This window comes from Lampetra fluviatilis, chromosome 12 (genome assembly GCF_964198595.1).
Source record: "Lampetra fluviatilis chromosome 12, kcLamFluv1.1, whole genome shotgun sequence".
Classification (NCBI taxonomy): domain Eukaryota; kingdom Metazoa; phylum Chordata; class Hyperoartia; order Petromyzontiformes; family Petromyzontidae; genus Lampetra; species Lampetra fluviatilis.
Window position 1 is genome coordinate 4,573,932 of NC_136286.1, and position 288,358 is coordinate 4,862,289.

The window sequence follows — 288,358 nt, forward strand, 5'->3', positions numbered from 1 at the left end:
GCGGAATGTCTCAAGCAAACTACATTAACCGGTGACATCAACAGTGGTGTTGCCGAGAGATTTAGGGGGCCCGAAGCAGAAATAATTTTGGGGACCCCCCCCCCCTGTCAATTAATACGATCTCAGTTAAATGACATAAAATAGAGATGTAGATATTGTTTTGGGGGACTTTTCAAGTCAGTAAAGACAACATTTATCTAGTGAAACGAGAGAAGGGGGAGGTGAATTAGCTATTTGTATTAATCGGTGTTTTAGATTTATTTAGTAGGATTTTAATTCAAGATTATATTTGAAAACCCCTAATTTTTGTTGTTATGAATCAGGGGTATCTTAAGTTACTTGGTGCCCTATCCCTAATACCCCAACTGACTACCAGCACCAACATTGCCACTTCTCGCCAGTCCCGTAACTTCGGGGAGGAATGGCTATAGGGGGGCTGAGCCCCCCTTTCTCGCCCCCCCACCTCGCCCCTTGCTGAAGGCTCATACCCTGCTTTTAAAATTCTTACAGTCAAGTCAAAACTTGTTGGTACAATAAATGTGCCAACACCCCCTATGGTTTTTTTTGTATGTCCTCCCTGTAAACAAGGTCGTGCTAAAATAAAGGTTCGCTCCTCCCTCTCCATCTCTCCCCATCCCCAGAAGTCCACCCCAACCCCCACTGGACAGTCCCTGGAGCAGTGCCTGTTTTCGGGAAAATTCCTGTGGCCTGGGAACGGCGAATGGGGACATTTGGTAGGCAGGCATGTGTTGACGAGCTTCTGGTACGCGTGACACACCCCGTGATGACGAAGGTGCGGTTTGAGTGTCCAAAACAACAATGGATTTAACCGCACTGCCCTCTACTGCACGTACGCCTACGACGACTGCCTTTCGCGCATCGTGGTCACTCACCCAGGCGCACAACCTGCTGAGCTTCCCAGGTCTGCGCTGTGAACTTCTGTGACCTGACTTTGATTCCCGACCTTGGCTATAACACAAGTGGCGAATAATGGCCTCTTCCACTGGTCCTGGAAGCCCACCACCAACCCGCACTGACCGGCGCGGGGAAGTATGGTCAAACAATTCGCTTGGCCGATAGGATTAAGAAACGACTAAAAATAAGTGTAACTTATACAGCGTCTAGATAACAATAGGGAATCTCAAGGCGCGATTCGGGGAAAGGATAGAGATATAACCAGCCATTTCAAACAAGGTCATGCAAAAATAAAGCACAACTAAACCTAAACAAGAAAAACATGTCTGTACCAGCAGACGAGATTCAATAATCCAGTAAGTGCATTGTGTTAAATCTGTTTCCATCAATATGTGGATTAGGTTGAGGTGTACTGAATGTTGTTGTGCTAATATATATGTATCCTTTGTATATGTATATTCAGTATATTGCATACTAGTTGAGTTCAGTACTGCACGGTATTAGGGTTTGCAGTGGTGTTGCAGTGGTTAGCGCACTGCTCTAGGAACCCGACGACCCAAGTTGTATTCCTGGCCTTCACCCAGCAGTGGATTGGACAAAGGGCTTTAAACGCGAGTTTGCCTGGGAGGTGCCAATACGACCAAGATACAGACCCATTCCTACACGCAAGACAATCCAGAAGAGCAAGCCACGTGATTGATGGGACAATCCCGAGGCGCAATCCAGGGCTCAAACAACAAACCCACACAGTCACGCAGCGGGCTTGCCATGCATTGCCACGCGTTGCCACGTCAGCAGTGACTAAGATCAATAATGTTTTCCATCATAGATATATATTTTTTAAAAGTTAATTTTCACCTCTGAAATTACTTGCTCGTGTCACTGCCAGCGAAAGGGTCTTCGCTCGAGGGACTATAGAGAACTGCTTTTGAGAGCATTTGACCTACTTTATCTGTCGTTCATATCCGTAAAACATCTTGGAAGAGGTGGGAGTTAATGTCCAAACAATTGTGGGGAGTGAAATATCTCATCAAGATGATGCTTCTCCAACCGTAGTACTTTTTTATCTGCAGACGAATTTTACAAAATGTTTTTTTTTAGAAGTGGGAGTCATCATCATTACCACAATCCATGGTCAGATAGCCCGTAGATGTCCCCTAGGAGTACCCACGCTTTACCTCACCACAAGTGGGTTGCCGAAAGATGAAGTTGGGTGGGCCGAGATGGGGTTGGGGGGGGGAATTTGAGAAACAATCCAATTGTTTCATCTGCCACGCAAGGAGGTTCATTGGTGAATCGGCCACCTCTGGATTGAAAGTCCAGTACGCTAACCGTAATACCGTGGCAGTATTCAATACAAACACGTACATGTTTGAGGATAGTTGATTGTATTTGAGAAGAGGCACACGTTAAGAATTAGTGTATTCTCCAGATTATAAGATGCACAATGTCCTTATATTTTAAGCCAAACTGGGTGCGTCTTTTAATCCGGTATAGTAGGTGTGTGTGACCCACCAGGTACAGGTTTGGGAGGGGTGTCTCATTATGGAGCGTTTTATAAATCTTAGCATTCAACCCAATGCAGTAATGGGAGTTTTGGCTACCGAGAAGAAAAATATATCGATAGGAGTCTGTTTCGCCACAGAAAAAAAGCATAATTATATTTTAGTCTATTGGACAAATATTTCCCTGCAGGAGCTGTTTAAGCAAGCAACCTCTGGGCCACGCGTCTGGTTTTGGCTTTCAAAGTTTAATCAGCAGTCACAGCCTATTAAACACATTTGGTATCGGTTGCCATGTCTTATTATTGGTGAGAGTCCTCCGTCTAACACCGTAGGGCCCATTCAGCGCAACAGCAAGAGTTCTAATGTCCTTCAAATGACAGTGCTTGTTTCTGTTACAGACCTGAAAATATACTATGGAGGGAGAGGTGGCGCTGTTAACCTGGCCACACGAGTTCAATTCCCGGTCACGGCTAAATCTGTGGCGAGTGATGTGTGTGGCCATGCCACGTGCGTTCCCATTTCACCGTCCCGCACTGACAAGTGTGGTTAAGTATGGTCAAACAACACCAAGCCTCATGACCGACACGACGTGGTAAAGGGCCTTTACAGAGCATTGAATTATCAGAGCTGTATATTATTGTATCGTGGACAGCAATATATACTGTACATTATATCATGCAGTATGAGAATTATGTAAAGTCTTAATAATATTAATCAATTGCATTTATAAAGCCCCCTTTCCACCAGGCATGTATTTAAAGCACTATAAATTAACATAAACGTATTATCGGGCAAGGGGAGGGAAAACTAGGAAGACAATCTAATTTAGAGAACCGCAAGCAAGAGGAGATACATTATGCGCCTTGAGGGAGGATTTAAACCACACCACCGTTGCCTTGTGAATACCAACGCTCGGTTTGTGTCCATCAGTCACAGTGCACATTTCACACAATAAACGTACACCAGCTTTTCGACACCAGTATGAGATGACGATTGTCTGCGGATGAGACTGGTGACAATAGCAGCCAAAGGACAGGTCAACAACCACCGCCTCCTACTCCTTTGTAGAGCAACGAGTGTAATTTTACATTGTGGTGGTTGATGAGCCAGATAGTTGCGTCAGGAGTAGCAGAGTGTATGGTTGTGATAATGCCACCTCCTTCGTTTTGTGTATCGGGCATTGCGTCACGTTATATGGTCCATGGCCTTGTTCAGGGTAACCAAATTCGCACACTGCTGCAGAGTTTAACGTGTTTACATTTGTGTATCATCTGTCATGGTTTGTGCGGTTGTGCTTTAAGGTTGTGGCCCATAAGCTTCGTGGAGTATTGAAGCCAGGGATATTCTGCTTTGGCTATTTTGCAAGGTGCGAATGAGATATCAGTTCATGTACACGTAATGAAGGTGAACACGGTAGCAACAGTGGGCAACGGGGGATGTTGATGGCGAGAGAGGACTTCATCAAGCAGTAGATAGACAATGGCTGATGGTAGCGATGTTGAAATTGAGTACCGTACTTTAAACATCTGATACCGTGCGTGGTCTGTGCAGCATCAGAATATTCTATTGCATGTGCAAACGCTTAGCAACAGTGAGTGTGCACAGTAGGTGCATACAATCCATACCTTGGCCTCATTTACACAGACCGCATTGCCCAAGGCAAAACCAGTTTTTTTCTATTTTCCTGGTCGCATTTTCCAGACACGACTGTCTCCGTTGAGCTGTCGCCTGGTTAAATGTAAATGTGGTGGTTCATCTAGCAATGCATTTATTGTAGGCTTAGAATATGCCTGCCGTGGAGATGGAGCGATGAAATCAGTTGTGCGGGTGCTACTTGGTGGATTTATTACATTGCAGGATCCTGAGATATGGTGGCTGCTTTTGAAGCGGCCTTCATTCAGCAGTGTATAGATCATTGCTCATGATGATTATGTACAGGAGTACATGTGCAAGAGTATATGCATGTACATGTTTGTTTATGCATAGGTCGACTCAGCCTTAAATTATGACCTGGTGAAGTGTGTGTCAACATTAGCACTGTGGAGACAAAGGGAGCCAGGCGTGGTGTTGGCCACCCACCCCTTCGTGTGCAGTGCTGGCCTTGATAGGTGCTCACTAACATGACTTGCCCCAACAGTCTGTTAAGGCTACATGTATGATATTTGCCTCTGTCTTTGTGTATAGCAGTAGATGTATGTGTGAGCATGTGTGTGCGACGAAGTTGGTGCAGGACAAATAGATTATTTGCAGTGACTCAAACCGTGAAATTTATCCTCTTAAAATACTGTACAACACCATCCCATGTCCTCGGGTGTTGCTGTAAGCTTTTGTGGAACGATGCAGATTTCCACAATTTTTCTCCAAGCTTGAGGATGATTGCACTTTTGAGTGAATTCCCAAGACCAATTCCATCGGTTTATAAAAAAAAAAATTGGCAACAAATAGGATTGTGAGTGTGATGGCCCTTGACACTTTGCTCATGTGCACGTAAACTGCGAGCTTTATCATCCACCCACGTTGAAAACTGGGCTATCTACCAGACAATTTTGTCTCATCCACAGTGGAGTGTGTTCAACCACCACACTGCAGGTCCGAACCCTTATTTCTCTGCATCTTTCCTCGCACTGCTCGACTTCTCTCCCATCGCCTCTTGGCCCAAGTATCTTTTTAGAACATATCTATTATATTGTGCCCTCGACAGTGCTGTCGGTTGCTGGTCGCTTGGAATTTTGGGATTTTTTGGCCAGTGCTCAAGCAACCTTGATTTAAACAACTGCATGCAACTTTTATTTTAGTTGTGAGGCAGAGTTTTATATATAAAGACAAAAATCCCCCTTATACCCTTAACATACTTTTCGGGCAAGTGCTGTTAGCAAGCACCTATGAAGGCTGGCACGGTACACAGGGTGGTTGGTGGCCAACACCATGCCTGACCGCCTTTGTCTCCCTAGTGGCGATGTTTACACACTGCACCAGGCACTCATTTGAGGCTGAGTCGACCTAGAGGACGCCCAAGACCTGTTCAAATAATCGTCACTGGTGGTGGCCGTGAGTGGGAATTGGACTTGGGTCACTGGGTTTAGAGCACAGGGCGCTAACCGCTACAGTACACAAACACAAATAATGTTTTCCAACCCAAACTATTTGTGGGAAAAAACATCATTTTCAAAAAGACAATTGCACACCCACACGACTGACAGCATTTCTAGAAACACATTACATTGCGGATAAAAAAAAGTGTCTGCTTGGCGTCTCACACACAGACGTGAGACGTTCTTGAATTTTCAACAGCAAAAGCCGAGCCAAGAGAGAGAGAAAGAATGTGTCCACGAGGACGACTGACCACTTTGCAGACAAGGCGATTGGGTCAGTTTGTGTGCCCGAGTGGGATGGATGAATGCAGCACCGGATGTGAGTGATCGCGACTTTGTAAGTTGGGACTTCATCCAACAGTGGATAGCCATTGGCTGCTGTTGATGATGTTGAAGGCACGGTACTTTAGGGGTCGTCCATAAATGACGTCACGCACCTAGGTGGGGGGGGGGGGGTCAGAAATTTGTGACGATGTGTGACGAGGAGGGGGGTTGAGGAATGTGACGCCACATCAAAATGCGCAACTTTAAATAAATATAGACAACACGTTCTACTTAATTAAATATACTTTTAATTAATGTTTTCTCCTACAACATCAGAGGGCAGCGGCACATTAAATACGCACTACAATGACAATAGTTTGAATCGATTTAAAACATGTTAAAACAAATTGGGGGGGGAGGGGGTGCAGAGCTTTGTGACGTCATATTTCAGGGGGTCTGACTTTTTGTGACGCCGTGTAACGAAGGGGGGGGGAGTCAAAAATCGTCCAAAATCGCGTGACGTCATTTATGGACGGCCCCTTACTTTAAAACAAATAATCTGACACCTCGTGTGGCGTGTGCAGCGTTAGAAGATTGCCACGCGTGTAGCTGTACTCCAATTGTCTGCATCGACACGTGCACTGGGATGATGTTCGATGGACGAGACCGGTGACAGAATTGCAGTTAAAATGAGCGAACGACCACCGCGAAATATTGAGCGATTAGATCAGTTCATTTGCAGGAGTGAGATGGATGATGGTAGCGGGCACTGGGTTCGTGAGCGATGGGCTATTGCGTGAGCCATCATCACCTCCTCCTCCTCGTGTTCGTGGTGGGGTTTCTCCAGGCACTCCGGTTTCCTCCCACGCGGACCAAACACTCATTGATGGTATTGTTGCCAAACATTCACATCTTGAGATTCAGTGATGCTTCCTGGGTGAATAATTGTCAATTGAAATTGCCATTGTTCGATTGTGGCGTGAGTGTGTGGGTATGCGCACCCTACATTGATTGGCCAGGCTTTGTGTGTCCCACAAGTGATGGCATTGTCTATCCAGCAGTGGATAGACAATGGCTTCTACTGCCGCTGCTGCTGCTGTTGACAAAATACCAAGCGGCTGGATAGTAACAACCCAGCCATAAGCAGCCAGCCGGCGTGGTTGGCCGGCCTTGGCTGGCGTCTCTCTCTCTCTCTCGCTCATCTCGCGTGTACATGTGGACGTGTACATGTGGCCGTGTACATGTGGACGTGTATATTTTTACAACAGCGCGCTGGATGGAACGCAGCATCCCCCCCGCTGCTCCATCTCGCCCCCTCCCTCCCCCATCTCCCCCCCCTCCCCCATCTCCCCCCCCTCCCCCATCTCCCCTCCCCCCATCTCGCCCCCTCCCTCCCACCCCCCATCTCCCCCCCTCCCCCCATCTCGCCCCCCCCTCCCCCCCATCTCCCTCCCCCCATCCCCCCACCTCGCCCCCTCCCACCCAAAGGCAGCATGACCCCCCCCTCCCCACGGCAGAATGAACCCCCCCAACCTCCCTCCCTCCCCCACCTACCTCCCTCCCCCCTTCCCCCTCCTCCCCCAACCCCCTCTCCTTCCCCTCCCCCCAGGCAGTCAGCAGCCAGCAGGGGAACGTGGCGTGTGTCTGTGCGCCACTTGGGCCGCGTGTCGAGACAGGGAGACAGGGAGGGAGCGAGCTGCCGTAGAAGCCCCGCGTGGGATGCGAGTTCAGTGCCCGCGCTGCTGATTCTCCTCCTCCAGCCTTGTTCACTGCGTTGAGAAGACCACGGCGTGCGGGTCGGGGTGGTGTACGGTGGGTTGGTAGGTAGGCGAAGGTAGGAGAAGGAGGAAGAGGAGGACCAGTTTAGGCGGTGGATACCTCTTGTAAGTCAGCCCATCGTCTCCTTTTGTTAGTGTTCCTTCAAGAACCGTGGCGCTGCTGATGCTGTCTATTTAGTCATCTCTCTCCGATGCTCATACACCCGGCGATGTGGACCCGCTGATGTTGCCAGGCATGGCCAACGAACCGAGGCAGGAGCTGGTAGGCAAGAGGTTCATGCGCGTCTCCGCCGAGGGCAGTGCGGATTTGGAGCGGATACACGAGTGGCAATGGAGAAGCGGGGTCATCCGAGCCGTGTCCCACAAGGAGAGGGCCCACCTCGACCTCTCGGTATGTGCCGTGTGTCCGTGTGTCTGCGTGTGATGTGTTTGTGTTTTGCTGGTTGTGAATGGTTGTGGTGCTGTTAACGCGTTTGCGCCACGAACCACGGCGACCCGAACCGGTGACGATTATCTGAAACCGGTCTTAGGTCTCCCCCAGGTCGACTCAGCCTCAAATGGGTACCTGGTGCGGTGTGTTAACATCGCCACTGGGGAGACAAAGGCGGGCCATCCACCCACTCGTGTGTGCCGTGCCGGTCTTCATAGGTACTCGTAAACAGCACTTGCCCCAAAAGTATGTTACGGCTAGACGGGGGATCTTTGTCTTTGTGTGTGTGCTCACGGCCAACATCAGTGGCAATTATCTGAACCGGTCCTGGGCTTCGCCAAGGTCGACTCAGCCCCAAATTAGTGCCTGATGCGGTGTGTAAACATCGCCACCAGGGATACAAAGGCGGACGCTTAAAGCACTTTGCTGGCCTCAAAAGTCTGTTAAGGCTGTACGGGGGATCTTTGTCTTGTTCTTGGGGGGTTCATCAGGAGCTTACTTAATAACTTGTGAACCTTCGACCAAATCGCCTTCAATGTGCCTTATGTCTGGAAAGCTAAGCTGGTCCTTAGCCTGGTTAGTGATCATAGATTAGGTGCTTGCCAGGTGTTGTAGACTTGTGGTTTTGGAAAAGCTGGCCATGAGATGGTGTTGAATGTCACCGTCTGATTTGGACATCTCTCCTGTGAAAAAGCGCTTTATAGCTCATTGGATTCCTCCCTCCAGTCTAAATAAAGATTGTGATTCTCGGTTGGCAAGGTGGAGGTTTTCATCCGTGTCCTTTCTCCCGCATGAAGCCAAAACCCACTTATTAGTGGCGTGCCTTTTTTAAAAACAGTCTTGAGACAAGGCCATAACTGGATGATGCGTAAATTGTCATTTTTGTTGTTGTTATGTTATGTAGTGCGCATTTTAGGCTGTGTGTTGGTATGTGGTTGTTCTATCTGGAGGATTTGGCTGGGCTTTGTTGTGGCCATAAGGAAAGGGTAGCCAATTATTTACAGCCCTGTAGGGTTTCGTGTGTGTGTGTATATTATCGAGGAATTCTCAGAATTAAACGTAATACGTTTCCCTCCACTCGGGAGGGAGGGGGGGAGAATACAATAACAGTACGTGAATGGTAAGACAAAGGAGACCCCTAGTATACACTAAGCTTATCTCCATACACAGTGGCTGAGCAGTGCAGCGAGATTCCTGTTGTGATGTAGCAGCCACCGACAATGCAAACATGTGTGCCAATTTGTTGATACACACTCCCGTCAACCAGCATTAATATAACGGTACATTTTATTTTAGGTATATAAAAGTGACATTCCATGTGGTATTCGATGGGGTTGGTTTTGGAACATGTGTGTTATTGCCAAAATCTGGATATCGTCAACGTGATTTGTCTTAAAAAAAAACTTGGGAACACAAATGCTGTCTAATTTTGCTGTTGTACACCACAGTGTTTAAGACCGGTGGAAATGAAACAAATCTTCCGTGATGTGATGTGAAACTGCGAGTGTGTTGCTAGTTTGTGTTTAAAGAGTGTGAACCCGATCCAGCAGCTGTCATTCGTGAGTGTTTTTGTAGCGATGCAAAAATAACACGAGATAATTACTGGGTTGACACTTCGGATTTGAGCGGTAAAGCAAAGGACATTCAAAATTAGACTCGTAGCACAGAAGGGATTAAAATAGCTCTACAGTATTGGAATCCGCATTGGTGAGATACAATAATGATACATTTTGTAGCGTCCAAATTCCTAAGCATATCAATACGGTGTACAGGACAAATCATGTATACACTGTATAAAACAGCACATTAGGACAAACTCGAATAATATAATATAAACAAATTTCACGTGAATTGGGTGGCTTGATCAATCAGTTGCTTGACCAGTGAGTGGCATGACAAACCATCACGAATTTAATGCAACATGAGTTGTCGACTCTAGCCCAGACACATGTGGGGGGGGGGGGGTTATGTGTTCACGGTTAGTGTCTTTCTAACATACAGGTAGCAAGCATCCTCTGTGTATACGTTTACATCTGACTAGCTATCGGATATCTCAAATCATTCATGACCTCGCACCTACTCACCTTTCTGATCTCTTCTCTCATTACTCTCACTCCCCGCTGCAGCAAACATGGCCTTGCCTCTCTCGGTCACATTTTACTCCGATCTGCACATTAATCTCCTCGTAATGGGAGCTTGTTCCTTCTCTTCTGCGGATCCTCCAGTCTAGAACGGATTTTCCTCTTTCTAATCGCCTTGTCTCACTCTTCTGTTCACAATTCACACGGAGGGTTTGAGGCTTTTCCATTGCATCCGTAGTAGATCCCGTACACTGCTTGTCTGTTTATATAAACAATACTGTACTGTGTTTAGTTATGTGTAATTCCTTGTTTTGTCATGGTTGTGTATTCCCCATTCATGAATATGCATTGACTGGAGATGATTTTGGTGGGTTTTTTTCTAAAGAATAAACGTATTCAGTATTAATCAATATAGCACAGCTTGAGAAGGCCAGCATCGACCAGTAGATTATCAAAAGGGCTGTAAAAAAGAAATATCACCAGACCTCTATTTGGCAAAATATGCAATCATGTCTCTTGTTTTAGAATCAAAGTTTACAATTTCACAATTACGTTATGTTTATTTCGCGCGTTAATCCTTCCCACTGAGCTGTGTAAGATGAAAAGGTCGAGACCATACCTGGAGGAATTTGAGAGCTGGAACAGTGGCTTTAGTGCTTATTGTGTGCTGTGACTAGATTCTCCTTAGAGCCTTATTGTGTCTCACCTTTCGTTTTCGTGTACTGGTTTCATTTAGCATGACTGTATTGCGTTGCTGGCCACACTAATCGAAAAACATAAACCCAGAAGATTTTCCAAGAAACAAATATGTCACAAGTACACACTTGAATGAGACATGCTAAAATATTCCACGTGTGTTTTGTGTGCACGTATGTGGAAAGAGAGAGGGGGGGGGGCTTTGTGACATTTAGTAGTTTCACTCAATGCATCACATCACGGAGGGACAGTCGTTTGGCAGGAAGTCCGCAGATACATGCTGCCGCTGACAAAACCCTGCCACCCACTCACTCCTTACGAGTCCACAAGCCACATGATCCCCCAGAGTCACGCATGTTCCCAATTGCGCCGCAATGAAATCACTATTTCCATACGAGCAGAGGAAGGCACTTCATTAAGTGGTGTGGTTAGAAATCCAAATTATAATGAATTTGTCATTGGACACCAGACAACGTTTTGTTTTGACCTAACATCCCATGCCAAACATTGTCTGGGGTCCAAATACAGTGTCATATTTGTTTTTTGGGGATATGTTTTTGTAATTTCATTCAATTCCCCTGTAACATTCACAATGAGCTAAGCACCCAGCATAAATTGATTAATCATTTTTTAAAAATAATAATTCCGCCCCTCCGTCAACTGGTTAAACCCGATGACTCGAGTTTGATTCTTGCCAATGGCTACAGTGGTGAGTGACCTGACCCCGGTTTTGACCTCTATCACACCAGCAGTGGATTGGTCATGACTGATTATTCTGCTTTATTGAACTGCATCAGTTAAGGGTACTTGTTTTTATTTAACGTGTGTATTCTACAATATACCGCATGGCATTGCACATATATAGGCTATTTCTCTCTTAAATGTGGAACATTATCTTGGATTAATTTAAGTAAACGTGTGCCAGGTAACTCTGATTATGCACAATTACGTCTTGTATAAAAACAAATCCAACAGGAATGCACTTCATTCTAAACATGTAATGTGGACCAACTGTGCTGTGTGTACATAATACAGTGGTTCAAACTGTTCAGTTATGTTGTAGAATGTCGACGTACGGTCACTGGTATTTCCTGCTCTTGTGGCACAGTACAAAAGCATTTGAGCGGACATCTGCCAGCATGTGTGCACTGGGAGAAGGGGGGTATCGTTGCAAATCTTGAAAGCGTACACTGCGAGAGGAATAACACTGGTTCGTTATGTGCCGGCAGAAGCCCTGCTTTGTTTGGTAGCCTACATTAACCACTGTGGCTGAGTTTACATATTAAAAAAATATGATACTCATTTACATGCATAATGCACTTTCATTTTTATACATACAACTGTAATGATATACAACATCTCTTTTCAAATGTTTCTTTGTATACTATGCTTTACTACATGGATTATTAATTCATTAACATCATAATCAGGAATACCCTATCCACTGCTGGATGAACGCTTCCTTTCTGTCGTCGCTGTTACTCACGGGACACAATAATTAATCTCGATCCTGCGTTTTTGGGCTGATCTCATCGCTCCGTCTCTGATCTTCTCAGACGTGATCCTGTTTTTGGCTGCCGTTCCTTTGTCAGTCTCGATTAGCACAGTCGACTATGTACGGTGCGGAAGAAGTTTCAACGTACAGTACATACATTTGCTATAATTCCGTCTAGGAATGTGTCCTGTAAACATCCACTTATAACAATCAATTTGATGGCTGCAGTTTACACAAGTTCCGACCAACGTGCCCCTTTGCGTGCGTGCAATTCCAAGCGTGCAGCTCTCTCCACGTGTCTTTGCGCACTTCTCAGCTTTTGTTCCATTTCCTTTTGTCAGATTCCACGTTTCTGATCCATTTGTCAAGGCAGGTATTAGACGCTCATTGAAAACATTCGTCCTTTGACATATTGGAATGTTACTCTTCATTATCAAGGTCGGTTTATCCAAAAGCACTCAGACGTGCTTCCGTTCACCGCTTTATTTTGATCCTGGCCTGCCTCCTATAATCCCCAGAGTTGTATATCTATACTGATGTGTTTTCTAGGTTGTGCCCCTCGAATGTCTTAGAATGTTTAGCAATTTGTCGTACGATCATCAGCAGCCATGATCAATCCACTGCTGCCACCATCGAAGGAACCTGCGGTGTAGCAATGCAATATATTTACGTGATCTAACCAAAAAAAACCTGTTATGGATATTGGTCGCGAAAGCCTACGTGTTAGACGAGTAATACAACCTAGCCCCTTGCACAGGTGAGCCTATTTCATCTTACATTTACATCCGTGAAGTGTTTCTCAACAAACGTACCTTATCAACACGGCGCATGTAAACCGGTATATCTACCACCGTCTGCATTGCCTCCGAGGCAACTTCGTCAACAATAGAATAAGCAGAAGCTAATGGTGATGCTTGGCCCCACCCTGACAGCGTGTGTACTCTGCGCCCAGTCATGCCGTGTAAATATAAAAACGCAGAGTTGAAGTAATGGGTTGAGTAATCGTGCTTTAGATTGAACCTCGGCGAAGAAATGAATGTGGGAGAAATAGGGAATGGTTTATGGGCTCAGGGCACTTGGACACAGCTGCCTGTTTTGGGGGATGGGCACATTTATGCCTGCACACACTCACACACACAAAGCCCCGTTTGTGTCTCGGGGCCCGAGATGGATATGTGTCTAGCCCCAGGAGTCGGTTAACACTGCAGATAAGCTCGGTAATTGCTCGCACAGGAGCTCTATCTTTGCCGAATTGAATGGAGGGACCGAGTTGGCCATTACCACCGTTGCAAACAATGGAAGAAATATTATTGTAATTGTTACATCTCAAAACGTGGAATTATTCTGCCACTGGAAAAACAACAAAAAACAAGTAGAAGACTGATTGTTAAAATAAATGTAACTTTTGTTTTTAGAATGAAACGCACGACTTTTCTTATAAACTATATTATGTAATGATATTATTTTGTAATTGGAGAGTGGTTATACAGGAGTGATGGACATCGATTGTGCGGGCGAACAGGGTTGATGGTAAGTTGGTTGACAGGTTTCTGAAGCAATGATGGCATGTGTATGAATAATTGCATTGAAACCGGATATATTGTATTCTTCTCCGAATGTCGTGGAGTAATTATGGAATACATTTACTGTAAATATTTGGTGCCAAGGTGAACAATGACATTTGGGCTCGGGTAGCACAATAATCACTGTAATTAAAATTCTGATGTAAGAATTTTCTTTATTAAAATACATGTACCGCAATAGATTGTACAATGCACATTACATTTCCACACAGCCATTATATACTCAAACTTAAATATCCATATCACCTGCAATGATATCCTTTTGTTCAAATAACGTTGTGCATTGCACGTAGAAGACATTAGTAATACATTACATTTACATAAAATACCAGCTGTTTTTAAATGAAAACTAATCTTTGAAATAATGTGTGACATGCTGCGACCAATTTACAGTTTTCTGTTCCACCGTGCTCATATGTTGATTTCACGCTCTCAAACGATGGCAGTCAAATGGTGAGCTGGTCCCCAACTGTTTGGCACGGTAGACGAATGTTTGCCAATGCAAACGCAGTTATTTTAGAAACTACTGCACGAGCAAAAACTATTTACACGCCTCTGCCTCCGCTTTGCAAAAAGAAAAGTCATTATCATGATGAACCACTGCCGTGTTTGAAAACAGAATGAACGCCATGCGCATCCCGTTTATGACGAGCAACGTTTTTTTCCCCTCCATCCCAATGCCGAGGCACTGATTGTGTGCCTCGCTCTCAAAATACTAATATGCCCAAGCCTCTCTCCCCCCATGGCAGTCACAGTAACAGGATCGGGGATGGATGGCTTACCCCAGGCTGGAATTTCCTGTTTTCTGGAGCGTACACAACCCAGCTGGACTCGCTGTTCTGTTTTGCGGATATATTTTCTTGAGTGTTTCTACTCGACGACTTAAAAAGAGGATTGCGGTGCGGTAGTAAGTTTCATAGGCACTGGCGTACTCTTAGTGCCTTGTCAAGTGCGGTATATCTCTATAAAGAGGCATGCCAGTGTATGTTCTTGTACTCTAATTTTTTTTAAAGGTGGTCCATGTAAAAATTGTTCAATATTTTTTCTTTTTCATTTAGAACGAGAAAGCATATTGGTAAAAGCCTCCTGTCGTATACGTTTGCTTCTGATCGTCGTGTATTCTTTCAGATTGTTGCTTCCACCACATTGCTATTGTTACTTTGTACAGATTTTCTGTGTTACGATGGTATTTTGTCCGTATTTATTTTATTTTAGGTTAATCGTTCTAATGAGCATTGGAACTTTGTTGCGCGAGAGACTTTTCTTTGATGCCGTTCCAGCTCTTTTTGTTGTTTCGTTCTTTACCGTCATACTTGAGCCCTGCATTGCACTGAATTGGATGTCACTCGTTGGCTCGGGTCTTCCTTTTTAAAGTGGCCGCAAATGTCAATGCTTTCTCACCTGGCAAAACAAAGCCTGTCAATAATTTTGTGGATGTGGTTAAAGTATTGTACGAAAAGCTGTCGTTTTCCATGAGCAGCAATCCGCTCAATGTTTGTCACATTATCAATGTAATTCCCAACAAATGTAAAGTCACATGTTTCTCCAGTTCCACATTAAGGCAGTAACTTAAGTATGATTTGCTAATTAACATTAGATCTGTGTGCTTTGAATATAATTTAAAAAATGTACCTTGATACTGAGGATGCAACGATGCATCGATTTGATCAGTAAAATCAATTCTTACACTCGCAATACATGCATTTAGCTATGCATGTAAGATTCAATTACAGTACTTTCGATTCATATGCCTTGTACGTAATGGGTTTTGGTGACCTCCGCTCCCACTAGACACAGCTTCGTTCACCACAATAGAGAGAACATTGATTCTTTGATTGAATCTAAACCCCAAATCATGGCAATTCATTGAATTGCGAGGGTGGGGGCAGGGTCGATTTTTAAAGACCTATAGATCTTACATATTACTGTACTGCAGAAAGATGATTCAGGATTTATCTTTTCATTTTGTTGCATTGTTATGCACATTTCTTTAGTTGAGTGACACATGTAATGCAATTACTGAACTGTATACAATGCAATTTGGCTTTAAATTCAGTAGCACCCAGAGATATCTGAACACTGAAATACAATAGCACATGCACGCATTGTACACTGTAAATGCGAAGTGATAGATTGTGTTGAGCGAATGAATTATCCACATTGCAAATTCCCTACACCAGAAACATTTAAAATGTGATCATATTTTTCTACCCTTTAAATTACATAATCCAGCAGTTAATCATTGCACAGTGCCAATATTTTATTGTCAAAACAGTTTTTAGAGCAAAGGTATTCATAACGTCTTTTATAATGTCCACAGAACATTTACCTTGTTGTTAGGATATCTGCAAAGCTCACCCGTAGTCTCCTCGGCTGCCCCATAACTCTGAATTCTGGCAACCGCGTTAAAGACAGCTTGGTAGTCTCTTGGGTGTTTGCATTCCTGCAGATTTAAGATCGGGCCCCAGGGGAACGGATCACATTTGGGCCGAGCAGATTAGCTCTGCCCACCACATGAAGAGAGGGACAGACGTCCACTTTCAGCCTCACCACGTGGTTATGCAAGTCGGATGTGTAATATTGCTGCACGCCGATTGTAGCCTACTCGAGACGGTTCGTGTCCGTGTTACAAAGTCGCTTTTGTTTAATATATAGGTGAGCCATAGGCCTGAGTCATTGCACAGGTGTGGCGTGCGGGCCCTTTACGGAATTTGGGTTTGAAGTGAAACCGCTCGAAGCAACATCCCTGCACACAGTTCAACTCTGTGGTCGATCTTCAAAGGACACGCAATCAACCATGTACTTACCCTGACCTCGCCTTTGCTGTCACGCAAAACTAAAACTGTAATGTAATAACCATAAATTAACTTTTTTTTGCAGCCTCTTGAATGTTTGAATGTCACTGTTATTTGAGAGTGTAAATACAGTACTAGCACTGTTAGGCAACATTCATGATCATGATTCACCATCCCTACCTTCGAATTACTGTACTGTACTTACCTGTGTAAATGAGGCAACTGTGTGACTTCCACAGAGAGTTTGTTTTTCTTTTATACAAGGTGCTGCTTCTGACAACCATGTTAGAAGCTTATACAGTTGAACGATTAGGTAATTCTCGGACAATTGCTCGATTTCAATTTGACAAGAATGTTTTCACTGTGTACGCGCGTGTGCCACACGATGTACTTTTAAATTGTTTACATTTGTACTTTTAAATGTATCTACAGAGCAGTGGCACTGCAACAGCACCTGTTGAAAGATCTTCGAAGCGTTTTCTGGAGCGTGATTTTATTTTGATGTAAACAAATGTTACGTTAACGCACGCAATTCTGTGCACAGTCCTCTTGTGCGTGCAATAAAGTCCCCGTGTAATTGGACACGTATCGATTTAAAATATTGAATTCGGCAAATAGAATACTCTCAACACAGAAATGCGGAATGCAGAACCATGCGTTCGCAGTGTCCGCGAAAGTACAAAGTGACAGCCCTCCTACCATCAACTTCCCAGTGCCAAACCCATCAGAAGCATGACTTACCAGCCCCCTCTGACCAAGGCTGGCCTTGTTGTCCCTTATCCCGTCACGCCCTCCACCCACAAGCCCCCTTTGTGTGTCCCGCTGGCTGCCGTGGGCCCTGCTTGGGCCAGCATTGTCCCGTCGATGGGCCCTTTGTGTCTGTCTGTGACAGAGCGGCAGCTCTCGTGCTGCTAACAGATCCTGCAAAAAGACGACGTTTTGTGCTGCTTACTGATGGGCGATGGCCGGCCGGATGGTTGGGAAGGGAGGGGCAAGGGGACAGCTCGAGATGGAAAGTTTCCCTTAACACAACCCAGGGCATAATGTTATGTATACAGGCTCTGGCTTAAGTGTGATGTTTTGTCTAAATTGTATACTTTGTGGTTCCTTAAGTGTTCTTGTCTGCCCCAGTTTTGGTCATGATTTTGTTCCTTTCCTCGTCTCGAAGAGGACAAAATATAAAGTGTGCTTAAGGGAACAAAAATATATAAAAACTTGATCCCACAGACCACAGAATGTGTATGTTATTCAATTACGCCAATGCCTTTCTCCCCGGTTATTAGATAGGCCCCTATGGGAGGCTGGAATCATAGACAACAGGTGTGAATAAGTGTTTCATTATGCCTGTACCGGATTGGATTACGCCGAAGTATGTGGCTAGTTACGTAGATTGTGTTAAATTACATTATGGAGGCAGTGGGAGAATGCCTACTGCATTATACTTCTGTCACATACAATTTTTTGGTGAACAAAAGCTAACATCGTGGTAAACAGTATATGGTATGCATTAACAAGTGTTGGCGTTTATGGGTAAATTTTAAGAGTGGAGTTTTGATGAAATGTGTTCAAAAGGATACGCTGCTTTGCGTCAAAACCCGATGGAGAATAAATTGACCTATTCGCGATGGCACACCATGCGATAATCATCTTTAATGAGCTATTTTGTGCTCGGGTTTATATTTCTCTCTGCAATTATAAATCAAACTTGCTGCTTTTAAAGACTGGTGCGCTGTTTAGTTTGCACAATGCAAAAAACGCTCCAGAGCCAACAAGGAGGGGCCAGGATAGATGGATGGACATGTATACATGCAAAGGATTTCAGATAGTGTTTAAGTCAGAAACAAGGCATGTAAAGCACATTGGATTCCGGAGAAAGTGTACAATGGTTTCATTTACATTACTTAGGTCTGCAAATATGCTCTACTTCAGCTGCACTTGGGAACAAGTAAATGGTGAAGGATAAGCCCTGGCCTGCCCTTTTGCACGTGTCTCTGGAAACTCGATCAGCATTTTTCTTTTGGTGACGTGCCGACCATCGCCAAAGCTCGTTTTTGGTGATTGAATTGCCATGAATGTGGGCAGAGGGTGTGGGCCAGTGCTTTAAACATCAAGGTCGGCCCTGTCGCAAAGTACAAAGGTTTTGTTGGTCCTGAGCTACAAAATTTGTCACATTGCAGAAGTTTTTCAACAGTTCACGTGCAAACATCATTGCCATGTGGAATTCCAAACAAAATGGTTCGTAGTGCCAAGTGCGCTTTCTGTATTAAGTCGCCGTAATCAATAGAGGAATATTTTTTGCGATGTGGAACAATGTGAACGCAATGACATTTCAGCGAGTAAATTTGTGCCAATAGTTTAGCGACCTCATCTAAACCTTTCCATCGTGACTAGTGCCAGCATTGTTGCCCATAAAACACATGAGGTGAGCTATTTAATGATATTTTTATTGAAACATTGTGCTTCTTTAATGGCCCTGTTGTAAATGGGCCAGTTGTACATTTATGTTAGCACGATGCCAGAAAAAATGGGAGATTTAAAGAAAAAACAATCATAAGCAGTGGGCTATAACACTTACCACGATGTTCGGACTTGGATTGTAATCACGTATCGTATAACATCGATTTGTACGCCCACAATACATACAACAATTATAACACGTAATCATTGAGTATTTGTAATTCGTGCAACTCCAGTACACTATATTAAAAAAAAAGATTTTTTTAATGGACCAAAAACTGTACACGAGTCAAATAAACGTTACAACTGTGTTAGTAAAAACGAGACAACACAATTGGAAAACCACATTTGAACTAACCCTCTAATTGAATTGTGACCTAAAATTTGACATTTCATGGAATCGCTGGAGGGATGAATAGTATATGCTACCTTGCACAATTACAGTGCTGCAACCCAAATGTTTAAGAATAATCATACACAATACTTTTACAACTCTTCATGGCACTGTATTTTTTATGGTAAATGCTTCGGTAAAATCACGATTGTGTATGTATGTTGAACTTCTTTTGCAACGTACGTAGCCAACCGTGGTAATTGGAGATTGACTGCATTAATAATTATTAATACTATACTATACTCTTGTGGTTAAACATGTTTACTTATCACAGGTTTATTCCATATTAGCTCACAATCTTTCAATCGTAACCCATATGCAAACAACCACATGTTTATCATCAAGGTTGTGTACATTGGAGTACTCCAATTTACATACAGTCGTGCAATAAACTGTTCTTACATCACCAAGCCATGTATTCTGTACCTTGTCCCTTTTACTCAGACGTTGTAAGCCACCGTGCTGGTGTTTACGGCGGTTAGTGTGAGAACCTGTATCTGGTGGGATCTTGCTGATGTGCTTGCCTTGATTACTGATGCGGTTAAGGCGACGGTAAGAGGCAGACCGGGCTGGTAGGGGGCCTGATGCCCACAGGGGGCGGTTTTGTTAGTGGTGAGATCAGGGAAACTGTTGGTGAGCAACCACATACCACCATTCCCACTCTCTAAAAAATCCTAATCCCCGTCTTTGTGCCCAGCCTCCCTCGGCTAGCTAATGATTAAAAGGCAAACGCCTGGCTGCTCATGGGAAGAGAATGCTTGCCTTAGTATCCAGCGTCAGCCTTGCAATTGCACATTAAGGCCCCGTTCACACCAGGCTGTCAAATTTAAGTGTTGATGCAAACACTGCGTTCTTACACACTGGGGTATTGATGGCTCTTAACAACCAGATGATGGTCCTGGGTAGGGAATGGGTATGCAGTGGTGAGTGATAACTATCCCTCAAATATGATCATTATTATCATTTTCGATTTAAAGCTTTCGTGACTGCAGGGATTCATCTTCTTGGTTCTTTCGGTAAAGTCACGTAGAATGGAAATAATAAAATAATAAAAATAAAACATAATAAAATAATTCTCACGACGTTTCGGCCACAACGCAAGCAGCTGGTCCACATTCAGACTCTGTCTACTCGACAGACCTGCTCTCCACCTGAGGACGGCTTGCTTGCGTTGTGGCCGAAACGTCGTGAGAATTATTTTATTATGTTTTATTTTTTTTATTTTATTATTTCCATTCTACGTGACTTTACCGAAAGAACCAAGAAGATTAGTATCATTGTTTGTGGCCTATCCACTGCTGGATGAAGGCATATATTTATCATGCGATGCCACAACCAAATCCCTCCTCCAAATTAGCTGTCATCGCTTTATCTACGTGGTGGTTTGTCCTCTTCGGCATGTTCCCTCCGATGTTTGTTGTTCTGTGCAGTTTGGTAAAGGTTGGGCCAGGAGCGGTTCAGATAACACTTGCCCCAGCAATATTAGCAGTGACCAGGAATTTAACTTGGGTCGGCAGGTTCATAACACAGCGTGCTAATCACTGCACCATTGCTCCACATCGTTACAGTATTCCATGTGATTTCGGAATTACTGCACTCATCATTGCATTGCTGAAACGTAAAAAAAAATGCTCATCACATTCATCAATAACTGACTTAATAAAAAATATATAATCGGTGACGTTTTGGACAATGTCCCTTCTTCATAGCACATACACAGATATGCCAGAGAGGAGTTAATAAGAGTTGGAGACTGCACTTAACCTCATGGGGCTTAACGAAAGTAATATTTTTAACATGTTTCAGTTATATTGTAACATGTTTTAGTTATATTTTAACATGTTTTCTGATGACCAGTTTTTTCAACAGTAACGAATAATATTATTTTAAGGCAGTGTTATTTGACAAATGTGATTTTTGTTATTTGTGCCAACACGTAATGTCATTGCTTTGGAAATTGGATGGTCAAGACCATGAACACCACAAGACCCGACTGTAAACAAGCGGAGCAGTGCAGTGTCTGTGATACGTGCCTCTCTTGGCAATGTCAACATTCACTGCCTGTTATCAGTTAAGTCACCAACCTCCGGCTAATGTTGACAAAATTTACGGTGTAATTTTTGTCTGGGCGTCCATTGTTATTTCAGGATGGTACAGTTCATTGAACATATCAGAAGGTTTTTTTTATTACGAATTTAAAGTTATTTCAGGCATCATCACAGCCCACTTATCTTAAGTAGTTTATTAAAACACGATTAAGTTTGATGATCTGCGTCAGCTGTTGCAGATAGGACATTGTTTTGATTGGGATTATTCCGCGCAGTCCCAGTTAGTCTGTCAAATGCTACCAGTTCATGCTATGTGTGTGTGCGATCTTAAAACATGAGCGTCTAAACTACAGCATATGGGCACGTGATTGTTAAACTGCTGATTTATGTTGGAGACTTGCAATTTTCGGTCGTTGAAATCATTAGCGTGATTTTCAATTGTTCCACTAATTTCTTTTTTCACTTGCACAGGAATGCACTCCACTGTATTTCTAATCCTCCAAAACTATGGGCTGTTGTTGACCTGTTTTCCCCTAATCTTATCGTGGAATGTGTGACCGTAGTTTTCCCAAAACGGCCTACATTTAACTGTGTACAGAAGTAATTGTGTTGTTGAGGATGTCTACGGCAATGCCGTACTATATAAACCACCACCGTAGGTTGAAATTTGACGGGGGGGATTTGTTAAGGCTGAGAGACAAAGGCATCAATACAACATCTGCATGTTGCTCAAGGAACCCATTGAGGGTATGCTCAACCTTTTACCCCTGACACTGAGGTCACTTGCAACAGCAGCCGTAAAGGCATATAATCAATGCGAGAGCCACTAGCATCAGCACTACACACTACACGTACAGTTTCCTTCTCAGACCATCTGCTTTGAATGTGGTGCACGCCTCTAATCCAGCTCGGTGGAGGCGGGTTGGTGGATCACACAAATGTCACGAAACTCCCTTCCAGTGGGCGTTAAGGTGCCTTCCCTGACTCGCCAGGAGAAATGGACTAATCGCCATCTGTTTCCATCTGTATGGGGATAAAGTGTTGCCTCCTCGCATGCTCCGGTTTCCTCCTACTTGTGTAAACACTCATTCATTAAACAATTAACACCCAATGCAGGACCCTCCTGAATACGAGTCCTGCGATTTTTGCTGTCCTGTATAAGTTGATTTCCTAATTTACTGCAAGTGTGAACTGGTTTGCTGATGGTGGCAGCAGCCGGTTTGATTTTGACATTGGTGAAATGTCCGAGCCGTACTGTACCATAGCCATTTATGTTTCACAGCCCTTTGAGTTGTTGTTATTACGTCTTGAGAAACCCACTACTCTCAAAGCTCGTTTTATGTCCGCCCGCAGTACCTTCTTACATATGGACCGCTCGTGCGCGCTGTCTGTCATGCCGAATATTTGTGCGGGACAAGCCACAATATTATCGTAAGGTTGCCCGGAGTGTAGCTGTGGAGGATGGTGACCTTTGAAAGAACATTCAGTCTTTTCTTACAAAGAACACCCTGCGTACGCCAACCTTATTCAGCAGCACGCACGGCTCACTGGGCACACGCCAGCCCTTGCGGCTGCTGCTGCTGCTGCTAACTGTGGAACCCGCGATTCAGACGTCAGCGCATTGGCTTGTGTTGTTCGCTTTGGTTTCACCGAGTCCAACATTCGGCCGAGTCTGGCCGCCTGAAGATGCATGTTTGCTGCTGAAGCTATCGCGAAAACATGCCCGTCCGTGTGATGTATATTTTACCCACAAGTGCAGGCGAAAGCCAGTGAGAATCCGATGCTTTCATGTGCAAAAGCCAGGGCTCTTCTATTATTTATTATCTTGGTTTGAAGGCATTTATATTGTGGTGACATAACACAACTGCATGATAATACACAACCAAGAATACATTACGCTTAATGTAATACTGTACCATAGAGGGGCAACACACATGGATGGGAGATATGAGAAACGTGCCCATTGTTTAAGCTGCCGCATAGGGAGGTTGAACTCGCGACATCTCGATGGCAAGTCCAGTGCGCTAACCATTGACACATTGGCAGCTCTGTCCACCCGGCAGTATATAAATGGGTAGACCACGGTTAGCCGTCGTTCGGCAGGTCACGTGCGGTGGGGTCAAGTGTGGATATTCCGACCTCTTGCAAGACATCTGACTCGCGTGGAAGAATAGAGAAAAATGCATACTCTTTGGCTCTTTCGGTAAAGTCACGTAGGTATAAATAAATTAAATCACGACGTTTCGGGCGCAACAAGCGTCCGTTATCAGGTGGGACAACCACAGCAAGAAACAATTGCTGAAGTGGGCAGTCACGAAAAAAATCTAGATTGAACCGCCTCTACGGGGAGGGTTTCCACATATCTGTTACCTGATGATGGACGCTTGAGTTGCGCCCGAAATGTCGTGATTTAATTTGTTTTATTTTAAACCTAAGTGACTTTACCGAAAGAACCAAAGAGTATGGATCCCTGCAGTCACGAAAACTTCAAATCTAGATAGAGAAAAACACCTTCGAGTGGAGGTGCTTCTTCCAGAAGTAGTGCGAGCAAGAACTTTCAAGGCTGCACCTTTGCCTTTTCACATGTGGACAGTATAGGTTTTTCTGGGTTTTTTCAATGATTGAGTGTTATAAAGTGTATACCTTGCCAAGATAAACTTTCAGTTTTTTTATTCCAAGAAATTTCCAAAAGTATGTTGAGTGAAAAATAAAGCGCTGCATATTTTAAAATGACTATCTTACAAATGTAAGATACACATGCTCTTCGTGCTGTAAAGCACACATGAAACATAAAATCATTAGCATTACGGTGTTTATATGGTGCCTTCACCACCACCACCCGCACTGTCCAGCGTGGTGAAGTATTTTGAAACACCCCCATGACCAACACGGCATTGTGAGGTCCTCATCTAGTAATGGCTTTACAAGAGCTGTACATTACAGCAGAATTCTTCTGATCTGTAACCACATTACCTTATTACCCACGACTCCTATAATCCTTTATCATTCATAGTCGCCATTGAATACTCCTTATATCGGTTGCCATTTCATCCAGTTATCTGCGTTTTGTGCCCCATAATTAATGACAATTGCTTCTTATTATGGGCGATTATCCAAATGTTTTCCCCCACAGACAACAGGATATTGTAGAGTATAAACTGCCCATTGGCATGGTTGGACTCTCATGGTACTGGCCACAACGAAGGTCAAATAGTTTTGTCTGAAAACTCCACAGGGAAGGCTCTTCGTTTTCATATTCAGGCTATGACAACGGTTGCCCACTGTCGCTAATCATGCCACACGGACTTTCATTTCCACTTTGTGCAATTTTGTGCCAGCATCCAACAGCAGCCGTGGGAAATGAAACCATAACGGGCCTCCTGCAAACCAGGGGAGTGATGTGCAAGAAACGCTCGCCCGTTGATAACCCACTTTACCAGGCGTGACCAAAGTGGTTTCCATGAGTTACCGCAATGATTTTTGATTGCTTACAGGCTTCCAGCAGATGCACTTTAATCTTCTGAAAGAACAAATTGACCTCGACTGCACACACGGGCGGGCACCTTCCACTGCTGCCACCAACAGGAATTTGCGTGAACAGAATTCGCATTGACAAGCGATCGCTGGAAACGATTCTTGCACGGTATTAATTACACACTGTGCAGGATAACTATTAACCGTGTTTATGTGGTGGGCATATCACGGATCCTATTATTTGCGGGCTATCGCTCATTTTACTCCACTTATACGTGAATCCTATCCTTGTGATTATTAGTGGAGTAAATTTGCACATAAGAGGGTGTTCATCCCCCACATCACCGTTGATAAGAATAGTTCTACTGTGCAATGTAGTACTTGTAATACAGTTTGGAATTTTCTCACGGTACCAGTACAGTAATGTATTAATGTTTACTTGGTATCGGGCTCATTGCCTTGCTGTCTCTTGTAGTGCAGAGCACCCTCTTCCAATGGCTACATCAGCAGGACAACGTCAGTCCTCCTCTCCCTGGTTTGCTTGATTAATTTGGAGGGATTTTGCATCATGATTTAGAATTCAAAGGCGTATGTGTCTAACTCAAGCTCAACACATCGTAAAAGAAAACACTGTGACCTTAAAAGGAAATGTATATAATAGGGGACGTTTTGGGCATAGGCCCTTCTTCATAGCGTTACATCGGGCTCGGGCTTTATTTCAGCTATTCAGGCCCATTGAGCTAAACAGGTCTTTTACAAGGACGACCTGCTCAAGACCGAAACTTGCTGCAGACAAAACTGAATTACGACTTGAAATTGAGTGCTACGGTACTTCATCAGTAGACTACATTTTAAGTGCCTTTTTTGCCAAAGCAGAACAAGCAGTGCTGTACTTTATTTCACAGTTAAACACCGCCATAGGAATGAGGAATCTCCACCACTGGCTCAGAGTTGTAAACAGGAGATGAGTGGGAAATCACTCGTGACTCTTTTTATTGACTGCTGTTTGAATTGAAATCCTGCTGAGGTTTTTGCTGCTTCATTTAATTTTCGTGCAAATATTTAGGTCCACTGATTTTGCTCACAACTTTTTCGATATCGCCACAGTTTTAGCATCTGATCCAGGAGCTTTTGCCCATTTCATATCGTGAAGGGCAGTATTTACTTGAGGTGTGAGATCTGGAACTTCCTCCTCTTCATCTGAAAAACGGTTACATCCTTGGCATATATGATACTGTACATATTTTATGCGATCTGCCTACAAATCCTCCACTCATTTTAAGATTTCATCTCTCTCAAGTGTTATCGTTCCATTTTTCTTCCTTAAAGGCCACCGTTTGTGAATATCCAATCGTCGGCCTCCTTTTTATGCCTACATGCTCAACGAAAAAGCTTGAACATACGGAACTCGGTAAAACGATGTGGACATTTATTTTTAATAAATCCGAGGACATAACACGAAATGCATTAATATGATTTGACACTACAATACTTGCGCAATTAATATCATACACTTTAAGAGCATCTCTGCGTGTAATGAGAGGACATAAAGAGTACCAAATCCAATTCATTATGCACACGAGTAGGGCAATGAAGTAAGTACTATTGAATATCCATGAATCAACCACTTATGCCAATAAGCATTGCCACATGGAAGCTATTAAGACACGTAAATACAGTAAATACTTTTTAGTAAATAAAAAACACAGCAAGTATACATAGTGTGAAATAAATCATGGCCTGTTATTGTAATCTATAGCATTTAACAAAGCGCATGTCTATGGATATGAATTTTATGAATTTACAGGACTTGACATGACAAAACAAACCTGCATCCCATGTTCTATCCACTGCTGGATTGAGGCTTCGTATCATTGCCATCCTTTCACGGTCCCTGTGATTCCACAATCCATCTCGCCCCTGTGCATGAGCCAACCTCATCGCTCCATCTCCTTCGTGGCGGTTGTTCTTTCGGGCATGTTCCCTTTTTTAACTCGTCCCATCGCCAATCTCGCCCCATCGCCAATCTCGCCCATCTCATATTATGCCTTCTAGTGAACGTTTGCTGACCAAATCCATTTCTTTTTCTTAAAAATCAGCATGTCTCCAATTTGCATTTTTTCTCTAATCCGTGTTTTTCTTCTTTCTGTACCATTGCTTTGTCAGTGTCCACATTTCCAATCCTTATGTTATGGGAGGCAATATTTACTGATTGAAGTCTTCCTTCGGCACATTGGTATGTTGCTTTTCATTATACAATTTAATTTTCCAAAAGCACTCCATCACGCTCTTGGTTGCCTCTTTCATAATTTTGATTCCGGTCCACCTTCAATAATTAATTTCTCTCTGGTATAGAATACAGGCTTTCTTCAGTTTTTCATTGTGTCCCTCAATGATTTAGCCAAACATACGGTACTGTATATTTTGTCAGATATGTGCAAATCTGTGTTGAATAACACAAGGGAAATATTTGCACGCATTACGAGCCGAGGTTGACATTCAACGTTGAGTGATTGGGTTCTTCTAAAAGTGTATGATAACCCACGTAATTAAATTTTAATAATAACACCTAGAGAGTATTTCACTACAAGGCTGTGTGTGTACATGTGACCATGTGTGTGTGTGGGGAGCGGTTAGTGCGCTACGAACCTGGCGACCCGAAATTGATTTCCGGCCACGGCCAACACCAGTCACGATGATCTGAATCGGTCCTGCCTAGGTGGACTCGGCCTCAAATGAGTACCTGGTGCGGTGTGTAAACATCGCCACCGGGAAGACAAAGGCGGCCGGGAGTGGTGCTGGCCACCCACCTCCTCGTGTGCCGTTCCGGCCTTCATAGGTGCTCGCTAACAGCACTTGCCACAACAGTCTGTTCGAGGCTATACGGGGGATCTTTGTCTTTGTGTTTTTTTTGGTGCGCGTGTTAAAGGCCCATTAACGCGCCATGAAAACCTTCTTTGTCTGGGGCTCCGGTGCGTGCCAGGAAAGGCTTTGGAGAGCACTGGGAGAGCTGGCTCGGAAAGCTGCCCTTGTTTATTGAGAACAGCTGGGAATACTGTACTGTGCATGCTGAAAGTATTCATCTTAACGATCCGCACATGCGCTCCAGCTCTCTGGCCACTGTGGCCCGGACCTGTTTTTGCCAGTGGGATATATTCTGTCTTTTCAAAACGCAATTGCTATGCTCAGAAATGTGCAAAATTAGCCACAGGACGTGAACTTTTTGAGTCGCATGGTAACTGCGCATGCAGTGCAAGAGATATTGGTGTGTCATCGGGTTTTGTTAGCAGGACGAACACAATTGTGTCACGTCCGTCTAATTTTGGTGGAGAAGAACTGCATGCAGTATTGTGCCATCATTTTGCGGATTCCAAAACAAGGACTCTTCGACGCCAGCTTTTCCTGGATAGTAAATGCACAAAACCGTGGTAGTGTTGTGAGACTCATGCGTAAATATCTTGTGTGTTTTTAAAATGTTATTCCTTAATTAAAATGCGTATTATTGTAATGTACGATTTGTGCTGTGCCAACATACTTGATGCCGTCTTGGGATTTTTTTTACTTTAAGTGTTGTACTTCACTGTTCCTGGAAAAACACTGTTTTTATCGCGTTCCAACTAAGTTTAAAAGCGTTAATGCATTAGCTCTGTCCGTCCCTCTGTCAGAACTGGACGGAGGGAGGGAGGCACTATATCGGTCGTAAAGATGATCCAACACAAACACATGTTTAGTATTACATCGTGTTGCTATTAGGGACTTGCCCTATTAAAAACCGGACACATTGATCGAAGGGTTTTCCCAAAACTTGGAGACAAAAACCAGAGCAAAGGGCTGTACTGTTCATGCAAAACTTCAAATGCGTTTTGTCCTGACAGCTACCTGCCCTCTGCCACACTGCCAATGACTGTAAATACATTACAAATATAAAGGCGTCACGTAATCCACGAGTATACATGAGTGTTCCCTAGCCTGTTACAAAAAAAACGAAGAGAGAGAGTGAGATAGCAACACGAATGCGGCGTCTTCAAAACGCACATGGGCTGAAGGCGCACAAGGGGAGTGAGGGTTTGACATTGCCAGGCGGTAGTGCAGTGCTGATGATGTCTTCTGGTGTGTTGGCTGTGTGTGCTTGAGCATGTGCCGGCTGTAGAGCTAAGCTTGCTGCAACTGAAACTCCTATCAGGCCCTTCTCTCGGCTCGCCTGCCAGCTGCTACGTTGCATTACCCTGCTTATTAGGTAACTTGAGATGGCCAAGCCTGACATCTCTTAAATACCGCTGCTGCCTGCATACCATCATTACACTCTGGAAAACATGGAAGGTAAAGATGAGCTAAATACTGCATTTGGGTAATTCCGAATTTGTTAATTGGTACTTATCTCGTTCACGTCTTAAATATGAATTGTATTTTAACGCATCATTGAATTTTGTAATGGCCCGTGATTTTAAGTTCGACTTTTGAGATGAAATGTCACGGTTTCATCCAAAGCACTTACTTATTTTAGTTTTGTCTACTGCAGTAGTTTTAATTGTTATAGTAAGGTACGGTTCTCCCTGCCTTCACACCACACTCTACCAGCGTGGTGAAGTATGGTCAAATAACCCCCACGACCCGCACGACATGGGGAGGCCGTGATCCAGCCAGCAGTGGATGGACAGAAGGTCTTATACATACGTGCACACACACACACTCTGCTTGTTGTTATTATGCTGAGACTGTATATGTGAAGTATGTACTGAAATGCATCAGTCCACTTAATAGGCAGCAGCAGCTGATGTGATTTATTTTTAAATACTAGTGTGAGGAAGTTCAAAATAGCGACGTATAACATGACTGCTATTGTGCAATGGAATACGCTACAAGACTGCCACAAACAAAGAAAAAGAACCCCCGTGTAGCCTTAACAGACTGTTGGGGCAAGTGCTGTTCGCGAGCACCTATGAAGGCCGGCACGGCACGACGAGGGGGTGGGTGGCCAGCACCACGCCCGGCCGCCTTTGTCTCCCCAGTGCCGATATTTACACATCGCACAAATTACTTATTTGAGGCTGAGTCGACCTTGGGGAGGCCCAGGACCGATTCAGATCATCATCACTGGTGTTGGCCGTGAGCGGGAATCTAACTCGGGTTGCCGGGTTGGTAGAGCAGCGTAGCGTTAACCGCTGCCACAACCCACACACAGGCAAGCTTATTATTCCTTGAATATTCTACAGTCACAGAACATGTTTTTGAAACAAACACAACGTTATGTTGCAGCATTCTTCAGCTGTGCTTTGCTGTTGGCCAGGAAGGATGATAGAGAACAGTGCTTTTTGTTCATCCTACTCGCACAGATGCCTCGTTACCATGACCACTGGGAACCGAGCTGAACTGGCCCAGGATTAGCACGAGGGTCTGGAGCTGTCCCCCCACTACCCCTAGCCACGGGGCCTCCTCCGTGAGCCCGACCCCTACTACTCCCTAACCCCCTCCCCCTCCCCTTGTCCACTTACCCTCTATGACCAAGAGGTGGGGGTCAAGAAGCTATCTTTATATATGTTTACCAAGTTTGTACGGCTCCGTTTCCACAGCCACAGACGGGCGAGTGGGCTCATTTAGCAACACGGCCCGAATCTCCGTCCCTTCATATCATGCGCCATGAGAGGTTCTATGGGCATCACTGACATCTGGCTTCTTTCACCCCTATCTCCCAAGCCGCTGTTGCCAGGGCATGTCACGTTTTTGGAAGCAATCTAAAAACAAACCATTCTTTGGAACAATATGCATTATTGTTAAAGATCTGCCCAACTAATGTGATAACTCATGGCAAACGACACTTTTTATTGGAGTTGGCCAGCAACTGGAGTTCTGGGAGAAATTAGGCCATCTCGAACGAACGGTGTACTGTATTTATATTTCTGCTCGGCCCAGATTCTGATGTGTAGATATTCAGGCCAACTGCGATAAATGAATGGGCAGCCAACTCGGGTTGTCTAAAAACATTAAATGTGGTTTGGGCAAGCCAACTTGAGTGCTCGAGTTGTGTGCTTCGTGGAAAGGGATGGAGTATTGGGTGGTGAGGTTGGCTCAGTAGGGGCGCAGTCCAAATCAGCATCTTCCCAAGTGATCCTGACATAGAATTAGACTCTTTATACTTGTCATATTCCACCATGTGGTTTTTAAAATGTACGCGGCTCGGGCTTATTTACCATTAACCTGGAATGCAGCCTAGCTCATCAGATCTCAAGCTAAGCAAGGTTGGGTGGGTGACCATCGTTGTAGGTTTCTCGAGGGCTATGTTGGGTACAGCAGAGGGCAGTGCCGAAAAATCCATTTTAGGCCAAACATCTATGTCCTTGTCCTTTCCCAACCAGTACTGACCAGCGTCGTGAAGTATGATATACACAAATATCTCTCATATCCCGCACAGTGTGGGAAGGCCCTCATCCAGCAGTGAATTGACAAAAGTTCCAGACAGGGTTCATGGCTAGGTAGATAAACTGAGTGAAGCCACAGTGTGTGCGTCTCGCTACGATGGCGAGATGTTAACTACCTCGCCTGGTATACAGGAGGTCATGGGTTCGATCCCCAACATCTGTATATTTGAAGTTTGCATGCTCTCCCCGTGGTCGTGTGGATTTTTCTCCGGGTCCTCCGGTTTTTCTCTCAACATTTAAAGTCAACGTGCTTTTAAGAGTATTTGGCTGCTATATATTTCCGCGTGACAAGCCATTTCGTTGAGCTATCATTTGTGGTCAGGTCGCTTCTAAAAAAGAGCTGTATAGCTCATTGGGCTCCACCTGGTAAAATAAAAAAAATATATAGTTTCGTTTATTTTGTGCCCTATGTGTTTTGGGGGTCAGGCAGGAGAGCCCCAGGGCCCCCCCGGTGTGAGATGTGATGACGTTTTTAAAGCTTTCGTGACTGCAGGGATTCATCTTCTTGGTTCTTTCGGTAAAGTCACGTAGAATGGAAATAAAATAATAAAAATGAAACATAATAAAGTAATTCTCACGACGTTTCGGCCACAACGCAAGCAGCCGTCCTCAGGTGAAGAACAGGTCTGTCGGGAAGACAGAGACTCTATCTTCCCGACAGACCTGTTCTTTCGGTAAAGTCACGTAGAATATTATTTCCATTCTACGTGACTTTACCGAAAGAACCAAGAAGATGTGATGACGTGTGACGCGGATAAAGAACATAAAGTGACAATGATGGTTCTGGGCTCTCAGTTCACGCAGCTCTGGCTGCTGCAGGAACAAGGCTCTCTGGTGCTAGAACCGAGCCAGCGCTGGATCTAGTCCGGTTTCCACTTGCCGTGGAAGCGAGGCAAGGGTATTGCGTGCTTGAATTTATCCACCAAGCCGCCGAAGGCCATCCATCGGATTCTGCTGACACTTCTAATGCTGGGCAATTTCATAATGAATGATAGGAAGTGTGTCCTGCCAGCATGTTGTGCTGTTAAACTTAATTAAAAATGTCAATTGAGTAATCCTATCAGAATGTTAAATATAGCTGCACATTAATGTGCTCTCAATCATACGAATGCAGCGCTATTGTACCACGCTTTTCATCCCAGTTATGCACACACTCCTTTGTCCAACAGCTTGATATGCAGTTGAATTCAGGTGCTATATATGTACGCAGTGCTGCACATCTAAATTGTAATTGCGTTTTGTATGCTACAGCACTCGGCAAAACCAACTGAACAATTCGTCAATAATGATGCCTTAAAAGAAAAGGTACACGAATAAAGGCGACGTTTCGGGCAATGGCCATTTTTCACAGCACGTAGAGAGGTAAAGTGGAGGTTAGAGTTCGGATTGGTTAGGAATTAAAATCTCGATTGGAGGATAGTAATTCAATGAATTGGCCAGCGATAATTACAGTACTATATGTTTTAAAAATATATTTGATAGTGTGAAATGACAGTTTGGTACAGTACTAGTACTTATCCTAAAGTAGTATACTACAGTAGTAGTGAGAACCAAATGCAGTAGTTTACTACTACTGTAGTATTGTAGTAGTGTCTAGTATAAGGGCTGTGTCCTTCTGTATTGTTTTTGTTGTCGTCTGAATCTGACGCTATCGTCATGTTAAAGTTGTCAACCCTCTGGGCATGGCCCGGGATTTGACATCGATCTATCGGAATTGGCGTCCATCTCCCGGTGACTTTTGAAAGCAATCCTGGAGATTTTAATAACAGGATATTTTTGGAAAATCAGTTTGTAAAAAAAAACCTCGGAATAGATTTATTCAGAGTTGGCAACCCGACGTGAAGTCTGTTATTCTGTACTCTATTGCAGCGAGAACCCAAATGCAGCCATATCGAGATAAACACGTATTTTACCTACATAATTTATACATACACATAAGTATCAAGTACCATATTCTTGGTTCTATCGGTAAAGTCACGTAGAAGGGAAATAATAAAATAAAAATAAAACATAATAAAAAATTCTCACGACGTTTCGGCCACAACGCAAGCAGCCGGTCCTAATGGACACTGCCAAGCTTGGCAGTGTTTCATTCGGATGCTGTCTTTCCGACAGCTCTGTTTCTTCACCTGAGGACGGCTGCTTGCGTTGTGGCCGAAACGTCGTGAGAATTTAATTTTTATTATGTTTAATTTTTATTATTTTATTATTTCCCTTCTGCGTGACTTTACCGAAAGAACCAAGAATATGAATCCCTGCAGTCACGAAAGCTTTAAATCGAAATTTATCAAGTACCAATGCAGGAGTACGTAGCACAGTGCAATACCGTCCTGTCTAAAGTACAGTTGTGTTTTCTTTGCTCATGCAGTGCTTTGTGTGACCATTTTATGTCAAAGTCATGCTGCCACTTGTAATGCTACGAAACATTATTTTCTCCCCTTCCAGACTCGACATTATTCATTCCCGCACGTGTAAACAGAATAACAGTCGGCGTTGTCACGAGAGAACTGTCTATGAAAATATTAAATGCTCTGCTGGATCAGTGACGAGGGATCTGGTTTAACAGTAAGAGGAATTAAAGCAAGAATGCTAAATAAAAGAAAACACTACCGTACCTTGAAACATTGAAAGCTTTGTCAATATTTTAAAAAAAATATTTGAGTTTATTTTATGTGGGATAGATGATCCAATTTAGCCAGTTGTCTGGCCATTTTGCAAGGCACATCCGTGCTATCGGTGATTGTTATTTTATAAAGTGTGTCTTGGAAACATCTTTTTGTTTCATATGTTTCTGTTTAGTTGGTTTTTTTTTAAACCCGAGTCACAAAGACTGTTTTATTTGTTATGTGAAGTGGAGTTGAAAGTGCATCACTTGACATTAAATTATGACAAACGTGAAATTAGAGATTGTCACGGTGAATTATTATTATTCCACGACCTTTCTTTGACAGCTTAAACAATATATCTGTGGCTAATAACATAATTATGGGGTAGTACATTCTGCGCCAGTGTAAAAGCGTAATACTCATGTGAATTATTGTGTTTTATGGGGTTGGAATTTTACTTTAATTTGGGTGAAACGCCCATGTTTAGAGTGGAGATAGGCACTTTCAAACTTGTTACAACATGCTTATTACGTAAATTGTGTTCATTGTTATGATAAAAAGTTGGTCCGTATGTTATCCATATTGAAGTACTGGGGGTGGGGGCGGGGGGGTAGGTAAGCAAAGTTAATTGATAAGAGGAGACATCCTGTTATCCGCAAAATAACTCGTGTAAAAAGTAATGGTCAACTAGTACAGCGAATTAAATTTATTGGCCATGCTGCTCCTATCTGTAATAATGCTGAGTAGTTAGATGAGTTTAGCACCCATCGTGACTGCTTCTAGATGACTCCTGTTATCTGTAAACAAATCACAGGTACCGGTAATCGAAGGCTGCAGCAATGGTGTCGTGTTCATCATCCACTGCAGTCCTCCCATATCACAATCCATCTCACACCTGCACACATGAAGAGATCTCATCACTGTGGTCATCATCTGCTTGGTCGCATTCTGTCCTTTGGCTGCCATTCCATCAATAGTTCCATCCGCATGAGTGTGCTGCAGAGCAATTGAGCATACTAAAGTATGCTGCTGAGAAATCAAGTGTTGGTAGATGATGGATATTTGTGAATTTCACAAACCCCACTTGGCATACAAGATGGCAAGAAGATAGCGGTTCAGCAAGTGGGTATGTGACAAAGTATGTCCGGACATTTGAGTGCCATTTCTTCAAGTCCTCTGTTTCCTTTCAAATGGAAATCACTAATTGAATGTAATTGGCCAAACAATTCGGAGAAAGACTAAAAAGTATTTTGACTTAAATAAGCATTTCTAGATAAATAAACCAGATGCCAACATCAGCAGTAGCAGTATCGGCATGATCATCATAATTGTCATGCTCTTTCCATTGCAAATTTACTCCTATAATGAGCCAAGAATGTCTGTCCCGTGCATGACGCCACTGCACGTCGGCCCGCCCCCCTCATTAATACTCATGAACAGGTGACGTCCTCCACATGGACCTTTCCCCATATTAATAATCATGAAGAGGTGACGTCTACCAAATGGACCCCCCCCCGCCATTAATAATAATTAGCGGCTGACGTCACTCCACATGGGGGGGGCGAGGCGCCTCCTCCCCCCTCCTCGGCGTGAACTCACAACCCTCACTACAAAGGCGGAACCCTCACGTCACGTGATCTCCGTAACGCTGTTGAGACATCGAAGTAAAAAGGACGTCATGATGAACAGGGGATTATAACCTTTAAATGAAATAGGTCGGTGTCACCGCAGCCTTACAAATTGCACACGAATTGATGCAGTGAGTATCACGTCGTGGTCTGCTTTTCGCTTGCAAGTTTCAGATTTACTTAAATACACCCATCCTTGGACGGGCAAAAGGCTCGTGTGATATAGATGTATAAAGTAGATGTGGGTGAACTTCTCATGGTTCTCTAAAACAAAATGTGAGCATTAAGGCATTGTCGTGCAATATTTTTATGCATGAGCATGCGTACTGTGCAGTATGTTTTAGAAAAGTTTATCTTTGATTTACTATTGGTAGGTCGTGTTAGTGGCCATGACATTAGATTTAAATGCATAAAAGCCATAACTTTTGTTGGAATAAAAAAAGAGTTTAATCAAATTACGAACATATTTAATTGATTAGGTTATTGCAATTAAAAGCACTTTATTTATAGATTCATTAATATTAAAACTTTAAATATTGTTATAGCACTGCAACATTAGATAATAAAATTCCGTCCAATGCTTTATTACTATTAGTACCTCCATGATAACATTGCCCTTCACTTAGAATCATGTGAAATACTATGTAAAATGTAACAAGGGATGAAACATCATACGTATGCAGAGGATTCTGTAACGTTTTGCAACTTGCGTTTATCCTGTGGAGCATTTACTATAATTATCGATAATAATGACATAATGTATGATGATGTGATCAGGAGTGAAGATGTGAACACGACGTCACATTTAATGGCACACAGGATGACGTCAACGCATTTGGTCGATAAGGCAACGTTTCATTGAAATGGTGTCATCTTTACGATAGTTATTGTGACCCCATGTTTCAGTCGGACAGATAGAGAGATGGACAGAGCTAACGCATTGATGCTTTCAATCATAGTAGAAATACGTTAACAATGGCGTGCTAAGCAAAATCACAATTCACAATGACAGGCGAACTCAATAACTAACCTCACCTATCCTGTTGTTAGACAAAATGTTAATTGTCATTTTAGATATTCTACAGTGCTAGTAGGGCAGAGAGAGGATGATGCTGATTTATTGTTTGTGGAATGTATTTGTAAGGATTACCGATGCATTTCACATGGGCAGATTTGCCTGACATGGTCCTTCATGGCAAATGTGCTTCATTTGTAACCAGTGATTGTTAGTTCACAGAAATACCCAGGGGAAATGAGCTCTCTGTCCAAAATTGTCAGATACACTCAACATCGGCTGCAATTTCCCACAAGAGGTCTGAATCAATCTTCAACATTATCCTTAAACGCAAACTTACTTGTTTGTTAACTATCTTAATGAGATGGAACCATTCTGTACATACTGTAATACAACAAGCCTGTTAAATGCTGCGTTATATTTTTAGCAAAAAAAGTCGAACATTGTGTTTATATTACTGTTATTATAATACAATACTATTACATCACAGGCTCATGAGAAGTGGGTGGCAGTTTGGAGAGGCCTTCATCCAGCAGTGTATTGACTATGGCAGATGCTGATGATGATATATACAATACAGTACACGTAATTATGTCTTCGACCAAAATGTATAAAATAAGAAATGATGTATGTTAATGTATGAATATTTAATTTGTGGCAAGGGTAAATGATTTATGACAAACTAAATAGTCTAATGCTTGGCCATCACTCAGTGCCACGCATCTTGCATAAGAATGTGTAGAAACACAATCCATTTTCTAAGCCACAGGCAAATGCAATATAGCACAAGGCAGGGTGTGGTACACTGTAGTTTATGTTGTTGTGTTGGAAACTGTAACATGCATTATGTACGTGTGGTATAGTGCGGTATTTGTTAGGCTGCATTTGGTTTGGTTCCAGTTTGGCATAGAACGATCCACCCACACCCCAGTGACTAATGAATCATCATGATTTGGGGTTGCGATTTAATCCAAGATTGTATTTTCTCGTCTCGTTATTATCATCTCATTTGTGTTGCTTTTAATTTCCTGTCTTGTGTATTTTTTGTTGCATTGGTATACATATAACAGCATACACTTTGTATAAACCATGAATAATTAATTCTCAACAACAATAACAGCCGTTGTTCGCCACGAAGTGGTGTTAATATCACTACAGCGGTGTGCCAGGATAGGTGTACTTGAGACCACAAGTGTCGAAGGCTTACTGACAGGGGGTCACGGGACTGCCAGAATGACATGGGTTGACAAACTGAGATGACTGGCAGATGCACCACCTATGCCCACCTCGTTGCGTTTTATCTGTCCGACGCTCCGCTCTTTGTTGAGAGCTTTGTTTCTCTTCCCTCCACTGCTCTTGGAGGGTGACTGGCTCCAGCTGCCTAGTAGGGTCGTTCACGAGCTTTCTCTACTGTTACCAATCATCTGCAAGACCACTCAACTCCATATCCTTCTGTATGTACCACATCAGTCCGCCCGTGTCGTGCCGATGTAGCCCCCCTCTATTCGGCTAAACAGGAGGTTCTTGGTAATACGGTGGGCCAGAATGGAGGAGTGCAGAGTATATTTACCGTTCCGCACGATACTCTGCTCCACAGCGAGTGCATGAATGGGTTTAAGCACAAATATTGGAAAGGTATACAAACATGCATTTCTTTCTCTTCTGCCGAGGCTGTTTTTTCTTCCGGTAGCTCTCACACATGTGAACCTTTGAAAAAAAAAATGTCACGGGTGATGGACGGTGTGTCTCATGGTGGTGCACTTCTGTAGGCCCTAACGCTTGAGGAAGCAAACATTTGAATGGGTTGCTTAGTCTGAGCTCATTGATGAAGTGTCCCCGTGGATGTTTGCTCAAGTGAGCAAGTATGCACAATTTGCTTAGACAATCTTTGCACAGTTCACCAGCAGTGTCACTGCTCAGAACGCTGTATACAAATGGAAATTTGTAATTGTATGTTAAGCGAATAATGAAACTCCACACATCAGGTTTTGGATTAAGTGAAGGAAAAACACAACGGTGCTATATATTTATTTTCAAGGTCTGTATTGTATAGTGATTCAGCTCCCTAGATGCATATTTTTCTTATATAATGCTTTGGCAAGGGAAACTGCAGGTGTTGGCATCCATGAAATGGATGTGCAGTGTTCCCCGGGGTAGGTAGGGTTGAGCTACTTCTCAAGCAGTGACGGATCATGCTCTACGAATGAGAAGAGAATCGATATGAAGATTAGGGAGTTTAATGGCAGTTTGTTTGGGTGATGGAATGGCTTCGAAAGGTTGAGCTGAATTGAGCCACATTTGGATCCTAATATGTATTTATGTACTTTACCATGGATGGCACTTTGCTGTAAACTCTGTGCTATACTTTATCGTCTATTTTCCAAGAGCAAGTAAAATTTTGATAAAATGTAGTGGACTGCGTACATTTTATGAAACAAAATCATCACTTCATCTTTTGGTATATTTTTGCAAGAACAAAATGTATTTTGCCAGAAGAGATGTATTTGGATGATCTGCTTATTGAAATGCATCTTGACAATGCACATCACCAGCAATTTTAAGAGGGTACAAAGTGTATTGAACATATTATTTTGGTCTTTCGGTAAAGTCATGTAGATAGGTTCAAAGAAAATAACAAAAAAACTACGACCGCTTGCGTTATGATTGAAACATCGTGTTTTTTTGTTGTTTTATTTGAATCTATCTACGTGACTTTACCGAAAGACCCAATGATTATGAATTCCTGTAGTCACGAAAGCTTTAAATCAAGATGTATTGAACATCTTGTTCCGCTGATACCTACATGAAGATGTAGTGGTTTTTTTTCCCCACCTGATATAATGAGAACCATATATTAAGATGCTCTGCGCAGCAGTAAATTGCCTTTTTATAGTCCAGCTCGTGCAAAGGTGGCATATAAATGTTTGATGTATGCAATACAGTTGGTTGATATTAAGTCTTGTGTCTGTGTGCATCATACTGCATTGATCAAATCCATGTTGAGCCTGCTGATGAAGGTGGGGCAACATTGTGTCTGTCATGCAAATGCATCTAATGAGAAACCTTGTTGCTGGTTGTGTCAGGCTTTTAATTTCCAAAGATGAGGAGCCTTAGCCTGGAAGATAAATATGATACAATATATGCCCTTGTTATGTGGAGTCAATTAGACATAACTAACCTGGATGATGATGATAATGAAGATGCTACCATGGTGTAATGGTAAGCACTCTGGACTTGCCACCCAGAGGTCACCGGTTCGACCTCCTGCCTCTGCTCACCCGTCAGTATAATTGACTACACCAAAGCCAATCGGCAGGTCGCGTGTGGTGGGGTAAATTGTGGGGTATTCCATCCTCTTCCAACATTTCTGGCCAGCACTGAAAAGGAGAGCGAATTTCTTCTAGAGGGGGCCCATCTAAGGCTTTCTGCTCTTCTGCCAGCAGTGGCACGAGTAGAATAATTTCAGGGCTGAACCTTCATATTATTTTTCCTAACCTGGATGAAAGACAGACACAATGTGGAGGCAACTGTGTGCTTGTTAACTGGGTGACAAACCTCACCACCGGGCAATAAAGAAGAGACTTATCTGCGGAAGAAGTCGTGGCAGATTACTTTTATAAAACTATACCGCAGTTTAATATTGTAGTGTTACTTGTATTGAAAAGCCTTAAGTAAGTTCCAAGACCTTTTAGATGCAGGGCAGTTCCATAAATTAGACAACTGCAAAGTCAAAATTTCAAAGTCATCCAAATAACGTGGGGTGTTATTGTGAAGGTGCAGTAATTATTGTAGCTACATATATATAAAAATGCCTTATAGATTAACTACATGGTTTAAAACATACACACAACTGAATCTGCCGTGACTGTTCCTGCATTTCTCACTCATCAAGAGAGATGGACAAATTTCCTAATTTATGGCTGCCTCACTGGTCGACATACTATGCCCATTTAAACAGCCTCTTATTGCTTATGCTAATGGTTACCCACATCTTTGCAGTGTCTTATGTATGTATTAAATTGTGGAACTGCACTCTCGTATTATACCAAATTTGCTGTTTGGCCTTCCTCTGCCCCTCCACTGACCCTGGAATTACCCGCGGGTGTTTTTCTCTTGCATAATCTCATCATGAATCTCCTATTCCATCTATAAAGTTCTGGATCACTAGCATGACCCATCACACACGTGACTCATCACACCTAATACTGCACTATAAAGAGCGGTTGCCCTGGTTGATTGGCAGTGCTGTCTGATTGCGCCAAGCATCTGTTGAGTGACTAGGGTTCAGGTTTCACTCTCCTGCCAACGTTTATCAGGCTGATGGGGCCAGTTGGGCCGTGTATCCTATAAGGGACCTTTGAACATTGTTGAGTAAATGATCTCAAAAGAGTTTTTGACTTCAGTGCTTGCGGCTGTAAGTTTAAAAAAAATAACCTAAACATCCTACCTTGATCATGGGACCTCCTTTGCCAGTACCAAAATATGATAATAGGTTTTTCCACTTTTTTCTGGCAACAAAACAGGTGTTAAGATGTTAAAACATCAAATTGAAACCTTTTACAAGGAATCATGTCTGCATTAACCACAATACTTGTGGTCAGAATGCAAACAAAAAACATACTCTGATAATATATGCATTTCCTTTGGTTCCTTCGGTAAAGTCACGTAGGTAGAAAAAAATAATAGATCACGACGTTTCGATCGCTACACAAGCAATCATCTTCACCTGAAGATGCGACGATTACTTGTGTGGCGATCGAAACGTCGTGATCTATTATTTTTTTTTACCTGCGTGATTTTACCGGAATAGCCAAAGAGTATGGATTTCTTGCTGTGGTTGTCCCACCTGATGACGGACGCTTGTGTTGCACCCGAAACGTCATGATTTAATTTATTTCATTTTATACCTACATGACTTTACCGAAAGAACCAAAGAGTAACAATATATGCATTGTCTTTGAAACTGATTGGTCCACACCAGAGATAGCTTTCTTTTGAGTCTTGTCTCCTTGAGTACGCCTTTTGGCGTCCTCTGGTCTAAAACCGTTTGAGACCAGGCTCAAAAGAAAGCTGTCTCTGGTGTGGACCAATCAGTTTCAAAGACAATGCATATATTATCAGAGTGTTTTTTGTTTGCATTCTGACCACAAGCATTGTGGTTAATGCAGGCATGATTCCTTGTAGAAGGTTTTAGTTTGGTGTTTTAACATCATAACACCTGTTTTGTTGCCAGAAAAAAGGGGAAAACCTATTATCATCCTACCTTGATTGCATGTGTAAACACTGGCGACAGATGGTTGGTAACTTGTTGCTAATATACTGCAAAGTTAAGGATGTAATTATAATAATTAGGCCTGTGATGGTTTGCCCCCCCCTCGCGACGGGATGTATTGTCACGATCTGGGGGTCTCAATGAAAACATAGTTGTAGTGACTGGGAATGTCACTGTGTGGTGCCAGGCCTGCGAGGCCACAGCGGATATTATGTTGTCATGTGCAGCCCGGTTACTGGGCGTAGTACCAGCCCTAGCGGGGCTTGGGTGAGCGCTGGTTAGCGCGGAAGCACCACGTACAGTGTGCGGTGCGGGCTCCTTGTGAGGGAGGGAGCGAGAGAGGGTGTCAGCCAGCCAGGGGCATGATACGCTGGTTGACCTGCCGACGTGTCCGGATGATATTTGAGGGGGGCCACCGGTGGAAGGAGGCCGCGGGGTGGTCACATGGTATAGAAGAGCTCTCGGGAGCCTTCGGGAAAGAGCTCAAGAGATCTAGAAGGTGGGCGGGGCGAGAGGCGGAGCCAGCCCCAGCCCGGGCCGATATAACGGGGCCCCGTGTGGGGCTCGGGGTTCTTGTCTGTTGGTGAGAGAAGATCCACGTCGGGTTGAAGAAGCCTCTAGCCACGCGGTCCGGGACCCAGCTTGTGGTCCGGACCGGGATAGCGGGACCATGTCTTGTTCTGCCGTAGCGTAGTTAGATGGGCGTTCAACACCCGCGTGTAGGTTACATTGTTGTGTTGCCATTAATAAAAGTGTTGCTCCCAAGACAACGTCTGCGACTCAGTTGGACTCACTATAAATGTAGCAAACCTCTGATAGCAAGGATCATATGAACCATTGCACACAGTGTATATGAATCAGTTATTACGTGCACAGTATTAAACATGTTTCACGAGAGTTATCAGTGGTAAAAACAAATGGTTGAATCAATGCTCAATTACAACCACAAGTTATTATACTCGACTGTCAGAACCACTGTGTACCACTGTAATATATGTCCAATGACTATGCTGCCCACCTTCAACAACCCACACGGACTCATATGATGAAGTATGGTCAAATCTCCACAATTCGAGAGGCTCTCATCCTCAAGTGGATTGAATAAATGGCCGTACATGTACAATATTGTCCGGTATTTTGTTGAAAAAAATTCGAGATGTAAAAAACCCCAATGGAGCTGTCTAAAGTGTTGACTGTACCCAAAAATACATCAGAGAGCTATGCAGCACAACTCCAAAAACCTATGCATGAGTAAAAGCCACTTAATTTTTAATAATAGGGACATGGTAGAGAAGGTTGTGTTTTAGTTATTTAATAACAGTCAGTCCAGTACTGCTTTATATTTTCATCAAAGTTGGAAGAAACTGCATGCAGAATTTCCGTTTGTGGAAGCCTGTGTTGTTGTGTCGGCAGGGAAGCAGAAAGCAGCAGTTGGCCACTAATGATGTGTGCATTGTCGACTTTCTCAGTGAGCATTGCAATGATGGGCGAATCCTGTAACCTTGCAACGCGGATGGCTTACACATGAAGCAGCATTGGCTTGTGTTGTTTCATCATGGGAGCTAGTGTCTTCCCAGCCAGCTGCCTGTGGCATTTCTAAATAGCAAATAAACAAATACCTGTTTGTGAAAAGCACATAAATACTCTCCCGTAATGTGATTGATGGAAACGATATGGCTCATGAGACCAAGGGTATATATATTCGTTCAAAATAGCCATCGCATATTCAGAATGCATTACGTAATGTACATACGGTAACCGTTCCACGCTATACGACTGAACCATGTACAATAAACTAGTGTGCTTGTTGTGGAGCATTTTGTGTGGTAGTATTAATTTGTATAGTAGTAGTCATTTTGTGTCGTAGTAGCAATAATAATTAGATTAAACTTTTATTTGTGGGACCCATATTTGCGGATCCTATTATATCCCGAGGGTTACCTGCAAATTGACTCCAGATATCCGTGGGGAAAGAAAATGCAGATAAATAGGATGTACTGGTATTTGCTGCGTGACTCCACTTATCTGTGAAAATATTTCGGGTAATTGGATGCTGTGTCACGTAAAGTTGCGGATAATAGGAGTCATGGATAATAGGGTAGCAAATAAGCAATCTTCCGTGTATTATTAACTATAGTACTGTTTTGTGTTTTTTTTTACCATTATTCATTTAATTGGTCTGGCTCTTAGATATTCAACCATAGAAATGTAATTGTATATCATGTATTTTTTTGTGTGGAAAGTGCAAACAATAAATACAAATAGCAATGTTCAATACACTTTTAAACATGTATGTGATATCAATTTGCATTGAGAACATTGTGAAGTAAAATAAGGAAATACATTCCATATTCAGTATTGGTAAAGCACCAGTTAGATGCAAATGTAATCATTAAATCAGGCATGCTGTGACTTGGTAAGACCGAAATTCAGACCTGTTAAGCAATGTAAATTATGTAGCTATAAATCTGATCGAGCAACGTTGTGCAACAGTTCACGCAGCTGCAAATTGAATTTCAAAGAGTCCTGTGTTTGTGTGAAACACGGCAGTGCTTAAAACACAGCTCGGCAAGTCTGCGTGGATTAAAAGTGGCGGTGCAGATTATCGGGATGTTTCAGTCGGTTGCGTAAAATGTCAATCCATCGCAAACAGAATACAGGCCACACAGGCGTGTGCGCACAATAGCAAGACCTGCTGCCGTTTCCCAGAAATGTTTACATGGCTCGGAAAGCAAAAAAAAAGGAAGTGTTTCAATAAATTATTCCCAAAGTCAAACTACTCCAAACAATGCCCCTGCGTGTTTTTGTATACTTCCCTTGACATCCAACTAATGCCTGAAAAGCCAGGTATATCCTTGATTAATAGCAATACTGTACCGTAATACATATACTACAGTGCAGAACTGTAATGTAAGTTATTAAGGAAATCTTAACTTAGACAGGAGACATTTTCAAGAGGCTCCTGTTTTTCATCGTTTGGTGAGATGCATTTTGAAGGATTGTTTTGTATGCTGGTGGGGGAAACTATAGTACGTTCCTCAACCACACAAGGCTGACACATATCTCGGAGGTTCAATTCGGACAAGTGAGATGTACGTGCATTGAAATTCTTTCGCACCGTACGGATCCAACTGTGCCAATTGGAGATGGCATCCCCCCTCCCTTCAATTAGCCCCACCTACTGTTACATAGCCATGCCCACTCAATCACCAGCACTGCCCACACAACTGCTCTTTGCTCTTTCTGATGTTGGTCCAGCCGCCTGTTCATAGGCCCTGCCCGTCTCACCAAACCCCGACCCACGACTCGGGGAGCAATCGTCTTTCGCCGTTGTCATCACGAGATATGCGTGCAGAAAATGTTAAACTTGGAGAGAGAAAAAATACGTACAGATTTGCAAGAAGGAATCGTATTATCCAGAAAATATAATGAATTTGCCAAATGAATGATCTTCTTTAAAATGTACAGTTTTTCTGTATTTTAATCTTTCTGTAATGCGAGCAAGGATTGAGGGGGGGCGGAGTCTGGGTCACGTGGGGAGTGGGTGGAGTTAGGGTCACGTGGGAGAGAGGATTTAGGGGGAGAACCGGAAAGGGAAAGGGGAGACGGAGTGAAACAGGAGGAGGCCACACTGGGCAGGACGGAGAGAGTGGCGCGGTCGCCACGCGGTGGGAGACGTCGACACCGTCAGCCATCGGTGTCAGACGCAGAGAGCTAGCGGCTGTGGGAGGCTATCTGTATACGGGGCAGCAGTGAAGCTAGAGAGCGGAGCAGCGGTGTGGCTGCAAGGTGGAGCAGCAGGGAGACTGCCTATCGGAGCAGCAGGGAGACTGCATATCGGAGCAGACGAGTGGCTGTGGAGAGATCGTCGGGAGGGACACGGGCCTGAGCGAGGACGCCGTGGTAACGAGATTCTACGAACCCAATAAAGGACAACGGAGATCGACATCTGAGAGAGAGTCCTTTATTACATTTCCATGGACAGTAGAGGTTGGGTTGTCATTGAACGGATTTCGTTACTCCAAATGTAAGAAGAAAAATAGTGTTGCTGTCGCTAACTACTGGAGTGTACACAGTATATGGTACCATGTAATGTTTAGAAACCATAAACATAAATTACTAAACGTTGTGCAACAACTCTGGTTAACCTCTGGCTTACACCCATGTGATATTATTCAATTGAGCCTGGTCCAATGCTCAAATCTACCATTAGTCATTTGGAACATAAACTTTTGGAGAGGAGGCTTAAAGTTCTAGCTCATTAGACACAAGGTACCAATATGCCACTCATTTAATGTCACGTCACCTACAAGCCCTTGTGGTATTTTCCTTGTTTTGATTACGTGAATACAGCATAAAATAAGGCACTACACAGTATAATGGTAAAGTTAAGCTATTGGTAGTTAGTGGATTGCCCAGACATTATTTTTTTAAGTGGGGTTTGGGAGTTGGGGGAATACAAATAGCAGCTATGAAGGAGGATCCAGTTTTAGGATGGCTATAATCAATCAATGGTGGAGCCAGGATTTTCAGGTAGGGAGGGCAACCCCTCCAGCAATGAAAAATGATAGTAGTTGTTAGTAAGTAAGGACTTGTCCCTTGCTTTTTATTCGACGCGTGTGCGGCGATGGCACAGCCATCGATCGAGGGTCGAATTCGAACCGCGTTGTGTGATCGGCATCGCGCTCGCTGAAGGTGAATGCCTTCAGGGAAGTCGTGTACTGTATACGCAACTGCGCACAATTCTGAGTCACTTATAACTGCTTTGCCGTTACTTATTGCCAATTATGGACTCAGACTATTGTCCTATCATCTCATAGAGTCCCTGGCACGTAATAATGGGAGTGGGGGTCGCAAAATGCCGATTTATTACTAATAAACCCCAATGATCCGATCGAAATTAGGGATTTCGATCGGATCATTGAGGGGGCACGTGCCACCCCACTCCCCCCACTGGCTCCACCAGTGGCTATAATCCCTGTACAATAATGTTGTTGATACCACACTTAACATTCTGTCTACAGGAAAGCCACCCATACGGATGCATATCTAAAACCTGACTCCCACCACCATTCTTCCCAGAAGAATTCCCTCATCAAAACTCTACACCATAGAGCTCAATGTATTTTCGACCATCACCTAGCCAGTGAACTGAACCATGTACACCAAGCTCTCAAGATGAATGGATATTCAGACTACACAATCCGTAAAGCTATCACCTCAACTGTTGGGAAAGAACCATCTGAGGACCCAGTAAAAACCATCACCTTGCCATACATTGCAGGGGTCACCAAAAAGATCTCCAAAATCATGAGCAAACACAAGATCCAGGTTCGATTTAACACGGTACATAAAATTCGTGATCTGATCCCATCTATGAAGGATGTGATCCCTCACATGCAATACCCTGGCGTCTACAAACTAAGCTGTTTCTGCGGCAGTAGTTACATTGGGGAAACTAAGCGACATGTCTTGGACCGTGTTCGTGAACATAAGGCAGATCTGAAACACGGTAAGACCAATACCTCGGCCGTGGCTGATCATGGCTTTAATACGATGGGCTCACACGAAATAGATTTCTCTAAGATGACGACGGTACTTTGCAAACCCACTGGCTATAAACAAATTTTCGTTCATGAAGCCATCTACATATATAGACACAGACACAACTTCAATCGAGAAGATGGGTGTAAACTGAGTAATCATTGGAAGGTCGTTATCAACCAGTTTAGGTCATAACCTGCTGTGATGTTCCCATCCTACCACCTTCCGATGTTAGTTGTTATTTTCGGGCTCTCTGATTTTACATTAACAGGTTAAATTTCCCACACTCACACAGCCACCTCACTCGCCGAGCTCGGCGTTGCTGCTCTGTGATCTCCCATGAACATGCAAATCTCTCACATTAACATAGCCACTTCGGTCTCCTAGTTGTGGATGTCGCCCTCCGATCTTACATTAATATGCAAATTTATCCTCATTAACATCACTAGCCCCGCCCACTTAGTTTATGACCCTTGGGCTACACCCATTTTAAACCTTTAAAACAGTCTGCCTCAGCAGCTTTCCCCCTCTTTTTTCTTCCTGATGACGAACGCTTGTATTGTGATCGAAACGTCGTAGTTTTATTTGTTATTTTCTTTGAACATTTCTACGTGACTTTACCGAAAGACCCAAATAATATTTTCAATACAATGAAACATGAAGCAATATTGTCGAACTGATTCATTATCAGGTCACATTCGTTACACACAAGTGCTTGCCATAAATGGAACGACAATACCTTGCTAATCTCGTCAAGGAGCATAAGCCATCACGCAAACTCCAGTCATCCTCGCAGCAGTGGCTTTTAGCTAGCGATCGAACAAAGACTGTCAAAGCATCGCGCTTTTTGTGTTTAGGTTGTTGTCCTTCCCCTACACCTCCGATTACCACGGTTGGCAACGTATGGTGCGAAAGAAGTTCAACATATTTTCAAGGGAAACAGCTGGGCCCCGTCCCCTTTTCCTTCCCCTTTCCATGACATCCAGCTCTCACATGAGCCTGAGTGTATTGTGGTCTTTAAAGAGTTGACAGCAATATAATTTTGTTGGATTTCATTCACTACACTTAAACTATGTTGATGCCATGTCCCTCTTGTTTGTCGCAATTGCAGTGTGGTTGTTGTGATAGGTCGTCTCGCAGTGGTGCTGCCATTATTTTACCTGGAAGTGCCCAAGCACGGTTTGAGAATTGGGGTTTTTGTAATTTTGTTGCTAGTCTGGTGCACCGAACACCGTGAGATAATTCGAAATCTTCACACGGGCCCATTCATTTTAAGAATAATGGGATTGTTCACCAGCTGGGACCCTCATAAGGCACACAGTCCAGACATTCACGTCTGGGAATATTTACTGTCGATCGTACATTTCCAGGCGACTGGTTCCCATGACTGCACATTTCCTGCAGGGAAAGGAGGGCAGAGGGGGGGGAGCATGGTTTTGGTGGCCAAGTTTCACGTTGTTTTTTCTTTACATTTTTGGGCATGGGGAAAGAGGCAGGGGTATGCATGTGGGAATTTATGTTAAGATTGGTGTCAGACGGATTCTGCGGTTTATACTAGTCTTTGAAAAAAATTCTCAAAGGGATTTAAAATTAATTTCTTGAGTAATTTTTAAGCTTTTCTTTGCATACACAATTTCAAATTTTGAGTAATGCGAGGTTATTTTTTTACGCGGAAAGGAATTTGTTTCCAGCTACATATTAGGGGAGATTTTTTAACACATGTGTCAAGATTCAAATGTTGAGTTCTAATATTGTACTTGTGAATTATATTTTGTCTACTCCAACCAAGGAAAACCAGATGGAATTAACGAAAATGTATCACTAGGAATGTTTTGCTTCAAACAGCGTTAAGGAGTGGGTCTTATCAGCTGTGGAAAATGACATCGTCCGTCATTATCATCATCATCTTTGCGTTGATTAAAATGTATATTATGTACAGTACTACAGCGTAATTCATAGAGGGAAGACATTTCTTTATTGGAATTACAGTACTGTTATGACAGCTATTATCTAAAACGCTGTAGAAAGGCAGCGGCACTGTGGGTTACCCGTCACAGATAAGCAAATTAATGCGTTAAGAGGGGTTTTCATCCGATCGTTAATTTACAAACTCCCACGACTTCTAATTATGACCACAAAGCAGCATGAATGTAGTTGTGTGGTACAGTGTACTGTGACTTATCTGTGTTAACCTCAGATTCTGTAACAGGGTAAATTAAGCATGAGGGGGCACAGTGTATGTGCCATAGTTGGGCAGCTTTGGCAGCCCAGACAAGATAGCAGTGGTGGAAAAAATAGCAACATTGTCAGCCATTAGAAACCATTATCATACTTTTTATCATCTCCATCGATGTCTTCATTATCCATTATAACTATTTATAATTTATCATTCTCCGTTATTGTGTCATCATCCATTGCCATCATCAATGCCATTAATAAACCGTTGTCATTTTCATCATCGTTGTTCTGAACGTTGTATTGTACTGTGCTGTATATGTTGTTCGATTATCATTCAGTGCACAATTGTTGTTGTGAGTTAATATAGTAGAGTGTGTTACTTTGTGGACAGATTTACAATTCAATAGTGTTTGAACAAAACCTTTAAAAATGATGAATCGTGTACAGCGTGTGCACACAAATATAACATTCCAACCTCGCTCACACCGTCATAAAAGAGTATGGCTGTCTGGCCTGCAATAGATTACAGTACTGTACTGTTGTTTAAATCTCGTGCTATCCGTGTCTGCCAATGGCTTTACTGGTAAAACTAGAACCATTGCCAAAATGGTTGTTGGATCTTCTTTCCACATGACCACACAAACAGTGGTCTACGCATTTTTTTTCTTCTAATTTCAGTTGTCTCTGCATTTAATATCTAATTATTATTTTTAATATGACAGTTCAAGCAGGAGACGCGTTTGCGAATTAAGAGCCACGAATTTGTAATCAATAACCCTTGCTGCATTGCATTGCGCACTTGTGATATGACCTGGGGAGAGATTTTTTTTGCTGTTTACTACAAGGGGAGCCGTTTATAATTTTGATGAGGTGGTGTGCAGCTTGGCAGTGTAATTGCTGGAGAGAGAGAGAGAAAGGATTTTTAGCATGCCAACACGAGGCTGACCCAGAGGATGAGGTCAGCCCAGCTTATGGGATCATGTGGCCTGTTAATCATTGCCTTCCCTTTGTGCCAGGGCTGATTAGATACTGCTGGAACGGGCTGGGTGGGAGGGGGGTGTACGTATGTAAGTGTGAAGGCACAATTTTGTGTGGATCTGAGGACCACTGTTAATAGATAATGTTGTTGTCTCTTGTGGCGTGTTTTGTAAATGGGTCATTTAAGCCAGTGCTTGCAAAGCCTTACATCACAAAACACCTTTTTTTACAATTATCTCTCTTGGTAAATATTTCTTTTTAAATCAAAGAAACAGATCCATGTTTCGACAGGCTTAGATGTCGAGTACATACTGTGTTATCCCCATCCTCTTGGGTGACCTTAATGCCCAAGTTGGGTCATGATGTTGACTTCTGGTCTGGAGTAATTTGAAGGCCATGGGGGTAGATCAGCTCAAGAACAACGGTAGGAGGCTGCCTCATGGGCTTGTAATCACCAACACGCTGTTCTGACATGAAACATTCACACAACATCATGGATGCACGTCGGGTCCAAGCAAGAACATCTGCTGGACTACATAGTTACGATTGCATCAACTACCGGGGTATCTCCTTTCTCAGTGTTCTGGGAAAAGTCCCGGCAAGATGTATTCAACATCGCCTTGCCAGACACGCTGAGGAGAAGCTTCCGGAGCCCCAATGTGGTTCTAGACTGGGGTGGTCCTGCATGGACGCCATTTTTCTGTCCGTATGCTACACTAGAGGTGTAGAGAATTTCAACACGATCTACATATCTGCATTGTTGATCTGGTCAAGGCCTACCATCAATACGCCAGGGCTCAGGGTTATTTTTCGTACTTTAGAGTCCCAGACCATCTGGTCACGCTCATTAAGGGCCTTCATGATGGTGGGCAGGCCCAGGTAAAGTTGCATGGTCAGGTGTCAGAGCCATTTTCCGTTCGGGATATCCTCTGGCCCCAACACTTTAACGTCGTCTTTGACTATGTCGTTCGAGAAGTTTACTGTGGATGTACCAGTGACATTTTCATCTGGTATAGATACAATAGGAGGCTGATGATGCTTGGGTGTGGTCAAGGGATGGCTCCCCATTGGTCAACCATATGTATATGGATGATTTGGTGATGATTAAAGCCCACTGAGAAGTAGTTGGAGATGCTACTGCTAAACCTGGAGCATGGCTACTAAAAGGTGGGGCTTTACCATCAGCCCCACAAAAACAAAGCACTTACCTGGGTATTTAATCTTATAAAACGCTCCCCTCCCTAAACTTTCCATCAGTGCTGGGGCAGTTGTAGAGAATGGAGAAATTTCTATACTTGGGCAGTGTGATTATGAGCAGCTATGGTTTGGAAACCAAGGTCTCACTCCGAATCAGTCGAGCGGCATTATATTTTCATCAGCTGCATAATACTGCGTGGAAACTACCTAGCCTGTTGTCCCATACAAAGCTCTGGGTCTTCTTGGCCACAAGTCTTCCATCCATTCTCTATTCTTGCAAAATGTGAAGCCCTCTGAAGTAAGATCTATGCCTGTTTGAAACATTCAGGCTAGCCTGCCTTTGATCCATCCTGGATTTCGCCAGACTGGATTGTGTGAAGAGTTCACAGATCCTTGAGAGATCTTGAAACAGCCCCAACAGTGAGCCTCTGCTGCAAGCGAGACTGCGTTGGTTGGGTCATGTAGCCTGCATGCCCAGCTAATGCATGCCCCCAAGCAGCTTCTGTTCGGCTGGATAGATGGGGCAAAACGGGTATGGCACAGGCGAGAAAATAGATGGACTGATGTGGTATAAAAGGATGTGGAGTTGAATGGACTTGCTGATGACTGGTACCAGCAATGTCAAGATCGGCCTCTATGGAGGTTGTTTGTGAAGGACACTGCTGGGGATTTGGAGGCAGTCACCCTGCAGTAACAAAGAGTGGAGTGCTGGGTGGCTAAAACACAGATAGTTGGCAAAGTGGGGAGCACAGTTGGTGCATCTGTCAATCATCTCAGTCTACCCATGGCACTTGGGTCTGTTCCATGACCTTCCAGCGGGCCTTCGACACTTCACGTGGCCTCAAAGTGCACCTAGCATGGCACAAGCGCCGTGGTGATGTCACCTCCACTTTTTAGTGAGCGGCCGTGTTGTTGTTATAGTGGCAGTACAACCCGTAGAACCGAGTTCAGTATAAGTGGTGAACATAAGTGTCTATGAGTGATATCTGAACCACTCCGAGGTCCTCCCACCCCCATACCTTTTTTTTACCAGTCCAGCATGATGAAGTACGGTCAAACAATGATACATAACATGATCAAATATATTGTCATCTCGTACAGAATACGTTAGTACAGTATATGTATTGTGTGTTCGGTTCCATGTTTGTCACTTATTATTGTAAATTCTTACCTAATTTATGACTTGTTTATTTCCGTAGTTAAATAATACCCGAAAGCTGTAGCTCCAGCCTCTTACATAATTCTTCATCTTAAAAATGCTATTATGCACCGTGTTAATTCTTAAAATATATATTGATTAATAATGTCATTCCAGTCCTGAATACGAAGTGAACCGTGTCGTGGATTCATTCACCAATGGGGAAAACGTCAAAATTAGTGGCACTGTGTGCTCACCTGGTGCGGTACTGGCCAAACTTGTTATACCAGAGCATTTAGCTTGAATAGCAGAGATTCAACAAAGGTCTCTGGAATTGTGTGGTTTATTATTTATAGATTTTCTTTACTATGCAATCGAGTGGTTTCTTAGCAACAGTAAAGAATCTCACTACATTATAACCAAAAAATTGTAATCATTACCTTTCCATGGATTGATAGATTTAGCTTGTGATGTTCTTTGTAATTAGTGTAAATGAATAAGTTCTGGTTGTCTGATGGATGTTGCAGAACATTCCACCTAAGCTTTCCCAACAAAAACAGTTGTTGCACTCATTTCAACAGCTCGCAAGCTTCTTAATTCCAGCAACAAAGAAGACTTCTCATTGGCCCTCATGTGATGAATGCTCACCACTCCCTTTCTCAACAGTCCGCGACATTTTCGACCAATGTCGGTCTTTAATTTGTTCTTGAACAAGTCGCAACACTAGGCACTGGTGAATGTCTGTTGAATATTATGGAAGGAAACTGTTATCGGACCCTGCATGAACCAAACATGGAAATCATTACTTTTCCATCAGAAATTTGGTAGTACTGAAGAATCTGGGTGTTTCTATTCACTGCACTGGTGTTTACTCTCTAAATGTATTTGGCAATGGTGATGCGTGACCAAAATGCATTGGCCCTATGTAGGATTCTGGCAGACAATGTGTGGCAAATGTGAATCCCGCTGTTCCCTTTATGGTCTTCTGATAACATTTGTAGCAGCCAATTGGCGCAGCTATTCAGAAATTCAACTTGTCATGGATTATTACATGAACTGTGCTCACATTTATCCTAATGCCCGCTGATGTGTGCTTAATTGCTATTCACATGCCATCCGCAATCAACTTTTCAACACAAGTGACATTGGCTGGAGTTGAGGCACCAACTGGCATACTTCTTCAGTCATTATCACAAACATGCTCACAACTTCTTTGTTCCAGCTATTCCACCCATTTATGAATGTTACCACAATTCATAGGCATTACTTTATTGCAGCTGCATTATTCAACATATTTCACTTGCCTTTACACCCACAGCAAAATAATAGCAGCTTATTGCACTTGTAATATGCAGTTGTGCAAAGGCACTAGCATATTGGATTACATGATTCGTCTGATGTAACGAAGCAACATCTGGAGAAAACAAAATTGCACACGGGTGCCTGGGTGAGGTGCAGTCAAACATCCCCCATGAACCAAATTCTGGGGTAAGTATTCGTCTGGCAGTGGGGAAAAAAGGACTGTTAAATTAGCCGTTTAGAACTTCCATCTGTGCGGACTTCTGATAGAAGCTCTCTGTGGACGGTGGTTCAATAGTGACGAGTGTGAAAGCATTGGTGCACTCGTGACTTGGGGACCAATCGCATTTCTTGTGTTTCAGCAAACTTGGGTGGGCCACTGAAACGAGTACTATACACATAATTTTAGACGGGTTTGCTCTGTATACATAGTTTTCACGTTGCTACAAACAAATAGTCTTGTTCTGTGAAAGCAAATTTGCGTCTCTTGTAGAGATGCCCTTACTTACATGTTGTGTTCTTTGTAGCTGTTTTAAATGTGTTTTATTAGAGAATGACTCAAGTTATTCATGGCCATTTTAGTTTCAACTCCTATTATCCGTGGGATAAAAACGGTCCAATTCTCATTATCCACCATTAACCTTGATTTCATTGTGGAGCAGCCACCTATTATCTACAAACATTGTTCACGGATAAGTTGAGTGAATCGGCAAATTCATCCTATCAACCACGTTAATTCAAAGGTCTTGACAGGCCCCCTATTTTTCCCCAGCATTCACTTCTGGCACCATCGCCATCCATCACGGTGCTGCACAAGAAGCGATTTCCTCGCTACGTCTCCAACGGTGCCTGTCCTCTGTATTGTTCTCTCCCTCGCTAGCCCAAACCGTTGTGCTATTACACAATCACACTCAAACTCAGCCGGGATATGGCCCAGCACGTCAATTATATCATCGTTGGTCTTAAATAATCATCATCATCATCATCATCCTCATCATCGATCCATCATCAACATGCCATATGATTCGTATAGCGGATACATGGCAATAACACTTGCGCACTGATACTGTCTTGTATTATTCAGCTTTCTAAATGAATAATTAATTTAGGAGGAATGTACGTGGTATTATGCCAGACTTTAATAATACAATAAATTACTACAAATAAATGGTGTACACTGACCGTTGCATTTTTGTCGAGAAAAGCTATGGGTAATTGATTGCTGGGCCAGGTGGCAGGCACATGCCTTTGTGGTGTCGAGCCTGATCTGTATGTCTGCTCACGTGTACTTAGGAGTGAGCCTTGCCCGTACAGTATTTATCATATAAATTGGTCTCCGCATGGCGTGACAGACGGGCGGGCTGCATGGTCGACCCAGAGGGGATTAGACCCAGTATTTGATTTTGTGGGATTATTAGCACCCCTCCCCCAATTCCTGCAGTCGTGGTGTGTGATGTGACAGACTTGGGATGTTACGTGATCGCCCGATTCCCACCCCTGATTGAGCCTTCTGGTATGGAATTGAAAGCACTGAAGCGATACTTGTAGAACATGTGGGTGAGCTGCTAAGCCACACATTCTTAAAATATTTATTGAAAACATATCAGAATATGTTATCACTATCGTGATAAATCGTCCGTAGTCAATCCACTGCTGGATGATGGCCTCTCCAAGGTGCCGTCACCTCCCATGATGTTGCGATGTAATAATCCACCCAGCACTTGCACACAAATTGATGGCATCGCTCTGCCTCCTCGGTGAATGTGTCATCGGTGGCGAGATGTTAACTACCTCGCCTGGTATACAGGAGGTCGTGGGTTCGCTCCTGACCCTGACGCCTGCTGTATATTTGGAGTTTGCGTGTCTCTCTCCCCTTGGTCGCGTGGATTTTTCTCTGGGTCCTCCGGTTTTTCGCTGAACGTTTAGAAACATGCATTTAAAGTATATGGATGTTATAAATTTCCACATGAAAATCCACTTCAATGGGATATCATTGTGGCCAGGTCACTTCTAAAAAGTGTTGCACAGTATAGCTCAGTGGGCCTTACCTGGTAAAATTAAAATGGTTAAGTTAGTTATACTGTATTGTAATGGATACATTTTAGGTGGCACTGTACAGTATTTTTGATAGCATTTGGTCTCGACAGTCTAATCAGCTAGATTGATTGTTACATCGCAGAACCGTGAGAGATGGTGATGATTGGTGGGGAGGCCTTGATCCAGCAGAGTATTGATCATGGCTGACGATGATGACATACCTGTAAACCGCTTTTCAATGCCTACCTGATTACAGACCAATTCAGACCTTAATGGTCACACCGTGCCCTTATAAATCTCAACGTTCATCCTGCAAAGTCCCATCACAAGGGAGAAACACTAACAAATAGACAAAACATTTTTTGAACTAAATTTCCCTGTTCAAAAATACGGGTAAACGGTATGGGTTGACAGGTGTGTGATTATTCTCTGTATACTTTGGTATTTACACTAACACAGTGCCATAACAGCATCCACGAAGATGCAAGGATAACATTTCCAAGCGACACCACCACCACCACCACAAGATATTGAGTTGTAACGTCAGTGATGTCTGTATTCTTTAATAAGCAGTCGGGATTCAATACAGCCGCGAGAAACAGCGCGTGCAAATGGCTCGCATCCAAATGAGCAACACATGTACCCTCTCGGCTTCAACAACACAGAAGTCACTTTTTCGAGCACTGATTTGAACGAAAATTATTGCAGAACCTTTGACAGCGGTGGTGGAAAAAAACCCAGGTAAAATCTTTTTTTGCAGCTACTGCTCGAGACGAGCTAAACCGTCTGAATGTCTTGTGTGCATCACATCTGTATGCGCCATCTAGTGTTGAAAAAAGATCATTCACAGCAATACGTCTGCGCGGTACCGTACGGAATGTGTGAATAGCAAAATGTATAATGTACGCATACCTGTCAACCCCTTATCAGTGCCTACCTTATTAGAGACAAATTCAGACCTCATTGGTCACTCCCTTGCCCTTATAAATATCAACGTTCATCCTGCAAAGTCCCATCACAAGGGAGAAACACAAACAAATAGACACATGTTTTTGCCTGTATTGAAACGGATGTATGCCGTATGGAGCTGAACTCAATTTCCCAGTACAAGAATACGGGTAAACCGTATGGGTTGACAGGGATGTGTGCGTATCTAACACATCTCTCGAATGTTCAACAGAATTGCATTGATTAAATAGAGGCAGACAATAGCAGGTCGGAGTGATTTTGTAAATCTGGACTTGATCATGAAAAGTACTATATCGATGTGCCACAATAATACAGTTATTGTTTTACAATCAGCATTGTGTACTACCCGAACGTTACAATATCATTTCCGAAACATGGTCATGAACAACCCAATTTTTTTTTACAAAATAAACGGATAAGTGTGTACAAACGCATGGAGAAATGCACGCTTGGAATTTACACTGAGAGACAGAAATGGAATCGGAGAACAAAATCAAATTACCAGCATTTTAAAAAAACAGGACTTGGACAAGACATGTCTCTAAAAGCCATGGTGGCTGATGGACGAGAATAGTCACAAACTGGCAGCCCCAGGAATGGAACTTGTCCGTAATTACACATTTACCCGAGGAGATGGAGCGATAAAATCAGGTCGTGCGTGTGTGTGTAGGTAGGTGCTGGATGGATTGTTTCATCGCTGGATCGCCGTGGCTCAGGGAAGCCTTCGTATAGCAGTGGATTGACCTTGGCTGCTGATTATTGCTTTTGTGACCAGGACTTTACATGACGGAATGACACAAATGCACACCACGTTTTCTCATTGAAAATAGGTCAATTTTAAAACATCACTGTCCTGGTCACAAAAGAAAAGTTTGTGGGGAATAATAGCCATTTTCTGTACTTTTGAGGCATAAGCAATTAGGAAATTACACCTACTACCCAGGAACAAAAATAGATTTTTTTTTTACAGTGTGATAGCAGTTCTTCAATACAGGACATTGACGTTTGTTGAAAAACTGTAGTGGCAAACTGCTCTTCTCCCCCACGCATCCTTGAATGAGATCTCTCATACAAGCACAATAACCATGGGTGGTCTCAGAGGGTTCATGACCCCACCAGTTCTACCGGTTGTACATTTTAATGAGGTTTCTTTTTCAGTTTTGGGAGTTGTGCTAGACAATCAAGATACGAGGGACGTGTAACAGTGCATTGATTAATCAATTCATATTCATTGCCAAGCCTTAATATCGATTCTTAAGCTCCCAATACGTGAATCAAATTGGATGTGTGTAAAAGAATCGATTACTGTTGCGTATTTTCAGTTTGTATCTGTTTGTATCTGTTTGTATATACGTAATGGGCTTATGTGTGGCCTCTCCAGCCATTTGAGAAGGGTCATAGTCACCGCAGTGTAAAGGAAGACATTATGCATATGCATGGCTTCTGTAAACATATTGCAACATGAGTGGCCTTTTGAAGTATTTAAATTCGCGATAATAGTCCTCTATTGCAATCCCTACAATGACTCATCGCCAGGTGTTTGCGAGGTATGCGTTTTGTGTCAACATCTTGGACAACACAGGCGAAATACCATTAACTGTGGTTATTTATTGCCACGTGTTAGACAAACCTTTGGTCAATTTGGCCGGGGTTCCTTTCGGCTAGGTCCCCCCAATTGCAACACAACTTTTATGCTCAAAGGTTGTATCTATTTTACGACACTTATTGTGAACCCCGTTACAGACAAAGCTAATGCGTAAACGCTTTCAGTTGTACTGAAGTTGGATATCGTAAAAATAATTGATGCAGTACATACGAGAGGATTATATTCAATACCTTCAATTGAGACATGTACTTGGATTGCTAGGTAGGAAAGCATTACATATGCCAGCAAGATATCCATGCAATACATCAAATTTTTGTTTAATTAAGATTTATGTTAACCCTAGAATGACCTTCAAAAATTAGCAATATCCTTTGTATACAATCCATTACCGTACATTACAATACCCCAAGTTTTTCTGGTCATGGAAGCACAATAAATGAGTTGATAATTTAATATTCTTTGGAAAGATTATCATTTCATCTCCTCAGTGGATGCCAACTTGGACGCGTTCCATTCCTTGGCTGCGACACTCTCATTATTTCTGTATGTGTTGCTGAAAGAGTCCAAAAAACGTATTTCACATGAGTGTTAAGTACATTATACAGTACTCTTTAAGGTATTTATATAGGTACAATATACCATAACTGTGCAGTACAGTATTTGTGTAATGTACTGAGTCAAATATTGTAACTTGCGTCATATTGGCTAGAAGTCAAAATTGCAACCATTTGTCAATCCGCCGCTGGATGAAGATGGCCACCTGAGTTCGATTCCCGGCTACGGTTAACATCAGCGGTGAATGAGAATTAATCGGAACTGGGCCGTCGGCACCACCCTCCTTCACCAACACGTACTGATTCGCGTGGTGAAAAATTGTTCCACCACCACACTTGACTGACATAACTTTATCCAGCAGTGGACCGGCCAAGGGCTGTAAATACAATACTTGTACATCACTGCATGCAATTTTCACATTTAGAGATACTGTGGCTCAATGTCTGATAAGATAAAATACTTTACTGTGGTGTAAAAAGCAGCCTAAGTATTGTGCTGTGCCGGTACATTGCACACAAATGCAACGTTTCTGGCCACTTGCAATACCGTACAGTATTTTTGCACGATGCTCCAATCAATTTATTTTCCTAGTTGTTATAATTTGTGTATTGCTTTCACAATTTAGGAAAGTGGTCCGTTTGTCAGCGTGATCAATAATGATTTGCCTGCTGTTGGGCCTCATTGCATCCGTGGGAATGGGATGGAGTAGTGGTTCAGATGATCGAGCCGCACAGCTTGACAAGAGAAACGTTCCTTGGGGGGGGGGGGGGGGTTGGCTGATTTTTGTGCGCTGAAGTTGGGGAGGGGATTCAGCCGTTTTTTTAATAACCTATTATGGCAAAATGTATCCATTTCCAAAAAAAGATCCCGGTACAGTTAGTCCCCGACTTACGATGGAGATACGTTACGACGACCCCATCGTAAGTCGAAAATATCGTAAGTCTAAGATGGCCTCGTCTACCCAGGAGTCTTAAAGAATGGTGACAATTTAGCAAAACAGAGCAATTTACAGTACCGTACTGTATAAACTATATGCGTACAGTACATCCCGGCAGCGTCCCAACGTGTATAGTATTGTACCTCGTACGCTGCTGCGTTTGCCTGCAGCCTGAAATGTAAAATATTTTACGATTTTGTCATATCGCTATCGCCATCGTAAGATCGAAATATCGTAAGTCGGGGACTACCTGTATACACAGACTGGAATAAGTGCTGTAAGCGAATGACTATGAAGGCCCACATGGCACACAAAGTGTGGCCAGAAACAAGCAGGGCCCCATTTGTCTCCCCAGTAGGGAGGGGGTCTAAGTTGGAGGCTTGGGACCGGTTCAGATATTTACCGCTTAACTTAGACAAGCCCGATAATTGAACCCAGGTAGCCGGGTTAATAGCGCAGTGCGATAACAGCTACATGCATTACAACTCTCTGTATGTGTTAAGAAAGCTCACCCTTGATTTAATGACGAATAAAGGCATGACGTGAATTTGAATCTTCAAGCGAGTAAATGTTTTGTGCTGACACACAGCTGCAAATGCTCAGTCTTCAGGCTACTGTAGTGGTTTTGTGGATGTGAATGCTATATTACATTACTGTACATTATTTAATTCGTCACTGAAGCTTCCTTCATTCATGCTCAAACATTTCCGAATAGTGTTAGGGCATCATGCAGCTGTGTAACCAATGTGTACTCTATTGGGTAAATGTTTACCTAGCGATCCGCCACACGATGGCCAGGTATTTGTCCCACAAAAGCTAATTTGAAGTTTGTAACTCAATGACTGAAAGAGTGGAATACATTTTAAACTCTCGAAATCTTTATTACCTCTGTAATAGCATTGGTTCTGTGTCATCGGATAATTTAACATAACTCTGATTAGAAAGATTGCACCTATTTTTTTCACAATGGTCCTTAATAAAGCAGTGTGTCTGGTTTATAGCTGCTTCGCCTTTTGAACCCTGACCGGAACCAATAAGCAATTTCCCCGGCAAGAGAAACAAATTGCCACCAATCCATGAAGGACCAGGCTTTCACACCTATTAAAATGTGAGTTGTACACAAGATGAGTTTTAAGGAGAATGTTAACTTCAAGAATGATATACTGTCGAGGAAAGCGGGGCTGTGCGATTATTTAAGTCGTCTATTACTCCAACAAATTATCATTTGGATTACTCCACTGTAATTGTATGACAATAAAATATGGAGGCAAACTAAATCTCGCCTCTGTTCCCACGTCTGTTGCTGGTTGGGTGGCGATTGGCGGCGGCTTGGTGACATCACAAAGGGTTATCAGCTGCGTCACACTGGGCGTGATTTGACTGATGTTTTGTAAGGGGTTTCCCACCTTCAGGAGGCAAGATATGTGGGGTGGCCGGGGGGAGGCCATAATTTTGTCTATTTTCTATAGAATTATGTGAAATATGTGAGTGCTAGAAAGCTTAACAACCAATGCTGTGATCATAATTACGACATTCGAGTAAACTTAATACTTTTGAAGCATGTACCTATTCATCCATCTTGATATTTCATCTATATTTTGGTGGTTACGCAAATTTATCAGCAAACGTGTGTTGTGGCCCATGCAAACTGCACCACGTCCATGCTCTGTGCTTGTGTGGCGTAGTCGATGATAGATCATTGCAAGATCACATTCACCACCACCCCCCATCCTCCTCTTCTCTTAGCCTTTGGTGAGTGTGTGGGTTGCCTTCACAAACATCCGTTTCATGCCATGGTCTAGAAAAATATGCTGCACATTAAAATGAGATATGCAAAAAGTACGTTTTAAAGGCTCAGAAAAAAAACTATTGGCAGCCACAACTCCCCCCCCAACCCCCATGGTTCCATGCGTGGCACCCTCCTTTCTCCCCGCCTCCACACGCCGTCGTTGAGAGTCGTGTGACCCACTTTCCTGTCCGCCTTTTGTTGTTTGTGTCGGTCGTCTTGGCTGCTGCTGCTGCTACCCCCATCCCTCCCTCTACGCTCACAATCGCATAAGCTTCTAGCCAAGGCCGCTTTTAGAAAACCATTCAGCCGTGGCACTCTCGTGTGGAGTCTGACCCTGAAAGAAAGAGAGAAAATATTCATATATACAACTCGTTTGCTTTTCCTCTCGTTAGAATAAAAAAGGGAGATGCTCTCATGAAGGTGAAGGCAAATAATTCGTGGCGGCTGTCCTGTATTTGTTGTTGTGTCATTGAGACATTTGTCCAGCGCTTTTGATAGTGCATTTCCAATCGCATTTGGTTGGAGTTGTTAGAAGAGTTTGGGTAATACGCTGCGCTTTGAACCTGACGGACATGAGTTCGATCCCTTAACATGGTCGTGAATCAATCGCCTTGACTGGCGTGACATGGGGAGGGCCAGCGGATTCACAAGGGGCTTTAAAATAATATTGGCATCTCGCTTTTTGTTTAACAAGTAATTTTAGCCTTATAAACGTGCTGCCATGTTCCGTATGTGTGTATACACACAAAATAAAGCACAGTACTGTAAAGCCACTGAACCAACTAAGAAGAGCTTGTGTCTTCGCCCTTTGAGGAACAAACTATGGTTACCTGCTCACATCATTACAAATGTATCATACAACTGGTTGTGGTTATTGCCACTCAAACCTGTGGCTGGCTGGTTCACACAACTAGCCATCGGCACAAATCTACATTTCTCCCCCATATATAATTATCATCATATAAATAGAGGCAACATTAAAAGTGGAAGAGAGAATTGTGGTGAGCGTTTAATTTTTATAAATATTGGACACAAGCTTGGGATCAGGGCACGGCAAAAAAAAAATTGTTCCACGCAGACGTAACATCGCTTGGACATGAGCAAAAGGCACCACACACACACAATCTGTAGAGGCCCCGTGTATTTATCTCTAACCAAACCACACTTGTTTACTTTGTATGGGGACGTTTGGCTTGTTGGTGGCCACGGCATGGGATTGGCTACACTAAAGGGGGCGGTTATACAACAGTGTGTTGTTGATTTACCCCCTTCCACAGCTGTTTTATTTCTGTCACAAGGCAGAGCCGAGCCTGACAAGAACAGTCTTCAAGCGAGTCATATGCTCTTGATCATTGTGTTAAATTTGAAGGTGAACCTTGGATTGGTTTGCCATTCTTTACTGACGTCTTTGTGTTCGGTTTTTGTTTCGCAAGGTATTCCGCGTACAATATTACCAATGGGTCATACGTATGACGGGTTCTCCTTGATAAAATGTATTCGATCTAACTTGTTAATTACCACATAGCGTTGTAGTGCCGTAGATTTGTCATTATGGTGCTGTGTTTAAAACATACAATGCAGTAATATAGTTCAAAGTGATGGGATAGAGTGGTGGTGCAACGGTTAGCGTTATACCAGCAAAACCGAGTCACAATTCCTAACCACAACTCAAATCAGTGGTGAATAATATTTTAATTCGTCCAAGGGTCCCTTCTCTTCTCCGTTCACCAGTCTGCACTGACCAGCGTGGTGAAGTATGGTCAAACAACCCCAATGCCAGTCACGACATGAGGCATTCATCCAGCAGTGGTTGGCAAAGCGATGCACACTATTATTGGGGACACTCGTTATAAAGATTACATCGTGAGCTCCGCAGGATGAGATACATTATTTTACTTGGAACTTTGTTACTTAAGGCTTTGATAAAAAAAAAATCCCACAATTGGACTAAATTCTTGTGGACTGATTGACGATGCAAGACATGAACATTTGTGTTCCCCCTTTACGCGAAATGTTTTGCGTTTGCAGGGTTTGTTTGGAATCCACTTATTGTTGTACAATCGGCCACGCGTCTTGAAATTCCTTGGGATAAGGCAGCAGCAGCAGCTACAGCACGTGATTGTTTCACCGTCTTGTACGAGTACAGTATCGATTAAAAGGACATGGATTTTAATTTGTTGCTAGTGTTTCCGAAGACGCGTTTGGCCGATGCTGCAGTAGCAGCAGCAGCAGCAGCGGGAGACGTATGTTTTCCTCATTAAAGTTGTGAAAGTTGCTTGTGGCGTGGGAAGTCCGGAGATGATCAAAGGGGTTATTGAAGCCGAGTATGTCATTTGTCATGATAAAATGCTGTACCAAAGATGGGTAACAACGTAACATCTGGTCCACTCCTGTTGAGCACCAGTGAGTGGCTTTATAATGTTATTTAAGCCACAAAAGTGGATATGCTTTTGTACTGGGGGGGCCTCACTCTTGTTGCAGTGCCCCCCCACACGCTTTCTGTTTATTTCATCATTGTGGACGCATGTAAAAATAGACATTGTGAATAATGTGTCTGATGGGGATTATCCATTTTTTTCTGACCACATGTGTTACCAACGACTCTCATGCCACTCACTTTCTCAAAGCACATTGCCCAAAATTCCTGTGGTACTGGTATTCCACACACTCCCGCGAGACTACAGTGCAGTGCTGCTAATTCTTTAATAATGTACAGCCCTCTGTCAATATGCTGCTTGGATGAAGGCCTACTCATGAGGGGGGAGATTATTTAATGTTAAGTTTAATATGCTGAGCAATGCGGATGTGTAACTACGAGTAGTGTTTGAGAGTTCAGTTCCGTTTTTAGTAACGCTTAATTCGCACTACTGGATTGCCCTTATTCCCTAAAACGCAGATATTGTACGTTGATTACCACACCACATCGTATTTCTCAGTGTTTGACAACACTGAATTTAGTTGGTTCGCTGATAACAACTCCTGTACCGTTGTCAACATTCACACGCGATTACGATTTAGTCGTGGTTGGGGGGGAGGAGGTCACAGGTCAGCTTAAAGAAGAATCCCTTCACCCGAGTTCAAGCTCAGCTGGTTGGTCACAGCAGCATATGCCACCGCCACTGGGTGTCCTTAATTGGCTGACGTGTAAAGACCGCAGTACGCGCACGCGGTGCCGGTTGTGACCCTTTGTTTTGTTAAAAGAGGGCAGGATGTGCGGCAGCGACTGGGGGGAAGAGCTTGTTTCCTGTGGAAATTGGAGCAGGGGGAGAAGAGGCAAATCATTGGCCGCAGCTGGGATTGTTTGAATACTTGTTCCATCATGATGTCTCTTCCCACTGACCCCCCCACCCACCACCATGGTAGAGGTTGGTGTGGATATGGTCTTGTGTGCAAAGGAATTGGAAGTGAGCTGTTGTGGCTTTTACATCTGGATTGATAACTTATGTCTTTAAGAACAGTTTTTTTGTGTGATTTTAGTTTGTTTTGGCCCCCGCCCCGCCGCTCACACATCCGTTTAGCGTGCTGGGCTAAGTACGGTGCGAAAGAAGTTCAACATACATCTTAAGTACGGTATCATCCGTTGGATTTCAACTACACTATGCAGTATATAGTAGTCGTTCATTACAGTGTTTTGATTTAATATCTGATTTGTTACAAAATGTGAATGAAACTTCATTGAGTGCTGAAGTGGAACGAGTAAGTCAATTGCAGGGCTGCACCTTCACCGTTTCCTGGACTTTATTTACTCAGAGCTTGCAAAGTTCCAAGATGAATATCGTGTGAAAGCGGGCCCTGCAGGTGGAGTAAGATCAATTCGTTGTGGCGTGAGGCATTTGAGTCTGAACGGGGAGAAGCATCGGATCAGCTGGCAGCGTTAAAATACAGAACTCCTCTTATCTATGGTCATATGACCCACAAATCCTATTATTCAAGGCAACTGTAAGGTCCATGAAAACTCCTATTATCTGTATTGCTATTTATTCCGATTATTGAAAGATATCCAGGATTTACCCACACTGAAGATGCTTTCAAATGCTCACACATTTTCTGTGGATAAGGGGAGTCACGTGACAATTTCATCCTATTATCCGCGATTGTTTTACCCCGTGGATAATTGGAGTAAAATCGTGGATAACCCCACGGGTAATACTATCTGCGATATTGTTCCCCCATATCACCTCGGATATGTGAACGTCTTGTATATAGATACACACACTTGTGAAATGCTGAGAGTAGATATTGAGTGTGAGACTTGAAAGGACGACTGTGGGCTTTAGGTTTTTGTACTAGGGTAACTTATCCCCTTTTGTGTAATGTCAGAGCATTGGACACACAGGCGGGGATAAAAAAAGCAAACAAAAGTTCATGTAGTCGGTGTGGTGTACAGTGTTTGTGGTGAATAGGAAACTTGAACACACGTTGATAGAGGTGACCTAAGCTGTCACTAGGCATGATTTAAAGTGTGCAATCCACGTGATGACACAGTCACAAACAATGCAGGCCCGTGAAACTGCCCAAGCATTGAACACCTGTAATGACAAGGGATTTACAGGCTTAAATATAAGTCTCTGCAGATGTGACTTAGCCATTGTTATTGAAGGAATAATTACCGTGTCAAGATCCTGCACTGTAACGAGATAAACACACGCGGGCATTTTAAAATAGTTGTTTAACCATTTCCAGGATCCTGCATAGTACAGTACAATATTGGAGATGTAGTGTATAAATGTAACCGTATTTCATTCTGCTGTAGAGAATAGTGGGTTTATTTATTTTATAGACAGAAAGAGACACAGTCGGTCATATATGGAGAGTAAACAAAACAATTATAAAGAATTGAGTCTGGACTGGAATGGAGAGTGGGAAAGGGAGTTCCAGACTATGTGGTCGTCAGTGGGAACACAAATGACCTGCCACTGAGCGAAGGTTGACTGGGAGATTCGACAATTGGTATGATTGCAAATACATTATTGAGTGAAGAACTTCAGTGTATCAACTTCTTACATGTAACTTGACACGTTTTTTTTTAACAATGCATTTCAGGTATGACATTAAACTTTAATATGTTGCTTAATCATGGTAACACATCGAAGCCTAAATTGAATACAGTACCATATGCTGTCTCTGATTGAGTCATGAAATGACCTCACCGTTTCACCAAAAAACATTTTTATGATCGATTGGAACGAGCCATTTGCTGCCTTTCTACCTGTGCTCCTGTGCGAGGTTGCGTTACGTCAGCTAATAATGTGTTCTCCGGACATTAGGAGTGAAGTCATAAATCGGCCACAAAGGTTGGATGAGGTTGACGACGTCACCGCGTTTTGTGATCGATGCGGTTTGCCATATACCCCTTGGTGCCTCCGTGAATAGCTCACATTAAAGGATCAAGTGGCTTACCGTTGCTCTTTGGGTTACGTCCATGCACATACGTCTTTGCAGCAGACGATTGATGAGAAACACCACTCTGTCAATTATCTCTACAGCATTTCCCGGCACTGTTTGCAGTGAAGGCAGAATAATGAAGAAAAAAATAATGAATAAACCCCATCAGATGAAGTATTGTGGTTCCATTAGCATTTGATGGTGCGCGCTCAGGGTTGTGTGTCTGCTCGCTTTTGAAGTGGAGCTTTGTGTTGTGGATCGATCCTCCCCTGAGATGTATTTCACAGGAAACCTCAAGAGTGGGGCTCGGATTGCTGCTTGTTGTGCTTGGCCAGGGCGCATAGTGCTGGGCCCACGATGAGGGAAAGGGTTGCCGCCACCGTGTTATTGGTTCGTGCGGAATATTGTTAGCTTTGGATTGTGTCTGCCTGGGTGGCGGTCATAAAAATCGTAGGATAACAGGAATACGGAAAGCGCGGTGGGTCTCCTGGGTAAAAAGGGGAAGGAAATTTTACGTGGAGTAGAGCATTGGTAGGCAGCATCACATTAAATGTGAATCGGTTGCTTTACAGCTGTTGCGTTATATGACGCACATCATTTGGAAGGATGTTTGAATGTAAAATTGTAATCAAAATATCTCGGCTTTTGGTTTTTACCGTATGTGAAACATTTCAATGTTTCCATGTTACCGCTGGCAATAATGAATGACTCAATTTCAGCATGAAATATTGTAATGTGCCGTCTCGCATTTATCATTAACTTCGGAAGCATTAATCAGTATGTTAAGCATTGCTTGACATCAGCACTTTAAATACTTATTACAAGGTTCAACAGATTGCATTCATTTGCATGTATTGTGTTCAAGTGCAAGTCATTGTTTTGTTTAAGATATGTGCAGGAACCCATGTCTCTCGGGTCAGATTAAGCAGTGATAAATCAGTAAAAAATATTCTGGCCGCTTCCGATAATGCGTTTGTTTTGGCAACTAAACATCAATGCAAGTACAGTATTTATGTTGAAATAAAGCACTGGATATTACCATGGAGTTCAAAATAAAAACATGCACACACAACATTTAAAGTTGTATTACTGATCAAGGAAGGTAAATCATGCATATGCATGGATTCTGTCATCCTTTTCAATATACATGTACAAGAGTTATCTCGAACACATGTTACAGAGTGACAGACCGAGAGCTAATGCATACATTCTTTCAACCTTCGTCGATGAGCGTTAAAAACCAAACGACAGCGACGATGCCTCTGACGGACGTGCATTGCGGTTGTCTCGCTCAGGTCTGCGTGGAGTTTGACGGGCTGGACTGGGACCGCAGGGAGTGGTTGCGCGTGTACGACGATGAGTGCTCAGCCTTCCTGGTGGAGCACGCGCTGGTGTGGGCGCCTCGGACACAGTTCCACGAGCCCTCCGAGACGTCGCCAACAGCCACGCCAAGTGCCCAGACGCCTGCTGCAGAGGCCGATGCTTGCCAGAGGCCCTGGCCTGCCCTAGTGAGTAAACCCCCATCTCCACCTAGACACCCAGTCACCGGACACGTGGTTTTTTGTCTTAAATGTTTAGATGTCGCCTTAGTAACCCAGCCTTAAGATTGTAAACGCAGTGGTTGTATTTCTAAATGATACGTAAAAAAAAATGTTTTTTGGACTCATTACTTTTAAAATGTATTCGAAAGCCTAAATATTGAAGGAAAATTTAAGCTAAATCTATAAACGTCATTTTTTGTCTGTCTATCTGTCTGTGTGGCCGACACTTGCTCAGGATTTGGCTCGCGAACCTTGGGGTTTATGTTTAAAAAAACTACTCAGGTATCACGCCATGAAACCCGTGGTGAGCCAGCGCTATTCCGATTTCACGTCCGTCGCCTTTAAAGTAGTTTAATTAGCGATTTAGTGCTGATTTTGGTTATTTATTTATTACGTCGCGCCTCTACCAAGTCATACGCGTTTGGTGGGGGTGAGGGGGGGAATTCTTTTTCGTGTGGACACTGTGCAAGGTAACACACGCACAGATTTACAGCTCCCTTAAAACATTGATTACCATGACTGTTTACTCATTACTATTCCTTTTATGAAATATTTAATCACAGGGATTCACCAATGTTTGATGATCGTTACCCTAAGTAACACGATTTTATCCCTGATTACTTAGTGCTACTTTGAAATTGTTATATACAAAATGTATATTATTCCCCACTAACTTTGCTTTAGCGACCATATCTTTATGTGAAGACATAACATTTATGCACACGTTTTCTCTTTGAACATAGGTAAATTTCTAAATATCACTGTCCTGCTCACAAAAAACAGGTTTGAGGGGAAGAATAGCCTTTTTCTGTACTCTTGAGGCATAACCAGCCACGTAACCGGTCCTGAGCCTCCTTGACGTCGAATCAGCTTCAACTGAGACCCTGCTGCGATGTTTAGTAAACATCGACAGCGGGGACTAACAATTTTTTTCTCCATTTTGTTACACATAATTGCATTCTCCTAAACACGTAAAATTCATACACAACTACTTTTCACATACATTACACTTTTCTGTATCTGTGTATGTATATGTTATGTTTTTAACAGGAGTTTTAAAATCTCTTTTTCGGTACTTCCCACGAGTATACTATAAGTTGGTAAAGACGCAGCTCTGTTATTATTTGCTCACGTCACTGCTGGAGGAAGGGCCTGCACCAAAGAGAGCTCTAGAAATCTCCCTCTAGTCTAGAGGGTATTTGGCACACTCTCCTTCCATGCTGGCCATATGTCTGACAAGGGTTGAGATTACCCACACTATACCCCACCACACTCGACGTGCTGAGCGACCAACAGTGATGTACTCGATTATACTGCTGGCGAGACATGCGGGGGTGCGGGGGTTAAATGCCGTGCCGGGAGAAAGAATATAACCGGTAACCTCTGGTTTAAATATCCATAATGATACCCATTGCATGATGGCAGCAAAGTAAAAGAAGAGTAGAATACATCGTAGTTGAATAAATGTGGACCTTTGCACAGTGTAGTGTGCACTTATAAGGTTTGCTCAAGGAAGATGTTTGTGCCATTTAGCAGTGTGCGGGACTTTTTTCCTGGAAGCTACTTTTTCTGGCACTCACAAACTCATGCCATGATAAATGTTTGGCATGGCAGCACTTGCATGATCTCTTCCGCCAAATAATGTACGGTTTATTTCTTATTTTATAGTTATCATTTTGAAACTTTTTTCGCAGGAAATTAAAAAAGGCATTATTATTATTTTAAGTGTATTTTGTATTCGTTTTCAAGTGACATTTTTGCACGTTAATAATTGTCTACTTTAGTAGCCAAAGCTGTATGCTAAACCCAACCTGTTCTCAATGTTTCCGCGTTACTTCTAAATCATGTTTTTGTTGAATCTTGATTGTTTAGTTTCTATAAATATTTTTTCACCCCTGGTACACCTCGGTGAAGAGGAATATTATAATGTATGACAAATGAACAAGGGATGGGAAGGGATGCCAGGATGGAAGTCCCCAACACGGACAAAGAGGGCACGGCTCAAGATGAGCAGCGGGTTCGAAAGAAGGAGCGCCAGGCATGGAGGGGAGGAGGGGGAGGAGAAGCAACGACAGTGCCCAAGATGTTGGGTGAAGAGAGCGTGATGATGAGAGAGGTGGGAAGAGAGAGACAGAGAAGGAAAGTGCAAGCAGACGTCGTGAGTTGCATCGATGGAGCAGCATCTGTTTTCACAGGGGGTGCCGGGAGGGATTCAGAGTGGCGGTGGCTACACAGAAGTCACATTTACGGGCGGCTTGAGCTGATTATAGATCTTTAGATTTTAAACTACATGCGTGATAAGGAGAAGTGATGCAATAAAGCGATAGGTTGGTTCATTTCCTGAAGCGCAAACACCATGGCATGTACTCATAACTAGCTTTGTCCATCACAGGCACCTTTTTGAATATTTTCATATCCCCATCTTGGTTCTTAAGATGACTCACCGGCGAGGGTTTGTTTTGGTTGGAATTACCTCCACTATTGAATGAAATAAAAACTTAAACAGAGTACAGTACCGTAATGGTTTAAAATGGGGTGCATTCCTTTTATTCAAGTCCTTTTGAATGGCGTTTACTGTGCATTGTATATATGAAACGTGCAAAAGGAGAGACGGTATACATTACTGCATATTATACATTCATATTTAATCATGAGAGGACATCCACACTCAGTATCGTTGTTTAAGAATATGGAGAATCTCAAAATGCTCTAAAACGATTGCTATACCAGTAGAAGAAGAAAAAGTGCTGCAATGGATACTGGACAGCATTGCTTTTGGGTTGGCAAGATAGCTCGCTCGCCCGTTAAGGGCCACGTGTATGTAACATGCTACACACAGTGCTCTCTTTGTGTCTGATAACGGCTGTGTTTTTGGATACCTTCCAAGCTTTTCCCTTCTTGAGTACGCCATGTGACCCTGCTGGCTGCAGTTGCCCCATGTGCGGCTACTCTTTGTGTATTATATTTGCTACTGCTGATATTGCTCTTGCCGATGGTGATGATTGATAATGTGCAAGAAAGAAAGCTTCTCCGAGTCACACGACTCTTTCAGGAGGGGTTCCTACATTGGAATGTTTGGCCATATTTAATTTTATTACTGTGCAAAATAATACAAGAGGGGGCTTGTAATAGACAAATGTTTGAGGCTGAGAGACAATAACCGTGGTGTAACCGCACTGTTGCGATGGATAGGGCAAATGCACAACGAACCCAAGTGACACGAGTTCAATTTGTGCCTGGGGATCAAACGCTCCCATAATTTGCGAGTAATTGCTATAACTGCCCCCTTCCCAACTCCCTTGACCAACACGGCAACGCACAGCGTGTTGGTGCATTCCTCTACACACGTTCATGAATAGACACGGCAGGAGGCTTAATAAAGGGTTTTTAAATGATAGTTGCTTCATAATGTAGTATTATATTGCAGGGATGCCACTGTGTGCTGCTGCTGCTGCGGTTAGCACGCGGGACTTTGTAATGCAGTCATCATCGCCGGCTCATTCTCCCGGCGTGCCAGTTGTGAGAACCCAAGGTGGTGGCACGTTTCTTCATGGCTGGGCCCTCTGGTCCACTGTGAGCGCGATATGAACGTGTCCACCACACCACAGTATGGCTACTCCCGGCTACTCCGGGACGTCTTGCCAGCATCGACGAGCAAAGTCAGATACTGCCCAGAGGAGCTTTCTCGAGCTCCCTCGAGTGGAGGAGGCCCTTTCGCCAGTGGTTGCCCGAGTGAGCAAATTGCAGGGCTGTATCATTACCACCATTACATTGTACAGTGTAGTGGTCCAGATGTCTTGTGACCCCCACAATTAATTTGCCTCTAACATGTTTTCTCCTTTGCACATTCATTTCTGTTTTAATAAACCTTTCTGACATTTCATCATGGGACCTCCTTTGCCAGTGTCAAAATATGAGAATAGGTTTTCCCCTTTTTTTTCTGGCAACAAAACAGGTGTTAAGATGTTAAAACACCAAACTGAAATCTTTTGCAAGAAATCATGTCTGCATTAACCACAGATACTTGTGGTGAAAATACAAACAACAACAAAACATGCTCTGGCAGTATATGCAGTGTCTTTGAAACTGATTGGTCCACACAATGCATATCCTGTCAGAGCATGTTTTTTGGTTGTTTATATTTTCACAACAAGTATCTGTGGTTACTGCAGACATGATTGCTTGCAAAAGGTTTCAGTTTGGTGTTTTAACATCTTAACACCTGTTTTGTTGCCAGAAAAAAAGGGGAAAGCCTATTCCTATCTTACTGACATTTTAAAAATAAGTTTCAGAGAATTAAATGTGGGTCACAATACATCTGAACCACCCATGTACAGTGCTGTGTTCTGTTCTTCACCATGCTGTCAGCATGATCTTGATGAGACTTGGTGCAAAAGCACTCTCTGCAAGTGCACGAGTGCTGTACTTGTCGTGGGCACCAATTGGATCTCTCATTGTGCACCCTCCCCCATCCGCAGGCTGCGTGTCAGTCTGCGCCGATGTCCCCACCGGGAATAGTTTAGCAGCTGCTCAAATTCCCCCTCCGGCTAAAAAAAACTAGCACAACAGAACAAAGGCAACATCATTTGCATCTCTTAGCTTTAAAGAGTGCCGTAATTGTGCTCAGAAACACTTAACTAGGTCATTGTAGCAGTTACCATACACAAGGTGGTATGTAAAACAACATATATGTTAATAAGTAACAATTGTTTTGGTCTGCTATGTAACATAACTGATTTTTTTTCTTGATTTGATATCGCAGAACTTTCAAGTAGGCGAGGTATGTCAGTTGAAAACAAAACTAGATGGATGTTGTGTGACCATACGTCATGCTGGTGTTAATGAGGGTTGGTGAAGGGAAGACCCAGAATCTGGTTCAGATGTCACTGACCACTGACATTAGTCACAGGCAATAGCGAGATGCTATCTTACTCACCTGGAATACAGGAGGTCGTGAGTTCCATCCCGACCCTGATGATGCCTTGATATTTGAAGTTTGTGTGTCCTCGCTCTCCCTGTGGTCACGTGGATTTTTCTCCGGGTCCTACGATGCCCTCCACATTCATAAACATGCGTTTGGATTATTTGGCTGCTATGAATTGCCACATGATATAAGCCACTTTGATGAGCTATCATGTGTGTCCCGGTCGCCTCTGCTAAAAGAGCTAATAGCTCAGTGGGTTTTACATGGTCAATAAAATTATAGTGGTCGTTGAACTTAAGTCGCTGGGCTCATAGCACAGTGCGCTAAGCACTGTGGCACCACTCCACTCATTTCAAAATGAGTACAGTGCGATAAAAACGGTATATAACAGACTTTAAAATGATAAACATTACTAATGTACTGCATTAAACTAAAAATATTATTTTGTGAATATACGCGCATTCGGAGCTGAATTTCAGCCATAGCTCTGGAAAATACTTTCAAGCCCCCCCCCCCATTCCTGCTGTTGTGCAGAGGAGGGACAGAATCCGGGCAGTTGGGGTTTGGGGAGGGGGGTCCATATAAAATATTCCATGAGAGATTAAGACCTGTTGTGTGCACTGTGTTTAAGCAAAATAAAAAAAAATCAATGGGGTATAATACTGTACTGAAAATTGCATCAACATTTGTCTGGGAATCTTGCATCCACAGCTCCATTGTGTGGAACGTGCCAAATATATGATGCACTAAATGATGGACCAACCACCTATAATTATTCCATCACAAACCCCTGACACCACAGTCCCAGTTGGTGCTCAGTAGGGAGGCAAAAGCAATAATTGTGCAATGGAGGCCAATTCTAGTAGTAGTCCACATTCTTGTAGCCTCGTTTTCAGATTATTAAGGACAGATTTAATGGATTTGTGTTTGTTTATTCAACCATAAAATGGGCAAGACATTTTCAATGTTAGAATCCAGTTAATGCAAGTACATTTATGCAGTAAATAATGCTATGGTCTGTACATACACCACTGTAAAATTTTGTGTACGATGCAACAAAGATGCTTGCTTTATTCAGAAACCTCACATAAAAGCTGTACTCTACTCATAGATCACTACTAAATGCCATGGTTCTTATTCATGGAAAAACTTATGGATGTTGCTGCTTGAATTATTCAAGTTCGTACCGCCATTTTTTTGCGAAACAGTTTTTTTTTAGCAAAACTGACCTTGAAGCTGCATTGCATACCCAGAGGATTTTTGTGTGTGCTTCCTATACTTTTCCTTCTATTATGTCCTGTCTCCCCTGGGCTGGTTGAGATGTAAGCATGAGCCCACTTTTCAAAGCCACTAACTGCTGGAGGGCACAGAACCCATGTGCATGCGTGGTGGTGGTGGTGATGGCTTACACAGGTTGGCTGCAATGGTTAGATAACCAGATGTTGCTGTTGGGGCACCAACACTGCCCTCGACTCTTCGTTAAACATATCCCGAAGAGTACGTTTAATTCACTTTTAATCCTTCACCCACAGTCCACCAGCCAACATGCTCTTAGTTGTGATTACAATATGCTGTCCACTGCCTGGATGAAGCAGGACATCTTAACATTTAAACCACTTGCACAATAACATGTTGGCAACAGAGAGCGGTAAATACCTTTGTTTATTATGATTATCAATTAACTGGTTTGATGGATAGACATGTGGAAATGTAGTTTTTACATGTCAGTATCATATTTGTTTTGATTGGCATTTAGCTTTGACATCCTTCTTGACTCAACTTTTACAGCCAAGCGAGGTTTCCATTAAAAATAAATATTGTTTGTGGCCTAATTCACTTACTGTTCTTCAAACTTTTCATGAACCTTCTCTATATAAGAGCTTTTGGCCATTTTTACTGCATTGAATTAATTTGGTATTTGTGTGTGGACGTTCCATTGTTTTTGCGATATGGATGCTTGATTGGTAGATGACAAAGGAAAGCCATATTGGAGTACAGGAATATTATATGTGGAAGTCCGTGCTGAAGTGCTGTATTACTCGACAATAGCCATTGATTTACCAATTATAATTAATTCTTCCACCAGCAGTGGCATTAAAACACATTCCTCCAGAGGGAGCTGGTAGGAACGTTGGGTTGCTTGGTCAATGGGCAGGGTCAACGGCGGCGTGGTGAATTCCGCAAATATGGCCGACTGTGAGGGCGGGCACAAGCCGGCGTGAGTAGGTTAAAAGTTGAGCTTTATAAGGGCACCACGGGGTGACCAGCCCCTCCCCACCCAGCCCCTCCCCACCCTCCCCACCCAGCCCCTCCCCACCCTTCCCTCTCCACCCGGCCCCACCCCTCCCATTTTTTGATGCAGGACGGACGGACACAATAATCCCCTGTGGCCTGGTGTAACCAGGTGGTTCCTACCAGTAAAATAAATTGTATAGCCTGCACCTTTTCTATTTAAGCTATATGCTCGCGTTATACCAGAGCAAACAAAACTTTTCAAACGGATATGGGTAAAAAGAATACAAAAAATACAAGAGAGATGTTAATATCGAGTAAAAAAAAGAATAGATGTTTTAATCGAAGAGTGATCCCAAGTCATGATATTTCCTCCGATCTCTGGAGGGGAACATGATGACACGTTTACTGTGGAGTCTTGTGTGTTTGGTAATGTACTGCTCTTGTATTGTTGTTATGTTTACCACAGGTAGTCTATTGAATTGCTATTTTTCCTGTGTGCATCATGTGTTAGTGCGTAGGGGGTGTGAGCGGTGTGAAAGATTGTAGATATCATAGGGTGTGAGGGATGGAAAACTTCATGGGGATGTCTTTATCCAGCAGTAGATAAACAAGGAGTGATTATGATGATTATCACATACCATCCTAAATTTTACTGTCTATTAATCACTGTACAGCTACACTGGTTGCACAAAGTGGGACGTACAAAGCTTTAAAACGCGTAATCAAATTAGCCTCGAGTATTTATTGATTTTAATACATTCGGGCTAGATTTCAGAATAAGTGAAAGTATATGGGTACTGTATTTCACTTGAGTACGTGGTCGTCTATTTTTTGTTGCTGTAAAGTCACATATATATATAATTTTCCAATGTTCCCTATGATTTCCATGAAATGACAACAACCCAGCGTGCTTCTCTCTCTCCAGCTGCGTGTGAAGTGAAATGATGGTTTGGCCCGGAGCAATATGGTATTCACATGCTCAAAGTCAATCTAGCTGTTTAACTTGCTGAAATAATATGTATTATAGCTTGAAAAATCCTCTGAGCAACAAAGCTGGCATGAAAAATAACAATAGGTTTTACCCTTTCTGGCAATAAAACAGGTGTTAAGATGTTCAAACACCTAACAGAAACCTTTTGCATGGAATCAAGTCTGCATTAACCACACGTACTTGTGGTGAACATGCAAACAAACATGCTCTGATAATTTTCTATGCACGTATATGCACTTGACCCCTTGTAAAAGGTATCTATTTGGTGTTTAAACATCTTAATACTCGTTTTATTGCGAGAAAGGGTGAAACCTATTCTTATTCTCCATACTTTTATACTGGCCAAAATGTCCTTTGATAAAGCTGGCATGTCTTAAATAAGTAATATTCTGTACCATTCTATGTAAAAAAAATTTTACAAAGGTAAATGAATATACTTCAGCTCCTATAATGCATGGGCTCTCTTATCCACAACTCCTATTATTTGCAATGGCAGGTCAATCCAGTAATCTTCCTGTTATCCTCAGAACAGCCCTTAATATTATCAAAATTTTATAGTCAAGAGAGAGAGAGTTGTAGAAGCCATGAGGAGATGTAAAGCCTTCTGAATATTACTGGTAGGAACCTCCTGGTTACATCAGCCCACAGGGGATTATTGTGTCCGTCCGTCGTGCAGGGAGGGGCTGGGTGGGGAGGGTGGGGCTGGGTGGGGAGGGGCTGCTCACCCCGTGGTGCCCTTATAAAACTCAACGTTTAACCTACTCACGCCGGCTTGTGCCCGCCCTCACAGTCGGGCATATTTGCGGAATACACCACGCCGCCGTTGACCCTGGCCATTGACCGAGCAACCCAACGTTCCTACTAGCTTCCTCCGCAGGAATGTGTTTTCAGTGTCTGTGGATAACAGGAAAGTGATTCGCACAGACTTGCAGGGGAGTAGTGGGGTACCTCACTTTCATCTTGCTCACATATGTTTGCAACGCCGGCATATAGAGGTGCCACGGTGGCGAGACGTTAATGACCTCGCCTGGTATAGAGGAGGTCATGGGTTCGATCCCAACCCTGACCCCTGCTGTATATTTGGAGTTTGCATGTTCTCCCCTTGGTCGCGTGGATTTTTCTCCGGGTCCTTTGATTTTTCCCTCCACATTTAGAATCGCCATGCGTTCTGAGTATTTGGCTGCGAAACATTTCCACGTGATGATAAGAAGCCATTTCGTTGAGCTATAATTTGTGATGGCGAGGTCGCTTCTGAAAAAGAGCTACCTAGCTCAGAGGGTCTTACCTGCTAAAATAAAAAAAATTGTTCGTAGTGTTTTTATAGTTTTATATTTGGTGAAAACGTGGTTATGGTGGTGAGGGTCATAATTCATTAAAGCCACTGTCAGTAGTTGCTGCCCTCTGACTTGGCTTTTCACTGGGCTCCCAGAGGTTGGTGTGATGTGCAGTATCTGTGTGATGGGATACAGTATTGTAATAAAGTTTGGAGGGTCTGTGGTCTCAATTGCATAACAGTTTATGGAATCAAGAAGATGATAATGATGGGGAAGGGAATAAGAATTGTCGAGACGGATGGTGATAAAGACGACATTGATGCATAATGATCACAGATGAAGATGGTTTGGGGTGAAAAGCATGCAATGATGATATAATAATGATACTGGATGGCAAAGGTGGATGATGATGATGGTGTTAATGATCATGTTAGATGATGGTTAGATTATGAATATGATATATGTTGACCCTTTTTTGCACCGTACGCAGCCAACCGCGCTAATCGGAGGTGTGGTTGATGATGATGATCATGATGATGATCATGAAAACAAAGCAAATGGGTGACAGATCGATGATTAAATGGTGTTAATGATTATGGTGTTGGATGATAGAGATTGACCATGAAGACTGTGATAGTTGATGAATGACAATGATAGTGAGGAAGGACATTGCCCTTCGCTGGCATCCTTGCAGCTGATGCCATGAATTATCTCCACACACACTAACCACAGGGTGCTGAGCAAGTGTGCTGTATGTGTTTTTCCAGCATTGTGTATGCTAACCATGGTGTAGCCCACCACACAGAAGGAAAACATTCCTATTACACTTATTTTTACACGGATAAGAGGAGTCATGCAGCATATTCATAATGCTTTCCGCAAGTAACACAAGTTTGTTTTTCATAGGTAATACAATTCAAACGCTTCTTAATTTAGGATTGTTCTTAAATGTTACAATGTCCCTAAATCGTTTGACTGATACTGCCCCTGTGAAATACAGCATTGTTGAGTACTATACATTGCATGTGAAATAGACTTTGTGTCATCCTACTTTCATCCGTTTCCTTTAATTCGCAATGTTTCACGTGCATTTTTTGGCACGTGTTAACTGTGTATTTATTGGTGCCTTTCGTGTGAAGCCAGACGTCTTCACAAGCTTCCAACACATAACCAAACCATGTGCTGAGCAGACCGTGTAGTAACGTGGCGGCTGTAGTGATGGTAGTCAGCAGTGAGTCAGCAGGAAGTTCAGAGGAGAGTGGTTGGTGTTCCACCCCCCCCCGTACCTCGTGTGCGCTCACTTGTTTTTTTCTAACGAACTTCAACGCCCCCGTGGTGGAAAGGTTAAGCCAGGACTAAGGGTTTGTGACGCGCTGTGTTGAGTCACGTGTTCCTTTGTCTGTGTTCACTCCTAAGTTCTCTTCATTCCTATCGCTGACAAGTCTAGAGTCGAAGCGATTTCTTGTGTAAATTAGCATTGGAGCGGTTGCTCATCTCCTGTTGACAGCCGTGAGCCAGCGGTGGAAATTCCACATTCCTATGGTGGGGGGTGAGTTTCCATAGGACAACTGCTTTTGACTTGCTCACAAAGCGTTATCTATTTTATTGACAACTGACCACGTGCATGTTATGTTTTACTATTATTGTAAAAATATGAGTGAAATTATGTGATTTGATTCACTCCAAGTTATTTTATTACATAACAGGTGCAATATGGTATGAAACAAATAGGATTTCACAGTCGAAACACTTAAATGTGGAGATTTGCCCTAGTTTTGTCAATGGAGATATCACCATATACACTGCATTGTATGAGCAAGGAATATTCTCCAATTCGCTCATCTTGTTAACTGTTCAGAAATGTAAAGTTGGCTTGGGTAGGAATGCGTTGCTAGACGGGATGATGGCCGCTTGTTGAAAATAATGATGGCAGTGACATCCAAAGGAGAGAACAATCGAGACGACAACGACCACCAGAGAGATAGAGCAATGAGATAAGCTTTGGCGCAGGTGCGAGGTAGGTTGCTACATCGCGTGACTGTGTGGGACAGCTACGCCTTGGGAATTGTTATCTTCAGGGTATGTAGCTTCATTCAGCAGTGGATAGCTCACAACCGACGATGATATCAGACGCATGTACATTATTGTAGTGCACATTACACTTGCATTGGGATTAATCCATTCCATAGCATAAACTTTTCGGCACTGTATCGTTTTAGTTTCTCGACAAAAATGTTTGAGCAGCTCTAAAGGACACGGTCCATTGCCACTTCTTGTTTGATTTTATCGGTATCATAAAACAGAAGAGACAACAACAAATGAACCCAGCCTCGGCACGTTGACGTGTTCACTGTGTGCTAGCCGGGTGGGACGGCCAAGACACGGGTAAGCCGGACACACGTCAGTGGATTTGGAAAAAAAAATAAGAAAAAAAGCACCCACCCTCTATTGCCATTACCACATGGTACAGGGTGGGACTTTTGTCATTTGTTCCTGCGACAGCTCGCAGTTTGGCCAAGCAACTATTCACGGGCTTTTTTGTAAAAAAAACATAATCCTGGGATAATTATAATGACCGAGATGGAAAGAGGGCAAGGGTGATCTGCAATGGAACCAAGCAACTCCAGGTACTGAGCCGTGTTTTGTTTTTACCTTGACTATTTCAGTATTTTAGAATTGACGGTACAGAGTATCTTTAACGTGTTGTATCCTCAGTTCCTTTTAAACAAGTATAGAGTTGCTGCTTCAGTGAGCCTATGTATACATGAAACGGCAGTATATTAAACGTAACGATTTGTCACCTACACCGAGATGAAAGGATCTTGCAAACGTTTCTGCTGACTGTCGGTAAACAAAAAAGTATTTTAATTAATTCGTAAAGTTTATACGTTTCCTTCAACACATACCTGATGTGCTGGTTCCTGTGTAATTAATGTTATGATACAGTGTTTACAATACATTATTGTTAACGGTAATGCTGTCCCTGAACTCTGCGTTTGGTTGAGAGTGATGTGGCATTAGCAAGCAAATGGAAGGCTGAACTTATAGTATTTTACAGTACTGTGTGGTATTTGCAATCACATCGAAAAATATTATTCTTTAGCACTTTTGAAAACATATTGGAAGTTCCTAGCCCACATTTTTCACAGTTCGCAATTTGGAGTTTAGAGCACTTATGCCAATGCATCCACGCTTTGTAACCTTTGGACTAGCTGTAGTTTAAACAGTAACTCACATTGTTAGCTGCGGTGACACAGGGCCTTATGTACTACATTTGAGCCGCATGTCACTGAGGCAGGACAGCCTGTAACTGAAGCAGTGTTGCTTCCAGTGGCAAAGAAATAAGATATGGATATTTACACTTTCAAGGACAGTAGCTATGTTTATTAATACGTTTCTATCGCAATTAAATTGCTGGGTGGTATAACGATAGCGTCTGAGATAAGGGTGGACGAGATTGGCATGGTGGTTTGAGCACAAGGAAGCGGTGGCATGATGGTGTGTACCCATGGGGGCCTGAGTCTGATTCCTGGCCAGGGTTCACATTAGTGATAAGTGATATCTGAACTGATCCTGCGTCACCCCTTCGCCAACTCGCGTGGTGAAGTATCAACAAACGACCTCCACAACTGACATGGCATGGTCCATAGGTTGGTTTGAAACATAAATAATTATGCTTAAGATATTTGAGGTGCTGATAGTGTCAGAGCTGTAAAAGTGAAACGCTTTTGTACCCTTACATCTATCCTTGAATAATATAATTCTTCCTGTTATTTGTGCTTTTCTACATATAAGAGTAGTAACCTCAAAACTGCAGGGAATTGTATGGGGTTTTCATTGAAAAAAGCAGGGACTTGGAACCGGTGGAAACGTCATCCTGTTATCCACTTTTATCCACGTTTCTTGCCATGGATAAAGGAGTAACGTGTGCTGATAAGCCTGCTTGATGGGACCTGCCCTTGCACCATCACATCAGTCCAGATAGATTGATTTCCTCTGTCTTGTGTTTTATGTGTTAGATTGTTTGTTCAGAAGTCAAAGCATAATACAGTCCATACTCTATCTACGTGGCTTTACCCAAAGAACCCAAAGAATGAGTCCATACTTTTTTCAACGTTTAGATTTGCTATGTATTATTATTACGTGCACAATACCATTATCTCGCAATGAATGCATTACGCACTGTGATATTGACAGGAGGTACGTGAAATGTGTTTTATCGCCGTAATCAAATTTCAATTAATTGTTTACATTTTAAAACGATGAACAGCTCCTGCACAGTGTAGTAGTGGCTCATTGTACAATTTCTTAATGTTCAAAAAAGGTTTTGAATTCACAGTGTGAATGTATTATGTTAGGCAAAAATGACACTATTTTCCCACGGTTTACCCCCAAACCTGTACCAGAAAAACTATCGGTAACAGTTGGAGCCGACTGATTAACTGGATGAGCGCACATGGCAACATCTGACATTGTTTTGCATAATTTGCATATGTTTCCACTTGCTTGTAATGTGAATTCAATAATGCCAATTCACTGATGGGTAAAGGCCTGCTAATGCCATGTTCTTCATGGAAGTTGCTTCACCATACTTCACCACACTGGTCAGTGCGTGGCTTGGGGTGGGGGGGAGCCCAGGATCGGTTCAGATACAATTTTCCACTGACGTCACCTAGGCAGGTTCATAGTACAGTGTGCTAACCACCGCAGCTTGACCCCTCTAGCCCTGTATTATTGTACATATATAACACAGGGTGATGTATTTATATATATACCCCACCGATTCCTAAATTTTCCTCTTCCCTTTCAATAAGTGAAGTTATATTGTGAAAGCAGTGGCTTTGTGTTAAAAGGTGTAATAAGTGGAGAGTACTGTATTGAGATTGGTAGGCAACACCACAGTCGAGAATTTCAAATAAAATAGTTAAGATATGTTTAATTGAGGCCATCGTGATGTTACTGGTCACTCTTGCAAATGATATTCTGCCCTATTCTCGGAGTTCTCACCTGGTTAAACAAACAAAATGCAGTTGATCCTATTGACATCGCATTCCCCGCTACATGACGCTGTTACTTCGACTGGGTTGGCAGCCGCTCACGGTTGGGTTGGCAGCCACGGGGCTATTTCGGACACTACTCTAATGTGAATGCCATTTGAGATTCAGCCGTAATACATTCACTTCTATGAAGTTGAATTACCCCACAGTCGTTTGACGACTTAAAATTAATGAATTTCATTAAGTAAAATTGCACAATAACACAATAACGTTTGCTATGACAGTAATGGAATAATAACAATAATATTTAGCGCAATGATGTCACCGCGTGTTTTGGCGGGGGAGGCGATAGTCGGGTTACGCCACCTCCTATCTATGATTTTAAAACGGGAATTGCGCCATGTGCCAGGATATTGTAGTCGAATGGATATGCACTGCTGAGGCTGATAAGCCATATTAGTCAAATGATCGGGTCAAAGGTTGCATCGACCTCGTTCGCTTAAACTTTCAAGTGAAACCTCATTCCTCCAAACCGGTGGTGTTTTCTAGAAGCGGTTCTCCAAACTAGCATGTACAAAGATCCCCGGTATAGCCCTAACAGATTGTTGTAGCGAGCACCTATGAAGGTCTACACGGCAACATGAGGGGGTGGATGGCCAACACCACACCCGGCCACCTTTGACTCCCTACTGACGATGTTTACACACTACACCAGGTACTCCTTTGAGGCTGAGTCGACCTAGAGAAGGCCCAGGACTGGTTCAGACAATTGTTAATGGTGTTGGTCGTGAGCGGGAATAAAACTCGAGTCTCCGGATTCATAGCGCAGCACGCTGACCACTGCACCACCGCTCCCCAAGCATACACACTCATAACAAACATGCTTACAAATTAGCCTCATATTGTGCAGGTATTACCATGACAGGCCTCTAATTGTGCCGTGATTCTCCACGTCCCAAACCTTGCATGTTTTTAAGTTGGAGGAGGTGAGTCGGCAAAAACGACTACGGGCAACTATCACTGACGGAAAAGGTTGTGGTGCGTGCTTTGGTTTTTCATCTCTGAACAGATGTTCTTTGGGTCTTTCGGTAAAGTCAAAGTAGATAGTGACAAATTAATAAAAATGATAAATATAAAATAAACACAAATCTACGACGTTTCGATCACAACACAAGCGATCGTCATCAGGAGGGAAGAGGGGGAAAGCTGCTGAATGCAGACTGTTTTATAGGTAGGAACAACAGTTCCACACTGCCCACCAGGGATTATTTGTCTGTCGTGCATAGCCCCTCCCAAACATGTATGCTCCTGGATTGGTTGAAGTGCGTCACGTGACCGCGAGCTTTCTGTCGTGCACGAATGTGCTGTCCAACCAAGTTCCTACCTGCCCACTCCGAAGGAACGTGTTATAGGGTGTAGTCCTAGGGTCATAAACGAAGTGGGCGGGGCTAATGATGTTAATGTGAGAAATTAGCATGTTAATGTAAGATTGGAGAGCGGCCTCCGCTACGAGTGCGCGGGTGGCTATGTTAATGTGAGAGATTAGCGTGTTAAAGTAAGATCGCAGAGCCGCCGTGACGTAGAGGTCGGCGTCCGGAGGTGGCCACATTGGCGCGAGAAACCTGTTAATGTGAAATCGGAGAGCCGAAGCCAAATCTTGACTTAAAGCTTTCGTGACTGCAGGAATTAATATTCTTTGGGTTTTTCGGTGAAGTCACGTAGATGGGTACAAATTTATAAAAAAATAATAAATATAACATGAACAAAACTACGACGTTTCGATCACAACACAAGCGATCGTCATCGGGAGGAACAATTTTCTCTAACCGCTTTTAACAGCCACGGGAATGTGACTGAACTCTGCCGCTGGCATGTTTTGGATATGTAATGCATGACGGGGGTTGATATTTAAGCAAAGCAGGAGAGTCGGAAGTTTGTGTTTGGTAAAAAAAGACACCACCTGGAACTGGTTGGCTAGCAAAAAAATATCGTCTTTAGACATTCCTTTTGTGATAAAGACCATCGGTATTAATCATAGCATGCGATCTGTTTATCTCATCAGCAAGGTTGTACGAGTGGCTCCATGTTTCAGCAATGTTAAATCACTTGACTCTTTCACAGTCCATTTTGGAATGCACCTCTGTGGTAGGCTGTGTTGTTGGATTCAGGAGAGACCATGTTAATGCTGTGTAAGGTGTGCGTGTGCTTTTGGATGTTAGGTGGTATTTAAACAGCGGTGAGGAGAGCCATTCTTTGTGCGAGGTGTGTGTATAGCGGTTGTGTGCATACTCCATTTCAACAGACACCACACACCCCACGGTACGGTGAGGATGCAGGCATGTTTGTGCGTCACACATGGCCAAACGCTTACGATAATAGCCGGCGACACTGGTGCACATAAACAGCGGCCAGAGGCCCATAACACGTGGGTTCTTGTTTGTGACATTGAAAAAAATGTGTTGCAGATTCACTTCAGCTGACATGGCACATTCTGTTGTCCCAACCCGCTTTAGCATTGAGATGGTTTATTACAGGCTTGCATTTTGTTAGCAAAGCAATGGCAAGGAACTGATAAGGCTGGCATCTTTGGACAGTAAATGCGAAAAAGCCTTTGAGCTTGTGCGTATGTTGTGGTGCTGTAATCCGTCTGGGGTACGTCCAAGCAGAAAGCCAGACTCGTAAAAATATAGGGCCAAAACCATGCTTGTTAGTGTTCCGGTTATAAAAGGTAAAGCCACAGCCATACAATGCTTGCACACGTCACTGCTGGGGGAAGGGCCACCACTTGAGAGAGCTTTAGAGCCCCTCTCGAGGGTGTTTAGCCTACTCTTCCACGATGGGTAGATGTTTTTGAAGAAGTGGGAGTACCCATACTTTACCCCACCTCACGACATCTGCCAATTAATGAACTGTGATGTACTCATTTATATTGCTGGATGAACAGGGGTTGGGATTTTAGAGACTTGCCAATTGTTTCAACTGCCACACCGGGAGATCGAACCCGTGATCTCCAGTGCCTATACGGTACATAAACTATAAACAATTTTTGTATTTTCCCAGGTAAGGCCCACTGGGCTCTATAGCTCTTTATCAGAAGCAATCTGGCCACAAATTATAGCTCAACGAAGTGGCTTATGTGGAAATGTATCGCTGCCAATTACTCTAAACGCATGTTTATAAATGTGGTGGGGGAAAACTGGAGGACTCAGTGAAAAATCCACGCGACCACGGGGAGAGAGACACGCAAACTTGATTACAGCACAGTCGTATTCCCTAATTACGGTCATGACATTTTCTTGCGAAACATTGTTTATCTCCAGAGATATTCATTATAAAATCTTGACATATATGAACTTGGCGGTGTGCTTGGTTTTTTTGCTTAAAATGATAAATGTTGGGTGCTTTTCTTGGGGGGTACGGGGCCATGTGAGAACATCCACGTGCTCTTTATTATGTAGTCGCCTGTGCACAATGGGAGTGGGATTTGTCATATGGAGTTGGGTAAGGGAGGGCAGAGGGGGTTGGAAACAACTATTTTAGCAGAAAAGCAGGCTTCTACTAAAGTGATTAATCAAGCTGGGACTGCTTCCTGTGGCTGTGTTTGAAGTCATCATCCTGTCCTGTGGGCGTGAGTCGGTGAATGGATGACGATTCCCAAGCATTAGGTCCATCCCAATTGGTGGTTTACTTGTTAACGATGACGATTATTATTTGGAGTTTGGTTAGAATGTGGTGTGTTTCCCAAGGGGGCTTGTAAACATCGGTTACATTTAATTCTACCAAATTCAGATAAACATCCCCTTTACATGATCACTTATGATATAAATGAATGCTGTACGTATCATGGCTGCATGATAATCCATGGTAAACGTTCAATATTTTAACTACTGTACAGTGCAATACTGCAGTAGTGCCGTATTTAGGAACAAGATAAGGCAACCCCAAGAGCAAAAGTTGATCGTTCTAAACATTACTTTGTACAGTACTGTAACGCCACGTGTTTCAATGCCATATGCAAAACGTCTTTCTTTGATTCATGTGCCAGTTCTTTTAAATGAATGGTACGTCTTTCAGAAAGTAATGTTTTGTTAAGTGTAACCGCTGTGTATTAGTCATACAGCTAGTCATCAGTATGTGATAGTAATTATGTTTCACATCTGAGTGCTCCTCCTAAATGTAAGTTTTCAGGCTGTACAGTACAGAACAAGAAGTTCCTTCATCCCATCAACAAAGAAACATCAAGCAACCACCAGACTAATCCAGCTTAGTGTCAAAAGACTAATCTTATTGTTGTTACGCCTCACCAAGACTGTAATCAGGGCACACGTTTATTTTTTAATTATTGATTTTAATTCATATTGGCTTACAAAAAGAAACGGAGGTGGCAGAACATGATTCTCGTTCCCGTTCTAAATAGATTCCTCAATCTAATTAGACCTTCACGTTATGAGAAAGATTTCGATAATCTACCCATTATGAAATTTCCTTATTTTTCGGAGGGTTGCAATGGAAGCAGTGGTGAGCAAATCTGTTCGGGAACTCTTTAAGTTTAAGAAATATAATTTCACAGCTTTTACTGATGAACTCAGTCTAAGAACATTCTGCACTGTTCAGGCTGGTCCAGATGTCTTGTTTACCCCCAATTAATTGACCCCTCGTATTGTTCCTTTGCTTATTAATTTCTGTTTTCACACGTATTGGTATACACAATTATTAAGTTTTCGAGAATTAAATGGGGGTCACAAGACATCTTGGGTGCCACGGTGGCAAGATGTTAGCTACCTCGCCTGGTATACAGGAGGTTGTGGGTTAGATCAAGACCCTGACGCCTGCTGCTGTATATTTCGAGTTTGCATGTTCTCCCCGTGGACGTGTGGATTTTTCACCAGGTCCTCCAGTTTTTCACTCCCACATTTAGAAACATGCTTTTTAGAGTATTTGGCTGATGTACATTTCCACGTGACAAGCCACGTCGTTTAGCTTTCACGTGTGGCCAGTTCGCTTCTGAAAAAGAGCTATATAGGTCAAGTGAACCTTACCTGGTAAAATAAAAAGTGTAGATTATAGTTTATCTGGAACGCGCCCTATACATTGCATAAATGTACATTTATCATTGTAAAGCTTGCAGAGTACAATACAAAAAGGTATTTGTGAAACCAAGACTGTTATTTATGGGGAACAATCTGTGTGCAGGTTTTATTGTGTGATTTGGTTTACAATTCTTAGTACTGTACAATATCAATGTACAGTATAGTGTATTACACACTGATGTGCAGTGCATTTTCAGAATTTATGAACAAATACACGCAGTGTACAACATCGTTGTGGAGTACAGTATTTGTCAAGAGATACAGTTATTGAGAAACATATGTCTGTTGCACATACTCCTTATATTAAAAAAGGATGATAAACACAAATTACAACTTTGAGGTGTCATGCCCAAAATATTGAATTTTCTACACCGCTTGACCTCATTAAATGCATATAAACACACACGCAGCCTGCACTGTCTAGTTTGTTTTAGATCAACTTGGTCAGCTTCTCAAACCAGGGTTTACTGAACCTGCATTGGGGTTGGAAGGCCAAGCGGCAAGCTCATGCCCAAAATCGAGTTGGTTCGGAAAAGCCAAACGGAAACTTGACAAAATTGGCAGCCATCTGTGCTAATTATTCCCCAGCCTTAACCGCATGTGCACATCGTAAATAAGTGCCCGTAACGCCACACGTTGCCGTCAATATGATATCGCCAGCTGTTTACCAGGTCTTCAACAAAGAAGCCCCATTTTCCTCTGGAGCAGCTTTTAAAGTCGCCTTTGGTTGATTATTGCCCAACAGCAGACAGACAGTTTTGCTTTTCCGAAGCAGCCTCAATGGACAGGTTGAAGTTTGTGCCCTGTGTGTTCGACGACCTTTGGCCCACGTGACTTTTACACGGCCAAGGTTAATGATTGCCTTCCTAGTTCAATTCCAATCTAGTTTAGGCTTCTACCTAATCACATTTGTTGACTTGTGTCGGAGGTATTTTACTGAGATTATTAACAGCGTTGTGTAACGCGGTACAACGTTCTAAAGTGCGGTACAATGCTGGAGTTGAAAAAATGGCCCGTTCACGTCATACCGTAATGAGGATTGCATCTGTTTATATTTATATCAACACAGTGCACATTGAATGATAATAAAATGGTAGCGTACAATATACAGTACAGTAATAGAACTGCATCCTTTTTTTATACTACCTACAGAACATAAAGCAATATGCTGTATAGGCCCCGAGCACTCTAAAACCCTGGAAGAGCTGTTGTCTCAGCAGCTTGGCATGAGTGTGGGAAAACATTAGGGCACTTTATTGTTCAGTGGGCTTTGGTGAATCCATTCTGACCAAACATCAGGGGAGAGGATGGTTTTCCTGCAACGTCAGCTGTTGCCTTGTTAACTCTGCTCCCTCAGGCATGCAAGGCCTGGCATGCCTGCTTCTTGAGACTTGATGAATTTGGTCTTTGCCAGGTACCTGGCATGTCAAACACTCCCCACTCAACTTATCCACAACATAAATCCATGTGGGATTCTGTCTAACCCATGTTCAATGTCATTTAAACGGCCATGCAATCTATATCTTCAGTTATCCAGATTCAAACGTAAAACAAACATAAACTGTGTACAGCACTCTTGTGTATTGTGTTTCTGTCTGCACTAATGTAAACACAATAAGTCTATGTTTCCTTATAAAGATTGTTAAATCAATAGAATTGAGATAAGACCCCCTTATTCAGTAGATTTATGTAATCATGTTTTGATTATTGGGTGTGGTACAGTATAGCAAAGCTTGCTTTACTTGTCACATTTATGGGCAAGATTAGACACGTACTCACTCTACAGCCATCTAATAGAATTGCTGCACAAATTCCGCAGATTATGCTCTCCATCTGTATTTTTTCAGTGTCTCAATCATTGCCCTAGCTTGTCGTTGTTCAATAAATCACCAAATAATTTATCATATAACTTAAAAAATGTGAGGGTATTTTTTTAATGTATGCATTCACTATACAATACATTACGGGAGTTCCAGTTATGGCAGTGGTTTAAGTTGTCACGTGATTAAGTGTCCTTTTGGAACTCTCACAGATTTGTGTATCAACTCGTTCGTTCGAGGGTGGCCTGTGGAAGCAGATATCACTTATCTACTTTACTTTTAAGATCCCTTCAAAGTGTGACCCTTTTACCCACACACATAAAGGGCACAACATGTTTGTCATGTGGCAGTCAAATTCATGTGTTTTTGTAATTCTCATAGCTGGAAATTTAGGCCAATTAAATTGAAAACCCAATTTTAATGTGACGGGGGTTTTTTTTTACGTGAGCATTGGTGACCAGACTGACACGATAAACTCAATACCGTACAAACTCAAGGGTCTGGTTTAATCACTGGTGGCTACCCGGAGTTTAACCGAGGCTTTCAGCTGTGATGACTTAGTGCTCTGACCCCCTAAGTCACTTGCCACCTGTGGTGGGGTTTTTTTTCTCTTTATAAGTCAAAAATACACAAGCAGCATCTGTCCTAACAAGTGTTATCACTGAGTCATCTAAAGACATGATTGAAAGCAAATATTACTTACATTTCATAATAGAGCTTCCATTAAAGCAGTACAAAACTCACATATATCAAATGCAGACATTTATTAATGGACTTCTATTACAAATAATAAATGATGTAATATACCATCCTGTAATAACAGATTAAGTACAACGTCATTTGTATTAACTACAATAGTTGTGGAAATACAGTATGTATGTTTTATTAATGTCACATTATTATGAAATTGAGATAGTGGTTTGTATGCGTTATTTTGTAACACATTTCTAACGTGCCATGCGACCATTCATCATTGAAGTTGTTGCACAATGGTCTATACGGTATCACAAACGACACATTGGACTGTGCAGGAAACTGTGCAGCGTGACCCTATTGACCTAACAGTCAGCGTGAAAAGCATTTCCTCTTGTGAATGGGACATGGGAGGGCACAACTCTTATTTACGCAGCCATGCAGGGTGTAAAACCATCCCTCAGCCCCAACACTCCACCCCATTCTCGAGAAGCCTTCCCCCACCATTTCCCATATGACCTTTGAACTGGAGCACTCGAACACTCCTTAGTCCCCTACAACCCTCTCCTTCACAACCAAATGGGTAGAACATTCAAGAGAAAACAGCTGTGGGCTAGCTGGGGCTTGAGTGTTTTGGCCTGGGGGTTGGGTGAGATAGTGGTGAGATTCTTCCACAGGAACAGAAGATCTCAGTTTGATGGTTTGGGCTGCTGGTCTGTGATCAGGTTTCCCAGCCTGGAGTACACAAGGGAGAGAAAAAAATATGTCATGCTGAGAGAATAAGCAGCATACATTACATGTCATTTGAGAACTGGGGCTGTTAGTGTTAAGGCACGTAACTTACAGATGTGTTATTTGGGCAACTACATGTCCAGTAAGAATACCCCAACCGAGTAAAATGTGCCTCATTTGTTTATAGAAGAACGCAAGGCACCTGTTTCTCCCCTATTTGTTAATAATGCAGGATGATTGGATTATAATAATACCATATTTTTCACCAAGGCAACTGGAAACAATCTAATGCTATTTTACAAATTAATCCTTCATTTTAATTCAATTGCCATTTTCTCTGTCAAATGTCTGTGTTCAGACTCCTGAATTCTTTCCCCCTTTATCAGGTGACAGACATGAGGCAGTGTTATACTGTATTATGACAGAGTAATTTTATCATCTAAAGAAATTGATACTATACTTTACTTAAGAAAGAACAAAACGGAAGGGCATGTACTCACAGCCAGTTAAAGAGTATTACATTTTTGTTGGGATCTTGGGCCTATCAATACAGTAAAATCAATGAGCTTGTATTTAACGAATATTGTCATGGTGTTCTTCAATCGCAGTTTTTTTGGTTCTGTTTAACTACCAATTTGTCGTTCGTGCATGCTTACGTCTGATTTCATTCTGTAAAGTATTTGCAAAATGTCAGATTGTTTTTTTGTCATGAGCTACCTGTGAATAGCCATGGGTTGTCAGGAACATTTATCGTTAAGTGCAGGGTCGGAGGAACTGACCTTTGTTAGCATGCTGTACGGTAGTGCTTTTCTGCATGGTTCCAAAATAAGAAGTTATTGATAGAGGTCTAAAGATTGCAATCGACTCTGTAGTGCAGCAAAAATGTTCCCACATATGTTGAAAAGAACGTATGTATTTCGTCACTTAAAAACAATGTAAGCAGACTGGTGCTGGTGAAAAGAAAATGTATTGCAGTACTGTAATATATTTTACAGCACTGTATATGGTACATATGCAGTACATTGTTGCAATGAATGTATACAGTTTTAACTTTAGTGTATAGTATTTTAGTACAGTACTTCCTTATTAAACTAGTTATTTGTTCATACTGTGTTGGCAGTAGTGCACAAGCACCAATAAAAGAACACTCGACACATTCGTCAATAACTGCCTTAAAAATAAAATGTAGATAATGGGTGACGTTTCGGGAAATGGGCCCTCTTCACAGAAACATAGAGAGGTCAGAGATATTGTGTCACGAGGTAGAGTGTCACTCGAGGTCGAGTGGCATTGTGACTCGAGCTGGAGTGAGTTTTTTTCTTCTTCTTGTATCATTCATGCAAAATTCATGCACAGTATTGTTAATGTCAATATAACCGCGAGTGTTGTACATAGTTTAACATTGTAATCTCCTTTGGGTACTGGCTGTTGAATGTCATATCCAGCACCGTAAGCATCTGGATTAAATGTGCGGGCTCAGTGAATAATTGATCAGTTTCACCCCACTTGCCACTGTTAAGTGAAGGAGAAAATGTTATGATGTTTATGCAACTTAGTCTATGCCATCTGCCATAGAACCGGATTTCATGGCCAGACAGCTGTTTTATTGATTATAGAAAAACGTTACTGTTTTATGCGGATTACACTGCAGTACAGCATATTTAACATTTGATTTCCACTGTACAGGTTTTCTTAGTAACATCGTTCAATACCAATTTTGTAAAAACTCCAGCAATGACGGTTGCTGCATGTGGTGACTCACTTTGACTGAAAGGGCAACAGAGCTTCTTTGAAAAGCATCTCAAATACAATGTCATATTTGATGTCACATGATAGATGATAGATATACAGAACGTCACCGTATAATATCTAAAGTACATTCAAAGACATTTTTTTTTTACCTGGGATCTGAATCAACAAACAAAGCCCGATATAATTAAATCTCGCAATTTAAGGGGACGGAACCTGGTTAATACTCTGCTACCCTGTTTAACACGTAGGCTTTCGCGACCAATATCATCCATAATAGAGGTTTTTGGGTTAGATCGCGTAAATATATAAATGTGTCGTTAAAACCCGCCACCACCCGACACATCAAACTAGTAAGGGTTGTCACTTAAACAGAACGTGGCCAATTCGTCACCAGTACAGCACACCGGTGTATTGGAGAGCCAAGCCACAACATTTACGATTGTCGGGTGGTGGCGGGTTTTAACGACACATTTTTATTTATGCGATCTAACCCAAAAAACTCTTACTCTGCTACCCTGTTTGTCTAGGTTTACCATGTTGGCGAGATGTTAACTACCTCGCGTGGTATGCAGGAGGTCGTGGGTTTGATTCTGACCCTGATGCCTGTATATGTGGAGTTTTCATCTTCTCCCTGTGGAGTTTTCTCCGGGTCCTCCGGTTTATCTCTTCATGTTTAGTAACATGCATTTCAGAGTATTTGGCTGCTAAAAAAAATCCACTTGATAAGCCGCTTCGTTAAGATATCATTTCTGTCCAGGTCGCTTCTGAAAAAGAGCTATTTAGCTCAGTGGGCCTTACCTGTTAAAATAAAAAAATGTTTACTCTAGATTTGAAGTTTTCATGACTGCAGGGATCCATACTCTTTGGTTCTTTCGGTAAAGTCTCTTACCTTTATAACCTCTTGTCACAGCAGCCCTTTTGCCCACTTCAGCAATTGTTTCTGATGACGGACGCTTGTGTTGCGCCTGAAACGTCGTGATTTAATTTATTTTATACCTGCGTGAACCAAAGAGTAAAAAATGTTTTTAGTTTAGACCACCATGTTCTGCTCGGTGTTGTAGGCGTGGGGCTACGTGATGGCCAGGAGATGGTTGTTGCTGAGTGCCAGGCCCTCGTGTGCTGCATGGGTTGTTCTGGCTACCAAGGTGTCTTCCCACGTGTACGCTTATATGTGTCGTAATTGTTGCTTATCAAAGAACCCACTGCAAGACTCTCCAGAAAAATACAGAACAGTAATTCACTGAAGTAGGGGTTTCCTGGGTACATGTATCTGATTTCAGTGTTATTATTATGTATCACTTCTGGCTCATGGTTCGTTATTTCTCAATAAGTCATAAGTACTGTATCAGCTAAACGAAAATGTTGTATGGTGTACTGTAGAGTAGAAATACATTTATTATATTTTTAGCATTGAAGTAATAAACACTGTACACGACTCTAGTTTTATTTTAATACAATATTGCCAATTAATAATTTCAGCACAAGCGTGATGACATCAAGTTCAAAGATTAAATGTTCCACTTTTGTTTTCATCACTGCAAACCGCCCCCCACCCCCACCACATCAGTACGGACCCTGAACAACATTCAAACAACACATGGCCAGACCATGAGTCTCACGAAGTAACCCAGTAACAACGTTTACGACATGACCTGCATTTTAGTCATGCCTGGACGTGTGTGCTGGGTGTGTGTGTGCTGGGTGTGTGTGTGTGCGTGGGTTTCAGTGAACAGCAGCAGTCACCACCACCAAAACCCACATTGCCAAGTGCATTTAGGCGTGTGTCTGTCTGTCTGTGCGTGAGTTACAAGCCACAGAGAACCCGCCCACCCAGAGCGAGTTGCTTGCCAAGAGCCGTAAGCAGTCTGCCCAGAGACCCCGAGCGAGATGGAAGCTATTTTTAGGGCAGGACCCAGAGGTCTCCTCCTCCTCCTCTCTCCCCGCAAAGTCGCAGGCATCACAAGCCGAGGATAGAACGCAGTGTCCACACACAAACCACGTTGCACCACCGGATCTCGCTTAACTCCTACGTCTATTGTATTCTATCGTCGGAGATAGGTTACGTGAAAGTGTGGGTCGTTTCGTTACAAACCCATGGTCGCGTTTGTTGATGGCAAGATAGATAATGGAGATGTGGCTTCGTCGCTCTTTCTTGGCTGTTAACAACTGCCACGGGCAGGGTAATGTATAAGAACAACTGCGTGGTGGTGGTGGGGAATTCCAGCCAGCAATAAATAGGGCATTTGTATCCCTGGCTTTAGTAGGACAATCATAAAGGGGGCTCGTGTATTGTGTGTTGTGATAAAAAGGCTGAATCATTGCTCCACAAGGACACCCTTTTTATTCATCTTTACTCATCTCTGGGCTACTGCTGTCATTTGGTAAGTGGACACTTTTGTTCTAACCATACTTGTGGTGTCAACTGCGTTGTCATTTTTTTGTATTTACACACACAACACGATGCTCGGTGTGTATAATAATATACTTCAACTTTGCGTTTTTAGTGTGGTGCCGGATACAGCGAATAGCAGACACGTCTCTAACACGTTGTGGGGTGTGCTGGTTATCCATACTCGTGTGTGTGTGTGTTTAGATTCTATATACTATAAGCATGTGTAGGAACATCTTATAGAATACTGCACAGTCTACACTACCTTGTAAGGTTATAGTGTTGTGTATGAAGAACGTGTACTGCCAAGTAGATCTGATGTGGTTGCGTGCTGAATCATTGGAACACGAGGGTGTACCGAAGCATGCCACGCCACGTATGTCATATACTCTGCAGCACAAGTTGTGCTTTGTGTAACACACAATACTCTTAACTGTTATGTTTATAATACAATAGTGTATACCGCATCGCCTAAGTCATTGTACAATCTATGCTAAGATTGACTGAACAGACATACAGAATGCTGCAGTGTATCGCAAGGATGATTGAAAACCAGAGGCAACGACTGAGAATAGTTGCGTTGACGACTGTAAATGTTTGACAAATCGAACGATGTCTGGGGCAATGCAGCAACACCACTGCATCATTAGCAACATTAAATTCAACGTTTTTATCTGTATTGACTGCTTCCTAAAATGCGCCCTTTGAATGGTGTTGTTCTGACAAAGGCTGCGTCGGTAACACAATTTAATTGTCACTTTTACAATTTTAGATTGTCCATTATTGAGCAAAATGTTTATGTACCAGCGACTCGGTAGAGGGTCACGTATGCCCGAATTGATCGGATGTGTTGGTTGTGGGAAACAAGACATTGATTGGTACCGTACATCTATTTCTTTCGGGAGAATACAATCGTGAGATACATAGAGTTTTAACGCAAGATGATGGGTAAACAAGGAGGGGTTTGTAGTAAAATCGTCTAGCATTCTATGTACAGTCCTGTAACCACATTGGTGGAGTGGTGGGTGTAGTGGTTAGCGCATTGCGCCATGTGAACCCGGTGACCCGAATTGCAGTGTTCATCTCGATCAGCCCCCAGACCTCACCCCTAGCCCACACCCAACCAGCGTGGTGAAGTATGGTCGAACAATCGACGATACAGAGCGGGGGAAAACCTCCATCGGAGCAGTTGATTCACAAATGGCTGAAATGTATAACATTTTATTTATGATACAGTACTGGAAACACCCATTGCCTAACCTCCCTCCATTGGAGTGCGTCATTGGACCCTGGTGGTATTTTTTGCGAGAAAATGTCTCGCTTGACACGGCTCATATTGAATAAGTAAACATTTGTGACTTTTAGTTGGAGAAATTGCATGCGTGGCACTCCGGTGCCACCCAGAAAAACACAAAGCCACAAAGCCATAATAGTTCTTGGCCGGGGCACGGTTTGGAAATTACAAGAAACTACTACTGTGCTGTATGATAGAACTCAATGATAATTATCAGACTCGTTGTGGAGAATATAAATGACAAACTAGATAATCGGACAATGTATCTAATTCGTATGTCCATCTCTCCACGTAAAAGTACTGCATTTCTTAAGTTAGATGACCCATCGGCTTACCGGCCTTTCTGGGAGTGCATCATTTCAGCAGTATTGATTCTAGGACAAGCAAACTCCGGATGGGTTTCGACACAGCGTGTCTCATCAGCAGTCAGGCTTTGCCTTGAATCAATTTTGGTGAACTGATAGACGTGATAGGCGAGGATCTTCTCAATGTATATAGAGTCCTGTGCTGGAATTGTATAAGCGTAATGCAGTCCGGTATTATATTATTGATCAAATGTTTCACAGGAGTCTCATTGTTACTACTCTTTGCTCAAATGAGTGCGCTATAGTGCTTGTAGTTGGGTAATATCCTCATACATTTGGTCTAATTTATCATCCCTTGTTGGGGCATACACAATAACCCTTGAATGGCCTTAATGGAGCAGTGGAATGACCATGGCTAAATGATTCACTCTTTACTCAAGTATTTTTATATGCAGCATATACAGCTTACATTACCGTAGTTAATGTAGTAAACTGGATACTCTTGCTAATTAGGATATTACTGTAAATGTGTATTCTGAAACAGTTTAATACTCTCCAGTAATACATTCTTTGTTGTGATTGTATTCATATATGGTTTAGAGTCGGCCAGCCAGACTTGCCTTGGGGTGTGTCCTCAAAGCAGGATGTTATCTGTTTTTATAATGTTTAAAGGGGCTGTTTTGTGTCCTTGGCATGGTTAATCTTTAATGCGAGTCACAGGGTAGCATGTGAGTAAATCTGTAGCTCTTGTTTGATTGTGTACAATGTAACCCACGGGATGAGTCTTGCTGATTGCTAGTTTGCTTGTTAGGAATCTCTGATTCTTGTGCAATGTTTATGGGTGTTTAACTTTTCGAGGCACCTCATCCAAATGGTGGATTGTGACAAAGGACTTTAACAAACGTGGCACAATGTGCACATGTTATTCTGATAGAAACTACATAAAGTACATGTACGCACTGCACACGTCTAGGAGAGTTTGTCGTAAAATTGTCAGCGAATAACTTCAAAGTACTTATTTCCCACTGGTTATATAAAAACAAAAACCTTATCCAGTGCTTTCAGGTAAATATCTTTACAGGGTGGAAGTATCCCAACGTGCTGTGACGCAGTGCAGCTGTGTTGTGACCCCTCTGAATGCAATCTTTCGATCTACAAACTCAAGAAATGGCACTGTTATCGTGGCGCTGTGATCTGCGGCGTTAAAAAAAAAATATTGCGCCATGCAGGGCTGGGGGGGGGCTCGCTTTACTAACGCCACGTGTTCAGCAACATTTCGTCTCCGAAAACTACCGTACATGCTTGTGCACAAGCATGGGGGGGCCAAGAGAATTTGTGGTTTTGTGTGTGACTAAATCTAAACAGATACATCCCCTCTCAGCGTTAACATTCTGTTCTCTTTTTGATGTTTAGGAAGATGCTGACCCCCCCCCCACCAGTTTTTGAGAGCAAGTATTGCTGTGTTCTGTATAGTGCTCACAAGCCTGTCTACGGTATTTTCACGCATTACTGGATGTATACAAACACAGTACTGTATCGATATTCGTTATATCAACGCAGTGCAGCAACGGGCCCTGTACTTGGCCAAGAGTGTTGCAAGTATTTAAGTGAAAGCGCAATAGAATTCCGAGTTTTATTTTGTTTTTACGCAAAACACACTGCATTAGTAGTATCACGTGATCTCTCATGCCAGCGTCTGTGAATTCGCATACAATGAATGGCTTGTCTCGTACAGAAGACAGACATTTTGCCAAAACATGTTCACATTCCCCGTGTGTGACTCAACTTTCCAAGCAAATGAAGCCCTCCAGCCTCATAGGGGAGGGTGGTGTAGGGGTGACTTGTGTGGTGTGTGTGTGTGAAAGGCATGGGGAGTAGGGCACTTTTGCACGGTCTTCCTTTAAGCGATTTAGATTTAAGTAAATGAGTAGAATTCCCTGAAGTTAAGAGAAAAAACCCACCGTTGAGTTCGTAACAATCGGTCTTAGGATGTTGCCACGCAGGATTTGGTTCTTTGTTAAACGATGTTTTCTGCGACAGTGAGTCGTAATTCAACATCCACATCGTGTGACCGCAAGTGTGGCATGGAAAAATTATCAGATAAACAAAAACACACATCAGTGATTACAGCATCGGAAGTCAGAAATGGGTTTACGTTTTAAAAATTGACTACTGTGCTGTTGTGTTCGACTGATGTTTGTCCAGACAGACTGTACTTTTAGATGGTCTCCAGTAAATAAACATGAAATACATCAAATGTTATGGCACTCATGTGCAGTACACAAATGTACCGTTAATACAACACTACATGGTGTTAATTGCAAACCGTACCCTTCGTTGGTTTACGTTGGTGCATTGTTCTTCGTTAGAACTGTTGTACAGTGGGAAACATTTAACCTAATTGCGTCTTGTTTACCCGCTGAGAATGAATTGTAATAGGGGCCCTGTTTATCTCCCAGGGAGCTTGATGCAGTCAGTGGTCCTGACGCCATCCCCCCACCCTTAGCAGGTGTTGACATGGTTGCTTTGTTACACGCACTGAATGCACAATCATGCAGGGCTTCAGTTTGACCAAATCGCTGTTGCATTTGCCATAGCTGTTTCATATTCACTTGCTACCCGTGTAGCTAATTATTAAAATCCGGGGCACGGTAATAGTTTGCTTGTATGCAGTATTTGAATGGGGATGTGGAAAAACCCCCTCGAGGGATGTTAGTTCCTTTTTACAGTACGCGTGCCAAGGGCATTCAAATGTTGATTTGTATTCACTGCGTTTCCTCTAATATCTCTCCTTTGTTTATGTGTTTTAAATTACGCGAGCTATATTACTGTACACGTGTAGGTTGCTCTCTTAAGCTGAACACAGCGCTTCAAATGCTGGACAGCAAAGGCTTTACCGGGATGAAGAAACTGCGGTCAAGATAATCCCCATGAACGCTTATTCAGTCACTCCCACAACACATTCTGTTGCCATGTTTTACCCGCATGGTAACGACGCATGTCAGATGCCCCAAATAGTGTATCGTTCAGTGACCGCTCTTCGTTTTTCCTCCTCGGAAATCGTGTTGTTGGTGGGGTTTTGGTCCAAAGCCAATGAAATTGTCACGGCTCTCTCCTCTCTGGCTGCTCTCTCGCCATCTCTCTGCTGCTCGGGTCTCTTTCGAGTTTGATGTGGCAGTGGCTGGCCGAAAAAAACGTGTCTGATAAACAGTTCTGGGAAACTCCACGGGGGTTGGGGGAAGAGGTCAGAGGAAAGATTGTGTCCATGAAATGGAGGTCTATAATTGCGTGCACATGTGCCAGAGAGAGGGGGGGTGAGTGAGAGAGCGAGAGAGAGAAGAGAAAAGAGGGGTAGGAAAATGGAGATAAAGGAGGCGAATCTTAATATAGTGGCCACATTGTTGTTACAGCACAGACGTTTGATGCGCATCTGTAACTTTGAGTTTAAATAGCGATTCACATCTTATGATGATTTTTGTAAATCGCCCATCATTCGTTGACTGGGTATGTCATCAAAATCTGTTCCAGGGTTACCGTCAAATGATGTTTGAGCGAGGATGGTGCTTATTATGAACGGTGATGCATCTGGGGTATGTGATACACAGTGTGTACAGGATTTTAAGTGGTGTAGGCGTTGTCTCGTCAGTGTGCATAACACAGTTGCTAAGGGTGTTGTGCGATATTGGACATTAACAGTGCATTAACCAGAGATGTAGATAATCATGCGTTAAATCACGAAATGGCTCTTTTTTTTGGTTTGTTACTTGGGGATCGTTATGTGTCGGCCAGATTAGGACACTCATTCGGATGGAAATGACTCGTCGGTCTTGATAAGGGGGGGAAATGCTCATTCAGTATCACGGTGTCGGACGCACTGGGATGGTTAATGGTGCATTTATAGTTTTGTGTATCAAATGATTCTTATTCCATAAAATAAGCCAGATAATTTTTGATTTAAGGCTTTCGTGACTGTAGGGATTCATATTCTTGGTTCTTTCGGTAAAGTCATGTGACTTTACCGAAAGAACCAAGAAAATATGAAGCCAGATAACGTTAACATTTCTGCACACAGGATATATGTCATGGGGAGTACACTTAAACAATACACGGGATGTGTATTATTTGTGGAACCGTACAACTGTAAGAGATTAGGTAAACCATTGGGGAAGTTTAAAGCCAAGGTTTTGCGAGACAGTGACACAAAATGTAAGTGAGTAAAGGGCAGTTTTGTGGTGGAGGAAGGGAACGATGTATGATTCTCATCACGTATGTGTAGCCAGCCACCGAGGCTTTGCTTCTGGTTTCTGACTTTTGGAGGAAAGGAAATGGCACATTATGGCAGAATACATGTGGTCCACATACAGTATAGTACAATCTTGATAAAATAATGGAGCTAACCTTTGATTTTGTCTTTTTCTTCTTTAGGATGGATATTCCGGAAACCATAAACACAGTGTATTTATACCGTGGTGGTTTTATACTGTAGCGTCAGTGAGCTGCCGGATAATGTTGCCTTGCTTGACAATTTAAAACTATTTTGTGTTAGCAATAATATAGTAATTGTGTCAAACTTCTACACACTAAACATCGTGTTTTTTATATTGCACAATACTTGGTAGTGTTGTGTAAATGAAATCACTGTACTACAGTATACGTATAACCATATTGCGATATAAATTACAGCTCTTTATTATATCAAAGAGGTATGAAGGACTCTCCACACCATGTTAGTCTCATGTGGTTGTTTTGACCATACGTCACCAGACTTGTCGGTGTGGGTTGGTGAAGGGGTATAACTTTCCACTGATGTTGGCCATGTCCAATAATTGAACTCAGGTTGCCGAATTCATAGTAGAGTTCACTCACCGCAGAGCCACCACTCATAAATATCACAGTGAAGGAGCTGGTTTTTACGTACTTGTATTAGAGTGCAATGCTGCATTTCGATTTGTTTAAAGAACCAGCAAAATCCATTAGGCATATTCACTTAATGCAACCCTGCAGTGATGACTCAGGATATATCAGTGGCTATGTAGTGGCAATTGTGAACAAGTAGAGCTTGACTCATGGTCATTTATAATGCAAATGCATGAATTATTTCTTGAGGAAGATAACCATATCTCTTTTTAGACAATACATGTTTTGTTTTAGCACAATTTGGTAAATGTGGCTGTTGGTGGTTGGGAGTGCTGAGCACTAAGTAGTTTTTCTATACTCTGAAAAGAGAAAACTGGTTTCTGAAAGATGGATGTCTGCCACTGTGCCGTTCCCACAGAACGCCGGAAACATTTTCACTGCTACTCCATCTTTGGGTGCATTATCTAACCATATTGGCTTCGTAATAGTGCAAAAAGGAGCGCTTGTGAATGATGCAACCACGAACGCCACACATGCTTTTCTGACTGCAGGAAGGATATTGTGAAGGATTTGTTTTTTCAGTTGTTGCTTCATAGCACCTGCTTTACGAAACCAGTATGATTCTCGTGTTTACAAGAAAACGAATGTTAAAAAAGTGAATCCTCGTTTAACACGATAGATGTGTTCCTGAAAAGTGGCACGTTAAGTGAAAACAATTCCCTTGGAAATAATGTAACAATAAAGTTAGGCGATATACGATGTACGCACACACAGTAAGGTGGCGGGACAAAAAACCGAGGGTACGTGACCGCGTGACTGTATCATTACGCGTACTGTAGCATACCACTTCGCCGTACAGGTCAAGAAAGTACGTCACCGACCACTCAGAAACCGCGTTATAACGGTGCACGTTCCGCGTTGCGCAACAACTGTACCCTCATGGAACAACCACGTTGTACAGTCCCTCCAGAAAAACGCGGAGTTTTTTGGTGATTGTTGCGGGCAAAAATCGTTGATTATGCGGCACGTTTTCTTAAAAAATGCGATGGAATATGCGGGATATTTATGCAATTTTATGCGATTAAATTGCGGGAACTTGCAAAAATTGCGGGAACTTGCAAAAACTGCGGTTTGATGAAAAAGAGAAAAAAAAGTGATTCCCCCAACACCCTATTCACTAGGCTACTACTTTAATGTAAAGAGTCATTTCTTATTACTTCCTATGATAAGCAAGCATACTACATCACAGAAAGTGCTGGGAATATTTAAGTTCTCATCTTGTTTTATTTCAGACCTTAACAAACAGATGGCTCAAACTTACAAAACATTGAGTCGAACAAGTTCTGTAGCTTTACAAAATGAATATGCTACAACTTCTGTAAAAATGAATAAATAAAATATTAAAAAATAAAATGTGTGCTTCCTGTTTTACAGAGGTAGCTATGCAAAATAATTTGCCCCCACTGTCATGTAACACACTGGGGAACTGCTTTGCGCGGTCTTTTGCGCTTATGTTTGTTGGCAAATGAGAAAGATTTGCGGGCTTCATCATAGTTTCATTGGCATCGCGGGTTTGCAGCTTTTCAATGATGTCGCGTAATGAGTGACGTCACTTCATAACGTTCCCATGGCAACAGGGGAAATGGCTGCGCTTGTGTGAAGTAAACGCAACATTTTTCAACTTTCTGCTAAGATATATGTGACTTTTTGCAACGAAAATGCGGGGATTATGAAATCATGCAAGCCCGCATATTTTGCGCGCGGAAATCTGCAATTTATGCGGCGAAAGTGCGGCGTATTTGAAAAAACGCGGCCCCCGCATAAATATGCGGACTTTGGCTGATTTTGCGTGAAATCTTGCGATCGTATAATCGCGTTTTTCTGGAGGGACTGGTTGTAGCGAAAACGTGTTGTGTGAACACGTGGTAAAGGAGGACTTCCTTTGTTATTCATAATCTGACATCAAGGCCCTTTATATGGGTTTTGGTTGATAGTGTTGTGTTTTAGGACTGTATTGCAAATGTTCTGTCGATGCTGCACTCATGCAATATTTCATTGTTTCAGATTACGTAAATTAATTGTGGATATATACTGTACAGTACACTATTGTAGTAAAAAAACACTGCAATAACATTGTCACGTAGCGACTACATTACAATCAGCCTTGAGAAATGTGATCCACCGGAGGTGTTTACCCTTTTGTCGTATGCTGAGCCTGTGTGGAATGTGGGTCATACAATTCTCACGTGTTCGTGCATATCTAATCTCATGCAAATCAATAAAAACATTATCATTAACATTAGCGAATGTGATCCGAGTCGTTTAAGGTCAAATGCTGCATCTTTTCACAACCCCATGGAATTTTGCCACCGAAAATAATGAAATGCTTGTCTTTTTATTTGCAGACTTTCAAACCACTTGTGGATAAGGTTGGGCTGAAAGGCGTGATCCCGTTGGAGTTTTTCAGCGATCACACCCGAGCCTTCATTGAAAACGAGGAGTCAATCAGGCCATTTTCGGTAAATATATCTTGTCAAATGTGTTTTTAAAATGTCAAATTTTTGCCTTTTTATTTCATTGCTGTAGAATGCAACGACGAAACTTTGTGCTCAGCCTTTTTAGTTGACTGCTAGATTACAAGGATTATTCAGCCAAGTGATAGAAATTTTGACATGTGGAATGGCTTTGTTGGTTATGCCCGTGTCACTGTCACAATCTAAACCTGAGGTTGTTTTTCTTGACGTATCATTCTACAGTAATTACGTTTTAAACGTTATTTCATTCATCAAGTACGTCGCCAAAATGTTACTAACTTGCACAATGATAAAATATATACGGTATATTAAAGCGTCATACAATGTCAGAATGCGTTTTTTGTTTGAAAATGCGAGCGAGCTATGTTGGATTCTTGAAAAGCCTTGTCTCTATGGAACTGACATATTACTACACTGTATTTAAAGGCTTTTTGGCTGTGAATAGGGTGTTTTTTTTGTGACAAGCTAAATATGAGCTGTGACATTTACTTGCCACAACTGCATGATTGCTGCCAGGCCATCTCACACTGGCAATGCTTGGGAAATGCATTCCTGTCCAATTATTACTTACCAAGAATAAAGCTAAAATTCAAATATTTCATATCTCCATGGTGAATGTGGGGATGTGATGGAATACTACAGTTATATTACAATGGTTTTTACTTTACAAGTCCAATAATGTTGAATATCTTCTCCTGTGGTGCAGTACTCTGTTGCACCGTGGTAAAGTACAAGATATTCTTGGTTTTTTTCAGTCAAGTCACGTAGATATAATTTTTTAATACAAATAAAGTGAATACAAATAATAAAAATGTAATAATAATAATAAAACACGAATGTAGACTGTAGCCTGGTTATTAAGTTTGATGAGTGTACTGGCAGTCTATAATGTAGACTGTAGCCTGGTTCTTAACCTTGCTGAGTGTACTGGCAGTCTATGCTGTAGACTGTAGCCTGGTTATTAAGTTTGATGAGTGTACTGGCAGTCTATAATGTAGACTGTAGCCTGGTTCTTAACCTCGCTGAGTGTACTGGCAGTCTATAATGTATACTGTAGCCTGGTTTTTAAGCTGGTGAGCGTATAGGCAGTGTATGATGTAGACTGTAGCAATGGTTGTTAAACTGAGTGGCCGTACTGGCAGTCTATAATGTAGACTGTAGCCTGATTCTAACCTGAATAAAATAACATTAAAATAATACAATTGAAATGAAAATAAAAACCACGACGTTTCGATCGCAACACACGCGGTCGTCATCAGGAAAAAGGGGGGGTTAGCCTCTAAAGGCAAACTGTTTTTAAAGGTTTAGAGATGGGCGTAGCCCAAGTGTGTCAGCAGCATGGGCGGGGCAGCTCATGTTAATAATTTATATTTTTCTATCTACGTGACTTTCCCGAAATAAACTGAATATAAATTCCTGCAGTAAAAAGTACAAGATCACAACAGCTTTTACAAAAATCCATAATTTGACGATGTCACCAGAAATCATCTAATATTAATTTGCAGCACATTGTGAACCTCTTCTTGATGAAATATATTGTACTCTTTCTCTATATTATCATTGATGTGTAATAATCACACAGATCTGCAAAACTGTATTGAATGTTTAAAGCTGGGATATCAATTATTTAAGTAATTCATCATGCTACCCGATTATTGGTTCAATTGTTCAACTAATTAAATTGCATATCAATAGTTGTGGGGGGGTATCATCTGATTGGTGGGGCTTGGAAACGGCATTAACATCGTTATCTACATGACTTTACCGAAAGACCCAAAAAATATCTTTAGCTACATCACGCTGGGCTTGTATGGGGTTTCCTGCCTTCAGATAGTAAGGGTGTAAGGGTGGCCGCCATGTTTAAAGGGGCCTGATTAATCGACAAAAAGACAAGTAGTAGATTACAATTTTAGTCTAAATTAACTCATGGCTAAATCACATCGCTTTGGCATTTTTCATGCCGTTCGGTTTGGAACCCAATGAACAATGCATGTGCATTTAATAGGCTGAATTTTATGACGCTTTTGAGCTTTTCCATGAATGTGCGCACGTGTATATAATGGTGCACGTACACTCTAAAGTTATTACATTGTGCAACACATCCAGACATGCGACTTTGTTGGAATGTTTTTCTGATGGAGTCATAATTTCTTGTGTTTAATCAGCCATGCATAGCACGAGTCCTATTTTAAACAAAGTGTTTAGAGTGTAGCTGATAACAAAGATTTGCTGCCTGACAGGTCATGTTTATCATAGGATGCTGGTACAAGGACGAATTTAGTGTCAGGCCTCATTCGAGTCATTTGAGAATGCTAAATATACTAGGAGTGTAAATGTTTCTTCTTGGTGTTGATTTATTTACAAGTACTTGTGGGACGTTGACAATATCTTCTTGGGTGTTTGTGAAACGTTTGATTCCAGTTCAAGTATGTTTTTTGCTTTCAATTATAGTTTGGTAATTCGATACAAAAGATCACTATTGTGCGTGCACCGAACATTGTTTAAAAATTTATCCAAGGTAAAGCTACTTAAATTGCATGGTCTCGTTGTTTGAAATGTATACTATGAATGACTACTGTAATTTATCACTGTAATGTACAGTTTTTATTTTTTTATTTAGCGTTTTCATTATTGGACAGTATCTACCGTATGAAATATTTAATGCTGGCTGCAGAAAGGATGTCAAAAAGCACTTAATGGTTTAGCGAGTGGTGAAAATTCTCTGCCGTCTCTTTTTTTTAAAGGACAGTGCTGATGTGAACATCCTGTGAGACATGTGGATGGGTCGTATTTCAGTGAAACTTTGAACCAGAGTAGGCTGGATGTAGGCCAGATTCCACCCAGAGCTCTGCCATAACAACTGGTATTTAGTATGTCCATGGGGGGAGGCCAGCAAAGCAAATGGACTAGCTAAGGGGCTTGGCACGTCATGTAGTGTGACTATAGTTTGTACGGGTGCTGGGACACTGGCGTTGTACTCGAAACGAAGGGCAGATTTCCAAAAACCTATAAATGATTAAGCTGTGAACAAAAACATAAATACACTGCAGTAATATGATAAATTATTTTCATTTATCCATCAAATACAATGATGTCAAAGTGTCATCTAAGAACACGACTGCAGTGTTTTTTTTACACTTATATTTGAAAGGTTAATATAGTGTAGTGCTACAGAATATGTAAAACGAATACCAAGTTATACATGAATGTCCTTATGTCACTTTGTCAGACAGCCCAGAAAGCATCCAATGCATGTATCTGCATTGTAATATTTACACAATTTTGGTTATGTGCTTACAGATTGTATCTTATTTAAAGTAGAGCACTTGAAGATTGTAACCTTTTTAAATTACAAGATTAAACTTTCTCTAACTGAGCTGCAACAACTTAAAAAAACTGTTTATGAATACAAAAAGTATCGTCAAGCTGAAACAAATGTGCTATATTTGTTTCATTGTAGCTCGACAAACTTTGCTGTCGGAATGTTGTACGTGAAGAATGTTATTGTACTGGGTGACGTTTTGGGCAATGACCCTTCATTGCACATAAAACCGCATTGGCGCTGCTTCTTTTACTAGCCTTTTGCCCGTCCAAGGATGGGTGTATTGCAGTGAATCTGAAACTTGCAAGTGAAAAGCAGACCGCGACGTGATATTCATTGCATCAATTTGTGTGGAATTTGTAAGGCCGTGGTGACACAGACTTATTTAATTTAAAGGTTATAATCCCTTGTTCATCATGACATCCTTTTTACTTCTATGTCTCAATAGCGTTATGGAGATCGCGTGACGTGAGGGGAGGAGGCGCCTCGCCCCCCCATGTGGAGTGACGTCACGCGCTAATTATTATTAATGGGGGGAGGTGTCTATTTGGAAGACGTCACCTGCTCATGATTATTAATGAGGGGGGGGGGTTCTCCATGCGGAGTGACGTCACCCACTCATGATTATTAATGGGGGGGGGGGTCCATGTGGAGGACATAACCTGTTCATGATTGAGGGGGGCTGGTCGACGTGGAGTGATGTCACGTGCGGGACACACAGATATTCTTGGCTCATTGTAGTAAATGTGCTATGAAGGAGGGGGGTTCATTGCCTGAAATGTCACCTAACATTTGGTAGTGTTATTGACGAATGTGAGTGTTTTTGATTGTTAATCGTGCCTGTGCACCACTGCGCCAATGCAGAATCAACAAATAATGTATTTAAATATACTGGAGTTAGTTTAACTTGTTGGGCAGGGCATGCTTGTATCTAGGCATTGCATGTATTGCAAAGTCGATCTGACCCACATGTGGAAGCTGGAACAAATTTAATGCCAGATAACAATGCCTTGGCAGTTATCTAAGAAAATAAGTGTAGCCATGGCCCACGCAAGACAATTTGCATACATTACCACATAACGACAATTGGATGGCCTGCCATTTTCATATTTATAGTTTGTTTAGCTGTGTTTAAAATACCTCGTTTTTGTTTAAACCTTGTAAAGTACTTTATGAAAACGGAAGGCAAAAATAAAAAAAACTGATTGAAATTGTCACCACTACAGTAAGCGATTTGGTGTATTGCGTTCATTCTGTACACCTCTGCGATTATGATGAACTACAGTTCCAATGTATGATGTGATGGAGTGACTTTGAAAAGGAAATCAACTGCTTTGCCACAATCTATTGTTGACATTTGTGAGTGTCATCAGTAAATGCTACACATGTTTGCAGATTGAAAATACTGCCAGTCTGTTAGTATACTGCGGTTAATGATACATTGCACAGGAATTTGACTGGTTTTATGAGGATTATCCAAAGTGGTCACACTGACTCATATTATCTTGAATTGATGCCATTGGAACAACTACAATTTCTCATCATATTATTGAATCGTCACTTTATTAAGAGGCACATGTTAAATACACACAGGTTTCATTACTCTCAGAAAATGGAGCACTGTGTCATTCTGTTTGTACGATCGACAGTACGACAGCGTACAGCACATATTCTCTCTTCATTGTCATCAATGACAGATGGGATGTTTTTAATGAGGCCTTGGCAGCTGTAATTCTTATTTACTGTATCTGGGGATGTTCATACGTTTTAAAGTCCTTAAGCATTTTTTTTCTGCGGCATAAGATGACCATCCTAAGAGTCCTCTGAATGGTGTTGTCGTTTGTAAGATGCACGCTTTATCCCTTAATACTTTATCGCTGCAGTACTCGCTTGTATTTTGAAAATACATTCACATTTGTGTTAGCACTGCGGTTGTGGGTTTCTGTAATAACAAGTGGTGGTCTTGTGAGATTATTTGCAAAGCCAAACAGGATGGGTAGCAGCAGCAGCAACAGAGACGTGTGTTCCTGTTTGTGTTGTTGCCAAATATGACAGCTGTTCGGGAAAGTGGTGTCGGGGAAATACCATGTCTATTTAAAGCCCCCCATCATCTTCCACACAAGAGTTCCATCGTGTGCCGTGTTGCATGTGTGTTATCGTACTTTGATTTTCTTTCTCGGTTATGCAGCCACATTTATGTGACGAGTTGTGGCGATGGGAGAGCCAAAAACTACTGCTTTTTTTCAAATGTTTCATGACGTCGTTTTCGTTTCATTAAACATTAAAGGCGATTTAAAGCATAGGCAAGGACACATTCACGCTGCCCCCCCCCCGATAGTGTTATTGTATGTACTATAGTCATATAGTTACACACTTTAACCGCGTTACAAAAAAAACAACGTTAAATCCCCTCTCGTTGCCCGGCACGGGGTAGAGAGGTCCGTGTGACTCGTGGTCACGAGACCGCTGGCGACTTCACAAACAGTCGGGGACATTGTTACCGCTGCTGTTCACAGCTGCAAACCCACACACAACGGCTTGCGTTTGTTGTGTGTCGTCGTCGTCCCCCGTGTTGGAAGTTGGAGAACATTCTGTGCTGTTTGCTCCTCTTTGCACCACGAATACACGCACTTGAACCCTTGTTTGCATGTGTACATGTACAGCAGCGCCTTTGTCGTTTTACTACTGCTGGATAACGGCTTCCGTTTCGAGGTGGGGGGTTAATCGACGTGCAACTTTGATTACGGTGGTCAGTGAGGGTTGGTGAAGGTGGGGGTGGCATAGGAGGACATAGCATAATAGAATAACAGAATAACATCCGTTCTCCCATACGTTTTGTTCATATGCTTCTGGAATAAGAATGTGTTCTGGCAGTTCGGAACTTTTTGATCTTTATTATTCGATGGCCAAACGAGACAGTAAATGTAAGTGTGCGATAAATAAACTGCATAAATAAATAGCTTTAAGATTAAAATAATATTTTATTGGATGTGTTTAATATGTGTTCTATATTTTGTATTTACATTGTTTGGCCTTCATCCAGCGGTGGATTGATGATGAAAGGGTCTAAATAATGTTTAAGGTGCATGTCTTAAAGTGTGTTTTACATCCTTTTTAATGACTACTGTACTGTTGGCTAATGCCCTTGTGCATCTGCAGTCTTGCCAATGAACAGTTAAACACTCAACAATACAGATTAATACAGTCCTGGCGTTGAGTGTCTCACAATTGGAATTCAAATCGCAAATGGTTGGTGGTGGATTCGGCTCATCATCCCTCTGAGGCTGACACAATAAGTAACACTTTGTAAGTCAAACAGTGGTTGTCATTCGTATAGACTCGCCCCCCGCCAAAGGAATGTGGAATTTTCACAACTGGCTCAGAGCAGTATTAACTGCATCCAATGCAGAATCCGAATCTGTATTTAGGCTGGAGGATCCGATGAGATATTAATCTATTTTTCACAGATGTCCTGCTCTCAAATGGGAAAATCGCTCTTACGATGTCCTGTGAGTTCAGATGGAAACGCGTTTGCAAACATCCAATGTCCCGGAAGGTTCGTGCCAATATGACCTGCTCGTCTCGCCATGTGTTTGTACTGTAGATGTGTGTAATTCTGTGAGCTGTAGAGTCTACATAGAGCTCACAGTGTTCACTCACTATTGGCTATGGTTAGAGATATGGGCCGTTTCTCTTGGCACCATCATTGTCTGTGAATTCAGCCATTCGTTATGCCCTTTGTTTTGCATCCCTTTTTTCTCGTTTCGCAATCTGTAATGCTATGACAGCCAATTTCCTCATGTCTGTCTCTTATTAGTCAAACCGCCATAGGTGGCCCTGCAATGAAAAGTAACGTCACGGCTTTAGAGAAAGGTCTGCAAACACCCCCACCACGCTTCAACCCCACCTAACTCCCGCAAGCAGTAATCTAATTCCTTTCTTTGGCTCTCTACAGATTCTTAGTGATTAATGCACTCATTCTCCCTGTCTAGCCTGTCACGTGTAAAGAAATGACAGCCTGGGTGTAATTCTTTCCACGTCTCTGACCTTCACGGTCAAATGCCTGCAGATCCCTCCAGGCTGCCCTCCTTTTATTGCAGACCTGAAATATGGATGATGGAGTGGCTGGGTCACAGGGGTTCGAGGACTAGGGAGGGAGAACTGGCCGGTGTGTTGTCATCAGAAGACCTCGGGCCCATCACTCACATACAGTGGCTGAGCAAAACAAACCCACCCAACATAACTGGGGGATAATGCATTAAAGTACAGTGCACTTATTTGCATGAACATAGCCAGAGGTGTGTGCAAGTCATCACCCTGGATTTTGCAGCTGAATGGCATGTAAGGTATTCGAGACATGTTGTACAATAACGTACTGAACGGCATTGTGTAGTTATTAAGAAGGTTTGAATCGAGATATTCGAAATCTGACAACGTTATTTTGTAAATGTACATCTGCAACACCAAAGATGTTATAATACACGATGAGTCATACAGCAACACTCAAATAGGGGTTGGGTATCCCTGTTTGTTTTCCGTATGCAACACAGGGTTATATAATGGATAGATATTTGCATTTATATAGTGCTTAAATTCTCACTACGTTACTGCATACATATAGAGCAGTCCATTTACTTTGGTGCTTCAAACTGCATTAGAGAATAGAGTGAAATGGCTATTATCTGAAACTCCTAACTTTCCGTGGAGTCTGGCTGATCTGTGAATCTCTACATTATCCGCAAATTGACCTTTCAGTTATCCATGATTTCACGGAAAAGATGATGATGATGATGGCGATGGCCGGAATATAATGATCGGTCGTCATCGCTGCCGACGTCACTTTTCACTGCTGCCGCGGCCACAACCATCTCGGCGACTGATCATAGATGACAAAGCTAAACATTTTTTATATTAGTTGTCAAGCATTTCCATCACCAGTTCCACATTATACTGCGGAGACTGCCAGCCTGGACGTGGTATTGCACCAAAGGAGGTCAGCAACCACACGGGAGATGAACTTTGTACTCTGCCCACGTCGTGGGATGGATTAGTAAAAATACCTCCGAGGACAAGTATGACTTTGCAAAGCAAATGTTAATTCATTACAAGTGTTATATGATGCATCATCACTATGTTTCAATAACGTTGGTTCTCAAAACCGTGGATGGTTAAGATGATGATGCGGGATTAATATTTGATAACATCGGTGGTGATGCCATCTTTACTTCCACCACGGATAGCAATTGCGGTCAAATGTGCTGTTTTTGCAGATTGTACGATATAAACAGTGGCCTCCCACGTTGGGGCATAAGGGGAATGTTAGGGTACTGTGTCTATTACTGTACTGTGTACACCGTGATACTGTGCGGAATATTTGGTTCTGTACACGAATACTGTATAGTAAGTCAAAAAATCATTGTCCCTTTGTGCCTGGTCTCAAACATGGAATGGGCATTACTCACCCCTCGGCCAGCAGCATCGGTAGAAATTCCACAGCAAAAGCAGCATTGGCACACTTAATTTTAAAATATCGTCCTGTGTGCGATACCGTGCAGTGTTGCAGTTGTATGTTCACCTCTATTTTTTCCATGTTTCGTTATACACGCTGCAAAACAAAGCACTCTTTAGTTGTCGAGATGGAAATGGACCGAACCTGTACTGCAATTGGCTTTGTAGGATAAGTGCTTCCAGGAAGGCTTCTCTTAAAATAAATCTCCAGAGCACGAGGTATAAAATTATAGCCAGCATGGCAAGCAGAACAAATGAAATATTTTCCCGTATGTTTCAACTTCTCGGAAGGCAGATACCTAGAAGTATAATGACGCAGGCCGTGTGTGTTTTTTTTTGTTGGAAAGGCAATGTGTGTGCCATTTTTGAAAATTGGTTGTTCGTGATCAAAAGAGATGGGCTCCCATACACATTCCCAGGAGAAACACATCTCTTAATTAAGTGTCGGCTCACTGCCTTGATAACAAATCGTATCAGATTTAACGTCTTAATAGACACTGCAATGTCTCGCAATATGGCATCTCGTAGCATGGTAAGCACGACTGCCCTCGTGTAGTCGTGTGTAGTTGTCTCGCAACACAATTTACCGTGTGTTTGCCCACTGTATTACTGTTGGTAGCGTGGTTTGTATGCTGTACAGTGCATAGTTTCAAATGTATTTTGTTCTAACCTAATGAAAACTCAAGAGACCCAGGATTGTTCCATTGTACAAGAGTGATCTGGGTCATCAATATTAGAACAGCAAAATAAGTAAATAAAATACCGTAATAAATAATTTGTACTTGGGGACCTTTTAAGAATGTCTCAATGTGCCATGCATGACAAATGAGAAAGATATATTAAATGAAGTGTTGAAAAGCTAATTATAATAAAACTTTCTTTAAAAATGTTTTTAGTCAAGAAAAAATAAATTACAGCACTGAAGCAAAAATAAATTGGAATAAAGAATCACCTTATTCATATACTATTATTGGTTCTTTCGGTCAAGTCACGTAGATAGAAAATAAAAGATTAAAAAATGGAATAAATAGAAAATATGAAAAGCAATAAACCCACGACGTTTCGATCGCAACACAAGCGGTCTTCATCAGGCGGAGAGAAAAGAGGTTTTAAGTCAAAATGTATTCATATACTGTTAAGTACATGCACATTATACAGCCCTTGGCCATTCCACTGCTGGATGAGGGTCCCCCAGACGTTGCGAATCGTGTGTATTGTCTGACCATGCGTTACAACACTGGTTTAGTGCCAGTAGGGAAAGCTTAGATGTCGGAGGAAATAAAGTGCAGTACAGCTTTTTGGCAACCTATTTGTGCATGGTTGTCACCCATTTAATAATTAACAAGGCACCACCTTGCTTCCAAGATCTGACAATCGGGACATTCTGGAATATTTGGTCACAGGTTACTGTTAGGTAGGCATTAACCTTGTCGACCAGATTTCCACGAATGAAACTACTGTATTCTGATACATTTTACCTTATTGATGGATTTTTCAACACGTTACACATTTGTTTTTTAATCCTACCTGTTTACTAGTAGTAGTACCTCTGAGACTTGCTGTATTTTGGGGGTGCCAAATATTTTTTGGTTGACTCTGGGCCACCATTCATGTCGTGTACTTTTGCCTCGCCGTTAACACGCAGGGTTTGTGACTACAGTACTTAGCTTAAGTTCCATTCAATTTCTTACAAAACACATGTTGGTTTTGTGGTGAACTCTAAAGACCCTGTAACCCACCCATCCCCCGCTGCTCCGTTGCCACATTGATTGCATGTTTCCGTCTAGCCCTGCCAGCAGTGTGCATCGTCACCACACTTCTTAAAGCCCACATTCACGTGTTTTTTTCCTCTCTTTTAAAATATATCTAGTCATTGAAATAATTGCCATTTTCATTTACACTGGAAGTATGCTTATATATTTTCACCTCGTCTTTTTGGTTCATTTTTATTGTAACAAAAGAAATAAGGAACGCTCTTAAATCAAATAAACGGAACCCGGTAGGTTTTCACAACCAATGTTATGATTCATAAATGTTGGGTAAGGCCACATAACGATTTTGGCCTAACCTACACACAAAACAAGTTATGAACCCTATGATAAAGTTGTACAATACTGTTATTTATATCCTTTGTGAATCTAGTGCTGTATAAATGCCTCCCCCACACCGCGTCAGTCACGGGAGTTCTTTGACCCATACTTCACCATGCGGGTCAGTGAGGCTTGGTGAAAGGGGAGGGACTATGACCTGTTAATATCACTTCGTACTGATGATGTTATCTGTGGCTAGAAATAAAATCGAATTGCCTGGTTCCAGAGTGCTTTGCACAATCAACTACACCTACGTTACCACCCCTAGATACATAATTAATTTACAACTCCCATATATCTAACTTGATTTGCCGCTTTCGTGACTGCAGGAATTACTCTTTGGTTCTTTCGGTAAAGTCACGTAGAAAGAGAAAATAATAAATTAAATAATAGCATACGATGTTTCGATTGCAACACAATCAATCATAATCAGGTACAAATGAAAGAGAAAACAAAACCTAGTAAACTTAGAAATATAATGCAATACAATACAGATGGTCGGCTAACATCACAGTCAATACCCTACCTGGTTGATGATGTTCTTCCAAAGATTGCTAAATTTAAGAGAGAGATTAAACACAGAAGCGGAGACACATAGACAGACACGTACGCACGTATATCTGCACAGTGATAACTGATGGAGTGTCTTTGCTTAACGACAAACTTTACAGCTTGGGAATCTATGAACCTGTTATATTGGCAGTCTGTGGCCCTATTGAGTAAAGCCACATCGCTTAGTCATTTCTTTTTGTTTGCTTATCTTGTGTTTGCATACCTTACTGACTGCCTACGGCATCTCTGGAAAATGTTAGCCTTAGTCATCCAGTTGTGATTAACATTTGTTTATATTTCCCATTAAGCGTATTTTTTTAAAATGTATTGTTAGAAGCTCATTCCACAGGTCCATAGCCTTTGCTGTACTGTATTGTAAGTAAACAATCGCATTTCCTAAACTGATGTCAACAAAGGTCTGGATGTTATTGTACATGTGTACATTTTTGGAATAAACAGTGCATTATTGTGTTTGATAAGCAATCAATTGACCTTATATCTAAAATCATGCTCTAAGTTAGCTTCTTCATTGACCATTATCTTGTTTTATCTTGTTTGCTGCTGGACAAAAGCCTCTTGGGCAGTGGCCACCCTCTTGGGCAGTGTTTTCCCTTTTTGGCTACCAATCCGTGACCATCTCTTACACCAAGCAACCTTTTCTTCCAGCAGTATGTCCTGCTTAGGTCTACTTTCTTTGAGAGTCAATATTGTCGTAATATATCTGGTTTGTAGTAATAGCTTTTTACCCTTTCAACTGGTACAAAAACTGACACCTTTATACAAGGCATCACGTTTGCAATAACCACAACACAAGCAGTCAAAATGCAAACAAAAATAAACAACTCTAATAATGATAATGATATGCACTGTCCTTGAAGTTGATTGGTCCACACCCGAGACAGCTTTTCTTAGAGCCTAGTCTCCATTAGTGTTGGACCAGATGACGCCACAAGGCGTACAACTCAAAAACAGTGCACTATCAGAGTATTGAGAGCTCGGGGTAAGCATTTACACTGAGACATCTCCTTTACCAGTGGCAAAATATAGTAATAGGTTTTTACCCTTTCAACTGGTACAAAAACTGACAACTTTATACAAGGCATCATGTTTGCAATAACCACAACACAAGCAATCAAAATGCACACCTTGTGCTGTTAATTTTAACAAGATGAGTTTTGTGTAAATATTTATTTGATCCAAAAGGTGATTTTAAGTTAGAAGGATTTTGTATCTATGAAAAGCGTGCGCGTGTAAAACTTAAATTTAGCCAACTGTTCATGAAGTAACCGACGAATGCTCTCTTTATTCCCCCAAGAGTACATATTTAGAACGATGTTTAACATGCTGTGGTGATGTGGGGATGAGATCAATCCCTTTGATTTTCCAAACCTATGCAGTTGGACATTTTCACGTGGGCTTTGTGATGGAATCATATTTGAGTGTACATCCAGTACTGCAGAGAATTAGAAAATTGATTAAAAAAATTATGTTATGTAATTCATATAATTCGAGTTTAACACGTAGGCTTTCGCGACCAATATTATTCATAATCAACGCGATCTAACCCAAAAACGTTGATTATGAATTCATATAATTGTCATACTATAACTCTATGAATGAATAATATGGTACAATATCTATGGGGTATTTTTGCCAGTAACCAAAATTATGAAACAGGTGTTAAGATGTTCAAACACCAAATATAAACCTTTCGCAAGGCCTCAATTCTCCATTAACCATGCAGACTTGTGGCAAAACATGCCCTGATACTAGATGCATTGTCTTTGAAACTGATTGTCCTACACCAGAAATAGCCTGGTATATTCCATGCATTTTTTTATTGTATTCACTGTATATTAACAATGTGAATTTCAGCACTGAGTCGATTATACATTCTTTCATCAATTATGTACATTTCATTATTTGGTTTGAAAATAATATTGTGTGTAATGCAATATCCTCTTGTGTTTGTTGTACTACTGATGATGGAATTGGTGAGTAACTTTGTATATTCTTATATTGTTCCCGACAGCAGAAAGAGGGTGATAGCCCTCCCTCTCTACTAGAGGGGCAGCCTGAACTCCTCGACGAAGTGAAGGACTGGATCAAGGAGCAGAAGGTCCAGGAGATATTTATGCATGGTACAGTTCTCCAGCATCACGGTGAATCTAAACACTGTGTGATTGCAGAGCATTTAATGCAACATATAAAATGTGCTAACGTCCTCGCCCAATCCTGTTTGTTGCTGACGTGACAGGAAGGCAGGGCTGACTCAACTTGCTGTGTTTTCCTTTGCTTGACACCCATTAACAAAACATTTCCTGCCAGATTTCTCAGCATTGGGAGGGAGAAGCAGTTTTCCCTTGTGTTCATGTTCCAGTTTTATTTTAGTTTTATTGTTCACTGGCAAGTCTCATCAGAATATAATTAAATTGGGCCTAAGCGTCAGAGTAATTTTGTAAAGTTTGTTCATTATATAAAAAAATGTTTAACTGTGTTGGCAGTAGTACACGAGCACAAATAACAAAAACTCAACACATTCGTCAATAACGCTGCCTTAAAAATAGAAAAGGAGGCCTAAAAGTTATTTTTCAAGACCAGATCTATGTGCTATGAAGGACTGTGGGCCAAAACATCGCCTATTGTACGAAGTTTCTTTTCTTTTTATGGCAGTATTATTGACAAATGTGAGTGAAATGTTGTTTGTGCATCATTTATAATTCCACTGTTATTGGTGACCTCGTGCGTTTTCAGTTTGATAACTTCCACGAAGCATTATTAAATTAGTTTTCTTGTGCCATGAATCAATATTTCTAGAATTGTTGCTCAATCTCATCATGGAATCTTGTATAATGGGATTCTCATGCAATGTATTTTTTCTACCAGGTCCTTATTCGCTTAACGGCTACAGGGTTCGTGTATATCGTCAAGACTCGGCCACCCAGTGGTTTACCGCCATCATTACTCACCACGACCTCTTTAGCCGCACTATGATCGTCATGACTGACCAGGTGGGAACCCTTTTTCATACCTTGTGTCTTTTATTGCCAAAAACAGTTTAATTTTTTGCACCAGCTACAATATTTAGTTGTGGCTGTATTTATGAAATGTCAAATTTTTTTAAACTACAAATATCTTTAGAACCATCGTTTACTTTCATAAAAAATGTCATGATGTGGTAATATTATGAAGGTAAAAAAAATGCTTCCTGTTATTGAACACCAAAATTTCCCAAATTTACCTTGGGAATTGCTGCAGTTTCTTTGTTTTGGCATCATCTGTACTGCTGGTTGGATTCCAGGTGCTGGAGCCTCAGAACGTGGACCCTGCATTGGTCCAGATGACCTTTCTGGATGACGTAGTGCACTCGTTGCTTAAGGGGGAGAATGTGGGCATCACTTCACGCCGTCGCTCATGTGCCAGCCAGAGCAACAGTGGCAGCGGCAGCACCAGCGGCAATGGAAGCAACGGGGGCACGGTTACAAATGTGCACGTGAGTCTTGTTGCACTCCACAGCTGTACAAAGGTGTGCCGACAAACATCAGTATAGATGAGCAGACAATGTATTTTTCAATCTTTTTCTGATTTCGACATATAGTGTCCAGAGTTTGCGTATACTGAATAAATACTGTTGAAATCATTTACTCCCAGAAGGTTGTGTGTTTGATGGGTTGTGTTAAGATCGGTTTTTTTATCAGGAGAGACAGATATATGAAGGAGACATTGTCTGCTTATCTATTTAGCTATTTTTTTTCTCCACAATGCTCAGCCTTGTCTAAACCACCAGCTCAGCAGAGCAAAATGTTTAGCTGTATTATTGTTTGTACACATTTTCTGGTTGTGAAGGATGTTCTCATCATTTACAGCAAGTGTTGGAATTTAACTCCACAGAAAGTTAGCCTTGGCACCTTAAGTCCGTTTATTCATTTTGTGCCATGCCATTCATTATTTTGGATTGTTAGATTGTTCAATTATGATGGTATATTTTTTAAAACTTCTTGAATGTAATATTATTGAGATTGTGATATGTTCAATTAATGATAATTTACTTCACATCAATTTCTAACTGAAATTAGTTGTTTGATTATAAATAGTTGACAAAGGCATGTCATGTAAGACTAAGAAAGGGCCACATGTATTTAAAAATGGACAATAACATGAAACAATTCCTGCCCACCTGCTTGAAATGTTGTTGGAACAGAGTTGAAACCTCATTTTACCCTGAGGCTGGGCACACACACACACATTGACTGCATGCCTTAACAACAGGGTTGGGTGGCTTTGTGGGATCAGAAAGCTTCTGAGAACATGGCTTGCCCTCATGCGGTTTGAGGTTGGAATTTTTGGTAGCCCGATGCGAAGGTCGGATAAGGACGTTTCCAATACTTTTTCACTTTACGGTTAATTTGTTCTAAATTTTTCAGACAAGTTGTCTCATTTGGTGCTGCCATTTTCCACATCCTGCAATGCATTTAAAAATCCTAATTTTAATCTTGAAAACATGCAGGGGAGTGGCTTTTATGTAGAGTAAGAAAAACTGTGCTTTATGGGGCACTGATAATCGACATGGAAGTCGTGTGAATGCTGGAGGAGGCTTTGATGTGCCATCAATCGTCAGCACAGCTAATAATAAACTGCAAGAGAGTGAGATGCTGTGCTCTTATTACCCCTGAAGTCTGCTCCTTACCGGTCATTATGAAAAGGGTTATTGTTTTCAGGGGACACATGCTGGTTTGAACATTATTAGAATGTTCACAATGCATTGTGAAGACGGTCTTTATTTTATTCATTTAGCTTAAATGGAGCAGCTAAATGCATTCGGGTGGCTATGGGTGATCTGTGTTTTTAATGGGGGGGTATTCGTCCATAATCAGTCGTACTGCATTCACAGATATTAACCACCCAACCAAATACCTTGTCAAATATTGTATTCTAGAAAAGTTTTTTTTTATTTAAAAAGAGAATGCTCGAATAAAAAAAGTTACGTGGCTTGTTATTGTCGGTGTAGCACACTAATGATGGTGATATATTGCAAATAACTATACTGTATAACCAAGAAAACCAAGAGGAAGTTCAATATATATTAGGCTTAATCGAACATATCTCAGCGAATCCTATATAAACATACTGTATACTTTTTGCTGATTTAAAAATGTATTTCATTTAACAGTCATGAATAAATTAACGAATGGTATCAAACACAATCGTAATATATTTTGTAATATCACACAATATACTCCATTGTATTGTAATATGCATGGTTTGACGTTTAATGATACATTCTCAACGCTATCTTTGAATTTTTGTCCATTCTTATATAAATATTCTCTATTGCCAATCATTCCTCATCCTTGTTGGCGTTTGCATTGTGGTGTTGCAGAGTATATGCTGTTTGTTGTATCGTCTTGGTTCTTTCGGTAAAGTCATGTAGAATGGAAATAATAAAATAATAAAAATAAAACATAATAAAATAATTCTCACGACGTTTCGGCCACAACGCAAGCAGCCGTCCTCAGGTGGAGAACAGGTCTGTCGAGAATACAGAGTCTGAATGACCGAAAGAACCAAGAAGATGAATCCCTGCAGTCACGAAAGCTTTAAATCTGTTTGTTGTACCTTTTAGAAATAAACCTTCAGTCTTGCTGCAGACGCGGTCTCCTGAAAGCCACGTGTTTAATGCTTGCAGGGCCACTTCACACGCGGACAGAGTGGAGCCCCTGCTCCAGGTGCCAAGTCTTTGCAGCTGCGTGGCACGGCACGCAACGGGCGAAGGAAAGGCTCGGACAGCAGCACTCCAGATGAGGACCGCAAGGAAAGGGACCCCGAGAGAGGTGCTTTCTAGAACACTGAGAAATGGCATCCAGCCCAATTATTTTGCATTGGCAGTGGTGCACGAGCACAAATAATTATTTTTAAAACCACAATAAATTCGTCACAGAACACTGGAAGTAATTTTTCGGTGGTGTCAAACTCTCCGTTTAACTTCCCACCTCCATGGATTTGTGTGCAGTGTAACTCCTTTTATCCACGCTGATATGGGGATCACTATTATTGAAGGATCATATTAACCGTGCAGTATCCTTGTATCCGTGACAAGAAACACACAAACATGCGGGTAATAGAATCAGTGTTACTCATATCCATGAAAATGCATGGAAGATATGTTGATCGATTCCGTACTCCGAGGTCAAGGCTCATTTCCTGGGGTGATCGGGCTTTTGCTGTTGCATCTCCCTGGTTTTGGAATGCTTTGCTAATAAGACAGACTTATTAGACATTATTAGACATTTAAGCCTTTAACCCCTAGTTCTAGAAATGTATCCTGTTTCTGTTTATTTCCTGCTGTCCATAAATGGGTGCATTGGGATCCACGGATGAAATGCATCTTACAAATGTAAATTATTATTCATTATTATAATAGGCAGGTAGATTTTAGGAGTTTCACTTTAGGGGTATCAACTTCCATATAAAAACTAATATAGTGAAATAAAACAATGCAGGTCATTGTTACCAAAAAGTACAATACAGTTATTTAAATATAAATCACTTGTCATACGGTAATCGTGTACAACTTGAAATGGGAAGTACTGATGGAAAAAGTACTTACACTGTGGTTTTTTGACACTGACACCAAGTGTCGGTTTTTTCCATTTCAGAAAAGGGGAAGAGCAAGGCAAGACAGGAAACCAGCAGAAAAAGGAAGGCACATGATGGAACAGAGAAAGACAGTTCATCAGGCAAACGGTCAAAACCATTTGACAGCTCTGACTCTGAAGGTAGCGAGAGTGAGAAATCAATTGATAAGGTCTCAGTGGATGGCGATGCTTTTGAAACCTCCTTACGGGAGAGAGAGACGGGGAGCAGCAACACTGTGAGCAAAGAAAAAGAGGATGACCAAAGCAAGAGCTCAGAAAGAGAGAGACCAGATGCTACAAATTTTAGAGTGTACAGCTCAAAGACTGATAACACTGCCACTACCATGCAAGCGGGTGAATTTGATGTGAAATTCAGAACACATCAGAGAGTGGAGAGTGCAACGGGGAGTCTACACGAAGAGAAGTCTCTTCCAGTGAAAACTGCGGATGTTAAGGAGGGCAATCGGACTGATAACATTGCCTCCTCTTCAAGACACATCACCTCCAGGACTGGTGAAGTAGCAAGCCCAGCAACGTTGGACATCAGGCAGGCAAAGCGCCACAGTCAATCTCCAGTAATATCGGAGCTGAAACGCACTGAGAAGTGCAGAGATTATGCCAAGGACTATTCAACCATGAATAGAAATTCATCGATTTTGCCTGCTAAAGGACACATTGAGCAAGGCAACAGTGGTGTGCTGAAATCTGAACACACATCAAAAAGTATGTCGTCAGTACAACCTCATAGTAAGAGATCTGGGGGATTCTCACAGGAAGATGTGCACCATTTAGGGAAAGGGATTGACTACTCGGCTGCAAGAATGGATTATCTGAACGTTGGAAAACCTCGTTCCTCACCGCAGCAGAACAGAGTCAGCCCCAAGACATCGAGGTCTGACTCGGAAACCTTGAAATCGAGCTTTCAGCCAGTTCCTCCCAGGTCGTTGCTGGCTGAGAATGTGAAGGGGATGCCCATTGTTGACAAGAAAGAGCAGTTTATGTCTGCATACAGCAGAGACTTAGATGCTGAAGCCAAACACCTGCCTTTCTACTCTCATCCCTTCGTTCCTAGTTCGTCTTCTTCTTCAGCTGTTCATCACGCCCTGGGACTGCCTACCCATGCCCATCTTCTCTCGTCGTCCCCCAGTCAGGCCGCGCGCGCGTTCTCTTCGTCTCACCTGGCACCTTCTCACCACCTGTATCCATCGGGAATGGCCTCGGCCGTTCATGCGGCCTCTTCTCCCATGCTTCCTCCGCACCTCAACTCCCAGCCCACCATGCTGCCTTCGGGACTGGACTACCGGACAAGCTCAGCCGCTCTGCTCTCTGCGGGGCTGGATTCTCGTTCCGCGGCCTCCACCGCCATGCTGGCTCCCAGCATGCACGCCAGCAGCCTGACCGCGCTGGCGCTGGCCCACCAGCAGCACCAGCATCACCAACAGCAACAACATCAACAGCATCAGCAGCATCAGCAACACCAGCAGCATCACCAGCAGCAGCAACAACAGCAACAGCACTTACTGCAGGCATCTGCACATCTGATGCCCTCAGCCACTGCTTACGTGAGCCAGATGGGGCTCTACCCTATCCTGTGGCATCAGCAGCCCAGCATGAGGCTACCCATGCATCCTGCAGCATCGTGCCATCCAAGCATGGCAGCGTGGTCACACCTCGAGTCAGCTGGCACTGTTGCAGAGAACACCTCAAAGAGGGTAATGCTGCCCATAATGAAAAGCGGGAATATTCAGCCTAGAGTTTTTTTTAAATATCCGTTTGAATACATTGGGTGTTAATTGTAATCCGTTTTATTAAATATTATAACTCGGTGTTTTAATGAAGTAAGGAATGTTCAGGAAAGAAAGTATAAATTATTAAACACATTGCCCATTAAATAAACTGATGTTCCAAATACATTTAATTAAGAAACAAATTGTGTGTTTTTTTCAAACCTTTTTTCCTTTAATTTTTTCACAAACTTATATTAACACAAAAAAAACAACACGAGAATAAATGTTTTTGTTGTTTGTTTACAAAAGAAATATGCAAAGATTTGAAAACAATGGCATTTATAAACACTTTGTTTTCATGTTCCCTTTGTTGACTACCAGAGCACGCACAGCCCTTGGCCATTGCACCATGCGACTACGCTGCCAGATCAGAAACCCACAGCTGGCGCAGACACGGGGAAACTGCACAAACCACTGCCGGTCAATGCCTCCCCTCGCTCCGGGATGTCTGACAACCACAGGATGTGAGTGGTCTGCAGTTTCACAAACTGTATACACGTGGAAGTTTTAAAGTAATTTCCTGCACATTTGTTTAACCTTCCACATTTTGAGAATGGAATGCATCTTAAGATAAAAAAAAACTTAATTGTGCATTACTGAAATGCTGTTTAAAATTGTTTTTTATTGTATACTGTCTAAATGACATTATACAGGCAGTGAAATGGGGTCATGTGTGAATACACGTGTGTATTATTATAGAAATATTTTTTTTTACAATTATCTGTTGTGTGCAGAGAATCCGACCGAAAGCACATGGCAGCCATGACCCCTCCCAAGTCGGAGGCCCTGCCTATGCAGGGGCTCTGGCTGCCTCACTCTCACGATCCTCACAGCTTGGCTCACAGAGGACACGCGGAGAACGAGGGAAAGCAGCATCACTCGTCTTCCGGCAAGCAGGACAGCGAGCTAGCGCGGAGAGAAAAGGAAATGGCAATGTACGCACAGGCGTACAGGGCGAAGGAGTCTGAGCTGGAGTACAGGAAGTCCACAAAGCGGGACATGGATCAGAAGCATAAAACAGATGGGCCAAGTGAGAAGTCACCTCTGGGGTTGGCAATGTTTCATCCACTGATGCATCACAGAGTGCTCCCGAGTGGCTACTTTACATCTCTGTCACAGAGTGTGGTTAATGAGCCCATCAGGCACAATGGAGTTAAAGGCAGCAGGGCCCACACCGCCAGTGTAATGTCTCCACCACTACGTGAGACGGGTGTTGATAGAACAAAGGGTGGAGTTGTGATGGCACCGTCAGTGCAGTCTCTAGCCGGAAATAGCAACAGCGGTAATAACAGCAAAGCTCTGTCTCGACCGCCGCCACTCATAAAGCACCAACCAGAACTGCAAGAAGTGAATAGGGATAAAATGTCTGATCGCCTGATGCCCTCTAGTGGTCATTCTGTAATCACGGGAAGCAGGAAGCAACCTCTCGATGCTCTGTCTTCAATGTCTGCCTCACCGCTGCCTCCGCCATTGCTGAAACCAGTGCCTCCGCCACCACTGGCTCAGCAGCAAAGCTGCCGCATGATGGATCGCGGGGAGGCGCCAGCTTGCCTGTCGCACGTTCAGGCCAACAGCGAACGTTTTGAAGCGCCTGGACTGCGGGCACCGTCCCCTCTGAAAGTGGCTTCGCCACAGCAGCTGCAGGCTGCCATGATGCAACCTTTAGAGCTTCAGAGGTCTCGTGGGATTCCGGGAGAAAACGGACCACCTTCACATCAATTGTCCAACGGGCTGAAAGGGAATCCTGAAGGTGGGTTTAGAGACTCGACAGGCGGTTCTTACTTGGATGAACTTCGAGCCATTGGGGACATGAAGAAGGTGCATGATGCACAGATGTACGATTCGAAAAATACCAGTCGGATTGTTGCTGCGCCGGCATCTGTCATCGTACATTCAAAATCAGCATCCTCCACTCTGCTGGCTGCACGTGTAGAGCCAAGCAACCCCAAGCAGCATGGCAGCATTGTGCACGGCACAAGCCACAATATGTTCATACAGTCCCTTTCGCCGCCAAATGTGCCCTTGTTGACTCCATCAGTGATCTCAATTCCCGACAAATACTCAGAGAAAGCCGTGAGCAGTCATGCACCAGACACTTCTTTGAATCTGTCATGTTCTGATCTGAGGACGGTAACAACAGTATCAAACTCTGCTGTATCAAAAGAAAGCACAGTTGTAAATATGACCACGTCCCTAAACACAAGCTGGAGCAGCTCAGTATGCCCACCATCCAGTAAAAGTCCTGCTTACAGTACAGCCCAGATTCTTCCTGGAAAACCTGCAGCAAATTTAGTATCAAGTTGCACAACTCAGACCATCACCATTTCACAATCTGTCGTCGCATCTGTGGCTCCCAAGGCTGCTCCATACCAATCTAAAAAACAAAAGGCGTTACAATCATCAACCCACGCTCAACCGTCCAATCCAGCTAGTAATGGTAATGACAGCGACACAGCCAGCGTGAAAAGCGATGTGAGTTCATCGTCTTCCAAGGGGAGTATGGAAGTTTCAGCCAATCCAGTGAGCTCTGGCAATCCCAATGGTGGTGGCAGTGGTCTTCACACCAAGCTGAAGAAAGCCTGGCTAACTCGCCACTCAAAAGAGGACCATATGGTAAGCAGCGACAAAGTGGACCCATCTGCAAGGCCTACGGATAAACTTCCAGCATCTGAATCTCCTTCCTTGCAACCCATTCAAGTGGCATCTATAAAGGAAGTTGATGAGGATCAAAGGCAAGAAATGGTTAAAGTAGAGAGGAAATTAAAGAAAAGTAAAGAGGATGCTGCTGAAAACAGGCGCGTGAAACGTCAAAAGAAAGATCTGGAAGAACAAGGAAGAGTAAAACGTGGGAAAACCGATGAAAGGCGGGCAAGCAGTGGAAAGGAAGAAAAGAAAGAAAGCAAGCAAGCCGCGGCATCTCGAGAAGATGTCAAGGAGGAGAAACGGGGAAAACGTACAAAGGAAGATCCAAAAGATGATGACAAGTCAAAGCGTGGTAAGAAAGAGCATCAGGAAGAAAAACGTGGAAAACAGGCAAAGGATGATTCGGGTAAAAACAGGAGAGCAAAGCCAGAGAGGAAAGATCTGCGGCAGGAGAGACGAACCAAGAGGGCAGCCAAGCGAGCACTGGAGTCTGAGGGCTCGGAAAGTGATGATTCAGAAGGGCCGGAGAGTCGGGCAGAAAGGAGAGCAAAACGTCTGCCTAAACCAACATACAAGAAAAAGGAAAATGACATGCAAAAGAAAAAACCTCAGAACGACGATGAAGCTGACCGAGAAAAAGAGGAGACCAAGGAAGAAGGGAAAGAATTGGGCAGTGCCGATGAAGTTGAAAGCGAGAAAGAAACAGCAGCTGGGCAAGAGAAAGAATCTGTTAAAGAGGTGACGAAACCCTTGCCCATGGAGTCTGACAAAAAAGAGGAGGAGCCTGAGAAACAAGAGGATGAGAAGAAGAATGGTGTCTTCAATGCCGGGAAGTTGGAGGAAAAGCCCAAATTAAAACTTGATGATGGTAGGATTTCACCCTCTTTACATTTTCGTTATTTCCCAATTACTATTATTTTTAATTATTATTCCTATGTTCTGAGATATTGGAATTAAATGGCTTTCAAAAGGAACTTTAATACATTGCCTCTGCCTGCTGTGTTGCAATTTAACAGAGGAGTTGCCGGAGAGTGTGCTGAAAGACTGGCGCAAGGTGAAGCGGCTCAAGCAGACCGGGGAGACCTTCCTGCAGGACGGTGCCTGCACGGAGATCACGCCGTCGCTGCAGAAGTGTCGCGAGTGCCGCATGGTGCGCTACCGCAAGGGCCAGGAGGTGCACTCGGCGGTCTTCTGCCGCTTCTACCACTTCCGAAGGTATCCCCGCAACTTTTTGTTTTTCGATGCGGTTACATTTAAAGTGCATGGAATATTTTTTCATCTTCCATAACTTTTGACTTGGATATCTTTATTGATACATTGTATAAATATTGCCTATGCCGGTTATCAGCACTTTTGTTAAACCGTCATTTTAAGGTGCTAGTACCCTGACAATGTTGAACTTTAAGTTTTACAATTCCCTTTCTCTCCGTCCTCTATTCTCTGCATTGTATGATGATTCAGGTTATCCTTCAATAAGAATGGGGCATTGCGAATTTATGGATTCTCTGCGCCAAACGACTGCACAGCGGATGACCTTAGCCTGTGGGTACCTGGAGGCACGGGTGCTCCAGCGTTACGGGCAGAGGGAGGAATAGAATCCGCCAGGTACATCCTATCTCACGTGGGACCTCAGTTCTGTCGGATGGTCCAGGCCGAGAAGGATGCCAAGGCACGCATACCGCAAGATGGTAAGTAAATGGCCGTACCTGAGAAACACGCATTGGAATTTGCACCAACTTTATGATTGTAAAAATGGCACTGGTAGGTGCTTGCTTTGTGATCTCACGTGTGTTGACGTCCTGTCATCTTTCTTGTTCACAGCTAAAGTGGCGTGGAAACGTGCGGTGCGTGGAGTTAGAGAGATGTGTGACGCCTGTGAAGCCACGCTCTTCAATGTCCACTGGGTTTGCCCAAAGTGTGGCTTTGTGGTCTGCCCTGAGTGTTACACTTCACGTCGGGAAAAGCGGGACACAGGTATTGATTGTTAACATTTGTACTGAGAAGTCAAATAAATAAAACAATGTGGAATATAGACTTGTAAATGTTTAAAATTCTGGTTTCCATATCTTTCATTAAACGTAATTGGTGGACAACATGCACCTCCGATTAGATATGGTTGGCTATGCACGGTGCGAAAGAAGTTCAACATACATATATACGTACATACACAGTCCTTTGTGTGATTTTGTTTGTGGCTTTTCTGTTCTGTAGAAAATGAAGGGAAAAAAGAAACGTTCTCCTGGATAAAGTGCGTCAAGGGCCAAGTACATGATCCCAAAAACCTTATCCCAACACAGATCATCCCTGGAACAGGTTTGTACATTTTGGAGGTTTAAGCTATCATGAATTGGAAAGTTAAAGCATGTAAAAAAAATGATTGACATGTTTTTTTTTATATATATGGGTTTCCTTTATATCTGAGCGATTACTTTTTGTTGTTCTTGCAGCGTTGTATGACCTTGGTGAATTGATGCACGCTACACATGAGAGGCTGGGGATGGCGTCAAACTGCCCGTGTTTTGGAGATGTGCAAAGTAAACCATTCCATAAGCTCCTCAACACCAACGGAGTTTCCCAGGCAAGTGTGTGTTTTACATAAATACGCCTTGAAATGTATACAAATTACAGACTCTTTATCTGTTGCAAAAGCACGTGGATTTGATCGAAATGTAACTTCCTGTTTAGGTGCTGCATGACCTTATTGCATCGACTCTGAAGAATGGCATTAACATAGTGGAGCCGAAGCAAGAAGTGTCTGTAAACAGCCCTGCTAAAGATACAAAAGGTGAAGTTCAAGATCTAAAGGAATTCCACAATAATAATGGAAATGATAACAAATGCACTGAAACGCAGAAGCACTCGCCTTCTGACGCAGGCAAATCTCAGTCTGAATCTCAGACAGCACTGCACTGGCTAGCTGACTTGGCAACACAGAAGGCAAAAGAAGAGAAGAAAGGTACTTTTCCTTTCCAACAGTTGTTGGCAGGTGACTGTTTTCAAAATTCCAGTACTGTGTATCACTCATATGGCAAGTGCATTATGTGCCTCTTTTGTCAAGTTTCCTTTAAACCACGTTTATTTTTAGCCATCCGGAAAGTTTTGCGGATGCAAATATACCGACTAATAAAACGATTGCTATCGTATTCGTCACCAGATGTCATGCCGATGAAAGCTGACCAGAACCCTGTTGTCGTCCTGGAGTCCATCCTGAGCCCTGCTTCGAGTCTGGCCCCGCGGAAAGGCATCAAGGGGGAGCAGCGGTCGCCGGTGGTGCTCCTGGAGACTTTTAGCAGTACCTCCGTGCCGCCGGTAATCAGCTCTGCTTCTGGAGCCAGCTCTAGCTCCCTCAGAGGATCTGGTGGATCGGGAGGAATGCTGGAGCATGGATCGAGCTCCTCCACCCTCCGTGACCTGCTCACTACCACGGCCGGAAAGCTTCGCATCATCTCCACCGATGGCGGCATGGCCTTTGCCCCCGTCATGCCTCTCATGTCTCATGTACGCTGTAAAAACACCCTGGCACATTCACGGCATTTAGATTTTTCATGCACCGTAGCTGTTTTTTGTACAGGCATATGGCCACATCTGCACCATTGTTTATGCACCGTAGCTGTTTTTCTTTTTATACGAGCTGCTGCTCAGCCAAAAATACTCGACTCAAACGTCTTTAAGCCATATTATTAAGTGACATTAACCTAAATTGTAAGTGTCAAAATATGTTTTTGTCATTGAAAATTATTTTTGTTTCCATTGGCATTGACATGTAACAACTGATTAGAAGTGAGAGGTGTCCTATAAGCTTGGAAGGGCCAGTGTTTTAATTACCGCATTTGCTTACGTCTTCAGACGGACAGAAGCTCGCGGAGCATGCCCAACTTGCTGGATGACATCATCGCCTCCGTAGTGGAGAATAAGATCCCTTCTGGGTGGCCCAAGACAATGCCGGCTGCGTCGCGGGTATCTGAAGCGCTGGCAAGGCACGAGATGCAAGAACCCGGCGATGGGAAGCTACCCAAGAGGGAGGAGCTGCATGGCACCGTGAAGTCCGAAGGCTTTTCTCACCCTGCGACAATAGCCGACATGGCGCAGTCAGTCAAGAATGAACCTCTTGGAGAGCTGCAGAGACATCTGAAGACAGATCCCAAAGGTAACACGAAAGTTATTGTTTTTTTAAATAATCCAGACATTTGTGTTAGGAAAATAAAACTGCTGTTACTCGACATTTTTGAAATGTGAATTTAACAATGTTGTTTTACTTAAACTGAATGGAAAGGAATCAAATAACCTTTTGCTTTTATAAACAGTAAAAATATTCACAGGAGGCTGAAATTTTTTCCATAAAAATATTAAATTATTTTTACATCTGCTTTTTAGTGGAATAAATGTGCATTTACTTGTCTTGATGAAATTATAAAAGAAAGCAGTTGTTGTAATAGGTTTTTACCCTTTTATCTGGCAACAAAACTGACCTTTATATCTTGCTACTGGCAAAGGAGGCCTCATAATGTAAAGAAAACGGTTGCTTGCATTGCTTGACATGCATTTTTTCTATATTGATCGTATGTAGCTGACAAGCAGCTGAAAACAGATGCGGGTCAGCCAAACGTGACGAGCGGAGAAAGTTCCAGGTCTCAGGTGAAGTGTGAGCAGCTGGACGAGGCTCTGGGGCATGCGCCAATGAAGGTTGATGGAGTGGCAACGTGGAAAGTGCCCCATGGCTGGCTGTGTGGAGGATGTATTCTGCACCTATACAACCCCACAGAGCCAAACAACTGGAGGGCCTTCAGAGAGTGCTGGACTTGGGGCCAGGTGAGCTCCATTTTTGGAATTGCGCATTCTAAATTCAATGTCGTTATCTATACCTTTTTTGTTTCAGTCATTCGCTGAAAAATGTTTTGTATACATTTGAAAGATTTTTTTTGTATAATGTAGATAGGACATTTGTGTAAGTGTAAACACTACAAAAGTTAATGTGTAACATTTTCTTAGTAAAGGAAAGTGATTGTTTGAAGGACACGACTGGAAAAACACAGTAGAATATGTATATGACAGCGTTTATTTGAAGGTAAATTGGGATCAAAACAATGAAATGGAGGGAAATAAGCGCAGGGTGGCAGTGCTTTTGAAAAACTAATTTTGATCATAAAAAGCAAAATACCAATTTGTTTGCAAAAGTCAAGTTAGTGTATATCACCTACCATAACACATAGATCAGCATCGTGAGCAAATATTGGAAAACACGCAAAATATCGAGACTTTCATGCTTCTAATTAAAACTGACTGAAGAAGTATGCACGAATCAATGAACAAAGGCAAATGAGACCACCATATTGACTATTAAGCAGAGTTAAGTGTACTTGGGCAGGACACATGGACACATCACAAGTACAGATTATGACTGATGTCCGAGGCTGGTGACAGAACGACAGCCAAAGGAGAACACATGACAGAGAGGATGGTTGACCACGGAGATGGAGTGATGAGATTGGTTCATTTGCAAGTAACAGGTGGAATTGTGGCATTGTGGGACTGCTGGAGTATCAACAACGTGGGAAATGCCTTCATTTCAACAGAGGATTGACAATGACAGATGATTGTGATGCTGAGAAAGGGTTAACAAATGCTGGCACGTTGATTTTAAGACATTGTATTCTGTGTGTTCTATCCTTCAGCCTGTGGTCGTGTCACGAGTCCATGAATACCTGCGCCAAGAGATCTGGAATCCAGAGAGTCTCGCAAGAGACATCTGTAAGCAGGAAACTCACTTGGTGGATTGCAACACTTTGGCTGCTCCATCCAATACCATTCTCAAGGACTTCTGGGAAGGCTTCCAAGACAACTCTGGTAAACAGTTTTGCTCTTTGGCAATAATATTAATTATTTCTTTATTCAAAATGCCTGTAGTATTTAAAGTATTAGAAATTACCAAATAAGTTTATGATTTTAAAATATAAATTTTTTTGTAATGCATTGCAGTACGGCCGAAGAATGAGTCTGGAGAACCCATGGTTCTCAAGCTGAAGGAGTGGCCGACAGGAGATGATTTTAGGGATCTCCTACCTGACAGGTTTGTTAAGCAGAATCATCATTCAGCCATGGTCAATCCACTTCTGGATGAACGCCCCCCCTCTCACAATCCTGCGATGCACTAATCAACCGAGCATCCACACATGAACTGATTTCATCGTGCCATCTCCTTCGGTGGACATGTTCCATTTCTCTTGGCTAGATGAATATATTGGTAAATTATGGGACCTCCTTTGCCAGTACCAAAATATGAGAATAGGTTTTCCCCTTTTTTCTGGCAACAAAATAGGTGTTAAGATGTTAAAACACCAAACTGAAACCTTTTACAAGGAATAATGTCTGCATTAACCACAATACTTGTGGTCAGCATGCAAACAAAAAACATACTCTGATCATATATGCATTGTCTTTGAATATTGGTAAATTAATTGCAAACATTTCATGTGTCTGGTTATATATGGAAACATTTCTTATTTCCGTTAATCCAGAGAGCCTTTTCTTCATTGTGGAACAGGTTTGAAGATCTGACGCGGAATGTACCCCTTGCGGAGTACACCACGCGTGAAGGGAGGTTGAATTTGGCGTCCCATCCACCAGACTTCTTTGTTCGGCCAGAGCTGGGACCAAAGCTTCACGTTGCTTATGGTAAAACCTTGATCCTTATCTTATTTTCATTTGGTGTTTATTTCATGTTTATGATTGGTAGGTGGAAAATGGCTTCTATAATAATGTAATCATTTTGTTTTATGTGCAGGTCTTTTAAAGGAGGGCGATATTGCTTTCGGAACAAGAGGTATCCATTCAGATTTGGCAGACACAATAAATATCCTGGTTCATGTTGAAGAGGCAGCAGGGACAACTAATTCCAGAGAAGGTAATATAAATGAAGCAATAAATGACAAAAATGATTAACTCTTATAAGGGTTACATAAAGTATAAATTTGTATTTCAAATGTCACCATATTCCTTTGTATTTGAGCCATAATATATTGTAATATGTAGACTGTTGAGGATTCAACTCCGTGAAGTAATCTACTGAATTATGTGGAATGTGGTGGGCGAATTCGTGTTTTTTTCAACAACCTCCAACCAATAAACCTGAAATATGAGTTACATTTTTTATTGCTTTTTTAGCAGTGTTATTGTTGTTGTTAATATTAGTCCAAGGAATTACTGGATATCCTAATATTTTCTCATCAGCAGGCACTAGTTCTAAGATGTTTTTCAAATCCAATGCGTGATGGAGTTATCGAATGGCACTTCATTGATATAGCTGTGTATTTAAATTACACTTAACTCCTGAATAAACTATATTCATACATGCCCTACAGCCAAAGTTTAACTTTATCATTGCTTACTTTAATCCGCAAAGTTGCTTGGGCTTGGCTGTTTTTCATCTGTTGCCTTGAAATTCCAGATTTTTTACTATCCATATTTAGTTGTACTGTTTCAATAGAATATTGATGTAAATATATTCAGTAAAAAGGTTATCAATATTCTAAGTTTCGATAACTATTTGAAAAGTCATATAATTTTCCACGCTTTATTAAATCCATTGTTACCTGGCTCTATATATCATTCTTATTTCATCTCAACATTTTCAGTGCTTCAAAAGGCACTGGAGGTTGGGGAAGCCGATGAAACAATGAAGCTGCGCTTCTCTGAAGCGGGCCAAAAAGCCGGAGCGCTGTGGCACATCTTCTCGGCTGGTGATGCAAGCAAAGTCCGCGAGTTCTTGAGCAAGGTCATATTTATTTAATGTTTTCATGCAGAAAAAACACGTATATCTGAGAAGCCTGTTAACCGTGACTGTCATATTCGGTTGGCTACGTACTGGTGCGTAAGAAGTTCAATATACGTCCGCTAAATAATAGAGGGTTCTTTTTTGGGTTAGATCGTGTAAATAACCCCCAAAAAACCGATGGGTAATATTGGTCGTGAAAAACCTACGTGTTAAACATACATACCCTTGTTTTTATGTAATATAAAATGCATGTCAAAAGCTTTATAATTTATCCAGTATTAATATGCACAAGCCAGACAAAGCAAGATGATTAAATCATTTCAGTTTCTAGTGTTGCCTTAAGCTGAGAGAGGCTGTATCATATACATCAATCGTTTATATTCGCTCTACTTTTAAACACACGAACAACAACTTTGCATTTGATGCTGCAGGTGGCAGCCGAGAAAGAGGAAGAAGAGGAACCAGTAGAGGGAGATGTGGCACCGACACCGAGCATCTATTTGGACGCAGAGCTTCGGCGCAGGTTACAACAGGAGCAGGGAGTCAGGCCCGTCGCACTGGTACAGTGCCTTGGCGATGCACTCCTCATACCAGCAGGGAGCCTCTACCAGGTAACTACAACACCTTGACCACTATTATCCTAAATTCACGTTTACAGACAGCACTTTCGTCAATCCACTGCTTTGTGAAGGCTTCCCTATGTTGTGTGGGGTTATGAGGGTTATTTGACCTTGCTTCACCATACTGATCTCTGTTGCGGGTTCGATAAGACTTTTAACGGCGCCACAGCGGCGAGATGTTAACTACCTCGCCTGATATACAGGACGTCGCGGGTTCAATCACGACCCTGACACCTGTATATTTGGAGTTTGCATGTTCTCTCCATGGTCGCATGGATTTTTCTCCCGGGTCCTGTGGTTTTTCGCTTCACATTTAGAAACATGCATTCAGAGTGTTTGGCTGTAATACCTTTCCACGTGATTTGTGGCTACGTTTCTTTTGAAAAAGACCTTTATAGCTCAGTGGACCTTTTCTCGGAAAATAAATATTCGTAGTAAGTGTTGGATTGTTGTGCAGTACAAGAATGTAATTTTCCACATTTACCTCTGCTGATAATGTAGTCCTGCAACAGCCTATGTGTGGTGGTCACCTACCCAAGCATTGTCCTTGCTCAACCCTGATTAGCTTCTGAGATCTGTTGAGATTGGGCACATTTTGAGTGATTATACAATCACACTTCATTTACATGCATCAGTGTACTTTGCGTAAATCACATGAGAGGCTGTGGAGATGCATTGATATGCACGTTAGTAATACAGCAGTGGTTCATATTCATAATGCGGCTTCTTCCTTATCCATCAGGTGCAAAATCTGTACAACTGCATTGCGGTGTCTGACGACTTTGTGTCCCCGGAAAATGTTCAGCACTGCCTTCGCTTGACACATGAGCTCAGGCAGTGGCCTGATGGTAGTCATGAAGACAAGCTGCAGGTAATATACTTCGTATAAATACACACAGTTTGGACACAAATTATGCCTGTATGTATATATCTTGTTTTATCAGATGCAAAACCACCGTGGAGTTTCCGTAACTTAACTTAACTGCTTCGAATACACGACAGCAGCAATGGATATTACAAAAAAAATCCGCAATGTTAACGCTGAAATGTTGTTTTGCAGGTGAAGAACATAATTTACCATGTGGTGAAGAACATGGTTGGAATTTTAAGTGCACGCGAACTGAAAAATGACTCTCAACCAACTGCCTGCTGAAGAAAATAACACCCAAAATTGCATAACCACAAGTGCACTATCTTAGCTTTAATGCGGACTAGTCTAGAGAAAATAACCCCACATGGATGATGAATGCACTATCTGTGCTCCATAACAGGTTTGATATAAAAAAAATAAGCCATCCTTGCAGCCATTGTAAGATAAAATAGAACAAGACAAAAAGTGCACTATCTAAAATTCATCCATAGTGGACGAAGAGAGCCTAGGGTGACCCCGATATGCACTATATTTTTGCAGGACATGCTTGCCTAAAAGGTAAACTGGAACTGAATGTTCTTTCAGCCGCTTCAAGTGAAAGTAGGGTCAGTCTGGGCAACTGACATTGGAGTGCACCGCAGATATTTCCAGTGCAATCCTTGAAAGGTGGAACTTTGAACCCTGGGTTTGTGCGTGTACCACACTACAGTATATTGACTAGTTGTTTTTGTATGCGACGGTTCATGTGAAAAATGTATATATATGTAGGACTTGCTAAACTTTTTACTTGCACTTGTGTCATGGTGTATGCCAGCAACTTTTTTCAAGCCGCGGCTCAGATATTGGCTCAGACTTTCTGATACGGGCTGAACAAAAAATGGAATAAGATGATCCTTCAGTTCACACCTAGAAGCACTTCGTATGGTTATGATACCATGTGCAATTAGGTACTTCGTGTCGGAAGGAAAAAATGCTAATTTTGACGAACCGTGCCGCTTTGTTTTTTAGCTGTTATGTACAAATGTGTGATATTCTTGAGCACAATTATTGCGAGTCTGTTTAAATCCACGGAAAAAACTATTACACTTGACATTTTCATCTTCAAAAGGAACGTGTTTTTTTCAGTGCTAATCAGGGGGGGGTACCATGTTATCAAAACTCAGTGACAGTTGTACAATTTGATTTACCATTTTATCCACGTGGTATAAAAATTCCAGGACATTTCTTGTAATAAAGTCTAGTGTAAATTGTAAATATTAAATATTGAGTTAGACCAAGGGCTTAATTGTACAAAAACGAAACTGCTCAGGTCTAAGGCTTGCACCTGTGCATTTGTCATGTATTGCTCGTGCCTGTTACGTTTTTAACATGCAGCGGCAAATAGTTATTTGTTTGCATTGTCTCATATTTTATACTATGATGTTAATGAGCATGCATTTATCAAGAAAGATCAACAATGAGTACATAATTGGTTGTATTCTATTATTTTATGCATACCTTTCAGTTTGCAATTAAGCAGTGATTTCAAGTGTACATATACAGTATATATACCATAGTTAAATCTATCATTACAGAACCCAGAAATCATTGCTTTATACATAAGCTACACGTTTGTAATATAGCATATAATATAGTGGAAAACCTTTTCATGGAAAGCATTTATGCTGTATAATGTTTGTAACTATCTTGAATACTGTTTATATTGTACATTACTCTGTTGTGGTTTAGTGTTGCCATTATCAATAGTAGTGATACAAAAAGGTGTATTTATTTTATTTACCGATATAAATACAAAAATACATGAAGAGACCGATGCCTCATACAATACAAATATTTTGTAAAATCTCGATGTGAGGTATTTTCTGTATCAATTTATAATGTGTCATTTATGGAAACATTGAAAATTTACAGTAAGGTGGCCCATCAATTTTGTTATATGTGGAGAAATTTATATATTAAAAACATAAATACATAACTTTCTTGCGTGTTTTCCTTATACAAAAAACCCATTCCAGTAGCCTTTCGCTGTTTGATTACTGATATACCATGCGCGTGTGTGTGACGTTGAATTTAACAATTCCAGATACAAATAAGACGACATTGGTAACATTTATTTGAAGACCCCCCCCCCACCCTTTGCTTAAAATTCAGTGGAAAATGTACACTTGTAACATTTGTCTCTATACTTTACTCTTTTTCTGATGTCTAATTTTAAGTGATGTGATGAAGTACAGTATCGTATATCAGGCAGAATTCTCATGTTAATATGTTAATCCAGGACTTAATTATTGAGTGTAAAAAAATCAATTTAAGCTTTGATTTCAGTACACATAAGTGCAACAATTCCCATCAAAAGCAGAGTGAAAGAAAAACAGCCAAACGATGTTGCTGATGCATTTCATAAAAACATGAAATGGATTGAGAATTTATAGTACCCAGGCGCACAAATGCGTGTGGCTCATTTTATGTGGGCACAAATTTAATGCTGCGGCTAGAGGCTGAAATCTGATTTATAGTAAGTGCTGCGACAGAGATTGTGTAACTGGTACCAGTCTTGCAGATATTTGGTAATGACGGCAGGAGCTGGATGAATAGAGGTATTGTGGGGTGTGTCAAATGAGTAATGATGATTGTGGCAGACAATTCTATTGTAATTGATTATGCAAGTCTGTTTCTCAAATTTATGCCACTTGCAAGGGAATGATGTTCTGTGTGCGAATGCGTGTATGATTTCACAATCCACTGGCTTCGTATCGAAAGCCAAAAGAGTGTATTTACCGACACCGAAAAAGGTTACAGGAGGTCACATTTGTAATGTGGCTAACAAAACCTGCTCTAACGCATGAGTCGCAAGTCAGGTTTGCTCCTAAATCTCAATGTTCAAAATCAAAGGTGGTGCGTACGTGGCCTGCCGTCTACTGGGACGAAGTTGGTTTAAAATCCTGCATGGAGGAATGTTACAGATAATGCGCCATTGGTAAACATTCCAAAATACTTGCTGACCAAATAATGTTAGCTTGCTATTGCATTTTATACCCCACTATCCAATTTTTTTTTTATTCGGTGCCCACACATAAAACAAGCTGTTCAAATGTTGAATTGTTATACCGAGCAAAGAGTCAACTCGGCATGAATTGTCATGCATCATTTGCATCCAAACAGGACATTTCGCTGGAATCTGCTGGCTTCTCTCGAAACAGAAAGGCATGTCAATGTCCTTTCACATCAGTTTCCTATGCATGTAATTAATTACCACATTGTCCACGCACAAAGTACACACTGTCCATCCCTAAATTCTTAGCACAGTGTTGTATTTAGTTTACTGGGCCCTTTTAGCAATCCACTGCTGGATAAAGGCATCCCCATGCTTTTCATTCATGGGGGTTGGGAGGTTTTTTTGACCATACTTCACTTTGTTCAGTGCGGGTTAGTGAGGATGGTGGTAGCAGGACCAGTTTAGCTATCACCACTGGTGTTGTTGGCTATGGCTAGGAATCAAACTCGAGATCACTGGCTTCATATAGCAGTGTCCGAACCTCATTGCCACCGTTCGACGCCCTGCATTGTACATATTAATATTTAAGGAGAAATCTCTTGAGTAAATGTACGCACTTTGTGGGCAGTATCACACTCAAGTTAGGCTTTAATTGTAACAGTGTGTTAGACATCTGTGAAGATGTGCCTGCGTGATTTATTGCTCGCAGAGTGGTTAACAGTGTGGCTTGGAATGTGCTTTGTTGGTGTGAAGATTGGCAAAAAAAATGTACTCTTCGAATGAAACATTCTTATATTATGGAAAACATTCACTTGTAATATACAGTATATTTTATGCAGGAGTGGTTTAAACATGTTAAAGTATAACAATGTTATAATTATTTTGTTGTTGTAAATTGTACATATACCGTAATGTTTTGAAGATCCACGTTTGCAGAATGCAGATTAAAAGTGTCTGCAAAGTATTCAAATAAATGTTTACATGATCCATCTGACAACCCCCCCCCCCTTCGCACGTGAAGGGCTCACAAGTGAAGCCATCACATCTACCCCCCTCTATTTAAGGGACACAACAGGGTTTCTCGACAAATATTGCTGTCCGCGCGATGATGCTAGTTGTAATTACTGGCAAAACGTCATACTTAGATTGTAAATGTTGCGGATTTGCTTTCCAACACACCGGTGTGCTGTACTTGTAACGCATTGGCATGTTCTGTTTATGTGACAAACCTTACTAATTGGCTGTGTCGGGTGGTGGCGGGGTTAACGACACATTTCTATTTACGCGATCTAACCCAAAACAGCCTGTATTATGAATACGAGTATTAAACGCCTTCCTTCACGCATGCACCTCGTTACTGTCGAAGCATTTGAGTGCTGTTGTAAATTTGACATTTCCCACAAATTATCATAATATTGCTTCATATTTGTAATGGAGTTCAATTACAATTTAATTAACTGCATTCTCATACAAAACTAGCTCGTAAGTTGAACTATGAATACAAAACAAAATCTGTAAAATTCACAATTCTCGGCAGTGGTTCTCTCATTTGTCTTGCTTCAACTGGAGTTGCCAGCATCTCCCCCCAGGGTTTATGGGAACTCGCTGAAAGGTTTATGCATCAAGTTGGCATGTATTTAACAAACATTTAAAGCCATTCTCTGGAGATAACATCCACAAGTGTGTGTTTTCTCCTACCCCAGCCATCTGGACGGCTTGTTAACTATAGAAACAGTGAATGTGATTACAGCACATTCAGAGATATCTACTGAAACGTTAAGTACTTTTTACTTCTCCTTTATTCCTGCACCTGTTACATATACTCGAGCCCAATACATTGAGCTAAATTAATGTAAATGCCATCATTTAAGAATGCTTTATTTTGAAAGGTATTGCCTTAAAAGGAAAACTATATACCACGTGACATGTCGGGTCATGGTCCGTCTCCATCATAGCATATAAATCATAGCCCATAAATCATTGATGTGCTATGAATCATATGTGCTATGAAGAAGGGCTATTGCCCGAAACGTCACCAATTACATACTTTTCCTTTTAAGGCCATACTTAGATTGACGAAGTTGAGTTTTCTTATTTGTGCTTGTGCACTGCTGCCAACGTGGCTTCAACAAAAATGAAGTTTAACATTTAAAGATGCATCATCATTATCAGCAACTATGATCTATACCCTGTTGGATGAAGGCCTCCGAAGCTGTTGCCATCTCATTTTTCGCCATCCAAATGAGCATCCAGCTCCTTGCACACGAACCGATCTCATTGCTCCATCTCCACGATGGTCACAACTTTGAGGTGTTCTCTCATGTGGCTGCCACTGGCGGGGGTTTCAGCAACCAAACATGGTCCCTTCTGAGCAGTGTATACAGCCCAAACTTCAACTTCCCATCCCTCAAGTCAATAGGATGTCTCAAACTTGCGTGTTCTCTGTTCCATTTGTTCCTCTTTGTCTCTCTGCTTCCAAGCATCCCACCCACCCCCCTCCATGCTTCTTAAATCTATATATCATAATCAATACTATTGATTGTACTGATTGCATATGAAAAGGCACATATGACAAGTTGCTAAGCAATTTAAATGTCCGTTGGAAGAACACGTCACATGATTACATGGGACAACTTTTGAAGAAGGAATGGAATAAAAATGATGAAATTAAAGAGGCAGACGAAAGCAAGTGAGATCGTTTTTATAAAACATTTGCTTTAATGAAAAGACATACCAATACGCCGGAACATGGAAAAGTTTCATCACTGGATATTACCTGCTACGACATATACCTAATGCACAATGTTCTAATGATTGTGTGACTGTCTGATTTACTGTCGCTTCCTTCACACAGTGTCTCAAAGTTTGAGTTTAAATTGTAATTGTTATTTGTTACTGATCGGTTCATTCAATGGGTACGTTTGTGATTAAACTATATGATTGTGTACTCTTTGGTTCTTTCGGTAAAGTCACGTAGGTAGAAAAATAAATTAAATAACGACGTTTCAGGCGCAACACAAGCAATCGTCATCGGGTAGAAATATACAGCAGTAGAACTGCTGAACAAGAAAGGGCTGCTGCAACAAGAGGTAATACTGGTAGGAACCACCTGGTTCCACCTGAGCCCCGCAAGCCAGCTGCGGCGACGTTGCTCGTGTGCGATGACGGGGCTAATTCCCCATTATGTTCGTTTTCATTAGCATGCCAATCCTCCTTTGGCGCAGCTGTTGTGCGTGCATACGGCGAAGGGACTCCTTTCCATCTCTGACAATGCCTACTTGCTCTTGGGTGACACCCACCTCAAACCTACATATAGCCTCTTGTTGCAGCAACCCTTTCTTGTTCATCAGTTATACTGCTGTATCTTTCTACCTGAAGACGATTGCTTGTGTTGCGATCGAAACGTCGTGATTTATTATTTATTTTTCTACCTACGTGACTTTACCAAAAGAGCCAAAGAGTTATGGATTCCTGCAGTCACGAAAACTTCAAATCAAGATTATATTATTGTGATGATGAGTATATGACATTATTTGGTGGTGCTCCATTGGCAGTGGTACACAAGCACATAACAACAACTCCAGCACACACTCGTCAATAACACTGTGACCTTAAAATAAAGAAAATATATAATGGTAATGTTTTGAACAAATACCCCTTCTTCATAGCAAGCAGAAAGGCCAGCTAGAGTGGATCATTAGAGTTGGACACTATTTTACACCAAAGAGCCCGATAAGAATATGAGCATAAGACAATAACACTTTCTTTTTTTGACAGAAAATTCTAGTTTGAGGGTACTTAAAACATTTTTAATGTTACTCTACTATTCTGTACATTATTTTATTGTACACATTACAACTATTTTATTATACAGGAATGCGATGTTGTTTCTGTTCGTGCAGCTTTTATTTACTTGTATCACCAGTGTGTGCTCCAAAACCATACAGGGTATGCACATTTTACTTCACCAAAAAACCAAAAGTGCAGCATAAAATACCGCAATATATTTAATTTCACAACACACTGTAAATTACACGGTACAGTTATTAATGAAAAAATGTATTACACATTAAATTAGTGGTAAACATGTACATGACAAATCAGTTCTGAATAGGCTTGAACGAATGGTTTACAACATTATGTACAGATGAGCAAAAGTCTACTTAGCTTTTGGCAGTGTAACTGCCATGCTGAAATACACTGTCGTTTCCATACATTCACAAAGTATTAGACATTCTATGCAGCAGTCATTAACTTATACGGTGACAACTACACTGTTGGCACCCCAGTTATGTATTTTTTTGCCCCTGTTTTATACTTCTTTTTTACAAACAGGGGCTACAATATTTATATTTCTGTAATCGCAAGTTCACCAGTAGTAGGTCTTTCAGCATGCACATTAACATCTCCCCTTTCTGTGTCATAATTCGTTTGTGAACCCATGCTGATGGCCATTCCACGGTCTTGGCTGAGTCGGGCATCTCTCTTGAAGCGGCGGCCCCGAGTCACCCACTGCAGAAAACTTCGCAGCTTTGACCCTGGAGTAACAGGGGGGCCCGAATCCCGATAGCAATCGGAAAGGTCACGGGAACTGCGCTCTCGTGCCGGGTAAAAATCATCCACGAGGCTGATGGAACTCTTCTCTGGCTCCAAGTAAAAAGCTGCCGAAATGTTGTGGGAGCTACTGCGCGATTGATAGCTGTGGGAGCTCCTCTTCCGTTCCGTCGAGCAGAAGTCTGCGACGAGGTCGTCGGAGTTTGACTTCCGCCGCGAGTAAAAGCTGCCCGCCGGCCTCTCGGCGTCGGTGGGGCCGATCGTGGTCCGGCTGCAGTGGTGGGGCGGGCGGGCAGAGGTGGCGGCCGACCTGCCACAGACGGAGCGGTGGCCCCGCCAGGCGGGACGGTGGTGCTTCTGACGGCACCGACAGCGCAGGACGTTGAGGAAGGCGCGCTTGAACTCCTGGCTGGAGCATGGATAAATGAGCGGGTTGACGCCACTGTTCAAGTAGCCAAGCCAAAAGATTATCTTGAAAACAGTGTCATCCGGCTTGCACTCTGGGAAATACGAACCTGAGCACATGGAGAGCATTTGGTTGTATCAGATTTAAGCGTATTTTTTTGTCGTTGCTCATAATGTATTAACAACGCAGTATTCAGATACAAATGTTGTTTACGGTGCTATGCACACTGGACTATATTATGCTATTTAACGTGACGAGAAACAGTACTTTAGTTAAATTAAATCTGTCAACAGAAACATTGATTTAAGCAAGTATAAGGTCTCTAGAACGCAGAGCCAAAGAAAACATTTTTCATTAACTTTACCGTGTAAGTAAAACATGAACTTCATTAACAAAATTGCTTTATTACATTTTGAAGCTTGCTAGATTAAATCAGCTGATTATGAACAAAACCACCTATTATATTTGGATATTTACTATATTACATAACATACCAGTGTGTTAACAGAGAGTAAATATAACTCTAAGAGACTACTTCACATGTAATTTTATTAATAAATAAACAAACAGCACAGCTGGGAGTGGCCCTTACAAGGATTTCTTCAGTTTTGGCTGGAGCATATTTTTTTTAAATTTCTGCTTGAGATTTAACACAATGTTCCTGTGGGCATTCTGTGAATGAGCAACTGTACACTAAAATCAATGTGACTAATGGTCCAGAAGCTAACCGTGCTTACATTGTTTATATACCATCAATGCAAGTGCATAAAAAACATCATTAGCTAAAATTGTGGGATGTAAAAGTACGTGCCAATGTGTCACTTTAGTAAAATATCTCTCGGTGAAGAATTCATTCCATAATCTCTCTGTGCCGAGTCCTTTCTCAAAGACATCACCAATCGCAGCTTTCCATTTAGTGTTGTCCGTGATATTCACTCAAGAACTTTGTATGAGATACTCCCAATTGCATCCAGTCGTTAAAATAGCTGTTGTGCTTAATTAGCTGTCTTTCCAAGCTTTATGTACCTCTAAGTGTCCCACTCAAAACATATTTGTTCTCTTGTTTACTCATTACATGTCTAAGAATTCTGATTTGCCTTTTATATAATTATATATATATAATTAATAAAAAATTCCATCCTTATAAAATACCACATTTCTGTTGATTTTAGTTTGCGTTGCAGGACTTCTCCGTAACGTCTCACGCTAAATGAGTGATCACAATGAGTGAGTGATCACAATGAATGAGTGATCACAATGAATTATTGATCACAATGAAAACAGTTTCCCTACGAACTGCCAAGCCTCACCACTTGGCATACTCACGGGGGGGTGGTGGGGGGGGGGTTTAAAAGATTAGGAAAATTCACTTTTATATTTAAATTTTCCATAGATTAATGTGTTTTCATGCTCTTAAAGTATGTATCTTCATAAGAGTGAGAACTGAAATATATCACAATATTGCCATTAACAGTTTGCATTTGATTAGATAGAGCTTTGCTTTGAAGCCGTAGCTTTCTGCATATTTGAACAAAATCCTGACGAATGTTGTTCTAAACTGTCCAGGGTGCAGTGTTTCACAAGCGCAAAGAATAAAGATGTCAAGTGAAAATGTATGTTTGTGTTTTCCTCAATTACCCAACACAGGAATGATATGCCTCTTGTCTGTTTGGGATTTTGAGCGTAGCGTACTGTTATTTTTACACCAAATGCTATTATATAAAGCATTATTTAAATGTCATGTAATATATAACTAAATTTCTAGCATTACGTGAGTGATATTAATTACACCATTGTTAAGTTTGGCAGGTTATAGCAAAGCATCATATGAATATCGTTTCTCTTACACGAGGGATCGTGATACAAATATTGTGTTTAAATGAGTCTCAAGATTCTTGGTCAGGAGGGGCTAGCATTGCCGTGTTATTTTTAAACCAAATAGTATTGTTTAAAATAATAATAATAGGGGTTTCCCCCTTTTTTCTGGCAACAAAACTGAAACCTTTTTACAAGTAATCACGTATGCATTAACCACAATACTTGGTCAAAATGCAAACAAAAACACACTGATAATATATGCATTGACCTTGAAACTGATTGGTCCACACATTTCATAACAGTGAAATGGTCAGAACAGTGAAACAGTGAAACGGTCTGATGCAATTTGACTCAGCAAACTAAAATCAGGAGCTGAAAAACCCCTAAATATATTTTTTAGTCAAAAGCAATATTTACATTGCATGTACAGTACTGTATCACTCATTTCCCAGCGATAAGAGAGTGATATTAATTACACCATAGTCAAATTTGGCAGGTTATAGCAAAGCATCATGTGAAGATCAAGGATCCATAAAGGTTAAACACAGCCGACGCTTTTACCCATGTTATGAGGACACGGGAAAACACACAATAAACATTAACATCTATCAATTCTGCACTTCTTCCATTAAATTATTTTCTAAAGTGGATGAGTGCCAGCCCATGGTGGCAATTTTATTTTATCCTCCAGCTGGGTTCGCTTCGTGACAGCACAGTATGGGGCATGATTTGTGACCCAACAACAGCCCATGAATAAACAAATGAGGGAAGTCTGATATTACGGGCATTACTGTAATTTATATTCATGACTCTAAGGCTATTCCTGAGAGGCTATCAAATACTGTATCGGTGTAGATAATGTATGATAACCCATTCTCCCTACTGTTACATACACAATGCAAACATTCTCTTGCTTCGATATACAGCTATGTACTAAGCATTTCATTTCTTTCCTACACATATTTTTTACGCACAGAACCATGGTTACTGTTCCCGTGAACTTCACTCATTGATTTCTGCAGTCAGTCTGGTAGACTAAAAACTAAACTATTTTACCAGGTAAGGCTCACTGAGCCATATAGCTCTTTTATAGAAGCGACCTGGCCACAAATGATCACTCAACGAAGTGGCTTATCACGTGGAAATTTATAGCAGCCAAATACCCTAAACTCATGTTTCTAAATGTGGAGGAAAATACTGAAGGACCCAGAGGACCCGGACGAAAATCCACACGACCACGGGGAGAACACGCAAACTCCAAATATACAGCAGGCGTCAGGGTTGGGGTCGAACCCACGACACTGTTTCACCGGACCGTGCTCAAATCACCACAACACACACACAAATTCCCACCCATCTTTGTAGCCCAGTGCCCCCCCCCTGCTCTGTGGGTCCTGCTGCAATTGCACCATCTGCACACATTAAGTTACACCACTCTCCTCAGCTCGCGAACAGCAGAGATGGTACATACCAATCAATCTCCTGGGCCAGTGGCATATCGTGATTTCTATAGGCCCTGGCACGGGAATTAAATGGGGTCCCACCACCACTACACAATTCCCCTCTTCGTAGCCCGGCAACCTGGGCCCTTTCGGCCCATTGTCTCTGGTGCAGTTGCACTGCCCGCACACTTGATAGCTAACGCCATTGCCCTGAAGTCAACGGTGATGGAGATGGTACAAGTCAATGAGCGAATCAGTCACTCGATGAAAGAAATATTGAATTTACTCCGAGCGTGGGTCTACCGAGGGAAACGTTTGTCTTCCAAATTTCGTTTTTTATTGAAAGTCTGAAGTTTCTTGATCAGGCGGGACTCGCATTGCCGTTTTTTGGCCACGATTAACACATACAAGGGCGACACGGTCGGAGCTCGGCAGATGGAATCGATCCAAAGACTCAATCAATTGAGTGGGCCAAATCAATCGAACGACGGCACCCATTGCTGCACTTGCCATGATGTTACAAGCTCTCGGAGTCCCACGCCTACAACACTTGGCAAACACCGGTGGTCGCCCATCCAAGTGGTAGTGTTCCTACATTAAGAAATTGCCAACGCAAGTGAACCAGACAGAGCTCACCAGCTCAGACTGAACACCGCACGTGGTGAGTGGCGGCTCAACCCGAGTCCCAAAAGGTTGCCTGGAGATCGCCACCAGCTAATTAGCACCTCCGGCTAGCACGGTTGACTACGTACGGTGCGAAATAAGTTCAACATACATCATCATCAGAATATGTATTTATCCTGGAGGAATCCGATGAGCTATAAAGCTCATTTTCACAGATGTCCAACCATTTTCAAAGTTGTGATGGACTTCAATTAGCTTAGAATTTATGCTCTCTGCACGTGCTGGAAATAAAAGGGGGGCCATAAAATTGATGGTGTGTTCGTGATCGTAGTTGGACGTCAAGAGAGAGCCAAGCTTGGCTGCAGAGAAAGATCTGGTTTTACACGACCAGAGTGTGAAAGCGTGTGCAGTACAGCACTTGGTAGTGTTGGTGTTGGCAGTGATTGTGCCAAAGTTGAGGTAGATAGCAATCAGTGTGTTTCTGTACAAGTTTCCGCCTTCAAGCTGTGTTGCTCACTTTATTTTTGCTCTCGTTAACTGTCAATGAACCCCCAATAAAGCCGCTACAAAACGAGTTTTGGGGTTTCTTCCAAGGGCTGCTTGATTCGTCGAGAGTTGTTCACAACCACCGACGAGGACACCTCTACGAAAGTTGCTCGCGCCTTCGATGAGTGCGGTTGGCTACGTACGGTGCTAAAGAAGTTCAACGTGCATACATCCGTGCATGCATACGAGCACTCACCAAGCTCTTTGACCCTCCTCAACTTCCGAGATCCAACGATATCGGGCGCAATCGAGGAGATTTGCTCGTAGACAAATAACTTAAAATACACGTAACATTGTTAAATTGGCAATGTGCTGCGTCACATGCCCAACTCAGGTGCGTAGTGCTAACGTGGTATTTCTGCAGCTATGAGTGCAGCATACAACTGTTGCTGCTACTGAAGCTGTTGCAGCTGCTGTTGCTGCTGCAGATATAATTCCTGCTGCTGCTGCAGTTATTGCGTTGGTTGATGTAGCTCCTGCAGCTTGCTCTTGAAGAAGCTCCCCCGCTTAGCTCCACCACGAGGCTTCTGAGGTTCGGTTGGGCTGATTGGACAGCGAGCAGAGGCCAGCCCGGACATCTCCGTTGTGCGCTAGCTCTTCGTGTCAATATTTTCATTGCTATGTAAATCACAATTACATTATGTGGTCTGTTTTCCCTCCTGCCCAACACCTCCCGCGCGGAAGAGAAAGCGCTGCCTCGATATATCGACTCACAACTCGGCGTAAATGAAAAATGTATTCGAGCGATTGATTCGCTAGGTGATTTGTCAAAATCTCCACCATCGTTGATCCCAGGGCAGTGTGCGTAGCAATCGAGTGTGCAGGCTGTGCAACTGCACCAGGAGCCCATGGGTTGGAAGGGCTCAGCTACTGCAAGCACTGCAGCAGCAGTTGCAGCAGGAGCAGCAGGACTAACAACTGTATCAAAACTGCAATAACAAGTGGTCCGATAAATGTAACTTGTGTTTTTGAAGCAACACATTGGCAATTGTAAATTACCATTCAATGTGATTTGTATTTCAAAACGTCCTTTGTATACCCGTTAAAATGCTCACATCTAGGATATGGTGATATGAAAGGTTTGATAGCAAACAAGGAAATGTGCAAATGGAGTTTAAACTACTTCCACTACGACTAAGCAAGCTCCCAAAGAGGCTTCCTGTGTTGGCCCCACATGAATAGATGATATCATCATTTCCAGTTTCAAATACTGAAATGCTTTCACCACTTTTCGATGTGTTTTTCTTGTAATCGTCTATGGAGCTCATTTGTTTAGTTAGTGAAGCAAATGTAATGTTTTCATAATTTTGTTGAAAAGAGGTTATATCAATAACTTAAATTATGAAAACGTCTCCCACTGCAACTTTATGTATTGACTCTACACAGATTGTGGTTAGTACAATAATAAATTACTAAATATTTCAGATTTTGCAGCGCCCTGCCTGATCCAGTCCCTGGTTCCTATGGCCCCGAAGTTCAGACCTTTAAGGGTGGGGGGCACTCCTGGAAGAACCAACCCTCAGGATTATAGAAGCCTACGCGGAGTAAAAGCCTTTTTGTCCTAGTCCTCACGTGTGGTTGTTGAGCTGGAAAAACGAGCAGCATGGTGCTTCTGTAGGGGGACATCGATATACATCTCAACCTGATTATGGCTGATGCCATCATATCTGTGAGAACCAGGAAAAACAGTTATTTTACCCCACGTATGCCTCGTATTCCACCTTACCATATATAGCATCTTAATACTACCACATTTATATAACACTGGAATTTATATTGGACAGAAGATGTTTATAGGTTAGATATTTGGTGGTATTTATGATGACAAATGCCGCTGTGGGAAGTGGACAGGGATCAAAGGGATAAGCAATAGGAGGAAGATCCAGGCACTATAATGTCATTCTGGAGAATAGGTTTTTTTCCCCTTTCTTCTGGCAACAAAACAGGTGTTAAGTTTTAAAACACCAAACTGAAACCTTTTACAAGGAATCATGTTTGCATTAACCACAATACTTGTGGTCAGAATGCTAACAAAAACATACTCTGATAATATATGCATTGTCTTTGCAACTGATTGGTCCACACCAGAAACAGCTTTCTTTTGAGCCTCATCTCAAACGGTGTTAGACCAGAGGACGCCAAAAGGCGTACAGCTCAAAGACAATGCATTATCAGAGTAATGAGAGCTCGGGGTGCCAGTACCAAAATATGAGAATAGGTTTTTCCCCTTTTCTCTGGCAACAAAACATGTCATTCCTGTATTTTTTTTAACCTTTTGAATGGAATAGGAAGCGTTTTATTTATACTTGCCAACCGAGTAGTGGAGGAAGCCAGGTTCTGGGGTTGCAGGAAGGAATTTATTGACCTGACGAGGGATTTAGGGTTTCCAGCACCAGTTGCAGTGAGGGCAGAGTAGAAATATGAATTGGACCTTGCCAGAGCTGACTGAGGGGATTTGATGTGAGGCTTCCAGATCTGGTCATATATTCCAAGGCTTGATTTGTTTTCTTCCATTGTCTCTCAAGTCTACAACCAATGATTAGTTTTTTTTGCTCACGGAGAGAAGCAGCAGGGAGGTGCCGATGAGATTCTGGAAGAGAGTTTAGCCAATGGGCTCATTGAAACTTGCGTTAGCTGTGTACAATATGTGTGGATTGTTTTTCACAAACTTTGGAGAGTAAAAAATATGCTATGTGGTCAAGGTTACAGCAATTATCTCAAGATGCTGTCAACATTGTAATCAGCACGCTATACAGCAGAGCATTGTGTTTTATTTTATTACACGGTATATGCAATTTTGTAACTGCACATGCTCTATGCCTGCAATGTTCAAAGTATGCCGAGTGATAACAAAAGTCGTGACATCTTTAAGCGTGTTATCAAAAATGGCAATACACTACAATAATTGCTTGCAGGCCACAATTGTAGAGGTACTATAGTTGCGACCCGAGTTATATTCCCGGTGATGAATGGAATCAGTGGTGTGTTATATTTGAATCGGTTCTTGGCCTTCCTATTCATGAACCCCCCCAACTGAGCAGCATTGTGAAGTAAGGTCAAATAAGCCCAATTACCGACATGACGTGGGGAGGTCTTCATCCAGCAGTGGAGTGATACAGAGCTGTTTATTGCAACACTGCAACTCGCATTCGTATTCTCCATTTGCTTTCGTGTTTCATTATTTACACTGTATCTTCAACGTGCTGCTGTCGATTAATTTACAGGAATCCATACTCTTTGGTTCTTTCGGTAAAGTCACGTAGGTAGAAAAATTAAATAAAATATTTCATTTTACCGAAAGAACCAAAGAGTAAAATGTCACTATTACTTTAAAAAATGACAATTGGGTTTAAATTACACACACCACTGCCATGACATTGCATTTAACCTGTCTATGTTTTTTTAACGGGAGCTCTTTGATTCAAATCCTTGAACAGAGAATGTTGACACTTTGCGCATGCATGCATTGCCTCTCCATAATGTGCCTTTTGTGTGCCGAACCGTCTCTCATAGCAACAATTTATTATTTTTTCAAGTCAGTGTATGAGCTTTTATTGCTATGCTTGCGATATATGTCCATGCGTTCAATGACATTCCACACGTTTTTACAAAAGACCAACACGCAACACGAGTTCTGAAGCAGCGGCTTTCCTGAAATAAAATGCCAAGGAATGTCTGTGATTGGATGAAAATATGGTTTAAAATTCGATAAAAAAAAAAGAAAACTGTCGTGACAGTAGTTGCGCAAGTCTTGGTTTCACATCTGTATTTACAGAAGCTGTTCCCTTCTCGTAAACTACAGAAACTCTTAAACCAAATTGCTTGGAAACTCACAAACATCTCACAACATTTTTATATTCTCGTTAAATGAAGGAAACGTATTCTTAGATTTGTTTACCAAGAAATATCTCACCGCGTGGCAAGACCTTTTTTCAAGAGGGTCCTGCTGATTTTTCACAGTAGGAGTGTGTGACAATTGCTTTGTGTTTCCCAATTAAGTCATTTCCAAGTATATGTCAATATATATTTAAAAAAAAATTAAGCCCTGATGCCAGCACACACGTCCTACTCTTTTTAGAATAACGTTAAGGGATTTTAATAGTAATAATGATGCAATTTATAACGCGTGCAAATTTGCGGACGTAACGGCCGCAACTCAGAGGCAGGCGGCGCTTATTTTGTTGTTGTTGTTGTCATTAATATTCCCGCAGAATTAACTAGGGTGACCGTGGGCTTGAACCGCGAAGCACTGCAAAAAGCGGCAATGTCACCACCCTTTCAATACCAAAGCCAAGATCGGCGTAGTTTCTGGGCAAGATAGGCCATGAGTTACATTACACAAAAACGCATTTGGTTAATGTCGCATGCCGCACATGGAACATGTGTGGGTATGTCTTGACGTGTGCGCCAAACGGACACGGCGGGAGATGGTATTCTGCCCTACATTGATGAAGCCTAACTCGCCAAGAGGGCGCCATCCCACACTATTGACAGAAGGCATCATCACTCACTTGTTATAGATGTATATCAGTATGGCTCATATCTTTTATTTAGGGTATGTTAGCTCACAGGCTTGTGTGTAAGGGGAGTTGTGTGAATATACTTCACTATGCTGGTTACTTCTTCACTATGCCGTGCAGATTGGTAAAAGGAGCACATTTTGTCCCTTTACTTTATTATATTTTGGTTGTGCTTTGGATATATTTTCATTTATTTTACGTAATGTACTCAGCCTCCTTTCTTCTGCCATGCTTTCATGATTCGACCTCTTCACTCAATCTTCTGTTGTGTTACCTAAAATATTTGTAAAAATATTTTTTAATCGTTTCACAGAGTTCTGTGTGGGTCGACATTAAACAAATTGTTTGGTGATGCTGCATCGGCAGCGGTGCCAAGCGCAGTTAACATAACGCGCGACATACTCATCAACAACACTGCCTCAAAAGAAAAAAATATATATAATCGGCGACGTTCTGGGGAATAATCCTTTTTTCTTCATAGAAGGGCCATTGGTTTATGTGCTATGAAGAAGGGCCATTACCCGAAACGTCGCCGATTATATATTTTTCTCTTTTAGAGTAGAGTTAGTTGACGAGTGTGTTGAGTTTTTGGTATAGATTGTAGGTTGACGATTTTCCAGTCGAAACTGGTTAGCCCTTGAAAAGACAGATGGAACCATAGCACGTGATGGAGATAGGATCTAAAATGTGTGCCGGAATGCTATGAAAATCACTACAGAAAAAGTAATATATCCCAGGATTCTAACCATTTTTCAGATGAAGAAAAGGAAATTCCATACATCGCACGGTATTATTTTCTGCGCTTGCTTACCCAGGAAAGCCTCACTGAGTCTCAAGACTCTTTTAATGGAGGGTTCTGCCAAGTTTTTCTGACCTGCCCCTATTGGAAATCTGTGGAAAAAAAACTTTATAGCTCATCGGATGCCTCCAGTATAAATAAATATTCTGATTCTGGTTTTGTAGTAGGTGACAATGTTGCTACGTGCGATCGCAATTAAGTAATTTGTTTAGAATTTTACAGCAGGAGAGCGTTTGGCCAATTCCATTTCAATTGTATATTGTTAGTTATGGTAGGAAACCGGAGAACCCAAAGGAAACCCATGTAAGGCAGGGGGAGATTACAACGCCGTGCATAAAACTCCAGGAGATGAACCCAGGTTGTGCCACCGTTAAATAAGTAAACATTTCCCCTCGCAGTATGAATAAAGATGCATCTCCTGTACCAGATTAAATTTCTGTGGACATCATCAAACAAACAGGACCAGATGTTAGAACAAAATGAGTGTGACCAATTTACTAAATGTTTACACAGAAATGAAATAATTCAAAGAAGAAATGATGGCTAAACATTTCTCGATTCAAAAGGGTAGCCAAAACTGGCTTGAAGGATTACATAACCCAGGAGCCTATTATTGCATGTTCATAAATTGTTTATGGCTACCATTGGAAATATAAGAATAAACAATCTATAGGCCACGCAGCAACGTGAGCAAAGATAAATTTAGGTCCAGTTTTTTTTCCTCATCACATTTTGGTAGACGAATTAATATTAAAGTCCGTTATGCCTAGCCTTTTCAGGCTTTGGAAATACATTTGACACTAGGTGGAAATTGATGCAATAATCCAAGTGCTCACAAACCTCTTGTACGAAAAACAACATTTGGAAATAATGAAAAAAAATGTGCAAGAATGGAACGACTACACTGAGATTTTATGAAGTAAGCAACATCGTTCATTTCAGAAGGGGAGTCAGAATTTCAACCATGTAATCAACAGCCAATTTGAAGATATTTTACAATCATAGATTGGAAAAATAAAGGCATAAATATAAATTAGGAAGATTTCAACCATCGCAGATTTGCGGATGACAACAAGCAATGGAATTGAACGAACAGGAATTGATTGTGAATAACTTCATGAATAATGCTCTAAAGTCGGGCTCAAGATAAACATGAGCAAGAGCAATGTACTTATATTACAAGTTTGTATCACGGATAAAGATATCTGTAAGAGGGACATACCAAGAGAATGCATACCTATGCAGTTGTTCAAGGTGGATTAGAATGAAAATGATTAATTAAGCGGCAGACGAGAATGGGTTGGAGTGCTTTTAAAAAAAAAATCTGAAGTTGAGAATGTAAAGCAGCAAACCAATGTAAATGAAAAGAAAAGTACGTATCACCTGATGTGACATGAATCATAAACATGGACACTGACAAGGAATATGAAACAAAAGTAGAAAAGTGTGCAAAGCACGGAGCGATGCATTGCTGGGAATACCACTGGCAGACAGAAAGAGTAACATTGATCAGAAGACAAACACAAGTGAGAGCTATTATTTTGACTGTTAGTAAAAACAAGTGGGCTTAGGTAGACTGCATTGCTAGATGCGATGATTGGCCAATGGTCGAGACTAACAACGGAATGGCAGCCAAAGGTATTTAACAATATAACCACATCAAGGTAATGGAACCAACTCAATACTCGCTTGCCATGTGACATTACTTGCACAGATCTGGCAATGAGCCCTGCATGGTGGCCAGGAGATGGCAGTGCAACATAAGATTGAATCCATCTGTGCGGAACTTTGAGAATAATCCCCTTGTAATGTGCGGGTTTCCCCCAAGAACCCCAGTCTTCCTCCCACATGCTAAACATGCAATGCAGGACCCCCTTGAAAAATAATTCTTACGAACTTGTTGAGTTTACAAAGATCGAAATATCATCATTGCCTAAACCATTGATGCCACTATACCTCCCCAACGCATTCTGCCCTACCCCACTGATGCGGCACAGCAGACGCGCGGCGTTCAATGTTTACCCTAAGAGAAAGGGGATTATGATTATGACAGTTCAGTAACTTACCCAGCGGCAGGACCAAGAAGAATGGAAACCAGCAGAGGACAAAGACCCCCACGACAATGCCCACGGTCTTGGCCGCTTTCTTCTCTCGGGAGAACTTGAGGATCCTGACAGAGAGGGACCCCCGCAGGTGATGGGGCTCCTTGGCCGAGCCGTCATCCCGGCCACGGTGGATGCGCAGGGTGACTTCTCTCATGTTGGCCCTGGCCCTCTTGACCCCGGCCTTGAGGCTCTCGGTTTGCCTCTTGGCCGCGGTGTAGACCTTGCAGTACATGCCCAGGATGACGCACATGGGTATGTAGAAGGACAGCATGGACGAGAAGAGCGCATAGCCTGGCTCCTCAGTGATGCTGCAGATAGTCTCGTCATCCGGCGGAGGCTCCTTCCAGCCGAGCAGAGGCCCCACGGAGATGACGATGGACAGCACCCACACGCTGACCAGTACGAACAAGGCCCGCCGCTCGGTCATGATGGCCGGGTAACGCAGGGGATACCCGACGCCCACGTAGCGGTCCACGGAAATGACGCACAGGCTCATGATGGACGCCGAGCAGCAGAGCACGTCCACCGCAGCCCACACGTCGCAAAAGGGCCGCCCGAAAGCCCAGTACCCCATCACCTCGAGGGCAGCGGAGAAGGGTAACACGGTTGTGCTCAGCAGGAGGTCTGCCAGGGCCAGGTTGGCAATGAAGTAGTTGGTGACCGTGCGCAGGTGCCTGTTGCAGAACACCGAGAGGATGACCAGAACGTTGCCCGCGATGGCGAAGACGATGAAGGAGCCGAGCGTCAACACGAGACCCACGACGCGGGCTTGGTCCTGCAACAGCAGCAGCAGCTGCTGCTGCTGAGGAGATTGAGAGGTCCCATTTGCGTCTGGGGCCGGAGTCACTGCTGAAATCGACAGCGGGGCGTTGGTGACACCCCAGGAGGAGTTCTTCATCTTGGCCGGGAAGGCGAGCTCATCCTCTACCCGATGGGGATTCCACGCACACAGGGCTCGCCTGCATGCTGCACACGGGGTCCTTGACAAGAGAAACAAACACATATATACAAATATATCTCTGTGTGGTTATTGGGGAGGAAAACCCGGAGGATATGAATTGCGAGCTATAATTGGCACATTTTGTTACTTGAACACGTAGGCTTTCGCGACCATATTATCCACAAGAGTTTTTTTTCAGTGTAAGCGCTACCGTGAGATAAGTGAAACCACTTGGAATGCGCCGGATCTCGGAAGGTCAGCAGGCGTTGAGGTTGGATAGTGCGAGGGTGGATGCGTGACCGCGGCAGTGCGAACACAACAGTTGCAGTAGGCGCCTCGGGAAGTAGAGGGCAACGCAGCGACAACAGCGAAACCAATCCCATTGTTTTTTTTGCATTCCACCCATCCACAACTTCACTCGGAGGCGCACTGCCCAGCGTGAAGGATGGTCGAATACTCCTTCACGGCCACGTGAGCGCGTGGTAGGGGACGCCCTGATATCCAGCACTTGTACTGCACGGTTAGTGTATTGATGCGGCTTCGTGTTCACTCCCACACAGGGTAGCAACGCGTGCGAGAGTTGGTGCTTATGAGATCCATACCTGCAACTGGGCGGAAGGTCACTTGTCCAAACGAATGTGTAGCTCGGTAGTAGGCAGTGACGATGACAGACGTGAAGTTTTTTTTTAATAATACGGATATAGACGTCGTACTAGGAGTCAAGCATCAAATAACTTGTGACTCCTTCAGGTATATGCATGCGAACCGGACGCAGATGACTTCTTCAGCGTGTAAATACAAGACGTGGTTGTGTTGGTATTTTTGAACTGTGTCGGCTTGGTATTATTCTTCATGTAAAGACACGGTGAAGCGGCATCTATTATTCCTGTAATCTTAAATATAATTTACTTGAAAACTTTAGTTTTACTTTATTTAGAAATAAAGTCACTGCTGGTTAATGTATCTGTTAATTGGATTTGGCAGGACAAAGCGCGCCTCTGAAATCTTCTCACTCGCTGAACGTATAGGAGCTCGCAATTCCTTTACATGTTAATTTCCTTTCACAATAACTGATATTTGTTTTTTGACAGCACTGGTCTTCCTCGGTAGATCCGTTGCTTCGCATTTCCTATGATCGTTTGAAATGTCCCAAAAAATGTGTGTTATTCCCAGTTTCCAATAATATATATAATTTAATATTTTTATCAGCGACTTTGATCTTGAGCGGGAGAGCACGCGTCACATCGGCTGCATGTTTTGTGGCCACTGGTTTGTTGCCTCGAGTTATGTAAGTTTTTATTTATCGCTGTTTACAAGAAAAGTCCGTCTCCAAGTTTATAATGATCATTGATTCGCAATTCCATCCCTGCACGACTGAGAGAGAGAGAGAGAAAAAAACCGGACCGTTCTAAGCACCCGCATTGAATCAACTCCAGACGCGACAGAAGAGTGAATTACCTTCATTGAGCAGGACGCATTGCAACAAAGAAGACGGGCGGTAGGCAATTACTGCAGACGATGCATTGTCCTCTGAGAGACGTCAGCTCGCAAAACTTCATCACGTTGTTGAATTCCCCCCCACCCCACCCCCGACGAATCCCCGGCGCCGACTGGACTATTGTTTTTCCTTCTTCTCCAAGAATGAAGCCAAAACTTTTCTCCTCCTACGCGGATTCCCGGCAGCGTGGAGGAGGAGATGAAGCAGATGAAGAGATGGACTGAGCCGAAGTTCTTTGCAGGATGGCGCTCGAGGGAGGGAATGGGAGCGAGAGGCAAGTGGGAAGGAAAGGCCAGGGGGTCTGCCTGGGAACGGCCAGGGAAGGTGGGAGGGTTTGGTGGGGGGTGAGATGATGACGTCCGATTTGTAGCAGGGATCAGAAAAGCACACCGTGGGATGCCGAGAGAGAGAGCGATGGAGCGAGGCTCGGGGAATAAATGTGGCTCGCATAAGAGCATGAGTTCTATTCAAGCGAGGAAAGAAAAACACCTGCCAGTCTTGGCATGACAACCTATATGTTTAGCTTGGTGAACCAAACTTCTGAAACGCCAAGATCACATTCTAGTATTGAGATTTGGAAGCCTTGCAGTATATCAATGAAGCGATTAGCCACGCTGTTTCAACCATGTGAGTTGCTTGACCGCACTGAACCACGCTGGTCAGGGCAGTTGGGTGGAGGGCTGGTTCAGATATCAGTCGCTACTGATGTTAGCCGTGGGAAGAAACCATACTCGGATCGACAGGTTCCATAGCGCAGTGCGCTAACCACCAAGCCACCTTGCCACGTGATTGAGATTAAGCACCCATATTAAACACACATTTTCTCACAGCGTAGTAGTTATTGTATTTAGAAATTATTCAGTGGTCATACATCAATGAGATAACTTTGTTTTTTTACTGCTGCATGTTTTAAAATCCTCGTGGGGTAATCCATTCAGCTTACGTGCTATGTGTTTTTGTTTTGTTAAGAGTCGCTGCTCAGAGTTGATGGTGAAACGAGCATATTTCCTGGTTCAGGAGAATACCCTTCGTTGACTTTGTGGGAACCCTCATCTTTAAATACGACAAGAGAGAAAGCAACAGCCAGCTTCCTGTACTGTACTGCTCTCACGACACAGGACGACTCCAACTTGAATGGAGAGGTGAAGGCAGTACTTTTAGAATAAAAACAACAATAACGCACACAATGCAGCATGTCGCAGACAAATGACTGTGACTGAGGGTGCCACCTTAAATCCAAACCTCTTTTCGATCTCGCAGTTTTACATTGCAAAAATAACGAAATTACACATTGCTTAATGAGCTTTTTGTCCAATTATTCAGACCGAATTACATCTTTAAACATTTGTTATAACAATTCTCGTTTATGTAAAAAATATTGTCTTTTAAAATGTTGCGGTACCCAGTGCGAGCAAAATTGGCTGCCTATGAGCATTGTAATCGAGTGCCGTAACAATTCCCAGTGAGGTGATTCGGGTGACTAAGGGATCAGAGAGCACAGAGCCAGGACCGTTGAGATGGAAGAAAAACACCTCGTAGATTAAACTGGGCTTCCTTGCGTAGCGAATTGATGGGCTACACGCACACAAACACATCACATGTAATTGTGTTTACCACTTAATTTGTTATATCCCGGCTCTGAGAATTGAAAACGTGGGTCTACTGAAGCAGTTGCATAAGCAGTGATGTGACGTCGTTCAGGGTCATTTTCTGACACAGGGTGATGTACTGCTAGCTGTAAGAGTTTCAAACGGAATTTTATTTTTCTCATGATATTATTCCTATTATTGGGGAGGGGGTAGGGACGCAGAAAACATCGATGACAATGGGGTTTGTCAGTTAGCTTACATGAGTTTAAATGACAGTGATCTCACAATGCCAATACTACACATTTTCGAAGCACAACGCCAGTTTAACACGTAGGCTTTCGCGACCACATTTATATTTACGCGATCTAACACAAAAAAACCTGTTATTATGGAAGGACAATGTGTTGCAGTCCCACACCTCCCATTAGCACGGTTAACTCCGTATTCTGCGAAAGAGGTTCACCATACAATACAAACAATGTTACGGCAGTTACAGACAACGAATTCTGAGTTGCATTGACATACTAATGAACAATTCGAATAGGCACCGTGTGCAATTGTTTGATGACCAAATCCAGGAGGTGAACTCAAGAGTCCAAGATAAAGTGTCCGACTCGCAACGTTTGTCCTGGGTCACCGAAATGACAAAATATAACGCAGCAGGCAAAATGGGACGCAATCAGAGCAGACAATGCATACACACATGGCATGAGCAAATGTCGTCTGGTTGAAACAATTCTGTGTGGATGACAGCAAGGTTGCATATATTATGCACACTTCAAAGGTTTCAAAACAAAACAGCTGTTACGTGTTATGCAAGTCCCGTGGGATTTAATGGAGGGTGGCAAATCGTGGGGGACCTTGTGGATGGATTGCCGTCAGTGGTGTCACGATGGCAGAAAATATGAACACATTATAAGTGTCAAGTGAGCACATTTGTTATACAATAAAGACTTTGAATGTGGCAAAATGGAATTCAAAAGAGGATTATTTAATTATAGCTTTACTCTCCGCTTTTAGAGTCATTCTAATGCATCATCTGTCAATATAAACTGTCTTTAGATCCTTTAAAAAAATTCCATATACCTACTTTACATTCGAAGTTGTAAATCATTGTTAACCTTTGGGCTGTACATGCTAATGGTCTGCTTTAAAATACATCCCTGTACATTGCAAAACAACAATGATAAAAAAAAATCACATGTATGCATTTGACTTTTATATACATACACACAGTGCATCCCTTTTGTATGAATGCCTCCCCACGCCTTGCGGGTTCTGATGCTGATTTAACTTACACTTAACCATGCTGATCATTATCATTTGGTGAAGGTAGGGATCATAGGTACGGGAGCATAGGAGTACAGTACAACGATTGAAGTAGATCCATTGCCTTCTGCTGCAACATCACAACATAGTCTCACATTCAACCACTATCCAGGAAAAATCCTGCTTGGCTTCTGAGATCTGCCCAGATGGGGAGCATTCCTTGTACTCTGATCAACAAGGGCGCATAGGGCATCGTCGTTATAGCTGTGCGAAATGTGGCCTTGCTAACACAGTTCTTTAGTTAATAGTGTTTGAGGCAGTGGTTGGGAGTTGCCTGCTTGAAAGTGGTCCACTACCACGTGACAGGCAGGTAGGTATCTTCAACAGCCCACACTGACCCGCGTGGTAACGTATAGACCCACTGGTAGTGAAGACTGAATCACAGTCCTCAGTCACTTGCGCAACTTTTATTTCACCAAACATGACATCGGCAGGGTAGGTGAACAAGCAGGGGAGTGTTACGAATCATTGGGGATGAACAGGATAATTTTCTGACTGTGCATAATACAGGATTTGTTTTGGGTTAGATCGTCTAAATATATAAATGTGTCGTTAAACCCACCACCACCCGACACAGCCAATTAGTAAGAGTTGTCATGTAAACAGAACATGCCAATTCGTCAATTGTACAGCACACCAGTGTATTGGGGAGCTAAACCACAACCAGATAATCTGGCTGTCGCCTGATGAAGCTAGTTATAATTACTGGCAAAACGTCGTACTAATATTGTAAACGATGTGGCTTGGCTCTCCCACACACCGATGTGCTGCATTAGGGACGAATTGACATGTTCTGTTTACGTGACAACTCTTACTAATTGGCTGTGTCGGGTGGTGGCGGGTTTTAGGACACATTTATATATTTAGACGATCTAACCCAAAAAACAACCTGTATAATGGATGATATTGGTTGCGAAAGCCTACGTGTTAAACTTTCTCACTGAGACTATTGCTAGATTCAACACACAGACTCTAATTTGGAGCTGGTGGAATGCTGCATAATTAGACCGTGAGGGATGGCGATATCTTAGCGAGACCTTCATCCAGCAGTGGATAGTTCATTGCAGAGGTGGGACAAAGTCATTGTTATGCAAGTCACAAGTAAGTCTCAAGTCTTTGCTCTCGAGTCCCAAGTCAAGTCGAGTCAAAGATGAGGCAAGTCCAAGTCGAGTCTGAAGTCATCAAAATCATGACTCGAGTCTGACTCGAGTCCAAGTCGCATGACTCGAGTCCACACCTCTGAGGTGGGACAAAGTCATTGTTGTGCAAGTCACAAGTAAGTCTCAAGTCTTTGCTCTCGAGTCCCGAGTCAAGTCGAGTCAAAGATGAGGCAAGTCCAAGTCGAGTCTGAAGTCATCAAAATCATGACTCGAGTCTGACTCGAGTCCAAGTCGCATGACTCGAGTCCACACCTCTGGTTCATTGCTGCTGCCCCTGATGATTATGATGATTATGAGTGAAGTATCATATAATGCTGTCATTATTGCAACATGATACAGTGCTTGTATGCTGTTACATAACAGTATACATTTTGCCGTATGTAGAGAAAGCAGGTTATGATTATTTTGCGATTTGATCTGATGAACGTTTCTGATGCCATTTGTACATTTGGGTTACGTTCTGTGCACACAACAATTGCGTGCTCAAGAAGTAAATGAAACGTGGCCTTTTCATTTCGTTTTGTCAACAACGCAGGTAATTTAAGCCACACAATTATGTCTGTGCTCGGTTTTCTCTCTCTCTCTCCCAATTATGTTCATGAAAGGAGTAAAAGCCCTGCTGTTATCATGCGTGCATGGAAGCACTTTGGAGGTACTCGCACGCATGCCACCACAGTCAGCATAATCTGCTGGCAGCACATACACACAACTTTTTTTGTTTAAACCTCTTCGCACTAATTTTATAATCCGGACCATACAAACAGTTTGGCCTAAAAAGGGAATTTAAAACGTAATTTTCACTTTTTTTTGTTCTAAATCCATTGAACGTTAATATTTATTCATAAACTGCGTTAAAACACATCCATAATCAGTACATATCGTTTGTGTGAGGTTGGTTTTAAATATAGCTAGGGTTTTGGTTTTAAGGAGTGGGGAAGAGTTGATATTATAAAGCAATAATTATAATTCCGTAGTCCAGGCAGTAGATGCAGCAAAGTTGCATATTCCAATTTTTATCACGATGAGATTGGAAGGGTTAAAGAGGCAGGTTTTTTTCCTGAGATGGAGGGAGTGGGAAAGCAAGAGAGATTAAATCAGAGAAATGGGTACAAGCAAGGTTAAGAACAATTCTCCCCAGAGATATATCTGTGAAGCATATACAGCAAAATATAAATCTGCATCAATGTTTTCCTTTGTTGTACTATGTGTAGGATGCACCATTTCCAAACTGCCCCATGCCTATAAAGCCTTGCAGATTTCGTTACTCTGCTCTTTTCATTTTAAGTCTGCATGCTGTATCCCTATCTGAAATGTAAAGTTTGACATACTATGTTGACCAGGCTGGATTTAGTAGGATGTGTTTGAACCGTTATTGTATTTGCATTTTTGGAGATCAATCCCGAGAGAGCGCTTGAACAAAAGCACAATCCAGAGTTTGTAATAACTCTCCAGCAGGAAGTTGACAGAATAAGAGGCTTGTTAATGGGAGAGAAAAAAAATCCTTAAGAGTGTACCTCAACTACTGTGGTCCTGGCAACGTTTTCTTAGTCTGAGACTGAAGTTGCTAAACTTAATTGACAGCACTGATTGATGACTCATTGGTCAAGTTCAATTGCAACAAATGTATATTTTCATCGTGTGATTATAGATCGTTACTGAATTGAATCAATAATGAGAAACTCGAAACTGTTATTAAGTAACACATTTAAATGTGGTGATGAAATTTCTGGCATACTTGCTATATTAATACAACATATGTATACAGAATTTCCATATTCATTAAGCCAATAAATATACCAATGTATCATACTTCTGTACCTGTACAGCCCTTTGTCAATCTAATGTTGGTTGAGGGCCTTCCTATGCCATGCAGGATGTGGGGGTTTGCTCCATGCTGGAGTATAATCGTAGGGGTATAGAAGTACAGCAGAACAATGGATTTTACTGTACTGTCTTCTTCGACCTGCAGCCTATAACAACCTGTTGTTCATCGAGGTCACCCATCCATGGTCTGTCCAAGTTCAACTCTGCATTTAGGGTACCTTGGCTATTGGCCATTGTTATCATGAATTTACAATTAATGTCTACACGTAAAGTTTAATTTATTTGTTTATTGATCTCCAGGTCTTCGGACCAATGTTTTCCAGTAACACATACGCAGGCAAACAGTGGAATGGTTTAATCATTCAGGGTGTCATCAGAAGAGTCAGGCCTACCAAAAACTATTTCTGGGTTACCACATGCAAAGAGCTCTCAGCCACACCAAGGGGCCCGTTTAGCACAGACACAGAAATATTACATGAAACTCATTGTGCGCTGTGGTGGACGATCATGGGACACAATTATAAATAAAAATTTATCTCACTCAGTTATAGGCTCTGACAATGAATTAGCCTTATCAGACTGCAACACAAGCAATCATCATCAGGTGTGAAATCCTCAGCATGTAAATTTGAAATAAGTGGATTTCACACCTGATGATGATTGCCTGTGTTGCAGTTGAAACATCGTACATTTTTTATTGTTTTATATTTTTATTATTTTATTGTTTCTACGTGACTTTCTCGAAAGAACCAAGAATATGAGTGAGATAATACAATTCTACATGACATCATTAATCGAGTATAGGCCTACTTCAAAACCGACGTGTTTAATTTCCAATGTATTTTCCAGTTGAGGCTTCACATTAAAGTGGTTTTAGAGAACGTTAAAGTTAATGTGAATTCTGAACAGTTACCTACACATTTTAAGCATGATACCCAAATGTTTTCCCCCCCAATATTTCAAATAACCTGATACATTCAACTATCAATTGGTTTGCTCTTTTGGGTTTTGATGTACAATGTTCTGCACTATTTCCAGCCAAGACGTGTTTAGACAATGTAAGTGTTGCATAAAAACAACAGTCGAATATGAAATTACTCATGACAGCAAATGCTCAGGCAGTTCACTTTACAGGACATATTTTTTAATTTGTTCCCAGGCGGTGTTGTTGAACACAAGAAAGTTTTGGGTACTGTAGATTTTACTTGAATGCAGCTCCTGCCAGCATCCAAGTGAGCCATGGACTTTGAATCCTTGATCCATCTAGAAATCTTGTGAAATATTGTTCAGAACCAAATTAGGATTTGTGAGATTCTGCAGAAATACCCTGAAACTCAAATAAGCCAAACCGAATTTCTGATTAAAATTTCACAAGTTTTCGATTCGCAGTTTGTATTATTTGTTTGTTTTAGAATATGGCAATTCAAGACTCGGTCTCAGGAAAATTAGGCATAGGCAGAACCAGAAGAGCTTTGATTGATGACGCAGTTGCTTGGACAGGGCTCAGGGTGGGACAACTCACAAGAACTGTCAAAGATGGAGATATTTGGCTTTGTGTAGTGAGTCCAACTGAGTTGCAGACGTTGTCTTAGGAGCAACACGTTTGTTAACTATTTGCACAACATACTCCAGGGCTATTAACACAACATACCCTCGGGTGGTGACCACCCAACTCACCACGCTACGGCGGAACTAGACACGGTTTTACTATCCCAGTCCAGACCACAAGCTGGGTCCCGGACATTGTGGCTGGAGGCTTCTTCAAGCTTGACGTGGATCTCCTGCCTCTCCAACAGTAAGAAACCCCGAGCCCCTCTCAGGGCCCCCCTTATATCGGGCCGGGCTGGGGCTGGCTCCACCTCACGCCCCGCCCACCTTTTCGATCTCTCTCGCCCTTGCCCGAAGGCTCTCGAGAGTTCTTCTTAGACCATGTGACCACCCATTGGCCCCCTCCACCGGTGGCCCCCCTCCAGTATCATCTGGTCACATGTCCCCAGGTCAGCCAGAGTTTCATGCCCCCAACGTAAATCTAGCTGGCTGACACTCCCTCGCTCTCTCAATGGGAGCCTGCACCGCACGCTGTGCATGGCCACCGCGCTTAACCAGCGCTCACCCAAGCCCCCACTAGGGCTGGTACTACACCCCGTGTCCGGGGTGTACACACAACAGTATACATCCCGCCGTGGCATCGCAGGCCCGGCACCACACTGACATTCCCAGTCACTACATTTGGATAGCTCATCTCACGGCCAGCCCTCGAATCGAGAAAGGCTAGAAACAGAACAGAATGGCTTTAGTGTGAGACTACTTTTGACCAGTAGTTTGGGCTCAGTGCGAAGTACTATAGAAGGAAAATGAAAATAGGCAGAATATAAATGATTATATAATGGCATCGGCAGATATGAATAATTTACTAAAGCTTGGTGAAGTCATCTGCTGGTTATCATGGACGGTCACAAATGCCACAAATTCTAAACATTTATGAAACCGATGTTAATAGAGCCATTAATAAATGTAAGATGTAATATATAGTATTTCAGTATTTTATACGAAAAAAACATGTCATCAATATTTTACACGGTACATTTCATGCTAAAGATGTATAAACAGAATTGAAGTCGGAGGTATATGGAAAATATATTTTTTACTCAGGGGAACAATTGACATTAAAAAAGCAATTAAATTTTTGTTGCCTCCTTGCAAAAGGAATATATTAAGCTAATCTATTCCCAAATGCTACCTTAACAAAAAGCTGCAAGTAATGAATAGTTTTTTTCCCAGACAATGTGGGGAGGGTGAACAACATTCACTTTGAATTACTGTATACGGCGATTACGTTGTGTATTTGGACATGGTTTCTAGGCAACTTGCGAATTTTGTTTTGAACTAAAAAAACTGATGTTTAACCGCTGCAATGAACACTGTAAAAACATTTGATGGGAATGTCACAGGCTGGACTGGCACTTAGGAAAATATTAAACGGAGTTCAAGTGGTGCTATAAATGGTATGCTTTGGTGTTTTTGACATTACCTATATGAAAAAGGTAAGTTAAAATATATTTGCAAAAAATATATTAGGTTTATGATTATTCTTGTTTTCCCAGGAAAGCCTTAGAGTCTTAAGACTGTTTTTCAGGGAGGGTCCTGCCAGGTCTACGCTTTAGGGGGTATTGTTGCTGTGTGTAATCTCAATTGAGTAATATACAGGTCATCTTTCAGCAATGGGATGTTTGGCCAATAGCAGTTATAATGGCATATATCTTGTAGCTTATGGGAGGAAACCAGAGAACTCAGAGGAAATCCATGTAGAACAAGGGGAGAACGTACAAACTCCACACTCAAAGTCGCCCGAGTCGGAATCGTATTTCTGGGCGCTTCTTTGCTGAGAATATAAACACCAAGCGATGGCTCAGTGAATTAGGGATCAAAATGCTGAGCTGCCACTTCTGAGATACTGGATCTTAATCCCCATAGAAGCTCGTGCTTTAACAGATATTTTAAGCATAGCTCGTTCGTGGTCTCAGATCGGCCACCAATGAATGTACAAATAAACCCCATCATATTAACTTGGATTTGCACTCAATTTGCCGAATTCCAGCTCTGAGAATTGAGAGAACAACAATGGTTTGAGCGTCTTGGAACAATCTCATAGCAGAGCCTGTGGGAAAGTGGGTCCCATACTGTGTAATGGATAAACATGCAATTTGAAGGATTTTTTTGAAGGACTGAAAAAAATTGCTCCCGTAGATAGTTTTTGAGGCAGGATTCATTGCTCTCTGAAATGTTATGCATTTATTCTTCATATCATGACATGAAGTATATCGCACTATTAGGATCAATTGTGGGGAAAAGGAACAAAAACTAGGAATATTATCACCATGGGGATATATACTATATATGAGCATCTGCCAAACAGCCGAGTTATACAGCCCAAAATGAATATTTTGTTATAAAATCCATGCAAAGGAATTGGTCACAGTGCGCAGATGGGCAGTATCATGACCAAACATTTGAAAATGACACGGGTTAATGAATAATGCTGATGCATCCTTGCACGTTTGCTGACAGAAGTTTCTGTGCTGTGATAGCTACATTAGTGAGAAAAGTAATTATTTTTTAACCATTGGAACCTTTGTCAGTAGCAAAATATTATAAGTGGTTTTTTACCCTTTTATCTGGCAACAGAACTGACACCTTTTTTACAATGAGTCATGTTTGCATTGACCACAATGCCTGCGGTTGGAATACAAACAAAAACACAATATCTGATAATGCAAACATGACTCCTTGTAAAAAAGGTGTCAGTTTTGTTGCTAGAAAAAAGGGTAAAAAACCAATTATCATATTTTGCTCCTGGCAAAGGAGGTTCCAATGGTGTAAATGCTTACCCCGAGCTCTCATACTCTGATGGTGCATTGTCTTTGAGTTGTGCGCCTTTTGGCGTCATCTGGTCCAACACCATGTGAGACGAGGCTCTAAAGAAAGCTGTCTCGGGTGTGGACCAATCAATTTCAAGGACAGTGCATACATTATCAGAGTTGTGTTTTTGTTTGCTTTGCGACCGCAGATATTGTGGTCAATGCAAGCATGACTCCTTGTAAAAAAGGTGTCAGTTTTGTTGCCAGATAAAAGAGTAAAAAAACAATTATTATTATAATTACTTTATATCAGAATGATTGGACTTAAAAAAAGAGCACTTCTATGGAAAATTATTCAATTATGTTCTAAGTTGTATTGGAACATCATATCAAAAATAGAAGTGTAAATTCATGATTATTTATGATATAATTTAAAATCTAGCAACGATTTCAGAAACATTTTATGATGTAGTATTTCTGAAATACTTTCAAAAGCGACATTTTATTTGTTTTTATCAAAGCAGTTTAATAATTCCTATTGTCACACAAATACAGTACCGTTATCATCACCAGCCATGGTTTATCCACTGCCAAATGAACGTATCCCCATCCCATCACCATTCCTCATAGATTTGTGACGCCACAACCCATCTGGCTTCTACACAGTAACCTAACTCATCGCTCCATCTCCATGGAGGTATCCCTGGTATCTTCCCTCCTTTGGCTGTCATTCTGTCACCAGTCTTTGGCCATCATTGATTCTATTTACGTGTCTTGCACAAGTCCACTTGCTTTCTTTAAGACTGAATATAGTGTCCCTGATTTGCTTTAGCTCTCTGATCCACGTGTTCCTCTGTCATTGAGTATTATTCAAAGCATGCATATCTCTGATCTTCTTTGTGCACTTTCACTGTGTTATATTTCCTTTGTTAGTGTCCGTGTTTCTGATTTGTATGGCATAGTGGGTCGTATTTACTGTTTGAAATACATAGAGTAAAAAGAGATTTACAAAACAATTTATATATGCAGTCGTCACACCATGAAACAGGCTTTGAATTGAAAAACATACAATGTTTAAAAGTTTTCCTGTTTGCAACATAATAAGAATTGAAGGAGATAATGATACATTTTTTTTATTTTCCTTTGTGTTCCAATTTGTGTCTTGAAAATAGACACATTAGTCTAAAATGCCGCATGTAAGGAGGTGAATTGAAAAGCTTAGGGCCTTTAAAAAAGCGCGTGCTCCTATTCCATCCGGCACAAACGGGGTTTGCTTCCATACTCTTGAGAATTAATCCTGTTTGCTTCATTTTGTTTTCAGCGAAGTTCATAATCCACCTCGCACAACTGAGTCAATGCCCATTCAATGTGCGCTCTATGTTCTACGGTGATGCGACGATAACCTTGGGTGGCAGCTGCAAGACAGTTGTTGAAGTTTGGAGGAGGGATTTGGCAGGGAAATGCTTGGAATATATACGGTGGGAAAAAAACCCATTGCATAACACCTGCTGTGAACCAATTATGTTTTTATTTTAAGAGAAAACCCGCAAAGGTATTATGCTAACTAAGGTTACATGTAGCCCTAGACTTCACAGAGGTGTTCTCTTTAATGTTGACACGTGTTAGTCACACTTGCCAACCCCACTGATTTAAGATTGCCAGCGAAAAAAAATACCCAATTAAACCATTTATGCTGCAAATGTATTATCAAAGCAAAATTGAAAAAGAAAATAACAAAGCAGCGTGATTAGCTTTGGAAATCTGCATGCAGTAAACGGGTTTACAAATCGGCTCCTAGCCGCCACATCGGAAGCGTTGGCAAGTGTGAATGTTTTATTAATTAATGTTCACTTTTCAAGTTGTATTCATCCATTTAATGAACATGCACTTATCCCACTGCATTGCAGAAACGTTCTCCCACGTGTTCTTTATCCAGAGGCTCTCTCTGCTAAAGTTTCAAACGTAACCAATGAATAGTCTTTATTGTTTTGGTCACATGGTAATATAACCTGTTGTTTCACTCGGACAGCTGTGGTTAGGTTCACGTTTACTTACACAACTTTGACCTCTATCCTGGTTGAAGATTTTTTAAGATGAGCTAAAAGTAGTCAAAACCAACATGTGAAATGTTGTGTATACATATTCCCATCGTAAATGGAGAGACTCAAGCAAATACATTTATTTGCTATTTTTTATATAAGTAACCTTCTTGCAGGACATAATTGAACTTGACACTAATGTATGTTTTAAAATTCATACGTTAAATTGTATGTTTAACACGTAGGCTTTTAAGACCAATATCATCCATAATACAGGTTGTTTGGGTTAGATTGCGTAAATATGTGTTGTTAAATCCGCCACCATCCGACACAGCCAATTAGTAAGAGTTGTCACGTAAACAGAACATGCCAATTCATTACAAGTACAGCACACAGGTGTGTTGGAGAACAAAACCACAACATTTACCATTTAAGTACGTCTCCACAGTAATTACAACTAGCTTCATCAGGCGACAGCTAGATTTGTGGAGAAATCCTCCTGTTTCGTTCCTTAAATAGAGGGGTAGATATGATGACGTCATTTGTGAGCGCTTCTTGCGCAAAGTGTGGGGGGGGGGGAATTAATGAATGCATATGACTATGGGTATCTATTGCGGGTTTGGTTATTTATACAGCAATACATGTATATTATGCATGTGCATTATGCAAGCTCATTGTTTTTGTACCTCCTGTCGATTGTGTGCACTGTTATTGTTCAACGGTAATCCCAATTGAAGTATGGTGACCTGTAACGACACATTTATATATTTATGCGATCTAACCCAAATAAACCTGTATTATGGACGTTGATTGTATGTGTCTTGAACTTCTTTTGCACCATACATAGTCAACCGTTCTAAACGGTGTTGCGATTCCAATTATTTGCATTCAAATCTCAGTCTCTGGATGAATAATGTCAAACAAATATTTGTTTTGCCTTGCTTTTAATGATTGAATCATTGCATTTTTGTTATTTTATTAAAATATTAATACAAATACATGCGATCGACATAGTACTTTCACTCTGACAATGAGTGTTATGGCGTTGGATAGCTAAAACACTTTTAAAACATTTCCCTTTGGGAGGGGACTTTATGTTGCCTGAGGTGCATTGCTTTAATTCAATACATTTGCAATTGTACTTCTGGTAATCCCTCCCCCCTAGTAAAACCGATTATGGCTGATGTGGATGCAGAGAAACAACTACAATTTCGCATTCAGGTGATCAAGCCAGGGTGTACCGCTGTGGCGTCTCCCTTCGTATTTGTGGATCGGGTATTGCCGTCGTTATTATGTTGTACGGTCTGTTCTGGATGCTCACAGTCGCACACGACTGGAGAGAATTGGGACTTGAACAACGATGATGGTACGGAGCACAGAGCTTGCGAACTGTATGGACCATCAAGCACGCGGATCTTGCCCTTGCCGCACTCAACGCTTCCTGCGTATTCGACCTCAGCGTGCCCCCGTTTAATTTTCTGCCGCGCACTTGGCCGCGTGTGCAATCACTGCGAAGTCAGCTTGTTTGTTTGTACTCCTGGAGCATTTGGAATGGCTTAGTCAATCACAGACTGCCGTGGTGATAGCTCGACAGGTGCGGCCCGCGAGTCTGTTGTTTTTGTCGTCTCAATGTTTGTTTGGGCCCTTGGGGAAAAAGAAGGGGAATGCACGAGTGAATTGAGTTGCTTTGTTTTGGTCTCATTGAGCATTGTGCATGTGTAGTGACTGTCTCAGAGACACTAAGAGTAGGAGACATTCTGTTTATTAAACGACATTAACAGTTCACACTTGGTAACTACGGTTCCCAGGCAGGACAGCTGGTAGACTGCCTGACTGGCGACGCCGAGATGGTGAATACGGAGATGGCGACGAAGACTCCAGCAGCACGACGGGATCCCACTTCAAACGACAGCCCCGAGGTCCCCTCTTATACTGTCAGCATGGCCTGGCTCCATCCCGGCCACGCTCCCTTCTGGAATCTACTAGCAGGTTCTCGATGCGCCCCTTCCATGACCTTTCCCCTACATCCCTGTGTGGTCTATCACATGACCTGCTGTCAGTCAGGGCTGCTGTAAACTCCAGATCCCCTTCCCTGCCAGCAGCCACTGCTATGCTGCGATGTGACCGATTCTATGTCACTACACATGTGTAGTGAGTGATTTCCAGAGGTGTGGACTCGAGTCATGTGACTTGGACTCGAGTCAGACTCGAGTCATGAATTTGATGACTTGCGACTCGACTTGGACTTGCATAACAATGACTTTGTCCCACCTCTGGTGATTTCCGACACACGTCTAGTAGAAGGCTTCTTATTTATTAAGAGCACACAGGGTGATACACTTCTTAACGCGGCTACACCTAGGCTGTACAAACACGCAGCCCATCTCTGTCCTGCGCTACACTGGCTGGTTGACGAGCGTAGCAGCGGCGAAAGAGCTGGTCCCGCAGAAGAACAACCACGTGGTCGAAGACGAAGAGATGACGACGGCAGCGACGCAACCAGGACCCAGACCCCACACTAACAGCCCCGAAGCTCTGGTTCGGTGCTCCTTATATCTGCCTGGCGTGGCCAAGCTCCACCTCTGGCCACACCCCCTTTCTAGAACCTTCTCGAATCTTCGGAATGGTTCCCGGAGCTTCTCGACTGACACTGCCCTTCACCTTTACCCCAGATAGGGCCCTTCATAATAAGGCATTATGTAATGCAGCTATAACCGTAATTACCCCTTCAGGCCGGCAGGTGTCACCCTGTCATTACACATGTGTAGTGACATCGCTGGATGTCAACAGGCTGTGGGTGCAGTACCGGCCCTAGAGGGGCACGGCGTGTGCTGAATAATAGCGCTAGATGGCACCACGCTTTAAGTGCAGTGCCGACCCTACAGGACAGGGTGTGTGGGTGCCGACCGAAGGATGAGGTTGTGTGAGGCCATGGCACTCTGGTTGACCCAGGAAGATACGTGACCGGTTAAGTTGACAAAGGGGCTCCAAGAGGGGGCTAGGGGGGGTCACGTGATTGGGACCCAGATCCTTCCCGAGGATTCTGGAAGGGGGACATGGCCAAGGGCAGAGCCGGCCACGCCACAGATAATATAAGCCGGGTCCCGAGAGGGACCAGGGTTGTTATTCATGCTGGAAGAACCCCTTCGTCTATGTTCTCCATTCAACGAGTCTTCAACACGTGGACCCGGGCCGAAGTCGTTGGTCCCGGTCCGTAGTAGCAGTTACGTAGTAACTAGTGTAGTTAGCCTGGTTGTTATTCTGTTAAGGGGAAGTTACCCCGTGTGTTGGAACTGAATAAATGTGATGTCTCCAAGTCTACGTCTGCGACTCAGTTGAACCCATTACACATGTATAGAGGGGTGCCCCGTGTGTTTCTACAGTTTTGTAATTTAAGCATATGTTTAACATTTTATTCCACGAAGCAGGCTCATTATCCCAATTGATACAGGGGATGTGTGCATATTTTATTTAAGTAATCACGTTTTCAGTTATACGAAGAACATTATACGGAGTTGTTAGCAATTAGTAGGATGCCTATAGCTGCTAAAAGTGTAATCCTACAAATAGCAGTTGTATTCTTAAAGTTACAAGTTTCTGAGAACTTTTACAGAGGACATTTTCTTCAGTTCTTAACCGAGTACTAAAATTTGTTTTATCTTACCCGTGGAAAAAGGGTAGATTAAAATGTAATCTGTAGTTATAGACTCATGACCACATTGCGTGTTATGATGTGTTGTTTTGATGGTACAGAATGTTTTAAAGTAAAAACAAGTCATTACAAAACTTATATGTAGGCACCGCTCTTTAATAGCATTATCATTGTTACAGTCATCGTGTTATCAATAGTGGGTTGATGAGTAATTTTGAACGTACAATTTATTTCTAATATCAAATGCTTTTCAGTACAGTTGTTTTATTAAAGCTAATATGTAAATGTGTCCATAATGTGCCAAATGTATAATATCTATCTAATTGTTGTTTAGACATCAGCTAGTAATGCATTACATTTTATTAATTGAAAAGTGTATTTGGGTTAAAAACAATGAGTCATCAATACTGCAGTTTGAATATTCTCAGTCACATGAAAAGTCCGTTGAGCATGACAATTTTCCGCTAATGGCTGCTGTCCGAAACGATAGCCATATATAAATAAATGTACCTGTTGTAAAACAGTGTTACTGATATCCATAACAGAGGTTTTTTGGGGGTTAGATCGCATAAATATATAAATGTGTCGTTAAAACCCGCCACCACCCGACACAGACAACTAGTCAGGAAACAAAACATGGCAATTAGTTACTAGTTCAGCACACCGATGTGTGTTGTAGAGTAAACCCACAATATTTACAATTCGAGTATAATGGACATTATAAAATATGAGGCTGCTTGTATACCTCTGCCGTATGTATACTTATGCTGAACTTCTTTCGCACCGTATGTAGCCAACCGTTATAATCGGAGGTGCGGGGGAAGGACCACAAACTAAACACTAAAAGCAGTATACCATAAAAAATTGTATACCTCTACCGATGCGTGTTTTTATACCAATCTAAAATGTTGTTTCTGATGTTTTAGGTTCAATGTATTAATTCTTACCGTATTATGTTTCTGCATTCATAATTTTATATAAAATGTTTAAATGCATCGCATTTATAACACCCTTTAAGTTAATCGAATTATGTGGCGATACTGCATTGGCAATGACGCACAAGCACAAATAACACAACTCAACACGTTCATCCAGAACACTTTGGCCTTAAAAGGGGGAAAAGAGCAGTTAAGGCAGTGCTATTGAGGAATGTGTGGTGTTCTTAAAATTCAAGTTGAACTAAGTAGCACAAGCCAATGACCAAATCACAAACCAATGACCAAATCACAAGAAATGCACCCAATCTGGGAAAATCTCAGAAGCTAAGCAGGGGTTTGGGCATTCAAGGTGCTTGGATGGGGTGACCACTATTCGTTAAACAGGTGTTGGGTTGTTACATTGTCCGCAAAGGGCAGTGCAGCAAAAAACGTCAATGTATTGTACGATAATCCAACCTTATGCTTCCCACCATCACCAACCCGCACTGACGAGCCAGGCGAAATATGATTAACTGGCCAGGAAAAATCTGGTTAAATAACCTCCCACGGCCCGTATGGCTTTGAGGGGAGGTCTTTATCTCGTAGTGGATTTTACAAAAGGGCTTTACATGTACAAATAGCAAAGCATAAAATGTAATTGAATGAAATAAAACAGTCTTTTGTATACAAATGTGATACTGCAATAGAGTGTTTACATTTGAAGAAGGCTGTGCTTGCTGTTCAGGGATATATATCGCAGTGGGAAAATAGACGCGTTTCCCAGGCTCGTTGTTGTATTGTACTATAATCTAATGTATTATGATTCTTACGCGTACGCTCCCCACCATCACCAACCCGCAATAACTAGCCAGGCGGGATATGGTTAAATAACCTCCCACGACCCATATGGCTTTGAGGGGAGGTCTTTATCTAGCAGTGGATATTACAAAAGAGTTGTATATGCATACATAACAAAGCGTTAAACGTAATTGAATGAAATAAAAATGTTTTTGTATACAAATGTGTAACTGCAATAGAGTGTTTACATTTGGAGAAGGCTGTGCTTGCTGTTCAGGGATGTAAATCGCAGTGGGAAAAGAGACGCGTTTCCCAGGCTAGTGGGTTATTGCCGAAGCCTCCAGTGGAATGTTCCTCTGACATCTGCAAACCCTGGAGAAAAGTCTCACAATTCCTTGAGGAAAAAAACATTTGCATGTTGTGCCTAAATATGTATTTTTTGTTTGTTTTGGGGATGTAATTGAATTTAAAATGTTCCATGCAGGCTGACATGTTCCTCTATTCAGCTTTGTATTGTACAGGTTGTAATAATAATAATAACAACAACAACAACCATACTTTGAACTTATTAAGATGATAAATATTGGAACATCTGAAGATGTTGTAATAGGCAAGCTTGTAAGCATAAACAGTACACACGAACAAAAATAAAATGTTTGAAAAATATATGAATAAAATGTCCATGTATTCAGCTTTTCTTGGAAGAAATCACCCAGAATGTGTCGAGTCTTGTCAGGTCTCACAAGCAAAGCAGAATTGACCCTGGATAGTGCTTAGATGGATGACTACATCAAACAGATTGTTTCAGGAATTAGAGGGCAGTGGAGGAATATCCATTGTTGTACTGCCCTATGCTCGCCACCGTGACCCAGTGTGGGGAAGTGCACTCAAATGACCCCATGATCCATACAGCGCGGGAGGCCCTCAGATCACAGTGCAGCAGGTACTGTATATAGTAATTGGATCTATGATGTTTAATCGCTGAACATATTTTCAATGCTACAAATTAAAAGCACATTTTGTTACGAACTGCAAATGTGCCTTCTTATGTCTTCAACTTGCACGGTTATTTTCTCCCATCTGCCAGTTGCAGAGAGATGGCATCCTCCCAATGTTTACAAAGGATGTAAGCTGATTGAGGCTAGATTCCGTCCTCTGGGGTTGTGGGGGTGGCTCAGCACCATTGGTCATGGAAATACTGTAATTCCAATATAAGCAAACTGCTTATGAGTGCAACATGTTTGGAACATTGAATTTTTTTGCGTGCTAATTATATTTGTGTTTTTTTGTCACGGCCTTTTTTTGTTACTTGGATATAAAATCCCACCTGAACATCTTGGAACATGAGAAGGACATGTGAGCATGAGAGTGCAATCCAAAGGACATGTGAGCATGAGAGGTGTAATCCTCACATGCCCTTTGGATTGCACTCTCATGTTCACGTCCTTTGGATTGCACTCTCATGGTGCTAATCTCTCATTAACACTGCTGTTGTGCGCATATGCGGGCATGATACTCTTATGCGGCGACGGACGCTCATTCATGCTAATCTCCCTCCCTAATCCCTCTCTCCCTAATCTCCCCCATTAACACAACTGACGTGCTTGCGTACGTCCGTGGATGGAATTCCTTTCCAGCTCAGACCCCGCTTGCTTGCCCATCGCCACATATATAACCTATTGTTGTAACGGCTCTCTCGCTGGTTCAGCAGTTTCACTGCTGGATTATATTTTTTCCGCCTGAGGACGACGGCTTGTGTTGCGATCGAAACGTCGTGATTTATTTTATTTTATTATAAAGACAAGTCTCGTGTGTCATAATTGCAATTGCTTCCAGTTGTCAGGGAATTGTCTTCAGGCTGTTTTAGTTGGGGTTTAATGCAGCAATGCTTATCTGTTGCATGATGCTTCAGGGGCTTTTCTAACTTTCGAGTAATTGGCTTGATGTTCGAGATTTCAAACAAATATATTGTTCTGCTCATTACTGTCTGGCGAACTGGAAATTGAAACGTGCAATTAGATGCTGTAATCGCCGATCCTAAAAACTCGCTTCAACATTTTGAACGCTTTCTAACTAAGGTTGAAAGAATGAAAGTATTAGCTTTATGTATCTGTCTGAAACAAAGTGGCATATGATAACCATTGTAAAGAGGATGTAATATGATCTTGTTTGGATACAATTATATTGCTATGCGGGACTTACCCTGCAGAAAGCATTTTAAAAATGTAATTCTCATCAGGCCCCATGGTATTAAATGCAGTCTCCAACCCTTGTTAATTCCAAATCTCTGGTCATTGCACAAAATGTCGCCAATTTATTTTATTTCTTTTAAGGCAGTGTTATTGCTGAACGTGAGATTTTTTTTTGTTGTAAATTGTGTCTGTGCACCACTGCCAATGCAAAAATATTACCAAATAATTGTCTTACTCTTTGGTTCTTTCGGTAAAGTCACGTGGAAAGAAAATACATTCAATAATGTGTTAAGGATTACTTAAAGCTTGGCTGAAAAAACCAGTGAGAAAAGGATTTGCCTTGCCTGACGTCATGATGCCATCTAGCAACGTTACACATCATGCGCCTTGTGACGTCATCTCTTTGTGTGGCTTGAAATGCAACGTCATTGTTGCCAGTTAAATACCTCCGAGGACAACGCATGCTCGAAAGCATTACAGAAGCAATGTATACGCATGTTTCTGCCTTCTTAAGAATTTAATTGAAACGCTTATTTCCCCACAAAATTTGTGGGGCTGATACAGGCCAACAGTAATTAATGATGGCTTATTCTGATTGACGCAAAAAGTGCCTTAAATAATATTTTTACAACTTTAATAATTTCAGAAAATGTTTCATTGGATTAATTGGTGTTTAATAAAAAATGTGATTTCTTGAATCGGGTGGAACCATAGCTTTTTTGCGTATTGCTACGATTTATGAGTTCTGAAATGTTTTTTTAAACAAAGACAAAGCATAGCTTCATCATATTTTGATTGAAACCTGGACATAACTGTTTGCGCACTCAACAGAATACCATTCTTGTTTATTTTATTTGGAAGCTGAACACTCTTTGGCTACAACAAAACCAGGTTAGATCAAGTGAGTGCATTCGCGTGAAACTATTATCTGAATGTTTTTTTAAAATCTGTACAAGTGAAGATTCTATTTCAACCAAAAGTGCTATATATAAATAATTTTTAGTATCATCATCATTACCAGCCAAGGTCAATGCACTGCTAGATTAAAGCCTCCAGCAATCATCTCTCACGATCCTACGATAGATTTTTTTAACAGCTATAATTAATCAAATTTTAATACATTTGTGTCAGGTTGTTAAACACACTCATGAGATGCACACACTATTTTTAAAATGGAACCTTAAAACAAGTTTCCATTTAAAAACAAAGTATCCGGACATAAATAACTTTGCATGTCTGTTTAACATCCACGTTATGAAATTAGGATTAAAGTTTTGTTAAATAATTGGGTGTAACTTAGCATAGTTTGGCAATGGATAGTGGATTATTAAAGGTAATATATTCACAATACATGGCAGGATGTCGTGGAGTTACTTATTGGCTTCAGGCACTATTGGCACAGTTTTAATGCAGTAGGTGTCCCTGTAAAAAATGTAATGTTCCACATCAAGGACTGTATTAACAGAACCCCATAATTATAGTGCACGGAATGTTCTGCATGACTTGCTTTGTCAAGCAGCACAGACACGTCGATTAAAATTTGCAAGTGCTCGTACCAAAATAGTCTTAATGGAATGTCATGAAAAAAAATAAAAATGTAAAAAAATATGAATAAAATAGCTTGCGTAAACTCAATCAAGTAATATTGTATAAAACAGCAATGTTTTACTTTTCAGTAATGTTACAATATGTTAGGTGTACATAATTTATTTCGTTTAATTCTACCCAGTTTCATGCACACTATCACTCTATTATGTTAATATTTTCCAGCATTTGCACTTAAATGAACAAACTGCGAATAAAACGTACATTTCTTTGTTACTTTGAACACGAGCTAGCAATCTCTTAATATATTCACATCACGTGTATAACATTTAATTTATTATAAAGGGATTTGGGTGGGTTGTAGGGAGGGTCCGTAAGTTGGATGTGGTTTCTGACAGTGAGCAATGGGAAAAGATAATGCTGTATTCTCAGCATTAAGATGCACTCTTTCTCCCCATGTATTTTGAAAAAATAAAACACATTGGAGGTACGTCTTACAATCCGGTATGTGACCAGATTTCTATAACTCTGTTAACACTTGGCACACATTTGGCATTCATCTTACTTTCAAAGCATCTTATAATCCACAGCATATGGTACACAATAACAATTATATTCCACGTTCTTTATAAAAAAAAAACATGCATTAAATATATTGTCCTTATTTCTGAAGCACTTTTTGCTATTGTTTACGTGGCATTATTTCACTCCGATTGTGTTGTTCATCAGCAATTATTTCATACAAAAGAGAAGACATACTTTTGGGACAACAAGCAGTTTATCAGCAGAAGCAACTTGCATCGTTTACCTTTGAGATGAGGTCACTTGTAAACAGCAAAAAAAAACATGCTGTGGTGGATTTAACTCAAAGTCTAATGCGTTGAGGTCAGGTGCAAGTGAAGGAACTAAACCCACAAGATAGGAGATATGAGCTTTCACTGATATGAAATTGCATGCTACTACTCCTAAATGCATTGGGTTTTTTTGTTATCTTAAAATTTACCACATGCACTATATTGTGCCGAGTGAGTGTGTCGTCTTTGTTGGGCTGCTAAAATACAGATGTTAAAGACAGCCTCAATTTGTGTTAAAAGTGTTTAATATATCGAATGGCAATTTGGCCAAATAAACTCAATTTGGCCAATAGGAATGGGCGGTGGGGGGTGAATGGAGATATAGTAGTTCGCACATTGCACTATCAACCCAGGGGCCTGAGGTTTGATTCCTAGCCACGGCTAACATCAGTTGAGAGTGGTATCTGCAAACGTTTCTGCCCCCCACACCAAACCCAGACTGTTTGGCATCGTGAAGCATGATCAAACAACCCGCATAACTGAAACACAGCATGGGGAGAGGCCCTGATCCAGCAGTGGATTGACAAATGGCTGTAAATTGTTATACATTATTAGAATTGATTAATGGTCATTTTGTCTGTTTGCCTGACAGATCTAGACCATTGGTGTAAAGGCCACATTGGTGAGATGTCTTATCGTCATCATCACACGTTGGTTTCAGTGCACTGAAAACACATAGACTCTTTGAACTTTTGAAATATTTCAAATTAACGTAACCTAAATTGCATCTATCGGGTTGTTTTTTCAACACTTTCCTGTTTGGTATACCTCAGTTACAGCTCCCAAATGCTCTCCCGGATGTAATCACAGACGATAAAGTTATATATGGTAATATACACAATCTACTAATTGTGGCACAGTGTTTTTTATAAAAAAATAATTTGAGATTTAGTTTTGGGCCTTAGAATAGTAGGATTAATGCAATGGGTTTAAAGTCAATTTATATTGTTGGCATTCGACCACGGGGATGGTTGGTCATATATACCGTGAGTACCAAAGAAATCTGACACTGACAAATTGTTCTTGCGTGATTGTTTTTGGTAACTAAGCTAATGTATATTTAACAGAGACTGCTATAAAAAGGCATTAATACAAGTCACAGCAAGGGGTTCAATGTGTCACGGCCAGTAATTTACACTTATGGGTGGTAAATGATTGTGATTGATTCGTAGACCTGCAAATACATTAGGGGTTTGCGCTAAATGTTTACATTCGATAGTGCATGATAGAAATTACTTTGCTTACTTAATAGCTAAAGTCACTGTCACATTTTAGTCTATGTGTACTACATATATAATGGGTTGTTTTTGTTATATTGGGTGTAACAAAAAAATCTGCAAATTACTTAAGCAGTGAGGTCCATCTTGGTAAGATGAAATAATATGTGTAGGCATGTCTGTTATTTGTTAATGCCTCTGTTTGTATGCTATGAAGAAGGGCCATTGCCTGAAACATCGCCTATTTTGTTTCCTTTTAAGGGTCGTGTATTATTGACAAAAATGTTGAGTGTTCTTGTTCTCTGTGATTGTGCACCATTGCCAACGAAGTATCAACAAATACAATAAATTGCCTTTTTGTGAATGTGCTGCATCATGCCTAGCCTTTATATTACAGTAATGTCACGGTGCTCCTTGTCTTATATGTATATTTACAAATAGGGTTTTGTAAAAAATAACACATTACTCAGAAATAGAAATTAAAAGCGGAAGCACACAGTTTTAGCAATAAAACTACTGTACCCTGTCATGTTACATTGCATATAAATGATAATCAATGTGCTACGAATGATGTATGCGCTATGAAGAAGAGCGATTGCCTGAAACGTCATCCATTAGAAATTTGTCCTTTTAAGGCCACAGTGTTATTGACTCACGTGCCTTTTTCAGTTGGTTGAACATTTCTGCTCAAATCTTAATTTAATATGCTTACTCTGTCCACTTTAAACAATATCACCACGATTTCACAGGAAAGGTGGTAAATGTTGTGAACATTGCAATGTTTGCCAAAATAAGAAATACACAGTTGTTTTGTTCGCTGCCCCGTGCGTGGCACGTTTTGCATTCATAGCGCGCGTTCTGACACAGCTCGACACACTTCAGTTTTCTTAAACATGGTGCAAGGGAGGAATTCTACAAAATCCATTTGGCGGATTGAAGTGTGTCTATAAATCTCACCCTCTGCCTTCATGCATAATTTGGTTTCAGTACAGTGTTGGCTAACCACAGGGCGGTGGTAGCTCTGCACGCCTCTAATCCAGCACTGTGGAGGCAGCGAGTGTTGGTTTGGTGAATCGCACAACAATGTTGTAAAACTCCCCTCCCATGGGCGTCGAAGTGCCATACCCTGGCTCATCAGGAGAAGGCGGGACAGCAAATGAGGACGAATATAATCTGTATGGGGATAGAGCGGTGGTTCTCAGTTGGAGGCGTACGCGGACCTCTGGGGGTTACGAGGCAATGTCCCAGAGGATACGTGAGATGCTTTCTAAATGCGTGACATTATATCATACACGAGAGTCAATGGTGAATAATCATGTATGAATCTACCAGTATAAAATAACCACGATACTATTATAATCCATATGATAACATGGAACTATATAAAATACCTTTTTAAGCTTATTGATCGTAAACAATGTGGTTTCCAAGAGTAACCAGCGAACGCGAACACATTACATAACGCATGCAGAGCCTTCATTGATTATTTTAATTCGCTTGTAGTTACTAGCTAGTTAGGATAACCTCACAAAATGGACAATTGGTAAAAATATTGGTGTTCATTATTCGTATATTTATTTCTCAGAACCATGTTGGGTCAGGCAAAATTCAACAAGGGGTATAAGTTGCCAAAAACAAGTTTGATAGACACTGGGATAGAGTGTTGCCCCCTTGCACGCGTGAGCTTTCTCTGGTTGCTCCAGTTTCCTCACACGTGTATAACCATTCATCGTTAATTGGCTGAGAACATCTGAATGTGTACGCGTCTCATCGTGTCACAAATTGCACAGCATGGCGTGATGTCTGGCTGCGTAAGAAACGCCCAATAAAAAACTAAATTTGTGGAAACACTGCACAACTTAGAGTAATAATTTATATTGTACTAGCGGGAAGTACCTGGCGTTGACCGGGTGAAAAAGACACACACATATGGACTTACACACACATAGACCCCCCCCACACACACACACATAGACTTGCACAAACATTGCCCTACACACACATATGGACTCACACACACAGACATCGACTTTAGATACACACACATATGGACTTACTCTCACATATGGACTAACACATAGAGCCACACACACACACAGACTGACACGCAGATATATTGACCTACACACACACAGCGACTGACACACACACATAGACTGGCATACAAACATGGACTGACACACACTTGGACTTACACACATCGACGTACACACACATCGACGTACACACACATATTGACTTACACACACACATGGACCCACATACACACATACATCGACTTACACACACACAAATATGGACTCACACACACAAACACATGGACTTACACACACACATACATTGACCCACATACACATCCACCTGTACACACACACACATCGACTGACACACACACATAGACCCACACACACACGTAGACTTGCACACACACATGGACGTACACACACACACACACATCGACTCACACACACAGACACATCGACTTAAACACACACACATCGATGCAAACACGCACATCGACTTACCCACACACATATCGACTTACAAAGACACAGCGACTCACACACACACATAGACTTACACACATACATCGACTCACACACATGGATTCACACGCACACACAATTGATTTTTGTTTTACTGACACACACACATCGACTCACACGCACATGCACCTACATAAAGAAATGGACTTACACACTCACATGGAGCCACACACACATCGACCCTCACACGCACACACATCGACTCACGCACACACACATCGACTCTCACAAACACATCGACTCACACAGACACATCAACTCACACACGCACATCGACTCACACGCACACATGGACGTAGACACACACATTATTTTGTAAAAATTGAGTAACCTAATAGTTAAATATTAGTTGTGTACACACAAACACAACGCACACACATCGACTTACACACACAAACATCGACCCACACACACATACATAGACTCACACACACATCGACTCGCACACACATATGGACTAATACACACACACATACGGATGTACACACACACTAACAGCGTCGCAGACACACACATGGATTCACATGCACACAAGGACTTAGACACAATAATAATATTAATATTTACCAAGTAAATGTAGAAATGAGTAGTCAGCACACAAACCAAAATATTGTAATATTTCCAAGGTGAATATTAAAAGAATAGGTTTCTATGTACGTGAGTTTAGCGAAAGAAGCAAGAAATAGAAATATTAGTTGTCAGCACACAAACCAAAATATTGTAATATTTCCAAGGTGAATATTAAAAGAATAGGTTTCTATGTACGTGAGTTTAGCGAAAGAAGCAAGAAAAAAGTACCGTATTTTCCTGCATATAACCCGCGGGGTATACCACTTTTTACAAACAAAACAAGACCTTGCGGGATATATGGAGGTGCGGGCTATCCCATAAATATTTTACACGTGTGACATGTCATAACTCGTAAAATGTTCTCATGGTAGGACAATCCACTATGCAACACTTACCTTTGACTAAAGCACTGCTAGATAAACCACTCACACTAAAATTGCACATGTTATCACGTTTTAAATTATTCGAATTGTTTGTACAATGAAACGGCAATGTTTGAAGTGGGCGCACTTTGTAGGGGGGTGCGAAAGTTTCAGCTGAGGCTATGGATTGCACAATGGGAAGGGCCTTAACAAGCGTCTATCAGACGCTGCTATTCGCTGATAATATAATGGGTCCCTCTGTCTGTGGATACAACTTGCGAAGGATTTGGCTCGAAAACCGTGGGGTTACGTTTTAAAAAAAGTAGCCAGGTACCACGCCATAAGCCCCGTGGTGAGCCAGCGCTACTCCATTTTCACATCTGTCAAATTTAAAGTAGTTAAATTAACAATCTAGCGGTATATCTTATAATGTATTTATTTCCTTACACCGCTCAGCACGCGACACAACTGACAGGGGTTGCCCCTAGCAATGCACACGTGCCATCGGTGGAGGGGGGTAAATTCTCATTCGCGTAAAAAATGCAATAAAAATACACAAAACGCCGAGGTAAATTCTTCAGTACCATCTCCCCCCACCCCAATGTGTGCACTTGCTACTATAGGGTCGGTAGATACTAATATTATAGCGTTTAGATACTATTATTTCATGGGACCTCCTTTGCCAGTACCAAAATATAAGAATAGGGTTTTCCCCTTTTTTCTCAAACGGTGTAACATGTACTACTGTAGAGATAAGGCAAAAAAAGCTGTCTCTGGTGTGGACCAATCAGTTTCAAGGACAATGCATACATGTTTTTTGTTTGCATTCTGACCACAAGTATTGTGGTTAATGCAGACATGAATCCTTGTAAAAAGGTTTTAATTTTGTTTCCAGAAAAAAGGGGAAAAACATATTCTTATATTGTGATACTATTATTCTAGAGTGGGCAGGGAGATGGTGGGGGGGGGCAGCGGCCCAGCTCCCAGCTTGCCAAGGTGCCACCTCGGCCGGCTGGGCAATCTAGGTGAGGACAGAGTCTCTGCATGGGACTAGGCCTCATGACGGCACTCTGTAAGGTTAGTAGTTTGTGCTATAAAGTCGATAAAAACTGCTATAGCGTCAGCATGTACTACTGTAGTGATAGTAGGTACCATCACAGTCGGTATGCACGGCTATAGTGATAGCAGGTACCACCACAGTCGGTATGCACTGCTGTAGTTGAAGCAGGTACCACCAGAGTCGGTATGCACTGCTGTAGTTAAAGCAGGGAACCACCACAGTCAGTATGCACTGCTGTAGTCATAGCAGGTACCACCACAGTCGGTATGCACTGCTGTAGTGATAGCAGGTGCCACCACAGTCGGTATGCATTGCTGTAGTGAAAGCAGGTACCACCACAGTCAGTATGCGCTGCTGTAGTGATAGCAGGGACTACTACAGTCGGTATGCACTGCTGTAGGGAAAGCAGGCACCACCACAATCGGTATGCACTGCTGTAGTGAAAGCAGGTACCACCAGAGTCAGTATACACTGCTGTAGTGAAAGCAGGTACCACCACAGTCGGTACGCACTTCTGTAGTGATAGCAGGGACCACTACAGTCAGTATGCACTGCTGTAGGGAAAGCAGGCACCACCACAGTCGGTATGCACTGCTGTAGTGAAAGCAGGCACCACCACAGTCGGGATGCACTGCTGTAGTGATCTCAGGTACCACCACAGTCGGTATGCACTGCTGTTGTGATAGTAGATACTGCTATCGAGTTGGTCGATACTTTAGAGTTAGTAGATACTAAAACAGTCAGTATATACCACTAACACTCAGTAAATACTGCTACAGTCAGTAGATACTACTATACAGCCAGTACATACTTCTACGGTCAGTAGCTACTGCTATAGAGTCAGTAAATACTTCTGTAGTGTTCACAAAGGGAGATGAAGGCTTCTTTGGAGGTAACACGTTTATTTAACAATTCAGCTCTAACACAAAGGGGTTTCTCCCCTTCCACAGATAACCTAGGGAGGTAGTCTCTCCGGGCTAGCCAAACCCTAACACACACTGGGGAGGCTATCTTAGACCGGACCCCGACTCGGGTCCGGGTCTTGTCTTCGGGTCTTTTCTTCCAGGTGATGACTTCGTGTCTTCATTCAAACAACAGCAGCCGGCCCCGTTCAGGGCTTTGGCTTATATTCTCGTTGGCGGGCTCGTTCTGCCCCTAGCCATGCCCACCTTCTGGAAGCTCCCAGAAGGATCTTGATGGGACCTGTGGTTCTCCAGCCCCCTCTTTGGTGGCCCCCCAGTCGGTACCTCCGCGTCACGTGTGCCGCGGGTTCACTCAGAGTGCCATGGCCCCCTGTGAACCCCGCACCCTGCCCGACACTCTCGCCCCCTAACCTCTGGGGGCTGGCACTGCACATGGAGTGCACATGGAGTGCAGTGCCATCCATCCCTGACAGGTTATCTCAGCCGGCCCCCACTCGGGCCGGTACTGCATCCCCAGTGCAGGGCTGACAGTGGTGTGCACGCTGTATATAGTCCCTCACACAGGCCGGCTCACACCACATGCAGTGGCATCCCACGATGCCACTACACTATTATAGAGTCAGTAGATACTGCTATAGAGTTAGTAGTTACAACTATAGTCAGTAGATACTACTATAGAGTCAGCAGATACTACTGTCCAGTAAGTAGTTATTATAGAGTCGGTAGATACTACTGTAAGGCCAGTAGATACTACTAAGGTCAGTAGTTACTACAGTCAGTAAATACTACTATAGTCAGTAGCTACTATTGGCTCAGTAGATACTACTGTACAGTCAGTATATGCAACTACACAGTCAATAGATACTACTTACTCTGTTGTATGTAGGGTGTGTAGATATATATACCTATGCGGGGGTAAATATATTTTTTGAGGAGTGGGGGTCGACAATTTTCGGAAACCTTTGAGATCAACTATTTACCCCCCACTTTCTATTACTTTTTGGACTCCTGCAAGCCTCTTATAATTTTGATGGTGGAGAAATGGACAAACGGCCCACTGGGCTTTCACAATAGCTTAGTATCTGTGTATGCATATGTAATGTTTTTAAGACAAGTTTTAAAATATATTTTTCGCCTGGGCAACGCTAGTGATTTATAAAACAGCATATACATATATTCTCACGAAATGTAAATAATTATGGAGCTGAAAATGTCACAGCGCATTTCCAATAGTTATATCGTGGGGTCACATATGTAATCAAATGTACGGTGTTATTCAATGAGTGATGTACTTGACGCATCAAGGTACTTCATATCGCTTCACACAATACACATAAAACATCTGCTCTCTTGTGAAATCTGCCAGCTGCTTCGTTCAGTTCTCCTCTACCGAACACTATATGTGTTATGAGGTGGTGAGACTCAATAGTTCATTATAGCGGCCACAGCAGGTTCAGTATCCATTAGGTATTATTTATTTAAAATAATGTAAACGTTATCTTAAAAACAGACTAAAATATAGCTGAGCGCTAACCAGCCGTGTCCAAGGTACCTGCTAAGCCATTCCCCGAAGAGCTCGTCGATCTCTGGTTCTCCCTTAATTAATTGTTCAAATATTAAATACAGCTGTCCCCCAATGAACCTTATGGCGGGACCCCGGGGTCCCATAAGCCCCTGGCTCTCGCATAAACTTCGCTGCGACGTCATTTTATGTCTGTTGAAGGCGAACGATACAGCAATATTCCTCTCGACGAGCTCTACACGACGCGCCAATACAAGTTTCAAAGGTTTGTTTCTTCTGTGCATTCGTCCTCGCTGCGCTTGGACGACATAACAGAATGATCCGCGCCAGGTGGCTCGTGGCGTTAATGTGTGCGGTGGGACGGAGTTGCCAAAAATAAATTAACTACGATTTTGAATTCCGTTTATTCGGGACCCCGGGGTCCAGCTATAAGGTTCAATTGCCTCACTCCCTGGGGAGTTGCCACACCGCCCAAGCAATCATTCCTGGGTGTGCGTCCACGTGCCCAACAAACCGGCTCGCCCCTCCAATCCCGCACAAAGTGGCCAACTCCCGGTCACCTTCACAGGCGTGACCACAGATCACAAACATTTGTTTCAGTCTGCCATATCAATCTCTGTTGTTCAGAACTCTTTTTTATTATCCACGGCAGGGAAGTTTGTATGTATGTATGTATGACAAACTTCTTTCGCACCGTACGTAGTCAACCGCGCTAATCAGAGGTGCAGTCTTGTGTCTGCCCTCTACAACATCTTCCCCAGTCACTTCCAGGCCACGACCTCCCGGGGTGGAGCACGCCAATGAGTTTTCGGTTTCTACCGCTTTTTGTTCGACGTTTCATGCCACATGCTGGGAGCTACTGCAGGAATCTAAATAATAAGTACATCAGAGAGCTAAATAGCACGACAGTGAACCTACATAGTAATAATACGACGCTGGGATGTCTCAACTCATGCATTCGTATGATGTGCTCAACCCACTTCAATGCTTTGTCAGCATGATCTTGGTTGTTCTCCATAGCTCTCTATTCTCAAGGTGTTCAGTCCACTACACTTTCAATATTCTATTTCTGCTTGCCTGCAAATTAATTTAGCTGTGATACCATCTGCCACATTTACACCCTGTAAACTTGTGTTGTTATCACCATCACGTTACACCACCTCGTCTTAGTCTGAATGGAGAAACTGTTTCCAGATGTTCAGTTGTATGTTGAACTTCCTTTGCACCATACGTAGCCAACCGTGGTAATCAGATGTACGGGGGAAGGATAGCAGACTATGGGGAGAACAGTTACAGGAACATGGAAAGAACAAACACTGACTTATCTCCATGTTCTTTCAAGCTTTCGCTTCCTGATCCTATGCTCTGTTTAGATTTTCCCATCACTTTTAATGCAAATTTCTCGATTTCGTGAATCCATTTAATTTATTCCAGTTGAATGCCATCCCATGTGACTCCCCTTTGGTGTGGTTTTATAAAGGTCTTGCCATGATTTCAATTACTAACTTTTTCAAGTCCATCGTACACACCACGTTGAAGGACACTATAAATGATTTAAGTGTCAATAATCTCCAAGTCCATCGTGCACAACATTAAGTTGAAGGGCAATATGAATGATTTAACCGTCATTAGTTCTAAAGCTGTTTAAGTATTTTGTTCCTGTGACCCTCTTCACTCAATGTAAAAAAACACCCATTTGTTTAATATGTATATAAGAGTAATTACCCACTGTGAAGATGTCCCATATTACTATGATGACAATGTCTCGGAGAGATTCCATTTTGCATGTATACTTCTGTATCCCATTTATGGGTAAAATAATTTTCAGTATAATTTTCAATATATACTCCTAAGTCTATTTACGGTTATAGAATTTCCACACCTACACATGTATCGCCTTTATACAGCTAGTTGTAATCAGGTAATATAGCCAGATTAAAGACGTTTCGCCAGTAATGAATAACTGGCGAAACGTCATACTCAGATTGTAAATGTTGTGGCTTTGCTCTCCAACAACACACCCGTGTGCTGTAATAGTGACGAATTGGCATGTTCTGTTTACGTGACACAACCTTACTAATTGGCTGTCAGGTGGTGGCGGGTTTAACAATACGCAAAAAAAACCTGTAATATGGACAAATACATTGGTTCCAAGTTGCTTCTCAGCAAAATTACCTTTAAATATAACATGTAAAATAATATGTTGCACACTCGAAATGAAGGACGTGCTCCAAATTGAGGGCAAACACATGTATTGTGGTAATCTGTAAAATGCAACAGCACGTGTGTTACACAGCAATCCTCAACCGAGTTACCATTAACCACGTGACTGGTATACAGGTCAGGTTACTCAATAATAGTTTCCCTTAAACCCAATTCCACTATTGATAAACCATCTTTGTCTTTAATTAAAACCTTTACACTTTACTATTCGAATATTACTTTAATCCTAAGCTGTATGTCTATTTATACCATCCACTTATCTTAGTAATCTTACACCCATTATCTGTATTGTATATATACTGTATAGTACTGTACTTGTCACCATTGTACAACTTACTACTGTACATTGTCTATTCTTAATAGCATTGCAAGTAGTCATACTCTGGGTGCATTGGGCATGGTTATAGAATAAACAGTATTAAGGTTAGAGAATAACCAGTATTAACTACAGTACGTCATCCTTTACAGTGCGCAGTGCTAAACCCCCTCCTATTGAGCATATCACAAACTAGCAATTCAAAGCCAAGCTAAAAGATTATAACATTTCTATAACTATCAAAAACAACATTTGGGTCATTTACCTGTAAAATGCAACAGCACGTGTGTCACACACAGCAATCCTCAACCGAGTCGCCATTAACCACGTGACTGGTGAACAGGTCAGGTTACTCAATAACCCTGCGGCCCACCTCCAGGCCCGACTCAGTATCACATGCTGGTGTGTACACGTTCATTGATGTACTTGCACAGCACATAAGGACCTTCACAAAAACACACCTGACTCCATTGCTGCACGAGGAAATAATTAAAAAGTGGTCCATTCCTAATGTGCCACAAATACTGTAATGTGGCCAATATTTAAATAATAAACTTACGCAGATTGTTGTCATAATATCTTAATTTAATGCTATGCTTCCACTTAAATTATTACTGTTCCGTATCTTCAAATGTTTTTAAAGGTACACACGTATATTAGAAAGTATGTGGATATTTAGAACATATGGGGGTGTTGAAGATTGTCTCTAGAATTAAAGTGAACATGAGGTAGGGGGTGGCTATTTGGCAGTTAATTTGTGCCCATGAGAGAGATGAGACAGGTTTTTAAAATTGCAATACGTGGCAAGATGTTGCCTTAGAGTTGGCAGAGCAGATTTATGTAAAGGGACAGCTTGTTTGTGCCAGTACGTGGGAGAAGGGTCTTGTGTATCTGGTAATTGCATAAACTTTAAATGTTACCATACATCTCCTTACACACGTAATATACCATTTATATATAAAATAAAACAATGCGACTCAAAAATTATAATTAAAAATGATTCGGCATACAAAACATGCTTGGAATTAATATGATTTTTGTTTTATTTCTGAAGAAATCGTGTAATTGTATTTATCAGAACAAATGGAAATGTTGGTTTTAAATTTAATAAAAAGGTATATAGTTCCATATTAATGAGAACTATTAACGATAGTGATTTAAGGATGCATGCCTAGGAATTACATGGAGAAAAAGAAACACGAACACGTGAATTCGTGACCATATGCAGGTTAAAGACAATTAAAACTGAAAAAAAAAGTGGATTTGGGTATATCATGTCACCAGATAGGATGATGGCCGATGGTCAAAAATAATGACGGAGTCGCAGCCAAGGAATGGAACGCAGCAGAATGTACGTCAATAAAGAAGATGGAGTGACGAAATTTGAATTTGTGCAGGTGCTAGGTGGATCATGATGTCACTAGAGATGACGGTGACTTAGGGAAGTCTTGATCCTGTGGTGGATTGACCACTGCTAATGATGTTGATTTAAGGTTGACAGGGGCTAAAATTCAAATATGTTCTTACATGTTAGTCCTTACAGATACAGAGAGAGCGATGAGAAAAAGTATAAATGTGATCAATATTGTATCACTCCTCCATGAATCAGAATCATAATAATGGAAGCGCTGTGCTTGCAGTATTTATGTGTTAGCTACACATTATATGCCTAAGGCTTTGGCTTGTCTCAAATTGAAAAGCAGAGGTAAAGATCAAATGTGAATGTCAAGTCTCACTTTGCCCAGTTATTCTCTGTTTAAATGTAGCAGTTTTTACTTCATGTTATCATGAACTCACTTTGCATGCAAGCACTTGTTATGGAATTACTGCGCAGCATGCGTTGTTTAACCATACAGTGTTACTGAGCTGAGCAGTGTAGTCACGGCAAAAGTAAAAATACCAAAAACAAATACATTGTTATGACTTAAAATCTTCGTGACTGCAGGAAGTCATAATCTTTGGTTCTTTCGATAGTCACGTAGATAGAAAAATAATAAAAATGAAGTTAATAAAAATAAAAATAATTAAAAACTAAAAACACACTAATGTAGACTGTAGCCTGGAGGCAGTCTATAATGTAGACTGTAGCCTGGTTCTTAACCTCGGTGAGTGTATTGGCAGTCTATGATGTAGACCGTAGCAATGGTTATTAAACTGAGTGAGCGTACTGGCAGTCTATCATGAAGACTGTAGACTGGTTCTTAACCTGAATAAAATAAAAACAAAAACCACGACGTTTCGATCGCAACACAAGCGCTCGTCGTCAGGAAAAGGGGGGTTAGCCTCTAAAGGCAAACTGTTTATAAAGGTTTCGAGATGGGTGTAGCGCTGTAGCCCAAGTGTGTCAGCAGCATGGGCGGGGCAGCTAAGGAAGCAATGACAACGCAGTGGGTCTACACCAATCAAAGGGCCGCCAGGCAATCATCGCACCTAGCGCCACACACTCACACTGCTGATGGTAGAGGTTGACAAAAAAAACACAAATCAAGTCATGACCTAAAGTGGTTGATGACATCTTTCCAATGATTGCCGAGTTTATAACCATCCTTTCGGTTGAAATTGTGTCTGTGTCTGACATAACTCTGCCTCTTTGTATATAGACTTTGCCTATCCTTGCTATATAAATATATTTATTCAAGAAGATATATTGGTTACATTTTTTTTTATCATACAAAAAAAATGGTCACATTTATTTTGTCGGCCCTTTAGGCACAGTAGGCACTGTGCCAATTAGATAATACGGTCCTGATACAGGGCATGTTATGTTGCATTGTTTCATCCATTTGTATTCATGATACATCTATCAAATTGTGCACGTAATAATCCACGACTATGTTAGTAATATATGGCCAATTATATTGATATGCTACTTTGATGTTACATTTCGGTTAATGGAGCAAATGGAGCAAACAAAGCTGTAGAAATGAAGTAAAAATAGTAATGAGATCCTAAAAACATAACAAAAAATAATAAATGATTGCATCTAATTGTGACCATCAATCATGACAATTCATGGAATCACTTAACGTACCTTTGCTACGGTATATGGCAGTGTTCTTCACTAATTTTCAGAGGGAGGCCACTTTCGCCGATGAAACGTCATCAGTCTGAGGGCCGCCACACATTTTTAAACCTTTGGATTTGACAGCACGACAATGAGGTGTTTTCACACTTGTCTATTGTCGAGGGCCACACGTCAGGGGCAGCACTTAAGGCCACCAGGGGCCGCCATTGGGCCGCGGGCCTTACAATGAAGAATACTGGTACAGAAATACCTTGCACTTTCGTCTGGTTAAGGACCAGAGCATGCACGAATGCCAAAAATGGACGAATGTCAAATCAGAGCCTTTATTTAGCCTTGCTCATTAAGTTTGATTATGTCAAGCTTTTCTTGCAAATTGAGAACCTTATGGGTTCTTTCAGCTTTACTATCACCACACGTAGGACCCATTATGAATATATTAAAACACAAACAAAAGAATTTTACAGTAATCACAAAAAAAAGCACAGTACGAATAGTGTCCACGTGTTTTATAATCACGAAACTAACTATGAACACCGTAGTATTATACTGTTATCACAAAATAACTATGAATTGTTTACAGCATAATCACACACAAAAGTACAGTATTAATAATATATGAATAAACACAAATATAACAGATGCTCACTGAACGACTTCTATTCAAAGACTGAACGAAAAACATGGCGCGTGGCGCCAACGTCGTGGAAGGTTGGATGAAATCGGACGAAAGAGGAAAGCACGAGGACGAAATTTGAAATGTGGTTATATGTGATTGAAAACGGCCAAAAGAGCGAAGCGACGAAAGTCAAGTGGACAAAAGTCAAGGCATCGCTGTATATGACATCTGAATATGAGCTGGGCCCTCTCATTGGTTGTCTGGGATTTAAGTGAGTACCTGGCATGGTATGTTAACCTCAACACCACAAGAGCATTATACATTTCACTATTTAACAAAAATATGGATTTGTAAACAACAATAATAAAACAATTGGTAATAATATTTATTATGCTTTTGACAGACCTTAACTATCTCTATTTCCTATAAGACACTGTTAAGGAATAAAGATTCAAATTGGAAGTAACATTTTGTATTATGAATGTTGAACTTATTTTGCACCGTGCATAGCCAACGGTACTAATTGGATGTGCGGGGGAACTACAACAAACTGAACACAAAAAACTGTTCTAAATAAATGAGATTCCAGCCTCGAGTTAATAGTGCATGGCTCCAGTGGCGTCCTAATATTGGAAGAAAGAGCGTTCCAGACAGCCGCAGAAGCGCACTTGAAAGCGCGCGATGCAGTGACTGTCTTTGTTGGATGGTCATCCAAAATCTGTTGCGAGGATGACCGGAGTTTGCATGCTGGTTTATGCTCCTTGGTGAGATCAGCAAGGTATTGTGGTTCATTCGTGGCTAGCACTTTATGTGAAACGAGTGCTGGTTTCTTACACATAGCACAATGGACTCGTCTTGTGTGCAACGTGTCCCGTGCATTGGCTTAGGGGCAAAAACCTAGGAGAAATGAAGCCAGATGAGCTGGTATATTTATCTAAAATGTCAAGAATTAACTTGGGTAGGCAGCTTTAGTGAACCAGAAAGGGGGCATGTCAAGCTTGCATTCCACTGCAGTTATTTTCTCCCCAATGTTGCAAATCTATGACGAATCATGTATTCATATCCTTAAATTAGTAATATATTTAAAAGACATTGGAATATAATATTTTTTACAATTTCGTACCACGTATATGTACGAATATTAATTAATCGGCAGGTTGCACGTGGTGGGAAAATGTGGGTACTCACCTGTTTTCAAGATGTCTGGTCGGTGTGGAAGAGTTGGCCAATCCTCCAGTAATCCATCCAGCAGAGGCTCTTCCGTGAGCAACAAACTGCAGGGCTGCACCTTTAGATCTTATAATCTGAAGTCAACAGTGCCCTTCACCTGCCAAAATATGTAAAATGTTACGGCACGCTTCGTCGAGAAACAATATGCTTATTTTATTCACCCCTTGCGCTTGGATACGTTTACCAGTTTGGCATATTGCTTCAATTATAAGAAAACTCGCTTTCAGTGTGATGTTCCAAAAAGGGCTCGCTGGACTGTTTCCATGCTGCTACTTACTGACCCACGGTCTCCTTTCCTGGGGGCAGCATTCCCATGAAGTGTTTATTATTAGACGTCCTGTGTTGGAGCTTGCAGCCGGACACATTGTGTCACTCTGCATAGCTTTGTACATGCGCAAAAATAATAAAATAATAATGTCGTGGTTTTCATTTTTAATATAACGCACGTGCAAATTCGATCGTAACAGAACACCTTTGGTATTAAATATTAACAAATGTTGTTATGCATGTGAGCACACATTATTAGCTGCATTACGGTAATAACTAACCCTCGTGATGTGCAGTGGTCTTCATCTGCAAGTGGATTGACAAAGGGCTGTACATTTATGTAATTATTCCTATTAAGAGTAATTTTATGTGTTTTTTCCAACCTTGCACTTCAACAATAAAACATGTAACGGCAATTGTAGCCTGGTGATAGAATTGGTGGGAAGTATATTGTCACTGGGTGATGAGGAGGCATGTGCAGTGTGAGCTATATTCCCCTAATTTCAAAGAAAGTAATTTACAAACAAAAACCCAGGATGGTCATATGAAGAATTGAGAAATCACTGAAAAAAATTCTGGAATGGTTGTGGCCTTTTATTATCAATTCCTCTGAACAGCTTTCTAGAGTATGATGTCGAGGTGCAATTACGCATTGAGGAGCACTTCAATGTTGCCAAGCTGCTATTGGTCAATGTTGTTTTTAAAGTCTCCACAATTCGACATCCACAAAAATCCTCACAACAGCTTGCTAAACACTGCCATGAGAGGGATGGATCTCTCTTGGGTCTCATGCATTTTGTGGCCCTCCTTTTTTGGGTAATGGTGCTGCGTGGGCTATCTTCCAGCAATTGGTGAGAACGACTCTCAACTACTAAAGCACACGTTGCAGATGTGGAGGGGGGGGGTCAGCCAGACAGTCAATGCCTTCCTTCTTGTGAACCATCTTGGCATGAAGTACTGCATGTAGAAAATGTAATATGTCACAGCTTATGCAACGCAACATCATATAATAACCATAGGCAATTGTATAATCATCTGTTCGAGTAACACATACATTCAATGCTGGATGAAGGCCTCCCCCAAGTCACGTCAACCACGAGGGCTGTTCGACCATACTTTACAACAGGCGCCACGATGGCGAGATATTAAATACCTCGCCTGGTATACAGGATGTCGTGGGTTCTATCTCGACCCCGACACTTATATACTTGGAGTTTGCGTGTCTCTGTCCGTGTGGTCCCGTGGACTCTTCTCCGGGTCCTCCAGTGTCCCTCCCCCTCAACATTTAGAATCAACAAGCGTGTAGGGTATTTGGCTGCAATAAATAATGCACATAAGGCACTTCGTTGAGCAATCATCCGTGGCCAGGTCGCTTTTGATAAATAACTTTTCAGCTCAGTGGGCCTTGGCTGGTAAAAAAAACTAGATTCAGATATCGTTCACGACTGACGTTAGCCATTGCTGGGAATCAAACTCCTGGTTGTCAGGGTCATAGTTCAGCGTGCTAATTAATCACTGCACTCTGCTTTTCTCGTTAAAAGTGTACAGTATATCAATATAATGATTATGTAAAAACGAACACGTCTATGTAAATACTGTGTATGTACTGTGTGTATATATTAAAACAAATCCTACAAGGCTTAAAATAGTAGTTTTGGAGTTTGTTTAGAATAATCCTGTCGTTTAAACTTTTACTTGGTGACTAAGACTGAGATATGCTTGGGAAAAAGGAGTGATATAGGTTATTATTTGTTGAGAGTTGATGGCAATGGCTATAAATGAAAGATAAGTTTATATTGGCATGAGTGTAAAGGGAGATAACAAAAAGTCATGCTCTGCAACTTGTCCAGATATGTAATGGTATAAATGTTTGTACGTACTACCATTTTTGACAGTTATTAAAAATATCCAGTGTTTTGTTTAACATTTTTATATTTGTGCACGATTCATTACGGCGTGAAATGTTTGGAACGTATCGTAATGCATTACGTGAGGTTGTTCGCAACTTATGTATTAAACACAATACCATATTCACTTTTGAACAGTTTAAAACGTTTGCGTGTAAGCACGTTTCTATTTTTTATCAGACGTGAGTGTTGATAAATGTTTTACATCTGACTTCATTTGTAATGAGGCACTGGTCACATTTATCTGGGGGGTGGAGGGGCGGGGGGTCTCATGTCTTTCAGAAGCAGGAAGTCCTTTATATGCTAAAAGTGATAGCCCATGGATAAAGTGCCATTTGCTTATGCAGGTCGCATGCTGAGCCAGAAGCAGGTCAAATTGGGTCTCATCTCGAAGGGGCGCTTAAATAATGTTGTTGGCATACGTGGCTGCAATTTAACAAATGTCAATTCATTTCCCATGCTTAGAGCATATGCACGGACTGAATATATTCCGATGCCTCTGATAACACGGGCATTTTCTATAAACATGTTAAAATCTAGTGGTATTTACTAAAATCAAATCCCCACTCTTTGGCAAAACACTGTTGCATTTGGTTTAAATTATCTCTGGATTAATATTCAAGGCAAAAACATAATTTTGCAGAGTGACAAAGCTCGGCACAACTAACTGAATTAAGACTATATAGCATGCAATCTCATAAAATTCGATTACCTCTTTGCCATAACTTATGTTGGTTCCTTAAAAAAAACGAATCTCATTTAAATCACAAGTTTGGAATGAAATAATTGTAACCATGCATGTGAATTGCAGATTGTAGACATTAGAAGTACATTTCACATTATTCTTTAAACACTTTTCTCTCGGAAAAAATATATTCGAATTTGATTCCAATTAAAATGTGATATTTTAAGATCATTGCATCAAGGGAATGCTCTGCAAGTAAAGTTGCAAGCTGCCTCCTAGTGGTGAGAAGCATGCTATTTGTGTTTATTGGAAATATATACAAATGTTTACCTACATTTAAGATAGTTCTATGTCATTACATTCCTTAATTGTGTACGTGTAAATATTGTCATTATTGCAGAAAAATAGTCCTATTTTATTACACCAAGTAAATTAGAGTGTACATTCTTGTTATTTATTTCTTATTTTAATTCGTCCATAAATGTTTTTATTGGCAGGAGAGAGGACGACGAGGAGGCTTGAGGAGGAACCACAGACGTGTGGGGAAGGCAGCAACAGCAGCCTGGTGGTGAGGAGCAGGTGCCAAATTCTCCATCACAAAGCTCTGCGGCCTTCTATATATGAAGGTGTTATTGGCCAAGCAGTGAATGTTTGCATACGGGAGATAACTGGACCGCCCGGAGAAAAAACACACACACGTGTGTGAGGGGGAAATACTCTGTCCCACATAGATACAACAGGTGGAGCCCACATGTTGTTGTTCCGCCTTTGTCTGGTAAGCCAGGTTAAGGCACCTCGACACCCACGCCATGGGAAGGGAGTTTTACAACATGTGTGCTATCCACCAACCTTTGGCTCCACAATGCTGGATTCCATCTCTGGTGACTGACCAAATCCGTATGAAGCTACCACAAGCACCTTCTACCGTCATAACCTTGCAGCACGTCTCCCATGATGAGTCCTGTGGTAGTGCATTGCATGATGACCGCACTGCACGATATCTTCGGGTTATCATCGATAGAAGCCTGACCGTCAAGTCCCACATATGTGGAAAGACCAGATCAAAAATCGCCCTGCTACCGAAACTTGCAGGTAGCTTTGGGGTGCCTTAGCTGATGTGCTGTGAACCGCTGCCCTAATACTGATTTGCTCAGTGGCAGAGTGCTGCACTCCAGGCTGGCCCAGAAACTCGTACACAAAAAAGGATATGCACAATTAAAATAAAGCAATGTGCACCATAACCCGAATGCTTAACCTGTTCTAGCGAACATTCTGTCACCAAATATCTGCAGATACATGCAAAAAATGGAGTTTACATGTTTTCTTGACAACAACAACAACCTACCCATCAAACAAGACCTCAACAATATGCCCTTCCACTGAATCAAGTCCTGATTCCCCTTCTGGCATCACGTTGCCACCATCCTCGAATCTCACCCAGGTCCTCAAGTGAGCTATCGAACAGAGTGGAAAAGTGTGGACGTTTGGAATAAACACCATATTCGGGACCTAACCCTCATCGCATCTCCTTTCTTTAACATTCCTCTAAGACACTGGTGGAACCTTAAATCGCATCAGAACATCAACATGCACACGTCTCCTTCATAAATGGAAAATGAAAGAGAAAGCTGCAGTGCGATTGTGACCACGCAACCCAAACTACACGAATTCTTTCCAGAAGCACTCTCGTGGCTATCAGACCTCGACATTGGCAGTTAACTCCTGAAGAATAGAATAGGTGTGCATAGCCACCATCGCTGCACTTTGTGAATCATGCGTATTGTATATTATAATATAAGAAATGCAATTTGAAGCAATGTTTAGTAATTTTCACAAAGATATCTGCTTTAAGATTAACTAAATCTTGCATGCTGTGCCGTAGATACAAACATAAGCCTTTGACTTTGAGTAATATTAGTGTTTCATTGAATGCTAGAAATAATTGCATGGGATATTGAAACGTCCCCAAAATGTGCATTCTCCGTAATGCATGTGTTTTTAATGTCCTGGAAGTGATTGTCCTCATAGCAATTGTTATGCATAATGTGCAATCACAACCCACCACTTACAGAAACATAATTTGTGTGTAAGATGACTAGTTTTGTGTGCAAGATTACATACGAGTTAATCATTCAGGCTCATAAAATAACACTGCATTTATGGGTACAATTCTGTTTACAACTTTGTAAATAGATTGCTTTTCGGGACCCAAATACATTTATGGTACAATGCTGTTTACAACTGTGTAAGTACACTGCTTATAGGACCTAATCAACTTGTCTTGTGCACAAATATGCGCATACATGCAGGCCTAACAGGTTGTGTTTTAGTTTTTGGTGACTCAATATTCAAGAGAATAGAGCAACCTGATTGAAGCAATTGATTTATGGGAAGTGAAATAAAAAAGATATACTCCAGTACATAACACAGATACATGTGAATCGAACACCTGTTTAACAGTTGAGTCCCAGCTTTGGAATTATTGTTTTAGGATTCCGATGCAATGAAAGCAGTAATGTACATTTGGTGCCTGTATTTAAGTTTGCAATACACCTCAAGGGATTTGTAATCACAATTTAGCTCGTACATTAGGAGCCATCTGGATTCATTAGCAATGTGTTTTCTTCTAATGTGTTGGCCATTTTAATGTATTGTAAAACATTAACGTTGGTCGTTGTATTATTCGAAACAGAGTACTTCATTTTTGTCATCTCGAAACTGCTTAAAAGTATAGTCTCTAAATATTCAAAATTCTTGAGAAAAAAACCCCTCACATGACAAATAACTAGAATGCATTCGCTTTTTTCATCATATGTTTATATATATTCAATCAATTATAATTATTTACATCTTTTTTGTCAATTACTTGTGGATGAATCATGATGTGTATTTATACCGGAGGAATCCGATGAGCCATACAGCTTTTTTTCACAGATGTCCAGTAGGAGCAGGTCAGAAAGTTAGAACACAAAAAAAACAATACAAAAACCGATTGGAGTGCAAATTATAGAAAAGGTAAGCAAGTCACTAAAAATAAATTAATACAAATAAATGAAATATATAAGTACATACATTTCTGCCTCCCACATTGTCAGTGCTGAGGGTTGTTTAACCATACTGCATAATGGCAGTTGGTGTAGATTGGTGAAGAGGTGGCTTTAAGGACCGGTTTTCAAATATCATTACTCACCACTTATGTTAGCGGTGGCAGGGGATCAAACTCGGGTTGCCAAGTTCATAGTGCAGCACACTAACCACTGTACAGACGTTACCTACTTTTAAGGAAAAGGTTACAATTTATAAAGATGCTACAATTCCCATACAGATGTGCATGGATTGGAAACGAAACAGGAATGTAGAATTATTTGTAACAAAATAAAGCGGAAAATAACAACACAAAAAAGGTGTTGTTATAAACAAGAGGAAGAATGCATGAGTGCCATCATGCCTTGAATGACATGTGGCTATCACATTCCATGTAAGGAACAATGCTCTCGGCCTTGTCCATTTTATTTGTTTTCAGCCTACGCACATTTCCCTGCTGTGTGGCTTTACTCGTCCTTTACATCAAAGTATTGGATTTGATAATAACAAAAACCAAGGAGACTTTAACCAGACTCGTCATTATAAACCACCAGCTTTTAATAGAAGCTTCAGAGCCAATTGATATGCTCTGCTTGTCTGTACTCCACTAAGTGCATCGTTTGATGAGTTAAATTAGAAACCTGTCTCTCACTACATTGACATTGCATCCAGGAGTTGTCAACTGGATGGGAAAGTTATAACATTATTTAACGAGGAGATGAAGTAAGATGGTTGGGGAGAGTTGGAGGTAATGATCTTGAATGCAACTACAATCCTGTGCAAAATAGGCACTTCAAACTAAGGAGAATGGGCCCATGCTAACTGCATCACTTTTACAAACCTTTAAATTGTGCAAACTGCAATTGGGATTTTAAAAGGGTCATGTAAGCCTAATGAGTCCATTTAAACAGGAAATCGAAGTATCTCGCCTAATTCCCAAAGGTTTAATATGGTATTGGCAGGCCATAAAACGAACTCGCTGCTCAAGTACGTTGAGGAATATGGAAGGTATTGTACCAAGCAATTATTTAAGATTATTCTCCTCACTTAATTTTCCAATCAAGAAAACTGTTGGCATGCTTTGCTTAGTTTTGTTTAAAATTGACATTAATTTCCTTAAAGTAAAATTATTAGGTGTAACATTTAAGTGTAATGAATTTAAAATAAACGTTTGTTGATTTAAATAACCTACAAGATTATAATCCAGTATTGAACCACTGTTCCCCAGACTATTATATCTGAAACGAAAACCTCTAATTATCCAGGAACATACATTGTTTTACAATGTGTAAAAAAAACAAGAATGTATTTAAAGTTGTTTTTATTAATGCTGTGTTGTTAAACTGCAGCCAGTAATGTCATATTCATGTCCACAAAGTAAACAATACTTTACTATTGGCAAAAACATTCTTTTATTCTCAAACATGAATTATGTGGCTGTGGAGTATTGTTATATATATATTTAGGAGAGATGCTGCCTATTTAAAGCTGTAAGCACATGTAAAAAAAAAACCTTCATATTTATTATTTTCATGTTATAAACCAAAAAATTAAATACGTTTTCTAGTCTTTTACGTCTTGCTTATATGATGTGTTTATTTTAATAGCACGTAAAGAGGGGCCTGCTGTGGACCAGTGGAATTGAACATATTCCCGTAAATGTCAGAGCTAAATGTTACAAAAAAATCGGAATGAATCAATACTGGAGTAAATGAGGTATTGCACCCCCATATTGCTTTAATTTTTCATTATCTGCACCCGTTCCATTTACAAGCCCATATTTATTTGTGTTCTCGCCAGACCCCCCCGTTTTCCCATGACAGTTGGGCTCTCGTTGGCTCCTGCCGAGCGGGGTCATAGCTCCTGGGTTATGAATATTGGGTTTACAAAGGGGTGTACGGCGTAACAGAGAACAGCAGGTGGCGAACGTAACCCCTGTTGCACCTATTGTTAGAATTTAGAGAGCACAAAATACAAAAAAAGAGCTGAACTTGATTTTTTCCCCCACACGCCATTCTCGTTATAAAGCGCCGTGTGGATTATTTAATTTGAAGCATTAGGTGTAGACGTATTGGCAAGCTCTGCCACATTTTAACTCGCAACGGGACTAATATGTACTTCCTCCTCCCCCCTCATATCGTACTGTATGCATTAGGAGGGACAGGGATTTATAGACAATTTGCCACACGCGTGCATTGGGTCTCATGATCGGCTTGTGATTACTACTGGTAATAAGTCTGAAGAGAATTCCCACAGGGGACATTTCCTCAAACCAATCCAGTTTTCGCAAAGCACTTATGTGCAATATCGACATTTTTAAAATTAATGTTATCCAAACGCTTCCATTATCAAATTTCCTTTCCTTGACAAATCATGGGTCAACTTCGTTTCGATGATGACTTTGTTATCAGCTTGCATGGATGCTGGTATCTACCGAAGTCTGCCACAAAAAACGGATGGAAAGGTCATGCTCTTACATAGGCAAGTGACATCATCGATATATGACAGATTAGAGCTGGAATATATGAAATTAGTACAGCTATAGTTTGTAGTCTTTTAGTGTAATTTATTCCGTGTGTAATTTTGTTTTCGGAAATTGTTTTATGGTCAATATTAAATGCTACATTTGTTATAAATCTTCATATCCCACAGCAATTAAATACATTTTTAAGATTCAGCCATGATGCCATAAAATAATTGTTTTACGTTTGTTGCGTCTCGTTTGTTAGCCTAAATGTAATATGGGCCTATTATGAAACAATGTACATTTTGCCAATACACTGCTTTATGTGCCTTTGTGGGCTGCGAGGAATATTTGACCATACTTCACCACGTTGGCCAGTGCGGGTTGTGGAAGCTGGGCGGGAGTGCCGCAGACTGCACACAATTCCGAGGACACCCTTTTTATGCCCACGGCAGTGGTCACCCATCCAAGCATTATGGAGGCTCAAATCCCGCTCAGCTTCTGAGATATGATGAGATTGGGCACATTCTGGCTGCTATTTGGTCACATGAATTATTTTCACACATTTTAAATAATCCATAAGTACAGTTATCGATTCCCAAATGCATGATTTGATGCATGTGTCATGAACATAGTAATACATTTTAATAAATCAATGAATGCATCTTTACATTCCTGTTAAATACTACGGTCGTAATTAAGCAATTGCATGATTAAATACGAGACTGCATATTATCGACTTTTCAATTTAAACAGCATTGATAATATTCAACACACGCCCTTTTATGCACGCGAGGCTTGCAATTCTAACCTCGCTGATTGCATTGTTTGTGTCGTAGCGTGTTTGGACCAGAGTTTGAGGGCCTTCGTGTTTCGCCCTACAACGACGTCTTTGCAAGTTGCCTCCAACTGGCAGATCGGGAGAGAAAAAACCCCATCAGTGCCGAGCGTGATGAAAATGGAGCGTGCGCACCACATCCGTCACCAAAATGCCAACTCCGCTCCATAAGCACCATCCTCGCAGGCGCAGACACAGAAACGAGCCTTCTCGAGATTCTCACGGGTGACGAACATTCCCCTGGTCCCGATATCCACCTCCCCCGGGTCGTCATCATCCCCGCTCCACCTGCCACTTGCCTTTCGCCGATATGCAACATCGCTATCATCATCATCATCGTCGTCGTCTTCATTATCTTCATCATCAGCAGCAGCAATCATAGCAATTATCAGCTATTGCTGGATGAAGGCCTCCGCCAAGTCGCTGCTATCTCTCACAATACTGCGACGTAACACTTCCCGATTTGAAACGAACAAATTGCTGCAATTAGGGCCCAAAGTTCTACTTTGTGTGCTCTTCGCGTGTGCATATTAACACGTGACTTTATATTTTTCAAAACATTTTAACACCACTTTTTTGACATGCGTTTTATTATGCCGCTCTAATAAAGCAGTGGGGACATCATACTCATGATTGTAGAAATGAGGAAACTTTGTATTTAAAATATACATGTCTGCATTGTATAAAAAGTAAAATTTGATTAAATAAATAAATAATGGACGCAATTTTGTCTGTGTGGTTTCTACCCCCTCCCCCCTGAAATACATTAAACGGAGCCGGTACAAGTGTGTGCGTGTTGCTGGCATTGTCGGAGCTGGCAGGGGTTAACGGTATCTGTGTTTATAATTAGACAAGTAATTTGTCCAGAGTGGCTGCTTGTGCGCGATCGATTGCAAGGGTTTCTTCCCGGCTATTTGTGGACACCATGAAACTGTTGCACAACAGGGAGAGTTATCGTTGAGGGTAAGCATATGGCATGGCCTGCATGAATCTGAATGGTTATTGATTCTTCACCATCACCACCACCATCCACCTCCCCACTCCCTTCTTGTGCATTTTTGCAATGTGTTCATTTACATATTTCCACCATTCGTTCACATGCGGAAGCTTTTTTTGCAGCATTCCACTTTCAAAATTGAAAGTCAAATAGCAGACAGACAGGTCCCATTCTTTGTGAGGAGCTTTTTACAGTTTCTTGTTATATTCATGTTTGAGAAAAAAAAAACACTTTAAAAAAGATCTGCATTATCCAGTTTTAATGTTTTAATGGACATTTCAGAAACACACATCCGAGAGTATTTGCCTCACAGCATGTGCAAGTGGACACGTGGTCGTTCTTTGGGGATACTTCATTTGGATTGATGTATACATATTCTCAACCTCGCCAGACACACACTCTGCCTGATTGAATTGCACGTTCAGTGAATGGAAAGCTGCCGAGCCTGCTGTAGCATGTAAGCAATCACTACAGACCAATTAATAATTTCAATTTGGGACAGAATGGAGACCCAATAAATTGTCTGTGCATCCTGCCACTGCATGCGCATTGTTTATGTGACTAACGAGCATGTAAATGCACATCACATGTCAGCTTAGGTGTAATGCAATGTTATAAAGTGTTGCATAGCCTTTGATTGATTTTGTCACTGACATCAAACTCCCAAAGGGGTTTTACTTTAAAACATATGCAATGAAAGAAATATAGTCATTTTGGAGTCAATTTCGAAGCTGGTGCAATGTTTCCATTGCATATTAAAAAGGAATCGCTGTATTAAGGTTAAGCAATGAATGGTAAGTTCACTGTTTTTACAATGGGGCTCAGAAATGTAATTAATCATCATCAGTCATGATCAATCCACTGCTGGATTAAGGCCTCCTAAAGTCACCTTCAACCTCTCGCAATCCTGTGATGTAATAACCAATCTAGCATGCAAAGTGATGTCATTGCTTCATGACATTGTCTTTTCTAAATAAACTTTGAATGCTAACAATACTAAATTTCGATTTAAAGCTTTCGTGACTGCAGGGATTCATCTTCTTGATTCTTTCGGTAAAGTCACGTAGAAGGGAAATAATAAAAATAACACATAATAAAATACAATTCTTACGACGTTTCTTGCGTTGTCGGAAAGACAGCGTCTGAATGAGACGCTGTCTTTCCGACAGACCTGTTCTTCACCTGAGGACGGCTGCTTGCGTTGTGGCCGAAACGTCGTGAGAATTGTATTTTATTATGTTTTATTTATTATTATTTTATTATTTCCCTTCTACGTGACTTTACCGAAAGAACCAAGAAGCTAACAATACTGTAGACAATAATGGCACTGCACGTACTGTGGATGTATGTTCGCTGAGAATCACGTGTCAGTTTGTTTTAAATATAAAATGTTTCCTTTGAGATATTCACAGGCTACTGGAAATAGGTTAATTTGCGATGTAAAAAACGTGACACTCAGAGTACCGTTGCCTATTTAAAAAAAAACGTTGCCCCTAAGTGGTGTGCAATGACATTAACTCTTCATTTTATTAACCGAAGGAATTTTAGGCAGAAGTTAAATATTATATTTTCACTTTTTAAAGAGATGAAAAACATGGTAAACCTTATTGAGTTGACTCTACTTATTAGTGAAATCGGGGATATACTTCTCCAAAGGGAAATATATTTATTTTCACAATTATCCATTGTATGTCATTCCAATATTTATACAATTTGAATGGTGCCACCATGCAAATGATTTAATTATGGATTTAATGTCCACTTTACAACAGATGGCATGCTTTAGTTATGCCCTGCAGAACTACTCAGCGGCACGAGGAATTGAACCACTGACCCCATGTGAACAGGCTCTCTAGCTGTCCTATTAACCAGTGTACTACTAAGCTATCTATACAAAACATACCATATTTTTTATATATAAGAACCTCAATGATTTTGAGCCTTTAATTGTATTGACCCAAGAAAACATCAAGGCAGGTTCAAGATGAAGACGAAGCTGACCGCTTGTGTTGCGATCGAAACGTCGTAGTTTTTTGTTATTTTTTGTTATTTTCTTTCAACCTATCTACGTGACTTTACCGAAAGACCCAAGAATATAAATTTCTGCAGTCACGAAAGCTCTAAGTCAAGCTATACAACACTTCAGTTTAAAATTAAAAGCATGCCTCAGGATTCCGGAGTATTCTTGTAGTCTGTTCCTGGAATTATATTTTAGTGTAGGGTCTTCAGACAATGGACTGACAGATTGGTCTGTTCTCAGCAACATTACTTAAATAAAAATACATTAGGAACGTTGCTTAAAAATATAACATGAGCAACATTGTGATTGGATAAGAAACTTTCTAATACATTGATTGGCACTCTCTTTTTCTTGTGTTCTCTTTCTGCAACCTGATATGTCTGACAAAATAATTGCTTCATTGAGTTGGAAGACGGTGTGGGGTGAAAAATAAAATTGAGCAGTGAAAGATGTCACTCATTTTTTTATCCATAATTGTAAACTAAGAAATGCCTCTTGCTCTAACCAGGGAGTATTGCAAATGTGAAATAAATCATACGAATAGCAACATCTTCTTGGTTCTTTCGGTAAAGTCACGTAGAAGGGAAGTAATAAAATAATAAAAATAAAACATAATAAAATAAAATAATTCTCACGACGTTTCGGCTACAACGCAAGCAGCCGTCTTCAGGTGAAGAATGAGACACTACCAAGCTAGGAGCTTATATATATAAGCTGGGTTGGAGGTGGAAGAGCGCCTTAACAAAAAGAATGTGCATATGAAGAGGAATTTAGCATATTCATGGAAAATGCGTAGGAGGTGGGCGGGGGGGGGGGTTTCAAAGTCATATTATGCCCATATATTATGCAGGATCAGCAGCACCAAGGGAGGGTGCAGGGAGTAGCATTAACAAAGGAAAGGAATGTTAATAGTATGTAGCTGCAGTTACTAAACAACCACGTAGAAAACTAAAGTATAAACTACATAAAAAACTAAAGTATAAACTGCATAGCACCATCAGTATACTTACTATACTCTACAATGAGCTGAGTTACTAACAGCAAGTAATACATTACAATTCTACGTCGTCAAAATTATATAATATGCTTCTATCTAAATTTTATTCTCTTACATCACACGAGCATACACCGTACTATATACTGCCATAGATAAACCCTGCGGAGAATACAATGCCAGTGAGTGGAACGCGGTCTGAAAGTCACCGTAAACATGAACACAATCAGTTAAGATCCGAAATGGTTTATTACATCATTCCAATGATTGCTAAGCCAGAATCCATCTTCTCGGTTAAAATTGTCTCTGTGTTTGTATATGTGGATCGCCTCATGAACGAATCTCTCATGATAGCCAGATGGCTTGCAGAGAACCTCTGTCTTGGAGAAGTCAATGTCATGTGAGCCCACTGAGTTGTAACAGTGATCTGCCACGGCTGAGGTGTTTGTCCTACCGTGATTCAGGTCTGCTTTATGTTCACGGATGCGGTCCGAGACATGTCATTTTGTTTCCCCAATGTAACTGCTACCACAGAGGCAACTTAGTTTGTAGACGCCAGGGTACCGTATGTCTGGAACCACATCTTTTACAGATGGTACCAGATCACGGATGTACTGTGTTGAATCGGACCTGGATCTTGTGTTTAATCAGGATTTTGGAGATCTTTTTTGTGACCCCAGCAATGTAGGGTAAGGTGATGGTCTTGAAAGGCTCCTCAACAGGATCCTTCTTGATGTTTAAAGTGATGGCTTTGCGGATTGTGTAGTCGGAGTAACCATTAGCCTTAAGAGCTTGGCGTACGTGTTTGAGTTCACTGGAAATGTGTTCCTGGTCGGAGATGCATTGGGCTCTATGATATAGAGTCTTGATGAGGGAATTCTTCTGGGATGGATGGTGGTGGGAATCCGGTTTTAGGTAAGCATCCGTATGGGTGGCTTTCCTGTAGACAGAGTGGCTCATTGAACCATCAGGTCTCCTTTTGATTAGGACATCCAAAAAGGGTAGCTTGCCATCTTTTTCGACTTCCATGGTGAATCTGATGGCTGGGTGAATGGAATTGATGTGGTCGAGAAATTGGTCTAGAGCAGGCCGGCCATGTGGCCAGATGACAAAAGTGTCGTCTACGTACCTCTTCCATAAGGTCGGGCGTAGAGTGGCAGTCTGGATGGCGTCCGTCTCAAATTTCTCCATGAAGATGTTGGCTACAACCGGAGATAGGGGGGAGCCCATTGGGGTGCCCTCAGTTTGCTCATTCTTCACCTGAAGACGGCTGCTTGCGTTGTAGCCGAAACGTCGTGAGAATTATTTTATTTTATTATGTTTTATTTTTATTATTTTATTACTTCCCTTCTACGTGACTTTACTGAAAGAACCAAGAAGATGAATCCCTGCAGTCACGAAAGCTTTAAATCGAAGAATAGCAACATGTGCTCGAAATTTGCTTTGTAAAATATATACGGTAAAAAATGAAACTAATATGGATAATGGCTGCACACTTTTTACGAGTATTGGATATGTTCCAGTGGAAATAATAACTTTTTCCTTTAAGATCAACATTAATTGTTCAAAAGATATATCGCTGTGTAAGTTAACATGGTTATTTTCAATATTATAACATAATATTAATGTTCATATTGTGATTGGTGTTGCATTGCATAGTAACGTGGCATTGTGTGCTGTTATTTTTTGTGAAATTTTCTCGTTCCAGGGAAATGTGCCCAGGCCATAGTTTTGCCACAGCAGGGAAATTATTCTTTATAGTGTACTCGCGGGAAGTACCCGGCATTGCCCTACTAACGCTATAGCAGTATCTACTGACTCTATAGTAGTATCTACTGACTCTATAGCAGTAGCTACTGACTGTAGTGGTATATACTGACTGTTTTAGTATCTACTAACTCTATAGTAGTATCTACCAATTCGATAGCAGTATCTACTATCACTACAGCAGTGCTTACCGACTGTGGTGGTTATCTGCTATCACCACAGCAGTGCATACTGACTGTGGTGGTACCTGCTATCACTACAGTAGTGCATACCTACTGTGGTAGTACCTGCTATCATTACAGCAGTGCATATCGACTGTAGTGGTACCTGCTATCACTACATCAGTGCATACCGACTGTAGTGGTACCTGCTATAACTACAGCAGTGCATACCGATTTTGGTACCTGCTTTCCCTACAGCAGTGAATACTGACTGTGGTGGTAACTGCTTTAACTACAGCAGTGCATACTGACTGTGGTGGTACCTGCTATGACTACAGCAGTGCATACTGACTATGGTGGTACCTGCTATGACCACAACAGTGTAATAACGACTTTGGTGGAATCTCCTTTCACTACAGCAGTGCATACCGACTATGGTGGTACCTGCTTTCACTACCGCAGTGCATACCAACTGTGGTGGTATACTGCTATGACTACAGCATTGACACACACACACACACATCGACTCTCACACACACATCGACTCACACAGATAGACATATCGACTTACACACGCACATCGACGCAAACACGCACATCGACTCACACGCACACATGGACTTAGACACACATAATTAAAAAAACTTACAAACTTGATTTTTAAATATTAGTTGTCTACACACACACCATGCACACACATTGACTAACACACACACATCGACTGACTCACACACATATCGACTCACGCACACACACATCGACCTGCACACACACACATCGACTTAAAGACACACATACGGACATACGCACACACACACACACATCGATGCACACACAAACACATCGACTTACACACACACACATCGACTGGCACACAAACATATCGACTCACGCACACACATCGACTTGCACACACACAAATCGACGTATATACACACACATACACGGACGTACACACACACACACATATCGTTGCAGACATGCACATCGACTCACACGCACACAAGGACTTCGACACACACATTATTATTTTAATATTAACCAACCTAATTTGGAAATATTAGTTGTCTACACACAAACATTATTATTTCATATTTACAAACTGATTTTTTTTAATATTAGTTCTCTATCTACGTGAGTTTAGCGAAAGAAGCAAGAAAATAGTACTTAACATTGCTGTGGTGAGACCTAATTCCGTGCAGAGCCCCCGGCCTTGCCTAGATTACCCAGCTGGCCGAGGTGGCACCTTGGCAGGCTGGGGGCTGGGCCGCTAACTCCCCACCATCCCCCCGCTGCGCTACAGTAATACTATCTAAGCGCTATAATATTAGTATCTACCGACCCTATAGTAGTAAGTGCACACATTGGGGTGGGGGGGGGAGAAGAGGACATGACACTTTTATGAATTTAACTCAGCATTGTGTATTTTTTTGCATTTTGAACGCGAATGAGAAATCCCCCCCCCTCCACCGATGATGCGCGAGCGTTGCTAGGGGCAACCCGCTGGTAACTTTAGCGCTCTCGGAGCGGCGCAAGGAAATAATTAAATCATAATAAATAGCACTGAATTGTTAATTTAACTACTTTAAAGTTGACGGGTGGGAAAACGGAATAGCGCTGGCTCACCACGGGGCTTACGGTGTGGTACCTGGCTACTTTTTAAAAAACGTCAACCCCACGGTTTGCGAGCCAAATCCTTCTCAAGTTCCATCCACACGCACAGAGACAGACAAAAAAATACACATTGTTAATGCATAGTGTTTGACACGCAAGGAAGGATCATCAGGTGACCAGTGAAAAGCAGTTAACCTGGCCACATAAATCATCAGTTAAGATTTAAAAACTACAATAAATTGAAGTTGAAGGCTTGATGAATATAAATGTCAACTTATTTTATTTTTTACACACTTTTATTTAACTCACTCTGGCTGTTGTCGTTATTGTTGTCGTTGTTGTTGTATCCTCAAATCTTGTAACTCAATTTTAACCCACTTCCCAATGTGGTATCGACAGCAAACTTCGTATACTTATGTCTTACTGATGACAATAATATATTATATCATAAAAAAAATGTAAACAATATTTTTACACCCTTTTTATTAACTCACTCTGTTGTCGTATCCTCAAATCTTTAAATTAAATTTCATCCCACTTCCCAATGTGGTATCGACTGCAAGCTTGGTATACTTCTGTCATACTGATGACAATACTATATTCTATCATTAAAAAGAAATGTATTTGTATTTTTAAACCATCTTTTTATATGTTATGTTTCAGCTTGGGTCTAAATTGTTCATGGTCAACTCACGTTGGCTGTAAATCACCACAGTCCCTTACGTTATGGCAAGCCTCGGGGCCACTTCCTGAAGTCGTGGAGTTCTGCCATTACTCGTACGGTACATTTCATGAAAGCGTGTTTAAAAAAAAGTATTTTAAAATATTACTTATTATTTTATCGCAACTTGTATTCAGCATACCTAATTACAGTACCATGCTCGCATAAAAGTGTTTACGAAATATGTATACTTTGAATACGTTGTGTAATATGGTAAGTAGATTGAAAAACTGATAATTTAGATTAATAATAAACATACATCCTAATTGCATACTCTTTGGTTCTTTCGGTAATTGCACTTTGCAGGTTTTTCTGGGTTTATAAGCACTAATTTGATGTATTACAGTGTATGGTGTAGTTTTTGGATGAACTTTTTAAAGTGTTCATGCATACTTTGTGCACTTTTTATAACGCCTATCAAAGTACATTTTTTTGCCACAAAAATGGGTGTCCTTTGTACATTCAACAACAATACGAAATTGCCTTTGTTTACCAGGGCGCGAGGGTTTTTTTCCCCGTCAGCTTTTGAATATTTAAACGTGGGATGTCCAATGTTGTAAATAAAATGTAATCTCAAAAAAGTGTTTGACCCGAAAGAAAATGTATATAACTGCACCACTTCTCTCTAATTGGTCGAGGGTGAATGCAATTACATAATTTGATGCGAATAAATAGTGTTGCAGCTGTAATTAAGCTAACTCAGTTGGTAATTGTTTTCATAAAGGCTGAGAAAATATAAGACGTGTAAAATGTATTTGCTAATCAGTTCATCTCACTGTACTTTAATGTAATAAAAATGTGCAACTGGAATTCTGCAAATAGAGCAATATCTGTACAAGTCTCCAAATAACTGTACTACAGTAATATTCATTGCAGGTCTCACGATTAAAGCACAGTGACTTTACAGTTGTGCGTCATGCAATTGATCATTGCTTAAAGGACGGATATCTTGGTACATGACAAGCCAGAGCTGTTAAGCTACTCACAAAACAAAGCCATGTCTTCTACAAATGTCGAAGCTGGAACATTTATTCAGCATTGCTATTTGTTTATTTAAATATAATTTCATTATCTTCTAGAGTTTAATTAGCTATTAGACTTTCTTTTTTTTCAATCAGAGCCAACTTAAAAAAGCTATTCTGACAAAAGTAGGCATGCCATATGGCTTAATCAGTTTCAGCTTTGAGCAGATGTCATGGTAAAACACCAGCATTGCACAGTCTGCGCTGGCATAGCTTCTATCACTGTTAGCAAGGAGTCGTTATTCGCCTCTTCTTTTGGTCTGCTGCACAAGCTTACATTCTGTGAAAGAAAGAACCAACCTACCTTAATTTCTTCTGCTAATATTTTTTTGACCCTGAAAAGAAACTGTTAAACTGTTAATATGGAAGGTAATTAAAGAGACACTGATGGTGTTATACAATTAACTGTAATTGGATTTGGGGGCTGGACTTCTAATTAACTCCAGATTTCCCTGGTGAGAAAATACATCTGCAGTTTGCTTGTCTCTCTTTATGCAAGTAGACAGCAACTACTGGCATGGCAAGACACATCTGAAGTTAATGGGAAAAAGTTAGTGTGCTTCTTGGAAGATGGTTACTCTTAGTTTGACATTTTTTTCTTTCTTATCAAAATGCTGGACCGTGATGTTATAGTCAGATTTTTACAAGCCCTCATTGACACCAATTATTGCCATACAATTTAAATATATTTAAAGTATGTGGCTTAAAATGTTCGCAAGTAAGTTAATCGTATAATTATGTTTTTGACAGGGAATAATTGGATTTTTAGCATCAGAACATACATAAAACATAGGATGGAACATTTTGGCTGATGTGATGTTTAACAGTGTAACATAATCAGATGTTTTAAATTTTTACTTAAAGTTTCGTGACTGCAGAAATTCATATTCGATGGTTCTTTCGGTAAAGTCACGTAGATACATTTTTTTTTATATTAATAACAATAAAATAAAAAAATAAAGTGAATAAAAATAATACAAATATCACGACGTTTCGATCGCAACACAAGCGGTAGTCATCAGGAGCAGGGAGGTTAGCCTCTGAGGGCAAGCTGTTTATAAAGGATTAGAGATGGGCAGGGCAGCTAATGTTAATGTAGGAGAGATCTCTGACACCGGCAGTAGGTCTACACCAATCATAGAGCTGTTTATAAAGGTTTAGAGATGGGCGGGGCAACTAATGTTAATGTAGGAGAGATCTCTGACACCGGCAGGAGGTCTACACCAATCAAAGCATTGCACCTCGCTCCACACACCCACGCTGCTGATGGTGGAGGTGGACAAGAAAACACAAATCAAGTCATGACCCAAAGTGGTTGATGACATCTTTCCAATGATTGCTGAGTTTAAAACCGTCGTCTCGGTGGAAATTGTGTCTGTGTCTGTATATATGGATGGCTTTGTGAACGAATCTTTGTTGATAGGTAGGCGGCTTGCAAAGTACCATTGTCTTAGAGAAATTAATTTCATGTGAGCCAGCCGCTTTAAAGTAATGATCAGCTATGGCAGAAGTATTGGTCCTGCCGTGTTTCAGATCTGCCTTATGTTCATGAACACGGTCCGAGAAATGTCGTTTGGTTTCCCCAATGTAACTGCTGCCGCAGATACAGCTTAGTTTGTAGACGCCGGGATATTGCATGTCAGGAATCTTGTCCTTCACAGATAGGATCAGGTCACAAATTTTATGCACTGTGTTAAATCGGACCTGGATCTTGTGTTTGTTCAAGATTTTGGAAATATTTTTGGTTATCTCTGCTATGTAAGGTAAGGTGATGGTTTTGATTGGGTCTTCAAATGGCTCCTTCCTCACGGTTGGGGTGATGGCTTTGCGGATTGTGTAGTCAGAATATCCATTCGCCTTGAGAGCCTGGTGTACGTGTTTTAGTTCACTGGTCAGGTGTTCATGGTCGGAGATACATTGAGCTCTATGGTGTAGCATTTTGATGAGGGCATTCTTCTGAGATGGATGGTGGTGGGATTCAGGTTTTAGGTAGGCGTCAGTATCGATTACTTTCCTGTAGACAGAGTGGCTCATTGAGCCATCTGGTTTATTTTTGATTAAGACATCCAAGAAGGGTAGCATGCCATCCTTTTCTACCTCCATGGTGAATTTTATTGCTGGGTGTATGGAATTGATGTGGTTGAGGAATTGTCCCAGTCGGCCATGTGGCCAGATGACAAACGTGTCATCCACGTACCTCTTCCACAAGGACGGGCGTAGAGTGGTTGCCTGTATGGCGTCCATCTAAAATGTTTCCTTTAAATTTTGGCCACAACCGGAGATAAGGGAGAACCCATTGGGGTGCCTTCAGTTTGTTTGTAGAATGTTCCATTCCAAGTGAAGTATGTATTGGTGAGGCAGTGTCTCATCAGGGCTGGTACATCAGCATTCAGTCCTTGTTGGACCAAATCTTCAATTATTGCAATGGTGTCAGGCACAGGAACTTTGGTGAGCAGAGAAACTACACCTCGGTTCTTTCGGTAAAGTTACGTAGAAAGAAAATAAATTAAATACTAGAATACGACGTTTCGATTGCAACACAAGCAAACGTCATCAGGTAAGAATGAATGAGAATGAGCTTAGGGAAGAAGTCTTGAAGGTACTTGAAGGCTATACTCTTTGTTTTTTTCGGTAAAGTCACGTAGGTAAAACAATCAATAAAATAAAATAAATGAAAAAAACTAAATTAAATCATGACGTTTCGGAGGCAACACAAGCTTCCTTCATCAGGTGTAAAAAAGGCACAGCAAAATAACTGTAGCGAGAGTTATTTGTGATGAGACATTGTTATATAGGGTAAGAGGAGGGGGGGGGAGCCATGGAGAATGGGCGCAGAATGGGGGGGGGGTTGAGGTGTGGGTGGAGCCAAGAAGGTGAAGGTGTTACTACATGATGGAGCCATGGATGGGGGAGGGGGGACGCAGAGCGGGGGAGAGTAGCGGTTGAGGTTTCACATGGTTAATCACATCTTTCCAATGATTGCTGAATTTGAATCCATCTTCTCGGTTCAAGTTATGTCTATGTTTGTATATCTGTATGGCCTCATGGACAAATCTTTGCTGGTATCCAGACGGCTTGCAGAGTACCTTGGTATCGGAGATAACAATATCATGATCACCCACAGCGTTGTAACAATGATCAGCAACGGCCGAAGAATTCGTTCTGCCGTGTTTCAAATCTGATTTGTGCTCGCGAATTCAGTCCGAAATATGTGATTTCGTCTCCCCGATATAGCAGTCACCACAGGTACAACTCAATTTGTAAACACCAGGGTACTGTAAGTCCGGAATAACATCCTTTACGGATGGGAGCAGATCACGGATTTTGTGTACTGTATTGAACCGGACCTGAATCCTGTGTTTGTTTAGAATTTTGGAAATCTTTTTGGTAACGCCTGCTATGTATGGCAGCGTGATTATTTTGATCGGAGTTTCAGGTGGTTGTTTCTGCATGGTGGAAGAAACAGCTTGGCGCATAGTACGGTCTGAGTAACCGTTCATCTTGAGGGCCAAATGTACATGTTTTAATTCACTGGCCAGGTGGTGTTGGTCAGAGATGCAATGAGCCCTATGGTATAGAGTTTTGATGAGGGAATTCTTTTGAGCTGGGTGGTGGTGGGAGTCAGGCTTCAAGTAGGAATCTGTGTGGGTGACCTTCCTGTAAACAGAATGTCCCAAAGAACCATCAGGCTTCCTCTCAAACAGAACATCCAAGAATGGTGGCTTGCCATCTTTCTCCACTTCCATGGTGAATTTAATGGATGGGTGTCTAGAATTGATGTGGTCTAGGAAATGGTTTAATGCTGGGAAGCCATGTGGCCAAATGATGAAAGTATCATCCACATATCTCTTCCACAGGGAAGGACGAAGGATGGATGTCTGGATGGCGTCTGATTCAAACGTCTCCATGAAAACATTGGCTATCACTGGTGATAAGGGTGAACCCATAAGGGTACCCTCATTTTGTTTGTAGAAGGTACCATTCCAGGTAAAGTAAGTGTTGGTGAGGCAGTACCTAACCAGCGCAGGTACATCAGGGTTCAGTCCATGTTGGACCAAGTCCTTCAATTATTATTATGGTGTCAGGCACTGGGACCTTGGTGAACAGAGAGACCACATCAAAGCTGATGAGGATATCGTCAGGAGACAGTACAATGTCCTTGACCATAGAAACCAATTTGGTTGAGTTAAGTACTGCTGAGGTGGTCTTGCCAGTGAAGGGAAGCAGAGTATCCGATAAAAAAGCGGGCTAGCTTGTAGGTAGGAGAGTTGATCGTGGACACAATAGGCCGTAGTGGGGTACCTTCTTCATGGATCTTGGGAAGACCATATAATCTGGGAGGTCTTGCAGCCGAGAGTTTTAGGGAGGGACGTTTGGTTGGTTCGAATCGGGAAGTCGAACTAGTGATGATCTTGTTGGTTTTTGTCGTCAGGCTGTTAGTAGGATCACTTTTAATTTTGGAGTAACTACCATCATTGAGTAGGTCCTGGATTTTGTTGTATGAGTTTTTATCCATGATAACAGTAGCATTGCCCTTGTCGGCCGAGAGGATGACTATATCATCCCTCTTTTTCAAATTCGCGAGTTCAGAGCGTTCGTTTTTGCTAATGTTGCTAGTGGGTTTCTTAGTATTCTTGAGAATAGTGGCTATTTCAGCTCTCGCAACGACTGCTTGGACGGGTCCTATGCCTCTGAGGGCTACATCGACCTGAGAGATCACATCCTCGACTGGTATATGTTTAGGGGTGACAGCGAAATTCAGCCCTTTAGCCAGTACCGTTTTCAGATTGTCCGAAATCAGGATGTTACTCTGATTAATAACGATCTTGTTAACATCCAGCTTTGTGATGTGTGGTTCTGGCTTCTTCTTTGATAGGAGGTTGTATTTAGCGATCAGGTTAGCTTTGCATTTGGCTGACAGTGAATCAGCAGAGGCAGCAGTCATGTTGTCAACGTGGTTCCAATCAGACGGGGACATTTTTTGTGTTAACATTAAATGTGATTGTAAGAGAGTCTTGTCTAAACTATCGAGTTCAGATCGGAGTAATCTTATTCTCTCTAAGATTAGTGATAGGCTAGCTTTAAACAAAATCCGTTTAGAGTTCGGTGAAGATACAGCAGCAGATGTGAGTGTGAAAGCGATTGGTATTACCTTGTTATCGCGGCATCTCTTGAGGAAGGTTAGCGTCTCGATGAACTGTGACTTCTTGTCTCGTTGTCTGTTAAAAACAGATAAGTAAAATTCCTCCCCGTAGAGGGCATACTTGAAGGCTGCCGACTCCTTATCTACAGCTCTGACAAATTGTTTCAAAAAACCCAATTTGATGTGCAGTGGTGGCATCAGCACATTGACGTTGTTCCTCCCCACAGAGAACTCAGTCTGCTGTGGCCAGTCCCGTCTGTGGTAGTGGGCCTTGGTGTCCCTGCTGTCCCAAAAGCAAAGATAGCAGGGAAACTTGGTAAAACCGCCTTGGAGACCCATCAGGAATACCACCATTTTGAAGTCTCCGATGACCTCCCAGGCATACTCATCATACTTCAAGGCATCCAGCAAGGGTTTGATGCTGTTGTAATCCTTTTTGAGGTGCACTGAGTGAGCCAGGGGAAGAGATGGGTACTTGTTACCATTATGGAGCAGCACGGTTTTGAGGCTCCTGGATGAGCTGTCAATGAAGAGGCGCCACTCATAATGGTTCCAGGCGATTCCGATTGCCTCAAACAGACTGGTCACATTGTGGCAGAAGCAGAGCGCATATTGACAGGTGAAGAAGCTGGAAAAAGGTTGGTGATGCTTCCTCTCATCTGCGACTTGCACACTTGCATCCAACAAGTTCCACTGCTTGAGCCTAGACGTCAAAAGCTCGGCATTGGACTTTGTGAGACCAAGATCTTTGATCAAGTCGTTGAGGTTTTTTTGGTTGGGGTAGTATGGGTTTCTTTCCTCAGCTCCACTTCTTAAAATGTCATCTGGATTTACAACATCTTCCTCGCTCTCTGACTTGCTGCTCTCTTCTAAAGACGGTTGCTCACTCTAAGGAGGAGTGGGCATGGGGAGCTCATGGCAGTGTGGCATCGGGGTGATGGATGAAGGTCCGGATAAGTGATAGCAGGTGCATTCTTGCCAGTCCGACGTTTGGAAGGGCCCACCATGCAGAAGTAGCAGTTGCTTGAATGGTCAGTGGGTTCCTGCCAAATTCATGGGATAGCGAACTTTTTGGCTCTCTTTTCCCCTCTGTACCATCCTACAAAAATATATTTATTTCACCCATGACTAATGTGTAAGATATTCTCGCAACATTTTTCATATATGATATAATTTTTTCAATAACATTGAAAATTGTAAAACATTTTAAAATTTAAAAGTATTACAATTTAAAAAAATGTTAACAAATTTTATAACATCAAATTCCGAGCAACAATTGTCCATCTTACCTTCCAGAGTTGTTTTGCATTGCCTGCATGTGAAATGAGGTCCCCAGGTTTTGTCTTGATCCTCGACAGGCACGCCGAAATATGCCTTGTAGGCCTTACACATCTTAGCAGATGCTTCCATAGAGTACTTTTTCACTCTTGTCTTGCTAAATTGGCCGCAGACATATCAAAATGCGTCTGCCGGATGCTTGCAGCCTCTTGATTCCATCTCATAAAAATGAGATGGCATCAAGCCTGTGTATTTATACTATTTATATTACTGGAAAGTTCTAGAATGTTATAGAAGTTACTCCAAGTTTACTCAGCACTGAATATATCTGGAATGCTCTGGAAAATAGGTACATTTCAAAATATTACTGTCCTGGTCACAAAAGCAAAGTTTGTGGGGAATAATAGCCATTTTCTGTACTTTTGAGGCATAAGCAATTAGGAAATAACACTTACTACCCAGGGACAAAAATATATAACAATTTGTTACACAGTGTTATACATCAAATAAAAAAAATTCAGCTTTGGAGTTTTCCTGTACAGGTAATAGATGGAATTGCCACCAAAGTAAAATGCCTCTTATCCAAAAAGCCTATTATTAATCAATTCCATTATTTGAAGCCAAAAATAGATGTGTGAAAATAAGTTATCCGGAGAATCATTCTTTCTTTTTGTGAATATTTACGCATGAGAGGATTCAATTTCAGTAAGCAGATTGCGATAAAAATTATGAAATAACAAAGCAGATGATAGAAGGGTGGAGTCTTTTTGTAAATCTACATTTGATGGTGACATGCAGCACCATAATATTCCTTCAGAGGTGCACATTGCCCGTTGTGTGTTATGGATCAGAAATGTGAAAACTGACAAAGAATATAGAACAAAAGCTGAAAAGCACGTAAAGAACCTCGCAGAAGTACATTCAGAGACAGAAAGAGAAACACGTGGATCAGAGAACAATATACAATATCATAATGGCTGTTAAAAAAACAAGGCGGCTTGAACAGGACACATCAAGACTAGAGGGGACGATGTCTCAAGAACGAGACTGGGAATGGAACAGCAGCCAAGGAAAGAACTGGCCCTAGAGGATGACAACCATGGAGATGGAGTGGTCAGATAAGCTCACGTGTTCAAGTGAGATGGTATAAAATATGGCATTGTAGGACTGCGAGAGAGGGGAATGGCATCGGGAGGCCTTTCATACAACAGTGGATCGACAGTGGCTGATGATGATTGAGAAGAAAAAGATTAAGAGGAGTCACTTGGAAGTGGTTGTGACCCGCAATAAATGCATTTTCATATTATCCATGGAATCCGCAGATAAGAGGTGTGAGGTTTGTTAGCGGGGGGCCAAGACACAGCCCCAGCAGGAGGCAGCAATGCATCTGTGATATTGTCGAATAAGAGGGGAGATTAAGAGCACCATAATGCAATGTCACTCAGAGATTTGCGAATGAAGTAAAGCCTTGTACTAAATGAATCCTAATATCTCCAAATTACAGGCAGGGTTGAGCCTGGATATCGGTTGGAAGGGTTACCATCGTGCAGAAAAAATGTTGTTTTAGGCTACTGTGTAGGGCTATGTTGTGAGTGACAGAGAGCAGCGCAGCAAAATCAATCGTTGTACCATCCTTCTATGCTCCCATGTCTATGCAGCCCTCCTTCACCAACCTGCACTGACCAGATTGGTGAAATATGGTTGAAAGAATCCCTGCGACACACACAGTGTGGGGTGGCCCTCATCCAATAGTGGATGAACAAACGGGCTGTACATGTACATATCCAGTTTATTTGAACTCACGTGTCATAGAGTGGAGGTTTGTGGATGATCGATGGTGGAGCACTCAGCAGTAGCCAATTCTCTCCCAATGGATGTGTCGCCATAGGCAATTGGAAACTCATCTGCATTTGGTAATGCTATGATGACCCAGGGTCTCACTACTCTGTTGGGGTGCCATTATCGCTACTGGAGACTCATTTGCCTTTGGTAATGCTATGATTACCCAGGGACCCACCATCCTGTTATGGTGTCGCTACTAGACAGACTCACCTTTCGTTGACTGTTGTACAACAGCAACGAGGACTTTCATAACACTAGCCACCACCTTTAGGTGACTCGTATGCATTATATTGCTCATCTTCCATGACAAAGAAGTGCAGAATGGATTTTAGTAAGGATCTTAGTTGGAACATTTACAGTTATTTGCATTTGAGTTGGAGACTGGTATTAATGGAGGCTTTTCTTAAGTGAAATTGATGGCAATGGTTGTATTCCTCTGATGTCGTTAGGAAGTGAGAATGAGGACCTCAGTTATTTAGGTAGTAATGTGCATAAACACAGAGGGTCATGAGAATACAATCAAGAAATGTATTCCGTTAATAGCAGGGTAGGATTTGATGGGCTATATAAACCACTTGGGAAGAGCAGATTGTAGTTTTAAAAGATGGGTATTTGAGACAGGAGTGATGGTTGTGTTACTTTATGATGATGTTGGAAAGCAGATCCTGCTGTATTTCGCCATTTTGGAAAGGTTCTGCCATTAAGATTCAATGGATTCTGTCAGAAACAGGTCTGTGTTTCACACCTCCGATTAGCATGGTTGGCTACATATGGTATGAAAGAAGTTCAACACGTACATATTTAGCGAATACTAGAAAATGCCGGCAGTATAAATGGGGTTCACTGCAGCTGTTCTATTGGCAGGTCGTCTGTGTTGGGGAAAGCGTTGGCGCTCAAACCGTGTTCCAAGATGTTTGGCCAGCGTTTAAGATTAGACCAAATATCCACTGGAGGGGCTCCCTCGAGCTCCCTCTCGTGAAGGGCCTTTTGTGAGCAGTGGCGTGAGCAAGAAAATGCCTGGCTGCACCTTCACCTGTATTGGATAAGTCCCTTAACAAAGCCAACTCTGTGTTTAGATTACACCCATTCCTGATTGCATTTCAGCGTGGTTTCATGTAGGTAAATAAATATGTAGCTACACTTTTAATTGCCTCATTGGCTGAAATATGTCAATTGTGACACTCTTTAAAATGATGATGTAAGTATCCAAATGTAGTTTAATCAATTTATATTGAAGACAGATTATGATGCAAGCAGTTATTAAAATTGTAATCTGCTTAAACCTCTGTAAATAAGCATCATATTGGATATATGATTGAATTTTTTTTTTTACATAGCCACAAACAAATACTGTGAATTCGGATTTACACAAATACATTTTTTTATTATTATTCTGAAATATTTATAAACAAGACAGGTGCTATGTTTAAACAAAGTTATTGGTTACAACACCTTTTTGAAAGGCATAACAATCGTTAGACAAAACGAATTATGGGAATTCCAACCATGGAAGGAATATGTGCCAACCAGAAATATCCTGTACTAAGTAGTGTAGAGGAATGTTCATCGCACTCGGCGATTCACTTGTCAACTCTTCATGGGCCGCTTAGAAATTCTGTTGGAAGTATAGATTCTGCTGATGTACACATCTTTTCCTTCATTTGATCTGGTGAAAGGTCATGGGGTTCCCATGCTTCTGAAGCGAAGGAACTGAGACCCAATATTTTCCCCCAAGAGCATTACTACTGCATGCATTTGACATGCTCTGCTGCCAAGAGAGTATGCTGCTCACCCATTTTGTGGCAGGAAACAGGGTTTTTGTTGTTGGTAATTTTACAACAAACCTGCTGTAAAAAAAAACGGTAAGTTATGCAAAGACGTTGCCAGTTTATTTGTAGAGTGCACTCATTGTTATTTGAATATATGTTGAACTTCTTTCACACCGTACATATTCAACCCCGTTTAGATGATGGAGCAATCAAAATCCACTCGTTTGCAGAATTTTTTTGGACTGTTGCATCCTGGGATATTGAGGGATGACAACGGCCTGGGGAGTTCTTCATTCAAGTGTGGAATGGTTGTGGCTGATGATGATGATGACCACAGGGAAGTCCATACATAGCATTGGCTGTATAGCACAAACTGCCATTTGAAAATGTATGATAGTTGGTGAATTCCTATGAATTGAATGTTTAGTAGACTGTAACATCAGTATTTTGTCCAATTGGTATTTCAGGTGGTGTTCTGTTGGGCAAATACAATGTGATTGTCACAGAAGTGTTTCAGTCACCTCAGTCAATGGCTGCTGGGACATTTGACCAGAGTTCAGACTCCTTCAGCTATTGCAGAGGTAACAGATTTTCAGGTTCATTGGATATTTGACGTTATCACGTTTCCTACAATAGGTATGGCAGCTTTCTCCATCCATTTGTGCCCCTTTTCCTGTGACAGTTTTTCTGAATCATTGTGTCCTTGACTCTTGGTCTTCTCAGTGGAAAATAAATTGAAGACTGATTTATACACTGCTTGACTATCCCTGAACATATTGTCAAGGTTGACGAAGGACTTCAATATAATATAAGGGCAAAGTAAATCTCGGGACTTGAAGAGTTTGCTTTCAAGCTTTTGTGGAATTTCAACCTATATCCCATGACGATCCACCAATCCTTACCTCTGAAAGGCTGGATTACAGCTGTGGACCAATGGTGTGTGTACACTGAACCAGGCATCCATTTTGGGCCAAGCTGCACAAGGGAAGACTCGGTTGGCGCTCGTGTTGTTCACGGTTGGGAATCAATTCCGGATCACTGGGTTCAGAGCACTGAGCTACCACTCTCCAACTTGCTACCCTGTGTACACACAAACACACACAGATATCAAAGACAGTTGATTGGTAGAGTTGGGCAGTGGGTGGCACGTGGCCTGTAATCTGGCGCTGTGGAGACAGCGAGGGTTGGTGGATCACCGCAACAAATGTTGTGAAACTCCCTTCTCGTGGGCTCGCCAGGGGAAGGCAGTACAGCAAGTGGACTAATCACCATCTACATCGATCCATACGAGGATACAGTGTTGCCGGTTTTCTACTACTTGTATAAAAACACTCGTCATTAATTGGCTGGAAGCGTCTAAAAATAAAAACCCATTGCAGGATTCACCCTGATAACGAGTTCTACGACTAGGTGTGGCATTCCAGGATAAATAAGAAAATTATTATTATTTAAGGACTGTAAATTATGTATGTATATTGATGAAGATAAAAGTCAGTGATAAAGGGTGCAAAGACAGACTGCCTGGACAACAGCAACACATAGGTGGCCAGTCAAAGCACTGACAGCAAAAAGTAATAATTCAAAATATAATGGATCAGAGAAAAAAGGTAAATTAGAGACATCGAATCCTCTGTGATCCATGTTTTCAATGTCATTCCAGGTGCCCACCGCTCCATTCTTTGCATACCTTTCAGCATTTGTGAATTTTTTTGAACAATGTAAACTGTTTTGATACATATGTACTGACTGACTCAAAGACACTAAGAGTAGGAGGCACTCTGTTTATTTAAACGGCCCTAACAGTTCACACTTGGTAACTACGGTTCCCAGTCAGGACAGCTGGTAGACTGCCTTACTGGCGACGCCGAGGCGGTGAAGACTCCAGCAGCACGACGGGGACCCCACTCCACACAACAGCCCCGAGGTCCCCTCCCGGGGCCCCTCTTACACTGTCAGCGTGGCCTGGCTCCGCCCCTGGCCACGCCCCCCTTCTGGAACCTACTAGCGGGTTCTTGATGTGCCCCTTCCGTAACCTTTCCCCTACATCCCTCTCTGGTTTATCACGTGACCTGCTGTCAGTCAGGGCTGCTGTAAGCTGCAGATTCCCTTGCTATGTGACCGATTCTATGTCACTACACATGTGTTATAGTAGGTAACGCACGGTCATTGAAAACGCATTACGTCGCTTTTCATAATTAAGTTGAGATTTACAAGAATGTACTGCATGCTGCTGTCATCTGCATATATAAATCGATCATTAAGAAAAATTAACCCGTAAAAACAAAGTTTTTCACTATAAATCCTTTATATGCGTGGCGGCTAGAGTCCTCTCGTCCTCTGGCTTGAGATGGCTGCCACCTATAGGTCAGATGATTGCCTGCCACCATTAAGCAATTGGTAATTAAATATAAAAAATGTTTTCCTAAAAAGTGTAAAATTTTGCAAAAAATTTTTTTCACGAAAATAAATTGTCACGCACAACGAGTCTGTGTGCAAAATTTCAGCTCGATTGGATCACGGGAAGTGGGTTAAAAAACGACCGAAAGATTTGCACGGTCGTAAGCGCGCAAGCAAGCAAGCAAGTGAACTTAATATAAAGGATTTAAAAAGACAAGCAGGCTTGGGCAGAATATGTCGCTAGAAGGGATGAGGACTTTAGATCAAGACTAACAATTGACTGGCAGCCGAAGGCAGGAAAGTGCCCGTAACGACATCTACCTAGTGGAGTGCTGAGACCAGCTTGCGTGCAAGAATAGATGGATTGTTATAGTCCGTTGAACTATTCAACTATTTCAACTATTTTTATATTTTTATTTTACCAGGTAAGGCCTGCTGAACTATATAGCTCTTTTTCAGAAGCGACCTGGCTACAATTAATATCTCAATGAAGTGGCTTGTTACGTGGAAATGTATTGCAGCCAAATACTCTAAGCATTACCATGAGGGATGGTGATGGCTTTCATTCAGCAGTTAATAGATCATGCGTGGTGTTGATGGTGATACAGTATTGACTGTTAAGCAATTGAGTATAGGGAGGGCACACCGGTCGATGGGATGAAGGCTGACGTACGAGATCGGTGACAGATTGGCAGCCAAGGATGGGATGAGGGCTGATGCACGAGATTGGTGACAGGTTGCCAGCCAAGGATGGGAAGATGCCCAAACGGATGAACACTATGGAGATAGAGCGAAAATAATTAGCTGCTTTGCATGAGCAGGATGGATTGTTACATTGCAAGGCAGTGAAGAATGCTAACAACATGGTTAGGCCTTCCTCTAGCAGTGTATAGATCATGACTGATGATTCATTATAATTCTGCCTCTATTAATATAAAAATCACTGCATCTAACATAGGGATATGGCCCATAGGGTATTCATTGTGTTTAATGTCAACATATGTAAATCGTAACACTCAATGCAAGTGAAACATTTATTTGAATTACTCTATTGTGCCTTTCTTGCATATTACTGCCATCCCAAGGCGCGGTTACATCCAATACACAAGTTTTAAAATCAAACAATGAACTTAGAAAGTACATATATATAAAAAATAAATTCCTCCGATTAAAAAATATGAAACCATTCTTAAATTATAATAATGATACTGATCAATGTGGATAACACAATATCTCTCAACCAACAAAGATGGCTGGCAGAATAGGATCACATCAGAACATAAATGCATGTCCACTCTATACAATTTTCAAATGTTGTATTGGTATTATTTACAGCTCATCTCATTAGCATATAGATAATTTCAAAAAAGTATTGCTTTTGTGAGCAACGAAAGTCAATGTGGCACATGGATAACATTAATATTTAATTGTGAATGATATTGGGCAGCGCAGTGGCTTTCCTGGTTTGTTAGTCATTTATAACTACAGTATTACAATGCATTCCCCCTTCAGTGCTGGCGTTCACTGGCATGCGACTTGCCCGCGAAATGTTTTAACAGCTTTTAACAGCAATAAGTAGAAATAAATCTGGACATATTCAGAATGCTCCGAGCATATTGCATTAATAAACAGAAATCATTTATTGCTTTGAAATGCAAAAAAGTTTCCATCTAAATGGAAATGAAACATTCACACTCTATTAGGTTTCTATTTATGTTCCATCATATTGCTAGTGGAGAAACGTTGTCTTTGATGTTTGGGTACTAAAGGAAATCTAATTGGATTTTTTGTTTTTTCTTCATTTAATATCTTTGGTGAATTGATTTATGTTACCTATTATGCATAAAGCTGCCTTGTTGTTGCTTATACATTTTAATTATTTTGCTGGGCTATGTTTATTATTGTTCACTGTCCAAAACAATGTGTTTTTTTGCGATTGAGATAAACTCTGAAATGTTGAGTTAGTAAAACGTGTAATAAGTGTGTGGGGGATGTCAGGGGTAGGAATGGAGATGGACAGTGGGTTAAGGGGCAGTGGGGCAGGAACATGGGAGAAGGGAAGGAGCAGGTGAGGAGATATAAGAGGGGGGGCATCGGTGGGGGGGGGGGGGCTCAAGAGATGCTGGCGGGGAACGGACTGGGAGAGGGCTGTGAGCATTCTTCCTCTAAACGCGTGTAAAAATTTAGACGGGGCCAAAATATGATGGTTTACTGCTTGAATAAAACACTTAATTTGGAATGATTTATAAGATGCAGGATACATATATCACACAAGCTGCATGCGATGGCAATTCCTTGATGTACTGTAAACTTATACTAAGAGCTGTAAGGTATGATGTAAATTATTTTTTCATTGCTTGGGTAACTCCATGGACTAAACAAAATCAACATGAGTTGTTTTTGCTTTTTAATTTGCCAAGTTATTGTGTAAGTACAAACACTTTATTTACACAACAAATGCAATTCGCTTGCATTTATTTAATTGTTTCTACTTACCCAACAATGTTTTGATTCATTATGTGTATGCAAATTATTACTAATTTTCGAGTTTGCATGTATCTTTTTTCTGAAAGTACATCGGTGGATTTTTTTTTATATGAGTAACTTAGAGCGTATATGTCTGGAAAGGCATATATTGTTAATATTCCTGGATTCTGAATTGGATGACGATACAAACATAACATATATATATATGACCGTGAGAGTGGTTTGTAAATTAATCCAACATTGACATAAATTCTAACCCATCTTTCTTTTCCGCCAAAACCCCCTGTAACATCGTGTTCCTGTAAATCATGAAGTGGACAAAAGTCAACATAGTTTGAGCTTGGCTCTTCAGAAATAAAGTGACGCGTAAATATAGTGTCAAGAGGTGTACCTCAAAATCCTCTACCTATGGTAGTTTCTCTAATTCATAAACAATATAGAGAGTGATTCCTTTGGGGTGAGTCTCTTAGATTTGGCTGTTGTCGAATAGTTGGCTCTTTAAAGAAAAAAATATTATCAAGTGGAATTGGAATTGCATGCCGTAATAGTATATTGATTTGAGATTCAGCTCAGTCAAATGGCTGATGTTCACTCCCTTGGTAGACCTCATGCCAAATAAGACCCATCCATGTACTTTGCAAGAAGTTCAAAATACATAAAATAAAAGACAACGGAACATATAAATTGGCTGTAACTCCACTTTGTCATGTGTCGTGCATCGCATCCAAGGGGGAGACAATAAATTCTGGGACTGTGCGGCATGAGCAACAATAAAAGAGCTGCCAAAGTTTCTGGATTTGTGTGCGAGCCACTCCTGATATGATCCCAAGGGCACCATGCTGCAATTGGTGGTGGGATTGCTCCATAAATTCTTTTTCTAAAGAGCGCAGTTATAAGCCCCGCTGACCTGAGTTGTGGACAGTTCCTCCATTCTGGTCAATATAACTGTTTAGGGTCTGAGGCCCTTAAGGCTTGTTAAAGGGTCCCAGGATGAGTACAAAAGTCAGATCGTGGTTAGCAGTCAACTCATCCCATTTGAAAACACCATTTAGCACGTCGTTGCATATACGTGTCCATTAAACTCATATCGTTACTACTCTGGTTGTACTGTATGGATGGTGAACTTCTTTCGCACCGTACATAGCCAACCCTGCTACTCAGAGTTGCTATTCCTATGAACGTCACTAATTTATTTCTCAACCAATGTTGAGGACTTGGTCTACCAGAATGTTTAATCTCATTCCTACAGTACGTATCCACCATTATGCAGAACAAAATACTTATCTTCATGCTCCCTTTCTCGCACTGCTCAACTTTGGAATTCCCTCCCATCGTTTTCTTTCTCCTTGCTCAATTGAAGTGTTAACTCGTATTTATTATTTCTTTAATAGTGCTGTTTGTTATTGGCTGCTCGACAATTTTTGTGCGTTGTGTCTGTGCTCACGAACAGTGATAAATAAAATGGAACAACACTTACAAGCGCAACTTAGTTTTAAAAAACAACATCTGTAACATGGAGCAGTACGCGGGCGCCATGATACGTAGGTATCCACTGACATAAAGATAGTAACGATGTCATAAAGTTTGATATGAATAAAAATGTCTCATATCTTAAACAGAACACTAATTCATTAAATGTAGCATCTTGACAAATATTGATTGTTAATAAGAAATTAAATCTAATCAAACATTTTGTAATCACTCTTTGTGTTTTTAATTTCCAAAACGGAGTGCACAAATGGTATATACACAGAGCTGTTATAAATTTGCTTCTGTGAAAGCCAGTGGATAAAAGACTTGTTTTGCTTTCCACGACGAGTCATTGATTAATATGTATACAAAGGGCATTGTTTCTCAAATTTTGTTGTCAGAATGGCTTTTCGTTTATACTTAACTAATAAAAAAAAACATCAGTACCGGGTTTTCACTAATGTACATTAGTGGAAAATGTACAGGAGCTATAGATGTCTATTTAACATCTTAGAAATGCCAAAAAAATATTCTTGGATTACGATGTGAGCAGCCATATATTATTACAGCACATAGATTAGGAGGGCCCCATTGATACTATCAGATATTTGTGAAAATGTTAAATCAGACTGCATGATTGGACTGACTACATTGAACATAAATTACTTGAGTAAGATACGATCAGTTCAGTTAAGTGTATTTTGATAAAACGGTCATATCAGCTAATTGAAAAAAAACGTGTTCCCCGCGCCCTATTTATAAATTCATAATAAAAAAAATGTAATGAGTCTCCCCCTCCCACAATTCAATGAATTGCCATGATTTGGAGTTGTTAATCAATTAATGAATAATTTATTTTATTTTCCCTGTGAATTTCAAATGTATAGCGAGTGGTATGCACCTATAAAAGCATATATATTGGTGTAAGTTAATACAATAGTCTATCGGTGTTAATCTATAGAATCCGTGGAATCAGTTGTGTTGTACATTTGTAAAAACTGTAGCGTTATAAAAACTACAAGCAAATATTAATGGGACGTAAAATATCATTGCACGTATAATGTAACGCATGCATTGCAGGGATGTAGCAGTCTCATAATGGTTAGTCCGCTGTATTATGGACTCAGATACTTGCGTTCAACTGCTGGCGATAGGTAACCATCCATTGCGAGTGATATCTGAAACTCGCCCTTATTTTTCAACCTGCACTTACCAGCGTGGTGCAGTATGGAAAGCAACCCCTCTGACAGTGGCGGCTCCTGCAAAATCTCTCAGGGGGGGCAAATGTCTGGATGATTGATAAGGATAAGGTCCACCCATGCAATGGATAAATTAACAGCTTAAGCATGCAAAGGCAACTTCACTTCTTTAATATTAATGAAAAATAAAGTGACTCTTACAATACATCTTGTTTGTTTCTATACTCACTATTAATATACAATCCACTCAAGTTTATTTTATTAAAGATTCCACTAGGTGGCGACAAATTATATAGTTGGATGAAACGTGCTTACGTATGATGACGTAAGCACGTTAGGGCGAGCCCTCCCGGAAGCCATAGAGAATGCATTGCAGCGCCCCCGTTCGAAAAAAAACATCTTTGAATGTAAGTCTATGGGGCCACTCGGGGCGATTCTCAGCCGGAGTGAAATCGCCCAAAAAGAGGCGGTACTCCACAGAACGTGACATGACGCTGATTGGACTATATCCAGAGGCACAGTGACGGCTAGCGTGACTCTGTGGTTGAATGACATTGGTGGTGCGTCGCCCAATCGCCCTAATGAAGAAACCGCCCCTGCCCTCTGACCAAAATACTTGGAAGGGGGGGGGCTTTCTTCAACAGTGGATTGACAAACTGCTGTCAATTATTATAACTACAAATTAAAGAACCATCCCGGATAAGCGTGTGATGATTTCATGGCTCAATTTACGAATACATACTTTTTTTGCTCTTGTGGTATGTGTATAATCTACAATGGATGCAGAGTTTCCACAAACAAATTCAAACAACACATACATATATGATTATTAAACGTAACTTTCTGCATGTATTGCGAGCATAATCAATTATTTTTTCCAAGTCAATTGTTAAATCCTTATAGTTAATGTAACATAGGATTCTATTTTTTTATGACCGTTTGCCATTCGACTGCTGGACGAAGGCCTGCCCAATCCATCTTGCATCTGCTCCATGATATTGTCTTTTCAAAACAAACTTTGATTCAAAACAATACTGACTTCAAACATATAAATATGTCTGTATGTATGCACATTTAACTTATTTCGCACCGTACGTAGCCAACCGTGCTAATTGGAGGTGTGGGGGAAGGACAACAAACTAAACGCAAAAAGCAGCTCTAAAGAAATTAATTTAAATCTAGATTTAAAAGTGCATAGCTGCAGTAGCTTCCTAATATCGGAAGGAAAAGCAGTCCACGATTGCAGAAGCGCATCTGCAAGTGCGCGATGCAATGACCGTCTTTGTTCGATGGCCAGCCAAAAGCCGCTGCGAGGATGCCCGGAGTTCACGTGATGGTTTATGCTCCTTGGCGAGATCAGCAAGGTATTGTGGTTCATTTGGGGTAAGCACTGTGTGTGTAATGAGTGCGACGTTATAATGTATTCGTTTGGTAACCAGAAGCCAATGCAGCCTGATGAGCACTGGATGGACGTGGTCAGATTTTGCAGTCCCCATCAGCTTGGTACTCTTTTTACCAGCTGTCCCGTAGAGTAGTGAGTTGCAATAATCGAGCCTTGCCGATACTATGCTACATGCCACCGTGTTGGCCATGTCACGATTCATTAGTGGTCGAATGTGTCGTAGAGCCCTAATATGAAAATTGCAGGACCTGACTATATTTTTCACGTGGTGATCAAACGACAAATGGCACACAATCCCAATTGTCTCCGCCTTGTCCATAATGCATTGGTGGTATTTTTTTTGTATCAATGATTATTTCTTTGCGACTCGAAGATGGAAGTGAGGCGATGGCCGATGAGGTGTCGAAGTCAGGTCGCTTTTGACCTGGAGAATGGGAAACGGAATGCATTTGTTGATTTGTTGGCATATTTCTCATACCGTTAGTACTCTTGGTTCTCAGAATTATGAGCAGAAAGCCAGACAAAAATCTTTCAATGAATCAAACGTAGCATGAATGACATGTTTTGTATGTAGAACCTACATTGACACATGAAACATAATGCAAATATGTGCCAATTCAAAGAGAAAACCTATTAATGTTTGAATGTGATTGTTAAATTACTCTGTAAATACAAAAATCAAGTGATTCACTCTCATTGCACTGATCTCTGTAATTTAAAATACAAATTTCTGACTTTTGAAGTAATCGTCAATTATATTATATGATAAATGTCATTGTCTACTCAGAAAAATGAATTATTCGGCCATAAATTACCCCTCGAGTCATCTCAAATATGTGGCCATAATAGCTATGAAGTAATTTTTTGTACACTTTTATTAATTTCAGCTGTGTGCAATATTGATTTATGATTAAATCAAATTACACGTCAGAGTATGCTGTAAGAAAAAAAAGTATTTTTCAAGAACAGAGAGATAAATGTATTTGTCAACCAAATTTTTACACGATTTCTAAAACTTTAAATATTAACCTCCGTAAATATTTACAGGAGCTGCATAAACAAAAAAACGTTCACAATTGCATATACTGTGGTACCTCCTCTGTGGAGATGGAGTAATCATATCAATTTAATGTGCATATGCTAGGCTCTTGTGGCATGCTGGTCAGCGTGGGCAGTGGTGGGTGCCCTCTGGCGCTGCAGTTTCCTCCCACTTGTATAAACACTTGTCATTCATTGGTTGAAAACACCTATAAATATATAAATAACCCTATGCAGGACCCCCCCCCCCCCCAAAATAAAAGAGTCCTACAACTCAGTGTAGTTTTCTTGGGTAAATAAGTCAAGTAAAAGAAATAAATTACTCTATTTTAAAATAATTTTCAGTGGCTCTTTTATTCTTCTGATGATATATAAATTACTATGTACTTGACTCAATTTGCAAATGTAAGTGACATGTCTATAGAAACAGCTTTACTGTTGACATTTTTGATATGGGTGTTAGAAAGTAGTAAAAGGATACAATGTAATCATGTGCCTGTTGTTTCACCCAATCTGTCGTCAATTTTTGAGATTTTTGTGGCATGAATTATATATGACAATGCACAGGCGCAATCTGCTCCATTGTATGAAGCTTCCTTGAGGTCCCAACTTTGCAAATGAGTAAATAGTCAATAAAAAGCTCGATTTTACAGTCTTAAACAAGACCGCAGGCAACACCTTACGGCATCAAATGGAGCATGTATTCTTTAGTACATACATCTGTAGGTCGGCCGTTTAACTACATTTATAGGTGGAACACGTCTGTTGCACAAAACGGCACAATAAGATTCCATGAACGTGTCTTTAACGGTTAACCCCTTAAAATTAAGGTGCACAGCAAACAACAAGATTGCCATTTTTAAGTGGCAATTTTTTTTAAAGAGAGCAAATTTTGCATCATTTTGGCACATTCTGTAATGACATAAAAATATTTATTTATCGAGCCAACACTCAGCTGGACTGCTCGCAGGTCCTTGATGTCTTTTTCCCCCTCCCCACTCTCTCCCTGCAAGAAGTCTAATCATATTTTGGCACTTGGCCTACTGAGTTAGCATATTGTATATTCTTGCTTGAAGAACCCTTCAGGAATGCATCTGTTATAAGATAGATGAGATCTGCCATTAAAATAATGTTCTTATTTCGATGTACGATATCAAGGCAATCTCTATGCCCATCTCACATTTATGTAGTGCAATATTAAATCTATCAGAATTATGTTTAATCACATTCAAAACTCTCAGTGAAGTATAATTTAAATATGCGTGGATATTATGGGTTTGTGGAGAATTTCAAAGGGTTATAACGTACACGCGTGTCTTATGAGAGAATTGCTAATGAGAAACGACGTAATGGTTTTGGAGGTAATGTTAAAAAATAAACATTAATTCAACACTATAAAGAATTTGGATTTAAATAAAATGTAGTTACTGACTGTAAATCATATTTATTAATGAATATAAATAATAGCTCTTTCTAAATTCACTGCTGGATGAAGTTCTCCATACGCTGGTGCTATTCATAACGGTGATTTATCCAAACTCCAAATTCTGTTCAGAGCAAAGTTGGTGAAGGTTGGGCCCATGGCCAATTCTGATATCACTCGTCGCCACTAACGTTAGCCGTGGGCAGGAATTTAACTGTGGTCGCCGGGATCGCAATGCGCTCACCACTGTGCCACCGCTCTGCCACTATTGAGCATGTTTCTCCAGAAAAGCGCTTTGACATCTGTTAACATCTCGTGTATAAGTGGGTTCTGGGACAGCAAAACAAACTGTAAACACAACAAATCCCCTCGCTAGAACATAAATGTGCAGTCGCCCACAAAACATGCATGACAAACTATAACCTCAATACTCAAGTAATTAAATTGTGGTAGAATGTGTATGCCAAGAGTTATGAAAGCAAAGGAACATATCAACCTAAAAAATATAAGTCTCCAGTGTGTCGCGTTTAAATAAAAATAAGCACAGATTGTAACGTGATGTACGCTGCTATTGCCACGTCTTAATGAGATTGGGTCCATTTGCTATGGTACACAGAGAGCAGCAGAATTTTTTTTATTTGCCAAAATTTGATTTCATAGAGTGGAAGCCTTTTAGAAAAAAAAAATCCAGAATATTATTTTTCATGAAATACCAGGATTTTTTTTTCTCTTGTGACTCAAAATGCTATTATGTCAACTGTTCTTGCAACAGCTATAACCGGCTGTCACTGGAATGCAATGATTGTGTTTTTATTGTAAAATTTCTCACATTTTTGTTCCCCTGTAAAAACAATACTCAGATGAGGGTCCATTTGCACACGTTTCATATAAAACACAGAGAGTTATTAGATTGATTGATTACATTTTTGTTTCAATGTGAGATCACGTTTGGTGGTGCATAGAGAGTGGGTATTCCCACCTCGTCCAAGACGACTAGCCAACATGGAAGAGTAGGCCAAAATTTCCTTAAGTGGGACTCTCTGAAGCGCTCTCTCTAGTGGAGGCCCTTCTACATTCAATAGCAAGATAAACTATTTCCCGGCTGCACCTTTACCCTTACTATCTATATTTTTACCATAAAAGTGCAATAAGGTTTTTAAAAAAGCTGCTTTCTTTTCCGTTGTGACAATTTCAAGTAGCCAACATAGTAGTAGGATTAGTATCGTCAGCCATAATCAATCCGCTGCGAGACGAAGGCCTCCCCGAGCCTTTACCATGCCTAATTATCCCGTCATAACAATCTACTGAGCACATGCACACGAGCTCATTCCATCGCTCCATCTCCTTGGTGTACGTTTATGTGATACATTCCATTCCTTGGCTGCCACTGTCATTATTATTAATTGACCATCATCCCTTCGAGGTGACGTGTTCTGTCCAAGCCCACTTACTTTTGAAAGACGCCTTTAACCTGTGCATGTTCTTGAATGCGTGTGTTGCTATTTTTGTCTCTCAATGTAATTCCAAGAATGCGTCCCTCAATGCATTTTTTCTCCTTTGTGGCAATTCCTTTGTGACAATTTTAAGTAGCCACGATGACAATAGGCTTTTAAAATTGGTATACATTTAGGGCACACTGTCGATGTCTGCATTTTAAGAACTAATGTTACGTGTACATCGGATTTGTCCGTGCAAATGGTTATCAATACAAATCAAATCAACCTAGGACTCCTGGGATTCCAATTCTTAGCTTCTAAAACATTTAGAACAGCTTTAGTGAGTTTCCAATTATAATGAGCAAACATTGGATTTTACATTACCCATTTAACTAGATGAACTCCCATGCAGGACATGTTTAGAACGAAATTGCTACAGCTCTTGGGAAAAATAAGCAGCAATCACGTGTTTTATATTCGACGCCCAACGCATGTTTTATATACTGTGTCCAACACTTCGACGCGTGCATGCACACATTGTAATGTCAGTTTTGAAAGTCACAAATAGAAGCTAGATGAAAGATCATCTCAAAGCAAGATGATCTGCCCATGCTGGGTGAGTAGCGTTTTGGTGAGATGCAATATTACACACCCCTACTACAAATCCTTCTTCGTCATGAATATTTATGTGTCGGGGAAAATATGTGTGGCAGCTGGGAATATGCATATTCATGAAAACTATTTGCAGCCGACTATAGCCTTTCGATTTAATACGTGGGATATTTTGACTACAGCAAGGAAAATGTCAGCCTGAAATTTCCAAACTTTATCAGTCTGGAGATGTGCATGGAAATTATCATTGCTCCATAATCAACATCCATCCTCAATCCCCAATGCTGAATGAAGGCCTCCCCAGACCGACACCATCTCTCATGATCCCACAATGCAACAATTCATCCATCACCTGCATCTGAGCGAATTTCATTGCTGTATCTTCCCGGTGGACGTCCTCTTCGATGCATTCCATTCATCGTTTGCCATTCCATCATAACTCTTGACCATCGGCCATCATGCCTGATAGTGACACGTCCTGCTCAAGGCCACGTCATTTTAGTAACAGACTGAACTGTGCCTTTTACCTTTTTTACGTTTTCGAATTAATGTCTTCCTCTTTCCATCTCTTAATGCAAATTCCAAGCATTCCTTTAATTTCCAAATTTTCAGATTGGTTGATGGGTTGACATAGCATGGTGTAGATGTATATTTTATATTTAGGTTATACTTCATATTTGTGCTCATGCCTCGGTAATGAGGCACAGTAATATGTAATAAACAAATGAACGTCCTATGCCGTATGCCTGAAATTATGGCACTGCAATTATGTACAGTACTTTGGCATTTCGGGAAGATATTTTCCTCTGCTCATCATTGCAAGAAAAGTGAAGAAGATGACTGAAGAAAGTGCATTTCCTTCAAGGCATTTACAATATGAAACAAACCAGTCAGTTAATCATTTAAATAGTATAAAAATTTCACTTTTAGCATGTACCTATTTTCTTCCTCCAAATTACAGCTGCGGTTACAACAGCAACGATTATGACTGTCTACAGAGAGCTGTTCAGTTTGTATTCACAATAAAATATACCCTTTGGGGAGCTTGAATGTTTCTTTCATGCAATTTACGCAATTCGTTTATCAATGCTGGGCAAAAAAAATGCTTTGTACCATCTGCTTTCTTTTTTTTCAAAATTGATACATTTTCTGCAGTGCTTTTAGAATTATGGATATGAGCTACTGTATTACGAATACATTTTTTGTAGCTAGATCCTGCTCGTGAAATTGCACAGTCTATCTTGCCCCTTTAACGCTGAAGACCACACTGCAGCAAACACCTTTAACATGCTCATCACGGATTGACTTTATCCATGAAAATTCATGGTCCAGCAGACCTTCCAATCTTTAATATTACAGTGAACCCCCAAGTTATGGCGTTCTCTCCCATAGACTGTCACATTTGTCACCTAGAGACCTTGCGTGTCACAAGGCTATTCATTTTTCAGAGTGAAAACAATGCATTTTTCAAATTGTGTCACGTGATGTTTCATTCATTATTAGGGGGCGGATGGAAAATTTTATATTTCAAATGTAATAAAAAAAAATCCACACGACGATCAGTATTTCATTTTGAAACTTGATTAGCAAAATTAAAAGCAGATTTTATTACCTTTATAATGCACTGTACTAATAAGTGTATATTTTTGTTGGAGCATTGGCTCAGTGGTTCAGTGCACTGTGCTATGATCCCAGCAATCTGAGTCTGATTCCAGACCATGATTAACATTGGTGGTGGGTAATATCTGACCCATTGGTGACTTATTCCCTTTACTAACCCACATTGACCAGCATGGTGAAGTATGGTCAAACAATTGCTTAGGGGAGGGCCTTCATCCAGCAGTAGGGCTGCAAATCATAATTACTAATATTCCCATATATATTTTCTATTATCTGGACATACAACAGATGGAATCCACAAAACCATTTAACATTTGCATTTTATCATTATTTTAAATGATTGAGATATTTTAAAAAAAGGTCTTGTGGTAAGACCGATAAGGTCACCGGCGTGAAGCCAGAGAGATGAATGTGAAATTCCTGACGTTATGAATGGCTCATTTTGCAGTGCTCCTTCTATACATGCTTAGTATGATGTTACATAGGTGTGTGTCTGGAAACCCCGTATGTGCAATGCTGCTAGTTCCAAGAATGGCCAGGGGCGCCATTACTTTCATGAAAGCAGCGTGAACAAAAAAAAATACCTTTCAAATGCTTTTAGCATGCTAGAGTGCATTGGTGTCTTTTTCTGAAATGTGCACACGTTGTTTGGTAACGGTTCACATTATGATCTGGAAAGCACCACAATTGTAGCTTTGTGCCACAATTATATTAATTATATACGTTTGTTTTCGATAATTCAGCAGTTGCCAAATGTATTTGATTGCCACGTAAAACGTTTCTCCCTTGCAGTAAGCAGTTTGAAGATAACATATGGCATGGGATAGTGTGTCATTTACATTTGTCCACTGATTTAAGTCCCTCATTGAAATACCAATACTAGCTTGATCGTGTTCAATCTTAGTTAGATACTTTATGTACATTGTAATTCAGTGGCACGACATTTCACCAGCTCTTAAAAAGTTAGTATTACATTCTACTCTACGGTTATGCACGTTTACAATCACAATGGTTGTAGGTTTTTTTAACCATAAACCCACTGTCTTGCAAAGTGACCATGAAAAAGCAGCATCAGCAAATGGATGTTTCTTTCACAAGTTAACAAACTTTGAGTGTGTTGTGCCCTCGAATGCATTTTTTGTTACCAGGCACTCCGATGTTCCTACAAAATGTAGGTCGCACATCTTAACGCAGGACCATCCTGTTAAAGAGCTTTGAAATCCATGTAGGCTTACTACGGTTATTTAAATTGGTGAATGCATTTGTGATTCTCTTTCTTTGTGTATTCAGATACACTCTTTATTTGTAAGGATACATTTAATGTCGAATGCAGACATTTATCTCACTGTGCCCTCAGCATAGCTAGGTTGTACTCTGTCACTAAAACTTAATTACTTCACACGTTGAGGAAAACATGCTTGATACCTATAAAACTAAACATTTCATTGCTACCATTGCTTCACTAGTTTTCACTGTTGGTTTTATCATTCCTCCTAGGAGTAGCCTTGATACCCATTGAGGCGTTCTCTGGTTATGTAAATTGATGAATGCATTTTTAGTTCTGATTTGCCTAATATATCCAGCTACTGTATACCACCTACAGTCCTGCCAAAGGCCACCGTATCACTAATATAAGCTTCCCAAGTTATAAATGTATATAAAAATAAACATTGCTGACTTTTATTTTCAAATGGAAAGAAAAATCAAATACATAGAACATTTTTTATTTTTGTCCTCCCACCAATTCAAATATCTATAAAATACCATTATTCAGGGATTTCTTCACAGTAAGATTGTATGCAGCTCTGTTTTTTAATATGCAAAAATATTGCACTTTTTTAGAAATATATAATTGTATACAGAATCAGCCAAATGACATGTCCAGAGCCTGCAGTGCTCCCCAGGTGTTTGCTATTTGCATTTTCAAATATTGTAAGCAATTTATTGCAAGAATGTGTGGGTGGGTCAGGAAGACGGGGTGGGAGTAGACCTTGTCTCATGTGATATTGTCATACTTTCGACATTTTTGGAAATGTAATACAAAGTGGAATTCACATTTTACTCGCAACAAAGATAAATGTCTGACAATAGCATTCCATGCCGATTCATACCACGGACACTCTAAAGCTCCTTTTGTCGATTTGCAAAATAAAAAAAGAATTGTACATTGTGCAAACGTACAATTTCAGAGGTTGACTGAGTATCTACAGTGCAGATACATTTCATTTCATATGGCTTGTCCTCCCATAATTCTTGGATTCTGCTTACGGCTACACTCATTCAGGAACATTTTGCAAATGTAATTTTGCAAGTGTGATCTGGATAAGTCTGGTTACAATTATACAGTTGATCATTTTCAAATGTAGAATTTGGTATTTGGCATGAATGCACATTGACCTACTTTCATAAAAGGTGATGTCGTCGAGTATTTAACATGTAATTTACAGCAGGACCACACATTTTTTTGGTAATTCCCCACTTAAATTATTGGGTAGTTGTGGGAAGTGAACCACCCATTCATGTGAGTCACTGACCCATGAGGTCACCCATCCGTATACACTACAATAAATGTATCATACAGTTCAACATGGTTGGCTATTTTAAATACATAAACTAACAATGGATATGGATTATACCATGGAATCTGCATAACTAGATTTTTTTTTATATTGAACATCCCTATCTCGGAAATGTATAGTGTAGATCACCCTATCTGAATTATTTATTTTACTTTCGATTTTAAAATGTTCTGGTGTATCAACGATAGAGCTTTCATCTTAACGAAGATCACGAAAAAAAACTTTATTCACAAATAACGTCATTGTATGTGCACGTGCAAGTGGTGTACGTTCATTCATAATATTAGAATAACATCGATTATGATGATAGACTGAACTGTACATATCATTAACCATAATTAGTGTATTATGATCAAAGTACACAAAGTTCAACTGCCATTTTATATGAGGCTACCTTTGACAGCGTGCAGCGGTTGCTGTTGGGGATTCATTACAGCGTTAGATTTGCTTACATTGGCACCACTCAGAACCGGCCCTAGACCTTTGGGGGCCCTAAGCAAAATTTGGTTGGAGGCCCCTTTGATGTATGATTTTTTTCACCCACTAGCTAGCAGTGACTCTAGGGGGGCCCTCTGCTGGCCACGGGGCCCTTTGCAATTGCAAGGGTCGCTTAGTGGCTGGGCCGGCTCTGGCACCACTGGTCGTGTGGATTTTTTTCTGGGTCCTCCAGTCTTTCCCTCCACATTTAAAAACACCTCTTTAGAGTATTTGGCTGTGATAAATGTCCACACGATAAGCCACTTTGTTGAGCTATCATTTGTGGCCAGGTCACTTTTCAACAAGAGCTATATAGCTTAGTGGGCCTTACCTGGTAAAATAAAAAGTTCTAGTTTAGTTTATAGATGACCCAGTATTAAAATTTTGATGTCTTTATATAAAAATGATTGGGCTTTTATTTTCTAATGCCATTTTCTCTATTTGAATGCTTATGCAATTTATTAATTTGCCTTATTTTTGTTTCTTTAACCTAAATTAATCAATATTTCATCGTTGGTTCATTTGGCCACTTTGAATCTGGCTAATCACATTATAACTGTAGTTTACTGATAAATTCAAGTCACGTCCAAGCTACTTCCTACTCAAATGAGCATTGAGGCGGTGCTCATTTCAGATTCACAGCCCTGAGCCAGTGGTGGAAATGTTACATTCCTATAGTGATGATGAGTCTCTCCATAAGTCAATCGTTGACTTTCTAACAAAATCGTAGAATTTTATCGACCATAGAGGGATAATGGGATCAGACCACCCCCAACTAGGATTGAACTTGCAACCTTCTGATTCCGAACCACTCGCTGTACGTCTGAACCACTGATAAATTTGGTTTCATACACGCCAAGGACCGTAGCTGCCTTCGAGTTCTCTGTGGATAAGGAATCTATTCATTGTTGAATATTGTGGTGAATGTGTCTTCCATTAATGGCTGCTACAGGCATCACGTTAACCCATTGCATGCAACGTATACAAATTAAATTCATCGATTTTTATACACGTGATTTGATCCATGCATCATGAGCTTGTCAATCAATATTCATCCATGAGCTGTTATATCAATTCACCTCTGGTAAATAGTCGATGATAGTCTTTCACTAATTATGGCAAATGTCCAAACGTCCACCATTGCATATGCGATTTACTGTTATACATAATAAAATGGTCCTCATGTAATGCCAGCGCTACCGATCTATTTGCTCAATACTGTATAGATTGTACTGTATTTGTCTTCATTTATCCATAAACAATGTGCCTCGGGAGCAGCGGTTGTGCAGTGGTTATCACATTTGCACAATGAACGCAGTGGCCGATTATTGTTGTTCGATTCTCGGGTATGCCTAACAATCAGTGGTGATTGATATCTGAGCCGATCCTGGCCCCTCATACCACTTCACCGACACATACTGACCAACGTGGTGAAGTATGGCCAAACAGCCATGTGCGCATGACAAAGGGCTGAACATTATTATGATCAACCAATGGACATTATGTTATAAAACAAACACTGGCACGGTGGGCTAAGAAAAAAGGTCACATAGTGCCTCAAGCTTGTTTCACACATATTTGAAAAATCCACATCACCGTGGCTTCTATTGTGCATTTTAAGACTGATGGATACCAATAAAAAACACATTACATATTTAAATTATCTATGCTCATCACACATGGCGTATATATTGTATTTCACACTGTTTACATTGCAAGGTCAACTATGCATAAGGATGCATTCAAGGCAAAATGTCACATTTTCAAAAGTTTAAAAAAGGTATAATTTGGTGGACGTGATTATTCAGTTTGTGACATTTAACTGTTATAACCTCCACATTAATTATAAACATTATCTTAATCTTAACACTGTTTCAGACCGAGGTAATACACTTTTTACTGGGTAAGTGTTTCATCATTATGAAATATTGAAAATTGCTTTGTGTTATAGGAAAGTTACTATTACCTTTTAATAAATAAAACTTGTTACATATCGGACATTTAATGAATGTAATAAAGTTGAACTGGCTAATGAAAAGTGACACATTTATGCGTCTAAAGAGCTACGTACTATGACATATGGTTCATAAACATGGTCATTAACACTTTCAAAAAATTTTAACATTGAAAAGTGCATAAAGAAGAATGGAGAGGTGCTTGCTTGGGATTACACTGACAATCAGAATGATGAACACGTGAATTGGAGAATGTTTGGAGGTTAAACACCGTCAATAAAAGTAGGCTAGGGCAGGATACGTTGCTTGGAATGGATGATGACTGATGGTCAAGAATCATGGCAGAGTGGCAACCAAAGAATGGAATGTGTCGGAGAGGACATCCACTCAGAAGATAGAGCGATAAAATCATTGCAGGATCGTCAGAGATGGCAGGGATTTTGGCAGGCATTCATCCAGCAGTAGATTGACAATGGCTGCTGCTGATGATGAAGAATATATGTAATGTGACAGCATCAAAACAAGCCCTTATTCTCTGTGGTCTTGGCATTCACTTCGAAGAGGGCAAACCCATTAAGAACTTGCATTTGAGGTTTAGAAGCTTAAAATGACGTTAGAAATATAGTTTGACCTTCACCAAATCTGTGTGATTCATTGCATGGTGTAATTGCCATAGGAAATGTTCCGTTAAGTTTTTTTTCCGTTCATAAATAGTGCATTTGCATTTTGAGTAAATGTTGTGAAATTCAACACCCACTACATGGACTGCATATGGCATTGAAATTAATTGACAACGAAATACATGGGAATTTTACTTGCGACTCATGATTGAAATGACGTACAAGGCGTATGATTTTAAAAAAACCTGTGCAACTGGAACAAACCAGCTTATATATTACAGTTGTTGGGATAGCCCAGTGTCAGAAAGGACAATGTTACAAACGATATGGCAGATAAATTGTTTTATGTCTATTTTGTATATTTTTTAAACTGTCATCCTGCTATGTCAGTTACGAGACTCCTCTGACATTTGCTCGTAAAAAAGATCTGTGTCTGCCGCATTTTCTCTCTTCTTTTGAAATGTATTTTACAAATACATATTGTACGTATAATTAAAACCATTTCCTTGAGCAAAATTAGTTTCAAGTGGTTGCACGATTGGATCCGATTATGGACCGGATCAATCACATTCGTTCATTCTTGACCCAAATCTGGTCTCAAGCTGAACTGATGCATATTTTCACGTTTCGCTTGCCCACAAAAGATTATCCTGTTAATATCTGTACACATATTACAAATACTCCCTTGCTGACCTGCACTGCTATTGTGTGAGTGGTTAGGCACACCGCCTGTTGAGGTACATAGCTACTGGGTTTGATTCCCAAGTAGAGAATGAGTTTTTATTTATTTTCTTCAACGGTAAAAACAGCATATGATTTAATTTTACAATGAAGCATATAAATATGTAGATATTAAGGTAAATTTGTAATAATTACAAAATATGTTATTTTCTCTGCTGTTAATTAAAATACTAGATTAAATAGACGACCCCCACTTGAGAATTGAGTCCAGCCCTTTGTAAACAAGAGGAGGGGTCTATCCTCCAACAAAATACGGCAGCACTCGTTGTCAGGAGCTAATTTGACCTCATCCAATGACCCTATAAGCTGATCGGCGTAATTAGTATATGGACACATACTCATCGGATCACATTCTGATGATTTAGGCATGGTAGGTCTCATCAGGGAATCCAATTCATTAATTTTATCAACAAATGTATTTAATCCAATTCCATTTCGAACCAAAAATGCATTTTCTTGGTTCTTTCGGTAAAGTCACGTAGAAGGGAAATAATAAAATAATAAAAATAAAACATAATAAAATAATTCTCACGACGTTTCGGCCACAACGCAAGCAGCGTCATTCAGACGCTGGCTCCCCGACAGACCTGGTCTTCACCTGAGGAAGGCTGCTTGTGTTGTGGCCGAAACGTCGCGAGAATTATTTTATTATTTTTATTATTTTATTATTTCCCTTCTACGTGACTTTACCGAAAGAACCAAGAAGATGAATCCCTGCAGCACGAAAGCTTTAAATCGAAACAAAAATGCATTTCTATTCGTTTCATAAGTTCCGTATATGTAAAGGGAAAAGGTGCAGAATTTGTGATTGCTTGCTCATGCCACTGCTGAGGGAGGGGGACCTCCACAAGAGGGAGCTCTGGAGAGCCTCATGAGGATATATTGGCCTGCTCCTCCATGCTGACCAGATGTCTTGGAAGAATACGTGTATAGATTCACATAACATGTTTCATTCGTTTTCCATTGCTGTGTAGCATTATGGGTAATGAATGAATAAATGAATTAATTATAAAACACCCATTCATATCTATAAATGAAACCCAAAATATGTTTTTGTATATTCCATCAGCCTCTGGGTTTTCCAGAGCAGTATTATCTAGCAGCATATACATGTTGATACCGATCCAGAGATTGCTTGTTTAAATACTGCTGGATATAATGAGTCTGGAAAGCCCATAGGCTGATGGAAAAAAAATAAGTTCATCTTGATGTGGAGGCATAGAATGGAAGTCAACATTTATTTTTCTTGTCCTAAATTAGAAAGGGAATAAAGACAGGAATATAGAGCATATTTTTTTTTTATTGGCTATACTAGGTGATCCACAATGCAATTTTAGCAAGGATTGTAAATGTAATACAAACATTTTGTATGTGGTTTACGGGTGGATGAATAAAACCAACAAGCGAAAGCAACGGATATAATATACGGTAAGGATTGTTGGCGCAGTGCTGCTGGAGTTTGTGTTAAAGTATTTAAGCTAACTTTAACAAATGTTTTTTAGAGGCCATGATTACCGACGTCTTTGAGAAATGACATGGCGCATAGAGGGGGATTAATCTATTACACCTGTCCTTGTAGAACTCACGCCACTGACAAAGACGTGGGTTTCAAGATTATAAAATTTTCATTGGCTGCTTTGAATCACTTAACTGCTTCACGAATGAAAGTTTTGTAGTCAACTTTTAAACAAAAAAATATAGCCCTAAGGTCAATAGGAAGGGAAAAACTAAGTTTTCAAATACGATTTAAATAATTAGGTTGCTGAGCTGTCCCCTTTATTAATATATAAAAAAAAAGGTCATCAATGTAGTGAAGAAATCAAGATACAGTACTTTGTAATGCTCTCAGTGCGTCACATGGTGTACATCAAAAAAATGTTGTACATTAAACAATATAGAACATGGTGTCAAAGAGGAAATCTGGCTCCATGTGGTTTGGAATACTAATTTCACGTCCAGCCATTTTACAACCAGACCTGGGCTATTTAAATGCAAATGAGTGGATAAACAACAGCATATGTAAACATTGCAAAGGATTATGAACAAAAGTGCGAGAACAGGACAATGCAAAAATATTTAGATACAATTTCTGACAATGTGTTCAGCAAAATACAGGAGTGACATCTGTTTAATATTGAACTTCATGTTTGTGTAATTGTTATCCAAGCCAGTGCCATTAAAGTTAAGGTCGGCCTATATTGTTCACAATGAGGCCTCATTAAAATTATCATTCTATAAGCGCTTTAAAAACACAAGGCCCTCTTTCTATACACTGAGCTCCAGAACAATTATAATTGTCTCGGCAGATGAGTAATCTTTGCACCTTCTTGAATTTATATATTGCAGGCAAGGTTAAATCCTTTCAACCTGTAGAATTACCCTCTTTATATTGTACCCCATAAAATTCCAAAAGTCTGAAAAATCACACACGCATGCAAGTTGACAAGCATAATCAAATCTTATGGATTTTATATCCCAGTCGGATTCCACCTTATAAATGCCATCTTTTTTTTGCTTCAGTGGATGCCTGTAGACCCTTGAGACTATGAGGTGGAGGGGTTCGTATCTTCCTCCATTGCAATATGCCTTATAAAGAGATCTAGACCTGCATTTTCAATTTCCTACCAACAGTACAAGTGGCATTTCCTCCAACATTCATCACACCATACACTTCAGCATTTCCTGAACGTTAATCTAGCCTTCATCGTAAAATTGTGTACCACACGAGAAATTCACAACTCACCGACCCTTGACAAACATCATGAGTTAAATGAACATCCTGTACACAGTGTGTGATTGTATATATATATGTATGCTTCTCTCCAAAACGAAGTGTATCCTTTTACGGTAAATAGTTTTTTGTCTTTTGCTTTTTGTTCCTTAAAATTTTCTCCTGAAGTCTATCGTACAATGCCTGCTGGGAGGAGTTGACAAACTGAGGTACATTTAACTCACATGTCTGCATTTTCATATTTCCCATACTGGAGATCTGATGCTGAGGACATTTCTTCACAAAATCCACAACATCCCATCGGTTTTTAGTCGTCACATTGCTGTCTTCTCATTAAGTGCGCCGTTTTCTTCCCGCCAGCGTGACAATGACAGTTTTTACTAGAGCATCGTGTTGCTTCTGTTCTCCGCCACAGCATTTCCCTTCCTACCTGTAGGGCAGCATCTCGGGGCTGTAGTGCTGCGGAACTAGTGGAGGCATGACAGTAGCGATCCCCACGTGTTGATGAGGGAACCCGTGCTGCTGAGATGTAGAAGTTCCAAAGTCCAGGCCCTCTTGTCGCTGTGAGCCACCATGCACCTGAGGGTTCTGGGAGTGATGCTGGCCTTGCAAGTGCTTGGGTTGTGGTGGCAGCGGCAGAGGAGGCGGCGGGAGAGAAGGCTGCATCCGCTCCTGCAGCTCAAACTGCTGGTGCACGTCGCAGAACCGCACCGCCCTTTGCCGTGCCGGCACGGGTGGTGGCTCGGTGTAGCCGAACACGGTCGGAGGGTTTGGCGCCAATGGCAACTGAAATGACAGAAGTCGTGCCCTCACTTTATCGTCGCCCATATCTCACAGTGGACGACAAATTATATAACAAATGCGATGTGCCCGCTATGTTACAATTGTCTTGTGTCGCATCTTAAACCACTTATCAGTGCGTGTTAGGAAGACTCTAGGCTGATTAATGATCTGTGGCTATCACTTCTCTTGCCCTCGTATGTTAAGGGAAATTAATAGGAACCATTGTTTCAGGACGAAATATCATTGAGAGATTTATTTTCTTGAAATGTAATTTGCACTTTGAGACATGCAGAACAAAAACAATGTTAACGAGGCAATTTGAATGTGTTAAGAATGTGACATATTTTACATATTCAATCAATGGAATTAAAATTGCATGTGTTTCTGCATTGGACAGCAAGTAAATTGTACATCTATTAAGTGTAGTGTATAGTGTAATTTTTGTAATAATTTTTTATTGTCTTTAAAGAAGGAGGGGGAAACAACAGATAAGGTATAATGCACTCTGAAAATTCGGGAACGAATGAGGGGCGTCCGGGCTCGCTGCCCCACCGTGGTGGGAGTAACAATCGTGAGCAGCGTGCATAAGGTGGAGGGGAAGGGATTGGGAGAAAGGGGAGGGGGTAGAAATAACGTAACTAAACAAAACCCAAAATAAAATTACATAAACGCGATGTCCAAGTTTGTCAGTCTTGTTATCTCACAGGAGCAACGGTTACCATGTGTGAAGGAGGGTGGTGTAGTATCTAGAGCCCATCCCCCTCTCCCTATTCCCTGGCCCCCAGTTTATTGGCTATTCATGCTGGACTCGGCAAGAGCGGACAAGAACGGGGACCATATGGCCTCGTATTCCATCTCCTTCCCTTTTAACTTATGGCTCAGATGTTCCACCCCTGCCAGGTAGAAAAGAGTTCTATGCTACATTTCCCAAGGGGGAGGTTCATGGGTTTTCCAGTTGGCCAGGATGGTTTTCCTTGCCACAATATAGAAGATTATAGAGCAGAGTGTGCTGCTGCATTTTGGTTCTTAGCACCTACAGAGTTGAGCCCACCTGTGCCGCAGATACGGTTAAAGTAGTCTATAACATCATGGGGGAAAAAACCCCTAAGATATCAGGGTATATCCAGAAGGCATGGAGATATGTCTCCACCGTGCCCTGTGGACATCGAGGGCAGTTTGGGGAGGATTCGGTGAATTTGGCAGTCCTGTTGTTAGTCACGTAGGATGCATTTAAACTGGATGAGTTTCAGCGACAGTAACCTGGGGCCTGTAGCTGGGGCCCACCATATCTGGTTCCACTTCCGAAAAGGGATGGCTTGTCCCATAAGTCTTTCCCAACGCTTTCCAGTTTTTGGTCTTACCCGTCCCCCTGTCCATCGACCAAGTGGTACACCTCTGCCAGTTTGTAGTTTTTCTTTCCTTATCCGGAGCTTTGTTTACGGCATCCCTGATTTGAAGGGTATCTAAAAAAGTGTGACCGTGGGATATCGTATTGCACCTGAAATTATTAGAATGACGTCACCCCCCCTTCTTTCTTGGTTAGGTCACCCGCCCTTTCCAGACAAGTCGCTTTCCAACTGGGCCAGCTAATCCCCAAACCTCCCATCTGCAATCAAGGGTTACCCCACAGCGGGAATCGCCTATGTATAGGGTGAGAAAAAATATTTGTTTATCCTTTTTCATATCCCCAAGGTGCGAGTGACCATCCATGAGGGCTTCATGCCTCAGGGCCCACCTTTAGTGTGTGAGAGGATGATCCTAGCAAGGGGCGTGAAGTGTATTTTAAATTTTCAGATCTTGTCGTAAAATAATCATGAGTACTTCGAATAATTCAGGAAATAATTGAGCAACCAGGAAAACTGTATAAATTATACGTTTGAAATACAGATCACGAATAAGCAAAACAATTAGATTTCATTTAATTTATGTTGATTATATATGTAATGGGTTCAACTGAGTCGCAGACGTAGACTTTGGAGGCAACATATTTATTCAGTTCCAACACACGGGGTAACTTCCCCTTAACAGAATAACAACTGAAGGTGGTGACCACCTGGCTAACTGACACTAGTTACTATGTAACTGCTACTATGGACCGGGACCAACGACTTCGGCTCGGGTCCACGTGTTTGAGACTCATTGAACGGAGATCGTAGACGAAGGGTTTCTTCCGGGATGAACAACAACCCTGGTCCCTCTCGGGACCCGGCTTATATTATCTGTGGCGTGGCTGGCTCCGCCCTTGGCCATGTCCACCTTCGAGAATCCTCGGGAAGGATCTGGGTCCCAATCACGGGACCCCCCTAGCCCCCTCTTGGAGCCCCTTTGTCAACTTAACTGGTCACGTGCCCTCCCGGGTCAACCAGAGTGCCATGGCCTCACGCAACCCTATCCTTCGATCGGCACCCACACACCCTATCCTGTAGGGTCGGCACTGCACTTAAAGCGTGGTGGCATCCAGCGCTATTATTCAGCGCACACCGTGCCCCTCTAGGGACGGTACTACACCAAAAACTTTGTGATATCCCGCGATGTCGCTACACCGCACGCCGTGCTCCTCTAGAGCCTGTACTGCACCCACAGCATGGTGACATCCTGCGATGTCACTACATATATGATACATGAAGTAATTACAATTTGCATTTGACAGGGAAATACAGACTTGGCCAATCCATGAAACTGTGGGCGACTAGAATTTGGGAAAAATACCATCCCATCCCATACAATAGTTGCACATGATCAATAATTGATACCTCGAGGCTAGCTGATGGATAATAAACGCTGCGACGTGACATAATTTTATGCCATCTATATGTCGGTCTGTGCTAAGTGCACACCTAATAGAGGCACACATCACCTTAAGGACATCACAATGAAAATCCCCCGTAGGGTCAAAATGACCGGGTGATCCGTTGACACTGCAAAATGTCCGTGGTTACAATGGGGTGAACATATTTTGATTTTGCGTGGCTTAAAAACACTGTACAACCGTGCTCTAGATGAAGTGATCTCTATATAGAAACGACATGTGTACTTATTATGCGACCTTAAACAATACAACTTGCACTTCAGCATCAATGAAATAAATTTAAACTAGGATTTGTTTTCCCCCTCCTCCCCATCTTTTTTGATCTCACTGCATGGAGCAGTTGCCACCGTTACGCACGAATGTAAATGCAAATAAAGGGACATACCCTACATTTTTCATGTTGGAAAGATGTGATCCAGAGGAACTTGTCACCGCTTATTTACATTATTTTCAAGTTTTTTGTTGTTGCTGTTGTAGTATTAATGTTATCCAGAAAATGAGGCGTCTTTATCTGCTATATAAATAACTGCTGCCATGTAGATGATGAGCATGTAGGGCTAGGAGTACATATTTTCCAAAGTGGTATACTCATTTGAGCTCTTTGCTAAATTAAATTGAACCCGTTTATCAAAATTCCAGCATGCTGGCGCGATAAATTGTCCTCAACAAGAAAAAAAAACATCAGCGCATTTTCATTTTGGGTACGAATCAATTATGTTTATTGTTGAAGTTAGGTGATAAAAATGAAATATTGTAGGAGGTATATTTGGAGTTACATTTTTTACACTTTAAAATCCTTTTACACTGACATAACTTCAAAGACCACAGTTTTTAATATAAATTTTGAGTAATGCATTTGCCAAGTCATCTAGATGTCTTTTCTACCCGACAGACCTACACAGCAGGGGTCGAGCGATGGCACAGTGGTCTGCGCACTGCACTATGAACCCTGATAACCTGTAGTTTGAGTCACAGTTAACGTCAGTGGCAAATTATAATAACTAGGCCTGGACCACCACCTTCCTCCCCCCAACTTTCACCAACATTCACTGATTCGCATGATGAAAATAAACATGGCGTATGATTAAATTGGTCAAACGAACCCCAGAATCGAACACTGCGTGGAGAGGCGTTCATCCAGAAGTGCATTGATTCGGAGCTGTAAATTATTATGATTACTGCCATACAGTAAATGCTTCGTTTTAATTAGTCATGCTCTGTTTGTTGTTTGTGTGTCTTTTAATATGTTCATTATAATGCAACACACTTTGATATGTCGTACTTTGTTCATGTCGGCGATGTACGGTGCGAAATAAGTTCAACAAACATACATACAAACAAACAGTTGCGTGATCCAGTTACAATTATACAAATTTGAAATTAAGTTTTCACAATATTCAGCCCGTGTAGGTTGTATAAATTGCGAACGTTTGCTGAAAATTTAGAGAGCGTTCATTATTAATGTTCATTAGCAGAGGCAGTGAGTCGCGTAACATCGAGGGGTTTTTGTGGATGCTAGGATTCACTGCAGGTTAGGCCAAATTAGATCATGTGCAATCTATGGAAAATGTCAAGAGAGCATTAGAATAACCATTCTCACTATAACAGGTGGCTCAGAAGCTATTACATCTGTGCTATTCAGTGGAAGCTGGGCATAAACGCACCCCCTTTAGGAGTAAGACCAGATGTGCTTATATCTGAAGTGTGCTTGTGTTAGAAGGTGACCTCTGCCTTCCCCCCCAACTATGTAATGTCAGGATGTGTTGCTCATATCAGAACCGTGCTTATTTAAGGCACTCTTATATCCAGCTTCCACTGTATAGAAAATCATTCACCCTGCCATCCACCTCTGCCATCCACCTCTGCCACCACACAAAAAGTAAAATAGCGAGTGAGTTAATAAATTACAAATGTATTGCAACTAGTCACAATAAACACGTAGCCCGAAATAAAATCACTGGTTCGGCCTAAAATGACTTGGATGTTTATTAGTTCAACGAAACGTTGTCCTTTGACCTTTTACGTTTCGTTTCATCCCTCTTTGGATAATTCATATGCATTCGGTTTCTAGATGGTAGGGAGTGTTGCAAAGCTGTCATGCTTTTAGTTCTCCATTAGTTGCTTGGGATTTTTCAGAGCAAGTCTCATGGGTGTGTGATCTTACAAATTGTAAGGTGTGTTTCATTTCCATCAGTACGGAAGAATATAAAGTTGGGGTGTATTCAATCATGATTTATTATAATGACTTCAGATCATATGTACCAGATTGAACATAGGCAAGTACATATTATACTGATGACAGTTGTTATACATCTAAAATAATTTCAAACATTTATTCCGGGGTTAAATTATCCATAGGCACTGCTTTAAGTGTGCATGAGAGTGGTTAAAGCTGAAAGCAAATTAGCAGGTAATATTGCATAAATGCAGTGTGATGCAGGTCTATGTTAGGATTTTATTTTGACGGGTAATAATACATATTCCAAATAATATTGAAATATTGAATATCATACGATACATATTTGATCATTCTTTGTCAATATTTGAAACATTTTGATGTACGTTGACTTTGTGAAATTAACATGTGGAGGCTTTACATTGTCACGGTTTATTGTGCTGACTTATACGTGGTTCATTAAGGGAACTGGGATTTGGGTATGCTTATCCAACACTGCACAGTATACCCTTGATAGGGATGTGATTGATGGTGATCAGTGTGTTGTTTGCATTAAATTTGTAACAGCAGTTTGGGGTGGCAGCTGGTTTGTGGGTTGATATGGACTTAGTGTATCTCTCGAGTTTACATTTGAGAGATACAAATATGCACATTATATATATTTTCTCGAACACAAAAGGCCCATCGTGTAATGTTGTTAACACTATCTTTTCCAAAAAGACATCACTATGCAAATATTTCTGTGTAATCATGTACTGTATATTTCATATTGATGACCTCTGCTATTTAACAGAGTTAAATATCATATTCATCCATTATTACCAACCACAGTACAGCTTTGCTATGACCAGTTTGGGAAATTATATTATCTACAAAGGGGTAGAAAGAATATTAAACAGCTATTACTCTCTCCATGTGGCTGAGTACAGGAGCTTCCTGGTAACATTTTATTGTAATTAGGAGCCGAGTATTCTTTGATAAATATACTTTTTTTTTTAAATCCCATCAAAAAAGACTTTCAAAACTTAAATGTTCTTTGGAGTCTCTGAAAGAATGTATTTTTTCTTACAAAAATTGAAATCTTTGAGGAGATAACTGTCTAATATGGTAAATACAGGGGTCGCTGGTACAATCTCTTGGTTAAGCAGTTGAAACAATTCATATCGTTTTCTAAATACCCCCGCCTTTGCCCATGGTGGCAAGATGGGGCGCCACGATGGTTTAGATGCCTGTATATATTTGTTAGTTTGCATGGTCTATCCGTGGTTGCGTGGATTTTTCTCCAGGTTTCCGATTTCCCCCCTAAATTTAGAAACATGCGCTTAGAGTATTTGGCTGTTATAAAGTTACATATGAGAAACCATTTCGTTGAGCTATCATTTGTGGCCAGGTCGCTTCTGAAAAAGAGCTCTATAGCTCAGTGGGCCTTACCTGATGTAATGTGAGGACATATCCGGGTTCTGTTAGATTACACCTCGTACGATGATTGGCTCTGCCGGTCCTGGCCCATAGCCAATGGGGAGAAGTCTAGGGGCGTGGCCCTGACGTAATGGGAAGATGACATCTGTAAGTAGAGGATTGGTTCTGCTGGCTTTAGCCACAGCCAATGGGGGGACGAGTCAGGGGCATGGTCCTGGGAGCGTACCATGGAGTCTAGAAGATTCCATAGAGGCTAACCAGGATTGGTGGAAAGGTACCACGTGACCCAGGTATTAAAAGGGGTGGAGACGAACAACACGTTGTCAGAACTGGAACGAACGGATGGAGAGGCCATGCGAGAGCGGGGGTCCAAGCAGCCACGTGGCTGCGCGCGTCTCTCTCTCTCTATCCCTCTCACGCTGTCTGTCAGCAGCGTGAAGGAGTGTTGTAAAGAAAGACAAATAAAGACCGGATTCCAGAAGTCGCTTCCACGACCTTTATTACACTAGTAAAATTAAAAAATTGTTTAAAATAGTTTAATAGTTTATCATTGGGTTCTCCACAGTCAGTCGATCGGCAGGTTGCGTGTGGTGGGTGAAGTGTGTGTAATCCCACCTCTTCAGCATGGACGAGGAGGACAGTTTGTCACCGTGAGGGGCTCTATAGAATTATTTATAGTGGAGCTCCTCCTGCCAGTAAAGGCGTGAGGAATAAATTTCAGATCTGCACCTTGCATTTTGGTCATTGAAGGAATGAGGAGTTCTCCGGTAATTTCCATCTTCATGCTGTGTGCAATGCGGTCGCTTCTTTGTATAAATTACTTAATATAAATTGCTAATTTAATTAGGTTTACGATTTAGATCTGCCTACTTCAGCAGCTATTTCTTGCTGTGGTTGTTCCCACCTGATGACGGACGCTTGTGTTGCGTTCAAAACGTCGTGATTTAATTAAATTTATATTACTTTATTTGATACCTACGTGACTTTCCATAAATAACCAAAGAGTATAGTTTTACGATGACTTCACTTAGTGGCTAAATGTTTTCTGTCTTTAAGAGTGCTGGTGGGTAAGGCCCTTGAAACAGTGAACTATTTACAGCTTGTTCAGGAATTGCTGTCCTTAGATAATGGAACTGTCGTGGCTTCTGCTGGGTTTTAACTGTGCCACTTGCCGAACAGTGTTGGCATGCCACACATGCTCGCTTGAAAGTAAGACGCTGCTTGGCAACAACACAAGAAGTGTTGGCATGCCTTGCTTTAATGCACCCACCCACCTTCCATGCTGCTCCTCCTCCTCACTTCCCCATGTCCCTACACCCATTATAGCCAGCACCATTTCATTTGTGTCTGTCAGCTTTACTGCTCCCATGGTCATAATCGCCACCTGCCTTGCGCCCAAAATCTTTAGTTTAATTACCAGCCAGGCCCCAATTCCCTAGCAGTGATGGGAAACATTGCATATGAGATGTGGCATTTGAGGCCTTCAAATGGGCAATCGAGGACCCCATCCTATGCTGATAAAGAGGTGAAGTTCAGTTATGGCTAATACACTTATGTGGTCTATTGGATTAATTTTAAAATGTTATTGCATTATGACAAAAATATTTTCTTTGCTTTAAAAAAGTGGAGTCTCATAGATTTTAATGCATCACTTTCTAAGCACACATCGTTGATACAGAGAATAAACTTTTTTTTTTATAAACAACTGATAAACGTTGTGTATTATTTTGCTATCATTTTCCAAAGCATATGCTCTGTATATTCTATAGCAAAGGCGTTTCATATCATGTATCAACATTATATGTTGTTTTCAATGGCATTAATCAAATTATATATTGCAACATTTTTAGATTAGCAAGTATAATGTATGCATTTAGTAATCACTTCAATAAAATTGTTGAATTGCAATTATGTTAGTACTACCAAGATAATTCACTTGTGAGTGATTCTCTTAAATATTTTTTATGAAATACAATGGATTGCCCTTAAGTAGTTAACTAAGTAAATAACGCTAAAAGATTTGCATTAAATGCCAGAAAATATTAACAGTATATATTTAGTTAATGCGTAAATAGCATTGTCACTAATGGCTCCCATTTTAATACATAAAAACAAATCCTCACAATTTTTACAAAATGACCCGATTTATATAAAAAGTACAGTAACCCACGTAAAATATATAATATAGAAAACTTAACTAAAACGAATTCATTACGGTATGTTTATTTTCCTAGTTTGAGCCGTCTGATGACTTTCCAACTGCCAGCAACTGTTGGAAGGATAACAAGTGATATGCAAGAGTAGTTTTTGCATTTTATATTTTGTGCCTAAAGTTTTCAATCCAGACTCAGTCTGTCAGCAAGCTCTTCCTCAGCGCCAAGAGGGAGAAGGGGGTCACTATTGAAGTACGTTGCTCAATGTCATGTTCCTATATTTTTCAGCAGACAGGACTGATTTGCAGACGACTTCAGTTTCATTTCATTTATTTAGTATAGTCCTGTGAGCCATTTGGCTCTTGAATCGGGTGCAACCGCAACAAACAAAAAACAACAACATGAACATTGTACATTGTACAATGTTTTCCTTGAGTGTCTGTGTGGAGAATTCTTCAGGAAAGGCATGTTTAGAAGACATTTAGAAATATATATTTGGGACCGCATTGACTGTTTACTGAGAGCCCTAACACATTCCTGCGGAAAGGAGCTGGTAGGAACGTTGGGTTGCTCGGTCAATGGCCAGGGTCAACGGCGGCGTGGTGTATTCCGCAAATATGCCCGACTGTGAGGGCGGGCACAAGCCGGCGTGAGTAGGTTAAACGTTGAGTTTTATAAGGGCACCACGGGGTGACCAGCCCCTCCCCTCCCACCCACATCCAGCCCCACCCTCCCCACCCAGCCCCACCCTCCCCACCCACCCCCTCCCCACCCTCCCCATCCAGCCCCTCCCCACCCTCCCCACCCAGCCCCTCCCCACCCAGCCCCTCCCCACCCAGCCCCTCCCTCCCCACCCAGCCCCTCCTTGCACGACGGACGGACACAATAATCCCCTGTGGGCTGGTGGAACCAGTGGGTTCCTACCAGTAAAATGTATAGCCACTAGCAAGAACACAGTGGATTTATAATTCTGAATTCACAATTTGATGTAGGACAGATTATGTTTATGTTAGGTTTAGTTACAATCCAATAGCTAATATTAGTTTTTGACTCTGTGATGTGTTAGGCTTAAACAAACATCTTTTTGCTCCTGATTTCAATATGCAAATGTTCCAACAAACTTTCAATCACATCGGCTATATCCAACATTCACTCATTAAAAAAAAGAATGGACCTGTGAAGTGGTTTGTCATTACCACTGCGAATGGGCAATGTCAGTGGCTACTCTGAAGAAGATTAGGACAATACTATGGGAGGTCATTGCCAGTAACAGCCGATGAAGTTTTCACAGCTTTATTTCCTGGTGCATATTTGTATTTGTGTACCACTGCTTCTCGTCTCTTAATTGTATTTAAAACAATATTTTGTGATACTGCCATTTCCAGTGGTGTACAAGCACAAATAACAAAACACTTAATGCAAAAATGGGACCTTTTTTGCAGTATCAAAGTATGAAAAAAGTAAGAATAGGGGTTACTCTTGCTGGTAATAAAACAGGTGTTAAGATGTCCCAACACTAAATAGAAACCTTTTGTAAGGCATCAAGTCTGCATTAACCACACGTACTTGCAGTGAACATGCAAACAAACATGCTGTGATAATATTTGCATTGTCTTTGAAACTGATTGGCCTACACCAGAGACAGCCTTCTTTAGGGCCGAGTTTCACCAGTGTCAGACCAGAGAACTCCGAAAGACGAACAGTACAAAGACAATGCACTATCAGAATATTTATAGCTCGGGGTGAGCAGCTACAAAATGGGACCTTTTTTCCAGTATGAAAGTATGAAAAAATAACAATAGGTTTTACCCTTTCTGACAATAAAACAGGTGTTAAGATGTTTCAACACCAAAATGTCTTTGTACTGTCCGCCTTTTGGCGTTCTCTGGTCTGACACTGGTGAGACTAGGCCATAAAGAAAGCTGTCTCTGGTGTAGGCCAATCAGTTTCAAATACAATGCCCATATATTGTCAGAACATGTTTGTTTGCATGTTGACCGCAAGTACGTGTGGTTAATGCAGACATGATTCCTTGCAAAATATATCTATTTGGTTTTGGAACGTCTGTTTTATTGCCATAAAGAGTAAAACCTAATCTTATTTTTTCACAATGAATGCATTCGTCACTGCCTTAAAATAAAGCATATAATAGGCAACATTTTGAGCAATATACTATGCACAAAGGGCATTGCCTACAATGCAGGCTATTATGCATTTTTCATTTTAAGGCCAAAGTATGATTGCACATGTGTGGGATTTTTCCTAAATTATATTGTTCGTTTTTAAAGTGGTTTGAAACACAGTTTAGTTTCCACACTCAGGATAAAATGGTATCGACTTTAAATCAGACATGGATATTGTTGACGATAGTATCCAGTGCGCTACGTATTCATATCAGAAATACAGTAAATGATTACATAAAGCGTAATCCATATGGAGCCTAACTTGCAAGTGTTTATATGCACATATCAACCAGGTCGATTGAGCCGAATGGATGTGTGTGCAGTGTCTAGAAGAGTCACATAGGGCATGTTTCCCCTCCCCAACCTCGTGTGAAACTAGGTCACGAGTAGGTTGGATGGAATTGGATAAACATTAATATTTCTTATACAATATTCACAAAATATATTTAGCGTCAGTAGCATTCGGTTAGTGATCTGTGTGTGCATTGTGTTCCTGTTAAATGTCCCTGGTCTTTATTTGCAAATAGAATTGTACAGCATTGAATTAAATTATGACAACACATTCCTTGCATTTTGCATTTGATCACAGAAATGCACATTTGCATGGCCGTTTAACAAATTGCAGCATAAATGTCAAACGATTCATAGTGCTCGCTGCGTGCAAGGATTTATGCTCGGCAGTGTGTTTTGCCGTTTCCCGTTAACCTTTAAAATCATTAATGCAAAGCAAAGAAACCCCAAGCATTAGTGTATGCCCTACATTCAATATGTTCGTTTATGGCAGATAATTGAACTGCTCATTATTTGGAATGGGTTCAGAGGAGCCACCCTTGATCGGCTTTTCACACGGAATCTTTAAAACATGACACAATGTGGTAAGATTTCCATGAAATTGTGGAGAGGGTCAATATTTCCAATGACTTTGAAGATTGCCATGGTCATTGATCTCACTCTATGTTTACAACGAGCCATAGCGAACGTGACCATGCTCAGATCTCAACAGCCACCGAATTGATTAAATGGAAGAGTTTAGTGGAACATTAATGTGTTTGCAAATTTACAGGGTTCTATGGGAAGGCTGCATAAGGAAATGAGCTCCGATGATTTACCCTCGAGGAGATGAAACTGTGAGCAGAGGAGATATAATAGTCAAGCGTTGGTGACCGTTGGGATGCAATGCATAATAATGCCCGTTATTTTCCCAGGAAAGCCTCACTAAGCCTCTTGTGTTGTTTTTCAAATGGATGCTGGGCCAATTCTACGTGTAAGCATTTTCCGTGCTTATGAGGGTTTGGCACATTGTAGAAGTGAAAATGTGTCATGAGTATCGATTGATTTACATATTCAATGTGCGTATTTATGTATGTTGAACCTTGTCAGTTAAAAGTACGTGCCAATTCGTCCGTGTGAATGCTCATTTAAAAATACGCCTGAGGAACTGGGGTACCTCCATGGGAAAAAAAAACACACGAGGGGAAAGGACATTTTTTAACGGTAATTGTAACCTGTGTATACTATTACACATATTACTATCACGCTTATTAGAAATATGTACATAATAACGGAATACAACCCATTAACTGTAGTCTCCTGTAGCTGCATATGTATAATCCGATCATGAAATCTATGGCCAAGTCACCCGGAATGTGCCGGATATCATCAGATGTGGTTCTTGGATGGCAAACCACAAGCACAACAGGTTTCTATAGACCCCTACGTGGCTGGCAGCAGAGGGCAGAGCAGCAACATCCATTGTATTTTTTTTTCGATTTAAAGCTTTCGTGACTGCAGGGATTCATCTTCTTGGTTCTTTCGGTAAAGTCACGTAGAAGGGAAGTAATAAAATAATAAAAATAAAACATAATAAAATAATTCTCACGACGTTTCGGCCACAACGCAAGCAGCCGTCCTCAGGTGAAAGAACCAAGAAGATGAACATCCATTGTACTTTACTTCTACGCTCGCACATCTGTGCTCCCTCGCATTCACGCACCCGCTCGGATCGGCATGGCGCAGTGGTGTCAAGCAACCACTGTGACCTGTATTGCGTGATGAGACCCTCCTCCAGAATCGGATTGGCAAAGTGCTGCACGTGTGCTAATGCCAGCAAATAGGCACCTCTAGAGGGTATTTTGAGATTAATTCACACTGCTGGCTGGACAGAGGCAGGATATTGAATGAAAACATACTTGCTCGATTATTTCAACTGCCCCCCTGCCAGGCGATGTCTGTCTGGGTCGCAGGTCCAATGAGCTAACCAGCATACCACGTCAGCATCAAATTCTGGACTATGTATATGTACTTTTGTAATACGCTTCTGGTGGTGTAGTGTTTCTATATATAGCTTTATAAAAAAAGCAATTGCGCCATGTGAGTAATGAGTTGCGATTAGTCATTGTGTGAAGATGCTACCGGCATTTGGTGATGTCACACATCACTCTGCATGTACTTAATAGGCTCTCTCACCTAAGTGTATGCGCGATAAGAATACAGTAGCCCTAACTCCACGGCCACTGCGGCGCTGCAGTCGCATTATTGATAGCTGATGTCACATTCAACCCCTCTGGCAATGCATGTGCCTGCCTGATTTACTCATTGTGTGCTGGTATACATATTGATGAAGAACCTGACCTTTTAAAAAATATAAACAGTAATGGGGAGTGGTACATGCTTATATCGATGACAAGGACAAAATCTATACTCAAGGCACCTGAGTTAACTTTTTTTATTGACACGTCAAGAAAATTTATAGATGCATTATATAAAAATATGGTATTTGACAAATGACAGCTGGCTCCCCGGTTTGTTAGATTTAAAGTTGACCGTTGGCACACATATCACGTGGGGGGTATGTGGTATTCATCAGATTTGTGAAAAGGCATTATCTTCTATATGCCATTTGCATTTATTCATCCAAAGCGAGACAAGGAAGGCCTTATGCTAGAATGGTAATCATATTCCAGACGTTTTGGTAAACACATTCCTGCGGAGGGAGCTGGTAGGAACGTTGGGTTGCTCGGTCAATGGCCAGGGTCAACGGCAGCGTGGTGTATTCCGCAAATATGGCCGACTGTGAGGGCGGGCACAAGCGGGCGTGAGTAGGTTAAACGTTGAGTTTTATAAGGGCACCACGGGGTGACCAGCCCCTCCCCACCCAGCCCCACCCCCCACCCAGCCCCACCCCCTACCCAGCCCCACCCTTCCCACCCAGCCCCTCCCCACCCTCCCCTCCCCACCCTCCCCTCTCCACCCAGCCCCACCCCACCCCTCCCATTTTTTGATGCACGACGGTCGGACACAATAATCCCCTGTGGGCTGGTGTAACCAGGAGGTTCCTACCAGTATTATTATAGTGTTGTTCACTGCGGTGAGATAAGAACGTATTCCATATTCTGTAGTATAAGAGATGTAAACATGTTTATAATGGATGCTAAATATACTTTACAGCCACGCGACTATAACTTTTGACCATTTGAGTTCACTTTTTTGTAACTCTAATTTTTATAATCATAGGGGTTCTTCCTCTGTAACTAAAAGCTTGATGTACATACATATAAAACGATTCAGGGTCACTGCACCGTCATCTACAATACACCTGTTTTGAGAGCAAATGGCCAGCCAACCCACCCATCACCTAACACGATAAAAATTTCATGCTAAGCGAGCGTGACATATCTGGGGTGGGTGGGTAGGTGGGGGGGATCTTGCCTTTTCTCTCTCTTTTGGGAGGGAATATCTACAGGAGAGCTTCGTTGTAATTCTTATTCTTAAATGTGTTGAACATGTCTCTTTTGGTGTAGAGTAGTCCACCAAGTGAGCGCCGCTTCATCCTTTTTGTTTGTTGGCAGCTTTTTTCTTGCTCGCTGTGCCTTGGCTGATTCAAGAGATGTGGGAGGAATTTTGTTAAAACATTTTTAGAATCTCTAAGTAGACGCCTATCGTTTCCTTTTCATCACTCTGAGCCACAACGACATGAAAAAGGTCCTAGCTTTTATTGTCAAAAATACGCATTGTGGGCCTACTTTAATACACGACACTAATGATGGGTGCTCATGAATGTGGAATGAAATATTTTCGAAATGATGACACACAACACTGTTCTTGGAAACGTTGAATGTTTTACAAAGTTTTATGGCTGCTACATAATCATACTTACGAAGGCCAAGAGCAAAATAATGAGTTTTCCACACAAATATGGCTTGTCAAGGCTAACCTTTACCAGAAAGAGATGGATGTTTCCTCTTTTCTTGAAGCTCATGGTACAAGAATATTATTGTGGTGTATTTTGATGGTTTTTAATTTGGGGAGAATTATATAAGGTGCAATACAAGTTGCAGTAAATATGGTGTGGGCCATTAGCTGTTTGAGTGCTATATGTGCAGTTTTTAAGGAAGATGTGTACACATTACTGCATGCATAACATATGTACCCCATATTGCAGTAAACATTTTTGTAATTACAAGAGGAAATTTGTTCCTCCTTGAAGTAAGTAATTGAAATGTTTGACCTAAATATTAAAGGCTCAAGATGTGGCACAAAATGATTTCTAACAGAACATTTATTGGATTATCAGAAATAATGTAATGAATATTGTTGAGAAATTAAAGTGGTTATGCCAACCTGAAGTAGAAGATATTTGAAGGAATGCTCTCGGCCTGAAATATTAGCACGTATAATCCTCATCCATCATAGAGAAACTAGCAAAGGGTAATTTTCTCTTATCCCACTAATGCTAAATGCATGGTACAGTAGTTTTCATTCACCCTACATACAGTGGAAGCCACTTAATTTCATGCTCTTGGATCTCAAAAATGCATGACGAAAATGGGACCTGACATTAAATGGAGTCAACGCAGTGTGGTTAGGTGCGAGCGTGTGGTTCTTTATTTGTGAAGTTAAATTGGGGGAGATGTTAATCTGGAGTGATATTTATTGGTGTTTCTTATTCCATTAATACTTACCAGTGTTTGTCTGGCATAAACATACTTTGATGCCAATCAAAGATAGACATTCGCAGAAAAATCTGGCCTGGTGACTCAATGGTAGAGTGAGGCAGCTTGCAAAGGGAAAGTTGCCAGTTCAATTCCTAGTTGGGGGTTGACGAAGCATATCATGTCTCTGGAGTACATAAATAAGTACAACTTTGTGGGGAAATCAACTGTGGTTCTCACCCCCTGCTATAGGAATGTGGTATTTCCACCACTGGCTGTGAACAGGTGAGCGCTGCCTTGATGTTCACTTGAGCAGGAAATCACAGTGACTTCTTGAGCATGTTCAGGTGAATGGCTTTTTACTCAGTTGTGCAAACATGCTTTACATAATAAAGCAAAACATGGCTCATAGCTGCTGCTGCATAATCTGTGTTGTTTCGTTTGGTATATGTATTCATATAAGACAAACCCAACATGAATAATACACACAGTCCGACATCCATGCAGATTTGCATTCAGGCAGCACTGCGTTTGAGCCATCTTCTTCTACAATATGCATGCAAATACTAACATCCAGACACGAAGGCAATGCTAAAGTGTGGCTATTTTGATTTATGTAATGTAGGTGAACGATACATAGTCAGGCTCAAGGCATAGCTATCCTTTGACAAGATACGTTATGTTGTGCAGAAGATGTTCAATTGCAAAAGGAACAACTTGTATATAAAAAGGAAACAGCAATATGACGGACATTTTCATCACAATAAATGGTCTGAAGTCAGAGCAGGCTAGCTAGGCTTGGTTGGAGTAGGTTTCATGAAAGCTGAACAAAACTGTGTACTTAGAAAAAGACAGCCAACTTGTCAGTGTTTACAAGGTGATATTTATAGTGGAGAACCAATGTGATATATACATATATTTCTGGACACATTGAAAACACATCTCATTCATGAGAATATTTAAAGTACGTAATACTTATATTTTTGCTCTCTCTTGTACATGTACAGTAAGACTTGTGAATCCACTGTTGGATGAAGGCCCTCCATTGCTTACAGCCACCGAGCCAGTAGTGGAAATTCCACATTTCTATTGTGTGGACGAATCTGTCTCCAGGACAACCACAGTGGCTTGCCAGCAAAATGATACCTATTTTATCTACCTTTGAGGGATGATGCGCTTCGTCAATCCACATCCAGGATTTGAGCTGGCAACGTTCCGATTACGAGCCACTACCTCTACCACTGGCCCTAAAAATTGCTTGCTCATGGCATTGCTGATTGGAAGGGCCTCCCCTCGAGGTAGCTCTAAGGGAGCGCCTCTATTTGGCCTACTCTTCCACACTGGTTCGACGTCTTGGAAAAGGTGGATGTAGCCACACTTTACCCCACCACACACGACCTGTCGATTGACTAACATGTGGTATGAAACAACAAGTAAATGATGTTAAGTCATCACGAGAGATCAATGCTATGGGAAAAAATACGTGTACTTTTTTAAGGGAATGCTTTCTTTCACGATTTATATATATACCGCAATATGCACAATTCAAAGGTGGTTTTTTTTATTCTTCTGTGGGAAGCGAGCGTGTCCCAAACACCATTTTGTGTGTTACACGCATGCATGAAGTGTGTGGTGTGTTAAGGGAAATGGGGTGAATTAAATACTAAGCATTGCATTTTTGGCACGTATCTGGATTATTACATCTCTCTTGGCCCACGCATAATCAATCATAGGAATGCGAAGGCTACTCCCTTGCATTTTAAGCACACTGCCCACCATGTTGCAAATTATTTAATTATGTAGGTTTACTTTAAGGTAGGGCACAATGAAAAGTGTGGAGTTAATTAACAACCGGACAAATATATTTAAGTGAAAGATGAACCCGTGAGTTGTTTTAAACAAATTCTCCGAGTCCAAATTTAAAACGTATGTACGTTATACTCACAACCCCCAGGATATCACTGAGCTCTTCGTTTGTCACGTGTATCATTTAAAACATTGATGTGCATACCTGAATGATTACAGCCTTAACGAGTAACTTTTAATACATTCCTGCTATTGGGGGGAAAACGTGAGTCAATATGTAAAATAGATTAAATATTAGCAAATGAAATGGAGTAAGCTTATTAATATTCACGGGTAATTTAATAATACGCCTAGGGCTAAGTGGGATGTGTGGTAATACTGTATTGAATATATCAGTATTGATCTGAACCACAATGCCAAATATGGTTTAGAGGAAATTAATGTTCACAAATGCATACTGAATTAGCAGAGTATGAACCTTTTGCATGATTGTCATTAGTAGCTTTAGGACACAGAAACTGTCAATACCAGAATGTCCGGGGACATATTTACAGCTGTTGGGGCACCTTGTAAACCACTCAAGTAAAGTTAAAATAAATTCATAATCAACGTTTTTGGGTTTAGATCGCGTTATTTATAAATGTGTCGTAACCCTCCACCACCCGACACGGCCAATCAGTAAAAAAGTGTCACGTTGACAAAAGACAAATAGTTCACTGCTTTAGCCCACCGGTGTGTTGAAGCGTGAAACCACAACATTTACACACCGGTGGGCTAAAGCAGTGAACTATTTGTCTTTTGTCAACGTGACACTTTTTTACTGATTGGCCGTGTCGGGTGGTGGAGGGTTACGACACATTTATAAATAACGCGATCTAAACCCAAAAACGTTGATTATGAATAATATTGGTCGCGAAAGCCTACGTGTTAAAATAAATTATTAAACAAAATGCAAAGCTTTGTCCCCCCCCTTTGTTTTAACATTCCAGTCAATGTGTTCCATCCAACAGTATTTTTTTTTACACAAAATGTGGATGCATAGGTTTCCAAATTTTTGCAGTGGATAATATAATGGGCACATTGCAATTTCAAAAGTCACGATTTCATTTAATTTTCAGAACGTTTCCGTTGTGCTTTCTTAGAAATATCCATTCTAAATGCTTTATAAATTCAGTGTGCCAAAAAAATGGCAGTTGTAATGAACGTAGTAGTGTTTGCTGACAATTAAAACGAACTGTTTGAAAGTTATAATAATAATAAAATAGTAATTCAAGCATTGCTGCCATTAAAAAAATGTGCATGGCATATTAACCAGGCTGTTATCACCAAAATATAGGATACAGATACAAATATTTCACCCACAAAAATGTATGCTGAGTGCAAACATGTTATTGCATGGACATTCATGTTATGTTATGATTTGTAAAACATAGTGGTGTAATGTTGCTCTCATCTGGAATGCACGCATCGCCTTCCGTAATGCTTACAATGCGTGACAAAAAGGAAAGAAAAAACCCCCGAAGGGAAAAAAAGACCAAACACGGTGCTATGAAATAAAAAAGGGCCACAAAGAGAACATTTATGGAAAAGGCATAAGTGAGCTGCAAGGCAATCATACCTGACAATCCCTGTTGCCCATGGACTGCATCATGAATGCTGCGTTGCCATTTCCCAGCAAGTCCCCAGCCTCGGAGTTGGATGGCTTGTAATCAACGTAGTACTCCTGCGCCAGGATGGCTCCATCGTGTTGCCGGGTTGCCTTCCCCTCTATCTTCCTGGCAGGTCGCCTACCCCGCCGCGCTTGCAATGTCTGATGCTGCTGATGCTGCTCGCGTTGCTCCTGCCCTGCCAGTGAACCTTGTGGCTGCAGTTGCTCCCCGAGGCTGGCCGGGTAGCGCTTCCATGTCACATACACCACCAGCAGCATCACCAGCACTGACAGCACCAATGCGACGCTGCCGGCCAGAATTTTGTAAAGTGATGTGTGCTCAGAATCTGAGCCCGTTTCCCAGCTTTGAGATGGAAGTGGGGATGCAGAGGTTGGTATGGGAGTGGAGATAGTCGTCTTGGTGTTGCCTGGTTCATTGGTTGCTGCCCGGTTTGTTTGAGGAAGGGTTATTGTGGTTGAGACTTTGGGTATCTCAGCCGATGAAACTGTTGATGTCCTACATATGCCATCCTTAAAGGCCACATCAATTATACTTTGCCCCAGAAAATTTTGAGGGCTGCCACACCGCATAACTCCTTCCTGAGTTCCCTGGAAGGAATTCAGCCAATTTGCAATGGAACAAATATTTTGATTGCATTGCCAAGAGTTCCCAGCCAGATTAAGTGAGCTCAGGCCTGTCCAGGCAGACATGGTTTCTGAGCTGACAGCAGCCAGCCTATTTGAGTCTAAACGAAGGTTATGCAGTTTTGACAGTCCCTGGAAAAAACCTGGCCCAATCAATTGTATCTCATTGCCCGAGAGATCCAGGGTTTGGAGTGAGCTCCAGGTCCATGCCATTCCCTGCATTAGCACGCTAATGCGATTCCATTGCAGATATAGCGTCCTGAGGCTTATTAAGCGTGGGAAGTGGGCCAGGTTAAGCTTTGCAAACTGGTTGTGCTCCAAATGAAGCTCTGTGAGCCTTCCTAGTCCCGTGAAAGCATTGCGTGCTAACACCCTCAGCCGGTTGTATCCCAGGTCTAGCAGCTCTATCGAGCGACAATCTTGGAATATTCGCACGGGCACAGTGCGCAGTTGGTTGGATCGCATGTGGAGATACTGGAGCTTGCGCAGCCCTCGGAACTGGCCGGCCTCCAACATTTGCAACTGATTGAAGGAGATGTCCAAGCTGCGCATGTTGACAAGTGGGTGAAAGGTGGCATTGGGGAGGCGGATTAGTTTGTTCGAACTCAGGGTGAGCTCTTTGAGACGGCGAGCCCCAATGAAAGCTCCTTCGGCCACCAGCTGGATGTGATTGTGGTCGAGGTAAAGCCACGTTAGTTGTTTCAGCCCGGAGAAGTGATTCTCCGGCAGACTCTTAAGGCTGTTGTAGCGGAGAGATAGTCCGAGGGAGCCGGTCGTGATGTTCATTGGGATCTCTCTCAGAGCCATGGACTCGCAGTACACAAACTTTCCCTCGCAGCGGCAAATCCTGGGACAAGCGCATTCACCGCTGTGCAGCGCAATTAGCAGGAGAGACCGGGCCAACACTGCAAAGGGTCCGATCCACAGCCTGAACACGCGCAGTCCTAGAATTACAAAGATAACGAATTCTTAGATATGTCGAGTGGCTTGTTAGTTCCAACCACAGCACTACGTTAAAGAAATGTATCAGATGTCCAGGTCGTATCCTTTACACGGTCAAGCAATGATATAAGGACAAAGAGCGAACTTGGAAATGTACACGTTTTTCGTTATTGTTATTATGCTGTAAGATGCTATTTTAGAACTGTGGCTATGCACAGAAAGCTACTCAAATATATAGGTAGACAAGTCACGTTTTAATTATTTTCTTTCTGAACACAGTATAGTGAGAAGTGAAGAAAACATACAGATAGCAACATGAGGGTTGGGACATTTTAATTGAATGTGTACGGTCCGCAAAGAATAAGCACTTGTACGCACCATTTAATTACCATTCATAAAAAAATGTGCATATTAAGCATATACCTTAGAGAAAGCGGTAGCAACCTTAATGTTCGTCGAATCAAGAACACACTGTGTATATAACTACTGCCACAATAATGTCTGGTGGACACCGCGTTGTGTTATTTAATGTTACACATTAAATACAAATTACTCACACTAATTTATAAGAATACTCATTTAGCAGAGACCTGCTTAAAACACCTGAGTCTGACAATGTACTTCCGTTCTTGTCAACATTTATAAATGTTTGATATTATTTAAGGCACGCAATTTTGTTCCATGTAGGTCAATTGTAGAAGTACATTCCCCCCCTCCTCCACTATATGTACATCTTGGAGCATTGACGGCAGAGATAGTGAGTCTAGATTTTTGCTTTGCGTGCGATAATATCTTAACAGTTCTAAGCATGACATGCATGTAAATGCGAAATGCTGAAAAGGCCAAGAGACCGATGGGAGGGGGTGGGGGTGAAATCCTCTTTAAAAACAACTGAATGCCGTAATTGTTAAACGAGAACTTACCCATTTCTTCCTTCTTGTGACGCCCGATTATAGCCCGATAGACATTTCTCCGGAGCTGTACTGCAGCAATCGTCCTCTGCGCATTACAATGCAACGAGTCGTCTTGCAGGTGACATTTGTTTTCCTTTTCGTAAACTTTTATCGGTTAAGCCTCAAAGAGCAGCGGCGGAACGGTTTCGTGAATTCCCATGCACAGAGAGCGCGGACTACATCCATTAAAACGTCTTATAAAACACATCTAGTTAAACTTGATATTAACTACTATTCCATGCACGTTTTGCCTTATTTTGCATCGCCTTTTCAGCGACGCATCCCACTGCTCCGACAAAGGAGCAAACATTTCTTGATTACACCAGAAAATGCATTTGATTTAAAATCAAAGACAGCGAGCGATACAGAAGAAAAACATCTCTTCCGCACATTTTGCTGTCCCACATCAAAACACCGAGCAGGCCCAATGTCTCCCACCCCACCCCCGCGTTAAAAGTCCTTTTGCAGTAGCCGTGTGTATCAGCTGCAGCTTGACGCTGTGGAGTAGAGAGAGCTTCCTTTCAAAGAGAGCCCGGCACTGGAGACCAAAATGCGTGCGAGCATATGCGTCTGCGTGAGTGTTTGGGACACGCCTGCCTGCCTGCCTGCGCGCTCGCTGGGTTTGACCAATACAACGACTCCCAAAGCCCTCTGAGCTGCAAAGCTTCAAAACGCCGCCTCTTACACGGCAGCCAGCCGGAGGCAGTGTTGTGCAGGGCGTGCGCGCACCACACCGTCGACGTGGGCCCAGCGAAGAAAGCGCTCCCTTGTTCTCATTTGGTGCGTGGGTGGGGGTGGGGGACCTTGCGCAGTGGCTGACCTCCAGCTAGAAACAGGGCCATGCTTTCTGTCGTGAAGAATATTTTTTTTATTTCCCCCCACCCCCACTCCACCCCATATTTTATATTCTTAGATTAAAGTTTAGCGTGTGTGTGTGTGCGCCTGTACTTGATTTGCATATTTTTTGGGTCTTTCGGTAAAGTCACGTAGATAGGTAAAATATATACATAACAAAAAACTACGACGTTTCGATCGCAACACATTTTTTGTAACCTATCTACGTGACTTTATCGAAAGACCCAAAGAATATTAATTCCTGCAGTCATGAAAGCTTTAAGTCAAGATTTGATTTGCATCGTCAGACCGAGCGATGTCGTTTTTTGTTGTTGTCACGGAATCTCTGAAATCTTTCAAGCCGACAACACGCAACCCTTGTTTGCGTGTCAGATGAATGGCCATAGGTGTGCTTTAATAATGCAGTTTGTGAATATGTGTTCAGTGCTAACGATATGCTTTTGTGTCGAATCTGTTTGATCAGTGCACGAAATATGATTCTTGGGTCACACGGCATATCGTTATGATTACGCGTGCGTATCACCGTTTGTGTGCTGTGAAGTACTTCATAGACGCAAGGGTCTAAAATTATAAGCTACACATGATCATTTTATTATACACAATGATGCATTGCACAAGCAAACATAAAAACAACATGTGCAATGTTGTGCATTAGACAGAATAGTCACCTGCAAGGAAATCACAAGTCCATAACATTGCATCGTGCCAAAACACTGCATGTAAATAATGCATGAAAGGTATAGTATGGAGTATATGTATTATAAATACCTCTACTCGAGGCTAACTTTAAAATTGTAAGCTGAGAATGCCATTTGGGACCATACTAATGATAGCTGTTCAGCGTGTGCCCCTCAGATGCCCCCAGTATCTGTTCTATTGATTGGAAGTGTCTGCCCTGTGCAGATCGACGTGAATGCAGTGAACGGCCTGTGTCGTTGGGCTGACTAGTCAGGTTTGAGCAATGCTGGAGAGCCTTTTGTCTCTTGTTGTGACACTGTATCCACATTGAAGCAGTATGTGATGGATAGATTTATTTAAAAAAATATTTTATGCACTCCAAAGCCTTTGTACATGTTTAAATAATTGAAAATTGTAATACAATTGTTGACACGTAGGCTAATCCTTATACATTCATTGTAGTAAACTAATTATTATTATCGTTGTGTTTAGAATTTGAAAAGTTTGTGCAAATTACACTGTAGTGTACTAGGGGCTAAGTGTGGTAGCTCACTGTTTGACACTCGACGCTACGAACTAGAGTTGTTAAACGACAATCTGCTAATTAATTATGAGTTTCAAAAGGTCAGGATCTGGTAATCGTTTTCAGTGGAACTTTAGTCATGCATGTATAGTGTTTATAGGAGGCACTTTCTTTATTAATAACTTCCACGGTCTTGTCCACACACTCTCCACAGTAGCTTAGCCTGGCCTATACACAACACTAGCCATCTAACACTGACGGCGCCGACTGAGATAGCCAACTACTATCCTTCGTGGCGCAATATCTCGCGGAGATGGTAGCGACGACGGCGATGAGATGACAGCAACGACGAGACGAGTCCACTCTCAGAACCGGCAGCCTTGAGCTCCCGCTCTCGGCTCCTTTAATGCTACCAGCGCGGCCTGGCTCTGCCCTGACCGTGCCTCCCTTCCTGAACCCACTAGCAGGTTCCAGGGGCCTCCAGATGGGGTCCTCCATGACCCTTGCCCTAGTTCTTCCTTTCTGCCAACACACCGTGCGCACCCTCACCGGCGTGTGTACTGTCTGTTCATCACAATTTCCGCTCCTGTCCACCAGCCGGCGCTATTGCACTACATCACCCCCCCCCCCCCTTGTTTAAAAAAAACATCCGTCCTGGCTGATACACAGAAACTCAATTGGTTGGACAGGCAGAGCAACTCCCACAACCGAGGAACATAAAAAAACCACCAAAAAAACCCAACAACCATCCTAAACCATAGTCGTGATACTCCCCGCGAACACCTCCTCCACCCGAGCAAGTTGGCGTGCGCACAGGGACACAGCACAACTGCGACGCCCCCCGTGAACTGACAACGCAACAGCCGTGACACTCGGCGCACGGCGCAGGCAAAAAAAAACCCCCGTCAGGGACAGTATAACCGCGACACCCCCCACGAACCGACAACACAACAGCCGTGACACTTGGCATGCAGCGCATGCAAAAAAAACCCTATCAACAACAACCATTTAGACAAAACACGCAGCATCATACAACCCCTTCTCAATCACACAGTACAAGTGAGAGTCCACTTTACCGGAACATTGCTCACGTGAACCGGGTCCTTGATGCCGGTCCCTTGCCTTGGGCAGGATATTGCACTTCTTGGGGGGCTCCAAGGAACACAAAAAAATGGCCTAAAGGGCGTGGCCCCTCCCTGGATTCATCAGCAGCACTTGACCGGGCTCCAGCCTCAGATCTCTCGCACACAACGACCCTGGAATATTTTCTGGCATCAGAGGCTTGAATCCTGTGGGGCTTGGGGAGCAGATGCCGGCAGGGTGGAGGGCGTCCCACTGATATGCCGGTACTCTCTTGCGACGTGGCCCAGTCGACCACACCTGAAGTAGGTGGCCGTGGGTCTCCAGGGCGGAAGGGGCTGCCATTCTCGCCAACTTCATCCCGTCGGCCTTCTGAAGAAGCCCTTCCCGTATGGCCCATAGCCATACACCGCAGCCACCATCTCCACCTCCTGGCACATGGGCCCCTGTGCCTCGGCGTCCCCCATCCAAGCCGCCACCTTGGGCCATTGCTGCATGTTTCCGTGGGCCTGAATCCACCGGGCCACCTTCAAGGACGTTAACTCATCGTCCTCCGTGAACATTAGGACGATCACCAACTCTTGCACCAACGATAGCAGCCTCTCCACTGCAAGGGAGTCGAGCACCGTCCGGTCCATGTGGGGATACACCTCCTGCCTCAATGCCAGCAGAGCGCTATGAAAAGCGAGAGGCGTCTCGGCCTCCCCTCGCCTCCGCTGCAAAAATCTCCTGTGGGTGTTGTACTGCGGGTTGAAGACGGCCGCCATTTAGGCATATTCCAGCTGGAGAGTTGACTGATCACCTTCCAGGATGGCCCAGAACACCGCCAACACATCGTCATTGAGGGCCGTCGGTAGGGCTCGCAGGCCCTCCTCTTTCATCCACCTGATGGACAACCAAGCTGCCACGAAACAATGACGGAACGCTGTCCAATCACCTCCGGCCGCCATAAACTCCCGAATGGAAGGCAGCTGTCATGGTCGGCATGCGGCTCCTTGTAGCACCGCCTTAGCATCGTCTCGCTCCAAATGGTGCCCGCCGGCCACGCCGTACCCTCCGTGGGAAAAATGGCACCCGGCAACCGTGTGGTATCCGCTGCGGGAAGCGGCAGCTCCGACGGGCCCTGCGGCCCACCCCAAATGGCACCAGCCAGCCACGTTGTGCCCTTCGCGGGCGAAATGGCGGCTGGCAACCACATGGTCTCTGCTGTGGGAACTGCCGCTGCAGACAGCAGCTCTGGCAAGCCCGTGGTCCACACGCCATCTCCTGGACGGCAGGCACAGACGCGGAGAACTGCGCGACCAGATGGCCGATGGTCACAAGGAGCAGGTCGAGGCGGACAACCACCTCGAGCCACTCATCCTCAGCTCGCGACTTTAGAGGATCGGTGCCCCTCTCCGCAGCCGCCGCTCAAGCACCCACTGGATTTGTAACCGGGGTCCCGGGGCTGTTGGAGGGATGACCGTCTCGCCGTCCTCGTCCTCTGATGACACTACGGGTGGGCTCCTTTTCCTGGATAGTTTCGACATTGCGACTTATACTCTAATGGCTGTAGAGTTTTCTAACCACTTCTGACATCAGCTGTACACAACACTAGCCGTCTAATACTGACGGCGCTGACTGAGATAGCCTACTACTATCCTTCGTGGCGCAAAATCTTGCAGAGACGGTAGCGATAACAGCGACGAGACGACAGCAACAACGAGACGAGTTCACTCCCAGAACCGGCAGCCTCGAAGCACCTGCTCTCGGCTCCTTTTATGCTACCAGCGCAGCCTGGCTCCGCCCTGACTGCGCTTCCCTTCTCGAACCCACTAGCAGGTTCCAGGGGCCTTCAGATGGGGTCCTTCGTGACCTTTGCCCTAGGTCCTCCTCTCTGTCAACACGCCGTACACACCCTCACCAACGTGTGTACTGTCTGTTCACCACAGTTGCCACTGCTGTCCACCAGCCAGCGCTATTACACTACACATGCACCAAATGGCATGCACAGACGTACAATTGGCACAGTGGCCTAAATCACAGCGTGGTACATTTGTCCTAATTTATCAGTTAAAAGGTTAAGGGTGCAATCCTGGAATCCCTTACTTGCTCATACCACTGCTGGCGGAAGGGCCTTTGCTAGAGGGAGCTCTAGAGAGTATTTGGTCAGACGTCTTTGAAGAGGTGGCTGTACCTACACTGCCCATCAACTGTGGTGTTACCAATTGATACTGCTGGGTGGACAGAGGTGGTGAGGGAGAGTTAAGGAACTTTCGACTACCATGTTCGGAGATGGAATCGAACTAGCGACCCTGTGGCAGCTGCCTTCATTTCCCAGTTAAAATAGTAAAGCTATTCCATGTGTAGTGACGACAGGGACGGTCGAGCTTGAGGCAACACCCGTTTATTAACACTTATGTAGGTACAGATTATAACTGAAGAGGTAGCGGCCTCTTCACCCGTTTATTAAGGGTAAGTACTCCCAGGCTAGCTCCCCCTTATTCTCACACGCGTCCTCTCAAGGAGACTACCTGATCTGGCCCTGGCTAGGCACAGATCCCGACTACCAGCCACACGAAGTCGGCCCTTAGAAGGACGTTGACCTTCGCAGTTCTGGATTCGCACTATTGGCTTGCCCTGGCCGGCCCTTAGAATGACAATGACCAGAGGAGTTCCAGGGACTAGCTAGCTGGCCTTCGATCTTCACTGGTTCTTCATCTTGACCCGTTCCCAACGTCTGCCTCGAGCTCTCTGGCTCTCCGCCTTTTATACCAACTTGCCACCGAGGGGCGGGGCTGTGTGGGATCACAGCATCCCCCCACAGTCCCCCAGGGTGGTAACCCTTGCGGACGTGATTGTGGACACCCCTGTGTAACCGTCCGTTTTCCTCCCGTAACACTCCTACACATGTGTAGTGTACTTCACGGAGACACACATTTGAACTTGGAGGAAACATGTTTATTAAACGGCCCCAACAGGGCTACTACTTTAAACGTTACAACGGGTTAACTAGACCCCAACAGGGTAACTACATAACCGGGCCACGCCCCCTTCGGGATCTTCCCAGAAGTTTCTGGGGCCTTAAACCGCCTGTCGTTCCTCGTCACCTGTCACCCACCCTCGTTATCCTCTCCTCGTCATGTGCCCTCTCGGGTTCACCTAGCCTGTCACATCTTCTGGTGCCAGAGAAAGGCTGTGACACACACAGTTCCACTCATCTCTCAATAGCTGGCACTAACGGCGTAGTGACTCAATATACGTCACTACACGTGTATTGGGTGAACATTTCTATATGTGCAGCAAACTGGTAACTGTTATTACCATTTCCTTCAATGTGGTTACTGGTAATGCAATAAAAAAAAAGGTTTTAATAACCATACTATGAAGCCAGCAATATTATTTCAATTCTTGCCCATCAATAAATAACACGAATGACAAGTGATATCTGGCCCCCATGACGATGGGGAAAGCTTTCATTCAGCAGGACTATAAATTTGAATAATTTAATTAAATAAAGCACCACATTCCAGTTAGTGGAAGAAAAAAAACAGGTGTTACACATCAAATGCAATTCATATTTTGTGTTTAAAATTCTCAACTGAAACATTTGTTTTATTTTTATTTTTCTAAAGTCAGGAGATAATTTAAATTACCACCAGCTACCCAATCTGTCTCAGACTTGATCTTTGGGAATTATTAAAAACAATTTATTACTTCAAAGGTGCTTGAAGGCATATCATAATGCATATTGCTTTTGCATATATTACACATACACATAAGTAATCACCGTAGATCATTAAACAAGCATATGCCTTCATATAACCTTCAAATATATTACCAGGAGAACAGATGGCATAACACAATTGAAGCATAGTATACATTGTTGGCTTTTTATATTCAAGGATATGACATGACCACAGTGATGGGAGAATGTATCCTGGGAACTACTAGAGAACAATACTTTTTGAATGCACTTGCATTCACTAGGTTATTCATGGAGTTTTGTTGGATAAAAAAGAATGATTTCATTTGACTTCATATACATTAGGGATATGATTGATTTCGTGGTAAAGAAAAAAAACAATCTATATTCAGTTCTCTCAGTCGAGATTATAGTATACAGTATATCAGTGAATTTTGTGAACATTTGATATGATTCAGGGCATGTCTATTAGTTGACTTACCTTTTTACATATGTCGTAATGTATTGTCATAAAAGAGTCTTCTTTAATACGTGATATTTTTATTAATTATTATAGATGAAAGTCTCTCCACGATGAAGGCCTGGGCCTTGTTTTTCTATACTTCACCACCATGATTAGTGCAGGTCGATGAATGAAAAGAGTTCCGAGAACAGGTTCCAATACCAATCACCACTGATATTAGCTGTGGTTTGGGATCAAACTCAGGATGATAAGTTTGTATTGCAGTGTCCTAACTCCTGCAACGTCCATCTAAACAGTTAAGCATTTAACATATGTATATAATTTTTTTTGTCATCGACAACTAAAAAAATGCATTAGTAGGATTTGGTGTACGGTTTCAGCATTGGAATTGAGCAGGGAGTGTGTTTTCTAAATGGCTGAATACCCTCTTTTTCTCTTAGCTGTCATTCACTCTCGCTGCCCACTCGTCTCTTTTCATACAGTGCCCATTTAAAGCTGTCAATCCATTTTCATTCCTACGCTCCTGGTCATGCCTTCTGATTGTCCGTGATTGTCAGTTTGCTGACTCTTTTCTGTTTCCCTGTACTCTTTGTACAAATGATGTGTTGGCTTAAAGAAAAAACGCAATTTTGTTCATGTATTTTAACAAGTGTTTTTTTACCCATGTTTTCTGCATAAAAGTGTTGTCTGTGATCAAATGGATCGAACTTTTTCATACGTGCATGATGTACTACAGCTACACCTTGGTAGGGCATGTGGATGAAAACCACATCAAGTTTTTTGTTGCATTCCTAATTGTTTTGACCATTTTAGAGCTCAAGAGACCAGGGTTGTCTCATTCACAAGTATACCGTGTCACCATTATTGCAATAGACACAAACAACACTGAAAAATACGTATCGATATTAAATAATCTTACATTTTCCATCACACACATTGGCTTGGTCAACTTATTCAATATTTCAAGTAATACACTGCTGTAGAAACTCGCAGACCAATCGCAACACATGTAGAAATCATGTATGTACTCGGCAGACAGATTTTAAAGTATTATTCCAATCAGAAAACCGTTGGTGATGACCTAAGCCATGAAGATGGAAATTTGATTTTGTAAACATCTGGGATAAGGATTTGGAAATGGTATGAAGAGGATTATTTTGTTTTTATTGTGATTTTGCAAAAAAAATATTTAGCCTAGTTATGCGATTTCTGTATCCTATTAGGGCACGCTTGAAAAATAGATTTGGAATCTGAGTTATGTAGCTGTAAAGGCCATCATTGCACCGCTTTTTGAATTGCATCAGTGGTGGCTTAATTATCATCATCATTATCACCTTAATGTAGCATCATCATCATATATCATGACCATCATCATTGTCCTCTTTATTTATTGTTTCTATCCTCATCTTGATTTATCATCATGAATAAGCAGTATATGCACTATCATGACGATAATGATCACCACCATCATCATCATTATGTAATTCAACGTAATATTTGTGATCATGTTTAAATAATGCTAATACGTCTTTGGCTGAGCACTACAATTATGTGCCTTGATGGAGGCTAGAGGGAAAAAGTCTCATACGCACATTGGCCCGTGTGTCTGTGTTTGTGTATAAGACAGACGGAGCCTGATTGGTCTGCCTGACGTGGGAAGATTATGTCAGTACCAGCAAGCAAAGGGCCTGTTGCCATTAGCATTCTCCCAGTCACTGATTAGTTGCGGGTTGGTTTGTGGAATGTGGCTCCACACCCATTCTGCACGGTACAATGGAACAAAAGCTGACAATTTATTTTTTGTGGTGTTCGTCGCAAATTCCACAAAAATGCGTCCTTGCAGTTTCAAAACGATTTGCGTATGGTGAAATAAAGTTTAGAATTCATCAGTATTTCATCCATTACTCACCACCCACTCTTAATAGTGTTGATAAACATGTATCTTTCGTTGCACGTTTTAATGACTGTAGAGGATGAACCTATGACAAGTACCCAAAACATTGCAAAAATTGGATATACTGAATGTTTGTTTGCAAATTGATTCAAGGGCAGTTTGTTATGTAAAATTTTCAATCACACCATTTTACAAGCGTTAGACTTTAAAATTCAGCTGAACTTTAAATTAAAGGAAAATTACTGAAAATAAAGTGACTGATGTAGGAAACGACACCCAACAGCCAAGCTAAATTAAGTTGTTAAAAAGCTCAAGTAAGAATCTTTTTATAATGCCTTTGCATGCGTGTGAGTTTAATTTTTTTTTATGAAACAAGCTGTAATTAACAGCTGTGATAATATGCTCTGTGGCAGTATATTTGATGGACAACTTTATGACCTGTGATGGAATCTAATTTAATTGAAAAACATTTCAGGGAAAAAAGGGTTTAGGGTGGCAGTTGTTTTGGAAATTGATGGAAATGTTATGATGAATTATTTTAACATCTTTTTTTATTATAGTAATCTAAATTTAACCATGAATTGCAGCACTTCATCGTTAGACCAGCACATAAAAAGGGATGTGCACGTGTATTACTTCCTTAAAATGTGTATATTATTATTTACACGTTTGTTGTGCTTTATGTAATGTGGCTCTTTTCTGGGCGGCACTATATTTTTGGTAGTATTGTAATGTGAAGTCCACAGCAATGTGTGTGGTCTTCTTGGTTCTTTCGGTAAAATCACGTAGAATGGAAATAATAAAATAATAAAAATTAAACATAATAAAATAATTCTCACGACGTTTCAGCCACAACGCAAGCAGCCGTCCTCAGGTGAAGAACAGGTCTGTCGAGAAGACAGAGTCTGAATGACTCTGAATGACTCTGTCTTCTCGACAGACCTGTTCTTCACCTGAGGACGGCTGCTTGCGTTGTGGCCGAAACGTCGTGATAATAATTTTATTATGTTTTATTTTTATTATTTTATTATTTCCATTTTACGTGACTTCACCGAAAGAACCAAGAAGATGAATCCCTGCAGTCACAAAAGCTTTAAATCGAAATTTAATGTGTGTGGTCTTCACAGCTTTAGGTGTCCTGTTGATGAAAACCCTTACGTGATTTCCCGAGTGCAACAAAGCACAAGGTAATCTCGGAGACAACCTGTAATGTTTATAAGTACAGCAGTGGACTGTTAATGACACAATTTTATGGAAACTGGAGATGGGAAATGTGTACTTGGGCAGTGGTTATACTGAAGAATGCGACAAGCCTTATATTATTGGTTGTGTATATATACAATGGTAAGGTATATGTTTAAACCCCATGTTAGAATTTTATATCTGCAACGCACACCTGTTCGTAGCATGTGATCAGCAATCTCTTGCCTTTTAAATTGCATTATATAATGAGGCTTGTGTATAACACTACGTACATTATACCCCCATTGTTTACCCCTGCTGGCAACGTGGCCTACAAAGGTAAAGTAATGGCACCTCAACACATTGAAAGATGACTAAATACTGCAAGTCCTTTGCCATGTAGCCTACATGAGGTTAATTTCGTGAGCATTAATATGCACTTGAGTTTAGCTGTTATTGGCATCGTGTCAGCGGTACACCGCAGCCTTCGAGAGCTTGGGTGTAGTTTTTTTTTTACATAGTAATGCTTCATTATGTCGGCGTTATCTACCTAAAGTGTCGTTATGATGATTCTTACATTTTCCTTAGGAACGTTCCTGCGTTTACAAGCCCATATGCTGTGGTACTTGTAGGCTTAATTTTTGGGCCAAAAAGAGTAAATGTATTACACGTGAAAAATTACAAGCGTCCAAATGACAACGAGTTTTATAATCTTTTATAATCTAGCGAGCACTTGTGTGAGTGTGCACCTGCCAACCCCATTTACTGTAATTTATCCAAAACTCTCATTCTCTTCCCACTTATCTCATCAATGTAGCACGCTATACAAGCTGCGCAACATCTCTTACATCCACCGTTTCCTTACCCCAAGTGCCACTGCGACCCTTCCTCCGTCACATCGCGACTCGACAACAACGACTTTATATGGCCTCTTCAAATACCTCATCTCCAAACTGCAGATGGCCCAAACACCCTTCTGCCAGACGTCTGTAAATATCACCCCGATACTCCCAATCACTACAGTGGCACTCAATCCTCTATCCTGGATCAATTTTAAAATATCACTGTCTTTAAGATCCCGCATGCCTACCTATTCCATGTCATCTAACTCGGCTCTCCTCCACTCACTATCCGCTCCAGCAACCAAGGCTTTCAGTTTGAAGCCTCCAGTCAACCTTCCCTCAGTGGGAGGTTGCTCAGCGGGTGGTCGTTCATTCTCCTCCACTGCTGCCCATGGTTTATGGTGAACTTCTTCCCCACAAACATCCATGCTGTCATCTCCCTGGCCGTGTTTAAATCCACACTCAAGACTTTCCTTTTTGTCTGTGTATGACGTTTTCTCTACACTGTATAAAATAAATACATTTACATTACAATTCTCCACAGTGTCTTGGAATGTAGTTGTATTTAGATGCTACGTATGAATATATCCAAATTGCAATGTGTATTGTATTAAACATTTTAATGCACATTTTATATCAACGTTAAATAATGTATAGAGTAGATGTCCAGTTTAAGATGGTATGTTTCGGTTTAATAGTTAAAATCCATTGTTATTTTTACAACATTTTATGGTAAAAGGATGTGACCAGATCAATGTGATGGACAGGAATTATTGATAGCAATTGGCAAAGCCAATAACACGATCCTTTGCTTGACAGGAAAATAGGATCGTTGTACAACTTTAATCATTGGTTCCATTGTGCAACAACTAAATACGTCTTTAGAGTTATGTAAAAAAAACATGCATTTGAAGTGCCATGTATATTCTTCTATATCATCCAAGTAGAGGTTTCACGAGTGGTTAAACACCCCACAACGCTTTTTAAAATATACTGCAGCATATTATTTGTATGCAGTCATCCTTTCACATTGGGCCCATTGAGTCGTGGTTTCTTTCGCAGTGAAAAATAGCCAAGCTGTGTTCTTAATTGCATAATTATTCACTTTCAATTAGTAAAAATCTGATTAATTAATAGGGTTGCTGTCATATTTCACCTGAAATTCATTATCACTGACATAACATACAGGTTAGTTGACGATTTTTTTTCAGTTTTGCCTTTGGTAGTTTCGAGCACAGAATTGTAATGTAATATAGCATGTTGAACAATGTTTCATGCGAGTGTCGTACATGCCAGCAGTTTGTACAGTCCTTGTCGTAAATTGACAAATAGATATGTCAGCCAATTTTTGACATTTGCAGTCACCAGAGTGTAACCCTTTCAAAGCAGAGTGACACGTTATTTAGACATGGACATTTTATCTTGCCAACAGCTACGTTCCATGCTTTTAAATGTGAATTATCCACAATACCTGTGTGTACGCGATGGCATAAACAATGGGTATAGCTTTTGAACTGCGAAGCTCAGGAAATTGAAGAAAATTATCTACAATATATACACGTCATTTAGTATATCCTTCATTTTAATCGTATCATTTTAATACATGATTCCAGCTTATTATCAATCTCACTGCTGGATGAAGGCTTCCCCATGCTGTTAGTCACGGGTTTTTTGTACCATACTTGACCACGCTGGTAATTCTGGGTTGATAAAGGGGGGGCACCATGATATCACTTGACACTTGTGTTCGCCATGGCCAGGAATCAATCTTAGGTCACCAGGATTATAATGCAGTGAATAACTACTCTGTTACTGCTGCAACCCCAGAATTTATACATTTAATATATGAACTGAATATACGGAGTAAAGTCAAAGGAAAAATATATACGTTATTGTATTTTTTATTGTAAAAACTCTTAAGCAAAATTATTCTGACACCGTAAGTTTATTTTGTCATTAGGCTGTGGCCCTTTATAGTGGGGTTTTAATCATCATCTCCAATGGGTGAAGTTAATCCTTTAAGCAAGCAGTGTAGAGAATAAATTAAAATATATTAATCTAACACTGCTTCATAACACTGTGATTAATATATCTGTTGCCTCATTTTATGATGTGCCTCAGTGGGGCTTGTGGCTTTATCTCTGGTGGACCGTCCACTAAATTGCAAAATCACTTTAGAGGCAGTCTTAAATATTACATGACAGAATAGAGATACGCTAATACATAAAGCATAACGGCTTTTTTTTGGCTAGAGCTCATGCTTTTTATTAAAAGATTAACACTTTGGAATAGTTTTCTATGTTCTTTAAAATGAAATGTGAACTCCAATCTGCACTGACCGGCCTGGTGAAGTATGGTCAAACAACCCCCTATGATTCTAGATTTGAAGCTTTCGTGACTGCAAGGATTCATATTCTTAGGTTTTTTCGGTAAAGTCACGTAGGTAAAACATAAAAATTAATAAAAGTAAAATAAAATAAAAATCACGACGTTTCGGAGGCAACACAAGCTTCCGTCTTCAGGTGGAACCGTCACAGCCACGACAGCTGTATCAAGTAAATGAGAGATTGCAGGAGCTACCACTCCGTTTATATAATGGTTGGAGAGGGGGGGGGGGAAGCGGCAAGTACAGCACACTTTTTATTCATATGGTAACGTGAGGCTTAAGAGGGTGAGCCTTTGTTATGGAGAGGTACGGTTTGTGACTCAACCTGTGACAAGGAGAAAACAACTGAACATGGTAAACCTGTAATAGTTGTCTGTCAAATAAGATTGGCCAAACAAGTGTAGTTAAATCTTTTTTGCATGGTTAATCATTGGAAAGATGTGATTAACCATGCAAAAAAGATTTAACTACACTTATTTGGCCAATCTTATTTGACAGACAACTATTACAGGTTTACCATGTTCAGTTGTTTTCTCCTTGTCACAGGTTGAGTCACAAACCGTACCTCTCCATAACAAAGGCTTACCCTCTTAAGCCTCACCTTACCATATGAATAAAAAGTGTGCTGTACTTGCCGCCCCCCCCCTCTCCAAACATTATATAAACGGAGTGGTAACTCCTGCAATCTCTCATTTACTTGATACAGCTGTCGTGGCTGTGACGGTTCCACCTGAAGACGGAAGCTTGTGTTGCCTCCGAAACGTCGTGATTTGTATTTAATTTTACTTTTATTAATTTTAATGTTTTACCTACGTGACTTTACCGAAAAAACCTAAGAATATGAACCCCCTATGACTAACGTGGCGTGTTGATTGACAACATTCTGTAAATAGTTAATACATTGTAATTTACGTGCGATCCAAAAATATGTTAAAAACGAATAACGTTTTGGATTACATTAAATTAAATAAATGATAAGCTTTGGGGCGCGATGGATTGCAGGTAGCGCATTACAATAACTTAAGCTCTTTAACTATAATTTGTTTCAGTTAATCAGGATGAATCTTTAATCTTCTTTCAGACACATCTCCAGGTGATCACTGTTTCGTGATCTTTCTCCCGTTAATGTGTCCATCAATATGTAATGGCACATCCTGTTTTAACAAACATCATTCACTTGGAACCAGCTAAAAATCCTACTGATATATACCATCTCATATGCAAGTAACATCCTCTTATGCAACATCTCTTGTAACATAACTAATGCAAGATATAACATCTTCATTGGAATAAAGGACAGGACAAGTACTTAACCAGGCTGCTGCTTTGCCGGTGTGTTTCATTAAATAGGTTAACTTACTCGTAGATGTTCTTATATTTTTTTGTTTAAATTTCATTATAAAACCCTCACTAAAGCTTTAAAGATTATTTATACGGTATAACCCCTCGCTCGTTCTGCTTAACATTTGACCTACGTAATCGTTTGTTTCAGATTTCCCCTTCACCGCCCCCCCCCCAAAATGTGAGAACTTTGATATATTAACTGCAAAGGCAAATAATCAATACGTTTGGGCATCTCTTAATGAATTGTAGATATATTGCAGGTGGATGTTGCACGGGCAATTTGCTTAGCAGGCATATCTACTATTGGGCATAGCTTGATTGGAAACAGGAACTTGCTGTAATCTAATTTGAAAGGAGTATTTTTTTGGATCATTATATGCATATTAGAATTACTTGTATTTGTTAAACAAAACCGCGCGTAGTATTTCTGTCTCATGTACATGTTATCAGCTGGCAGCCAAAGGTAGCCAACAATGATGACAGCATCAGTGTTGGTAAAGCAAGGAGATTGCAAATCTCACTGAACGCACTTATCTGTCACTAGCATTCTGCATTGCCCTGACAGTTGGTATTGGCTTGACGGCTGTTATAACTGCAAATAAAAGGTTGCACTTTCGGTAAGACAGAAGTCAATCGATGGTCGCGAGGCAAAGGGACAATGGCATCGTTCCACCCGTTTGGCTCCTTAGCTGCCCAGACATACGATTTTCTGCACTTCTGGCATACCGCCAACCGTTCTGTGGTTGTGGGCGTTGTTTGTGAACAGTATAAGGGTAAAGGTGCGGACTGAAATTGCTCTTGCCACTGCTGACTGAAGGGGGAGTCCTAGAGAGCCCCTCTGGATGGGTAATTGGCTCAATCTTCCATGCTGGCAAGATGTCTTTGAAGAGGTGGACTGAATGCAACTTTTACCCCATCACACGTGGGCTGTTCGTCGACGAACTGCGCGGGAACACATTTATTCTTATGGATGGACAGATGTGGTGGGGAACGGGGGGGGAGGATTGCTCTTTTATAATAATTTTGTCACTCTGATGTGACTGTGGAGGGCACACCATGTGAATTGTGTACACCCCAGGGGATTATCAACGTTCAAATGGCTTGGGAACATCATACATACACTCGCAAATCTGCCCATCATCAGCGCACAAGACGTCTCCTGCAGTGCTGCATGTGCCACAAAAATAAATTCAGACACCAGATGTGCGTATGTTTTATGTATTTATTTATTGCTTTCATTGCCCACATGATATTTACCCCAGCTGAAGAGCAAAACACTGACTTGAAAGAATGCCCGAGGATGATGAATTTGAAGAAGGGA

The 288,358-nt window shown here is 41.6% G+C and overlaps 3 protein-coding genes across 10 annotated transcripts; 1 reads left to right on the forward strand and 2 right to left on the reverse strand.

Moving 5' to 3' along the window:
• The first annotated feature begins 7,399 nt into the window (after positions 1-7,399).
• On the forward strand, positions 7,400-138,770 carry LOC144935073 (putative JmjC domain-containing histone demethylation protein 2C). Of its 8 annotated transcripts, none has more exons than XM_078861421.1 (27): positions 7,400-7,945; positions 68,852-69,064; positions 104,856-104,969; positions 118,489-118,618; positions 119,343-119,467; positions 119,758-119,949; positions 122,143-122,287; positions 123,113-124,803; positions 125,200-125,342; positions 125,613-128,389; positions 128,538-128,736; positions 128,983-129,209; positions 129,343-129,495; positions 129,733-129,834; positions 129,969-130,099; positions 130,207-130,507; positions 130,676-131,019; positions 131,368-131,668; positions 132,089-132,330; positions 133,194-133,365; positions 133,498-133,588; positions 134,063-134,193; positions 134,303-134,422; positions 135,153-135,292; positions 135,724-135,903; positions 136,655-136,783; positions 136,973-138,770. In XM_078861421.1, exons 1-27 carry the CDS (start codon positions 7,778-7,780, stop codon positions 137,063-137,065), a joined length of 8,754 nt encoding a protein of 2,917 aa, XP_078717547.1. In that variant the 5' UTR covers positions 7,400-7,777; the 3' UTR covers positions 137,066-138,770. The 8 variants fall into 8 exon arrangements, with proteins under 8 accessions (XP_078717547.1, XP_078717551.1, XP_078717550.1 ...); XM_078861425.1 differs by having other exon boundaries at positions 130,676-130,830; XM_078861424.1 differs by having other exon boundaries at positions 130,207-130,477.
• A 3,282-nt stretch (positions 138,771-142,052) lies between these two features.
• Positions 142,053-159,197, reverse strand: LOC144935266 (alpha-1A adrenergic receptor-like). The gene is made up of 5 exons (XM_078861836.1): positions 158,991-159,197; positions 156,554-157,572; positions 144,643-144,741; positions 144,292-144,514; positions 142,053-142,110 (listed from the first exon to the last, which is right to left on the reverse strand). The coding sequence occupies exons 2-5, from the start codon at positions 157,488-157,490 to the stop codon at positions 142,053-142,055; spliced, it is 1,317 nt and encodes a 438-aa protein (XP_078717962.1). The 5' UTR covers positions 157,491-157,572; positions 158,991-159,197.
• Positions 159,198-248,935: 89,738 nt separating this feature from the next.
• On the reverse strand, positions 248,936-272,851 carry LOC144934933 (leucine-rich repeat transmembrane neuronal protein 4-like). The gene is made up of 3 exons (XM_078861188.1): positions 272,076-272,851; positions 269,536-271,154; positions 248,936-250,443 (listed from the first exon to the last, which is right to left on the reverse strand). The coding sequence occupies exons 1-3, from the start codon at positions 272,077-272,079 to the stop codon at positions 250,084-250,086; spliced, it is 1,983 nt and encodes a 660-aa protein (XP_078717314.1). The 5' UTR covers positions 272,080-272,851; the 3' UTR covers positions 248,936-250,083.
• Between the last annotated feature and the right edge of the window lie 15,507 nt (positions 272,852-288,358).

Excerpts from the sequence above, each read along its gene's own strand:
- LOC144935073 (XM_078861421.1), top strand. The coding sequence starts at position 7,778 with ATGTTGCCAGGCATGGCCAACGAACCGAGGCAGGAGCTGGTAGGCAAG. Across the intron at positions 130,508-130,675 it reads TTTCCAACAGTTGTTGGCAG|ATGTCATGCCGATGAAAGCT; the intron begins GTGACTGTTTTC and ends ATTCGTCACCAG. Across the intron at positions 133,366-133,497 it reads AGGCTTCCAAGACAACTCTG|TACGGCCGAAGAATGAGTCT; the intron begins GTAAACAGTTTT and ends AATGCATTGCAG.
- LOC144935266 (XM_078861836.1), bottom strand. The coding sequence starts at position 157,490 with ATGAAGAACTCCTCCTGGGGTGTCACCAACGCCCCGCTGTCGATTTCA. Across the intron at positions 144,742-156,553 it reads CTTCTTGGTCCTGCCGCTGG|CCAGGAGTTCAAGCGCGCCT; the intron begins GTAAGTTACTGA and ends TCCATGCTCCAG. Across the intron at positions 144,515-144,642 it reads CACCGCTCCGTCTGTGGCAG|ACTTCTGCTCGACGGAACGG; the intron begins GTCGGCCGCCAC and ends ACCTCGTCGCAG.
- LOC144934933 (XM_078861188.1), bottom strand. Across the intron at positions 250,444-269,535 it reads TGGGCAACAGGGATTGTCAG|TTGCCATTGGCGCCAAACCC; the intron begins GTATGATTGCCT and ends CTGTCATTTCAG.